This window comes from Bombina bombina, chromosome 1 (assembly GCF_027579735.1).
Source record: "Bombina bombina isolate aBomBom1 chromosome 1, aBomBom1.pri, whole genome shotgun sequence".
In the NCBI taxonomy this organism is placed as follows: Eukaryota; Metazoa; Chordata; class Amphibia; order Anura; family Bombinatoridae; genus Bombina; species Bombina bombina.
The window spans coordinates 1,543,536,814-1,543,825,171 of record NC_069499.1 but is presented as its reverse complement, the minus strand read 5'-3'; the positions used below and the strand labels follow the sequence as shown (position 1 = coordinate 1,543,825,171).

Sequence of the window (288,358 nt, the reverse complement as noted above, 5' to 3'; positions counted from 1 at the left end):
AACTAGGAGATAGAGTAGCACACCTATTCCAATTTCTGCTACGTGTCACAGATTTACCCAACATGCCCATAGAAAGGGCTCACAGGGCCCTGAGGCCGAAGCCACCTGAGGGTAAGCCCCCCAGAGACATAGTGCTGAAGCTACACATTTTTGCAGATAAAGAAAAAATAATGGAAGCCTCTAGGAAAATGCACCAAATAACATATGAAGGCGATAGCATCCAGATTTATGCCGACTTGAGCACTATCACCTTAAACAGACAAAATGAGGCCAGATACTTAACCTTGCATCTCCAAGAGTTAAAAATCCCATACAGATGGGGTTTTCCTTCCTGCATCAAAGTCCTGCAAGGATCACTAATCGCCATCTTTAAAACTCCAGATGATCTAGAAAACTTCTGCAAGAAACTCAACATACCTCAACCCACATTACCACCTCTGGATAGATCAACACCTCCAAGAACAGCAAACCCTTCAGGAGACCCCAAGCCGCAGATAAATACTTGGAACAGGGTGAATTAGGAAAAGGTCACAACCATCCTACAGTCTTACAGACTCAGACACTAACCCCGCATGAGGACCTGTACACATCTTTGACCCAGTTATTTCCTCAGGATATGACTTTCTCTCTTTATTTCAGAAATTATTTCCGCTAATACTTGCCTACCCGGGACTCTAGCTATGAGCGGTTCAGTTGCTGCTACGCCCAGAAGCGTCCATGTAAGCCAATATGGTTTCAGATTTAAGATACACTGTTTTCAAAAGTTAAAAGGAAGTAGCTGATACTCTCATGTTCATATCTTGTTATGGACGGGGAAGTATCCCCTTTATTTTCAAGTATTGTATATGGATATATGGATATATGCATTGTTATGTTTGTATTTACTATTTTATTGTTTATTAATGTTTTTGTTATTAATATTGAAAATGTAGCTAAAAAAACACAAAGTCGAACAATGTTCTACAGATAGTATATGAGAGCATGCAAAGTTCCTTATATAAATCACTACAACAGGTATTGCACAAATATAAGCTGACAAGACGACAGTTTAAACCCCATTACATACCCTGATGAGTGCGAGAAACCTTAGAATATTGACTCAGAACACTAAAGGGCTGAATTCTCAGGCAAAAAGATCGATTGCACTCAATTGGTTCGCTAAACATAAAAGTGAGATTATTTTTATCCAAGAAACTAATTTCAAACATAAAGCGGAACCCAAACTTACATCTAAGCACTACCCAATAGGTCACTTTAGCTCTCATACACATAAAAAGAGAAATGGAGTGGGATCCTACTCCACAAATCCATCCACATCCACAACCCCACCACATACACTGGTCCGGAGGGTAGATATTTAATATTAGTGGGAAACCTTTTTAATACTATTTGTGCTTATTATGGAGGCCTTGACATCTCACATTCGTGCCAACTCGAACATATTGGGAGTAAATATAGGCCCAAATCATTATAAGGTATCAATGTTCACAGATGACGTCTTACTTACGTTAACATCCCTCAATTGCTCCCTCCAAGCTCTTATGGAGGAATTTGACACATTTGGCCGTCTCTCCAATTTCTCAATCAATAAACAAAAATCGGAAATTCTAAATATTTTTATGCCCCTGAAAGAACTCCAATTCATCAAGGCTATATGCCCTTATACAGTTACAAATTTGCACTTAAAATATTTGGGAGTCCTGCTAACCCCTGAAATATCACAATTATTTGATACCAATTACAAAACCCTACAAACTTCTATACAACACACCCTACAAACCTAGCAAGATAAGCTGCTATCGTGGTGGGGTAGAGTCCAAGCTATAAAAATGTTGATACTCCAGAAAATACTTTACATACTCCAAACGATGCCAATTACACTACCAAAACTTTATCTCCAACAACTCCAAAAAAAGCATTAATTAATTTATCTGGGGCAGGTCAAAACCGTGCATTAACGCAGTCACAATGTACCGCACACTAAGAGAAGGAGGGTTGGGAGTGCCGAAATTAGAAACTTACTACCTACCACTCAGTGGCTCTGCAGCACATTCTAGATTGGCACAGTAAGAGGGAAACTAAAGCTTGGGTGTCCATGGATTCCCAGATCCTAAGAGCACCTAAACCCGGCTCAATATGTTGGATCCCCAAAATGTTAAGACCCCCCCATGTCATACATCACCCCTCTATAGGCACATTTTTTAAATATAGGATTACCTAGTTCAGAAATACTCGAAACTTTCCTCACCCTATTCTTCACTTACTCCAATATCCCCGAATATGGAGCTTACAGGTGGATACGAACCTTTCCGAAACACTAAGGTGACTTGGTAATTACCAGACTCGATACCCATTATCACATTACTAGATAAGCGTACACTTAAACCAAGGCAAAACATGTCCACTATATTGAAAGGAGCCTTCACATCCTGGCTAAAGCATTCTCAGCTAAATCACTTCATTCACAGTAACCACTTTAGAAAGGACTTGGTGAGGCCTCCCACTCCTTTTGAACAATTATGCCTGTCAGCAATACCCTTTAATGGTACTCTCTCACTTGCTAAAAGTGCACTTGAAAATGCAAAACAGCCCTCTCTCCCGACTTACACTACACAATGGCAACAAGACCTAGGCCTTCAACTAGAAGAGAAAGAATGGAGGAAAATATTTAACAAAACACGTAAATCCTCTACCTCCAGGAGAATCATTGAGATGAACTTCAAGATTCTTATGCGTTGGTACCTGACCCCACATAGATTGCATAGGATCTACCCCTCCTCTTCCGCAACATGTTGGAGAGGATGTGGTGGAACAGGAACCATGGCACATATATGGTGGCAATGTCCCAAAATCACCCCTTTTTGGAAGTCGGTAGAGCGGACACTAAAAATTATAATGGATACAAGCTTCACACTTTCTCCCTCAATAGCTCTGCTAAGCCAAAACCCAGAATGCCACTGCAAAATTCGCACCATATTGATAAAGATATGCCTAAATGGTGCTAAGTCATTGATTGCACAACATTGAAAGTCAACATTAGTCCCTACAACCCAACAGTGGTTATTAAAAGTAGCAGACACCATTCCCTTAGAACAATATGGATATTACAAACGAAACCAGCTAGATATATTCCTAGATGCCAAGTTCTACTGGGAGACACTATTAAAATCACTGGAGCCTCCTCCATGACACACATGGCAAGAGATTTCTCCATAGCCAAGACAGAAAGTCTTTCCTAGATATGTGCATGATCGAAAAATTCGGTTCGGATCGATTCGGAGGTTTTTTAATTTCGTTTTGGATCGATTCGAATTCGGAAAACTTCGAATGAATTTGTTTCGGATTCGTTTCGGATTCATTACTTGAAAACAAGTATCGCATCGGTACTTGTACTCAGTCATAAAAAATGGTATTGGTGCAACCCTAGTGTGCACGTTTAGTTCTATCAACGCTGCTTTTTGGTACTATCAGCTGGGGTCAAGTCCTGCTCTGGAGCTGTATACAGTTTTTGGTCCTGAGGGGAACTGCAGCACTTATGGCTCAAAGCAGGACTTTAACTGTGTATAACCCTTTTCGAGGGTTACATTTTTGCACTATAATGTTGCTTTAATGAATATTCATTGCAATATTATTTTGTTTCCCATGGAAATCAGTTTTCCCTAGGGATGTATTTTGGTACAGGTCAACTAGGGCTGTATCTAGGGCTGCAAGATTAGTAGAGGAGGACACATTTTGAGGGTAGATCTATGATGTATTTATTAATTTATCACAAGCCAGTGATCCCTGCTGTCTAGTGGGGGCACATGACCCATGCATGCCTCCCTGACCCCCGGCTGGGAGGAATATGAGGTCAATATCAGCTACAATTGTTAGAGGTAGATGGGACAGCACATTCCTTAGTGCCTAGTGCAGCACAAAAACTAAACATACCACTAGATTGCCAATTGACATTTTTTAGCAAGATTAAAGGGATAGGAAAGTCAAAATGAAACTTGTATGATTCAGATAGAGCAGGTCATTTTAAGACACTTTTAAATTCACTTCTATTTTCAAATGTGCTTCGTTCTCTTGGTATCCCTTGTTGAAAAATAATATGCACATATCTTACACTAGTGGGTGCTAGGTGCTGATTGGTGCCTGCACACATTTGTCTCTTGTGATTGGCTAACTAGATGTGCTCATGTAGCCGTCAATAGTGCACTGCTGTTCCTTCAGCAAAGGATAACAAGAGAAGGAAGCAAATTTGATAACAGAAGTAAATTGGAAAGTGGTTTAAAATTGTGTGTTCTATCTGAATCATGAAAGAAAGTTTTGGTGTTTTCTATCCCTTTAAACCTTTTGTTACTCCTGTTTTTCTCAAGTGAAGAACACTCCATACCCCCTGATTGCTGAGCAGTGCACCTGTCTATTACAGTATCCCAAGAACCTCTATTGTGCTCTGTGGTTAATGTAAAAGTCAATAAAAAATGAGAGATTAAAAAAGCACAAATGCGTTTCCCTGTGAAAGTGCTAAAGGCTCAGCTGCCTGAACAAAATAAGTCTTTTATACCATTGGATTAGAGTTGCTAAGGAATTAACCCCTTGTGCTCCAGTCACACCACAGTACACAGAAACCTCCCATTTTGTTCCAGTAAAACCACAGAATAGATTAACCCTTTGTTCTCTAGTAATGCCACACAATAACTTAAAGGGACACTGAACCCAAATTTTTTCTTTTGTGATTCAGATAGAGCAGGCAATTGTAAGCAACTTTCTAAATTGCTACTATTATCAATTTTTCTTCGTTCACTTGCTATCTTTATTTGGGAAAGAAGAAATCTAAGCTTCTTTTTTGGTTTCAGAACTCTGGACAGCACTTTTTTTATTGGTAGATGAATTTATCACCAATCAGCAAGAATAACCCAGGTTATTCACTAAAAATGGGCCGGCATCTAAACGTACATTCTTGCATTTTAAATAAAGATACCAAGAGAAGGAAGAACATTTGATAATAGGAGTAAATTAGAAAGTTGCTTAAAATTGCATGCTCTATCTGAATCACAAAAGTAAAAATTTGGGTTCAATGTCCCTTTAACACTTCACTTTCTACTAACTCAACACAAAACCAGGATTAAAGGGACAGTAAAGTCAAATTAAACTTTCATGAGTCAGATAGAACATGCTATTTTAACAACTTTCCAATTTACTTCTGTTATCTAATTTGTTTCATTCTCTTGGTATCTTTTATTGAAGACTAAAACTAGGGAGGCTCATAAGAACGCAGGAGTGTGCACGTGTCTTTAGTACTCTATGGCAGCGGTGTTTTGCAACATTGTATAACAAAGCTACAAATAATGTTGCAAAACACTGCTGCCATAGAGTACTAATGACACATGCACACTTCCGAGCTATTATGAGCCTCCCTAGTTTGACTCTTCAATAGAAGATACCAAGAGAATGAAGCAAATCGGATACACAGAAGTAAATTGGAAAGTTGTTAAAATAGCATGTTCTATCTGACTCATGAAAGTTTAATTTGACTTTACTGTCCCTTTAAAAGGACATACAACCCAATATTTGTCTTTAATGATTCAGATAGAACATACAATTTGAAACAACTTTCTAATGTACCTCTATTATAATTTTTTCTTTGTTTTCTTGTTAGCCTTTGTTGAAAATCAGGAAGGTAAGTTCAGGAGCGTGCACGTGTCTGCAGCACTATATGGCAGCAGTTTTGCAACATTAGCAAGAGCACAAGATGGCAGCAATATTTCCTGTAGTCCTCCCGAAATGTGCACTCTACCTATCTATATATCTCTTCAACAAAGAATAACATGAGAACAAAGCAAAATAGATAATAGAAGTACATTAGAAACTGTTTTAAATTGTATTCTCTGTCTGAATCATGAAAGAAAAATGTTGGGTTTCATGTCGGCAGTGAATGGAGAGTTGGGAGCTTCATTTCATTTTTGGACTCACACAGCACAATGTTGTGAGACAGCCCTGACAACACAGAACAGGGATTAAGTCCTAGGTTGATTGTTGGATGCCCAAATATGCCTCTTGTCGTTGGTTCACCCAATGTGTTAGCTAGCTCCCAGTAGTGCATTGCTGCTCCTGAGCCTACCTAGATTTACTCTGCAACAAAAAATACCAAGACAATTAAGAAAATGTGAAAAATAAGTAGTTAGAATTTGTTTAAAACTGTGTGTTCTGTCTGAGTCATGAAAGTAAAATTTAGACTTTACTGTCCCTTAAAGGGATAGTATACACCAAATTTCATATAACTGCATGTAATAGGCACTACTATAAATAATAATATGCACAGATAATGATATAAAACTTCAGTATAAAACCGTTTAAAAACTTACTTACTTAGCTCTCAGTTTAGCTCTGTTAAAAAGATTAGCTGGAACCCCCACTGCAAATGCTTCACTAGCAAAAAAAGCAGACCCCCCCTCTCCCTTCCTCTGCACATGAAAAGACTCTTTACACAAACAGGAGCAAGCTGGAGTAGGTATACGTCGGTATTCTCCTAAAACTTTGGGGCTTAGTTAGGAGTCTGAAAATCAGAGCAATGTTATTTAAAAATAAGCAAAACTATAAAAAAAACTGTATGAGCTATATAAATGGATTATCTGCAAAACAGTCATGTATGCAAAGAAAAATCTAGTGTATAATGTCCATTTAAAGGAACACTCAAGTCAAAATTTAACTTTTATGATTCAGAAAGAGCACACAATTGTAAATAACTTTCCAATTCACTTCCATGATCAAAATGTGCACTATCTTTATATGCACACTTTCTGAGGCACCAACTCCTACTGAGCATGGGCAAGAAATCCCAGTATATACGTATATGCATTTTGTGGTTGGCTGATGGCTGTCACATGATACAGAGGGAAGGAAAATCAAACTAACTTGAAATTGAGTGCATTTGTTGATTATGTATATCTACTTTATTTAATGGTCCTTTAAGCCTCTTAGTTACCCAATATAATACCCAGAACAGTGATTAATCCCTATTTGCTGCCAGACACAGAAGACTGATTCATTCCCATTTGCTAATAGTAAAACCATATAGAAAAGGTATTTAAACTGCGCTGGCTACCATTAATATAGGTATATCCTTGTCTGCCAGTAACAAGGCACACAACCAGACCTCTTCCTTCCATTCACAAGTTACATAACCACAAATAATCTCCTGGCTGCCAGTAATAACTCACATAACCAGCATTGGCTTTCAGTAACAACATTCAGAAGGCTGATTAATCCCAAACGACTATGAGTAATACCACGTAGAACAGTGCTTAACCTACATTGGTTACCAGTAATAATGTATTTAGCAAGGATAACCCTTTTAGCTTCCAGTTACAACATATGTAACCAAATTAAAGGAACATTCTATGTGCAAATATTAGCTCCGCTAATTAATCAGAGCTTGCAATGTTTGCACTGACACTACAACTCTTTAGGGATTAAATGCCATATACTCCTCTGTGGGAAACATAAATAATAACTTAACTATTTACATAGTAACGTTTAATGTATACATTAACCTTATTTTTAACGTAGAAATAATGACACAACTTCTTGGTTACAAAACCCGCAGGTCACGTTTATTGTGGCAACACGAGGAACCAAACGACCAGCACAAATAAACATGGACCAGGGGGGCGGCAATCAAGTACTAGCTAAACCCATGCTAACAAGATGGGCAGTGGTAGGGATGCAGGAGAGGCAGAGCATAGCCAGATACTGGAATGGCTTAGGGAGTTCTTGGCTTCGAATCACACAGGCAGGGAACACCCCAAACGCACATCTGAGGACTTCACCCCTGACCGGAAGTTGACTTCACTCTACCTCGATCACATCCTGTCCCCCAACACTGTCCACCAGCCCAGAGTGCAACCCACCACTCCAGACCATTAGGACCAGGGTCACTAGGTGCAAACCCACAGTGAAACACCTGGGGAGCTAAAACATAACGTCCTTGGACTTGTAGAAACAGGCTGGCTAGCCCTCATCATGCCTCGGACACCCCTAATACTATAAAGGACCACCATAGTGATGATTCCTTCTCATGATTGCCGCCTAAAATAATAAAAAGGGAGGGATAGGGTGGGGAAAACTTCAAAGAAACAAGCAGAAAGAGGATTTGGACTTCCTGTACAGGTCTTAAAAATGTTAGCCAAACTCCACCTCTCTAACTGCAACATTTTTTTCACACACACAAGAACACTACCACTCCTCCATCCTGGCCTAAACCCTTATGTGCATTCCAGGCAATTTGCCTTACATTTCCTATAGACCAGCTCTATGAGTCTTCACTCAGGTGAGATGAGGATTCTGTATGTGAAGGAGAGACTCCTGCATTACAATATACAGTCTAAAGAAAATCACAAAGATTTTGTGTGATTTCTTTCCATACCTGTGAGTTTTTGATCATCGGGAGTGTTCAGTTCCCACAGAGGGGTTAAACACATAGTTATAGTCCTCTTTGGGAGCTATAAAAAACATCTGGTTCTGATCAGGAAGCAGCCTTTAAGCCAATAAACAGTAGCAGTCCAAAACCCCACTAATCAACAGCTGCAGTGTTTGCGGGTCTCAGAACAGCTTTAATTATGTGTTTAACCCCTTTGTGGTACATATATGTCAGTATATACCAGGGTTATAAATATAATTTATTTATATTATTCTTTGAAATAATCTCCAATAAAATGTATATACGAAACAATTGAAATTAATATTTATTCCTAAATTCTTGAGATTAGTTAAATTTATAAACACATTGAAATATATTTTCTCGTGAATCAATTATGCACGCTTATTCCATTACAATATTCTATACAACAGATCATAAAAAAATATATCTTTAAAATTAACCTTACTCACAATGAATCACATGAAAATACCACAATAAAATACCAGAATAAGGACCGGTAACTTCTCAGTGTTTAGATAAACAATATATCAAGATACTTCACCCAAATCTTACTGGATTTGAATAGATTTAAGATAAATTCAGACAAGTATAATTAAGATATTTAGCCCACAAATGATTCTTTTTTTTTTCCTTTTTATTATTTTTATTAAAGAAAATCAAAAACAGATCATCATCAGCGACATACTGTCTTGTGTCTCACAGGACACATTGTAACATAAAAAAGGTTTTTTTGTTTCACATATATGTATTCCAACATCATACATAAATAAGTAATACATGGATTAATCACAGATGTATATACACCCATATGTCAACAATTAATGTCATTTATAGTATTACCATGAAACTGTTTTTTTATAATGATCCCTGATCAATTTTAATAAAGCAATATATATTATAGATTTCCTTATTATTTCAAAGAAGAAAAAAAAAAAAAGAGGGTGTGTTACGACACCAAGAATTAGACCCTAAAGGAAGGAAAGAAAAAAGAAGATGAAAAAGAGAAAGAGAAAAAGAAACGAAAAAAAAAAAAAAAAAAAAGGGGAAAATGAACCCTCACCCCCCTCACTTCAATTAATCATACTTGCTCCAATCCCGCCAGAGCCGGGTCCACTAAAATTTCTAACCATCTCTATAACTCCTAATCCACATATGAGGGAATATTCCCAATATAACCAGTTCTGCAAAGCTAATAGAGGAGAGGAAAGGAGACAAAATTTGCTTTTGAACTGGAATTGGGTATGTTGTAATCACGGAGGCCCACCTGGTCAGAAATTTTTTGATTCTAGACTCCTTTACATACTGTAAATGAAAAGATTCATAAATGATTTGTTCTCTAATACCTTTCAATATAGAGGCCAAACTAGGAGCTTTGAGAGCCGTCCAGTTCTTAAAAATAATGTGTCTAGTTGTAAGTATAATTGTATTAACTACACATCTATCGATATTTAGTCTGACATCTGTAACCAGTAGGAAAATGTCTTCCAGAGAAAAGGAGTGAGATATATTCAAAACCTTATTTGTCCAAAATTGAATTTTATACCACAACTGTCGAATCTTTGGGCAAAACCATAGCATATGAAACAAATCCGCAGAGGGACAAGAGCATCTACGACAGGCTGCAACGTGTTCTGGATAGAATCTGGATAATTTAGCCGGTGTTAGATAGAAATTGTTGATTAATTTCAAATGAGATTCTTTCCAGCCAACTGATACAGAATAACTAGAGACCTGAGACAAACTAACTGCAAGCATATCTGTATTAATCATTTCAATAGTCGACCACCATAGAACACATAGATTCTCCAAAGCTAGGGTACCTTGTTTGGAGAGCATTACATCGTAGATAAGAGATATAGATGCCTCTCCTGATCTAAATTTCTGAATACACATCTTCATGTCTGACCAGTCAGACATGACAGACGCATACCATTTCTGAGATGAAATATAATGTCGTATCTGAAAGTATGCATATTGATTTCTACATGGAAGAGCGTACTTTTGACATAATGTAGCCCAGGGATAAATTCGGAGATCAGTAGTCAATAGTTGATGTATATCTTTAAGCCCCTTATCACGCAAGTTCCTAAACACCTTTTGATCTATACCCGGAACAAAGAGTGGGTTTCCTATAATTGGTAAGAATTCTGAAAATGCTGGATCAATTTTAAGCACCTGACCGGCTTTCTGCCAAGCAGATATTATGTTCTTAAATGAACACAATTTCTTAATTTGTCTCGGTAGGTTTGAGGATGAACAATGCAGGAGAGCACTCAGAGTCCAGGGAGAAACCATATATTCTTCAAGAACATATGACGAAACTATATTAGCTTGGGCAATCCAATCAAATGCAAATTTCAATAGAGTTGCCAGATTATAAAGTTTGATATTTGGAAGAGCCAACCCGGCAGCGGGAAACTTATTGGTCAGTCTATTAATCGATAACCGTGGCTTTTTACCTTTCCAGATGAAAAGAGAAAACCACGACTGCAACCTCTTTAGGTCTTTATTTAGTATATATAGTGGCATATTTTGCAATAAGTATAAAATACGAGGAAAGATTATTGTCTTGATAAGACTTATAGAAGCTGAGATAGATAATGGGAAAGTACTCCAAAGTTGTAAATCATCTTTAATCTTCTGAAAGAGGGATAGAAAATTTTCCTGATACCAGAATTTAGGGTTTTTATTTATATCCAGACCCAAATATTTAATACTTTTTACTGTTCTAAACTCCGTTATGGTTAACTTCCCCTCTTCTCTACCCAACCACATTATTTCACTCTTGTCAATATTAATCTTGTATCCTGAAAAGGAACTAAATTCCTCCAGTACCTTTGTTATTTCTGGGATCTCAATCGCAGTGTCCTGAATAAATATTAACATATCATCTGCGTATAGTAAAAGCTTTAGGCTTTGAGTTCCAAATTGGATTCCTTTTAATACTTCTCTTAGCCTAACTGCCAGAGGTTCTAGGGCAATATTGAAGAGAAGAGGGGACAGAGGACATCCCTGCCTCGTTCCCCTCTGTAGAACAATGGGTGCCGACACTGTTTGATTAATCAAGAGGAACGACCTAGGATTCTGATAGATTTTCCGAATAATTTTGGCAAAGTTGTCTGAAAAAACAAATTTAGCTAATACAGTGAAGAGGTGCGACCACGATATGCTATCAAACGCTTTAGCGGCGTCTAGACTTAACACCGCTCGATTTTCCAAGCCGCTATCAATTCTAACATGCTCACTATTCCACATATAATCCACAAGCGTAATTAATTTTCGAATATTTTTGGTCGGATTACGGGCAATCATAAAACCTGTCTGATCAGGATGAATAAGATTGTCAGTACAATGTGAAAGTCTGGTAGATAAAACTGATGCTAAGATTTTATAATCAGCGTTGAGCACTGAAATTGGTCTATAGGATGCAGGATCCATTGGATCCTTGCCTTTTTTTAGGATTAAAGAGATGTTAGCAGCTGTGAAAAGATTAGAGATCGGATTATCAGAAGCGAAATAAAAATTGAAAAGTTTTACTAAAATAGGCACAATCTCTTCAACTAATATTTTATAATATTCTGTAGGAAGGCCATCAGGGCCTGATGCTTTACTCATTTTAGAAGCTTTAATTGCGGTAACTATCTCTTCATTATTAAACGGAGCATTCAACTTATCCAGGTTTTCTACTTGAATTCTAGGCACCTTAATCTTAGACCAAAAGTTCTCTTGATTCTTTATATGAGCCGGCACCTCCATATAGAGCTGTTGATAATATTGAGCAAAAGCCCTAGAAATGTCCTTTGTCTCATTATAACAAATATCCTCTATCTGAATAGCGGGAATAAAATTCCTCTTTTTCCTAATATTAACCAATCTGGCAAGATTTTTTGCCGAGCAACCGTGAAAACTTCTAAAACGTAAATTAATTTTGTTTTCTTCTACCTGATATTTTTGTAGCAGGAATACCTCTCTCTCCTTTTTCATTTCAAGATATTTAGACCAATTATGCGTTGAGCGACTCAAAAAATAGGTTTTAAAGGCGTTCCTAACTTGATTAGTTAGTTGAACTTCCCGCGCCCTTCTTTTCCTGTTAAGAGTGACCATGTAACTTTTAATGGCCCCTCGTATGACCGCCTTAGAAGCCTCCCAAAAAATTTCAATTTTCTGTAAATGCGCTACATTAAATTGACAATAGTCCTTAAAACTCTGCTTTAGCCAAAGTGTGAACCTAGGATTATTCGCTAGATAACGGGGGGGAAAAAAATGCAGAACCTTTCATATTAGTTGTAATCTGTCTATCCAAGACTAATGATAGGATAGCGTGATCTGTAACTACGATTTCTCCAATTCCTGCCTCTGTTCGCCAAATTGATAGACCTTCTGAAATAAGAAATAGATCTATTCGCGAAAAAGTTTTATGAGCTTTAGATTCGCAAGAAAACTGTCGATCATCCGGATTAAGCTTCCGCCAGATATCTACCAGTTGTAGTTTCCGATAAAAATTACTAAATTGTTTAGAAGATCTCCTATTCTCTGGGACATTCCTTTGTGAGAAGCGATCCAGCTCAGGGCACATGGTCACATTAAAATCACCCCCCAACAATAAGATTCTGCTTGATAAAAGGAAATAATTTGATTTTAATTTTATCCCAGAATTCAATTTTGAATTTATTCGGGGCATATATATTACAAAGAATGAACTCCACGTTATTAATAAGAATATGTACAACAATAAATCGGGAGTCCAGATCTATTTCTCTAGAAGTGATTTTATAGTCTAGGGATTTATTAATTAACATGGCGACGCCACATTTCCGAACGGTGGCCTCCATGGCCACAACCTCCCCAACCCATTTAATCTTCAATGTATCAGCTTCCTGTCTACTTAGATGAGTCTCCTGTAAAAATGCAATGTCAGGTTTCTCTTTTGCTAATGTTTTAATAATTAATTTACGTTTAAGAGGAGAAGAGATTCCTCCCACATTCCACAAGACTATTTTAAGCTGCATAGAAAGTTAAAATATTGTTATACCCAGAACCTTCTTTTGCGGGGGGTAAGTGGGAGGGGTGGGGAAAAAGAAAAAAAAAGAGAGAAGAAGAGGGAAAGAAGAAGAAAAAAAAAAAAAAAAAAAGAGAGGGGGGGGGGACGAGGAAACCTCAAAAATTATAGCAGAAACTTTGATTCCATTTATAGCCTTCAATAAGTCATACATTAATTCCAACATAAAAATAAAAGAGAAAAGACTATAATACTTGATCCATCACCTAACTGTCAGTTAATAACTTTTTAACCTCTGCGACTTCACGATAGATTCTTCTAGTACCGCACTGATCAACAACAACTATATTAGCGGGATAAGCCATCCATGCATTAAGTCCTTTATTAATAAGTTGCGAGCAGTACGGTGCCATTAGCTTCCTTTTCGTAGAAGTTTCTACCGAGTAGTCCTGAAATAGCAGGATTCTGTTATTTCCAAACAGGAGAGGCTCAGTTCTTTTTTTAAATAGTCTTAACATCTCCATCTTATCCTGAAAATTTAAAACTTTGAAAATACACATTCTGTTTTGGGGCATACCTTCAGCCTGAGCTTTCTTAGAGCCAGTTCTATGCGCTCTCTCTATGGCAATTGGGAGCTGCTGTTGGGGAAAACCTAATGCCTGGGGGAGTATAATTGATGTAAACTGAAGGAGGTCCCCAAATTCCGAGATTTCAGGGAGGCCAATTATTCGAATATTATTGCGTCTGGAACGATCTTCCAGGTCGTCCAGACGCAATTGTAATTTAGTAATTTTAGCCCCCTGTTTAGTTATAACCGAATCCTGTGCATTAACTTGGTCCTCCACTTCAGAAACTCTATTCTCCACCTCTTGCATTCTTTTTGAAAATTGTTTAATTTCAATAGACAGATTAGCTATTACAGCTGAAATTGCCCCTAATTCAGTTTTAATAATCTCAAATTGTGGGGTAAACAAATCTGTTAAATGGGTGATTAACAACTGGGTATCACTATTATTAGAAAGTGTCTCATTAGAACTATTTAGGCTAGGGTCAGCCTGCTTCATTTTTTTTTCTTTACTTTTAACAGGCATTTTAGGTGAAGAAGCCTTAGCTTGTGAAATAAATCTTTCCATAAAGGGGATAGGTAGTGTATAGTGTAAAAAAAAAAAAAAACGTGTCTTAAGGTGTATTTAAATGTGTATATAAAAACTAAAGTGAAGTGTGCAAATAAAACTAAGTGAACCACTAAATCGTAAATTAATCTAAATGTGTGTAAGGACACTAAGGTCCCTTCAATAAGCTCTCCTTCTCAGAGAGAGTGCATGCCATTATTAAATGTGGCTGTGCTGCAAAAAAAAATACCTGTTAGATAGAATGATTTGTGTTCTATTATCTCTTCACAGAGAATAAACCCAATATAAAGGCAGGGTAATCTCCTGTTACCCTGCTTACACAAACCCTACAAATAGCTGAGACTCATCAGAAAAAGGATATAATACTGCAGGTGTATCGATTAGACAGCAATTCCTTCTTAAGCTCTATTACTCTAAAGCTGATGCACACAATTTAACTAGAAAAGCTACCATTAATTAATCAAAAATCAATCACGCCTGAAGGAGAGAACAGGCACAGGGTCCCCCTATATTCGTCTTAGGTTATATATGGGAGCCATTAATAAACATTTTTAACCTATACAGCTAAGAGACTGTTATTTATAGAGTGACAAATGAACATTATTTTCTAAACAGCTGCTCTTAAGCAAACAATGAATAATGGCTGAAAACACTGTCCAGTATGATTCAATCAGTCAGTTTATCTTAGTATCTTATTTCTCCATATACCTCCACCAGAGTAGTCAATGGATTTAGGGGCCTCAATCATCCAAAGCAAGAATAAAGAAAAACTGAATATAAGTCAAGCGCCCCTTTTCGATCAGAAAACAGCTCAGTACAATATTCACTCAAATTGCACCAACAGCCTGAAGCAAAGATAACAACACAGGTGGTACCTGGGAGCTGTTTCCTTACACCGATTCCAACTACTTCTGCCTCCGGGCACACCACTCCCACTGATTTTGCCCAGGGATCCAGATAGAACTGCGGTCACCAGTCGAGTGCTTCAGCGCCGGCCTCTTCACCTTAGCTGCCGCACGCCTCTCAGCAGAGACCCTCTCAACCCGTATGCCGTCTCCTCAGTGGAATCCGCCACACCCCCAGCCAACCAGGCGGCCGGATGGGGTCCCGGTCTCACCGGTAAGTCCCCAACAGGGTAGCTCTTTAATATATGGGCTCAGTATACCAGGTATTCTGCACGGATCCTTAATGCAGCAAGCAGACGGATGATCTGGGGCTCCGGTTTCTTCTTATAGCGGTGTCCGCACTTATACAACAGCCTTAGTTCAGTCTATCCCATAGACTCTTTACTTGGCAAATAGATTACCCCCTTCAGGCTCACACTGCTTCCTCCGGCTCACACAGCTTTCTCCAGATTCAACTGTGGGTTACGGTGCCAAAGAAGAGATTTCCTCGCAGCAGCTTGCGGGATCAAAACCCCGGGGATGATTAAAATAACTCAGCAAACGATTTGCCAGCCATACCGGCTACAATAGACTTCAGAACCCGTGCGGAAAATTGCTTCGCACAACGCTACACACAATCCTGGTAAGCTCTCCAGGGCAAGTAGCTGTGAGTGGGGAGTGATGGAACAGCGTTCTCTCACCACGCAGGTGTGCTGTGTGCAGGTAAGTTACACAGCACCTCCCCCAACGGAAGTCAGCGTCAATTCCTATTCGCCCACAAATGATTCTATGTAACTTCAATTAAAAACACCAATTGTATATATTATTAATGCAAACAGCCAATTTATATGCCAATATGTCTGACCTGAAATGACCTCTTATTTAGCTACAATAAGGCAAATTCTAATATATATATATATATATATATATATATATATATATATATATATATATATATACCAATAACCGCAATTAATTTATGTTATTAAAATACAAAATTCTTTCTAAACATTAATATTTAATACCAGTACACTTCCTACCATTGGTCTAATTAATATTAAATATAAGAATAAACTCTCCTTTTAAATCACAATTACAATATAACTATAGTTTTAGAATACCTTGGATTTAAATAGTATATATATATTTAGCTTATACTTTACCAAATAACTAAATGAATGTTCAGTTTCTTTTTGTGGGTCATCTAAGAAGGATTTATCCACTATGCGCAAAGGTACAGGCCTCAAAATGTTATCTCCCTTTATTTAAGAAAGTGTCCAATAATGGCAGAGAATATACTTGGCACAAAGCCTGTGTATTTTCCTCTCAAAAACTTATGCTTCTTTGAGTCTGTCTGTCCTTTGTCTACTGTGTTTGTGGGTCTTTATCCAAAATAAAGAATCCCTCCTCGTTTTCTTTAATCATTCCCACAGAATTGGATAGGCCCTTACCAATGCTTGTCCCTGATTCGCCCTTAACGGAGGTGAGCATTGATTGGTTATTTGGGAGACGCCTCCCTGATTGGCTTATTTGGATTTGCATATGTTCTAATAGTCAATTCGTTTGGCTGTCATACCATTTCTGAACTATAGGTGGCAGCAGAGAACCAGAAATGCAGTTTACCATCAAATATTGCTGCAGTTTAAATATCTAAAAAAAAATGTTTATCAAATACACTATTTCTTGATATTAATAAACCTGTCAGGTCATATATCTGTCCCATCTAATATAATCTAGCCTGCATTCATAGATACCAAACATGAGTATACCACTTATCATATTTTAGAAGATGCCTTTAAAGTTGCATTTTTATGAGGGACCAGTAGTATCAATCAATAAAATACATATGTCTATCTGACTTATTCTGTACATCAGCTCATTTGATATATTGGTACATATTTCATTTTCTAGTCACATCTTATATCATAGATATACATGAGTATTATAGTTATGTATTAATACATGTCTCAACAGTGTTTAAGACATGGGCTCAACATCTATGCATTTATATATTAGCTTATAGTATCTTATCTTATTTAGAAACCTCATCTTCACATCAGATTTTTCCCTGTAGTGTTCACTAGATTTCTTGAAAACAAAGAAAAATGTATTTATTTTGAAATAACTTAAGCATGTATATATACACCAATGCAGTTTTTCATTTGATTTATTACAAACCTGAAATGCATTTCTCAGATCCATGGATATATACATTTTTATACAATACTGAAGCATATCTTACTGAAATTTAAGCATAAGTTGTACTTTAAAAATGAATTTCAAAGTTACAATGCAACATGTGTTTCTGCTTTCTCCTGCTATTCTTCCATTGAGACTTACATCTGAACTTCGTGTATTTGAACCTCAGTCACTTAACACTTAGATGGTAAGGGTTATCTCCTTTGAGTATGTTTGTATATTCCATTATCAGTTCAGACTGAGCAACTGTTCCTCCAGATTGGGAAAAACTCTGTATACAGGTTTCCTTTTAAATGGATAATTTGAAATATTCTGGCCTGTAATGTATACCTAGTCACAGCAAGGGGGGTCTGTGTCATCCTGAGATTTCACAGATGTGAGTCCCTTTGTTCTCTGATGTTCTGTAATCAGGAAAAAGGGGGGTTGGTCTATTTTGGTTATAGCCCACACAACTCATGTCAAGGCAGATCTTAGCTGACATCAAATATCAAGATTTATTTGATACATATGTAGTTTATTTAATGCTATTCACAGGTACCCTGACATAATTCCCCCTTCCAGTTTTAAATATATGTAGGACACGTATTTGAATTTTCTTAAAGTGGTACTTGGTGAGTGTATGGACAGTATGCATCATAGATAGTCTTCTATGAAGAGAGTCTGTTATTTTTGAGTCCTCATGCTCGCTAGCTAGGCATCTTTAAACTACAATATTTCTTTAGTGCATTTGGGGATATAACACTTCATTCTCCCTCTATGACTTCTAGTTGGGATTTAGGATGGCACACTCACAACTGATTAATATGGACCCATTTATCCATAAAGGTATCATTTTTAGGAATCCTTATTTTATAGGCAACTGGAGATATTTTGTCAGTAATGACAAAAGGACCCTTCCATGATGGAAGACATTTCTTCTCCTTAATCTGATCTCTTCCAAAGTTATAAAGATAAACTTTATCATTTATTTCATATTCCTTTTTGGACGTTTTGAGATCATAATAGGTTTTAGCGGCAGTTGTGGTCTTTTCTATGATTCTTTGAGCAAATGCAAAGGCATATTGACGGTGCTTCCTTAAGTTCTCCACATATTGATGTGTATTGGCAGCATTTATCAAGTTCTGGTCTGATGTACGGTACAATAGATTTTGAGGTAGAACCATTCTTCTACCAGTCATCAATTCAAAAGTTGACATCCTAGTAGCACTACTTGGAGTTGCTCTTAATGCCATTAGGACTAGAGGTAATTTTACATCCCAGTCTTTACCTGTTTCATTCACAAACCTTTTGAGGATTTTCCCAATGGACTGGCACTTGAGGCAGCTCTATATGTATTTTCCACATCTTGGTCATCACTTCGCTAGTGAAGTGGGTCCTCTGATCGGATTCGATTTGCTGGGGTAAACCAAATCTGGAAAACACGTGGTTGATGAGCAATGCTGCGCATGTTTTAGCACTATTGTTAGGTGCACTGATGCACTCTACCCATTTAGTGAACAGGCACTGGACCAATAAAATCAATTCGTATATCAGACCATGGCATTACCATCCACCTTTTCTGCAATGGCACTCTATGCGTTGGCGCAGTGAGTTGGAATTGTGGACAAATTAAACAACCTTGACAGAAGGTTTGAACATCCTTCAACATGTGCGGCCTAAAGGTGTAATCACGTAATATTTTTTATGTTAATTTGGCACCATGATGGCCAGATGTGGGAGCATCATGGGCATGCTGAAGCATGAGACCTCTGAACTTTATAGGTAACACCCATTGCTGGATGCCAGTTTTGGAGGTTCTAATTAACAAACCATCCTGTAACCTGAATTGTGATTTGGATTTCATTAAGATTCTAAGATCTTCCTTACCAATACAATCATCTTTTGAGATGGGGTTGTTTGCAGGATTTTCTATGTGTTTATAGAGGATACCTACAGTGGGGCAAAAAAGTATTTAGTCAGCCACCAATTGTGCAAGTTCTCCCACTTAAGAAGATGAGAGAGGCCTGTAATTTTCATCATAGGTATACCTCAACTATGAGAGACAAAATGTTTAAACAAATCCAGACAATCACATTGTCTGATTTGGAAAGAATTTATTTGCATTTTATGGTGGAAAATAAGTATTTGGTCACCTACAAACAAGCAATATTTCTGGCTCTCACAGACCTGTATCTTCTTCTTTAAGAAGCTCCTCTGTCCTCCACTCATTACCTTTATTAATGGCACCTGTTTGAACTTGTTATCAGTATAAAAGACACCTGTCCACAACCTCAAACAGTCACACTCCAAACTCCACTATGGTGAAGACCAAAGAGCTGTCGAAGGACACCAGAAACAAAATTGTAGACCTGCACCAGGCTGGGAAGAATGAATCTGCAATAGGCAAGCAGCTTGGTGTGAAGAAATCAACTGTGGGAGCAATAATTAGAAAATGGAAGACATACAAGACCACTGATAATCTCCCTCGATCTGGGGCTCCACGCAAGATCTCACCCTGTGGGGTCAAAATGATCACAAGAACGGTGAGCAAACATCCCAGAACCACACAGGGGGACCTAGTTAATGACCTGCAGAGAGCTGAGACCAACGTAACAAAGGCTACCATCAGTAACACACTATGCCGCCAGGGACTCAGATACTGCAGTGCCAGACGTGTCCCCCTGCTTAAGCCAGTACATGTCCGGGCCCGTCTGAAGTATGCTAGAGAGCATTTGGATGATCCAGAAGCAGATTGGGAGAAACCAAAGTAGAACTGTTTGGTAGAAACACAACTCGTCATGTTTTGAGGAGAGAGAATGCTGAGTTACAACCAAAGAACACCATACCTACTGTGAAGCATGGGGGTGGCAACATCATGCTTTGGGGCTGTTTCTCTGCAATGGGAACAGGACGACTGATCCGTGTACATGAAAGAATGAATGGGGCCATGTATCGTCAGATTTTGAGTGCAAACCTCCTTCCAACAGCAAGGGCATTGAAGATAAAACGTGGCTGGGTCTTTCAGCATGACAATGATCCCAAACACACCGCCCGGGCAAGGAGTGGCTTCGTAAGAAGCATTTCAAGGTCCTGGAGTGGCCTAGCCAGTCTCCAGATCTCAACCCCATAGAAAACCTTTGGAGGGAGTTGAAAGTCTGTGTTGCCCAGCTAAAGCCCCAAAACATCACTGCTCTAGAGGAGATCTGCATGCAGGAATGGGCCAACATACCAGCAACAGTGTGTGACAACCTTGTGAAGACTTACAGAAAACGTTTGACCTCTGTCATTGCCAACAAAGGATATATAACAAAGTATTGAGATGAACTTTTGATATTGACCAAATACTTATTTTCCACCATAATTTGCAAATAAATTATTTCCAAATCAGACAATGTGATTGTCTGGATTTGTTTCCACATTTTGTCTCTCATAGTTGAGGTATACCTATGATCAAAATTACAGGCCTCTCTCATCTTCTTAAGTGGGAGAACTTGCACAATTGGTGGCTGACTAAATACTTTTTTTGCCCCACTGCATAATGGGGTCTTCTCTTTGACTAGTGATTAGGTTATCAATAGGAGAATCTTGACTCCATTGTGTCAGGTTAGGCCCATTTTGTTGTTTGGCCTGGTTTCTGGTAATTGCTTCTACCTGAATTGCACCTATTAAGTGGTCGATATTAAGGAGTTCTTCAGTTATGGCTCCTTGTTTGGCTAATGAATCTGCAAGATCATCTCCTTCCTTATCAGGACCTAGAACCCTGGATCAACCCTTGGTCTTTTTCCAGTGTATGGTTAAACTATTGGACGCCACTAGATTATCAATCTCGCCATGTTTGACTGGTTTGTTGTTAGTTTTCTGCATGCCATTTCTTTTCCAAGTTGGCAGGTATTCAACAAAACTGTCACACACATAATTTGAGTCGGTAATAATCACAAATTCATGAATATGCGCTCATTCTCAATAGTGGCATGGTAAGAACAACCATTAACATATACCCAAGTTAATGTTTGACACTGATCCTCATTGTATATTTTATATGGGGAAAGCAATTGTTCCTCCAGGAAATCATCTTCTAATAACTCTTCCCCATGATCCTTAGCATTACAGACGTGGAGCTCAGCAAGCCCCTGTGTGACTGGATTGTTTTTATTTTGCTTATAGCAAATTTTTAAAGGCCAGCCTTGTAAGGAAAGAGTCCAAGCTGTTATGCGGCTATTCGACAAATTTCATTCTCTTATTCTCTTACTTTGCAGATATAGCAAAGGTTGGTGGGCCGTTTCTACAATAATTTTCTTGCTGCAGAAATTTTGTAGAGTCCATACAGTAGATAAGAGGGCTTTTTCACAATCACTAAATTTTATTTCTACTGGTGATAAAGTTTTACTCAAGTAAGCAATGACTTAAATTACCATGCTTTTGGTATAAAACAGCACTCATGCTTATATCTGTGTAACCTGTTTCTAAGTAGAAAGGTTTACCCACATTCAGGGTACGCTAAACAAGGTGCTTGAGTGAGTTTCCTCTTCAGCTCCTTGATGGCTGTCTCTTGAGTCTCACTCCAGTGCCATTTCACATCCTTCTTTAGAAGAAGTAGCAGTGGTTTAGCTAATTCTGCATAATTATCAATAAATTTGTCATACCTAGGAATAATCTCAATTCCTTTAAGTTAGTTGGGGTTCTTAGAATTTATTATAGCTTCCACCTTTTTCTTCTGAGGATTTAACCCTTCAGAAGTAACTTCATGTCCTAAGACGTTTACAAGAGGGCGGCACAATTAAGCTTTCTGTAGGGATAATTTGACACCTGCCCTTTTAAGTTGGCTGAGGACATGTTTAAGTTCAGTGATGTGTTTCTCAAAGTCTGTGCTTTTGATTAAAAAATCATCAACATAAGATAAGGTCCCCCTTTCCAGTGCATCAGGCATAGCCTTATGCATGAATATAGCAAATTCATGTCCTGAATTTATGTATTCAAACTTGAGTCTTTGGAATGCATACTGGACCTTTTGGAACGAGAATGCAAGCTTATACTGGTCCTCCTCATGTACCTTTATGGTCCAGTATCCCTGTGCACAATCAATGGCAGTGAATATTTTAGATCCCTGCATCTGCGCTACGCACTGGTCAATGTATGGCACAGGCCAGCCAGACATGTACACTCGTTTGTTTAGCTGTCTTAAGTCAGCACACAAGCATCACTGTCCAATTCAGTGATGTGCAGTGATAGGAGGAAGGGGAGGCACTGCCTACCCTGTCAAATCAGAGAAAATAAGTTTTTATTGTCAGATTAATAATAATAATAATAAAAAATATATATTTTCCTTTTTTTGGCCACGCCCCCCAGCGATACCCCCCCACACACCCCTGCCGGTGCCACCCGATGCTGTGATTCCAGAAAACTGACAACATCCATGTTGCGCAATAAGGAGGCTGTGAGCTGTACCGCTGCCCTCCATGATTGTGCAACCTGGATGCTTAAACATGTTATTATCTCACTTTGAGCTAAGCGCCACCCAGTGGGGGCTCACCTGGGCCCCATACACGCTCCAACAGAGGCGGTTCTAAAAACCTCCTCTATAATGGAGCAACATTTCATCCAATCAGCAGCATCAACGCTGCAAGGGAGGCATGCCTGCCTGCTGTTCTTGGGCTGACTGGGCGGGCTGAGTGACGTCACACGCTCGGGAAGAGCAGACTGTAAGGAGGGAGATGCTGCTGCATGCGCCGTAGAGAGAGACGAGCTAGGAGCCAGCAACGTGGAGTCACAACTTACTCACTCTGTCACACTGTCCCTAGCTGTTACTGTCACACTGTCACTGTGACTTCTGTGTGTGATCCAGAGCGAGACGCAAGAAGCCGGAGGAGGAGCTCAGTATCCTATCCAGAGTAGAGAGTAAGTAAGGGACTCCCTCCTAATTTGGACACAGTGCTCTCTCTGAGTAGCTCAGTGCAGGGATGTGTAAATTGTATCACCCAGGACATACATTTATGGGCGCAGGACAGACAGTATTTTTTTTTTTTTTTAATTGTCAGATGGGCAAGTTCATCCCCTGTTTCTGCACTCGGTTCCCACATATTGACACAGCTCCATGTCTTTCACACTGTAAAAAGCAGATGATATCTTGCAGCTTTGTTGTGAGAGCTGCAGAATTTATTAGAACAGCCTCAAAGAGTTACGACTGCATTGCAGCTGGTTATCTCAGCGAGTCTAAACTTCAGCGTGTGTTAGCACTAGTAGTCAAGCTCAAGCTCAGTGCTATTTACTGTATATGCACTCAGGCTTAGATCAATAACATAACATGCGGAGCATCATTTTACCCTGTGGCACTGGCTACCAGAGAGAACTGGTATATTATCTCATGCAATGTAGTGCAGCCCTTTTTAGCAGCCATGGGGTTAAACTGTGCTCCACAATCTGTTGCTCTTCTGTGAAGCTGAAAAGGTGAGGAGGCCATTTGGGAGGGTCGGTTCCTTGCTTATTCTTCTGCCAGTGTCTTGTTGAACTGTCTTGATTTACAGCTCTTTGCACCAACATTATAGCAAGGTTATCTGTAGAACTGAGTCTGTCACTGTCTGTGAAAGATTTGTCCTAAAATGTGGGTCTGTTTAATAATTCTTTTGCTCTGAGGTTTTTTCACACTGAAATAATTGTGCAGGGACATCAGACATTCCAACCTGCAAAAACTCATTTCAGGGAGGTGGCTTCACCCGCTTCTGCGCTTCTTGAAACCCTAAATAAGACAGAGACTTATCATTAAATTAGCTTCCCACTAAAGGCACATTAAAAAAAGTAGCTTTATTGCACAACCACATACAAAAAAAAATATTTTCCAGTGATCGTACGCTTGTTGAATGCATAAATATTTTAGAATACAAAGTTTATTACGTGCAACAAATAAGGTAGTATTTGTGTTTTATTTTATTAAAATCAGTGGGGGCTTTTTGGTTACTGATGCTTTGAGGGTTCTATAACGTCCCAGCAACTAAAGGCATTCCTTAAAAAAAAACACTTTTCCGGATTTAGGCCACATTGGATCATGGTACGTGGAGTTTCAGGGAGACTGCATTCCATTTGCTGGCATCAGGGAGCCGCTATTAGAATCAGGGAGACTCCCTGAACTTCAGGGAGAGTTAGGATGTCTGGGACATGGAATACCTTTTTTTTAAAAAAAATATTGTGCAGGCACATGGCATCATTGCACCCCTTTCTGCATGTACAATTTTACAAGAATGAGTATGACAGAAAAAACAAAAAACATTATTTTTAATTTCTGCATTGAATATATAATTGTTAAAAATCTTATATATATAGTAAATACACACCCTGAAACTTGGCTCCTAGACTCTAAACAGATTTCTCAAGTAATGTGTGTATATACCTATACATTTTATATATATATATATATATATATATATATATATATATATATATATATATATATATATATATATATATATATATATATATATATATATATTTATATATACTGTATATATATATATACTGTATATATATATATATATATATATATATATATATACATACAGTATATATATATATATTTATTTATTTATTTTCAGGGATGTGTAAATTGTATCACCTGGCTCTTGGGACATTGTTATGGGCACCAGGCAAGCAGTATTTTTTTTACATAGCCTGACAGTTAAGCAAGCAGGGCTGCAGCAATCTCATCCCCTAGGTCATGCCTCCACGCTCCATACATCGTTTCCCATAAGGAAGGCACTATGTATAGACTGCCTTCTGCATAGTGACAGAGTCCCAGGTTTCCAGTGAGCACCAGTCTGTAAGTTGTGTGCCAGCAGTGCTGCAGTGCCCAGCAGGGAGCACGAGGATATCCTTTGTGGGCCCTGGCAATTGTGTGCCAGCAGTGTTGGTGTGGTAAGTTGCCACGGACACCAATGACTAACATGGCTCAAAATGAACAATGCTAAGACCTGTGTACTAATTTCTAATAATATGGCAGAGAGGCAGGGATAGATTATTTATAGTAACAGGATAGAGAGGTTGTGTACTAATATACAGTAATACATGCTGTTACTATTTATTTATATTAATTGAAATAGAGGTGTGTGCACTAATATACATTTGCAGCCATCTCTTGTAAAATATTTATATGATGATATAGTACCCGTATATATAAATTGAAAGCATAAATTAATAGGGCAGGAGAGTTATAGTCACAGTAGATACAGAAAGGAATATGAGTTTTACAGAGTTACTTTTTATGCAATGAACAGTGTTAATCTGGACCACTGTTTTATGAGACAGTGGCTCAGATTAACACTGTCCATTGCATAAAAAAATAACTTAGTAAAACTCATATTCCTTTCTGTATCTACTGTGGCTATAACTCATCTGCCTCACCAGCCTCTGACCTCATCGCACATCAGTGCTATTCACAGGTACTCTGACATCAAGCTGCTCGAACAATTTAAATACAAACAATAACACCATTCTCATATTTGAAAAATATCAGGTCAGATATCAAGAAAAATCACTCGTATGATGCATAAAGAGCATTAACTATGGTAATCACAATCCAGCCTGTTATCTACTAAATATTGAAACATTGAATTCAACACCCACAGGCTGACCGACAAACATATATTGGATAAGGAATAATAATATCGGCCGCAAATTCCTTTATTCTCAGACCCAAAAACAAGATCACTGCCCATGCTAACAACAACGTCAGCCCTTTTTGATGCTGATTAAGCGCCAGATTACAAGTGGAGCACAAAATATTGCTTTTGCAAAAGCGATATTTGCACTACACTTAGTAATACCAGCACACACAAATGTTCACTGTTATTACAGGTTAGGTGCAGAAGCTTAGCACTCATGAGAACACTTTTCCATAGGCTCCAAAGGGAACTTCGTTCTCATGCCGTGCAGCGATGGGCAGCAATTTTAAATATATATGTATATGAATGTATACATATATATATGTATGTGTTTATATGTGTATATACATATTAAGATATAAATAATATTAAATATATATGTATATAAGCATATACATATATATTTACAACGAACAAACAGTTTCCCATAGACCGCAATGTAAAGGCACTTTTTAGTGCCTTTTTTTTTTCTAGCACCCCACTCCCACTAACTTTAGCCCCTTATAACTGCTTCATGCAGTTACTTTATTAAAAAAAAAAATATTCTACTATTTTTATTTTTCAATAAAGAACACTACACAGTATTTTGGGGGCAATTGGGGGACATTTAGAAAAGTAAGCAAAGATCCAATTGTTAATTGCTACCGAGACCTCATGGTAGCAATAACCAGCCACTTGTAATGGCTGGTTATTTATTGTGCACCTGTAAATGGGCCAATTTGCCCATTTACGGGCACGCAATAAATTAACGATCCACTTGTAATCTAGCCTTAATTCATTCCAAATAAAAAACTATGCTGAACACGTCATCACAATATAATTAAATGTAAAAACATGCAGAAAACATATCTGAAATATATAAACAGTTGTGACATTTAGAGTGTCCATCAGAATGAGGATGTGTGACCTGGTTAGTTGATGGCTGGGCAGCCTCGAGCGTAATTTAAATTTTTTGAATATTGATTCACGTTTTGGTGGTCAACAGCTATTATACACTCACCGGCCACTTTATTAGGTACACCTGTTCATTTGCTTGGTAACAAATTGCTAATCAGCCAATCACATGGCAGCAACTCAATGCATTTAGGCATCTAGACATGGTGAAGATGACTTCCTGAAGTTCAAACCGAGCATCAGAATGGGAAGAAAGGGGTTTTAAGTGACTTTGAACGTGGTATGGTTGTTGGTGCCAGATGGGCTGGGCTGAGTATTTAAAATACTGCTGATCTCCTGGGACTTTCATGAACAACCATCTCTAGGGTTTACATAGAATGGTCCGAAAAAGATAAATTATCCAATGAGCTGCAGTTGTGTGGACAAAAATGCCTTGTTGATGTCAGAGGAGAATGGACAGACTGGTTCGAGATGATAGAAAGGCAACAGTAACTCAAATAACTACTTGTTACAACCAAGGTATGTAGAATACCATCTCTGAATGCACAACACATCAAACCTTGAAGCAGATGGGCTACAGTAGCAGAAGACCACACCGGGTGCCACTCCTGTCAGCTAAGAACAGGAAACTGAGGCTACAATTCGCACAGGCTCACCAAAATTGGACAATAGAAGATTGGAAAAATAATGCCTGGTCTCGATTTCAGCTGCGACATTCAGATGGTAGGGCCAGAATTTGGCGTAAACAACATGAAAGCATGGATCCATCCTGCCTTGTATCAACATATTTTCTTGGCACTCTTTGGTCCCGTTAGTACAAATTGAGCATAGTTTAAACACCACGGCCTACCTGAGTATTGTTGCTGACTATGTCCATCCCTTTATGACTACAGTGTACCTATCTTCTACTTCCAGCAGGATAATGCACCATGTCACATAGGTCAAATCATCTCAAACTGGTTTCTTGAACATAACAATGGCATCTATTTATCAAGCCGTCAACTGCAAATACGCTGGAACTCCGCAGTGTATTTGTGGCGAGCCTGATTCGCCATAGTTATCAAACCCTACAAACCGGCAAAAGTAGAATTTGGTGACGTAACATACGATCCACCGGAATCCAGTCCGACACTTGATGCTTACGTCACTACAGATGTTCCGAACGCAAGCCTTAGGCACTCTTCCTACGGCTGTATCAACCACTAAGTGTAACTATGCAAGTCACATTTCACTAGTCAATGTGTTTATTATAACATATCTATAGAATCATATTACCTTTCATTGATCGTATTTTTGGTTTAATTTGTGTTTGTGAACACTTCACTCTTGCCTATACAAATGGGTCTGTGTAATATGCTGAATGTATGGACTATGTGAATCTTGCTACCTACACTTCCCCTCTTAGTCACTATACTAATTTTGTCATAGGGAATATTTTGGACAGACCTACACCGGTCCATTATTGCACTAGATAGCATAATTTTGTTTGAGGTCAATCCTCTTTTTTAGATAGATTTTGGTGCAATCCGTGAACCATTTTTTGGTGTATATCTGCCTAAAAATCCCTCCTACTCTATTCTGAGTTTCTATGGTATACATTCTGGGGTCATTGTGGATATACAGCCGTTTACTATTTGTTTGTGTTTTAATCTAAGTATTAATCACTACTTATATAGTAGTTTTTTATCATTTTTTTTTAATAATAAATGTTAAGTTTTAATATTATATACCCACTGAATAGCCACTTATACTAGTCTCCCTTTGCGAGTGCTCTACTTTCTGTTCGCTTGTCTCCTATTTTTTCTTCTTTCACATCAAAGAAGAACGATTAAAGTTGTTTCGTTTAAAGGGACAGTATGCCTGTTACAACAATTTACTGCAGTCATGATAATAAATTAACATATTAGAATGTTCTACCCACTACTTGATTTATTTGCAATAGCCAATCAGATCAGCTAGCCTAGGTCAGTTTGTCTGCAGTTCTTATCTTATCATTTCTGCTGAAGCCTATTAGGGACATTCTTAGAACAGGAAAATCCTCAATTTTCAGACTTAAATTACAGGGAAAAGGGGCAAAATAAAGTTGTTTTACTATGTCTAATTTAAAAATACAATCTTAAGGTGTTAACTGTCACTTTAATCTCTCTGCTGCTACTAGCAGAACAGGAATACACCTTTTGGCAGCCTGTGAAATCATTTACAAAATATAAATAAATAAACCCTTTGTTTTAGACTAATTCTACACTAAACAGGAATTAATCCCTTTTTTCTTAGTAATTTCATAAGAGATACAGACTCTCCTTGGCTACTGATTAACCCCCTTGTGTTTAGTAACACAGCAAAAAGGTATTAACCATTTGGTGACATTTATACCACAATAAGAAGTGTGCATTCTCTTAGTTACCAGCAACCACATTCAAAGAATAATTATATCCCTAGTAAAGTGCCTATGGTTTAGTGGTTATAGCTTTTAATGCACATTAATCAGCACCTTGGGTTTATATATATATATATATACACACACACATACACATATACACACACACAAATACAAAGTTTAGTTTAGCACACCTTAACAAAAGTTTATATACACATGTTTGGGAGTGCTGCCAATGTGATCAAATAGTTGCACAAAACAGGGGGTATTGGCACATATCCATTTACAAATAAACAACACATTTTTTAATGCTGCAAAAATGGCCTGCAAAAACATCTAAGCTTTTAAATAAAATTGGGATCTTAGTTACACAATATGGCCATATTCTGCTTAGCCAGTAACCAACTTACAAGTATTTAATTTTTTCTTATTTTTTTTTATATATATTATCTGTGTTCTTTTATTCAGTACCGAATAAATCATTTTATTAAAAATGTTTTGAGTGGTAGAACTATTTTGTCTATATTAATAGGATTTTTATTGGACCATTTTTAAATACTGTAGGAAGTCAACAATTAAAATTCATTCTGTATCTCAAAACACAGATTCCATAACCTAGTCATCACTTGAATGGGAAATTTCCACGCCATACCCGGCGTGGATTATGTTTTTGTCTCAGGATAAACATGGTGTGTGAACAACTCATCCATAGTGACAAACTGTTTATAGAAATCGCTTTGGTCCCTTTGAATTCTCGTCAGAAAATCTTGCTAATTCACCATTCATTGTCACTTCTGCAGTCAAAATCCAGGTACCTATTATGTTTACAATTTTCTCATTTCCAAAAGATCCAGTAAAATTGACTGTACTGTGTCATATGTCACCCCTATTGTCACTCCTCATCGGTCACATATGAGCATGTCATGATTTTTATTCATGTTTTCTTTTGTGGCAGCTGTTGTTGAATGGCAGGAAGGAGAGAGATCCCAACACCCCTTTATACTGCAGAGTGAAATGGTGCAGAATATCTAATGTATTGACCATATCCTGTTGAAACTTGTTGCCTAGGAAACAAAATAATCATTACCACTAATATAATGTAGTGCTTCTCACAGAGCAAACACAGAAGCACAATCATGCACGTTCACTAAATGGTATATGAACATCATAACTACATTGATGCTGTCACTAATTGTTTAACCCCATTCTCCAACTGGACATAGATCTACGCCATCTGGTACAAAGCTCAGAGTACTGCATAACGTAGATCAACCAACACGCTGAAGCAGTCAAGTGACAAACAAGACTTACAGTTTGTGGGCTTCCAGCATCTGCCACCATACAAATTGCCAGGTTGTTACAGACGGTTTGGGAGAGATCAGGTAGGGATTAGGGATGTGGAAGGTGTCAGGTGGGAGGGCAGCTGAAGTTAGCGGTCTTCTAATACCATGTCTGCTATTTCTGAACAAAAAGGATCCCAGAGAAGCTTTTACAACCATTTGTGTGATGACTGCACAAGCGGTATGTAAATAATTAAACAATAAAAAGTTAACGATTTTTTTTTATATGATCACATTTGGTGAAAAAATGGTGGAAGGAAATATACCAAAATGGGCCTAGATCACTACCTTGGGTTGTCTACTTAAAGAATATATAGTTTTGATATGTAAATCAAATTAACCAAGGCTCTATTTCTGTTTAAATGGAGTGATAGCAAAAATGCTAACATTTCTCTGGTACTTTGGACAAGTTTTTCGCTGAAATTCCCGGCAGCGAAGGGGTTAATGGCTCCTATAAAAATAACTATAAAGCGGCCAGATTACGAGTTTTGCATTATGGCTGGCTCAGTAATAACTTGCAAGTTATTTCCACCACTCAGCTTTAATAGCGCTGCTATTACAGGTTTTCAAAAAACCTGCATTAGCGGGCAATATGGTTGCGTTGAGCTCCATACCGCACACAAATACCAGCGCTGCTTTGAGCTGGTTTTACGTGCTCGTGCACGATTTCCCCATAGACATCAATGGGGAGAGCCGGCTAAAAAAAAGCCTAACACATGCAATAAATGAGCGTAAAGCTTCGTAACGCAGCCCCATTGATTCCTATGGGGAAAGAAAAGTTATGTTTACACCTAACACCCTAACATAAACCCCGAGTCTAAACAACCCTAATCTGCCGCCCCCGACATCGCCGACACCTACATTACACTTATTAACCCCTAATCTGCTGCCCGACATCGCCACCACCTACCTACACTTATTAACCCCTAATCTGCCGCCCCCAATGTCGCCAAAACCTACATAAATGTATTAACCCCTAATCTGCAGCCCCCAACGTCGCCGCTGCCACTATACTAAAGTTATTAACCCCTAAACCTCTGGCCTCCCACATCACTAACACTATATAAATATATTAACCCTTAAACCTAACCCTAAGTCTAGCCCTAACCCTAACTTTAATATAATTAATATAAATATAAATAAAAATTACTATCATTACCTAACTAATTCCTATTTAAAACTAAATACTTACCTATAAAATAAACCCTAAGCTAGCTACAATATAACTAATAGTTACATTGTAGCTATCTTAGGATTTATTTTTATTTCACAGCTAAGTTTGTATTTATTTTAACTAGGTAGACTAGTTAGTAAATAGTTATTAACTATTTACTAACTACCTAGTTAAAATAAATACAAATTTACCTGTAAAATAAAACGTAACCTGTCTTATACCTAGCATTACACTACAATTAAATAAATTACATTAATAAAATACAATTAACTAAATTACAAAAAAATAAACACTAAATTACACAAAATAATAAAAAAAAAAGATCAAATATTTAAACTAATTACACCTAATCTAATAGCCCTATCACAATAAAAAAGCCCCCCCCAAAAAAAAATAAAAAAACCCTAGCCTAAACTAAACTGCCAATAGCCCTTAAAAGGGCCTTTTATGGGACAATGCCCCAAAGAAATCAGCTCTTTTACCTGTAAAAAAAATACAAACAACCCCCCAAACAGTAAAACCCACCACCCACACAACCAAACCCCCCAAATAAAATCCTATCTAAAAAACCTAAGCTCCCCATTGCCCTGAAAAGGGCATTTGGATGGGCATTGCCCTTAAAAGGGCATTTAGCTCTTTTTCTTTGCCCAAACCCCTAATCTAAAAATAAAACCCACCCAATAAAACCTTAAAAAAACCTAACACTAACCCCCGAAGATCAACTTATAGTTTTTGAAGACCGGACATCCATCCTCATCAAGCCGGGAGAAGTCTTCATCCAACGGGCAAAAGTCGTCCTCCAGGCAGGCAGAAGTCTTCATCCAGACGGCATCTTCTATTTTCATCCTTCCGACGCGGAGCGGCTCCATCTTCATGACATCCGGCGCGGAGCATCCTCTTCATCCGGTCCCAGCCATACACTGAAGGTTCCTTTAAATGACGTCATCCAAGATGGCGTCCCTTTAATTCCGATTGGCTGATAGAATTCTATCAGCCAATCGGAATTCAAGGGTCGCAAGGATGAAGATAGAAGATGCCGTCTGGATGAAGACTTCTGCCCGCCTGGAGAATGACTTCTTGCCTACTTGGATGAAGACTTCTCCCGGCTTGATGAGGAGAGTAGGGGTTTGGACAAAGAAAAAGAGCTAAATGCCCTTTTAAGGGCAATGCTCATCCAAATGCCCTTTTCAGGGCAATGGGGAGCTTAGGTTTTTTAGATACGATTGTATTTGGGGGGTTTGGTTGTGTGGGTGGTGGGTTTTACTGTTGGGGGGTTGTTTATATTTTTTTTTTACAGGTAAAAGAGCTGATTTCTTTGGGGCAATGCCCCGCAAAAGGTCCTTTTAAGGGCTATTGGCAGTTTAGTTTAGGCTAGGGTTTTTTTTTTATTTTGGGGGGCTTTTTTTATTTTGATAGGGCTATTAGATTAGGTGTAATTAGTTTAAATATTTAATAATTTCTTTTTTATTTTGTGTAATTTAGTGTTTATTTTTTGTAATTTAGTTAATTGTATTTAATTAATGCAATTTATTTAATTGTAGTGTAATGTTAGGTGTTAGTGTAAGACAGGTTAGGTTTTATTTTACAGGTAAATTTGTATATATTTTAACTAGGTAGTTAGTAAATAGTTAATAACTATTTACTAACTAATCTACCTAGTTAAAATAAATACAAACTTAGCTGTGAAATAAAAATAAAACCTTAGATAGCTACAATGTAACTATTAGTTATATTGTAGCTAGCTTAGGGTTTATTTTACAGGTAAGTATTTAGTTTTAAATAGGAATTATTTAATTAATGATAGTAATTTTTATTTAGATTTATTTTAATTATATTAAAGTTAGGGGTGTTAGGGTTAGACTTAGGGTTAGCATTAGGTTTAGGGGTTAATAACTTTAGTATAGTGGTGGCGGTGACGTTGGGGACGGCAGATTAGGGGTTAATAATTTTTAACTAGTGTTTGCGATGCAGGAGTGCGCCGGTTTAGGGGTTAATATGTTTATTATAGTGGTGGTGATGTCCGGAGTGGCAGATTAGGGGTTAATCATTTTATTATAGTGTTTGCGATGCGGGAGGGCCTCGGTTTAGGGGTTAATAAGTAGTTTATGGGTGTTAGTGTACTTTGTAACACTTTAGTTATGAGTTTTATGCTACAGCTTTGTAGTGCAAAACCCATAACTACTGACTTTAGATGGCGGTACGAATCTTGTTGGTATAAGCTGTACCGCTCACTTTTTGGCCTCCCAGGCAAAACTCATAATACCGGTGCTATGGAAGTCCCATTGAAGAAGGACTTTTTGAAAGGTGCAGTAGTTACTTTGCTTTACGGCCAAAAAAGTGTGCGGTACAGCTATACCTGCAAGACTCGTAATAGCAGCGGTAGTGAAAAAGCAGCGTTATGAGCCATAACGCAAAACTCGTAATCTAGCCGACTATTACCTGTGAGTTGATATGCTAGACATAATGGTGTATTCAAAGCAAAAATTAGCCTGAGAATAGTATGCCAATGTATTCTATAAGTGATATATCTTGTTACAATATTGTTAAATTTTAGTCTCCATAAAGTAATGGGTGCCGCCATGTTGTAACTTAAGTTTTTGCTTATCTCCTCTGTTGTGTGATGTCTAGAGCACTTTTATTTTTTGTGTTAATCAGTCCACAATTACAGAAAAGGGGGACAAAATAAATAAATATGTTGCACAATGTTTTACTACCCATAATGAAACATTTTAGCAATCTCAAAGTGTGTACTGTCCCTTTAACTGCAAACAAGAATTTGACAGCAAGAAGCCCCAGCTGATATTGAGAAGGTTGTCACTCTGCACTAACCTGTTGTGACAAGCATAAGATTTAGGGCTAGATCACAAGTGGAGCGCTAAATTATCGCGCTCCCACAGACGGGAAGGTTTGCCTGTTTGCGGTAGCAACCCCCCAGGGTACGTCACTGACAATAAAGCTCATGTTCACATTGCGCTTAACTTGTAATACCAGCAAACATTATCATACGCTGCTATTAGAAAGTGGAGCGCTAACATCGCCCTTAGCCCTTTGTTTGTCAATAATTAAACAGGAACCTCATGTTAGTGGAAATATCATGGTTTGAGGTGGCTATTTATTTTTGGGGCCCAGACAGTTTGCATTGACGATTGTACCAGCACAAATTTTTCCAGAGCTTCTCTCTGATTTAAATGGGGGTCATAGATTCTGACCACAAGCAAATCTTGATAGCTATATTAGTACAGTGTTGCACTGAAAAACTCATGTCTGATATTGCTTGATTGTCAGTGACGTACCCTGGGGGGGTTGCTTTTTCAATAGCGTGGACTCTGCACCAGCGGCGCTATTTTGGCAAGCCTGCAGGAGGAAAGGAGGATCCAATAGAATGGTCTTGCCGCCTTCGGCAAGACCCACACTATAAGCAGGCAATCCCTTAACGACCATTGACGTACAGGGTATGTAGTGGTCGTTAAGGGGTTAAATAGACTTCTTGGCTTTCTTTTAAAATATGATTTTGTACTGAAATTTTATTACAACACTTCACACATACATACATACCTACAGACATACCTACAGACATACCCCCCCCCCACACACACATATATATATATATATATATATATATATATATATATATATATATATATATATATATATATATATATATATATATATATATATATATATATATATGTGGCATGATTTGCTATAGCAAATCATATCTGCTTGAAAATTGATAAATCGAGCCCAATATCTTACTTAGGGCAGCATTACATTGCACTATACTAAAAACAAAATAAAAGGCAAAGTTATAACATCTCACAACAACATAAAGGCATAAATCACCCTCCTTACTATTGAAAAATTACACATCTAAGTCATCTGTTAATGAGCTACATGCACAGAAAGAAAACAAAAAGCTATGTGCTATGAGGTAATCATTACTCACTAATACAGTTAGTGTAGTTAGTTTCATACTCAGTGTCTCAAACAGGGACAAGGAGTTAAGTTTTAGGTCCCAAGGACTGTACCCCGGAGTCCATGTGTAATACAAGGCATGATATGACCATAAATCTCAGGAGTTTTCACCTTCACTAAGGGTTATAATAATCAAAGGTAGAGCCACAGGTCAAATTAGATTTAGAATATGTCCTAGTGTGAGAGTAAATTTAATAATTGAGTTACAGGGAGGACAGGACCGGTCTCACATTGATATTGAACCAGTGACATCCCTTCCAAATTCAATCATTTTAACCAATCCCGGGTTCTTTGCACACTACAAAGTCACCACCCAGATACCTAATACCAGCATACCTCCCAACATTTCAAAATTCAAAAGAGGGACAGATGTGTTTGATTTGTGGTGGGCAGGGATGGGGCTTTAAAAAATCATAAGAACAAAGTAATATAAATAACATTCTAATTAAAGTCATATATTTTAATACTCTTGTGCAGCAAATCAGACACAAGCTCAAACTACTGGTATAGCTATATGAGCTCTGTATTTAATTAGCCTTTGCAGAGACAGTGCTAAATATTTTTATCTTAATTAGACATTTAATAATAGATTCTTTAAAACTGCTCTCTGCATTCCCCATTAATATTCTAGATTCTGGCCATTAAAGTCAGCAAAAATGCACAGTAACACAAACTACACATATACATGTACACACACTCAAATACACAGAAACACGCACTACATATCATATACTTACACATGCAGATACACATACAGATACACACACAAACACTTCATAACATACACTTATACATGCAGATACACACACACATTACATAGCTTACACTTATACATGCAGATACACACACACATTACATAGCTTACACTCATACATGCAGATACACTTACACACATTACATAGCTTACACTTAGACATGCAGACACACACACACACACACACATTACATAGCTTACACTCATACATGCAGATACACTTACACACATTACATAGCTTACACTTAGACATGCAGACACACACACACACACACACACACACACTACACAGCATACACTTATACATGCAGATACACATTCACACACTACATAGCTTACACTTATACATGCAGATACACACACACTACATAGCTAACACTTATACATGCAGATACACACACACACACTACATAGCTTACACTTATACATGCAGGTACACACACACTACACAGCATACACTTATACATGCAGATATGCACACACACTAAATAGCTTACACTTATGCATGCAGATACACACACTACATAGCTTACACTTATACATGCAGATACACTACATAGCTTACACTTATACATGCAGATACGCACACTTATACATACAGATACACACACACACTACATAGCTTACACTTATACATGCAGACACACACACACTACATAGCATAGACATACATGCAGACACACTAAATAGCATACGTTTATACATGCAGATACACACACACACACTACATAGCATACACTTATACATGCAGTTACACACACACACTACATAGCTTACACTTATACATGCAGATACACACACACTACATAGCTTACACTTATACATGCAGACACACACACTTATACATACAGATACACACACACACTTAACATAGCTTACATGTATACAGTCATGCAGATACACACATACACACTACATAGCATACACTTATACATGCAGATACACACACACATACATGCAGATATACACACACTACATAGCATACACATACATGCAGATACACTAAATAGCATACACTTATACATGCAGATACAGACACACACTACATAGCATACACTTATACATGCAGATACACACACAGTTATACATACAAATACACACAAACACACATTACATAGCTTACACTTATACATGCAAATACACACACATTACATAGCTTACACTTATACATGAAGATACACACACACACACACTACATATCTCACACTTATACACACAGATACACACACACACTACATAGCTTACACTTATACATGCAGATACACACACACAGTACATAGCTTACACGTATACATGCAGATACACACACACACTACACAGCATACACTTATACATGCAGATACACACACTCACACTACATAGCTTACACTTATACATGCAGATACACACACACTACATAGCTTACACTTATACATGCAGATACACTACATAGCTTACACTTATTCATGCAGATACACTACATAGATTACACTTATACATACAGATACACACATACACTACATAGCTTACATGTATACAGTCATGCAGCTACACACTTACACACTACATAGCGTACACTTATACATGCAGATACACACACACACTTATACATGCAGATACACACACTACATAGCTTACACTTATACATGCAGATACACACACACACTTATACATGCAGATACACACACTACATAGCGTACACTTATACATGCAGATACACACACACACTTATACATGCAGATACACACACTACATAGCGTACACTTATACATGCAGATACACACACTACATAGCGTACACTTATACATGCAGATACACACACTACATAGCGTACACTTATACATGCAGATACACACACTACATAGCGTACACTTATACATGCAGATACACACACTACATAGCGTACACTTATACATGCAGATACACACACTACATAGCGTACACTTATACATGCAGATACACACACTACATAGCGTACACTTATACATGCAGATACACACACACACTTATACATGCAGATACACACACTACATAGCTTACACTTATACATGCAGATACACACACGCACACTACATAGCATACACTTATGCATTCAGATACACTAAATAGCATACAGTTATACATGCAGATACACACACATACATACAGATACACACACTACATAGCTTACACTTATACATGCAGATACACACACACACACTGCATAGCATACACTTATACATGCAGATACACTACATAGCATACAATTATACATGCAGATACACACACACTTATACATACAGATACACTGCATAACATACACTTATACATGCAGATACACTTTATAGCATACAATTATACATGCAGATACACACACATACATACAGATATACACACACACACACTACATAGCATACACTTATACATGCAGATACACACACACTACATAGCATACACTTATGCATTCAGATACACTAAATAGCATACAGTTATACATGCAGATACACACACATACATACAGATACACACACTACATAGCTTACACTTATACATGCAGATACACACACACACACTACATAGCATACACTTATACATGCAGATACACTACATAGCATACAATTATACATGCAGATACACACACACTTATACATACAGATACACTGCATAACATACACTTATACATGCAGATACACTTCATAGCATACAATTATACATGCAGATACACACACATACATACAGATATATACACACACACACACACACTACATAGCATACACTTATACATGCAGATACACACACATATAAATACAGATACACACACACTACATAGCTTACACTTATACATGCAGATACACACACTACATAGCATACACTTATACATGCAGATACACACACACTTATACATACAGACACACACACTTCATCATATATGGGTATCTTTAATTAATTGTATGGGGTCCTGGGGTTGGCAAGTACATTAGCTGGCAGTCTAAGGCTGCCACTGTTCGTTACCCTGGTGTTAGTACTGCTCATCGTATAAAACTGAAGGCATGCTAGTATTATCACCAGGGGTTAGACACCATCACTACCAGAAGTTAGAGGTCACCATTACCTGAGGTCAGAGTGTATACAGCCTTCTAACCCCTGCTTAACCCACACACCGTTCCTTTTCCACTGGGAATCTAACAGGTATCTAACCCTGGGAGAGAAAAGCCAGCTGCTTCTTGGATGAGGGTAAGGTTCAGCCAAACTGCTCTTGTGAAGTAGTAAATACTGTAGTTACCTCCTGATTGAGAGTGTGTAAAATGGTCTTCATATAGAAGGCTGTGTCATCAGTAGGTTCCAAGACTGGGAGAACAGTGCCGGGATAATCTAACCAAGGGATATGAAACCCAAAATTTTCTTTCATGATTCATATAGAACATGTGATTTTAAACAACTTTATCATTTTTGTTAAAAAGCAGGGACATATGCTTAGGAGCCCACCCATTTCTGGAGCACTATATGGAAGCAGTTTTGCAAGACTGTTATTCATTTGCAAGAGCACTAGATCGCAGCTCGATTTCCTGCCATGTAGTGCTCCAAATGCATAACTAGGTATCTCTTCAACACAGAATATCATGGGAATGAAGCACATTTGATAATAGAAGTAAATTGGAAACTTTTTTTAAAATAGTATGTCCTGTCTGATTCACAAAATGCAATTTTTGGGTTTCCTATCCCTTTAACCACCACAGGCACTTTTACAACACTAACTGCTTCGCTCATCTATAAAGTGTGTCTCAATGCATTACAAGAGCCTATTGGAGTTAATCATTTGCTGAACTCTCATAGCCTTCGTCAGTATAGGAAGGTAATGACAGTCAGTAGCCAGCCTTTCATCTCAGCCTTTGGAGATTGTGCAGTCAGAGCTGGCATTAAAGGGCAAATCAGATGCTCTAACTAGCGAAGGTGGTTGACGTTCTTTTTCCTCCCACTTGTCTATAAGACAGGTTTTGTATGTCCCAATCAGCACCATTTAGTTTCATAAAGAAGGTGCAAGTAAAAAAACTTTCAGTCAAAAAATTAGCTTTTCCACTTGGTGCTACATTTATAAAGGAAGAGCAATGCTGGCTCCTTGCTTTCCCCGATTTAAAGTTTTTCCACTTGCGCCTGGATCAAGATGCAGAGGAGGTTTCCCTTATCAGTATCTTTCTTTGCAGCACAATGTGTAGAAACATTTTCTGAACACACATGTGTGGTATTCAAATATTTATTAGAAAGTTCTTCCCAACACTGTTGCAGAATTTTGCACAAACGTGTTGCACATTTAGGCTACTTTGCTTTTACCCTTCTGTCCAGTGATTTCAAACCAGCTTGAAGGGGTTTAAGGTCTGGAGACTATGTTGGCCATTCCATAAAGAATATCTGTCTTCTGCTACTGTAGTTCTCCCTCACAAAGCATGCCTTCCCTTTTCTTGGACCACAAGCACCCTATGAATCAGTTTGTCCCTCCAAGTTGGCATCAGTTTGGAGAGCCATTTTCCCCTTAATTCTGGGATCACACAAAATAGCCAGCATGTGTTAAGGGCATTTCTCCAGATGGTCCCTTATGCAACCTTCCAGCTTCTCTTTCAGCCTCCAGACAAGTGCTGCTACCTCAATGCTTAGTACTCCAACAGGAACCACTTAGTTTTCAATAGGTCACTGAACAATGGTATGACTGGACCCAGACTGGCAGTTTGTTGGTTTAAGTTATTGATGATATTCCTAAACGTCTTTATAACTGCTACTAACTGACCAATCAAATGGTCCACTAATTTTTGCTTAATCGACTTCCAATGCCAATGTATTGATTGGAAGCCATAGCATGGATGGCCCTCCAAGATATGGTCAACCATATTTAAAGTTGAGTACCACCTAGTAGTTATGTCTTGCTTTAGACAGTGCTGGGGAAGCCCTGCCTTCTCCTGTTCTTATCTAAGTAGCTGACCGGCTTTAACACTGTGGTGGAAGTGCCCTGTAATCCTCCTGCACTGTTCAAGTAAAATTGCTAACTTGGGGTTGTTTTTAGGGATAGCAGCCTTTTCCACCAGGTGGTGGATTTAAGTCGAGCAACGCACACCGATAAAGTCACGGGGAGCCTTCACCATATTGGGTGCTATGTCAGTGACTACAAAGCCCATTTCCTCCTTGGTGCCTGCCCACTCTCCTACCCACTGTGCTGCCATCCTCCTAAGAGCCAGCAATATTTTGTCAGTGGTATGCTGCTTATCCAACATCTCAGCATGGAGGAATGATGAATACCCCTGCTGATCTACTGACCTGCTCCTGCCCTGACTGAAGCTGCATGCTGCTGGACCACCACTAGCAGTAGCACTACCACTACACTCATCCTCACCACACACCCTGGGCTGCCACCTATCAACCATCAGGAAGAGGAAGTCATGATGACCACTAGGAGCACTCCATAAGCCTTCGCCAACTCCTCCTTCGGCGCTGCAATGCAGGAGTGGGATAACTAGGCTCCTGCTTAAAGTGCTGCATGAATGGAGGTGGTAGTGGGGAGCAACTGCCTCTATCAGCTGCTTGAAAGGCTCTCCTTGAATGATGAACAATGGTGAATGATGCACCACCAACAGCTACCAGCTGACCTATCAGACAGGTTAATTTTCCAACTGCTGTCTGGACATCCCCCTAGAGTGAAAATGCCCAAAATCATCTAGGGTGGGCTAAACATCATTGTGATGTTGAAGGTGGTGTATGACTCTGCTGATCACCATCAAAACCATGTCCCCTGTTCTGACTTCCTCGGAAAGTATGAATTCTAGTAGTTGGCATTGCCAGTTGTGATAAGGAGATTGTTGCGCTGTTGCTGCTAGTCCTGCCTTCTTCCCTCAATAACACAGCCTTGTGGTACGTACAGAGTTGTTGGTTCATCCAGGAGCTGGTGAGATGACCCAATACTCTCCCATGGCTAGCTTCTTTGCCACCTCCGATGCTAACAAAGTAGTCCAAAACATTTGAGGGATGTGAAGCAGTTGCTACCTATCCCTGCCATTCTACCACTATTGAGGTCTATGTGATGGTGATTTTAGATTTGGCACCGCTAATTCTCTCTGCCCTCTGTGGAAAACTTTTTCCTTTCTTACTGTGGACAGTGATTCTAGTACTGACAAAGATTGCATTACTAGTGGAACTGGCAATAGGGGTAGTTGGTGAGACTGTTGTAGGATGATGGTGGTAATGGAGAGGGAGAAAATACAGGTGTAGACTGCTGGCTTAAAAGTTAGGAGGAAGTTGTGCTGCTGGCTATTACTCATGTATTCCGTGGTGGAATATCTTCCGTCTAAAAAAAATCTATGAAGTATATTGACTAGTAATTATCACCAGCACAAACCACACCAAATACCTAAACCCATAAAGTGCATGAAATATACCCAAAAAACAAAACAAAGAGCTCTAATAAAGCTTAAGTGCTGGGGTAACGAATATATACTTTAATTTATAAAATCAGAAACCAAATTAGTCATAAAAACAAAATAGCCCCATAGAAGTAATCATGAAAAGCATTGAATTTATGTACTATACCATATGCACTTTATGTTCTATTTCAGACTGTAAATCTTTTTCATTGGGTATTCGGAGTCTGCATGAGGATTTTATCTAATAGTCAGGAACTTTGTGAAAGTGCACTGAGAAGATTTGAGAAAGACATGGGGATCTTTTTGGACCTGTTTGTTTTTTAATCTGAATGTATGTTATAATTTTATATATCATTTGTTTATCTGATTATTTTGCTTATGTGACAAATTTTGTTTATTTTTTAGTTGTGCACAAGTCAATTTTGATTTATGATTTTATAAATGAAAGAATATATTCTTTACCCCAGCATTTAAGCTTTGCTAGCGCTCTCTGATTTTTTTTATTTAAATATCTTCCTTCACCATCTCCTCAGGCTCGTAATCAAGTTCTTCCTGGTCCAGAGTAAAGGCTATAGCAGACATGCTGGGAGTCATAGTAATATTCTCACTGCCCAAAACAGAGACTGGGAAACCTGCTCAATACATCCCTCTTGTCCCTGACTGCTTGGCACATTGAAATCCTTGACTACTCTTGCAGCATATGCACTGCTGCTGCGGTTGCTCAGGTAGTTTTGGGAGTAGACAGTCAAAAGGCTAATGTGTACACTGAGGCCAATTGGTAATCTTGGACCCCCTCCTACTCCTCAGCTTGGAAAAAACAATGTCTATTCAGCACCTTCACCATCATTTCCCCTCACTGTCTGCTTTTGTTTTATGGGTGGGCTTTGATGACCCTTACTGCTACTGATGCTGCTACTAGTCGGGGTAGTAGTCGTCACACTATATCTCCTATTCCTGGTCTACATGGGATTGCATGCTACAGCAGATGCTGCCTGCAACTGCCGCTGCTCCTCTAGATGCTTGAGGCAAAGCAGCAGACAAATTGTGCAGTCAGGGGAGGCAGAGTCTCACCTGTCATGAAAAGAAAATGATGTGAAAATAAAATACAAAGAATAAAAAACTCCCAGATTTCTGAACTTCATTGCAAATACAGGGGAGGCAGCAACAAGCTTAGCATCCCTTCATTGCACAACTGCTTGGATGGTGCTAGGTGGATCATGAACCCATAAAGCATTTTTTTACAGAAAGGGTGGTGGATTCATGGAATAAACTTCCATTTGAGGTAGTAAGCACAAAGAATGTAAAGGAATTAAAAATGCCTGGGACATGCATAAGGCTATCCTAAAGAAAAAGTAACATGCAATATGGGTAGACTTGATGGGCCTTTTTGTTTCTTATCTGCCGTCAAATTCTATGGTTCTATGGTATGACAGGTCAGGTGTCATATAGGCCAATCATGAAAAAGCCTTAGGTGAGGCAGCTATCATATCTGCCTCATGGGGGGTCTTGAGCCAGTGTTAGTGTAAGAGAAGCAATCTCTCTGAAAATCTGTGGATGGGAACTACTTAGAAGAGGGAACTCTGGATGGCAGACTCACAAGGGAGCATTGCAGGAGCTACTAGCTGATCGTGCCTGCCACTCCCAGCATTAGCACTGCCTAGCCTGACTACTTCTGGTCTCACAGGCCCTGTGGGAAAGCTTCAGCCTTCCCCCAGTCTACTCTGCACTGCAGGTAAGGGGCACTGGATCTTGGTTCTCTCTGCCCCACTCTACAGACCATCTCCCCATCCGTCACTCCCTCTCTCTCCCTCGGGATTAGAAAAAAATGCAAGTGCCTAGCATTAATATAAACATTGCAACATGGGTAAATTGACATTTTTATGTACATGCATAAGCATTTAATTTTTCCATGGCTGACTCTAGATAACTATACACTTCCTGCTTTTGATGAATACTGAAATAGGACGTTACAGGAACAAGCAGGTTGTCTGCATGGGTGGGGCTATTTGGGGCAAGGGTGGACAACAATTAGAGTTTGTGGGATTCTTGGGCAGGTTTTGAGAATGTTTTTATAAGGAAACTAGGTTTGAAATATGCAAGAAAAGAGGAAGGGTAGAAATTAGACAAGAGCTCCTATTTTAGGATTTTTCTACAAATTGATTTAAAGGGACAGTCAAGTATAAATTAAACTTTCATTATTCAGATAGGACTTTTAATTTTAATTGACTTTCCAATTTACTTTTATCATCAAATTTGCTTTTTTCTCTTGGTATTCTTAGTTTAAACTAAACATAGGTAGGCTCATATGCTAATTTCTAAGCCTTCGAGGGCTGCCTCTTATCACATTCTTTTTAAATCTCTTTTCAACACAAAGAGACAGAAAGTACATGTGGGCTATATAGATAACACTGTGTTCAGGCACAGAAAGTTATTTAAGATCTAGCACAATACAATGCTAAATTTAAGACAATAGATAATAAACAGTCACAGTCATGTGATCAGGGGGCTGGAAGAAGGTTCCTAGATACAAGGTAATCCCAAAGGTAAAAAGTACATTAATATAACTGTGTTGGTTATGCAAAACTGGGGAATGAGTAATAAAGGAATTATCTATCTTTTAAAACAATAACAATTATATGGTTGACTGTCCCTTTAATATTAGGATAATCTCTGCCTCCCACTGGCTACCTGTAAGTATGTGCTGCTGCTGTTAGCCAATAGGCAGGAAGCACAGTTAGACCAATCAGGGATGAGGGGATGCAGTTGCAGCTTGCAGGAGGAAGAACATTTTACCATTTAGCACTGAGACTGTATGATATACTAAGGGGGAGCTGAATTGAAGCTACCTCTATCGGGTTCCTATGTGTGTTTATCTGGCTCTGATAGTAGCCAGTACCTCACCAGCCACTGACCTCACTGCACGTCACTGCAGACAATGACATTAAAAATATTTGACTCTGTTAAGCAGAGGCAACAGTGCTTGTCCCACTTCTGCTCAAAGACAATAGAAGTTGACATGGACTCTGCACTGGTAATGATGGTGCTGATGGCAGTGGTAATACTGGTAGTGGTGGCGGCAGCCAGAAACATAGTACATTCTGACCAACTAGCAATTTTAAGACAGAATAATTGTTATGCTGGGTTAGAGCGCCTGGATCAGTTAGCGTGGTCAGCTTTGACAGGGCAAGTAATTTATTCGCCAAGTTACAGGGACGCTTTGGTTGCTAAGCTTGACCGTTCTATCGTTGTGTGCAAGTTCTGGCGTAACTGTGCTCTGCATGCTCGACCCGTGCTCATTAGTATAAATAGTGCAGCTGAACTGCTCTATGTGCCCTTGTATAGCTTGCTGCTATTTTCTTGTGCACTATTGCTTGTGAATTCTTTTGAATTTTTGACTTCTGTTTATTTTCTGGATACTCCATTTCAATAACAAATATTGTTTCAATTAGATGAGGGGTACACCATACTACGATATATGTAATACAGATAGTATACTAGAAACAGTATAGGCAACAGGCATACCCTGTGTACAATATAGCCAGCCAATGACAAACGATTATTATTGTTGTTATATACCTTACACACAAATGAAAAGGTATGCTGCATAACTACCATATAGCAGACTGACAGAACCCACGGTGTCCCCACTGCAATTACGAAAATGTTTGTATAATTTATTTAAAGGGTACTAGTAATATTTATTTAATATCTCTAATAAAAAAGTCTTAGGCCACCATTAGATTTGTTGTTTTAACCATCCATATTTCTTTTTCATTCTCTTTATTAAGATACAAACAGAAAACACAGGGAATATGTACATAAAATATAAAAAAAACCACAATTTTCAGAACAAAATGTCTTCTTCAGGCAAAAGACAGAATTTAATGTGACCTTCCTTGGCACTAAGCACATCTTGAACTCTTTTGGGGAGACTAGCCTGAAGTAATCTTCTAGTACAGGGATGGGGATCCTTGGCCCTCCAGATGTTTCAGGACTACATTTCCCATGGTGCTCAAATGGACTTCAGAGTGCCTAAGCATCATGGGTACTGTAGTTTTGAAACATCAGGAGTGCTAAGGTTCCCTATCCCTGTTCTAGTATATTATACCAGGCTTCTTTCAGCACTTCCCAGAGTGTCTTTTAGGTTGTCTTTTATGTCTTTCTCTGTCCTGGTGATCCCATACTGCTGCTATAATATTCAGGTTTGGACTCTGTAGAGGCCAGTCCATGACTGTCAGTGTTATATCAGCTGTTTCTCTCTCCAAATATGATTTCACTGCATTATCAGCGTGCTTGGGATCGTTATTATTCTGTAAAATAAAACCATGTCCAATTAGGTGCTTTCCAGAAGGAATGGCATGATGAATTAAAACCTGTCTGTACTTTTCAGTATTCATGACCCCATTAATTCGGACAATATCGCCAACACCACTGGCAGAAACGCAGCCCCAAAACAGGACAGACCCTCCACCATGTTTCACTGAAGGCTACAACCAATTATTCTTCCATCTCTCTCCAACTCTTCTTCTCACATATTTTCGATGATTTGACCCAAAAATTTCAAACTTGGATTCGTCACTCCATAATACTCTTTTCCACTGATCTACATTCCAATCTTTGTGAGCTTTAGCATATCTTAGCCTTTTCATCCTGTTCCCCTTCCCAAAAAGTGGTTTCTTGGCTGCCTCCCTTCCACAAAGGCCATTCCTGATCAAGCTTCTTCGAAGTGTAGAAGGGTCAAATTAGCATCCCGATAAAGCTGCCAGATGCTGAGCCAGTTCCTTGCTGGACTTCTTCCGGTCTCTCAAAGAAGAAACTCTAAGCAACTTCTCATCAGATTTTGAAAGTTTTCTTGGCCTTCCAGTTCTTTTTTGTCCTTGACCTCTCCTGATTCTTCACATTTCTTTATAACAGCTTGAATATCACATCTTGAGTATCCAGTTTGTTTGCTGATTTCTCTTTGAGAGTGGCCTTGCTGATACAAAAGTATGATTTTATGTCTGTCAAATTCTGCGATGTTTGGCATTTTGAATGGAATGATGTGATTAAAAGTTGGTCTTATTAGCAAGCTTCCAATGAGTTTAACTCATACCACGTGTATGTAATGCTCAAACATGTCTTGCACAAACCTGGTGTAATAGACCTTTTTCACAGCAGTCACTTTCACATGAAATAGTATGACAAATACAGGTATTAGCAATGACATTAATAAGTGTTCCATTTTATTTAGGCTTACGAGAGCCAGAATCCTGCTATTGCTTAAGTGTAAGGGGAGGTCACTAAATACTTGCAACTTTAGCCTATAGAAGCTGTTTTTTCTTATTTTTTTTATTTTTTTTAATGCTGCATACAAATACCCTGTATCTTCTGGTTGTATTCTAATAAAGAGACTGATAAATAATTATATATGGTCATTATACCATTGCTAAATAAACAAATCTAATGGTGGCCTAAGACTTTTGCACAGTACTGTATATATTGATATATTTTAACTAAAGAAAAAATAAAAATAAAACTAAAAAAAAAATATGCAGAATGTGCACTCACTGCAAGAGAAAGGCTGATTCTGCAGATAAAGGGGTTAAATTAAAAATTATTTTTCCCCCCAACTCTTTAACACTAAACTAGTAAATACAAATTATAAATCCCTGGTCCCTAGAGTGGAAACAAATAATGTAGTATGTGCTGATTCTGCACACAACAAAAAAATAACACAATGAGAAATAGCTGACAGAGGCACACACTACTGCACTGTCCAAAATCTAATGCGAAAGTGATTAAAAATTGCTGTTCACTTAGACTCCCACCTCCCTATGCAAGGTTAAAATTGGATTGTACAAGCCTGTTTGGAATTTAATAATGCCTGACTTACTGTCACTCACATCAATAATTTAGTAATGCTCTGTCAGTATTGGACAGGGGAAGTTGTACACATGAATGGTCAGATCCCCTGTACATCTCTGCAAATGAAAGCTGCTTTGTCCTTCCCTCTTTCCTGTGCTCTCTGTCCTCTGAAGACAGCTTAATGTCAATTGGCATACACCATAGCAAGACTGAAACAGCAACAAAACCAAGGTAGTTATACTGCATGAGCAAAGGCAGACAGAGTTTTCCAGAGGTGTTGTCCAAACTCTTCTGAAAAAGCACAAAGAAATGAGCAACGTTAAGGACCATAAATGCATTGTTCAGCCAAGGAAACTTACTGCAGCATATGAAAGACCCATCCTGCTTACTCCCCTTCATGATCAGATGTCCAGCAGTGCCATCAGCTCAGAATTGGCAGAAGGCAGTAGGACCCTGGTACACCCATCTACTGTTTGGAGAAGTCCGGTCAGAAGTGGTCTTCATGGAATACTAGTGGCCAAAAAGCCATACGTCCAACATGGAAACAAGGTCCAGCAACTCAACAATGCATGAAAACACAGAAATTGGGGTGCATAAAATGGCAGTAGGTGCTCTGGACTAAATCTTTGGCTGTAGAAGAAGGCAGTTTGTTCACCTAAAGGGTAGGAGAGTGGTACAAGAATGAGTTTCTGCAGGCAACAGTGAAGCATGGTGAAGATTCCTTGCACGTTTGTGGTTGCATTTTTGCAAATGGAGATTTGGTCAGAATTAATGTTCTCCTCAATGCTGAGAAGTACAGATAGACACTTATCTATCATTCAATACCATCAGGGAGTCATCTGAGTGCATGACAATGACCCAAAACATATACCCAACGTCTTTAAGAACTATCTGCAGCATAAAGAAGAACAAGGAGTTTTTGAAGTTATGGTATGACCCTACAGAGACTTGATCTCAACATCATCAAGTCTATCTGGTATTACATGAATAGACAAAAGCAAAAGAGCCTGCCTAAATCCACGGAAGAACTGTGGTTAATTCTCCAAGATGCTTGCAACAACTTACTCGCCGAGTTCCTTAAAAACTGTACAAGTGTACATAGAATAATTAAAGCAAAGAGTGATTAAAAATGTTCTTCTGTTAACTCCTAACTCCTGGGCATTTCCATATATAGACGGTTATATCCAGGCCATAGCTTCTGCAGAATGCACTTGTGCATGTGCACGGTAGGGGGCACCTGACTAAAGCAGTGCACAGTATAATACTGAAGCTTCACAAAGCATGTGAAATTACCCCCATAGAAATGAGCAAACCTCTTGGCAACAAACAATAGCAGTACCTGCTTTCCCTCCTCAACACCCCTTGCTTGCATAAGTAATTATCCTCACATGCACTCTTTGTTATATGACATATGGAGTAGGACACTGATAAGGGGGATGGAGCAGGCTATACTTGGCAACAATAAGGTGAAAGTAATTTTGCAGATTTTTGGAAATTTTCTTAAAATACGTATAAGCTTTTTTTCACCCACTGTTTTACCTCACTTGACCCTTTTATAATATGCACATAACTCAAAATGTTTTATGGCACTTTAAAGCAACATACTAGTGTTATTTATGTGTTTTCATTTGGTTTTGAATATCGAATAGCCCATATTTCACTCGAATTTCCCCTTACGCTTCATCTTCCATAGGTTTGATAATGTCCAGAAGACTTGTTTGCCAACACTAACCAGCTTTATATCTTGACTTCACACATTTTTGGGCAATATAGTGACTAACAATGGCCATCTCTCTGCCTTGCCCCACCTGATAATACCACTCTAACACTATTCTGCCATATTTTAATATAGTAGTGAGTATAATGTTGTAATGAGCGATGTGAGTACAATGTAATGAGCAATGTCACTTTATGTCTGCAAAGGATTAAGGAATGGGCTCCTTTAAAAAAGGTAGTCACAGCTTAATGGACATAAAAACTAGACATTTATTTACCTTTTTTTTTTTTTTATTTGAAAAAACAATATACATACATCTCAAATGCGGTTTAGGGTTTACAGAGCTCACCCGTACAATAAGTAAGAAGAGCAAAAACATTACAGAATATGTGTAATATGGGAGACTGCGGGGCTCCGAGGCTGTCATTCCAGGCACATCCAGCTGTACGCAACACCAAAAACAATTGAACACCAACATAGATGTACAACAACAACCTCAAAACAATTAAGCTCTACGTTTTCAAATGTTCTTACTTTTCCTTGTGATATTCCTTATACAATGGATGTCATAACTGTAAGTTAGGAATAAACAGTAACTCAATAAAGAGTGTATGAACATATACAGGGAGTGCAGAATTATTAGGCAAGTTGTATTTTTGAGGATTAATTTTATTATTGAACAACAACCATGTTCTCAATGAACCCAAAAAACTCATTAATATCAAAGCTGAATATTTTTGGAAGTAGTTTTTAGTTTGTTTTTAGTTTTAGCTATTTTAGGGGGATATCTGTGTGTGCAGGTGACTATTACTGTGCATAATTATTAGGCAACTTAACAAAAAACAAATATATACCCATTTCAATTATTTATTTTTACCAGTGAAACCAATATAACATCTCAACATTCACAAATATACATTTCTGACATTCAAAAACAAAACAAAAACAAATCAGTGACCAATATAGCCACCTTTCTTTGCAAGGACACTCAAAAGCCTGCCATCCATGGATTCTGTCAGTGTTTTGATCTGTTCACCATCAACATTGCGTGCAGCAGCAACCACAGCCTCCCAGACATTGTTCAGAGAGGTGTACTGTTTTCCCTCCTTGTAAATCTCACATTTGATGATGGACCACAGGTTCTCAATGGGGTTCAGATCAGGTGAACAAGGAGGCCATGTCATTAGATTTTCTTCTTTTATACCCTTTCTTGCCAGCCACGCTGTGGAGTACTTGGAGGCGTGTGATGGAGCATTGTCCTGCATGAAAATCATGTTTTTCTTGAAGGATGCAGACTTCTTCCTGTACCACTGCTTGAAGAAGGTGTCTTCCAGAAACTGGCAGTAGGACTGGGAGTTGAGCTTGACTCCATCCACAACCCGAAAAGGCCCCACAAGCTCATCTTTGATGATACCAGCCCAAACCAGAACTCCACCACCACCTTGCTGGCGTCTGAGTCGGACTGGAGCTCTCTGCCCTTTACCAATCCAGCCACGGGCCCATCCATCTGGCCCATCAAGACTCACTCTCATTTCATCAGTCCATAAAACCTTAGAAAAATCAGTCTTGAGATATTTCTTGGCCCAGTCTTGACGTTTCAGCTTGTGTGTCTTGTTCAGTGGTGGTCGTCTTTCAGCCTTTCTTACCTTGGCCATGTCTCTGAGTATTGCACACCTTGTGCTTTTGGGCACTCCAGTGATGTTGCAGCTCTGAAATATGGCCAAACTGGTGGCAAGTGGCATCTTGGCAGCTGCACGCTTGACTTTTCTCAGTTCATGGGCAGTTATTTTGCGCCTTGGTTTTTCCACACGCTTCTTGCGACCCTGTTGACTATTTTGAATGAAACGCTTGATTGTTCGATGATCACGCTTCAGAAGCTTTGCAATTTTAAGAGTGCTGCATCCCTCTGCAAGATATCTCACTATTTTTTACTTTTCTGAGCCTGTCAAGTCCTTCTTTTGACCCATTTTGCCAAAGGAAAGGAAGTTGCCTAATAATTATGCACACCTGATATAGGGTGTTGATGTCATTAGACCACACCCATTCTCATTACAGAGATGCACATCACCTAATATGCTTAATTGGTAGTAGGCTTTCGAGCCTATACAGCTTGAAGTAAGACAACATGCATAAAGAGGATGATGTGGTCAAAATACTCATTTGCCTAATAATTCTGCACTCCCTGTATAACAATAAATAATATTAACATTCTTGAACATTAACTTGTTGTATATAGAATAAAGCGTAGCTTTATTCCCTTTGGTAATAACACAGTCAATGATTGCGAGAATTATCCTAGTTTAGGGCACAGTCAAAGAGGGGAGAGAAAAAAAACACGGGAGGAGAGAGGGGGTTGGGGCCAGGGGGAAAGGAAACCGAGCAATATAGATGGTATCAGGAGAGGGGCAAATCGCGCACCAGGCCTTATTTCACAGTGGCCTGCCGCAACTGCACACCCTCTGCACCAAAGCGTAACCTTCAAATCTCAGAGTTGCCTCCATTCCATAAATGGAGCAGCATTTCATATATGTCTGCTTTAGATGTACGGGTGTAGTGGTATTTTTCCAACTGCAAAAGATTCTGGACTTTTTGTTTCCAGTCACTAATCGTAGGGATTTGTGTTGTTTTCCAACGAATAGGAATCAGGGTTTTTGCTTCAGTCAGCATCAGCAGTGTTTTTTTTTTAATAGGATTATGAAATTTGGACGGGAAATGAAAGAGTAATGCCTCAGGAGTTTTTGGTATATCCATCTCCAGGATTCTTTGCATCTCTGCCCACACTGCAGTCCAGAAGTTCTCCAGAAAGGGACAGTCCCACCAGATATGTAAAATAGAGCCCAGCTCTCCACATCCCCTCCACCATCTATCTGATGTATTTGGATATATTGTTTTAAGTCAGGATGGTGTAAGGTACCAACGACTCAGTAGTTTATAATAGGATTCCTGTGTGTGTGCAGAGACTGAGACACTCTTGGTAGCCCGGAACATCCGCTGCCACTCCTCAGTAGTAAATTCAGTACCTAACTCTCTATGCCATAGTCTGGTGTAGATTGGAAGTGCGTTATGTTTGGGTAGAAGGAGTTTATATATTGTAGAGATCAAATGCCGAAGGACAGTTGTGTGTGTGCATAGCTTCTTATATGGTATGGGATCTCTAAGGAGTTGTTTGTTCTTATGAGTAGAGATGTAATGGTCTATTTGTAAATAAATAAACCATGGAAGTGGGAAGTCAGGGTATGCCTCTAAGATTTCCTTGCTTGTCTTTATTCTTCCGCATGTGGTGAAACAGCCTATGTGGTTATTGTGTAGTGAGGTCTGTGTAGGGGTTGTTTTAAATTGTAACAGAAGATCTGGGTTTCCGTATACTGGAGTGAGTGGTCAAGATATGTGAGTCAGTGCGAACAATTTTATCCCATTCAAAGAGTAATTCCTCTAGAAGAGGAAAAAACGTTATATTAGGTGGTCTGTTTTTTTTTTATTTGTCCATAGGAGGAAGGCGAGGTTGTCTGTTTGAAGAATGGAAAAATCCAGGAGTATCCAATCTTTCTGGACACTCTTCTGGCACCATTCAACCACTCTTTGGAGCAGAATAGCTCTTCTATATAGTAGGAAATTAGGGAGCCCCAATCCACCCTCCTCTCTAGGGAGGTACATGATTTTTCTGCTTACCTTAGGTCTTATACCCTTCCAGATGTACTCAATTAAGTTTTGCAGTGAGGGGAGGAACGAGCTGAGAAGGGGAATTGGGATAGTTTGAAACAGGTATAATATCCTTGGGAGGACATTCATTTTGATAACATTGATTCTTCCCAACCAGGAGATTGTTTTGTGTCTCCAGGTTGAGAGGTCACTAGCAATTTCCCTCTTAAGGGATGCATAATTAGCTTCATATATATCTGTTGTGGAGGCAGAAATATTGATGCCTAGATAGCTCAAAAAGTTAGTGTTTAGTACGCCCCGTATGCCCCGGAAGCCAAGTCATTGTGGAGGGTGGTAGGGCAATACCTTGAAGCTCTGATTTAGAGTTATTGAGAAGAAAGTGTGAGACCTCTCCATATTTGTTAAATTCATCTAAAAGGGCAAGAATAGATGTCTCAACATCCGTAAGTGTAAATAACAGATCGTCCGCATACATAGTTATTTTGTATTCTTTGGTCCCCTAATTGATTGATTAGCTCGACTGTTGCTTGCTAAGGCTTCTACTGTAATTGCAAATAGCAGGGGTGACAAATGGCACCCCTGTCTAGTCCCATTGGAGATACTGAAAGTATCCGAGAGAATATTATTTACTTTAATTTGTGCATTGGGTGTTGAGTATAGGGGGAAAACTGTTTTTATGAACCTATCTCCAAATTTTATTTTTTCCATGGTACTCTTAAGGAATTGCCTATTCACTCTGTCGAAAAGCCTTTTCGGCATCTGTTGATAACAGAGCAAGTGGCACTTGGTTTGTTTTAGAATATGCAATTAACTGTAGGATTTTAAGGGTATTATCCCTCGCCTCCCTCCCCGGGACAAACCCGAACTGATCTAAGGAGATCAACGCGGGAAGGAATTTATTAACCCTGTTAGCTAGGACCTTTGCTAAGATTTTCCCATCAGTATTGAGTAACGATATTTGTCTATAGCTTTGCGTTTTGTCTGTCGGTTTACCTGGCTTCGGTGATACAGTAATATAGGCAGTCAGAATAGATGGTGGTAGGGTTTCCGTGTCAGGTAGCACATTAAATAAGTTTTGTAAGTGAGGCAGTAGAATGGGCAGAAATGTTTTGTAGTATTTAGCCCCTAGCCAGTCCGGGCCGGGGCTTTTCCCATTGGGCAGGTCTTCAAGGATTCTAGGCTAGTATCTAGGGGACTTTTTTATGCTATTCCTCTAGAGTCATAATGTTGTGGAGGATAGAATTCTATTTTTCCCTATTTTGTTTCATAATTTTGGCTTTATGTTTGATAAAATGACCCCTGATGACACTTTTGTGCGCCTCCCATATGATAGGTAGGGTCAAGTCTTTTGTCATGCTCAAATTAAAATATTCAGTTAACATAAAGGCTATGTCCTCCCTAACTATTATGTCATCTAAAAGCATATAATCTAAACGCCACATGAAGGACATAGAAGTTGTGTCAGGCCACATCATCTCAAATGTGACCGGTGCATGGTCAGACCATGTAATAGGCAAGATGTCACTACGTGTAATGTGAGCAATACCCTGGGAATCTGTGAAGAAGTAGTCTATACGAGAATACTTCTTGTGTGGAATAGAATAGTATGTAAAGTCAGAGTCTGTTGGGTGCACAGTATGCCAGATGTCATGTAGTAAGTGATTTTTTAGTGTAGCATTTATTTGTTTTAAAATGTGACGTGAAACACTAGAAATACCGTTGGAAGTATCCATTCTTGGAATAAATGGTGCATTAAAATCACCTCCTAGGACCAATACACCTTTAGTTAGTTCAAGATGTATGCCTGATAGAGTTCTAAAAAAGGTATGTTGAGCTGTGTTACGGGCGTAAACATTGGCGAACGTTACAGGTCTTCCGTAAAGTAGACCTACCACTATAATGAATCTACCATCTTTGTCTCTTTCAATCTTTCAATTTATTTATATCCCCTTTGATATTTATAAGAGATATTCCAGTTGATTAATTGATCTTCTCCTTATTTGAAAAGATTATAAGTGGTGAGAGTTGCAATTTGTATTTAGGGTTAAGAGATGGACGTTATGCATTAAATTTCAATATATGTATAATTATACATTTATTGTTTATCACTGATAGTAACCTTGCAAATTTGGAATACAAACTAGAAAACTCTTCAACAAAGGAATAAGGATACTAATTCTATTTGAGAAGAAAAGGTATTAAGAAAGAAATCGTTTTGATGATCCAAGTAATTTGACTATTAAGGGGTTAATTTTACAGCCTTTATTAAGAGAGAAGCTATGGGAACAGTTATCTTGACAAAGGCCCCACGAGAGCCGATACGCGTGGATGAACTGATTTCCCAGCACCTGTGAGCTTTGTGCAAAGCAAGGAGAGGCTGATTGAGAGCCCCGTATGAACTACTATTGTGCTCCCAGAACCGTATACCAAAAAGCCAGGATCAGTACAAAGCAAAAAGGAAGGCTGATTGGTTGAACGGTAGGAGCGGTTATTTCAAAATGCGCGCACTGACCTTCTACAAACTGACTAATATACTATATGGAGTTTCTCTTTAATTAAAACGAAAAAGCTGCTGACTTTCTTTTACCGTACATTGAGGAGGAAGGTCCAACTGTTAAAGAGATAGCCCGGCGGTTATTTAACAGTGGAACCTGACTGTGTCACACCGAGGGGTTACCTGGTGAGTAGAAGTAAGAACTGCAAGCATAAGAGCCTACCAATATCGCTGAGATTCTTATCCAGCTTGTTAGAAAAGTCTTACACGCAATAGTATTGAAAAGATCAGTCCGGGCTGAGTTGATACAACAATTTGGACTATTATTATATGTTGCAACTTCATTACTTTTATCCGGAACAGGAGCAAACCAGAATTTCATAAATACTATCGCTGCAAGGTTACTTAAAGGGACATTGAGAGATTATATTTTTCCTGTTTCTCTAATAACTTTTGATTTTATAATACTGTTCACCTCTCACTGTATTTTCAGGGTTTACTAATAGTCCAATTTTCACGTTTGTGATTTTAGCATTGTATTTATGGTTTATTGAATTGTCTTTTAGGAATTTATGTTGAATTGAATATTTTAATATTTTAAGTTTAGCGGCACCGGTGTGTGAATAGTGGGCAGGCATTACTGTTTCACTGAGCTCCCTGACACATCCATTTCTACTGATCTTTGTCTCTTTCAATCTTCCGCAGTTGGAAAGGGATTTTGTGGTGTATGAGTATACCTACTCCATGTTGTTTACGTGGGCCAAATGAAAAAAAAGCTGTGGGGTATCTATAATTGTGCCATTTAGGTACTTTGCTTTGCAAAGTGAGACTCTTGTATAAAGATTATGTCACCTTGCAGTTTATGCATTTCTCGGGAGACTATGGAACGCTTTCCTGGATTATTCTGTCCTTAATCGTCCTTTTAATGGTGATAATTTTAAGAGTGTGAATTTTTGGTTTATTTTGGGTGGGTATCATGGTGCCGTAGAGTTTGGGAAGGAGAGAGGGTATGGAAAAGGAAAAAAAAATCCTCAGTGACTATGTCCAATTAGTTTGCAGATGTCGTTCAGAGATGGGGAAATCTGAAATTTTTATAAGCGATTTTTCCTTACTCTGCACATGTATGTGTACAAACAATATATCTAAGATATCAATACATTCTTGTAATTGTCTTTTTCTCAAAGCAATAGGTCTAGCTACTAAAGTTACTCTAGAAGGTATGTGCCTGTAATTGGCCCAATCGAAATTTTAAATTTAAGGCTAAACAGTAAACATATATCTATGTCAAATGCATAAATTGAAATTATAAGTGGTTACAATACAATAATAATGAATGAACCGAGGGGACGGGGTTACACTGGGGGACAGGTAAAATAGAACATTTTCTTTATGCAGTTTAGGTTGCTAACAACATAATAAAAAGATTATAACACCAAACAGTAAGGGTGTTGACATTAGCTACCGACCTGGGTGGTGTTGGGAGTCCATAATTCCCAGGATATAGGCAATGGCGGAACACCACAGTATGATAATGTCCCGAAACAGATGAGGCTGTTAAGCCAAGGAGGAATCTCAGGTTTAATGATGATTGTCCCCCAGGGTTGATTCCGAAGTAGGTAGGTTGACTGGGGTCGGAGGTGTGACACCCAGTGTTGAACAAAAAGCTTCAAGGTCATCTTGAGATCTATAAAGTGTAGTTTTACACTTTACAATATGGGATTTTATTATCTTGTAAAGTAGTGGTGAGAAATTTTAAGTCCCTACGTTTTGAAGGGTTGCTGGGCTAAGGTCAGAGAAAACCTGAAGTGTGATGCCAGCGTGTTGGATAGGATGTTTATTTCTGCTATGTCGTAGGATTTCTTCTTTATCCTTGTAATTCAATAATCTAAGGATGACGTCTCTTGGGGGTGCCTTTGTTGATGGTTTCGGGCGCAGAGCCCTATGTGCTCTTTCAATGGTAACCTCAGGTGACATAGGGGTTCCCTTAATCAATCTAAAGAGGTCTTGGAGATATCCCTGTAAAGCTGTGGGGTTGATCGATTCGGGGATGCCCCGCATGCGGAGATTATTCCACGACTGCGGTTATCCAGGACTTCTATGCGATCTAAAAGACTGTGTACCATATTTGTGTTATGTTGTACTTGTGAAGAGGATTCCTTTAGCTTTTCTTGCATTGTGTCCTGAGAGTGTTCTATATGTGTAACTCTTTGTGACAGGTCCGTGACATCCTTGCGTAGTTCACTAAACAAGGTTTTAATTTCAGTACAATTTCTTTAATGTCTTCCTTTCAGGAAAGGGTTTTAAGTCCTCTTTAGTGACATATTGTGGAGGTACAGCAGTAACCATAGATGCTTGTGCTGAATCATCAAGTTTAGGGTCATGAGAGATAGAATTTTCTTCTGTTACGTGTGGCTCTATGCCTTTGAGATAGTGGCTCATATTTCTTGTTTTAGTTCTCTTTTCAGGCATACTAGGCTTTTTCTGTGCCATATTTTATATGCTTCAGGCTATAAAGGGTAAGGAGAAGAGGCCTATATGGGGACTTTCCGTCAAAAGTTTAATGTTACAACTATGTACGCTGCAGGATGGGGGAAGGTTGTCATATAGATCGCTGTCAGGCACTGTCTTCCAGTGATGGTAACAGGATTTGTAAGAGTAGTATGATGGTATTTCGCTTTCCTTAAAGAGAAAATGTTCTTTATTGGAGAGACTATACTGTCTCAGGACGCCTTTATTGATGCAATGTAGGCTGTTTTTAATTAGGTAGGAGTTATATAATGAGTCCCCTTAAATAGTGTGTGCGACATTCAAGATACCTGTGCTGCGTATAAGCTGTGATGCGGCTTAGGCCTGTTTTACTTAGCGGATCAGGCCTGTCAATTTTGAGCCCAGTGGGGTCTGTAAGGGTTTCCCTGCACATGAATGTGCCCTGTCCTGAGGTTACGGGCACTTACCAGACACGGATAAGTGGATGCGTGAGTCCCACAGTCAAAACAGACACTTTAAGATAACGGGCCGAGATCCGTCTTGCAGTGAGGCCGTCTCATGAGGTGTTTCCTCCAGTTCCGCAGCTGTATTGTGATTCGGTCTTAGGTATTACTCTCCCCCAGTGCAGAAAAGCTGCTCCGGCGTTGCGGGCCCTACTGCGACACAGGTTGCGGCCCATTCGGATGATTGGATACTGTGGTGGTGGATTGCAGCGCCGGATCAGTGGGTTAGTCAGTACTGGGTGGCTTAAAGATCCCCTCGGTTCATAGGTTCAATTGAGGTATAATTTTAGCCTTTATTCTGGCATTGAATATATTAGGGCCAACTGTCAGCTCGGGAGCTCTAGGTAGATGCGGCCATTCTCCTGCACGGCCAGGCTCCGCTCCCCTTTTTTTTACCAGTTTTAATGTAGAGATTTTAGGGGAGAGTCAACAGAATTATTGGAGGGCCCAATTGAATACTAGAGACATGGCAAACCCTAGCAACAGGATAATACATTGATTATGTAATTTTTTTTATTAGTAAATAGCTTGTGTGCTCATTTGCATATCCTTGCCAAGATTTTATTGAATGTTCTGAAATGGAATGTACTGAATGGATTTCACAACTAGGGTTCCTGCCATGTTTTCTTGAGCAGTTATGAGTTACACATGATACAGGGTGTGCAGGGAGGAAAATTAATAGTCCAGAGGCACAATGCATGTTTAGTTTCTATAAAGTACATTCATTTCTACAAAGTAATAAATGCCACCATGTTGAAACCTAGGTTTCCCCTTATCTATCTCTTCTGCGTTCTGCTGTGTACAGTTATAGGGACACTCAAGTCAAAATAAACTTTTATGATTCAGACAGAGCAGCAGTTTTAAGACACTTTCCAATTAACTTCCATTATCAAACTTTGCACAGTCTTTATATTCACACTTTCTGGGGAACAAGATCCTACTGAGCATGTGCACAAGCTCACAGGGTATACGTATACTAGTTTGTGATTTGCTGATGTCTGTCACATGAAACAGGGGGCCAGACAAAGGGACAAAAAATGTATTTGTCAGAAGAAAAATCTACTTCTTATTTTGAAATTCAGAGTAAGTGTTATTGCCTTGTCTTTTTATTATGTACTTCTACTGCATTAAAGTGACATAATACTCATATGCTAAATCACTTGAAACTGATGCAGTATAACTGTAAAAAGCTGACAGGAAAATATCACCTGAGCATCTCTATGTAAAAAAGGAAGATATTTTACCTCACAATTTCCTCAGCTCATCAGAGTAAGTTCTGTGTAAAAAGTTATACTCAGCTGCTCCCAGCTGCAGGTAAAAATAAAAAAAAATATGAAGAAATGAACAGCAGCCAATCAGCATCAGCAGTGCTGAGGTCATTAACTCTTACTGTGATCTCATGAGATTTGACTTAACTCTCATGAGATTTCATAGTAAGCTTCCTTTACCTGATTGGTGAAATAATATGAGAGTTCACGAGGCTCATCCTTTCAGCTGTCCCAGGACAGACACACTAAAATGCTGCTTAGAAATCCTTTACAATGGGAGGTGGCTACTGAGGAACTTTTGAGGTAAAATATCTTTCTTTTTTACATAGAGCTTAGAAATCCTTTACAATGGGAGGTGGCTACTGAGGAACTTTTGAGGTAAAATATCTTTCTTTTTTACATCGAGATGTTAAGGAGATATTTTCTAGTCAGCTTTTTACAGCTATACTGCATCACTTTCAAGTGTTTAAACATTTGGGTATTATGGCCCTTTAAGTGGTCCTTTAAACCCTTAATGACCGGACCATTTTTCAATTTTCTTACCCTTAATGACAATGGCTATTTTTACATTTCTGCAGTGTTTGTGTTTAGCTGTAATTTTCCTCTTACTCATTTACTGTACCCACACATATTATATACCGTTTTTCTCGCCATTAAATGGACTTTCTAAAGATACCATTATTTTCATCATATCTTATAATTTACTATAAAAAAAAATACAAAATATGAGGAAAAAATGGAAAAAAAACCACACTTTTTCTAACTTTGACCCCCAAAATCTGTTACACATCTACAACCACCAAAAAACACCCATTGTAAATAGTTTCTAAATTTTGTCCTGAGTTTAGAAATACCCAATGTTTACATGTTCTTTTTTTTTTTTGCAAGTTATAGGGCAAAAAATACAAGTAGCACTTTGCTATTTCCAAACCACTTTTTTTTAAAAATTAGCGCTAGTTACATTGGAACATTGATATCTTTCAGGAATCTCTGAATATCCCTTGACAAGTATATATTTTTATTTAGAAGACATTCCAAAGTATTGATCTAGGCCCATTTTGGTATATTTCATGCCACCATTTCACCGCCAAATGCGATCAAATAAAAAAAATTGTTGACTTTTTCAGAATTTTTTTCACAAACTTTAGGATTCTCGCTGAATTTATTTACAAACATCTTGTGCAATTATGGCATAAATGGTTGTAAATGCTTCTTTGGGATCCCCTTTGTTCAGAAATAGCAGACATATATGGCTTTGGCGTTGCTTTTTGGTAATTAGAAGGCCGCTAAATGCCGCTGCACACCACACGTGTATTATGCCCAGCAGTGAAGGGGTTAACTAGGGAGCTTGTAGGGAGCTTTTAGGTTTAATTTTAGCTTTAGTGTAGTGTAATAGACAACCCAAATTAATGATCTAGGCCCATTTTGGTATATTTCATGCCACCATTTCACCGCCAAATACGATCAAATAAAAAAAAACTGTTAAATTTTTCACAATTTTAGGTTTCTCACTGAAATTATTTACAAACAGCTTGTGCAATTATGGCATAAATGGTTGTAAATGCTTCTCTGGGATCCCCTTTGTTCAGAAATAGCAGACATATATGGCTTTGGCGTTGCTTTTTGGTAATAATAAGGCCGTTAAATGCTGCTGCGCACCACACTTGTAATATGCCCAGCAGTTAAGGGGTTAATTAGGTAGCTTGTAGGGTTAATTTTTATCTTTAGTGTAGAGATCAGCCTCCCACCTGACACATCCCACCCCCTGATCCCCCCCTGACCTCCCTCAAACAGCACTCTTCCCTCCCCCACCTCACAATTGTCACGCCATCTTAAGTACTGGCAGAAAGTCTGCCAGTACTGAAATAAAAATCATTTATTATTTTTTGTTATTTTTTTTTTCATACTGTCTGCAGTCTGCATCCCCCCTTACCCCACAACCTCCCTGATCCCCCCATACATCTCTCTAACCCTCCCCCTCTACCTATTTGCTGCCATCTTGGGTACTGGCAGCTGTCTGCCAGTACCCAATTTGCCCCCAAAAATAGTTTTTGTTTAACTTTTTTAGATTAAAAATTCGTTTTCTGTAGTGTAGCTGGCCCCCCTTAATTATCTACATCCCTCCCCCTCCCAGATCCCTTACTAAACAAAGAAGATCCCCATGCATCTTTATTGATCAGCTTTGTTTTTTCTCTCGGGCATATTTTGCGTGCGCACGCACGCGCGCGCACCCGCCCCCCCCGGCCGCAACCGGCGATATTGGCAAACCGGTCCTGTGAGTTACAGAGATATGGAGCATATGCTTAACGCTCCTCAAACAAGCTGCTCCCACCCACCAACAAATGTCTGATCGCCATAGTCCGATGCAGAGAGGGACACAGAGTGGCCCTTTCTGCATCGGTGGGCAAAATAAGGGATTGCAGTGATGCTTCAATATTGAGGCATCACTACAATCCCTTGTAAGCAGCTGGAAGCGATCATGATCGCTTCCAGCACTGCTAACAACAGAGGACGTACCAGGTACGTCAATTGTCATTAAGGGAATGTTTTTCTATGACGTACCTGGTAAGTCCTCTGTCATTAAGGGGTTAAGGACAGATATAATAGGCATTAAAGGAGAGTGTGAAAACGTGATTGTGTATTATATAGAATTAACATAACTATCTAACAGAGTTTTCACCCAACCGTGTTAGCACAGTCTTTTATTGCTGTTTTATATCTGTTCTTAATTGTCCCCAGAAAAAGAGATAAGTGGAAAACCTAGGTTCCAACATGGCACCGCCCATTTCCTTATAGAAACTCAATGAAATGAAGAAAACCAACTATTTTTAAAGTTAAATTAAGCGAAATGGGACGCAAGAAATAAGAGTATATTGTAATTTTAACAGACTTAATAATTACTATTGTAAACTTTTAATGACCCTTTAATTATATGTATTCAAAAAAATCAAACTTTGTAATGTACATTTGACTATTTATTATGACAACTTTTCTCTATAATTTCACTCTCAAACTTTGTGGCCAGACCGGAGTGTCTTTTGTTTTTGTTTTCTGCAAGTACGTTCTGTGCCTTTAAGATGAGTTCTATAATCGGAGAAAATTCTGGCAAAATGTTTGAGAGAACACTTGCAATGTTAGGAACTTTCCAGGATGTAACGATTCGGAAGTGCTGATTTCCACCCCGATACCAAGTGGATAAGAGTGTGTTTCTCCCTGGGGAGCAGCTGATCATATTGAAGTCTGACCAAATGCAGTTTGTGTTAGAAGCTTCTACACAACATCAAAGTTAAAACATCTGATATATTAAAAAAAAGCCAGGTATATGTTTCTTCTGTGAAAACTTAACAAAATTGTAGTGATTATATCTATGACAGTGGTGTTTAATTGCTTCTGTGCCTTTAAAGAGATATTAAAGGGACAGTCTACACCAGAATTTTAATTGTTTAAAAAGATAGATTAAAAAATCCCTTTATTACCCATTCCCCAGTTTTGCATAACTAACACAGTTATATTAATATATTTTTACCTCTGTAATTACCTTGTATCTAAGCCTCTGCAGACTGCCCCTTTTTAAAGTTATATTGACAAACTTGTATTTAGCCAATCAGTGCTGACTTCTAGGTAACTTCACAGGCATGAGCACAATGTTATCAATATGGCACACATGAACTAATACACTCTAGTTGTGAATACAATTTCAAAATGCATTCAGAAGAATCTAGCATATGAGCCTAACTAAGTTTAGCTTTCAACAAAGAATACCAAAAGAACAAAGCAAAATTGATGATAAAAGTAAATTGGAAAGTTGTATAAAATTACATGCCCTATCTGAATCATGAAAATATAAATTATGCTTACCTGATCATTTCATTTCCATCATGGGGAGGAGAGTCCACGGCTTCCTTCATTACTTGTGGGAAATAGGAACCTGGCCACCAGGAGGAGGCAAAGACACCCCAGCCAAAGGCTTAAATACCTTCCCCACTTCCCTCATCCCCCAGTTATTCTGCCAAGGGAACAAGGAACAGTAGGAGAAATATCAGAGAAATATCAGAGTATAAATGGTGCCAGAAGAACAAAAAACTAAATTTAGGTCCGCCCACCAGAGCAACGGGTGGGAGACGTGGACTCTCCTCCCCACGATGGAAATAAAATTATCAGGTAAGCATAATTTATGTTTTCCATCTAAAGGGGAGAAGAGTTCACGGCTTCATTCATTACTTGTGGGAACAAATACCCAAGCTCTAGAGGACACTGAATGAAAACAGGAGGGCAAGAGGCGGACCCTAATCTGAGGGCACCACAGCCTGTAAAACCTTTCTCCCAAAAACTACTTCTGCCAAAGCAAAAACGTCAAACTTGTAAAATTTTGTAAAGGTATGTAAGGAGGACCAGGTAGCCGCCTAACAAATCTGCTCCATAGAGGCCTCATTCTTGAAGGCCCACGAAGAAGCCACAGCTCTAGTCGAATGAGCCATGATCCTCTGAGGAGGCTTATGTCCCGCTGTCTCATAGGCTAAGCGAATCACGCTCCTCAACCAAAAGGACAAAGAAGTTGCAGAGGCTTTCTGCCCCCTGCGCTTCCCTGAATACACCACAAAAAGAGATGTAGTCTGTCTGAAATCCTTCGTAGCCTGAAGATAGAACTTCAAAGCTCGAACCACATCCAAATTATGAAGTAACCTCTCCTTAGGAGAAGAGGGGTTAGGACACAAAGAAGGAACAACAATTTCCTGATTTATGTTACGGTTAGACACAACCTTGGGAAGGAATCCCAAACCAATGCGAAGAACAGCCTTATCAGCGTGAAACACCAGATAAGGAGGCTCATATTGCAAGGCCCCCAACTCAGATACTCTGCGGGCCGATGCAATAGCTAACAGAAATAGAATAAACGGAACCCTCTGCAACACCTTCAGAACCAAGTTCAAGCTCCAAGGTGGAGCGGATTGTCTAAAAACAGGCCTGATTCTAGACAAAGCCTGAACAAAATACTGTATGTCAGGAAGCTCAGCGAGCCTCTTGTGTAACAGAACAAACAATGCCAAAATCTGTCCCTTCAAGGAACTGGCGGCAAGCCCCTTCTCCAGTCCATCCTGGAGAAAGGACAAAATCCTGGATACCTTAACCTTGTGCCAAGGATATCCATGCTTCTTACAGCAGGATAAGTAAGTCCTCCACACCTTATTATAGATGCGACGAGTGACCGGCTTCCTGGCCTGAACGAAAGTATCAATCACTCTCTCAGAGAACCCTCTCTTGGCCAAGACTAAGCGTTCAATCACCACACAGTCAGCCTCAGAGAATCTAGATTTTGATATTGAAAAGGACCCTGTACCAGCAGATCCCTGCGACAGGGTAACCTCCATGGAGGAGACGATGACATCTCCACCAGATCAGCAAACCACGTCCTCCGCGGCCATGACAGAGCAAACAGAATAGCCAAAGCTTGCTCCTGCTTGATGCGGCCACTACACGAGGTAGAAGTGGCAACAGTGGAAAAATGTAAACTAGGCTGAACCCCCAAAGTACCGCCAAGGCATCTATCAGCTCTGCCTGGGGATCCCTGGACCGCGACCCGTATCTGGGTAGCTTGCAATTGAGTCTGGACGCCATGAGATCTATCTCCGGAGTCCCCATTCATGACAAATCCCTGCAAACTCCTCGGGGTGGAGAGACCATTCCCCCGGATGGAAGGATTGCCTGCTGAGAAAATCCTTCTTTTCTGGTCTGGAAGACAGATTTGACTGGAGGAATCTGCCCCCGGTGGATGAGTTCTGAACCCTTTCCTGTATCCTTGGGTGACAACCTCCAGAACCCAAGGGTCCTGAACGTCCTGCAACCAGGCCTCTGAAAAGAGAGATAATCTGCCCCCTACTTGGTCCGGAGACCGGTCAGGAGCCGCCCCTTCATGCCGACTTTGTTTCGGCTGGCTTCTTGTTCTGCTTGGACTTGTTTCAAGAGAGGCTGCTGGCGTTGGGCCTTATCCGCACGAAAGGGACGAAAAGTAGATCCCTTAGGTTTAACCTTCTTATCCTGCGGTAGGAAAGCACCCTTGCCTCCCGTCACCGTGGATATGATCGAGTCCAATCCTGGACCAAACAGGATCTTTCCCTGAAAGGGAAGGGATAACAGTCTGGACTTAGAGGTCATGTCCGCAGACCACGACTTTAACCACAGAGCCCTGCGGGCTAGTACAGAAAACCCTGAAGCCTTAGCATTCAGGCGAATAATTTGCATATTGGCATCACAAATAAAAGAATTAGCTACCCTCAAGGCCTTAATTCTCTCCTGTATTTCATCGAGGGGAGTCTCCCTCTCGACTATATCAGACAGAGATTTGCACCAATATGTCCCAGCTCCGGAAACCACCGCTACCGCCGCTGCAGGCTGAAAAACAAACCCTGTGTGTTGAAACATGTTCCTCAACATGTTTTCTAACTTTTTATCCATGGGCTCTTTGAACGACGAACTATCCTCAAGAGGAATCGTCGTTCACTTGGCGAGCGTAGAGATAGCATCATCCACCTTAGGGACGGTCCCCCACAGCTCGAGCTGAGAGTCCGGGACGGGGAACAGTTTCTTAAAGGAAGAAGGGGAAAAGGAAGAACCTAATCTCTCCTATTCATTCTTAATAATATTAGCATTCTTAACAGGAACTGGGAAGGTCTGAGGTACCATCCTGTCCTCATACACTTTATCAAGCTTAGGAATCGAGGGTTCCTCCGGTAGTTTCGGTTCTGGAACCTCCAGAGTAGCAAGCACCTGCTTCAGCAAAAAGCGCAAATTTTCCATTCTAAACCTAAAGCCAGGCTCCTCTGCAGATGGAGCTTTAGATTACATGGATTACGACCAAGAAGGATCCTCGTCAGCGGATAACCCTTCTTAGATATCCATAGGAGTATATGACTCCTGGGCCGGATCACCATATTTTACCCTACGCTTGCGCTTAGCAGAACGTGGTAAGGCACTAATCACCTTTGAGACCGACATTTGCAGTTGATCCGCAAAATCTGTGGGCCAACGGATTTCCCCCGAAGGAGAGCTAGGCATGCCCTGGGGCGCTGCATGTGTACTCTGAGATGAATGTGGGGGACGCACCTCACGGGACGAGGAGCCCTCAGAGGTGGACGGCTCAGTAGTACTAGACATTCTCTTCTTCCGAGAAGCAGAGACCTTATCAAGAAAAGGGGAACATAGTTGAGCAGGCGGATCTACCAGAACCTCCTCATAATAAACACAGGTACTAGACATAGTTAAAGAGGGAGTACCCTCTAACACGTCAGAGTCCTCCATAGCTTGTGGCTTTGTTACGTACTAGTATAAAATATAAACAATGGCACATTTATAACCTCCAATGGCCAGGGCACTCACAACCTCCTAGGACCCGGACCACAGAAACCATTACATCTCCTGCACCGTCAGTCCAGCAAGGAAGTAGATTAGGCCACACCCGGTCAGCAGGAATACCTCGCAGGACTGCCCCTGCACTAGGGAGAAAACGCTCCAAAAACAGCCGTGCAATACTCTCAGAAGGAAACTAAAGTTCACCCATTGCCAGAGTCTCATCTCACACATATTGCAGCAATGACACAATAAACAATATTATGTATAACCCCCTTACTAGGGATGTTAATCCTTGATTCTTTAAAGATAAAAGGCATCACACTGTGACCCTGTCTTCTGCGTTGTCATTATGTGTATAAAAATGAAACGATCTTACCAGAATCTACGCCGTGGGACAGGAACATGGCCTCTCAAGTGTGACAGTGTAGTAGCATCGCTCCTGGCATGGACTTGAGTGTAGGAAGCAGGCAGCAAAACTCGTCAACGCTGATTGCTTATAGAGCTGTTAATATGAGTTGGGATGGTTTCGCAGAAAGACTTTCCCTGCATCTCCGGACTCTAACTTCCACCCAAGCTCTCACTGAGAGGCTGACAGGACTACTTAAAACTCCAGTCCCATTTCGAAGAGTACTACCCTCCATAAGAGACTACTCCGAATCTTCCGACACTTCTCTGCCATCCTCCTGTGGCAAAAGGCAAAGAATGACTGGGGGATGAGGGAAGTGGGGGAGGTATTTAAGCCTGGCTGGGGTGTCTTTGCCTCCTCCTGGTGGCCAGGTTCCTATTTCCCACAAGTAATGAATGAAGCCGTGGACTCTCCTCCCCTTTAGATGGAAAGTTTATTTTTGACTAGACTGTCCATTTAAACAGTGTGTACATGTTAGCTATAATTGTAAATGTATTCAAAGCAAAGATTAGCCTAAGAATAGAATGCAGATGTATTTTTTTTAAATTTATATTTGTTGCTTAAAGGGAGATGAAACCTACTTTTTCCTTCATGGTGTAAACAGAGCATAACATTTTAAACAACTTTAGAATGTACTTTTTTACTATTATCTAATTTACTTTGTTCTTTTGGTGTCCTTTGTTAAAAAGCATATGAAAGTAGGATCAGGAGGTGGGAGCTAGATGCTGATTTGTGGATGCACATATATGCCTCTTGGCATTAACTTACCAATGTGTTCAGCTACCTCTCAGTTGTGTATTGCTGCTCCTTCCACAAAGGATACCAAGAGAATAAAGCAAAATTGACAGTAGGAGTTAATCGGAAGGTTGTTTAAGATGGCATGCTCTCTGAATCATGAAAGAAAAAATATGGGTTTCATGTCCCTTTAAATGTTGACGACAGAAGTGTGTTTAATTGCCATGATGTTAGAATCTAGGTTTTCCCCTTTATTTTTTTTGCTGAAGATAAAGAAAGACAAATATATAACAGGCAATAAAAGAGAGTGTGCAAACAACGGCTGTGTGGTATATAGGATTGTTAGAGTAACTATTAAACATGGTCTTATTTGTACACTCTCTTTTATTACCTGTTTTACATATGTCCCTAATGTCCTCAGCAGAAGAGATAAGGGGAAATTTCAACATGGTGGTGCTCAATAATTTGATAAAAATTAAGTGGGAACTGACAAAACCAACAGAGATAAATTACAGGAAAAGGAGACAACATAAATAGTATATTGCAAAGTTGTTTTACTACACATTTTATACTACCGTTTCAAACTGTTTAATGTCTTTTTAATATCAACTTCATTAAAGTGACATTCTGCATAAATGACATGCATTAGGTGATACAATTATTGAATTATTGACCCTAGATAACTATGTGTTAACACCCATACCAGGGTTAAATACACAGGTAAAGTGCAATTAAGTAGCTGCAATCCTCCGTAGGGTAATTGGTCTGTTTGGCTGACTAGTCATGTTTTGCAGCTCCTGAATGGGACTTTGCCTTTGCAAGTGAGTTTTCTAGGGTCAGTAACACAATAATTACATGCTGAAATGAATTAGATTGTGTAATATAAGCATTGGGATATCCATTCTACCAGAAAGGACTAAAAGACATTACATAGAAATGCAGCTCATACCCAGACTGGCAGCCAAGAAGTAAAAATGGAAAACATTATTCAGTATAGTGTGGGCCCTCTTTAATGACTAGAGATCAAATAGATCTCATGCTCACAATATTCCAGTACACAGATTCTCTGTTAACCAGCAGGACAGGGCAGGGTGGGGGGTTCACTATGAGAGCAGCAGTGTTTATATTAATGAGTAATTAGTGGATTCAGCACTGGGACTTTGCTCTGGAGATTAATGAGCAGCCTGAAGTATCCTAGGAATGTCAGGGGAGGGAGGATACTAGGTCGGCCCTGCATAGCAAAGAAGGAAGCAGGACTGGGTGTTATATACATCAAGCTGGGGTGCAGACTTCTGGTCAAAAACTCACAGGCGTAGAGGGAAATCATGCAAAATCTTTTTTTTTTTTTTTTTAAATAATGTAACTTTCTCTCCTTCGCACCCAGAAATCTGCACAGTGAGGTAAACTGCTCTCAATAGTTTGCCTTTCTAAACTTATTTCAGTTTACTGTCAAGACTTCTTACTTAGATATTATTATTATCATTATCAGGTATTTGTAGAGCGCCAACAGATTCCGCAGCGCTATAAACATAGGCGATATACAAGATAACATTTACAGGGATCAAATGGGTAGAGGGCCCTGCCGAGAGTTGCACTGTTGTAGTCGGCTCTCATGAAGACGATCTACAAACACCTGGGCCCAGAGTTTACATTCCATGGGGTTCAAGGGGAAAGCAATGGCGTTAGGAAAGGTTAGTGTAGGTTGTAAGCATCCCTGAATAGTAGAGTCTTTAGGGATCGCTTGAAGCTGTTTAAACTACGGGAGAGTCTTGTGAAGCGAGGCAGAGAGTTTCACAAGATAGGAGCCACAAGATAATCTCGCCAAAAGGGAAAGATTTAGATAATAGGGCCCTGAGTGTTTTATAGAGGGAGCCAGGTGCAGATCTGAGTGTTATATAGAGGGAGCCAGGTGCAGATCTGAGTGTTATATAGAGGGAGATGGGGTGCATATCTGAGTATTATACAAAGGGATATGGAGTACATATATATGCATTATACAGAGGGAGCCAGGGTGCATAGCCATATATGTGTGTTATACAGAGGAAGCCAGGGTGCATATCTGTGTGTTATACCGAGGAAGCCAGGGTGCATATCTGTGTGTTATACAGAGGGAGAGACAAGGTACATATCTGTGTTTTATACAGGGAGGGAGGGAGATAGGATGCATATCTGTGTGTTATACAGAGAGAGATGGGGTGCATATCTGTGTGTTATACAGAGAGAGATGGGGACATATCTGTGTGTTATACAGAGAGAGATGGGGTGCATATCTGTGTGTTATACAGAGAGAGATGGGTGCATATCTGTGTGTTATACAGAGAGAGATAGGGTGCATATCTGTGTATTATACAGAGAGAGATGGGGTGCATATCTGTGTGTTATACAGAGAGAGATGGGGTGCATATCTGTGTGTTATACAGTGAGAGATGGGGTGCATATCTGTGTGTTATACAGAGAGAGATGGGGTGCATATCTGTGTGTTATACAGAGAGAGATGGGATGCATATCTGTGTGTTATACAGAGAGAGATGGGATGCATATCTGTGTGTTCTACAGAGAGAGATGGGGTGCATATCTGTGTGTTATATAGAGAGAGATGGGGTGCATATCTGTGTGTTATACAGTGAGAGATGGGGTGCATATCTGTGTGTTATACAGTGAGAGATGAGGTGCATATCTGTGTGTTATACAGAGAGAGATGGGGTGCATATCTGTGTGTTATACAGAGAGAGATGGGGTGCATATCTGTGTGTTATACAGAGAGAGATGGGGTGCATAGCTGTGTGTTATACAGAGAGAGATGGGGTGCATAGCTGTGTGTTATACAGAGAGAGATGGGGTGCATAGCTGTGTGTTGTACAGAGAGAGATGTGATGCATATCTGTGTGTTCTACAGAGAGAGATGGGGTGCATATCTGTGTGTTATACAGAGAGAGATGGGGTGCATATCTGTGTGTTATACAGAGAGAGATGGGGTGCATATCTGTGTGTTATATAGAGAGAGATGGGGTGCATATCTGTGTGTTATACAGAGAGAGATGGGGTGCATATCTGTGTGTTATACAGTGAGAGATGGGGTGCATATCTGTGTGTTATACAGAGGGAGATGGGGTGCATATCTGTGTGTTATACAGTGAGAGATGAGGTGCATATCTGTGTGTTATACAGAGAGAGATGGGGTGCATATCTGTGTGTTATATAGAGAGAGATGGGGTGCATAGCTGTGTGTTATACAGAGGGAGATGGGGTGCATATCTGTGTGTTATACAGAGAGAGATGGGTGCATATCTGTGTGTTATACAGAGAGAGATGGGGTGCATATCTGTGTGTTATACAGTGAGAGATGGGGTGCATATCTGTGTGTTATACAGTGAGAGATGGGGTGCATATCTGTGTGTTATACAGAGAGAGATGGGGTGCATATCTGTGTGTTATACAGAGGGAGATGGGGTGCATATCTGTGTGTTATACAGTGAGAGATGAGGTGCATATCTGTGTGTTATACAGAGAGAGATGGGGTGCATATCTGTGTGTTATATAGAGAGAGATGGGGTGCATAGCTGTGTGTTATACAGAGGGAGATGGGGTGCATATCTGTGTGTTATACAGAGAGAGATGGGTGCATATCTGTGTGTTATACAGAGAGAGATGGGGTGCATATCTGTGTGTTATACAGTGAGAGATGGGGTGCATATCTGTGTGTTATACAGTGAGAGATGGGGTGCATATCTGTGTGTTATACAGAGAGAGATGGGGTGCATATCTGTGTGTTATACAGAGAGAGATGGGGTGCATATCTGTGTGTTATACAGAGAGAGATGGGGTGCATATCTGTGTGTTATACAGAGAGAGATGGGGTGCATATCTGTGTGTTATACAGAGAGAGATGGGATGCATATCTGTGTGTTATACAGAGAGAGATGGGGTGCATATCTGTGTGTTATACAGAGAGAGATGGGATGCATATCTGTGTGTTATACAGAGAGAGATGAGGTGCATATCTGTGTGTTATACAGAGAGAGATGGGGTGCATATCTGTGTATTATACAGAGAGAGATGGGGTGCATATCTGTGTGTTCTACAGAGAGAGATGGGGTGCATATCTGTGTGTTATACAGAGAGAGATGGGGTGCATATCTGTGTGTTATACAGAGAGAGATGGGGTGCATATCTGTGTGTTATACAGTGAGAGATGGGGTGCATATCTGTGTGTTATACAGAGAGAGATGGGGTGCATATCTGTGTTATACAGAGAGAGATGGGGACATATCTGTGTGTTATACAGAGAGAGATGGGATGCATATCTGTGTGTTCTACAGAGAGAGATGGGGTGCATATCTGTGTGTTATACAGAGAGAGATGGGGTGCATATCTGTGTGTTATACAGAGAGAGATGGGGTGCATATCTGTGTGTTATATAGAGAGAGATGGGATGCATATCTGTGTGTTATACAGAGAGATGGGGTGCATATCTGTGTGTTATACAGAGGGAGATGGGGTGCATATCTGTGTGTTATACAGAGAGCGATGGGGTGCATATCTGTGTGTTATACAGAGAGAGATGGGGTGCATATCTGTGTGTTATACAGAGAGAGATGGGGTGCATATATGTGTGTTATACAGAGAGAGATGGGGTGCATATCTGTGTGTTATACAGAGAGAGATGGGGGTGCATATCTGTGTGTTATACAGAGAGAGATGGGGGTGCATATCTGTGTGTTATACAGAGAGAGATGGGGTGCATATCTGTGTGTTATACAGTGAGAGATGGGGTGCATATCTGTGTGTTATACAGAGAGAGATGGGGACATATCTGTGTGTTATACAGAGAGAGATGGGGTGCATATCTGTGTGTTATACAGAGAGAGATGGGGTGCATATCTGTGTGTTGTACAGAGAGAGATGTGATGCATATCTGTGTGTTATACAGAGAGAGATGGGGTGCATATCTGTGTGTTATACAGAGAGAGATGGGATGCATATCTGTGTATTATACAGAGAGAGATGGGGTGCATATCTGTGTATTATACAGAGAGAGATGGGGTGCATATCTGTGTGTTCTACAGAGAGAGATGGGGTGCATATATGTGTGTGATACAGAGAGAGATGGGGTGCATATCTGTGTGTTATACAGAGAGAGATGGGGTGCATATCTGTGTGTTATACAGTGAGAGATGGGGTGCATATCTGTGTGTTATACAGAGAGAGATGGGGTGCATATCTGTGTTATACAGAGAGAGATGGGGACATATCTGTGTGTTATACAGAGAGAGATGGGATGCATATCTGTGTGTTCTACAGAGAGAGATGGGGTGCATATCTGTGTGTTATACAGAGAGAGATGGGGTGCATATCTGTGTGTTATACAGAGAGAGATGGGGTGCATATCTGTGTGTTATATAGAGAGAGATGGGATGCATATCTGTGTGTTATACAGAGAGATGGGGTGCATATCTGTGTGTTATACAGAGGGAGATGGGGTGCATATCTGTGTGTTATACAGAGAGAGATGGGGTGCATATCTGTGTGTTATACAGTGAGAGATGGGGTGCATATCTGTGTGTTATACAGAGAGAGATGGGGACATATCTGTGTGTTATACAGAGAGAGATGGGGTGCATATCTGTGTGTTATACAGAGAGAGATGGGGTGCATATCTGTGTGTTGTACAGAGAGAGATGTGATGCATATCTGTGTGTTATACAGAGAGAGATGGGGTGCATATCTGTGTGTTATACAGAGAGAGATGGGATGCATATCTGTGTGTTATACAGAGAGAGATGGGGTGCATATCTGTGTGTTATACAGAGAGAGTTGGGGTGCATATCTGTGTGTTGTACAGAGAGAGATGTGATGCATATCTGTGTGTTCTACAGAGAGAGATGGGGTGCATATCTGTGTGTTATACAGTGAGAGATGAGGTGCATATCTGTGTGTTATACAGAGAGAGATGGGGTGCATATCTGTGTGTTATACAGAGAGAGATGGGGTGCATATCTGCATGTTATACAGAGAGAGATGGGGTGCATATCTGCGTGTTATACAGAGAGAGATGGGGTGCATATCTGTGTGTTATATAGAGAGAGATGGGGTGCATATCTGTGTGTTATATAGAGAGAGATGGGGTGCATATCTGTGTGTTATACAGAGAGAGATGGGGTGCATATCTGTGTGTTATACAGTGAGAGATGGGGTGCATATCTGTGTGTTATACAGTGAGAGATGGGGTGCATATCTGTGTGTTATACAGAGAGAGATGGGGTGCATATCTGTGTTATACAGAGAGAGATGGGGACATATCTGTGTGTTATACAGAGAGAGATGGGATGCATATCTGTGTGTTCTACAGAGAGAGATGGGATGCATATCTGTGTGTTCTACAGAGAGAGATGGGGTGCATATCTGTGTGTTATACAGAGAGAGATGGGGTGCATATCTGTGTGTTATACAGAGAGAGATGGGGTGCATATCTGTGTGTTATATAGAGAGAGATGGGATGCATATCTGTGTGTTATACAGAGAGATGGGGTGCATATCTGTGTGTTATACAGAGGGAGATGGGGTGCATATCTGTGTGTTATACAGAGAGAGATGGGGTGCATATCTGTGTGTTATACAGAGAGAGATGGGGTGCATATCTGTGTGTTATACAGAGAGAGATGGGGTGCATATCTGTGTGTTCTACAGAGAGAGATGGGGTGCATATCTGTGTGTTCTACAGAGAGAGATGGGGTGCATATCTGTGTGTTCTACAGAGAGAGATGGGGTGCATATCTGTGTGTTATACAGAGAGAGATGGGGTGCATATCTGTGTGTTATACAGAGAGAGATGGGGTGCATATCTGTGTGTTATACAGAGAGAGATGGGGTGCATATCTGTGTGTTATACAGAGAGAGATGGGGTGCATATCTGTGTGTTATACAGAAAGAGATGGGGTGCATATCTGTGTGTTATACAGAGAGAGATGGGGTGCATATCTGTGTGTTATACAGAGAGAGATGGGGTGCATATCTGTGTGTTATACAGAGAGAGATGGGGACATATCTGTGTGTTATACAGAGAGAGATGGGGTGCATATCTGTGTGTTATACAGAGAGATGGGGTTGATATCTGTGTGTTATATAGAGAGAGATGGGGACATATCTGTGTGTTATATAGAGAGAGATGGGGTGCATATCTGTGTGTTATACAGAGAGATGGGGTTCATATCTGTGTGTTATACAGAGAGAGATGGGGTGCATATCTGTGTGTTATATAGAGAGAGATGGGGTGCATATCTGTGTGTTATACAGAGAGAGATGGGGTGCATATCTGTGTGTTATACAGAGAGATGGGGTTCATATCTGTGTGTTATACAGAGAGAGATGGGGTGCATATCTGTGTGTTATACAGAGAGAGATGGGGTGCATATCTGTGTGTTATACAGAGAGAGATGGGGTGCATATCTGTGTGTTATACAGAGAGAGATGGGGTGCATATCTGTGTTATATCGAGAGAGATGGGGACATATCTGTGTGTTATATAGAGAGAGATGGGGTTCATATCTGTGTGTTATACAGAGAGAGATGGGGTTCATATCTGTGTGTTATACAGAGAGAGATGGGGTTCATATCTGTGTGTTATACAGAGAGAGATGGGGTTCATATCTGTGTGTTATACAGAGAGAGATGGGGTTCATATCTGTGTGTTATACAGAGAGAGATGGGTGCATATCTGTGTGTTATACAGAGAGAGATGGGGTGCATATCTGTGTGTTATACAGAGGGAGATGGGGTGCATATCTGTGTGTTATACAGAGAGAGATGGAGTGCATATCTGTGTGTTATACAGAGAGAGATGGGGTTCATATCTGTGTGTTATACAGAGAGAGATGGGTGCATATCTGTGTGTTATACAGAGAGAGATGGGGTGCATATCTGTGTGTTATACAGAGAGAGATGGGGTGCATATCTGTGTGTTATACAGAGAGAGATGGAGTGCATATCTATTGCCGAATGTGCAAATAGGACGCTGATTTCGGTATTTGGCTCTTTGCGGAGCTGAATATCCTCTTGTGCAAGTAAAACTCACTAAGTTCTGGATTTGCGAGAAGGAACCAGACTGTGTATTTGTATATTATACAGAGTAAGATGGGGGTGTAGATGAGATCTATGTTATACAGAGAGAGATGGGGTGCATATCTGTGTGTTCTACAGAGAGAGATGGGGTTCATATCTGTGTGTTATACAGAGGGAGATGGGGTGCATATCTGTGTGTTATACAGAGGGAGATGGGGTGCATACCTTTGTGTTATATGTAGGAAGTATAGATCTGCCTGTTACATGGAGGTTTATATGAGAGAGCAGGGTAAGCAGCCATGTGTTATATAGAGTAACATGTACTATAAATACATAAAGTGGGCATGGGCATCCGAATGTGGAAGAAGACGACAACTTGTGGCATTCAGATTTCCACAGATCCTAGTGTGTTGCACTTTCACAAGAATAAATCCGACTTCGAAAAGAGCCAAATGCAGCGAGTTAACTAAGCATCTGAATGCCCACGCCTACCATAAAGCATGAAGGCAGATATTAGATAATACCCTGTGGAGCACATCAGCATATCCTAGTACACCTTGCAACCCTAGTGCTAGGTCGCCATAAGTGACTCAATAATAGCGTTTCCTTAAAGCTGGTCGCTATAATGAGCCACAGTGAGTTTCTGATCCCAGTGCTTTAACACTGGAACCTATATTTCATGTTATAGACCTTTAACACATATGTAACCCCCCCCCCACATTGCTAATATGTTAAAACTGCCCTAAAACCACAATAAACTCTAATGGTTTCCCTATCCTAGCATAACAGCAACGCTTTCCCCACTAAACACCCACAGTAACGCACAATACAACTGACCCCTCCTACCTCCAACACCCTCCTTGCACAATACAACTTCACACCACATATATAATATAAAAAATATTAAATAACCCTTACATTTTCATTACTTTAATCTTCATTGTTCCGCTTTTTTTGGGCCAGCAACAAGTGATGAGTAGTGATGAGTCATTGCGATAGGGGCAAGATCATGAAGAGGTGGGTGGGAACAGCAGAGGGGATTGTCTATGGGCTCAGCTTCCAGTGTATGTTTGTTAAGCCACGTTATTTTGATATAATTTAACAAAATTTGATTTTTATTATACCCCCCTACCTTTGGATTATTATGGGCTGTCAACTATATTGTAAACAAAACATATCTATATCACACCTTGTGAAGTGACATAAATAAAAAGAAAATAATAATAATTAAAAAAAAAAGTGAACTAAACACAAGTGCACCAAACAATATATTAAAAATGATACAATCACCAAAGCAGTCCTTATGTTATAGATGAATAATGGTTTCTTCCTGTATTATCATCAATGTAACAGGTAAATAATATCACAATACAGGGTATATGACCAGCAGCACACATAAAATAAACAGTACCAAAGCATTATACACAACCTGTCAGAACCATTAAAGCAAGTCCAGGGTTTGAAAAAGCCACTCACATCGGTGAAACGTACGTCGGACAGAATTACGTTGGAATGTCACGAAAAGGGGCAGAAACTGACTTATTAAGAGACAGACTAAGAACTCTGATACCTGGGACTTGTTTTAATGTTTCTGACAGGCTGTGTATAGTGCTTTGGTATGGAGATTTTTGTATGTATTCTGCTGGTCACATACCCTGTATTGTGAGATTATTTACCTCCTGATTTTAATTGATTGTTCAAAATAAATGGTTAAAGGACCACTCAATGCAGTAGAATTGCATAATTAACAAGTGAATAATTAAAAGACAATGATTTAAAGTGATGGTAAATTTTTAATGATTGTTTCATCAAGTATTATTCTACTATTAATTGTAAGCTAAATCGCCAAGTTTTTTTTGTAAATCTCTTGTTCCTATATAAAATAATAATGTATTTTACCTACAGAGCGTTACCGCTCTGCCCCGCATTACTTCTGTATGTTTTATTCTTCCCTGTGAATGAGCTGAGCCACCCCTTTTTACATAATAGCATAGGTATGTAAATCTTGTTGGCTCTGCGCATGCGTCTAATTTTGTATGCAATACATTGTATTCAAGAGAAAGCTTACAGATAACAAACACTTGCCTTATACAATATTGCAAGAGACGATCTTGTCAATACAATGTTTTGGATAGCAGTGAATAAAGTTTGGGCATGCACACAAATAGATGATTTTGCCATCTAAACAAGCAATAGAAGATGTAGGGCATGCGCATAAGTATTGAGGGGCTTATTTTCTTGGAGAAGTGTCGCCGACTGGCCTGGTCTGACATTGGATAAAAAAAAACGTGACCAGGCAAAATCAATGGCGGCCGATGTACGGGAGGAAGATAGGATTGAAAATGTTAACATTATAATCGCAAGTATTATAGAATATAGAGCGAATTAGATAAATCAGTGAATTAAAGTGACATTATTTCTTTTTTTTTTTTTTTTTAAATACTTTATTTTTCCAGTACCACATACAGTGACAAACGTTGTGAATTACATAACATATCATTCTGATTACAATATTTGTCAAACAAAATCACTGCAATGGCACCATTATTTTTCCTTTTCACCTATCCACCCTCCTTCATAACATAACTCCTTCTCCTAACCTCCAGTTCATCTTCATTACTGAAAGAGATAGTAGTAGACACAAATCTATTGAATCCTGCAACGTAAACATAACAGTATAATACAACATGCGTGTGTCAAAGGAATCAATTATATTTTCCTCTCCCAGAGCTTACCTATTCTCTGTCCCAACCCCGGGCGCCACCCCAGGGTTCCCTGTGCCCTGAGCCCTGTAACATCTCAAGCAATTGTTATCATGTCTGAGCTACTATGTAAATAAGTTCCATTTCCCGTGTAGTTGGGCATTCAGTATAAACTCAGCGTCTTTGAATGGGTAAATGATTTGTTTCTGATGTGCTAGGTCTAGAGTGTGAATAAAGGCTTCCCATTTGGTCACGAATTTTTTCGTTCTGCGTGAAATGTCCCCCTGAGTATCAAGTTGTTCATATATCATTTGCTTTCTTACTATTTCCCTGAGTTGTGTAAAGGTTGGGGGTGCCTGCATCATCCATTGCTTCAGGATGAGTTTTCTTGCGTGTAGTAGTACATTGTGTATGAACTCTGTGTGCTGGCTAGCCTTTGTCTGAGCGTGTAGGAATATCACCATTTCGTCTGATAACTGGATTTTGTCCCCTGTACACTTTTCCATCCACCTCTGTGCCATGGACCAAAATTTTGTTAACTGTGGGCAGTTCCATATCATGTGAAGTATGTCTGGGTTTGGGTTTGAGCATTTCGGGCATATTCCCGTTGCATCTGTCTTCCACTTGTGGAACATTTTGGGTGTTATGTATGCGTTGTGAATTAGTTTAGTATGGGATTCCCTAATTTCGTTTGAGAGAGAAGCCCTCCTCACCTTTACAAAGCTTTGTTCTACATATTCTTCCGCGATATTATGGCCTATCCTGGTTTCCCAGGCGGTTCTCAGCTGTTCAATATTTGCTTTATTAGGTTTAAACTGGAGAGTGTTGTAGGTGTGTGAGATAGAAGTCATCCCTCCCTTCGTCAATTTCAAGAGTTTGTAAATATCACAGTCAGTGTCTAACATATTCCCAGTTCTCAAGAGGTTTTGCACGCAATGTTTGACTTGTAGGTAAGCAAAATGGTGTGAGTTAGGTATACCATAGTCTCTCTGTAATTCAATAAAAGGTCGGACTGTGGACCTATCGTCCGATAGTATTTGTTTCAGGGTCTTAACCCCCCATTCCTCCCATTGCTTAAATGGTTTTGTGGTGAATCCTGCGGGAAAGTCTGGATTACCCCTAAGGGGCAGAAAGGTTGTATGATTGTGCGAGACTCCTAGTGCCCTGCACAACTTCCACCATGCTCTTATGGGGTGGCGGAAAAGACCCGCCCCTCCCAATATGGGGTCTGCCTGTGCTCTATTCATGTGTGGGAGCATTTTTAATGACCATGGTTTGATTATTCTGATTCTAGTGCATAGTCGGTAAAATGCCCCCCATCCACTAGCCAGTCCATCACATACTTTGTTAAAGCTGCCCAGTTATAATATTCGATGTTCGGAAGTCCAAAGCCTCCCTGCTCTGGCTGACAAGTCATTTTCTGATAACTGATTCTGTGTTTTTTCCCCCTCCAGATAAAGTATAGAATGTCCCTGTTTAGTGTCCCAAGGTCTTTTTTATGCAGTAGCTCAGGGAGCATCTGCAGGGTATAGAGGAGCTTAGGGAACAGGATCATTTTAATAAGCCCCACTCTCCCCGATAGGGTCAGGGGTAGTGAAGCCCAGGTCAACAGCTTTTGTTTTAGGTTTTGCAGCAGTGGTTTAAAATTGGCTGCGTACCAGTGGGTGGGGTTTCTAGTCAGGTTGATACCTAGATATTTGAATGTGTGTGAGATCACTTTAAAGTTATCTTCTAATGGTGCACTAGGGTCATTGTTCTGTAGCCATAGTAGTTCAGATTTATCTTTATTTATCCTGTATCCCGAAATATCACTAAACTCAGCGATCACCCTCAGTACTTTAGGGATGTTTTCCCTGGGGTCTCTTGTGTAAAGTACCATGTCATCTGCAAAGAGTGACAGGTGTATGGTCTCCCTGCCTATACTCAGTCCTGCTGTTTCTTTCCTGATCTTAATCGCTAGGGGCTCTAATGCTAGGTCAAACAGGAGGGGTGAAAGAGGACACCCCTGCCTCGTGCCCCTCTTGAGAGAAAATGTCCGTGATGGCTTTCCGTTTATCAGGATCGCCGCTTGGGGAGTGTGGTATATGGTCTCGATAGCTCTCAAATAGGGTCCCCATATGCCAAATTGTCTCAGGGTGGTAAATAAGTGGTCCCATAGTATTTTATCGAATGCTTTTTCAGCGTCCACTAGAATTAGGCAGGCCTCTTTCGCTTTCTGATCTCGATCCTCGCCCTGTCTCTCCCAAAAGTGTGTTAATACTAATTGCAATTTTCTCATATTTTTAACCGCGGACCTTCCCTTAACAAACCCAGTTTGATCTTCCTGAACTAGGAGGGGGAGTACCCCCACCAGCCTATTGGCTAATATTTTGGTGAATAATTTATAGTCTGAATTTAACAGGGAGATTGGCCTGTAAGATGCTGTGAGCAGTGGGTCCCTGTCAGGTTTGGGGAGGACTGTAATATTTGCTTCTGCGAATCTGTTGGTCAATTTTGCTTTTCCTTCTAAAATTGCATTATATAGTAGGGCGAGAGTGTCCACCGTCTCCCCACCGAGCATTTTATAGAATTCCCCGGGCAGTCCATCAGGTCCCGGGGTTTTTTCTAGTGGGAGCGAATCGATGGCCTTTGTAATTTCTAGGGATTGAATTGGGGCGTTGAGTTTCATTACCTGATCCTCATTTAACTGTGGTAATGTTAACTCCCTCCAAAATGCGTCCTTCTTTTCTACGTCAATGTCTTGAGAGTCATACAAGTTAGCGTAATATGAGGTGAATGCCTGCTGTATTTCTGAGTCTTGAGTAAGTATATTGTCTTTGTCCTTGATAGCCACTATAGTGTTTGGTTTTCTATCTAACCTTGTGAGTCGAGCCAGTAGTTTCCCTGTGCGGTTGCCGAATCTGTAATATTTAGCCTGAGAGCGGTTTTGGGCAGCAACCGTTGTTTGTATCAGATACGTGTCTCTCAAGTCTTTAACCTCCCTGAATTTATTCCTATTCTGTTCTGTAGGGTGTCTCAGGTATTTATTTCTGGCATTTAGTATCTGGCGTAGGAGTAATTCCTCTCTCGATCTCCTTGTTTTTCTGACTTTGGCAGCGTATGCCATAACCACCCCTCTCAACACCGCCTTTGCTGTTTCCCAGAATAGTGAAATGTCACCTAGATGTTGTGTGTTCAGTTCTTTGTATGTCAACCATTCCCCTATCAGGTATTTACGTAAGTTGAGGTCATGATATAAGTGTGACGGAAATCGCCACCTGTGTGCTTGTCTGTGTGGTGCATCTGTGTCTATGTGTAGTGAAACCGGGGCATGATCTGAAATAGTTATGGGGTCAATTTTGGTGTCTACTATGCGGGGACAAAAGGAACTGGTGACTAGGAAGTAGTCTATACGGGATAGGGTTGTTTTCGCCGGATGTAGGCAGGTGTAGTCTCGGGCCTCTGGGTTTCTATCTCTCCAGACATCCGAGAGGGATAAGGTGTGTCTGAAGTTTAGTAAGATACGGGTTTCCCTCTTGGAATCTTTCCATATTGTTGTCTTTTGCGGGGCATAGTCTGGGTTACGGAACCTGTCTGCTGGCGTGTGTGGGGCAATATTGAAGTCGCCCCCCCATTACAATTGGTAACTCTGCAAACTGGATGAGCTGAGTCTGCAGTTGAGTCAGAAATGCTTTCTTTTCTGTATGGGGGCCATACACACCACATAGTACTATATGTAAAGCTCCTATTTGTAGTCTGACTATCAGGTATCTTCCCTCTGGGTCTGCAACAGTTTGTGTGACCTTATAACTTAGATCTTTACGGAAAAGGATAGCTACTCCTCTGGCTCTTTTCCCTTCATAGGTGGTATGTAAAACCTCCCCCACCCAGCTCTGCCTAAGTTTTTGATGCTCTTTCTGCGAAAGGTGTGTTTCCTCTAATATTGCTATATCTGTCCTCATAGTGTTTAGCTGTCTAAGTATCGCTTTTCTCTTAATTGGGGACGTAATCCCCCCTACATTCCATGTAGTTAGTTTCATTTTGAACTCCTGTGAATGCCTGTGGGATGCACAGACCTAAGGATTTGGTACTAGGATATATGTTGTTGCACAAGCCTTTTATAAAGTGTTTAAGGAATACAGTACTTACTATTATGTGGATTGCACCCGTACCTTCTCCTTTCCCCCCGGAGTGGCGCCCCTGGGTAGGACAGATCAGCTCTTCCCTTAATTCAAATGGTTAGTGCATACAATAAACAATGCATATAACAAGAAACAATTAGGTTAATTGCCCCCTCCCCCAACAGTCCCAAATATGCAACAAGTGCTTGAGTTCTCGTTCAACAAAAAAAAGAACAATAAAAAAGATCAAAAAACAAAAACAGAAACAAAAAACAAAAAAAGGGGGGTCACCCCCCCCCCACTTTTCAAGGATACATGTCTTCAGCGCTATAGCTTTGCCTGTTCTTTATTATATATGGTCCATTGACCTGGCACCACCCGCTGGCTTAAGCAGCGGCGTCATCTTCATCTGCAATTTGTCGCTCCTCTCCCTCTCTTTGCAGGTGAAGTTTCAGCAAACCTGGCGAGTCAAAGAATAGTGGTCCTCTTGCAGTATGAAGTCTCAGTCTGGCTGGGAACAGCAGGGCTGCCGTTCGGCCTTGTTCCAAAAGTTGTTTGCAGTACGGTGAGAATTCACGTCTTCTGGCAGCTACTGCCGCAGAATAGTCCTGGAACAGATAGATTCTTTTTCCGTTGTATTCTAGCGTTGGGGCTTTCCTGTATGCTTGTAGGATAGATATTTTATCTTTAAAGTTGAGGTATTTCACCATGACTTGCCTTGGTGGTTGATTTTTTTCGCTTTGCTTCCTCTGGTCACCCACCCTGTGTGCTCTTTCTGCTGTGTAGGGTAAATACTCTTTTGAGATGTTAAGCAGTCCCGGCAGAGTTCTTTCTGCAAACTCAATTAGTTGGGAGCCCGGGAGTGACTCCGATACCCCCACTATCCTCAAGTTGTTACGGCGTGACCTGTTTTCCAGGTCATCTATCTTAGCCCATAGCCGTTCGTTCTGCTGTTGTAAGGTGTGAACCTGAGTTGTAGTTTCCCTATGACGAGCTTCCCCATCTGCTACCTTCTGCTCCACCTGTGTCAATCTACCATTAAAAGATTTAACCTCTGCTGTGAGTGAGTCCATGCCTGTCTGAAGTTGTTCAATCTTTGGTAGAAATAATGCTGAGATTTGGGTAACAATTGGGTGGGTGTCCATGAGGCCGATGGGTGACACATCTTCAACCTGCCCTGCAGTCTGTTGGTGCTCTGATTGATGTCTTTTCTTATCTGCATGCTTCAATCTGTTTGTCATGGTATCTGTTTTTTTGGAGTAAGAGTCGTAATATTTTTGCATACAGTTCTGGGGGGTTCACAGTTGCTATTCCAACTGTGCGCTGCAAAGATGGCACCGTTACTGAAATGTCTCCTTTACTGAAGTGACACCATTACTGAAGGTTGAAAGTTAAGTAGGTAATAGTAGCCAGGTCTGAAGGTACCAGGTCTCCTAGGGTGCCTAGCAAGATTTAATAAGCGGTGGGTGAGCGGGGGGGATATGCCCATTTGATTTAGCCTTGCATTGCGGCTGGGAGCGGTGTCTCCTCTTCAGTCACTGAATAGTTATATAAGGGTATCAGAAAGAGCTGTGAGGGTATCCCCCCAGCCGGTATTGGGTAGATTCTTGTGTTCAAAGATGGATTGAGCCCTGTACACCGGGGCCTCTATGTTTTATCTATGTGTTTATGTCTATAGAGCTTCTAGAAGATGTCAGGGGAGCAGGTGGTCAGAGTTGTTCCTATCAGTTCAATCATTCAGGAATAGGGGGTATGGGATTAGTAGCCAAACTTTCACTTGTAATGCTTCTTTATCTGTCACTTAATCCCTCTCTCCCAACAATCATGCCCCACTTGCTAGTGGTAGTTTACTGTATCGGTCCTGCCGCAGCTGGGCCGAGAAATGTCCGTTATCTAGTGCTGGCCCTGGTCTGCTGGATTCTTCTGCTTATGTGTTACTTATAATTAAAGAGAAGTGTCATGCCTGTGAGTTCAATAAGGAGTCTAAGCCTGGGCTTGCTATTTTTATGCTGGGTATTATAAGTTGCTTTACTCCTTGCCCAGTCTGCCCAGCCTATTGATGCAATTTTGTCCCCTGGGGTTTAACTTTGTTTTGCTGGAGAGTTCACTGTGCTGTATGTGCGTCACTCTCTTTCTCTCTCCCCTCCGGTAAGACAAAATGGCGTTTTGCCGCCAAAGCTCAGACTCGCCCTCTCGACCGGACCAGTCTGTCTTTGTCACTTGAGGTCACTGGTAGGTGATTTGTGACTCTGTCGCTGCCCTCCGATTTGAATCCTGGGTTGCTACAGGACGGCGGTCTGCCGCCCCTCTCCTTCGTCTTCTTCTTTCAAGCGTTGCTCCGCGGTGGGGGAGTGAGGTGATAGACTCCTTGCCGATGTCGATGTCGCTCCGGACAGGAGCGGATGACCCCTGCCAAGGAATGTGGCTAGTTCTGGGCTAATACTGTAGGGTTTTAGTAGGTTACAGTGGTTTAAGGTCCGGAGCTCCTCTCCCCTGCTTCCATTCACAGCGCCCGCCCACCGGAAGTTCGACATTATTTCTTTTTAGTTGCCACATTATATCTACATTGTTACAAAGTTACGCTGTCTCCACGTTTTCTCTTTTGTGGAACTGTTACATTGAAGATAAGACAGTAATAAATCATTATTCATCTATAACCTAAGGACTGTTTTGGTGATTGTATCATTTTTAATATATTGTTTGGTGCACTTGTGTTTAGCTAAAAAAAAAAATGTTACTGTCTACTATATTGTGTTGCTGTGATGCAATTGTCAGTTATGGTTAAAGGTATATAAATGTGAAAAAATGAAATGCCCTAATGTAATAGAACATTCTATTTTTGCACTATTACTTACATATTACTATGTGTTCAACTCATGCAAAGGGGTTAAGCACACAGTTTAAGTTAGCTCCAGAGCAATGCACTACTGGGAGTTAGCTGAACACGTCTGATAAGCCAGTTACAAAAGGCAAACATCTGTAGTCACCAGGGCCGGACAGGGACCAAAAAAGGCCTGGGGCATAGAGGCCCACTCCTCCCCCCTCCGCTCACCATTTCTTATTTAACTGTATACCAAACATGACAAGTATTATTTTTGGTATCTATATTTAACAGAGCAGGAATGTAAGCTTAGAAGTTGGCCCATTTTTGGTTTAGCACCTGGGTAGCACTTGTTGATTGGTAGTGCTACCCAGGTGCTGAACCAAAAATGGGCCTGTTTCTAAGCTTACATTTCTGCTTTTCAAATAAAGATACAAAGAGAATGAAGAGAAATTAATAATAAGAGTATATATAGAAAGTGGTTTAAAATTGCATGCAATATCTGATTGATGAAAGAAAAAAAAATTAGGTTTCACATCCCTTTAACAATTCCTTCAAGGAAGGAAGCCCTTCTGCTATGTCCTTACTGTCAGTTCTCACTTCTAGATACACATTGATTTAACAGAAGAAGACAAGAAGTGAGAACTGCTGAAACCAGTGAAACATGGCAGACTAGGAATCTATAAAACTGGTTGTAGCTAGCTAGCCTAATTCAACTAAAATGATCATCCGAGGCAGCAATAAGCAATTGAATCATTATACATACTGATTACTGATGGCAGATGTTGTTGAATTGGGCTAGCTTCAACCAGATTTATAGATTCTGAGTCTGCCATCAGATCAGTAATCACTCAGTAATAGTATATATATATATATATACATACTGACAGTGACTTGATTGATTATTGCTGCCTTGGATGATCATTGTTGATCTCTTCAAGAGATTAATAATAATGATCATCGAAGTCAGCAATAAACAATTGAACTATTTTTTTAACCAAACACGACCTCACTTGCTGCTCTCTGTGTAGACTGAGTCTCTGTACTACTGTAGATGTCACTAGACGACTCACTGGCAGTGCACACTGTGCTGTGACTAGACGACTCACTGGCAGTGCACACTGTGCTGTGACTAGACGACTCACTGGCAGTGCACACTGTGCTGTGACTAGACGACTCACTGGCAGTGCACACTGTGCTGCTTGTCTCTCTCTGCTGCTGAGGAGATTGTGCGGCACCAGGCCGGCGCGTGACAGATGACATGTGTCGCCCTTATATACGGCCGTGGGGAATAACGCTGAGCCAGCCTGCTACCAAAAAAAGGTCATCTGACCTAGGTATGATTTTAAAAGACAAAGGATACCAAAAGAATAATAAAGTAAACCTGATAACAGCAGTAAAATAAAAAGGTATCTTTAAACTGCATGTTCTGTCTGAACCATGATAGTATAATTTTAAATTCCCTTTAAATGAACATTAAACACTAAATAAATGTTAGATAGTGTGATGCATTCACAGGAAAGATTACTCTGAGAATAACATGAAGATGTATTTTTTAAAGTTTAATTACCTTTTTAAATATTGACAAAATAAGTGTAAAGTTTTAATGCCTATAAAACAATGGTAGCTGCCATATTGTAACTTAGATTACCTTCTCTGCTGTGGCCAATTAGGGACAGTTATAACTAGGTCACTAGAGTGTGCAGCCAATGGCTGTGTGGAATATAACAGTGTTCTAAACTTCAATTTTTAACAGGAACTGAAAAGCTCACAATTTCAGAATGGAATTACAGGAAAAGGGAACAAATTAAATAATGAAAGTATATTGCAGAGTTGTGTGTGTGTGTGTATATATATATATATATATATATATATATATATATATATATATATATATATATATATATATGTATGTATAATTTATTATTTTATATTAACTTCTCCAAATGTTTAATATCCCTTTAAGTGCACTGAGACAGGTTTGAGTTTAGGGGTAGTTGCAGTTTCTGAGTCAGATCAGCTGTGGTCAGCGTAAATTTCATAGGGAGGAGGTTGTAGTTTTACAATGTACATTTTGTTGTCTTGCTGAAGAATAACAAAACATTTCTAAAACAAATTAGCACCCTTCTCTGTCTACCCAGACTTCCTATTACCACTTATCCCTCAGCTCAAGATTTTACCAGCCACTTCAACAACAAAGTTGATTCTATCAGAAACTAAATCATCTCTCAACATAGTACCAGTCCACAACCCCCTCAACCATTAATAAACATCCAAAACCCAAAAGCCTCAAATTCATCTTTTCTTCCCCTGTTACTGAAGACGTTCCTATCTTTATATCTTCCTCTCACCTCATTACCTGTCCCCTCTATTCCATCCCCTCACAACTACTCTCCTCCCTCTCTGCTACTCTTACTCCAATCCTCAAACAAATTAGCAATCTCTCCCTCGTCCCTTAAACATGCGCTAGTCACACCCATCCAACTACTGCCTATTTCCCTACTCCCCCTTGTCTAAAAACTTCTGGAAAGGCTCGTACATACACATCTATCACATTTTCTCCCTCCTTGATCCTTTGCAATCTGGATTTCACCCACAAAACTCCACAGAGATAGCTATTGTTAAAGGGATACTAAACCCACATTTTTTCTTTCTTGATTCAGATAGGCATGCAATTTTAAGCAACTTTCTAATTTACTCCTATTATCAAATTTTCTTCATTCTCTTGCTATCTTTATTTGAAAAAAAGGCATCTAAGCTAAGGAGCCAGACAATTTTTGGTTCAGACCCTGGACAGCACTTGTTTATTGGTGGGTGCATTTAGCCACCAATCAGTAAGCACAACCCAGGTTGTGAACCAAAATGGGCCGGCTTCTAAACTTACATTCTTGCTTTTCAAATAAAGATAAAAAGAGAATGAAGAATTGATAATAAGAGTAAATAAGAAAGTTGCTTAAAATTGCTGCTCTATCTGAATCATGAAAGAAAAAATTTGGGTTCAGTGTCCCTTTAACATTACTAATGACCTAATTACAACAAAATCAAGGCCACTTTCTTTGTTAATCCTTCTCGATCTGTCTGCAGCCTTTGATGTTGACCACCCACTTGTGACACAGCTCCTACCTATCTAACCGGACCTTTAGTGCAGCCTTCTCTGGTGCATCCCTTGACCCTTTACCACTTTCTTTTGGGGTACCACAAGGCTCTGGCCTTGGTCCCCTTCTCTTCTCAATCAATACATCTTTATTAGGTTCCTTAATAAAGTCAGATGGGTTTTAATATAATTTGTATACTGATGACACCCAAATCTACCTCTCCATTTATCCCTTTCCTTGCTAACTCGAGTCACTAACTGTCTTTCTAATGTTTCATCCTGGATGTCCTCTCACTACCTTAAGCTAACTTTCTCTAAAACTGATACCTTACCCACCCCCACCCTTATTCCAAAATCTATATTCCCCAACTGTCTCTGTTGATAACATCATTACCCCAACCCTGCATGACCAATGTCTTGGGGTCACACTTGACTCAGATCTTTCTTTCACTCCCCAAATTCAGTCTTTGGCCAATTCCTGCCGTTTCCATCTTAAAAATTACTAAAAATATTCACCACTTCCTCACACAAGACACAACTAAGATTATAATCCACTCTCTAATCATTTCCCGACTTGACTATTGCAACTCCATCCTCTCTGGCCTCCCTCTGCCAGGCTGATCTTCCTTACACGTCGCTCCTCATCTGCTGAACCTTTGCCAATCCCTTCACTGGCTTCCTCTAACCTCTAGAAGTAAACACAAAATCCAGACTCTGATTTTCAAGGCCCTCAATAACACTGCTCCCCCCCCCCCTATATCTCCAACCTTGTCTCCAGATACTCTCCCTCCCATTCTCTTCGCTTTGCTCATGATCTCCTTCTCTCCTCCTTTCTTGTAACCTCCTCACATTCCCATCTACAGGACATCTCCAGAATGGTCCCTATTTTGTGGAATTCTCTGCCTCGCTAGTTTTCAAGTGCTCTTTAAATACTCTACTGTTAAGGGATGCATACAATATAAGCTAATATTTTCTTATATTAGTTCCTCTCCTCCTTTTGTTATCCCCTTGAACCCCCTTAGCTTGTAAGCCTATGAGCCTAGCTGTTGTTAAAGAGAGGGAGCTATCGTGCACAACTGTGTGTTATATGTAGTGAGAAGAGGAGTTGTGTATTATATAGAGAGGGAGCTAGGGTGCAAAACTGTGTGTTATTTAGTGAGCAGAGGAGTTGTGTATTATATAGAGAGGGAGCTAGGGTGCAAAACTGTGTGTTATTTAGTGAGCAGAGGAGTTGTGTATTATATAGAGAGGGAGCTAGGGTGCAAAACTGTGTGTTATTTAGTGAGCAGAGGAGTTGTGTATTATATAGAGAGGGAGCTAGGGTGCAAAACTGTGTGTTATTTAGTGAGCAGAGGAGTTGTGTATTATATAGAGAGGGAGCTAGGGTGCAAAACTGTGTGTTATTTAGTGAGCAGAGGAGTTGTGTATTATATAGAGAGGGAGCTAGGGTGCAAAACTGTGTGTTATATGTAGTGAGCAGAGGAGTTGTGTATTATAGAGAGGAAACTAGAGGACACAGCTGTTTGTTATATGCAGATGAGTTGTGTATTATAGAGAGGGAGTTAGGGTGCACAGCTGTGTGTATTATATATAGAGGGAGCAGAGGAGCTGTGTATTATATAGAGGGAGCAGAGGAGTGGTGTATTATATAGAGGGAGCAGAGGAGTTGTGTATTATATAGAGGGAGCAGAGGAGTTGTGTATTATATAGAGGGAGCAGAGGAGTTGTGTATTATATATAGAGGGATCAGAGGAGCTGTGTATTATATAGAGGGAGCAGAGGAGTGGTGTATTATATAGAGGGAGCAGAGGAGCTGTGTGTTATATAGAGGGAGCAGAGGAGTTGTGTATTATATAGAGGGAGCAGAGGAGTTGTGTATTATATAGAGGGAGCAGAGGAGTTGTGTATTATATAGAGGGAGCAGAGGAGTTGTGTATTATATAGAGGAAACTAGAGGACACAGCTGTTTGTTATATGCAGAGGAGTTGTGTATTATAGAGAGGGAGCTAGGGTGCAAAGCTGTGTGTATTATATATAGAGGGATCAGAGGAGCTGTGTATTATATAGAGAGAGCAGATGAGCTGTGTATTATATAGAGGGAGCAGATGAGCTGTGTATTATATAGAGGGATTAGAGGAGCTGTGTATTATAGAGAGAAAGCTAGGGTGGACAGCTGTGTGTATTATATAGAGGGAGCAGAGGAGCTGTGTATTATATAGAGGGATCAGAAGAGCTGTGTATTATATAGAGGGAGCTAGGGTGCAAAGCTTTTTGTTATATGTAGTGAGCAGAGAAGCTGTGTATTATATAGAGGGAGCAGAGGAGCTGTGTATTATATAGAGGGAGCAGATGAGCTGTGTATTATATAGAGGGATTAGAGGAGCTGTGTATTATCAAGAGAAAGCTAGGGTGCACATATGTGTGTATTATATAGAGGGATCAGAGGAGCTGTGTATTATATAGAGGGATTAGAAGAGCTGTGTATTATATAGAGAGAGCAGAGGAGATGTGTATTATATAGAGGGATTAGAAGAGCTGTGTATTATATAGAGAGAGCAGAGGAACTGTGTATAATATAGAGGGAGCAGAGGAGCTGTGTATTATATAGAGAGAGCAGAGGAGATGTGTATTATATAGAGAGAGCAGAGGAGCTGTGTATTATATAGAGAGAGCAGAGGAGCTGTGTATTATATAGAGAGAGCAGAGGAGATGTGTATAATATAGAGAGAGCAGAGGAGCTGTGTATTATATAGAGAGAGCAGAGGAGCTGTGTATTATATAGAGGGAGCAGAGGAGTTGTGTATTATATAGAGGGATTAGAAGAGTTGTGTATTATATAGAGGGAGCAGAGGAGCTGTGTATTATATAGAGAGAGCAGAGGAGCTGTGTATTATATAGAGGGATTAGAAGAGCTGTGTATTATATAGAGGGAGCAGAGGAGCTGTGTATTATATAGAGAGAGCAGAGGAGATGTGTATAATATAGAGGGAGCAGAGGAGCTGTGTATTATATAGAGAGAGCAGAGGAGATGTGTATTATATAGAGAGAGCAGAGGAGCTGTGTATTATATAGAGGGAGCAGAGGAGTTGTGTATTATATAGAGGGATTAGAAGAGTTGTGTATTATATAGAGGGAGCAGAGGAGCTGTGTATTATATAGAGAGAGCAGAGGAGCTGTGTATTATATAGAGGGATTAGAAGAGCTGTGTATTATATAGAGGGAGCAGAGGAGCTGTGTATTATATAGAGAGAGCAGAGGAGCTGTGTATTATATAGAGGGATTAGAAGAGCTGTGTATTATATAGAGGGATCAGAGGAGCTGTGTATTATATAGAGGGATCAGAGGAGCTGTGTATTATATAGAGGGATTAGAAGAGCTGTGTATTATATAGAGGGATTAGAAGAGCTGTGTATTATATAGAGGGGTTAGAAGAGCTGTGTATTATATAGAGGGACCAGAGGAGATGTGTATTATATAGAGGGACCAGAGGAGCTGTGTATTATATAGAGGGATTAGAAGAGCTGTGTATTATACAGAGAGAGCAGAGGAGTTGTGTATTATATAGAGGGAGCAGAGGAGCTGTGTATTATAAAGAGGGAGCAGAGGAGCTGTGTATTATATAGAGGGATTAGAAGAGCTGTGTATTATATAGAGGGAGCAGAGGAACTGTGTATAATATAGAGGGAGCAGAGGAGCTGTGCATTATAAGGAGGAAGAGGAGAACTGTGTCTTATATAGAGGGGCAGTGGAGCTGTATAGGGAGAACGCTAGGTGCATAGGTGTGTATTATATAGAGGGAGCCAAAATGCATAACTGTGCAAAGTATAGTGGGGCAGTGTGTTATATAGACTCAGATTTGTATAATGGTAGGACTCTAGAGGCAGAAGTGTAAAACAATGTGATATAATTAGGGTCACAGGTACAGTATTTCATCAGGCTGTTTAATAAATCCTATAAATGTCACTAGCCAGTCCCCTGAGTGCCAGCTAAATGTCTCCTCTGTGAAAGTATAACCCATAAAGAAGTGACACTACATATCTACAGATCTATATTTTACTGGCAGCCAAGGAGGATACAAAAATCACTGTCATCTGGCAGTATGAAAACACTGAAGTAAAATCTCTTCCCTATTTATTTATTTTTACTATTGAATATGGTAAAAACATAGCTGTGTGTGTGTTACTGACAACCAAGGGTGTCAAATCACTGCCGTGTGTGTTTTACTGGCAGTCAGAAAGGTAAACTTGTCTGCTACTGGCGTTCAAAAGGGGGGAAATCACTATTCAGTTGTGAAAATGATATATGGCGGGTTCAAGGGTGGGAAGGTAAAGCTTTTGGGAATCCCCCCACCACCCATCCCTAGTCACCAACAGGTCATCTGGTATTATTGTAGAGGACACCTGGCCATCCCAGCTTTAATTTCTGAGGTCCCAGTGCACAGCAATATTTAAAGGGGCATTAAACACTAAACACCTGCTAGATAGAATGATGCATTCAATGAAAAGATTTGATCGTGGGAAACATGCAGCGGTCGTTATCTGCTCCTTAACTCATCTGCCACCTCTGAGGTGGCGGATTGACACCCTCTGCTATTGACACCCTCGGCCGTGAATGTGTAGGGGCGGCATTGCACAAGCATTTCACCAGAAATGCTTGTGCAATGATAAATGCCAACAGCGTATGCTACAGTGAATCATGTCCGCCCGACATTGATAAATCTACCCCTTAGTGTCTATAAAACAATGGGAGCTGCCATGTTGTAACTTAGGTTACCTTCTCTGCTGTGGCCAATTAGGGACAGTTATAAATAGGTCATTAGAGTGTGCAGCCAATGGCTGTGTGGAATATAACAGTGTTCTGCACTTCCATTTCTAACAGGAACTGAAAAGCTGACAATTTCATAATAAAATTACAGGAAAAGGGGACAAAATAAATAATTAGCGTACATTGTAGATTTTTATATATATATATATGATGTTTCATTTTGTATTACCATTTCAAAGTGTTTAATGTCCCTTTAAACAAATCCCAATAATGTGTGTTATATGCAGGCAGCAGAAATATCCTAGACACTACCCCCAAAGCCCAGGCATCCATCCATATTAGTTTATTTTTGCCTTATACATGATTCTCACAAACATACTCAAGAGTTAATTATTCACTCATTCCTGTCAGGCACACAGAAAAGCAACTGTGATTATCCCTTTCTGTGAGCCACCTTTGCACCAGTTATTAACCATTTCTATCACTATGGAGAGCATGAGAGATTAAATGAAGCCCTTGTTCAAAATGTGCTGCCCCCCTCCCCAAATCTTGCTGCCCTAAATAAGCCCCTAGTACTAAGGAAGCGCAGGTACACAGTTGTATTATACAGGGAGGTCAACTTGCTTACATGTGTTTTATAGAGAGAATATGACCAAAGGAGTTAGCAGATGTGTGTGCTGTATAGAGGTAGATGGGATGCAAAGCTATGAAGCACTAATGGGGATCTGTGTGGTATATAGAAGAATCTGGGGTGAAGAATGTTGTGTCATAGGGGTGTATAAGTGCAAAACTGTATGTTGCAGAGGTGTGTGTTATATGGATATAGACAAACTGCAGAATAGGTTCACTGCCTCATTTGTGATAGTCGCAAGTCTTGCCCACACCTGTGTGACTAATACGTTCACAGAGTATATGTATGTGCATATAAGCCCATCACACTCATGTATAATCCATAACTTCACTACTTTATTGTATCATTATCTGTATGTGATAGTCACAAGTCTTCCCCACACCTGTGTGACTAATACGTTCACAGAGTATATGTATGTGCATATAAGCCCATCACACTCATGTATAATCCATAACTTCACAACCTCATTGTATCATTATCTGTATGTGATAGTCGTAAGTCTTCCCCACACCTGTGTGACTAACACATTTATACTTACACTGTATAAGTATGTGCAAGACCTATATTTGTTGTAATGTTATCCAATGTCTTACTTCTGTTTTGTTAATTGCCATGCAATGTTCAATCCTTATCAATACTTGCTATTTTTCTAAAACGTATAGCTGTCTTATGCCATAGTTTTAACCTCCCCCAAATTTTATTGTCTGTTTACTTAACTCACCCTGACCAGACCAGAATCTAACTTTCAAATTGGCCCTTCATTTGTCTCTGATTTATCAATCAAGTAATTTAGTGGGCACAGCTGACTTTCCTGCCTAAATATTTAGCTTGGGATGTGCATTGCACTGGGTTGTGCAATGCTACAACAACATATGTTCACATTTTATAAGTGAGGCATTAACAATAGAATTATACAAGAATTAAGTGAACATTTTATAAGTGATGCATTAACAATATTAACAATAGAATTATACAAGAATTAAGTGAACATTTTATAAGTGATGCATTAACAATAGAATTATACAAGAATTAGGTGAACATTTTATAAGCGAGGCATTAACAATAGAATTATACAAGAATTAGGTGAACATTTTATAAGTGAGGCATTAACAATAGAATTATACAAGAATTAAGTGAACATTTTATAAGTGAGGCATTAACAATAGAATTATACAAGAATTAGGTGAACATTTTATAAGTGAGGCATTAACAATAGAATTATACAAGAATTGAACAAGGATTGGGCAAGGGGCAAGACACAAGGCAAGTAACTTTTGTAATATTATGTTTTATGTACCTCATTGTTTCCTTATGCAATTGCTGCTGTAATGCTGTGTCTTATGTCTTTAATTGGTTCCCACTTTTGTAAAAATGCTCAAAAAATGCTCTTGTCTCTGTAACAAACTACATTATTCAATTACTCCTTCTCCCTCTCCACCTGCACTGTTCATTAGCCCATCTCTCTTAAACTCACCTTACTTTTGTACTCACAAACTTTACCTATTCCTAAACACTCTCTCCCCCCCTGCAGCTCGTCTCAAAAGCAGTCTCATTACTGCAAATCTGTATCTCATCTCATGTCACTCTCCCTCTTGCTTTTACTAACCGCTGGTGACATCTCCCCTAATCCTGGTCCCCAACAACTGCCTAGAAAAAATTTGGGTTCAGTGTCCCTTTAACATTACTAATGACCTAATTACAACAAAATCAAGGCCACTTTCTTTGTTAATCCTTCTCGATCTGTCTGCAGCCTTTGATGTTGACCACCCACTTGTGACACAGCTCCTACCTATCTAACCGGACCTTTAGTGCAGCCTTCTCTGGTGCATCCCTTGACCCTTTACCACTTTCTTTTGGGGTACCACAAGGCTCTGGCCTTGGTCCCCTTCTCTTCTCAATCAATACATCTTTATTAGGTTCCTTAATAAAGTCAGATGGGTTTTAATATAATTTGTATACTGATGACACCCAAATCTACCTCTCCATTTATCCCTTTCCTTGCTAACTCGAGTCACTAACTGTCTTTCTAATGTTTCATCCTGGATGTCCTCTCACTACCTTAAGCTAACTTTCTCTAAAACTGATACCTTACCCACCCCCACCCTTATTTCAAAATCTATATTCCCCAACTGTCTCTGTTGATAACATCATTACCCCAACCCTGCATGACCAATGTCTTGGGGTCACACTTGACTCAGATCTTTCTTTCACTCCCCAAATTCAGTCTTTGGCCAATTCCTGCCATTTCCATCTTAAAAATTACTAAAAATATTCACCACTTCCTCACACAAGACACAACTAAGATTATAATCCACTCTCTAATCATTTCCCGACTTGACTATTGCAACTCCATCCTCTCTGGCCTCCCTCTGCCAGGCTGATCTTCCTTACACGTCGCTCCTCATCTGCTGAACCTTTGCCAATCCCTTCACTGGCTTCCTCTAACCTCTAGAAGTAAACACAAAATCCAGACTCTGATTTTCAAGGCCCTCAATAACACTGCTCCCCCCCCCTATATCTCCAACCTTGTCTCCAGATACTCTCCCTCCCATTCTCTTCGCTTTGCTCATGATCTCCTTCTCTCCTCCTTTCTTGTAACCTCCTCACATTCCCATCTACAGGACATCTCCAGAATGGTCCCTATTTTGTGGAATTCTCTGCCTCGCTAGTTTTCAAGTGCTCTTTAAATACTCTACTGTTAAGGGATGCATACAATATAAGCTAATATTTTCTTATATTAGTTCCTCTCCTCCTTTTGTTATCCCCTTGAACCCCCTTAGCTTGTAAGCCTATGAGCCTAGCTGTTGTTAAAGAGAGGGAGCTATCGTGCACAACTGTGTGTTATATGTAGTGAGAAGAGGAGTTGTGTATTATATAGAGAGGGAGCTAGGGTGCAAAACTGTGTGTTATTTAGTGAGCAGAGGAGTTGTGTATTATATAGAGAGGGAGCTAGGGTGCAAAACTGTGTGTTATTTAGTGAGCAGAGGAGTTGTGTATTATATAGAGAGGGAGCTAGGGTGCAAAACTGTGTGTTATTTAGTGAGCAGAGGAGTTGTGTATTATATAGAGAGGGAGCTAGGGTGCAAAACTGTGTGTTATATGTAGTGAGCAGAGGAGTTGTGTATTATAGAGAGGAAACTAGAGGACACAGCTGTTTGTTATATGCAGATGAGTTGTGTATTATAGAGAGGGAGTTAGGGTGCACAGCTGTGTGTATTATATATAGAGGGAGCAGAGGAGCTGTGTATTATATAGAGGGAGCAGAGGAGTGGTGTATTATATAGAGGGAGCAGAGGAGTTGTGTATTATATAGAGGGAGCAGAGGAGTTGTGTATTATATAGAGGGAGCAGAGGAGTTGTGTATTATATATAGAGGGATCAGAGGAGCTGTGTATTATATAGAGGGAGCAGAGGAGTGGTGTATTATATAGAGGGAGCAGAGGAGCTGTGTGTTATATAGAGGGAGCAGAGGAGTTGTGTATTATATAGAGGGAGCAGAGGAGTTGTGTATTATATAGAGGGAGCAGAGGAGTTGTGTATTATATAGAGGGAGCAGAGGAGTTGTGTATTATATAGAGGAAACTAGAGGACACAGCTGTTTGTTATATGCAGAGGAGTTGTGTATTATAGAGAGGGAGCTAGGGTGCAAAGCTGTGTGTATTATATATAGAGGGATCAGAGGAGCTGTGTATTATATAGAGAGAGCAGATGAGCTGTGTATTATATAGAGGGAGCAGATGAGCTGTGTATTATATAGAGGGATTAGAGGAGCTGTGTATTATAGAGAGAAAGCTAGGGTGGACAGCTGTGTGTATTATATAGAGGGAGCAGAGGAGCTGTGTATTATATAGAGGGAGCTAGGGTGCAAAGCTTTTTGTTATATGTAGTGAGCAGAGAAGCTGTGTATTATATAGAGGGAGCAGAGGAGCTGTGTATTATATAGAGGGAGCAGATGAGCTGTGTATTATATAGAGGGATTAGAGGAGCTGTGTATTATCAAGAGAAAGCTAGGGTGCACATATGTGTGTATTATATAGAGGGATCAGAGGAGCTGTGTATTATATAGAGGGATTAGAAGAGCTGTGTATTATATAGAGAGAGCAGAGGAGATGTGTATTATATAGAGGGATTAGAAGAGCTGTGTATTATATAGAGAGAGCAGAGGAACTGTGTATAATATAGAGGGAGCAGAGGAGCTGTGTATTATATAGAGAGAGCAGAGGAGATGTGTATTATATAGAGAGAGCAGAGGAGCTGTGTATTATATAGAGAGAGCAGAGGAGATGTGTATAATATAGAGGGAGCAGAGGAGCTGTGTATTATATAGAGAGAGCAGAGGAGCTGTGTATTATATAGAGAGAGCAGAGGAGATGTGTATTATATAGAGAGAGCAGAGGAGCTGTGTATTATATAGAGGGAGCAGAGGAGTTGTGTATTATATAGAGGGATTAGAAGAGTTGTGTATTATATAGAGGGAGCAGAGGAGCTGTGTATTATATAGAGAGAGCAGAGGAGCTGTGTATTATATAGAGGGATTAGAAGAGCTGTGTATTATATAGAGGGAGCAGAGGAGCTGTGTATTATATAGAGAGAGCAGAGGAGATGTGTATAATATAGAGGGAGCAGAGGAGCTGTGTATTATATAGAGAGAGCAGAGGAGATGTGTATTATATAGAGAGAGCAGAGGAGCTGTGTATTATATAGAGGGAGCAGAGGAGTTGTGTATTATATAGAGGGATTAGAAGAGTTGTGTATTATATAGAGGGAGCAGAGGAGCTGTGTATTATATAGAGAGAGCAGAGGAGCTGTGTATTATATAGAGGGATTAGAAGAGCTGTGTATTATATAGAGGGAGCAGAGGAGCTGTGTATTATATAGAGAGAGCAGAGGAGCTGTGTATTATATAGAGGGATTAGAAGAGCTGTGTATTATATAGAGGGATCAGAGGAGCTGTGTATTATATAGAGGGATCAGAGGAGCTGTGTATTATATAGAGGGATTAGAAGAGCTGTGTATTATATAGAGGGATTAGAAGAGCTGTGTATTATATAGAGGGGTTAGAAGAGCTGTGTATTATATAGAGGGACCAGAGGAGATGTGTATTATATAGAGGGACCAGAGGAGCTGTGTATTATATAGAGGGATTAGAAGAGCTGTGTATTATACAGAGAGAGCAGAGGAGTTGTGTATTATATAGAGGGAGCAGAGGAGCTGTGTATTATAAAGAGGGAGCAGAGGAGCTGTGTATTATATAGAGGGATTAGAAGAGCTGTGTATTATATAGAGGGAGCAGAGGAACTGTGTATAATATAGAGGGAGCAGAGGAGCTGTGCATTATAAGGAGGAAGAGGAGAACTGTGTCTTATATAGAGGGGCAGTGGAGCTGTATAGGGAGAACGCTAGGTGCATAGGTGTGTATTATATAGAGGGAGCCAAAATGCATAACTGTGCAAAGTATAGTGGGGCAGTGTGTTATATAGACTCAGATTTGTATAATGGTAGGACTCTAGAGGCAGAAGTGTAAAACAATGTGATATAATTAGGGTCACAGGTACAGTATTTCATCAGGCTGTTTAATAAATCCTATAAATGTCACTAGCCAGTCCCCTGAGTGCCAGCTAAATGTCTCCTCTGTGAAAGTATAACCCATAAAGAAGTGACACTACATATCTACAGATCTATATTTTACTGGCAGCCAAGGAGGATACAAAAATCACTGTCATCTGGCAGTATGAAAACACTGAAGTAAAATCTCTTCCCTATTTATTTATTTTTACTATTGAATATGGTAAAAACATAGCTGTGTGTGTGTTACTGACAACCAAGGGTGTCAAATCACTGCCGTGTGTGTTTTACTGGCAGTCAGAAAGGTAAACTTGTCTGCTACTGGCGTTCAAAAGGGGGGAAATCACTATTCAGTTGTGAAAATGATATATGGCGGGTTCAAGGGTGGGAAGGTAAAGCTTTTGGGAATCCCCCCACCACCCATCCCTAGTCACTAACAGGTCATCTGGTATTATTGTAGAGGACACCTGGCCATCCCAGCTTTAATTTGTGAGGTCCCAGTGCACAGCAATATTTAAAGGGGCATTAAACACTAAACACCTGCTAGATAGAATGATGCATTCAATGAAAAGATTTGATCGTGGGAAACATGCAGCGGTCGTTATCTGCTCCTTAACTCATCTGCCACCTCTGAGGTGGCGGATTGACACCCTCTGCTATTGACACCCTCGGCCGTGAATGTGTAGGGGCGGCATTGCACAAGCATTTCACCAGAAATGCTTGTGCAATGATAAATGCCAACAGCGTATGCTACAGTGAATCATGTCCGCCCGACATTGATAAATCTACCCCTTAGTGTCTATAAAACAATGGGAGCTGCCATGTTGTAACTTAGGTTACCTTCTCTGCTGTGGCCAATTAGGGACAGTTATAAATAGGTCATTAGAGTGTGCAGCCAATGGCTGTGTGGAATATAACAGTGTTCTGCACTTCCATTTCTAACAGGAACTGAAAAGCTGACAATTTCATAATAAAATTACAGGAAAAGGGGACAAAATAAATAATTAGCGTACATTGTAGATTTTTATATATATATATATATGATGTTTCATTTTGTATTACCATTTCAAAGTGTTTAATGTCCCTTTAAACAAATCCCAATAATGTGTGTTATATGCAGGCAGCAGAAATATCCTAGACACTACCCCCAAAGCCCAGGCATCCATCCATATTAGCTTATTTTTGCCTTATACATGATTCTCACAAACATACTCAAGAGTTAATTATTCACTCATTCCTGTCAGGCACACAGAAAAGCAACTGTGATTATCCCTTTCTGTGAGCCACCTTTGCACCAGTTATTAACCATTTCTATCACTATGGAGAGCATGAGAGATTAAATGAAGCCCTTGTTCAAAATGTGCTGCCCCCCTCCCCAAATCTTGCTGCCCTAAATAAGCCCCTAGTACTAAGGAAGCGCAGGTACACAGTTGTATTATACAGGGAGGTCAACTTGCTTACATGTGTTTTATAGAGAGAATATGACCAAAGGAGTTAGCAGATGTGTGTGCTGTATAGAGGTAGATGGGATGCAAAGCTATGAAGCACTAATGGGGATCTGTGTGGTATATAGAAGAATCTGGGGTGAAGAATGTTGTGTCATAGGCGTGTATAAGTGCAAAACTGTATGTTGCAGAGGTGTGTGTTATATGGATATAGACAAACTGCAGAATAGGTTCACTGCCTCATTTGTGATAGTCGCAAGTCTTGCCCACACCTGTGTGACTAATACGTTCACAGAGTATATGTATGTGCATATAAGCCCATCACACTCATGTATAATCCATAACTTCACTACTTTATTGTATCATTATCTGTATGTGATAGTCACAAGTCTTCCCCACACCTGTGTGACTAATACGTTCACAGAGTATATGTATGTGCATATAAGCCCATCACACTCATATATAATCCATAACTTCACAACCTCATTGTATCATTATCTGTATGTGATAGTCGTAAGTCTTCCCCACACCTGTGTGACTAACACATTTATACTTACACTGTATAAGTATGTGCAAGACCTATATTTGTTGTAATGTTATCCAATGTCTTACTTCTGTTTTGTTAATTGCCATGCAATGTTCAATCCTTATCAATACTTGCTATTTTTCTAAAACGTATAGCTGTCTTATGCCATAGTTTTAACCTCCCCCAAATTTTATTGTCTGTTTACTTAACTCACCCTGACCAGACCAGAATCTAACTTTCAAATTGGCCCTTCATTTGTCTCTGATTTATCAATCAAGTAATTTAGTGGGCACAGCTGACTTTCCTGCCTAAATATTTAGCTTGGGATGTGCATTGCACTGGGTTGTGCAATGCTACAACAACATATGTTCACATTTTATAAGTGAGGCATTAACAATAGAATTATACAAGAATTAAGTGAACATTTTATAAGTGATGCATTAACAATAGAATTATACAAGAATTAAGTGAACATTTTATAAGTGATGCATTAACAATAGAATTATACAAGAATTAGGTGAACATTTTATAAGCGAGGCATTAACAATAGAATTATACAAGAATTAGGTGAACATTTTATAAGTGAGGCATTAACAATAGAATTATACAAGAATTAAGTGAACATTTTATAAGTGAGGCATTAACAATAGAATTATACAAGAATTAGGTGAACATTTTATAAGTGAGGCATTAACAATAGAATTATACAAGAATTGAACAAGGATTGGGCAAGGGGCAAGACACAAGGCAAGTAACTTTTGTAATATTATGTTTTATGTACCTCATTGTTTCCTTATGCAATTGCTGCTGTAATGCTGTGTCTTATGTCTTTAATTGGTTCCCACTTTTGTAAAAATGCTCAAAAAATGCTCTTGTCTCTGTAACAAACTACATTATTCAATTACTCCTTCTCCCTCTCCACCTGCACTGTTCATTAGCCCATCTCTCTTAAACTCACCTTACTTTTGTACTCACAAACTTTACCTATTCCTAAACACTCTCTCCCCCCCTGCAGCTCGTCTCAAAAGCAGTCTCATTACTGCAAATCTGTATCTCATCTCATGTCACTCTCCCTCTTGCTTTTACTAACCGCTGGTGACATCTCCCCTAATCCTGGTCCCCAACAACTGCCTAGCCGTGCACATCCATGTGTACCATCCCATAGACTCAGAAAACAAAACTCAGCCAACCTTACTCACATTCCTCTTGCATCAAAAGCCACTACCCATTTCACTTGTGCACTCTTGCTCTGCTTGCAACAAGCTCACTTCTATACATGACCTCTTTATCTCTCGCTCCCTCAACCTTCTGGCCCCAACAGAAACCTGGCTCTCTCCCCTAGACACAGCATCCACTGCTGCTCTGTCACACGGGGGTCTCCACTTCAGCCACACTCCTAGGTCTGGTAATAGACAAGGAGGTGGTGTAGGTATTTTACTTCCCTCTCGTTGCACCTTTCAACAAATACATTCCATCTCTTCCCTCACATTTTCCTCATTCGAAACCCACATGATTCGCTTATTCTCTCCTCTCTCTATACGTGTTGCAGTCATATACCGACCCTTGGCTCCTCAACTCAATTTCTAGATCACTTAGCTGTCTGGCTACCTTATTTCCTTTCCTCAGAGACCCCTGCCCTCATTCTTGGCGACTTCAACATCCCTCTTGACAATCCCACCGCCTCATCTGCAAAACAACTTCTGCAACTCGCTTCCTTCAGTTTGTCACAATGGACTGATTCTTTCACTCACAAAGATGGTCACTCCTTTGACCTGATCTTTAGCTATCGATGCACTCTCTCAAACTTCACAAACTCCCCCTTTCCTCTTTCTGACCATCATCTCCTTACTTGCAACATATCATCCCTCCCTACAACTCTCCCTCCTCCTACTCCTCACACCAAACTTCACATCTAATGTAATTAGATCAGCAACAGCTTGCTAATTCCCTCGAACATCTCCTCTCAGCCTTCTCCTGCCATGACCAATCTATCTGCCACTATAATTCCACCCTTTCATCTGTCCTTGACAATCTGGCCCCTCTTACCATAGCTCGGAAATCACACACTCATCCTCAGCCCAGGCATACTCCTCTGACACGGTACCTACGCAGATGTTCCCATACTCCTACTATTCTGCCCTTAATCTCCATAAGCCACACTACTTCTCTAATCTTTCTTTAAACCCAAAACGTCTGTTCTCCACTTTCAATACTCTTCTCCACCCTCCCCCACCTCCTAATACAACTTCTCTGTCAGCTCAAGACTTTGCCAGCCACTTTATTAACAAAATCAACTCCATCAGAAACTAAATCAGCTCTCAACATAATTCCATTCTCTCACCCCCTCAAATGCTCTCAATCAACCACAACCAACATAACCTTAAACTTAGCTCATTCTCCCCTGTTACTGAGGAAGACGTTTCAGCACTTATACTACGCTCTAACTTCACTACCTGTCCCCTTGACCCTATCCCCTCACAGCTACTCCCCTCCCTCTCTACTACCCTTACCCCTATACTCAAACACATTTTCAACCTCTCCCTCAGCACCGGTATATTTCCCTCATCTCTGAAACATGCACTCGTCACACCTATCCTCAGAAAACCTTCCCTTGATCCTACCTCCCCATCCAACTACCGCCCTATTTCCCTCCTCCCTCTTGCCTCAAAGCTTCTCGAAAAACTAGTATATGCACACCTATCCCATTTCCTTACATTAAACTCTCTCCTTGACCCACTGCAATCTGGATTTCGTCCCCATCACTCCACAGAGACAGCAATTATTAAGGTTACCAATGACCTACTTACAGCAAAATCAAAAGGGCACTTCTCTCTGCTTATCCTCCTTGATCTGTCCACAGCCTTTGACACTGTTGACCACCCTCTTTTGCTCAAAACCCTCCAATCCTTCTGCATCTGTGACACAGCCCTTTCATGGCTCTCTTCCTACTTGTCAAACCATACCTTTAGTGTAGCCTTCTCTGGGGCCTCCTCTGCCCCATCACCACTTTCTGTCGGAGTACCGCAAGGCTCTGTCCTCGGTCCCCTTCTCTTCTCAATCTACATGTCATCACTAGGTTTCCTAATAAAGTCCTACGATTTCCAATATCATTTATATGCCAACGACACCCAAATCTACTTCTCTTCACCAGACCTATCTCCTTCCTTGCTAACCCGTGTCACTAACTGTCTTTCTCACATCTCTTCCTGGATGTCCTCTTACTACCTCAAGCTAAATCTCTCCAAAACTGAGCTCCTTATTTTCCCCCTTCTTCCAAAATCTCCACCCTAATCTTTCTATAACTGTCGACAACTCCATTATTACCCCTACCCCGCATGCCTGATGTCTCGGGGTCACATTTGACTCAGATCTTTCTTTCACTCCTCACATTCAGTGCTTGGCTAAAGCCTGCCGCTTCCACCTTAAAAACATCTCTAAAATTAGACACTTCCTTACACAAGACACAACTAAGATTTTAATCCACTCTCTCATCCTTTCCCGCCTCGATTACTGCAACTCTGTCCTCTCTGGTCTCCCCACCAGCCGCCTAGCTCCTTTACAATCCATAATGAATGCCTCTTCCAGGCTCATCTTCCTTGCACGTCGCTCTTCATCTGCTGCACCTCTCTGCCAATCCCTTCACTGGCTTCCTCTTGCCTCTAAGATCAAGCACAAAATTCTCACTCTGACATACAAAGCCCTCAGCTGCACTGCTCCCCCCTATATCTAAGACCTTGTCTCCAGATACTCTCCCTCCCGTCCCCTTGGATCTGCTCATAACCTCCTACTCTCCTTCTCTCTTGTTACCTCATCACACTCCCATTTACAGGACTTCTCCAGACTGGCTCCCATCTTGTGGAACTCTCTGCCTCGCTCCACAAGACTCTCCCCTAGTTTTGAAAGCTTCAAGTGCTTCCTAAAGACTCTACTGTTCAGGGATGCATACAACCTACACTAACCTTTTTTTATACCAGTTCCTCTCCTCCATTGCTATCCCCTGAACCCCCTTAGCATGTAAGCCTAAGAGTCCAGCTGTTTGTAGATCACCTTCTTAAGAGCTGACTACAACAGTGCAACTCTTGGCAGGGCCCTCTACCCATTTGATCCCTATAATTGTTTTGTTGTACTCCGCATTTGTTTATAGCGCTGCGGAATCTGTTGGCTCTCTTCAAATAACCGATAATAATAATATAAACCGTGAGAGCACATCCCACACATGTATAATCCATAACTTCACTACTTCATTGTATCATTATCTGTATATTAGCCGTGAGAGGACTTTGCGCACCCCCTCCAACTTTTATAATCAAACACTCATTGTATATCTGTGATAGTTACACCAATACATTTATATTTACCTAGTATACCGTTTGTATGCATATAAGCTGTGAGAAAGCCCCCCAAACCTTTATAAACCAAACCATCATTGTATTTCTGTGACAGTCACAAATCTTCCACACATCTGTGACCAATACATTTATACTTACACAATATATGTGCGTAAATATACACTGTGAGAGCATCCCACACCTTTAAATAAAAACACATGATATATCTGTATGTTATAGTCAAGTCATCTCCACACTTGTGTCACCGGTAAATTTATACCTACATATAAGCCCTGAGAGAACACCCTATAAATACCTGTATATGTCCCATAAATTCACTTACTCATTGGAAAAATATTTGTACAGTATGTGATCATCAGAAATCTTCCCCACAGCTGTGTCACTAACACATTTACACCTACACAGTATATGTGCCTATAAGCCATGAGAGAGCTCCTCACGCCTATAATTTTAACACTCAATGTAAATCTGCAATGTTTTCCCCAGGGCTTATTTTACCACCCGGCTAAAATTTAAGACAATATTAATAATTATAGTAACAATTATAAATTATATAGTTAAAATCTATGTTTTTTCCACAATTTATATTTTAATAAAATTTATGTGAAATTCTTTATACTTTGGATATCTTAAGTAATGTTTATAAATAACAGAGAAAGGTTACAATATTTCAAAGTATTACACTGTCTCAACCCATCCACTTCATAATGCCACCCGGCTGGCAACATATTTTGTAAACACTGATCGGTATGTGACAGTTAAAGGGACATAATACTCATATGCTAAATCACTTGAAACTGATACCGTATAACTGTAAAAAGCTGACAGGAAAATATCACCTGAGCATCTCTATGTAAAAAAGGAAGATTTTACCTCACAATTTCCTCAGATCAGCAGAGTAAGTTCTGTGTAAAAAGTTATACTCAGCTGCAGCCCAGCTGCAGGTAAAAAAAAAAAACTGCAGCCAATCAGCATCAACAGTACTAAGGTCATGAACTCTTTTACTGTGATCTCATGAGATTTCACTTAACTCTCATGAGATTTCATAGTAAACCTCCTTAAACGGAATAGGGAAACAACATGAGTGTGCATGAGGCTCACTCCCTTGCCGGTCCCGGGACAGACATACTGATTTGCTGCTTAAAGTCCTTTACAATGGGGTGTGAATACTTAGGACATTTTGAGGTAAAATATCTTTCTTTTTTACATAGAGATGTTCAGGTGATATATTCAAGTCAGCTTTTTACAGCTATGCTGCATCACTTTCAAGTGTTTCAACATTTGGGTATCATGGCCCTTTAAATTTCTACCCAACACCTGTGTCACCAATACATTTGCACCTACACAGTATATGTAAACACCTATATAAACCCTTAGTGTATATCTGTATGTAACAGCCATGTGTCTTCCCCACACCTGTGTCACCAATAGAATTGCACCTACACTGTATATGTATCTGCATGTAAATGTCACAGCCACACCCTCTGTTTATCTGCCTCTTGATGACACAAACACATCCATTTGTATCTACTTTAGGACAACACAGCAGAAACACTTTATCTGAGCAGAGTGATATAGCCATGCACGTTATGTCTACAAATGAGAATAAAAAAATAACCAGTGATTCTTCTGATGCACAAATATGCTCCATGCAAGCAAATCCTTCCACAACTAAACTGCACAAGAATAAACACAAACAAACCTAAGTGCATCACAATAACACATTGTATACCCTCTATGTTTGCAACACACTAGAATGACACAACCATAGTCTTGATATAAACGGGATATAACTGCTCCCATTGAAACTGACATTTTTTTACCTGTAATAGAGAGATTATAAAATATATGATTATCATCATTATTATTTTTATTTTTTTTAAAGTAAGCTTTATTTAGAATGAAAGTATGCAGTATAAATGTCAACAGTGCTTTTTAACTTATGATGTACAAGCAACATTTCAATAAAAAGTGTTAGTAGGGAGAGCTTGGAATGAATCAGTCCTTTGATGAGGTCTTCAAGCGTGAATGGCCATGAAAAGTCCACAAGTGACCATGCTAACCAGAAGCCGGCAGGGGCATAAGGAGAAGACCATCTTGAAGGGCCATACTCCCGTAAAACATGTAATAGGCTTACCAAATAGTTTTCCTTTTATAAAAGTCAACTTTAAACAATACAATTGATTAACAGAGTAGGAATTAAAAAAAAAACAAGAAGAAGAAAGACAGTACTATGACTTCTGTTTACCAAAGACAATGTAAAGAGACCGGGTGTTATTTACCTGGGAAGGAAAAGAGAAGATGTTGATTGGGGATGAAGAGAAGCAGGGGGGAGAGAAAACCAAAAATAACCCCACACATTTCGAGACTAAAATCAAGGGTTACGGACATGGATCTCCTACAAGTAACGGGGACAGTAGTTCAGCCATTGAGGAGTTCACAAAGGCATGCCCTCCCATCTTAACCGCATTAGTTTATGGGTTTCTGGTTTACGTGATTTGAGGTAGTGGTACCTCTCGAGCTGCAGGAGGCTGGAGACACGCGCCTTCCATTCCGAGAGACTCGGGATGTTTGGCTTTTTCCAGTATCTGGGCATCAGCTCCTTAGCACTGTTAATCATTATGATGAACAAGAAGCGTTTGGCAGTGTCATCAAATTTGGGCAAGTTATGATACAGTAAGAGTTCAGGGACGGGGTGAACCTCTAGGTCTAACACCTCACTCATTTCTTCAAAGATCTCCTCCCAGAACCCCACCAACCCGGGGCAGCTCCACCAGACATGCAACATGGTTCCTTCCCCCCACAATCTCTCCAGCAGTTACCACTAGTGCGCAGATATATATTTTTTCAGCCTCTGAGGCGTCAAGTACCACATACTCAGGATTTTTTATTATTACTCCTGAGGCGGGGCTGACACAGATGCTTTTTTTGTGTTCTCGAATATTTTAAGCCAGCCCTTGGTGTCAATCTCATGTTACAGCTCCCTATGCCACCCGTGTACAAAGTTGGGAAGTGGTTGCCTATGGTTTGTCATGACGTGACTGTAAAGCCGAGAGACGAAGTGCTGTGATGCATGTGAGGAGAAACACAATTGCTCAAAAGGGGTGAGCAGTCTAATAAAGGATTGTCTGTGTTTGTGCATGGAGAAGTGTGAAAGTTGTGCCAAGCTGAACCAAGTTGTGAATAAGGTGGCATCCAACTCAGAAAGCTCGGCCTGTGTTTTAAGTTTCCCCTGTGTTGTAGCAATAGAGATATCGGTAGAATTCAGGGGGTAACGTGGTTTTGTAGTTGTAGAGAGGGGACAAAGACAAATGTCTGGATTTTCTCTAAGGGTTGCGAGTGAGATGTGGAGCTATGGCTATTGGTGGAAATAATTCTATCCCACTCATGGAAGACCTCTCTCAACAAAGGATAAGAGGCCAGAACAGGGGGACGTCTAGCCAGAGTAATCCATACTTAAGAGCCAACATTTCCTCTATTGAGGATGTCTGCATTTAGCGGTGTCCATGCTTTGTATTCAGGACAGTGACACCATTCGACTATGTGTTGGAGTAAGATTGCTTGTTTATAGGCATGGAAATTAGGAACTCCTAGACCTCCTGCATCCCGGGGCCTGCAAAGTGTTTGTTTATTGATTCTAGGAGTTATGCCCTGCCAGATATAGGTTTCTATCGCTGCTTGTATGTGTTGGAGGAAAGGGCTAATAGGTGTAAGGGGAATGGGTCTGCAGAATAAACAAGACTCTGGGTAGGATATTCATTTTAATGGCGTTAATATGTCCAATCCAAGAGATTGATTATTTTTTTTCTTCCAACTGGATAAGTCTCCAATTATATTGTCTCTGAGTTTTTTATAATAAACTTCCACTAGATCCTCTATCAAGGGTTTAATGGTGATACCCAGGTATTGCAATTCTCCATGAGCTATTTTGATGGGGCAACCTCTTTGGATCTCTGAGATGACAGAGCTAGGTTCTGAAATGTTTTGCAGTTCTGATTTAGCCAGATTGAGGTGGAAGTTAGAAACTTCCCCATATTCTTTAAATTCTCGCAGGGCCGCTGGTAGCGAGTAAGCAGAGTTAGTTAATGTGAGCAGAACAGCGTCTGTGTACAGGGCAAGTTTGTGCTCCTTGCTGTGTATAGTGACTCCTTTGTGGGGGTTAGACCGGATTTTGCAAGCAAGGACCTCAATGGTCAGAGTCAACAGTAAGGGAGACAACGAGCATCCCTTGAAATTGTGAAGGAGTCTGAAAGGAGTCTATTTACACTAATTCTAGCGTTGGGGGAGGAGTAGAGAGAGAAGGCCATATTAATGAATTTACTGCCGAAGTTCATTTTGGTCAACGTAGACTGCATGAAGGACCAGTTGACCCGGTCAAAAGCCTTCTCGGCATCAGTGGAGAGCACTGTCAAAAGGTATGGATTTGTTATGGGCATGTGTGATTATTTTAAGCGTGTTATCCCTAGCTTCTCTGAGTGGGATTAATCCGACTTGGTCCTTTGAGATTAGTTTGGGCAGAAATCTTTTCAGCCTATTAGCGAGTATTTTAGCAAGGATTTTTACATCGGTGTTAAGTAGGGATATGGGACGAAAATTGGCGGATTGAGTTGTGGGCTTACCAGGCTTGGGAATTACAGTAATATGGGCTTCAAGCATTGTGTGAGGTAAGGTGGCAGAGTCAGCCAGCTGGTTAAACATTTGTAAAAGATGTGGTGCTAGGATGTGGGAGAAAGATTTGTAGTATTTAACTCCTAGTCCATCTGAGCCAGTACACTTCCCAGAAGGAGATTGCGGTAAGGATCTCAGTGAGTGTAAACGTCTTATCAAGAAACTCTGCATCCTCTGACGCAAGAGAAGGTAGTTCCACTCCTAACGGATATTTTTCTATGGAGGACGAACCAGGTACGGTTGACTGGCAATCTGGCGTGGAGGGATGTATGTTGTATAGTTTATTGTAGTATTGTCTAAAGATGTCTGCGATAGTTTTTGCATCGTTTTGTCTGTGTCCCTGAGTGTCCAGTGTGTCAGACATATGATGCAAGTCTTCTTTATTTATTTTTAAACAGATGTTCCAATGCTGGAAAATAAATATTTTCGTTCTTATGCTAGTTGTTTCACTGTTCACCAACAGACTTGTGAGGTTTTTTTTTATCAGTCAATTAATTTCTATCCTAATTAACAGCTGTTTAAAGACATGCACTTCCTATTAGTTCAAAAAAGAAAACAATTTTTGTGCAAAAAAAATATTTTTTTATTGATTAAATAATGCTCTGTCATATGCATAAGACACCAGATATATATCATTGTATAGCACAGCCACATGTTTTCTGCAAAAAACTACTGGAGCAGAGGATTCTGGGTAAGGGTATACAAATTAGCTTCATAATGCCACACCCCCATGCCAGCGCAGTGCTGTTTTATGCAGCTTTAAAGCATTTCAGAGAGATCGCATTAAGACAGCTGTTTCTATTGTGACAGTCCTCATTAGTGCGATAAGATTCTTACTCTAGCATTAAGATTGTAAGTTCTCTAGGGATCAGGGTCCTGTATTCATTCTGTCCCATTCTGCCTTCCTTGTCTTTATTTATTGTACACCAGTACAGCGCTACAGAATCTGCTGGCGCATTACACATACAATAATATTACTTGCTGCTTAGAGAACCTAGTATAAGCTGCCTCCCATAAATTACCTGGTAAGTGGTACTTATGGGCAGTGGCCATCTGTGTTTTGTGGGAGGAGCTATGATAGGAGGGGTGGGGCCATGAGTAAGCTGTGGGCATGGTCAGGTGTGTTATTGGTGGGTTTAGTACAGTAGGGTGTGTCATAGGCGGTGCTGGAATAGCCCCTGGTTTTTGGTCTGTAAACCAGGAAACTTACCTGACAGGGGGAGCTATGGGAGTCGTAGTAACCCGTAACAATCCCTAAATATCTGGGACAGTAGGGAAAAAAAACAAAACCTCTGCTCACTATTCACACTAGAACAGGGAATTATTGTGCTTCCATTGTCCATTATAAAGATGTAGTCCCTCATTTGTTGTGTTTAACGTTCTTTTCAAACTCACAAAATAACACAGCTACAACCCTTGTGTTTATGAAGCACAATCATATCTCATTGCACGGCAGCAGCATCTAGTGTGTACAAATCAGGCAATACTGAAATAACACAAACATGCTTAAGGGACAGTGAACAACTTGTAATTACACAATTTGTCTGCAGTATTGCAATTTTAAATCTAGTTTGCTGCTATTGTTTTTTTAATAGATAAACTTTACCCAACAGTAGGAGGAGCCAATACAGACTTGTTAATGTAGATGACAAGGCTAGCCATAGTCACAGTCATTATGTTAGCAACAAATGTATTGCTTTGCAGTTCCTTATCTGATACTCTGCTCTGCTGAAGCCAATTAGGTGCATATATGTGGCAGGGTTATGCATGTGAAGTGCTGTTCCAGTTATCAGAATTAGAAAGCTCTTCATTTTCAGAATTAAATTACATGGAAAGGGAGGGAATAAATAATACAGCTATAATGCAGTTTTTTTTTACTACACATAAATGATACATTTTATATTAAAAGGGATAGAAAATTGAAATGTGCATTGGGTGCATTTCATTTTTAAATATAAGCATTCTTGCAATAAACTTAAATGAGCAAAAATGGTTCCAGTAAAAGTCATTACTGTTTTTCCAGCAGCATACTCACATATGCTGTGCGGACCTGTGCACCAGTATTCAAACACCCCAAAAAGTCAGCAGTGATTTGCATGGCACAAATAAAGTCTTCACAAACGCAATACACACCACCGTTAACTCTCTCAGCTTGAATACTGGTGCAAGAGACCTCACGGCATATGTCTGTATGCCCCTGAAAAAAACGTAATAACTTTTCATGGAACCATTTTTACTAACAGAAGTATATTACAAAAATGCACATTTCAATGTTGACCTTATCCCTTTAAATTGCAAAATGTCCCTTTAAAGAGACAGTAAACACCTTGCATTTACAAGACATTTCTGTTGTGTTGCTATTGAATAGCAGATCAGCCAAGTCTTAATGTTTTTAAAACAAATTAACATCTTTTTTACTGCAATTATTTTTCAATAGCCAAACTTCATCCACCATTTGCCTTATTTGGAGATCAAGACAACAAGGCTAGTCACTGTCATAAATGTAGTATAAAATGCATTGTTTTCCTGCTGTTATCTGATAAATTCAGTTAGGAACAGATATGTAGCAGAGTTAGCTGTCAGAGAGCTAAATTACATAAAAGCGGTGCAAAATAAATACAAAATTTGCAAAGTTGTCGTCATACACAACTAAACATTTTATATACGAAACTCAAGGTGTTTACAGTCCCTTTAAGGAAAAACACACAGATCTCAGCACAGTGGAATAACAACTCCAATCAAATCTCTGTATACCGGACAAACACAGCTGCATCCCAGGTACATGCGTATGCGCCGCGCACTGCACAATAACACAGCAGGTGCATTTCTATGTGCCACACAAATAAATACAACCACACCCCATGGGAGGATAAGTGTACATAAAGCAGCTGTACTCTGAGTTGCATAAGAATGTACATGTTATTTATTGCAGTACAAAGCATTTTGCTACAAGTTCCCAGGACATGGTTCTGCTTTTGCCCTGAGAAATCAGCACAAGGTGGCAGGAAACAACATGGCGGCTTCTTGACTACAAATGTAAACAAACTTTTAGAGTGCAAATTACAAAAGGAATATTAGGAAGGAAGGGGTTAAGTAAAGGGGCAGTGGACAGCTGAATTTGTATATACAGATTTCCTATGTGTTAAAGGGACATGAAACCCCCCAAAAAATCTGTCATGGTTCAGATAGAATATATCTTTTTAAAAAAACTTTCTAATTTACTTCTATTATCAATTTTGCTTTATTCTCTTGGTATCCTTTATTGGATGAGCAGCAATGCACTACTGAGATCTAGCCGAACACATCTGTAAGCCAATCACAAGATGCATATATGTGCAGCCACCAATCAGCAGCTAGTTCCCAGCTCCTGGGCCAACCTAGGTATTCTTTTCAACAAAGGATACCTAGATTGATAATACAATAGAAAGTTGCTTAACATTGTATGTTCTACCTAAATCATGAAAGAAAAATGTTGCGTTTCATGTCCCTTGAAAGTTATCCGGCTGAATTTTCAACTATACTGGGAGCCTGTAGCACATGACACTCTGTGCAAGGATGTCACGATCAATGCTCTCTATAGGTGACTTTATAGATGGTGACTATCCAAAGAGTTTACCCCTTAGATGCCATAATGGTAGCAATGAATTGCAAAGCAATTGGTTGCAACCCAATCTGATGTCCTTGGTGTTAACAAAGTTTGTCGTCATCCCCCAAAGGCAATATTGGTGACATTGTGTCCATGGTGATATCGCATCTGCAATAATTTGGTAGTATCGATATTGCCATAGGGATGCAATTCTCAACCTGGGTGGCACACATAGTAGCCACTTTGGCACACACTGATTGTCTTACGCAGGAAATCACTTTTCAGCGTTGCATTTTGGCTGCTTTAAAAAGAAAAGGTTATGCTACACTGTTGTGGAAGCTTTTTTTTTCTCCAAATGGCTTTTACAATTTCCTATTGAGTCCTGAGTATGGCGTTTGTCTATTGTTCATGAAGACCTTGAAGAATATTTCTAGAGCTCTTTCTGAAGTTCAATTTGGAATCCAAATAGTGGCTATTTTTAAAGTTTATTCAATTTTCCCAAATTATATAGATACTTATATTAATTTACTAAAATTAAATATAAATATTTTTTTTATAAACTTAATTCTCAGATTCCACTGGCCATCAAGACAATTAGAATTTCAAATTAATCTGAGTTTGTTGGAACTATCAGGGAACTGTAACTGGGTGTTCTCTCTATATTCTGAAATTGTGTTTTACCCCAAGTAAAGCCTGATTTAAATAATTTCAGAATTTTGGGGTTATTTCCCGATTGTGATGAACTTTAAATTTCCATCCATATCCTACATTAGGCATTTCTTTTTCAAGTTTGGGGATTCCACCTACTGCCTCAATAGTGGGGTGTCCTTTCCGGATCCAATATAAGTGGACACTCCCATTGGATTCTGAATTTGAGGTTTTTCGAAAGATCCTGAACTTGACATGTTCACCTAGACGGTGAGATTGCAGGTTCCCTAGACATTTAGAACACTTGAGATGTAGTCACTGGGTTCTTTCTTCTCACAAGGACCTCAGTGTTTTGGGTAGGATATGGGTTTGCATTAAAGCCATTCACAGGACTCCGCAGCAGCCACTTTTCTTCTTCTCAGATTCAATGTATCTGTGGATCTGGAATTTGGGTTCCCCCTGCATGCAAGACCTTTGTTTCAGCTCCCTAGGGAGAAAAAAAAAACATTATAACTCCAGCACTTGCCATAGTTACCCCCCCCAGTGCTCATATAGTTTGTCCTGGATTACACTATGGGGCAGAACGTGATCCTGTTTAGCCCCCTAATCCTATTCATTCCTAAAAGGGTCTCCTAAACTATGGATTCTGGGATCTTTAATCCTTTAAGAACACTAAGATCTGACCCTCCTAGTTACAGGTCAGGGAAGAGATGACTGCGAACAGCACAAGCTCAATGTATTGATGGCTACAAATTGAAACACTGAATGCAAAGCAAAGATTTTGATTGGTTAACCAGACGTCATCCATATTAAAGTGCAGCTTAACATGCTGAATTATTTCCATGAAAAGTTTTTGAAATGTAACTAATACAGCTGTATCAGTTATGCACTTCCCACTAACTTTCATTGGCTAACTACGTCAATTAGAGCTCACGGTAGCAATAACCAACCAACTTATAATTTAGCCCATAGTCGGGGTAGGAGGCAATATACTATTGGAAATATATAAATCTAATAGTTATATTAATAGTGGTATGGGGAACTCAGTATGTATCATTATGCTTAAAGTGAAGTCAGTGGTAGCGCTATTTATAATTTAACCCCTTAAGGACAAGGCCTTTTTTCAATTTCTTTCCCTTAAGGACCAGGGCTATTTTTACATTTCTGCGGTGTTTGTGTTTAGCTGTAATTTTCTTCTTACTCATTTACTGTACCCACACATATTATATACCGTTTTTCTCGCCACTAAATGGACTTTCTAAAGATACCATTATTTTCATCATATCTTATAATTTACTATTAAAAATATTATAAAATATGAGAAAAAAATGGAAAAAAACACACTTTTTCTAACTTTGACCCCCAAAATCTGTTACACATCTATAACCACCAAAAAACAACCATGCTAAATAGTTTCTAAATTTTGTACTGAGTTTAGAAATACCCAATGTTAACATGTTCTTTGCTTTTTTTTTGCAAGTTATAGGGCAATAAATACAAGTAGCACTTTGCTATTTCAAAACCACTTTTTTTCAAAATGAGCGCTAGTTACATTGGAACCCTGATATCTGTCAGGAATACCTGAATATCCCTTGACATGTATATTTTTTTTTTTTTTAGAAGACAATCCAAAGTATTGATCTAGGCCCATTTTGGTATATTTCATGCCACCATTTCACCGCCAAATGCGATCAAATAAAAAAAAATGTTCACTTTTTTCACAAACTTTAGGTTTCTCACTGAAATTATTTACAAACAACTTGTGCAATTATGGCATAAATGGTTGTAAATGCTTCTCTGGGATCCCCTTTGTTCAGAAATAGCAGACTTATATGGCTTTGGAATTGCTTTTTGGTAATTTGAAGGTTGCTAAATGCCACTGCGCAGCAGTGAAGGGGTTAATTAGGGAGCATGTAGGGAGCTTGTAGAGTTAATTTTAGCTTTAGTGTAGTAGACAACCCAAAGTATTGATCTAGGCCAATTTTGGTATATTTAATGCCACCATTTCACCGCCAAATGCGATCAAATTAAAAAAAAAAAAAAAAATTGTTCGCAATTTTAGGTTTCTCACTGAAATAATTTACAAACAGCTTGTGCAATTATGGCACAAATGGTTGTAAATGCTTCTCTGGGATCCCCTTTGTTCAGAAATAGCAGACATATATGGCTTTGGCTATGCTTTTTGGTAATTAGAAGGCTGCTAAATGCTGCTGCACATCACACATGTATTATGTCTAGCAGTGAAGGGGTTAATTAGAGATCTTGTAGGGAGCTTGCAGGGTTAATTTTAGCTTTAGTGTAGAGATCAACCTCCCACCTGACACATCAGACCTGATCCCTCCCAAACAGCTCTCTTCCCTCCCCAACCCCACAATTGTCCCCCCCCATCTTAAGTACTGGCAGAAAGTCTGCCAGTAATAAAATTAAAGGTATCTTATTTTTTTTTATTATTTTTTTAAGCATATTTACATATGCTGCTGTGTAGGATCCCCCTTAGCCCCAAACCTCCCTGATCCCCCCAAAACAGCTCTCTAACCCGCCCCCTCTACATTATTGGGAGCCATCTTGGGTACTGGCAGCTGTCTGCCAGTACCCAGTTTACAAAAAAAATATTATAATTTATTATTTTTTCCCCCACTTTTCTGTAGTGTAGCTTCCCCCCCCAAAGACTAAACCCCCACCCCCTCCCAGATCACTTAGATTATTTATAATAACAATTTTATTCCCCCTCTATCTCTCTAAATTTAAACAAACTGTTCCATAGTGTAATGGTTCCCGTACGCGCCCCCCAGCTACCCTGCCCACCTCTGCACTCAGCAAGCCATCGATGGCCTCCCACGTCGGCTCCCACCCACCAACGATTGCGGCCATCGATGTCCGGTGCAGAGAGGGCCACAGAGTGGCTCTCTCTGCATCGGATGGGGAAAAATGTTATTGCAGTGATGCCTCGATATTGATAACCGGAAAGAGGCTGGAAGTGATCAGGATCGCTTCCAGACGCTTTCAACCCCAACGTCGTACAGGGTACGTCGCTGGTCTTTAAAGACCAGTTTGTGCAAGACGTACCCTGTACGACGTATGTCGTTAAGGGGTTAAAAATATATTCAAATGAAAGTGGTTTAATTCATCATTTTCTAACGCTCGTTTTCTAAATACCTTTTTTCCTTATCGATTTTGTACAATTCTCTGTGTTCCTCCACATGCGTTAAAAATAATAATCATGTTTCAGTGACAAATGGATCGGTATCTAACCAATTGGTTCCCCCATTGGCGTCTCGAGCACCAAGAAAAACGCCCATGGCTTCTAATGCGCATGCGGCTAACTCCAAACTCATTCTCTCTTAATGCAGGTTCATGCTAGCTGCATACGCATTAACAAAGGGAATCCCCTACTTTCGTCAAATCAGGTACACGGAGCTTGAGACCTATTTCTTCCAATCCCGTTATTTCCAAAAGTAAGTATACTTAAACAACGGCACAAATATGCATTAATTTGAACATTATGAGGCCGAATTATCAAAGGTCTTGCTGACCTGATCAGACAGTGCGGATCAGGTCCGCAAGACCTCGCTGAATACGGCGAGCAATATGCTCTCCGTATTCAGCATTGCACCAGCAGCTCACAAGAGCTGCTGGTGCAACACTGCCCCCTGCAGACTCGTGGCCAATCGGCCGCATGCAGGGAGGTGTCAATCAATTGTGGCGATTCCTGTCCGTCTGCTCTGAGCAGGCGGATAGGGTTATGGAGCAGCGGTCTTTAGAAACACGGGCCCACAAGCTCCATTCGGAGATTGATAAATAGGCCTCATTGTCCACAATTTAAAAACTTTGTTTTATTCATCATTTTGAAATATACTACACACTATACACACTTTATTGTTCTGTTATTCTAGGTAGCCTTTCATTAATTTTAATTATTTATATGCAGACATGATCTGTTCATTTTAAATTAAATCAAAATGACTTTAAAGATTTCAATCATAAAAATCATACTATATACATAGTATTCTAATTTGGGCAGTATTACTATAAACCAATTGTCACTATATTAATTGATTCACACACATATATATATATAAATAATTTGATCTAAAAAATGTAATACCCAAACTATGTCAATAATAGTTTAATTTACTATTTAACGCTAATATTGATTTATAATTATTTTTAGTATCCCACAAAAGCCAATATGATGTATTTCATAATTTAAATTTATTTATATTTTTATGCCTGATGAAACGACCGTGTTGTGTGGTCGAGAAACGCGTTGCAGCAACCTTAAACTTGTGTATTAACATTTATATACGGAGGAGTCTTTCTGCCTGATTATTTAGATTGAATTTGCTCTATCTGCACAGAGAACTTTACAAACCATTACATCACAATTGGTTTGCCTGCACCATATCTTCAGCCTGCTGTTTGATACTTGGATTCAAACTTCCTTGTGATCTTACCTGTGACCTGAGAACTGGTCTCTACCTTGATACAGGATCAGTATCCAGTTAGCCGACTACTGCAAGTGTTAGCCTGCCTGTTTGCACTATCTAGTGCCTTCAAAAATTGTGAGTTTTACTATTTACCTTCTTTTTTATCATATATCACATATGGATTTCACTTTGAGGCGCCCATTTTCTTTCTAACCTAGATCATTGAGGTGAACGGAGATCATTCCCCCAAGTGGAGCTGCCTAATACACTCCTTTTTTACTTGGATTGAAAAAAAAATCAGCAATTGAACTTTTGGTTCTTTAACATGAACATGAACACTATTTCTGTCATTTATTAAGGTTAACCAATATCACATTTGTCACCAGAATTTATTACTTTATCATGTTAAATAATATCTTACCATCTAATATCTTACCATCCACTTATCATTCATACACCTTTTAAAATCCTAAACATTTTTTGTAACAATTTTTCACATTACAAACATTTCTATCAATTCCCCTTTTTTTCACTAGTTATTTTTAGTGCGCCACCTTCTGGGTGTTTCATCACCTTCACTCTTTTAGGTTTTTTATTGTGTTAGGTTCTTTTATGTTGGGGGGGGTTTACTGTTAGGAGGGACTTAGACTTTTTTTCTTCTGCAAAAGAGCTGTTTATCTTGGGGCAATGCCCTGCAAAAAGCCATTTTTAAGGGCTACTGGTAGTTTATTCTTAGATTGGGGGTGTTTTATTTGGGGGGGGGGGGCTTTTTTATTTTCATAGGGATTAGGTTTACACCAGAATTTTATTTTTTACTAGACTGTCCCTTTAATGTATACTTATTTGCGTTGTGGGCTTTGGCGGCTTAGGGGTTAATACTTTAATAGGTAGTTTGCGTTGTGGGTTAATGGCGGATTAGGGGTTAATAGTTTTATTAGGTAGTTTGCGATGTTGGGGTTGGCGGATTTAGGGGTTAATACTTTATTTTTAGTTGCGGTGTGGGTTTGATGTCGGATATAGTGGTTAATACACTTTATTAGTTATTGCGGTGGCGGTTGACAGGTAGATAGTTTATTTTTGCAGGCAGTTTCAGGAGTTACTGTGCTCACATACTCAGTGCAAGGCTTGCTGCGGCTGCCTTTGTGTGGCGAGGTGAAAATGGAGTAAGATTTCTCCATTTTCGCCACGTAAGTCCTTGCGCTGAATGTTGGATACCGATTTGCGACGTGGTCACATGTTAGCTTATGGGAGTAAAAATTGCTGGTGACAGGTGAAATATACATGCCGCATTTATATGCGGCGCTGTATATTGGATACCAAAACCGCATAAAAACCGGCGTCGCCCTATAATAATGGGGCCCTATAGCGTTAAGCACATCGACTAGGTAATTACAGCAGTACTAGGGATAACTGAATGAGTTTGCCCCAATGGAATATTAACCATTAATGTTATTTTGTGAGGTCTCTTCAAAAATCCCAATTATTTAGATTACTGTATTAAGTCAAAATTTGCCGATTATAAAAAGAAAGAGAGCAGAAATGCCACTGACACGTTTTGCCTTTGTGGCTTTTTCAAAAGTGCTTATACCATCTCCTGGTTATTGATTAGCTGCTGGAGCTGTCAATCAAAAATCACACAATGCGATTGGTCAATTATTGTCCAAAATAATTATAAATGTGAAATCTTAGCATTTAAAGCTCTGTTTCCAATTGTATTAGATTTCCAATTCTATGTGTTTGAGAACATCTTGGAGCGCTACAGTTTATTGGCCAAACAGCCTGTCAATCACTATGAGTCTTCATTCCATTTGCCAACATGGCTGTCCTTCTTATGGGAAGGAGCGCAATTAGACACGTTTCATCTTACATCTTTTAGATCTAACGTCAGTTATAATTTTGGTAATTAATCTACAACTAAGATATTGCAGATATATCCATATTTATTTGTGTCAAAAAATGTGCCATAACGTTGTTTTCGATTAACCAACCCATTTTAAATATTATGTGACGTAATTGGAAAATGTACTTGTCAATCAATGGTGATGTCAGTAATTATTTTGCTACATGAAATACTATTGTAGCAATATCATGAAACTTTAAAGTAGTTAATATAAAAAGTTGTCTATACAAGGATCATTAAATTTAAATAGATATGGCTTAAAGTGAGATCTAATTTCAAAAAATATATTGTGATTCAATTTAACTATGTTAATCAAAAATAATTGTGATAAAGTAACGTTAATGTGATTTAATTATGGGATATAAGTGAGAAAAGTTTTTGGAGAAGATTTGATATATTTTAATAATGTCAAACTACAAAGGAAAACAAATAAAAAATTAAGATAAACAAAAACTGATAAACTAAAACCTAAAAATAATAAAAATTATTAAAATGAAGGGAAGTGAGATTATGTGAATGAATAGACTCATCCACCTAAGTCGCCGATCTACATCAGCTGCTCCGCCCTGCCAGTCTCTACACTGGCTCCCCATACACTCCAGAATACAATTGTATTAACCCTAACCTATAAAGCACTCAACAGCCTCACTCCCAACTATATTTCCTCTCTCATCGTGAAATATTCCCCATCCCGTCCTCTTCAATCAACCTCTGATCCATGTCTCTCCACTCCTGTTATCTCTACGTCCCACTCCCGCCTCCAAAACTTTGCACGTGCTGCTCCTGTCCCCTGGAACTCTCTACCCCGCTCCATAAGACTGTCTCCAACCTTGTATAGCTTCAGATGCTCCTTGACAACCCACCTATTCAGAGAGGCTTACCATCTCTCCTCCAGCTCTCATCCGAACCAAACTAATACATAAACTGCCTGACTCACTGCTGTAACTACAACTGATGTGACAAGCTGCCCCAACCTTTTGTCTCTGCACCCTAAACCTGTAGTCTGTGAGCTCTCCGGAGCAGGGCCCTCTTCCTCCTGTACTAGATTTGTTTAGTTTTGTTATGTTTTGTATTTTATCAAAAATCCTTGTCATTGTATACTCCTATCATTGTGCCCAGCGCTACGGAATTTGGCGGCGCTATACAAATAAATTATAATAATAATAATAATAATATAATGATTGTACATTTTGAAAGTTAAAATTAGAGGTGAGTATGTTAGGTTAGGTAGGTAGGTCGGATTGAAAATCCAGGTCTTACTAATATTTAGATCCAAAAATAGTTATTATAGTTATTTAGACAGGAAAACATGAGTTATTATTTTCATTCATGCCATTAGGATTCACTGTGTCTAACAAATAAATCCATCTACATTTCCAGATCTTCTCCTCTTATACCCAGAGAGATTTTTTCCTTCCATGAGGCAGGGAGAGTCCACGACTTCATTCCTTAGTGTTGGGAAATACAACACCTGGCCACCAGGAGGAGGCAAAGACACCCCAGCCAAAGGCTTAAATATCCCTCCCACTTCCCCTGTACCCCAGTCATTCTTTGCCTTTAGTCACTATAGGAGGTGGCAGAGAAGTGTCAGAAGATTTGGATAGTCCTGTAATGGGTATGTTCCCTTTGAGAAAGGACTGGAGTTTTAAGTAATCATGTCAACCTCTCAATGAGAGACAGTCTGGATGGGTTTGCAGAAAAACTTTCCCTGGATCTCCAGACTCTAACTTTCATCAATACTCTAACAGCTCCTGAGCAATCAGTGTTGACGAGTTTCACTGCTTGTTGCTACACACTCAAGTCCATGTCAGAAGCGCTGCTGCAAGACTGTCACACTTGAGAGGCTGTGCCTGTTCCACAGCATGGATCCTGGAGGGTAAGACCATTTTTATATATACAATTTAAAACGCTATAAAGGGTCACAGTGTGGCTCCTTTATACCTCGATAAGATCAAGGATTAATATCTCCTTCAGGGAGATTATTTAAACAGTTTGGGGATTTATATCTGCTTAATGTGAGTTTTTAGGCTCATCATAGACTGTGTGCTTTTTGGCTTGGAACAAACAGGTTTCACTTAGGTTTTTGAAGTGTTGCGCAGCTCATAATAGCTTGGCACCCTTTTTCATAGCAGGGGAAGTCCTGTCTTACGCACCATGTGACCAGGTGCGGTCTCTTTCATTTCCTAAGATCCTGCTGTAGACATCACTTCTGAGGAGAGCGTTTTCACTGGTAGCTGTCTAGGGTCTAGGAGGTGGTGAGTGCCCCAGCCATTGAGAGTATTAAGGTGCCCTTTTTAAAATAAAACCATTTGTCTTTTATTATCCTTCTGTGGGTATATACAGTGGATATAAAAAGTCTACACACCCCTGTTAAAATGGCAGGTTTCTGTGTGAGACAAAGATAAATCATTTCAGAACTTTTTCCACCTTTAATGTAACCTATAAACTATGCAACTCAATTGAAAAACAAACTGAAATATTTTAGGTGAAGGGAAGTAAAATTAAAAAACTAAAATATGGTTGCATAAGTGTGCACACCCTTAAACTAATACTTTGTTGGAGCACCTTTTGATTTTATTACAGTCTTTTTGGGTATGAGTCTGTCAGCATGGCACATCTTGACTTGGCAAGATTTGCCCACTCTTCTTTGCAAAAACACTCCAAATCTGTCAGAATGCGAGGGCATCTCCTGTGCACAGCCCTCTTCAGATCACCCCACAGATTTTGGATTGGATTCAGGTCTGGGCTCTGGCTGGGCCATTCCAAAACTTTAATCTTCTTTTGGTGAAGCCATTCCTTTGTTGATTTGGATGTATGCTTTGGGTCGTTGTCATGCTGAAAGATGAAGTTCCTCTTCATGTTCAGTTTTCTAGCAGAAGCCTGAAGGTTTTGTGCCATTATTGACTGGTATTTGGAACTGTTCATAATTCCCTCTACCTTGAATAAGGCCCCAGTTCCAGCTGAAGAAAAACAGACCCAAAGCATGATGCTACCACCACCATGCTTCACTGTGGGTATGCTGTTCTTTTGGTGATATGCAGTGTTGTTTTTGCGCCAAACATATCTTTTGGAATTATTGCCAAAAAGTTCAACCTTGGTTTCACCAGACCATAACACCTTCTCTCACATGCTTTTGTTAGACTTCAGGTGTGTTTTTGCTAAATTTAGCTGGGCTTGGATGTTTTTCTTCGTAAAAAAAGGCTTCCGTCTTGCCGTCTACCCCAAAGCCCAAACATATGAAGAATACGGGAGATTGTTGTCACATGTACTACACAGCCAGTACTTGCCAGATATTTCTGTAGCTCCTTTAATGTTGATGTAGGCCTCTTGGTAGCCTCCCAGACCAGTTTTCTTCTTGTCTTTTCATCAATTTTGAAGGGACATCCAGTTCTTGGTAATGTCACTGTTGCGCCATATGTTCTCCACTTGATGATGACTGTCTTCACTGTGTTCCATGGTATATCTAATGCCTTGGAAAAAATTGTGTACCCTTCTCCTGACTGATACCTTTTAATGAGATCCCTCTGATGCTTTGGAAGCTCTCTGCGGACCATGGCTTTTGTGTAGGACGCGACTAAGAAAATGTCAGGAAAGACCTACTAGAACAGCTGAACTTTATTCAGGGTTAATCAGAGGCACTTTAAATTATGGCAGGTGTGTGATGACTCTTATTTAACATGATTTTGAATGTGATTGCTTAATTCTGAACACAGCTACATCCCCAGTTATAAGAGGGTGTTCACACTTATGCAACCACAGTATTTTAGTTTTTTTTGTTTACTTCCCTCCACCTTAAAGATTTCAGTTTGTTTTTCAATTGAGTTGTGTAGTTTATAGGTCACATTAAAGGGGGGAAAAGTTCTGAAATGATTTATCTTTTTTTTTACATCACAGAAACCTGACATTTTAACAGGGGTGTGTAGACTTTTTATATCCACCATACAAAGCTATGGAGGACTCTGATACTACATTAGAAGGTTCCGCTCCCTCTGTACTGATTAATAATTCCTGTTTATGTTGTGAAGAAGCTGTGGTTTGCCCGCCTGCTCAATTTTGTTCTATTTGCCTAAACACTTTTCTTTTTTTTTTTTTTTTTTTATTCTCTTTTTATTGAGTTTCCGCATAATTACAAACAAATACTTTGTCCAAATACGGTGACAAAAGAAAAAAGCAAAAAACAAAAACATACATACAATAATCAAGTTAATATCGTACACCATAGGCTATACATTTTGTGAACCAAAGAAAAACATATTCATCATAAGTCCTTAGCGGGGGAAAAATGAATAAAGTGCTGTGTAAAAAAACCCCACTATATAGAAACATATATGTCCGTGTATTAAAATATGAGAAAACATTTACACTAAACAAATTACCTTCTTTCTTAACCTAAAAGTAGTAAAAAACAGTGATTATACACAAATCCATACATCATTAGATATCAACAACAACTAAAAACCTAACCAAAGAGCCAATAGTGTCCGTGGCTAATTAAAAAACAGTTCTTATTACCCTCTATTAAAGTGAACATTAAGAGTTGGCTGAAATTGTGTAGTATAACCAACTAGCCCTGGGTAAACTAGTTATGCTTTCTTCGACTCAGTGATTATCTCGTCTTCTATCCCCACATTATATGCACGGTGACCAAATATACAATATAGCCAGAAAGTCAAGTCCCCCAACCCAACACACAAAACAACAAAAAACAAAAACAAAAACAAAAACAAAAAAAAAAAAAAAAAAAAAGGGGGGAAACGGGAGATGCTCCTCTCTACCCCCCACCCCCATCCCCACCCCACCCCCAAGCACTCACTCAGTGTCCATTGCCCATTCGCCAGGGAAGTGACCTGCCAAGATGTTCACCTGTAAATATTCCGAATTACTAAAAGGTTTAATTAATTTTTTTTGATGCAATAAGGGTAGTGATCTTAAAAATATCTCCCATTTCTTGAAGAATACTACTAGATGTTTTTCTTGTGGGTAGGGTAAGTTAATTTGTTCTATTATGAACTGATCAGTCAAAGCCCTTTTAAATTGTGCCATTGTAGGTAAAGCAGCTGCTTTCCATGTCTTAAAAATAAGACTCCGTGCAGTTAGTATGATAGTATTTATCAAGTTATGATTCTTAATTGTATGCCGATATTTTACCAGAAAAAAGATCTCGATTGGGGATATTTTATAATCCACCTTCAAAACAACTGTCATCCAAAATATGATTTTCCCCCAATATTGCAATACCTTAGGGCAACTCCATAAACAATGGAAGAGATCAGCACCAGTATTTGAACATCTAGGGCAAAGAGCTTTTATTTTATACCATTTAGCTAACACCGCGGGCGTAAGATATCTCTGTAACCCGATTTTTATCTGGGACTCTCTCCAAGATGTCGGGACCCAGGGCTGTTGCGTTATTTTAAAGCTCTCTATAATACTCTGCTCATCTAAATCCGAGAATAGGTTAGCCCATCTACCAACCATCTCGTCTACTTGCGCTTTTGATGATTTCTGCTTTAATAGTAAATATAAAGGGGAAATTGCATATATTCCTGCGGCGTACATTGAAATCCTAGACTGCAGCTCACCCAGGGACCAATCATTCCCATATTTCGTGATTATCTCTTGGAGAAAGTGTCTAACTTGGAGGTAGGCATAGAACTCCCGTGGCCCTATATCAAACCGAGATACAATTTCTTGGAATAATAATGTATGCCCTCCCGTGTCCCGCATCTGACATAAGGTTTGGAGGCCTTTAGATTCCCAGTCTATGAATATCCGGTTCAAGAGGCCAGGACTAAATTCTGGGTTCCCCGCTATAGGTAGATATTGTGAAACATAGGGTGAGTTGCCCATTTCTGCGCATAGTCTTTGCCAGGCAATAATGACGTTTTTCAGGGTGTCTAAGTAAAATATATTAGAAGGAAGTGAGGTGAGTGGACAGTGTAACAGAGCTTTCAATTTAAATGGGGCCACGAGCTGTGATTCCCACATAAATGACGTGATTTGCTCCTTCCCAGTCAACCAATCAAATGCGAATCTAGCTATTATGACCAGGTTATATGTCTGAATATCGGGGAGTGCCAAACCTGCTGATGTCTTAGAGTTCATAAGCCTACCTACAGCAATCCGCGGTCTTTTGCCATTCCATAAAAATTTGGAACAGGCCTTATTATATATAGTAATGTCTCTCTTATGTAGGAACCATGGAATGTTTTGCATAATATAGAGGAGCTTTGGAAAGATGATTATTTTAATCAGCGTCACCCGGGCTGTTAGTGAAATAGGAAGCCTAGTCCATTCATCTAGTTTACTCTTACAGGAGTCCAATACTGACCTATAATTTAGTCCATACCATTCCTCCGGGTTCCTAGATAGTCGTAAACCCAAATATGTAATCTGCGGGACTTCCCTAAAAGGGTGATTCAGCTGCAGTGCGGGATTTTTATCTATCCACATAAGCTCAGATTTAGATGTATTAATCTTAAACCCTGAGATTTCCCCGAACTCTTGGGTGATACTCTGTAGGATAGGTAATGACACTGCAAGATTAGATAGAAATAGGAGGAGATCATCTGCGTAGAGAAGAAGAATCAACTTCTCGCGCGCTAATGAAATACCCTCTAGTTCTTGCCGTATTAGAATAGCCAGTGGTTCTATACTGAGATTAAACAAGAAGGGGGAAAGTGGGCAGCCCTGTCTAGTCCCTCTGAATAAATTGAATCGCTGAGTAGAGGTATTATTAATAATTACCGCAGAGGAGGGGGTACTGTAGATTAAACGTATATAATTGTTAAAAGGACCCAAAAACCCAAATTCGTCCAATGTAGAAAACAAATGATCCCAACTGACCCTGTCGAAAGCCTTTTCTGCGTCAACTGTCAAAATAGCCTTGTCAATGCTTCCATAAGATTCCTTAGTTTTATATATATTCCAAAAAGATTCAATCAGGATTAATAATTTCCTTATATTCCTTGTCGACTTACGACCATGCATAAAGCCAGACTGATTCTCATGAATTAAATCGCCCATATAAGGTTTCAATCGTAGGGCTATGATAGACGCAAGCAACTTGTAGTCGGTATTTAAAACCGAAATAGGTCTATAGGAACTTGGTAATTCAGGGTCTTTCCCCTTTTTAAGGATCAGTGAGATATTTGCAGCTGTGAAGGATGTGGAACATCTCGTATTCTCGGAAAAATAAGAATTAAATAACTTAACTAATATAGGAAGCACCTGGGGTTGGAGGATTCTATAGTATTCTATAGGTAGGGCATCTGGACCAGCTGCTTTATTAGGTTTCGCGTTTTTAATTGCCCACACTATTTCTTCTTCCGTTATAGGAGCATTGATGGCATCTCTAGCTTCTATAGATATACGTGGGGTTTTAATCTTCCCCCAAAATGTCTCTTTTTTCTGTAGATTAATAGGCTCTTGAGTATATAGATCCTGGAAAAAGTCAAAGAATACTTTTTCTATATCAGTATGACTTGTGTATCTCAAGGTTCCTTGTTTAATAGCGGTAATTGCGTATCTCGGAGAAGATTTAGTTAACCTTGCTAGAAACTTTGCTGATCTACCCGTGAACCCTCCATACCTTGCTTTCATTCTGAGTTCTTCCTGGGCACTAACCTGTTTCAGGAATAAATCCCGGAGTGTCTTCGCTGTGACATAGGCATCCCAACACTCTTTCGTGTGCCTAGTAATATACGCTCTATATGTATTCTTCACGCGGTTAGCTAATTGTCTAGCCCCTATACTACTACTTTTTGACAGGTAAAGTGTATAGGACTTAATCTCTCCGCGTAGAACGGCTTTAGAAGCCTCCCAGAATATCTCAGTCTTATCTATATAATTATGATTATTATTGAGATATTCAGCCCATTTCAATCGAAGAAAATTCTGAAATTTAATATTATTACTCAGATATCTAGGGAAAGAAATGTAGTTCTGACCAGGCCGTCCTCCTGCGGCCCTAAGCCCCAATACAATAACCGCATGGTCCGAAATAGCTATGTCTTCAATTCTGGTGGTCCAGCTCTGCGTTAGCATGGTTTCTGAAATCAAAAAATAGTCTAGTCTGGAAAAAGATCGCTGCGCATGCGAAATGCACGTATAAGAACGCACATCCGGATTCTGAACTCGCCATAAATCAACCATCCCCAGATGAGAACATAATCTCTGAAATATTCTCATTTTTTTACCTCTGCTGTTTATCATCTTGTTATTAGAGTTATCCAGAAAGGGATCTGCTAGTAAGTTAAGATCACCTGCGATAATTAAATTCGCTCCTATGAAGCTGTGTAATTTTACCAATAGGACGGACCAAAAAGTTTGGTCAACTTGATTAGGGCCATATATATTACAAAGTGTATATTTAATGCCTTTAATTTCCAACTCCAATATTAAAAATCTCCCTTCAGAGTCACGTTCAACATTACCTATCCTGTATTCTAGCTTACGACTCAATAATATTGCCACCCCCCTCTTTCTGGAAGTAAATGGCGCTGCCACCACTTCTCCTACCCACTTAGATTTAAGTTTAGGTATTTCCCTAGCTTCAAGATGCAATTCTTGTAGAAAGACTATATCCGGATTGAATTTACCCAAGTGTTTTATTACAGTTTTTCTTTTAATAGGTGAATTGATGCCCCCTATATTCCAAGACAAGAAGCTAAGATTAAACATCATCAGTACTATTCATCATCATCGGTACTATTCATCTTACTGATCTAATATCAATCATGGTGGGAAAAAAGGATTCACAGCATTTTTCTTCCTAATGCAATGGAGACCCATCCCCACAATGGACCATGACCAAAACCCAGGGAGGGGGAGGGAGATAAGCGAGGGAGTAGGGGGGAGAGAGAGAGGAAGCAGAGAGGGAGAGAGAAAAAAAAAAAAAAAAAAAAAAAAAAAAAAAACCAACACACAACAATTGGACACGACCCGCACCCACACAGACCCCGAGACCAACATAAAAAATACCATTTCTACAACTATCCTATTCTTAAACTCCAGAACCATACTACTCATTCCATTAACTCTTAAATAATAAAAATATTCAGATTCTATGAACAAAAACCTTCTTCCCATTGTGTTCAAGACCTACTCATGGGACCCCTGCCTCCATGACATTGTTAAGAGTGTGTGTACTGCCGTCTTTCTGCACTATTAGCTTTGCTGGGTAAATTAACCTAATATTGTAGTTCTCTTTCTGTAGCCTCCCATAGAAAAAGGACATATCTCTTCTTTTGGTTAACGTTTCTGAAGAGAAATCCTGAAACAATAATAGTTTGTGTGAGCCCAGAGAGAGAGAACCACATTTCCTGTAATGCCTGAGAAATATTAATTTGTCCTGAAAATTGACAAATTTAAAGATTACTGGCCTAGGTCTCGAGACCTCAGTCTGTTCGCGCCTTTGGCCTATCCTATGAACCCTTTCAATCAGAAAGGGAGCAGCAGGAGCCGGGATCTGCAGGGCCTGTGGTAGTGTGACAGTGACAAAATTCATCAAATCTTGAAACTCAGAGGACTCGGGCAAGCCAATTACTTTGAGGTTATTACGCCTCGAACGATCCTCAAGATCTTCCACTTTGGCTTGCAACGCGAGAATATCTTTGCTATGCGTGTCCATTATCGGATCACTGACATTAAGTCTATCTTCTAAATCTGAGATCCGATTTTCTATTTCATCTAGTCTAGATGAAAACTGTCTAACCTCCAAAGTGAGGCTTGATATCTCATTTCTGATCTCCTGTTTGATCAAATCAAATTGCGGCGTCAATATCTTAGCTACTTCAGCTGCAAATTCCATCAAATTATTGGGGGAGGGATTGGAGACACTCTTATCCAGAGGGGATACCGCGCTAGAGTCCAAGTTCCTGCTGCTCCCCTTCTTTTCTCTAGATTTGGGGGGCATATTGGAAGGAGAACTCCTTTGCTGCATGTACTTATCCATGAATAGAGCACAACCAATGTTTATCTAACTGGAAGATTTGGCACAATGGTGCAAAAAAAAAAAAAAAAAAAAAAAAAACACACACAAACTAACAATACCTTAGTAGCTTGTCTTTAAGTGAAACTCTTTGTGTAGCCCTGCTTTGAGTACTAGCTCTTAGTATATATTATTACAATTTATTCTCCAGAAAGTGATACAATATTTTAAATCAAGAGTCGCTGTTAATCTTCAAATCTCAATGTTTTAATTTAATCCGGGGTGTGGGAAAATTATCCTTTACTTCTAAACCCTTTTAATTAAGTGAAACAGAAGCCAAAAAAAAAAAAAAGTATGTGTCAATGTGAGTACCCAGTTTCCAATCTATAACCCCACAATAGATGATACCCAATACAGATTGTGTATGTCTGAACACTCTAATATATAATTCTAAACTTAATTTGCTAAGATGTGGACCAATGCCTAATATTTAAGGTTATTAATTCTTCAAGGATACACCTGTAGAAGCCTTGGTGATATTAGGAGAGAGTTACATATAGCCACTGTATTCTAATAACTATTGCCCTTCTGTAATCACCTTTTTATGTTTATATTATCTCCCTTCAGCCTGCAGTCAAACAAAAGCAGTAATTTGAGACAAGAGATGGTTTGTACTTGCTACGGGGTATATATAGATAATATATAAATAATACCAAAAAACATCTAGATAGAGAGAACTGTGTTAAGGCAGACTATGCATGCATAAACGGTCCTCAACTTTCTCCTAGTGCAATTCAGTTCAGATTATGATATTTTTACAGCAGAGTCTTTACTGCCTTCACAGTCAATCTTTTCAGACGGTCTTAAGCTGTCCAAACACTCTGTGGCTCCAACCACAAGGCCCAATAGGTCGAATGAGAAAGGCTTTAGGACACTTAAGCAGGCTGTATATGTACGTTCAGTGTACCCATAGAAATTAGTCCGGGCCAGCATATATTCAGAAATGTCAAAGTACAGTACCTTGCCGCTGTTACTCTGCCCAGGTGCCTTGCCGGTCTGTTCAGACTTCGATGCCCTGCGCTCACAGCAAACCCCCACTGCTTTCCAATCTGACAAACCTCTGCAAGGGGGAACTTGCAGCCTGACAAGCGAACAACCCTGGTACTCCTCCACAGCAGAGGTGCCGGTCCTCGGCGAGGGGGGGACCGAGCACACCACAACCAGGGCCGATGTACTGCGTCGCCCCTCGATGACTCGGGTTGAAGGGGGCGGGATCACCTCCGCTGTCTGCCCAACCAGGGGCCGAGATTCCTTGCGTCGGTCTCCAAGCCGCCACCGCTCCGCTCTCAGCCCTAGAGGGAGACTCCCTCCTCGCTTGCACCGGGAACTCCAAATGCCCCAGACAACACCACCAACTAGCGGAGAGACCGCCGCCAGGTACACCGCGCACTCAACCAGGTGAGTGCCAGGATCCTCGATCTGTGACCTGTATGACGGCGTGAAGGTATGCTCAATCCAGAAGACAGCTCTTGTGCAGGTGAGCTTAGAGTCTCTCCACAGACGGCCTTTAGGTGTGGGGTATAGTAGGTAAAGAAGTTGACAATCACTGGTGTAAGGCCTTAGATATAAGAGAGGGTTTATCTTGAAATAGTGATATTTTATCAACTGGGAGTTTTTTGTGGAAATGGCGTGCACCAGCCACCGTGCACTTTTAGGCTGCAACTCGGACTTCCCATGCTGGATCGTAATCCATGTTCCCAAGCCTGGATATGGCCAAGGGAAACCAGTGCATCTGTTGGAAATTGATTTGGGCCTCTCCCAGAGGCACGGAGCGTCCTCAGCACCTGCAGCTACCTGCAACCACCTGCATGCCCCGCCTCCAACAGGAAGTCCCTACTGCTGTGCATGTTCTTTCTAAATCATGCGCCTAAACACTTTTCTAAAGTCTAAGAAGGGAGACAAGCCTGCTAATACTCATAGCGCTATTAGCCCTTCTGAGCCGTCTACTTCTCAGGAATCTGGGTCCTGAGAAATTACTACCCTTTCTACATTACCCCCACCACATGCAGTTCAACGCGACTCAACTAATCCTCCATCTGGAGGGGGCTTTTTTCCAGCGGACTTTACTGTGCAATTACAATCAGCGGTGTCTGCGGGCCTGAGTGCCTTACCGCGCTCTAACAAACGCAAGAGAAAGGGTAAACATAGTTCTCCTGACCTAGAGTCATCTAAATATTTGTCATATTTAGCTACTATATCCCAGCTATCCGAGGATGAGTTAACCTCTGTAGCTTTGGAGACTTCAGTTACTAAACCTCCTTCAGCGGAGGAACCCTCCTTTAGATTTAAAATTGAGCATCTGCGTTTTTTATTAAAGGAGATTCTGTCTACTCTAGAGGTTCCAGAGGCTCCACTCCCTGAGGAGCCTAAGATCCCTAAATTAGACAGGGTTTACGAAAATAGGAAGGTCCCTCTAACTTTTCCTGTGCCAGTTAAGATGGCGAACATTATTAGTAACGAATGGGTAAGAGTAGGAACTTCTTTTTCCCCCTCGTCTACTTTAAAAAAATTATTCCCAGTCCCTGACTCTCAATTAGATTTGTGGGGCTCCATTCCGAAGGTGGATGGCGCCATGTCCACGCTGGCTAAGCATACTACTATCCCTCTTGACGATAGTTCTTCTTGTAGAGAGCCTATGGATAAAAAAATTTAAACTTTTTTGAGGAAGATGTTTCAACATACAGGGTTTTTATTTCAACCGGAGGCAGCTGTAGCCGCGGTTGCTGGAGCAGCTACCTACTGGTGCAATACTGTCTCGAAGCTCATTGAGGTGGAGACTCCCCTCAAGGATATACAGGAGAGAATTAAGGCACTGAGAATTGCTAACTCCATCTGTGACGCGAATATGCAGATTCGCATGAATGCAAAGGCTTCTGGCTTTGCGGTTCTAGCCCGCCGGGCTCTCTGGTTGAAGTCTTGGTCTGCGGATATGAGTTCTAAATCCAGACTCCTTTCTCTTCCCTTCAAGGGGAAGATTTTATTCGATCCAGGGCTGGACTCCATTATCTCTACGGTTACCGGAGGGAAAGGTGCCTTCCTACGGCAGGATAAGAAGAATAGGCCTAAGGTACGGCAACTGTCTAATTTTCGTTCCTTTCGTGCTGACAAGTCGCAATGACAGCAGTCCTCTTCCAAGTCCGAGCAGCCCAAGAATACTTGGAAGCCAGCTCATTCCTGGAATAAGTCCAATCAGACTAAGAAGCCCGCCGAGAAAAAATAGTCATGAAGGGGCTGCTCCCGATCCGGGATCGGATCGAGTAGGGGGCAGACTGTCTCTTTTTTCAGACGCTTGGTCCCAGGATGTACAGGATCCTTGGGTCCTGGAGGTTGTATCTCAAGGATACAGGATAGGATTCAAGTGTCATCCGCCCAGGGGCAGATTCCTACTCTTCTGTTATATATCCTAGGTATTTAATTCTAACTCAGCAGTAAACTCTAACGTGTTATATATTTACGTAACAATATTTTTGATTAATGGAATTATGAATATTAATAATCAATCCTAAAATTAGCGCCAGCAATATCAATTCTGATATGGTAGAATTTGTCAATACACTCCAGTGACATGTTATATAATCTCTGTAGTGTATTCCAAAATGCTTATGAGATATATAGAAGTTAAAATTATTATGAACATTAATATTTAATCTCAAATTAAAGGATTACAAACTTTTCACATTTTTGGTCTAAATAAAACACATATTCTAAATCACTTTTCTAAAATTAAAATAACCAACCTCAATCTCTTGCAAATCGAAGCGTCAGCCGAAAAATAAAAAATGGTTTTAAAAGTAAATAACGTCATGCAATCCTGCCCACTATTTAAGCAACTACGTGTATGTAAAAATAAACCAAATAGTTTTCGCGGCTTTTGTATCTCATTATATTACAAATTGGTATACAATTGCATGCGCACAAAAACGGCCCAAATAGCGCTTGCGCATATTGTACGACTGAATCCGTAATTACCAGCACCTCATAGGCAATAACGCATGCGCATTTGCAATCGATGTAATCGTGTAACCAAGCTTTCTACGCTGAAAGCAAAAAATATAATCCCTCCCGTCCTTATCTATAGCGTCAAAATGTATTGCATTTAGATACTTTTAATGATGCTCGTTATAGCTAGGAAGATTCTGCAAGACTTACCTATCAATGCGCTGACGGATCTTATTATGTAAGATCGATAGAGCAGGTCTTCTTTGTCGGAGCAGGTCTGGAAGGGAGTGACGGTGTCGATGGCGTTGCACAATCTCGCGCATGCGCTGTTCAAAATTCGGCCGCCATCTTCCAACTGTGGTTTGCACACCGGATTGGATAGCAGCGGCAGATACCCACGGAGTGGGTTAAGAAATATTTATTTATTACAAATAAGATTGCAGGGATCAGGTAGGGAAGTCATAATGACATCCTATGTAAAAAATGTTTAGAAAGAATAAAATAAAAAATAAAACTAAATTACATTGAACTTACAGTGGTCCTTAAAATTAATTCCTGAGTTCTGACCAGTTAATCTCTATAAACACGTTGATTATATTTATGCAGAAAAAAATTAAAATTATGCTTACCTGATAATTTTCTTTTCTTCTGACGGGAAGAGTCCACAGCTGCATTCATTAACTTTTGGGAATTAAGAACCTGGCCACCAGGAGGAGGCAAAGACATCCCAGCCAAACGCTTAAATACCTCCCCCACTGCCCTCATCCCCCAGTCATTCTACCAAGGGAACAAGGAACAGTAGGAGAAATATCAGGGTGAAAAAGGTGCCAGAAGAAGAAACTAAAACTACGGCCACCTCATCGATAAAACACGGGCGGGGAGCTGTGGACTCTTCCCGTAAGAAGAAATTTTTTTTATCAGGTAATCATAATTTAAGTTTTTCTTCTTAAATGGGAAGAGTCCACAGCTGCATTCATTACTTTTGGGAAAACAATACCCAAGTTATAGAGGACACTGAATGCAAACAAAGGGCAGGTACAGAAGGCGTTCCCTTCGAAAGGCACCACAGCCTGGTATTACCAGTATAAAAAAAGAAAACAAGGTAACTGCCCATCAGTTAAACCACCAGCAAAGCCGTGTTGGAGACCACTCAAAATCCGGCGGAGGAAGGAACACCCGAAAAACCCCCACCAGGGAGGATAACAGGGCCAACAGAAGTACACGGTCAGACCCCACTCCGAGAAACAGACCCAGCCCAAAAAGGGCTGGCAACGTGTGTCTCAAGAAAGAACAGAGGGCCTACGAGGAACAAACTCCTGACCAATTACTAGCATCAGGCATGCTACCACGACTGCCAAACAAATGGAATACAACATGACCACACCCAGTCACGAGGTGCATTGTGTAAGCCAAAAAAAGCGCCAGTCCCTAGGACCACGCAATCTGATGATATAAGGCCGTTATGTCCGAATAGCCATGAGCCCAAGTATCACTACACAGATAAAATCACATCACAAACATGATTAAAGTCCCCCCTGTTCAATAACCCCCCTCAGGAGATATTAACCCTTGATTCAATTTAAGATAAAGGAGTCCCACTCTGGGGCCCTGTCTTCTTTCGTTAACATTACATTCACATATCAAAATAAAATGAAATGAAATCGGAATCTACGCCTTGGACCAGGAACACAGCCCTTCAAGTGTGACAGATAGTAGCATCGCTTCTGACATGGACTTGAGTGAATAAATACAGGCAGCAAAACTCGTCAACACAGAAGCACAGGAGCTGTTAACATGAGTCGGGATGGTTTTGCAGAAGAACTCCCCCTGCATCTCCGGACTCTAACTTTCATCCAATCCCTCACTGAGAGGTTGACAGGATTACTTAAAACTCCAGTCCCATTTAGAAGAGTACTACCCTCCATGAGAGACTATCTTCAATCTTCTGACACTTCTCTGCCAACCTCCTGAGACGAAAGGCAAAGAATGACTGGGGGATGAGGGAAGTGGGGGAGGTATTTAAGCCTTTGGCTGGGGTGTCCTTGCCTCCTTCTGGTGGCCAGGTTCTGAATTCCCAAAAGTAATTAATGCAGCTGTGGACTCTTCCCGTTTAAGAAGAAAAAGTATTAATTATGACCAAATATATATGTCTAGTAGCAATACTCAATATGAAATATAAAGCAGGCTATAGAGATATTTAGATGAATTACTATTCACTAGATATTGTCTATTATCCTATGACTGGATTAAATATTTCTATAAATTAACCTTAACTCAAAATGTTTTAGTCAGACCTTTTCGTGGTTCCAAAGAAGGAGGGAACTTTTCATCCAATTCTGGACCTAAAGTGCCTAAACAAGTTTCCGAGTGTTACCTCTTTCAAGATGGAAACAATACGGTCAATCCTGCCTCTGGTTCAGGAAGGACAGTTTATGACCACAATATACCTGAAGGATGCATACCTTCACAGGGAACATTTTCAGTTCCTGAGGTTTGCTTTTCTGGATCAGCACTTCCAGTTCATAGCTGTTCCATTTGGCCTAGCTACTGCTCCAAGGATATTTACAAAGGTTCTGGGGGCTCTTCTAGCCATTGCCACAACACAAGGTATTGCAGTAGCGCCTTACCTGGATGATATATTGGTACAGGCACCATCTTTTCGTCTAGCAGAGGAACATTCGGAGTCCCTTCTCAGTCTTCTTCGATCACATGGATGGAAGATAAACTTGGAAAAGAGTTCTCTTACTCCAAGTACATGGGTGAATTTCCTGGGAACTATAATAGACTCCATATGGATATATATTCCATATCCTCATAGATCAGAGACGTTGCAAGCTAACTTCTGCATGTCTTGCCCTCCAGGCCTCCTCGAGACCCTCAGTGGCTCAGTGTACGGAGGTAATGGGACTCATGGTGTCCTGCATGGACATCATTCCATATAAGACCCTTACAACTATGCATGCTGAGACAATGGAACGGCGACCATTCAGATCTGTCTCAGATTGTGGACAGCCTGTCGAGAGATTCGCTCTCCTGGTGGCTCTGTCCAGATCATTTGTCCCAAGGCACGTGTTTTTTGAGACCGTCCTGGGAGCTTGTGAATGACGCAAGCCTTTCCGTCTGGGGAGCCGTTTGTGGTGCCAAGAAGGCGCAAGCCCTGTGGACCCAGGAGTCCTCCCTTAGATCAATATTTAGGAACTCTGGGTAATCTTCAATGCCTTGAAGGCTTGGCCCCTTCTGGGTTTGTCCCAGTTTATCAGATTCCAATCAGACAATATAACCTTGGTTGCCTATATCAACCATCAAGGGGGAACGAGAAGTTCCTTGGCGATGAGAGAAGAATCTCAGATATTAGAGTGGGCGGAGACTAACAAAATGCACGCTGTCAGAGATCCACATTCCGGCTGTGGACAACTGGGAAGCGGACTTCCTCAGCAGGCAATCCTTTCACCCAGGGGAATGGTCTCTTCACCCCGAGGTGTTTGCAGAGATATGCAGCGAGTGGGGGACGCCGGAAATAGATCTCATGGCATCCCGTCTCAATACCAAGCTACCAAGGTACGGGTCGACGTCAAGGGATACTCAAGTGGAATTGATAGATGCCCTATCAGTACCATGGAGGTTCATTTTCATTTATCTTTTTTCTCCATTACCAATTCTCCCTCGTGTGGTGGCTTGCATCAAGCAGGAGCGAGCATCTGTGATTCTGATTGCTCCATTGTGGCCGCGAAGGACGTGGTTTGCCGATCTGGTGGGGAAGTCCTTATCTTCTCAGTGGAGGTTACCTTGTCGCAGAGATCTGCTGATACAGGGTCCCTTCGTTTATCAAAATCTAGATTCTCTGAGGCTGACTGTGTGGAGATTGAACGCTTAGTCTTAGCCAAAAAAGGGTTCTCTGAGAGTGTTATCGATACTCTGGTTCAAGCTTGTAAGCCAGTTACTCGTCGTATCTACCATAAAGTGTGGAGGACTTACTTGTACTGGTGTGAAGAGCGTGGCTTTTCCTGGCATAAGATTAAGATTGCCAGAATTTTAGCTTTCCTCCAGGATGGACTGGAGAAGGGACTATCTGCTAGTTCCCTGAAGGGACAGATATTGGCCCTGTTGGTGTTACTGCACAAAAGATTGGCTGAGCTTCCGGATGTGCAGTCATTTGTTAAAGCTCTGGCTAGGATCAGACCCATACTTAGATCTGGGACTCCACCTTGGAGCCTCAATCTTGTTCTTAAGTGTTTTACAGCAGGCTCTGTTTGAGCCTATGCATACTGTTGATATTAAATTGTTATCTTGGAAGGTTCTTTTTTGTTGGCTACTGCCTTTGCGCGCAGAGTTTGAGATGTCTGCTTTGCAATGTGATCCCCCTTATCTGGTTTTTCATGCTGATGAGGCGGTTTTACGTACTAAACTAGGGTTCCTTCCTAAGGTGGTGTTGAATCGTAACATTAATCAAGAAATTGTTGTTCCTTCCTTGTGTCCTAATCCTCCTTCAGTGAAGGAATGTTTGCTTCATAATATAGTTGTGGTTCGTGCCTTGAAGTTCTATCTGCAGGCTACTAAGGAATTCAGGCAATCTTTCTCTTTGTTTGTCATCTATACGGGGAAGCGTTAGGGGCAGAAGGCTACATGACTTCTCTATCTTTCTGGTGGAGGAGTGTTATCCGTTAAGCTTATGAGTCAGCGGGACAACAGCCTCCTGAGAGGATAACGGCTCATTCCACTAGAGCAGTGGCTTCCTCTTGGGCTTTTAGAATAGGGTCCACCTCTTTTTTCTGTTGCCTCCCGTTATTCATTCAGTGTCCTCTGGAGCTTGGGTATAGTTTTCCCAACAGTAAGTAATGAAGTCGTGGACTCTCCCTGCCTTATGGAAGGAAAATATAAATTTATGCTTACCAGATAAATTCCTTAACTTCCTGGCAGGGAGAGTCCACGAACCCGCCCGTAATTTTTTTTTTTTTTGACAGGTGGCTCCCTTTTTATATTATTTCTTCTGGCACCTTTTATACCCTGATGTTTCTCCTACTTTTCCATGTTCCCTCCCATGTTCCCTCTGCAGAATGACGGGGGGGATATTTAAGCCTTTGACTGGGGTGCCTTTGCCTCCTCCTGGTGGCCAGGTGTTGTATTTCCCAACAGTAAGGAATGAAGTTGTGGACTATCCCTGCCAGGAAGGTAAGGAATTTATCTGGTAAGCATAAATTATGTTTTCTAATCCAAAGCAAAATAGATCATTGAGGTTGGAATCGTTTTTTAGCAAGAAAAAAATTTGTAGCTACATTGGTAATGTTTTTGCCTTGCTGTAAATCTCTTCTTGTGTTTTTTTTTTTATGTTACTGATTTGCTCCCCGAATCTTTTCTTCATGGGGCGTGTTGTCATACCGACATAGTCACATCAGCATCTTAAAGCACATATCACTCCACTCGTATTGCATGTAATAGGTTCTTTGATATGATGTAATAAGCGCACTATTATGAAGTGCACTAATTGATGCTGGTAAATTAGTTTAACTTTAAAGGGATATGAAACCCAATTTTTTTCTTTCATGATTAAGATAGAGCATTCAACTTTCTAATTTACTTTGATTATCTTTGTATCCTTTGTTGAAAAGTATGGAGATAAGCTTAGGAGCTATCCCATTTTTAGAGCATTATATGGCAGCAGTTTTGCAAGAATGTTTTCCATTTTCAAGAGCACTAGACGGCAGCACTATTTCCTGACATGTAGTGCTCCAGATGCCTACCTAGGTATCTGTTCAACATAGAATATCATGGGAATGAAGCAAATTTGAAAACATAAATATATTGGAAACTATTTTGTAACATTGTATGCTCTGTCTGAATCACAAAATCATTTTTTTGGTTTCACATCCCTTTAAATATAAAAAAAGTTTTTACTACATATTTTTTCATGCAAAAAATGCCACTGTGTATAAATGCTGCAGTTTGATATGGGTGAAAAAAAATTTTTTTGAGCACAGTGTCACCATAAAGCTAAAACCTAGTGATGACCTCGCACATACTCACTTGGCAACTGCCAAGAACGCCAACTCCACATTCTTGCCAGTTTTAGCGCTGGTCTCCATGAAGGGCACACCATATTCCTAGAGGAGGGATAATAAGGGTTAAGGGTTGGCACCTTTGCAATTACTCCAAACATACAGTATATACATTCTGCTAAATTCTCTGACCTTTGCCAGCGACTCTCCATCCTCCGTCCTGATGACTCGTCCGCTTGTCACGTCGCTCTGTAACCAGATGGACCGCAAACCTCTATGATTTCATTTTGATAGCCCTACAATCAGAGAACTCCGACTATACAGTGATCATGACATATGTCAGCAAACATCTATGGCCATACAGCAATACACTGATATATAGCAAGACAACAACACACACACACACACACACACATCAATACCCTGACACATACACTAATTTCTAGCACCAGGCAGGAATACCCTGACACATACTGTATAGACCTAGCAGTTACTGCATGGATCAGGGTATTGCTATATAGTCCCAGATGTGTGTGTGTCAGGGTATTACTATATAGTCCCAGATGTGTGTGTGTCAGGGTATTACTATATAGTCCCAGATGTGTGTGTGTGTGCGCACCAGGGTATTGCTATATAGTCCCAGATGTGTGTGTGTGTGTCAGGGTTTAGTCCCAGATGTGTGTGTCAGAGTACTGCTGTCAGTGTATTACTATATAGTCCCAGATGTGTGTGTCAGGGTACTGCTGTCAGGGTATTGCTATATAGTCCCAAATGTGTGTGTGTGTGTAAGTGTCAGGGTATTACTGTATAGCTCTAAATGTGTGTGCGCGCGCGTGTGTGTGTCAGGGTATTACTGTATAGATACAAAGAAGAAGAAAAAAAGAAGACGGAGGTGGCGCCTACGGCAGTCTGTAGTCTAAGCGATAATAAATTAAATACTTCATTTACTTCAATTTTATCAATAAGTATTTATTACTGACATAAAAAAATGACATAAAATTCCTCAAATTTAAATTAAAACAAAACTATAAATATAAAATTAAAAGTTCTTATATAGTGCAAGAATAACATGAAAGATATTTTCCAGCTTATCAGAATGATTCAAATTTCATATATGGTCACAAAAATGAATTATGACAATTACAATTCATATATGGTAACTTTAAAATGCGGCAAATCCATATAACTCCAACTCCATATATGGTAATTAAATATATTACGGCAAATTGATAGCGTACACCACTATATAGAATAATATGACTCAATATAGTTCCAAAATAGAGGATACATATATCCCAACTATGCGATTGTTAGGAATTGTAGTTGTAGCTTTAGTCCGTTCTATTTGAACAACAGTCGGTTAGATGGTCTGTTTGTCTGGCACATTTAGCTGAACATATAATGTATCCTAGAGATCCAGAACGGACTACTACATAAACTCCCAGAACCACAATATCAGTTGAAGAAACACTCCACGAATAAGAGGAGGTAGACTGACCAAACGGTAGGAGTTTGGGGGAAAAAATTTGAACGTCCAACATTCATATTCAAATAGTGCGCGCACTTCAACCATGTGATGATTGGTAAAGAGAACCCTCATGATCACCTACACCAGATGAACAGAGAACGCTACTAGCAATCAGACACACTAGGAAGAAGAGATGAGCTAAAATTCCAACAGAGTGTGACAAAGACGGATAAAACATTCAGCGGAACTCTGCTGGTAGTAAATAACATTCTCCAGCATACCGCTCCCTTAGGATACATTTTATGTTCAGCTAAATGTGCCAGACAAACAGACCATCTAACCGACTGTTGTTCAAATAGAACAGACTAAAGCTACAACTACAATTCCTAACAATCGCATAGTTGGGATCTATGTATCCTCTATTATTATTATATATATAGTGGTGTACGCTATCAATCTGCCGTAATATATTTAATTACATATATGAAGTTGGAGATATATGGATTTGCCGCATTTTAAAGTTACTATATATGAATTGTAATTGCCATAATTCATTTTTCTGACCATATATGAAATTAGAGTCATTGTGATAAGCTGGAAAAGATATTTCATGTTATTATTGCACTATATAAGTACTTTTAATTTTTAAAGTTTGAGACACCGGTGTCTCAATATTTATAATTTGTTTTAATTTAAATTTGAGGAATTTTATGTCATTTTTTTATGTCAGTAATAAATACTTATTGATCAAATCTGAAGTATTTCATCTAAATTATTATCACTTAGACTACAGACTGCCGTAGGCACCTCCTCAGTCTTCTTTTTTCTGTATTTTTATTACTGTATAGTCCCAGATGTGTGTGTCAGGGTATTGCTGTATAGTCCCAGATGTGTGTGTCAGGGTATTGCTGTATAGTCCCAGATGTGTGTGTCAGGGTATTGCTGTATAGTCCCAGATGTGTGTGTCGGGGTATTGCTGTATAGTCCCAGATGTGTGTGTCGGGGTATTGCTGTATAGTCCCAGATGTGTGTGTCGGGGTATTGCTGTATAGTCCCAGATGTGTGTGTCGGGGTATTGCTGTATAGTCCCAGATGTGTGTGTCGGGGTATTGCTGTATAGTCCCAGATGTGTGTGTCGGGGTATTGCTGTATAGTCCCAGATGTGTGTGTCAGGGTATTGCTGTATAGTCCCAGATGTGTGTGTCAGGGTATTGCTGTATAGTCCCAGATGTGTGTGTCAGGGTATTGCTGTATAGTCCCAGATGTGTGTGTCAGGGTATTGCTGTATAGTCCCAGATGTGTGTGTCAGGGTATTGCTGTATAGTCCCAGATGTGTGTGTCAGGGTATTGCTGTATAGTCCCAGATGTCTTGAGAGAGAAAAGAAAAAAGCGATGGCACTACACGTATTGTATCCTATATCATTGGTATTCTATAATATATACTCATCTATGAAATATTGTAGAGGAGGGGTGCTGTACATAAAAAGGGAAATTGCTCAAAGGGTACCAATGCTAACATTGGGAAAGTATGTACATGGATAGCACTCTACAACACTGGATGAAAATTATTGGTAAATAAATAAGTGGAAGAAAAGTCATTCTCCGGAAGAAGGGATTAAAACTTAACTTTTAATACTAAATAAATGATAAAAATAAAATATAAGATAAAAACCACAGAGTGGTAATATCAGAGCAACAGGAATAAAAAGTACTGTATCCCCTTGGTGCTAGAATTCCCCAGTTAGACGTCTATCAACATCTAGAGAGTGTTACAATGTTACTGAGAATGACAAAAATGCAACAGCACCTAATTATAGTGGATAACGGTGTAAAGTATAGTCAAATTAACAAATCACCAGATATGAGAGGTGAAAAAAATAAATATTCTACCCCGTTAAGTAGTCCACAAATACGGATGCGGAGGTAAATTTCAAAGCTAACTGCAGCTATAACACAGTAGCATAATGCTGATAATTTACAAAACAGGGTTAAAGCGTAAAGTAACGACTCCACATATAGTAAAGGACAGCGAATATGTCCTACAGGTAAATAAGGGACTGAGGTTTCTATTGGACATTTTCCAACCTCCACAATGAGACTGTAGTTATATTGGTAATATCATGACTTAAATATCTAGGCATAACAGCATCCCAGGAGGGTCAATTCTAAAACCAGGTTATATTAACTAAAGTTAAGGCAACACAATTCGTCAGCCAATAGTAATTAAGTGAGAAGGATAAGTAAAATATTGATGATTACATGCACATAATATACCACAACTGCTAATTAAAAATGAGAGAGACTACTACGTCCCCGCTCCCCCTGACGTTTCACCCTGCGGCTTTATCAAAAGGTCTAGTTGTTGATAGACGTCTAACTGGGGAATTCTATCACCAAGGGGATACAGTACTTTTTATTCCTGTTGCTCTGATATACTCTGTGTTTTTATCTTATATTTTACGTTTTAATCCCTTCTTCCAGAGAATTACTTTTTTCTTCCACTTATTTATTTACCAATACTTTTCATCCAGTGTTGTAGAGTGCTATCCATGTATATACTTTCCCAATGTTAGCATTGGTACCCTTTGAACATAGTCCCATATGTGTGTGTCAGGGTATTACTGTATAGTCCCAGATGTGTGTGTGTCAGGATAAATGTTTGTGTGTGTGTGTCAGGGTATTACTGTATAGCTCTAAATGTTTGTGTGTGTGTCAGGGTATTGCTCTATAGTCCCAGATGTGTGCTTCAGGGTATTGCTGTATAGTCCCAGATGTGTGCGAGTGTCAGGACATTACTTTGTAGTCCCAGATGTGAGTGTCAGGGTATTACTATATACTGTAGTCCCAGATATTTGTGTGTGTGTGTGTGTGTGTGTGTGTGTGTGTGTGTGTAAGGGTATTACTATATAGTCCCAGATGTTTGTGTGCGCGTGTGTGTCTGTGTTAGAATATTACACAAACTGCTAAAGCTATACAGTAATACTCTTACACACACACACAAACACACATCTGGGACTAATGACACACACAAATGTCTGGGACTATATAGTAATACCCTGACACATACTGTGCAGTCCTAGCAGTTTCTGGATGGGTCAGTTTATTACTATATAGTCAGTGGATTACTATATTAGTTAGGGTATTACTGTATAATCCTAGCAGTTTGTTTAGTACTCTGACACACACACACTGATAGGACTATACAGTAATACCCTGACACACACACATACAAACATCTAGGACTATACAGCAATAACCTGACACACACAAAAACAACTAGGACTATACAGCAATACCCCGACACACACGAACAACTAGAACTATACAGTAATACCCCGACACACACGAACAACTAGGACGATATAGTAATACCCCAACACACACAAAAACATCTAGAACTATACAGTAATACCGACACACACACACAAACATCTAGAAGTATACAGTAATACCCTGACACACACACAAACATCTGGAACTATACAGTAATACCCTGACACACACACATCTAGAACTATACAGTAATACCCTGACACACACACATCTAGAACTATACAGTAATACCCTGACACACACAAACATCTAGAACTATACAGTAATACCTTGACACACACACATAAACATCTAGAACTATACAGTAATACCCTGACACACACACAAACATCTAGAACTATACAGTAATACCCTGACACACACACACCTAGAACTATACAGTAATACCTTGACACACACACATAAACATCTAGAACTATACAGTAATACCCTGACACACACACAAACATCTAGAACTATACAGTAATACCCTGACACACACACACCTAGAACTATACAGTAATACCCTGACACACACACAAACAAACATGTAGAACTATACAGTAATACCCTGACACACACACAAACAAACATGTAGAACTATACAGTAATACCCTGACACACACACAAACATCTAGAACTATACAGTAATACCCTGACACACACACACATCTAGAACTATACAGTAATACCCTGACACACACATCTAGAACTATACAGTAATACCCTGACACACACAAACATCTAGAACTATACAGTAATACCCTGACACACACAAACATCTAGAGCTATACAGTAATACCCTGACACACACACAAACATCTAGAACTATACAGTAATACCCTGACACACACATCTAGAACTATACAGTAATACCCTGACACACACAAACATCTAGAACTATACAGTAATACCCTGACACACACAAACATCTAGAGCTATACAGTAATACCCTGACACACACACAAACATCTAGAACTATACAGTAATACCCTGACACACACATCTAGAACTATACAGTAATACCCTGACACACACATCTAGAACTATACAGTAATACCCTGACACACACAAACATCTAGAACTATACAGTAATACCCTGACACACACACACAAACATCTAGAGCTATACAGTAATACCCTGACACACACAAACATAACTTGGACTATACAGTAATACCCTGACACACTGTTATAACAGGAAGTTGTCTTAGAGAGTAATTTCTATCCCTGCTGCAGTAAGGCGTGTTGTACCTTTAAGGAGGGCTAGAAGATAAATTGGGCATTCATTGTAGTAGTCTTTATAAGCTTTCTGTTTGCAGCATGATGTTGCTTATGTATTGAATATTCTGACGTCTTACTCTGGGAGTTTGTTGTTTGGCTACTCGTTTGATTTCTGCTTCCCCTGACTTCGCTCCTGTATTAACCCCTTGTTTTGGACTGATTCGGTATTAGACTTTAGCTTGTTTTTTGACTGTGCATTTATGAATTGATTTTGTGCTGCTTTTCCCTGTGAGGCTTTAACCCAGACTGTCTTGCTGCCTTTTACCTTGGATGCCTCTGCTCTCAAGAGATTTGTATTTAAGTCAACTATGCAAGTTTGTCTTTGTCTGCACAGAGAGACTAAACTTTTACGGAGGTATGTTTTCCTTTGGTATTTAGGATTATGAATTTACAGTTACAGTCTAGTACTTATTTATTCTTTTACTTTGTAGGTGCTGATTAAAGCACTAGAGCGAGTTTAGCTATTAAGTTTAGTCTCATTGCTCTCTTACCACTAGCCTCTGCTTGGCTACTGTATTTACCTTGCAGTGTCCCAGAAAGGGTTGTGGTGAATTGGGCCTCTCAGCCATTGATTTAAGCTTGTTTAATTCTGGAACAGCAGTACTCCACCTGATGCTGATAAAGATGCGGGCCCGGCCCGGAAAACAGTTTACGGTTTGTTTCACACACACAAACATCTGGGACTATACAGTAATAGCCTGACACATGCACTAATGTCTACTCAAGTCATATGTATAAGCCTCAAAGTATCCAGTAACACAGTTAAACAAACATACTAAAATTTAGTGCTATAAAGACATACAGGAACCTAAGTGCTTATTAAACACTACCATAAAACATAATTATTCCTTTAAGATTCTCTGTTATATTTCAGAAATCACAATATAACTTCTCTTGTGTGACCTCTGTCACTCTCACTACTGTACCAGATCATGGCTACCCACTCTGTGTACGTATGGTGTAAAAGCCGGGGACATTGATACACACCTTGTTACCAAGCAGCATGATGACAATATCCTTGTGGGCAAATTCATGAATCTCTGTGAGCCATGCCTGTGGAATGGAGAATCATACAGCAATGTGAGAAACTGATACTGGCTATATCAAGGGGGAGATAGAGGCAAATGTCGGTGGGGGGGGGGGGGGGGGGGGAGAGATAGAGAGGGGTTACAAGGGGACACGTTACAGAGAGACATGTTACCGAGAGACAGAGGGAGATACAAAGGGGCATGTTCCAGAGAGACAGAGGGGAGATACAAGGGGACATGTTACCAAGAGACAGAGGGGAAATACAAAGGGGCATGTTACCGAGAGACAGAGGGAGATACAAAGGGGCATGTTCCAGAGAGACAGAGGGGAGATACAAGGGGACATGTTACCAATAGACAGAGGGGAGATGCAAGGGGACACATTATAGAGAGAAAGAGGGTGAATACAAAGGGGCATGTTACCGAGAGACAGAGGGGAAATACAAGGGGGCATGTTACCGAGAGACAGAGGGGAAATACAAGGGGGCATGTTACCGAGAGACAGAGGGGAGATGCAAGGGGACACATTACAGAGAGACAGAGGGGAGATGCAAGGGGACACATTACAGAGAGACAGAGGGGGAATACAAAGGGGCATGTTCCCGAGAGACAGAGGGGAAATACAAGGGGGCATGTTACCGAGAGACAGAGGGGAAATACAAGGGGGCATGTTACCGAGAGACAGAGGGGAGATACAATGGGGCATGTTACCAAGAGACAGAGGGGAGATACAATGGGGCATGTTACTGAGAGACAGAGGGAGATACAAAGGGGCATGTTCCAGAGAGACAGAGGGGAGATACAAGGGGACATGTTACCAAGAGACAGAGGGGAAATACAAAGGGGCATGTTACCGAGAGACAGAGGGAGATACAAAGGGGCATGTTCCAGAGAGACAGAGGGGAGATACAAGGGGACATGTTACCAATAGACAGAGGGGAGATGCAAGGGGACACATTATAGAGAGAAAGAGGGTGAATACAAAGGGGCATGTTACCGAGAGACAGAGGGGAAATACAAGGGGGCATGTTACCGAGAGACAGAGGGGAAATACAAGGGGGCATGTTACCGAGAGACAGAGGGGAGATGCAAGGGGACACATTACAGAGAGACAGAGGGGAGATGCAAGGGGACACATTACAGAGAGACAGAGGGGGAATACAAAGGGGCATGTTCCCGAGAGACAGAGGGGAAATACAAGGGGGCATGTTACCGAGAGACAGAGGGGAAATACAAGGGGGCATGTTACCGAGAGACAGAGGGGAGATACAATGGGGCATGTTACCAAGAGACAGAGGGGAGATACAATGGGGCATGTTACTGAGAGACAGAGGGGAGATACAATGGGGCATGTTACAGAGAGACAGAGGGGAGATACAAGTTGGCATGTTACCGAGAGACAGAGGGGAGATACAATGGGGCATGTTACAGAGAGACAGAGGGGAGATACAAGTTGGCATGTTACAGAGAGACAGAGGGGAGATACAATGGGGCATGTTACCGAGGGACAGAGGGGAGATACAATGGGGCATGTTACAGAGAGACAGAGGGGAGATACAATGGGGCATGTTACAGAGAGACAGAGGGGAGATACAAGGGGCATGTTACCGAGAGACAGAGGGGAGATACAAGGGGGCATGTTACAGAGAGACAGAGGGGAGATGCAAGGGGGCATGTTACCGAGAGACAGAGGGGAGATACAATGGGGCATGTTACAGAGAGACAGAGGGGAAATACAATGGGGCATGTTACAGAGAGACAGAGGGGAGATACAAGGGGCATGTTACCGAGAGACAGAGGGGAGATACAAGGGGGCATGTTACAGAGAGACAGAGGGGAGATGCAAGGGGGCATGTTACCGAGAGACAGAGGGGAGATACAATGGGGCATGTTACCGAGAGACAGAGGGGAGATACAAGGGGGCATGTTACCGAGAGACAGAGGGGAAATACAAGGGGGCATGTTACAGAGAGACAGAGGGGAGATACAAGGGGGCATGTTACCGAGAGACAGAGGGGAGATACAAGGGGGCATGTTACCAAGGGACAGAGGGGAGATACAATGGGGCATGTTACCGAGGGACAGAGAGGAGATACAATGGGGCATGTTACAGAGGGGAGATACAAGGGGGCATGTTACTGAGAGACAGAGGGGAAATACAAGGGGGCATGTTACAGAGAGACAGAGGGGAAATACAAGGGGGCATGTTACTGAAAGACAGAGGGGAAATACAAGGGGGCATGTTACAGAGAGACAGAGGGGAAATACAAGGGGGCATGTTACCGAGAGACAGAGGGGAAATACAAGGTGACATTTTACCAAGAGATGCAAGTAAAAATGTTACTGAATGACGGATGAGAGATTCAGAATACAATTTTAGGTGCAGGCAGAAATGTAAGATTCAAGTGAAAATGTTGGGGGAATCTAAGTAAAGAAACAGCAAATGCTGGAGGGAGAGACAGAGGGGAGAATTACACAGAAATACTGACAGCAGATAAATGTGTGGGTCACTATCAGGGAGGTAATGGATTTTACAATAAGCAGAGAGGGACTCTCTGCCAGGACTGACACAAAGGGGAGTGTCCTTTAGAAATATAGGATCCACTTAAGAGTTACAAAAGAGAAGGACTGGGATCAGGGCCTGCCTGCCTTAGGTGTTCAGGCACCCTGTGCAGGCTACTGACGTGGCGCCCCCTCCACGTTCACCTAAACATCAACAAAAAGTATACTGCATAGTTGTTTTACTATGTATAATATGGAACTGCATAGTACAATCTCTTTAACCTTTTAAGGCCGTTATGGCATTCTATTCCGTCCTAACCGTGCCGGGCGTTAGCGCCGTTAGGTCGGAATAGAACATCCTAGCCATTTGGCTGTCCTGAAGCCAACGGCGCTTCCTGGATGCGATCGCGGTCTGGAGGGCATGCCTAGCGACAAAGGGATGCCCCCCTGACCCGATCCCATCATTGAAATCTCGCAATCGTGCGATGTTCCAATGTAGACAAATTAACCCGGTCATCAAAGGGTTAAGGAGACTAGAAAATAATTCAATAACATCTTTATATTGATAAATGTGGGTTATCGCAAAGTGTATAATAAAACAAATGTCAAAAAATAGGTTACCTGAGGAACAAAGTGTTATTCATTTATAAACATGAAAGTGAACATTGTGGGTGCTTATCCAAAATCATTTTATTTTAATTGGAATAAAGAGTATTAACAATCAGTATTCATTCCCTAAGCTGATGTCAGACCCCGCCCCCTTACCTAGGGTCTCCGGATAATGTCAGACACACACAAATAGCCAGCCTGAAGCCCCGCCGCCGAAAGGTTACATTTCAGACTCACCGGGCAGTGTGGGCAGCGATGTCACCAATTTCTCCTCTGACCTATGTTGTCCCTACAGATGTTCTATTACAGTAAAGCCCTCTGGGTCATTCGGTCTCCAGGCTACCCTTTTTTTAAATTCCCTCTTAGAACCTATAGCGCCAATAACCAATAAGAAAGCGGGGACTCGCCAATAACGTCCAATAAACAAACGTTACAAATGTATGGGCTTGTTCATTCGCCTGATGCATAGTGCAGATTTAATGCTAATGCTGACCCTGTGCACTTTGTCACTTACTAAAACTGGTTAACTCTCTAGGTGTCAGCTGCTATCGTGGGTACTGAATTTAAAAAAAAAACGCCTCAGCGCCCTCTGGCGTGTTGTGCCCTGTGCGACCGCACGGGTCGCACACACCAAGGGCCAGCCCTGACTGGGATGTTCCAGCCCATGTACAGTACATACAAAAAGGTTAGAGGGCAGGCAGAGAAGCTTCATAACCATACAGACAGTGATTGCTGCAGGAGACAGATGTGTGCTGCACAAATAGGGGAATACCATAAATGGCACAGGCTGGAGGAAGCAGCTCACAGTGGTTTGATGGTTTTGTAGGTGTTACTTTGGTATAAAGCACATTACATACCCGGATGTTGTCAAATGAGCTCTTGCTGGTGATGTCATACAGCAGGAGTAAAGCTATGGGAGGAGAGTGATGTCATCAGTGTTCTGCCACAGAAAACACAACAACAAATCACAGCCCCACACTCACCCTGTGCATCCCTGTAGTAAGCATGTGTCACACTGCGAAACCTCTCCTGCCCAGCTGTGTCCCATATCTGAAGGGTACAAAACAGGTCATATTCATCAGCAGTTAAAGAAGAGCATATGTCAGTATAACTAACAGATATATATATACTGTCTGCACAAAGCCAGAGTTACACAATGCTAACTAAATGTATAACATATGACATATCATCATGCATTGTTGTATGCTTATATACATAGCTTATATACATAGCATCTATGACCACCAGGGGGCCTTGAAGGTTTGTCAAAGTGATACATTAAAGGGACACTGTGCTATAAAATGTGTTTCCACTTAAAGGGATATGAAACCCAATTTTTTTCTTTTACGATTCAGATAGCGCATGCAATTTTAAGCAATTAATTTCTAATTTACTCCTATTGTCAACTTTTCTTCGTTGTCTTGGTATCTTTAATTGAAAAAGCAGGAATGTAAGCTTAGGAACCAGCCCATTTTTTTTTGTTCAACACCTGGGTAGCACTTGCGGATTGGTGGCTACAAAAATGGTCTGGTTCCTAAGCTTTACATTCCTGCATTTTAAATTTAAAAAAGCAAGAGAACGAAGACAAATTGATAATAGGAGTAAATTAGAAAGTTGCTTAAAATGGCTGCTCTATCTAAATCATGAAAGAAACAAATTGTGTTTCATATCCCTTGATATGGCTTTGGAAATTGCTCCTCAATTGTTATTTTTGTATTTGAAATAGCCAGTTTTGCTAATTAAAACCATCACCTGTTATTCACAAGGACATGCCCATAAAAATGGTCTGAGCCTGCAGGTAAAGCAGACCTGCTAATAAATATATATATATACACATACACAGCCTAATACCTAGGTATTGCTAATTATGGCTGGGGGTTCAATGAGCGCAACCAGCTATTTCAGATACATAAATCTCTCTCCTAACCCCACTGGGAGGTTAAAGGGACATTGTACACTAGATTTTGTTTTGCAGATTATCTAATTATAAAGCCCATCTGGGAGTGTTTTTATAAAAATGTGTAGTTTTGTTTATTTTTAAATAATGTGCTGATTTTCAGACTCCTAACCAAGCCCCAAAGTTTTAGATGTATACTGATGTCTACAGATTCCTGCTGGCTCCTCGTTGTCTAATGGGTCTTTTCATATGCAGGGGAGAGGCGAGTGTCTGCGCTTCTTGTTTTCCTAGTCCCTTTCAGTGGGTATAAAAATTATTACCTTCCGTTGTTGCACTTATGGGTTTGGTAAAAAATTATAAAGCACAATCTTACGTATTAGTGGTCACGTGTTTTTGATGTGGTTCTTTGATTGGTAAAATAGTCGGCTTGTTTTCTCCAATCAAGTCGTGAAGTTTCTCAGAATCCGAGAGAATCAATACTTCACTAATTTCCAATAGATTTGTCCCCAACGATCTATAGGGCTATTTCAAGAGGCAGGTAAGTCCACAGGTGCTCCTGCCTGTGTATCAGACAGAACCTGAATCAGCTCCACAGCGATTTGTTCCCAAAAGGTGCTTTACATCAGGTCGCTCTGCTGATATTAAATGTTATGGTCCTCGGATCTAGTCAACTCCTCAGCGATAAGGTCCCTTCCTTGGTAACTTCCTAGAGAGGTCGCTCTGCTGATCTAGGGGTGCACTGTGAGATAATCTACGCGTTTCTGCCTAGGTGGCCTTTATCAGCAGAGCACCTTTTGGGAACAAATCGCTGTGGCGCTGATTCAGGTTCTGTCTGCTACACAGGCAGGAGCACCTGCGGACTACCTGCCTCTCGAAATAGCCATATAGATCGCCAGCGACATATCTATTGGAAATTGAAGTGAAGTATTGATTCTCTCGAATTCTGAGAAACTTCACTCTTCACGACTTGATCGGAGAAAACAAGCCGACTATTGGCCTATCAAATAACTACATCAAAAACACGTGACCACCAATAAGAAAGATTACGCTTTATCATTTTTTACCAAACCCTTAAGTGCACCAACGGAAGGTAATCATTTTTAGACTTTAGCACTTTTTGATCCAAACATCATATACATACAAGACCCTTTACAATCTTATTTGCAATAAGATTTATTATTTAAGGTTGCAACTGAATTACAATTAATGTATGAAATTACTGTTTTTATCGTAATTTCAACAGATCTTTTTTAGATTCTATATTTTATTGTATGACTACGTCGCTTTTGAGTAAAATTACTTTTAACTATAACAGTTTCTCAATATTATTTTAAAGTTAAGCAACACTGCATTCTATAGTTGCCATTAGAGGACAATTCTATACACACAATTAGATGTGTATCTCATTCAGCATTATATTTAGCAGTATAGCTATATATAGAGCGCTCTCCTATATTGTTTTGTTCTGCGTTGTTTTACCTACAGACTAGAGCAGGATCTGTATGTTTTAGGGAGTAGCTTAGTTTGAGAATCATAGGATTGATTTATCTAATTTTGTCTTCCTTTCAGATGGTGTCCCAGCCTAGCTTCATCAACAGTGCTAAACTGTGAGCTTTTAAGTAAGTTTTTAAAAGGTTTTATACTGGATTTTTAGATCAGTATCTGTGCAACTGCATATTCTTCTTAGGAGTGTCTATTACATGCAGTTATACGAAAATTGCTGTATAATGTACCTTTAATTAGTGATATCTTATATTTACAAAGCATTTCTATATAGAGTACATTTGTTATTTATATTTCTGTGTAGATGGTGGTTTCTACAGGCAAAAATAGCTTTTTCAAATGACAAAATAAAGCTAAAAAAGCTGCTTGCAAACATTAAAAACACTCCATCAGGTAAAATGCATCATTGGGAACACATTAAAGGGGAGACAATGTTGGAGCACAATCCCTTTAAGAAGTGCTAAATGAACAATGGAAGCTAGAAAGCGAGAGAGGGGACCCTGATGAGAACAAGAGAAGTAGGGGTGACATAATGATGAAGAGTATGAGGGGGAAGAAGATGATGAGAGAGAGAGGAGACTTAATAATGAGAGAAATGAAAGACAAAATGGAGCGAAGCGCAGGAGAGATAGATATGAGGAGATAAAGGGCCGACTGAGCACAAAGAGGTGACAGAGTAAACAGAGAGTGGAGAGACAAAGAAATAAAATAATAAGCGACATGGAGAAGAAGAAAAAGATGGGAGAGTGACAGAAAAACATGAGGAAAGCCTCAATAGACGAGAGAGAACCAAATAGACATTGCAAACCAAACAGAAATGCACATCAGTTCATTTCAATATTGAGTTAAAGTGCAGGTCAACTTAAAAGTACGGCCTCACGTCATTGCATAAACTTATAAAAATGAGCAGGAGTTTAAGTCATGATTTTTTAAAATCTATTCATTTTCTTATATTTTTACCTTTAAACTGCTCCACCAATAAGCGCAGCACTCCAGCCCACCATTTTGTCTAATTGATTGACAATCCTTGTTTCCACCCCCCCACCCCCGGGGTGTTCAGCCCCGTTGCATAAACATCACGGCCCGGGGGGAAACAAGGATTAGTTGGTTTAAGATCGTCATCTGTCAATCAATTAGACAAGATGGCGGGCGGGAGTGCTGCACTTATCGAGCAGTTTAAAGGTAAAAAATATAAGAAAATAGATTTTTTAAAATTCATGACTTAAACTCCTGTTCATTTTTTTTTTATAAGTCTATGCAATGCCGTGAGGCTGTACTTTTAAGTTTACCTTCACTTTAAAGGGACATTAAACACTAAATAAATGCTAGATAGAATGATGCATTCAAAGAACAGATTAGTCTGAGAATAGCATGCAGATGTAATTTTAAAGTTTCATTAGCTTTTTAAATATTGACAAAATAAGTGTAAAGTTTTAGTGTCTATAAAACAATGGGAGCTGCCATGTTGTAACTTAGGTTACTTTCTCTGCTGTGGCCAATTAGGAACAGTTATAAATAGGTCACTAGAGTGTGCAGCCAATGGCTGTGTGGAATATAACAGTGTTCTGCACTTCCATTTCTAACAGGAACTGAAATGCTCGAAGTTTCACAATGAAATTACAGGAAAAAGGTAAAAAGTAAAAAATGAAAGTATATTGCAGAGTTTTTTTTATATATACGATTTACCATTTTATTTTACCAAGTGTTTAATGCCCCTTTAAGCGTTTATGCAATGCACACATATTAGCAAATAGAAGTGTGCTTCTCTCATGTGCATTTCAGTTTTGGCTGTAATGCCCCTTTAAGCCAGATAAGAATAAGAGAGAAAAGAAAAAAAGAATCTGTGAGAGAGGAATTGTCTTCTACAAGATTTACAAAAAACTCACTTGCAATTTCACTTTTACTCCATCTACTGTAACCACTTTATTCTGCAAGAAAGAGAGATGCTGTTGTCAGAATGAGAGGTGTACAACACAGACACAAGTTAGTGCTATTGTTCTGCAGACCAGGAAACCCGGAATGTTGCTCCCTAAATTCTTTATACAGAATTAGATAGCAAAGCAATGCTGAGAACAAACTGAATAGAAAAGAAACCAGAAAGGTCCCAGATTCAGACATATCTAAAGATCAGAAAGATGTTAGGAAACCAACCACAAGAGAACTCAACATTGATCTCAAAAGTTAAAGGGCCATAATACCCAAATGTTTAAACACTTTAAAGTGCTGCAGCATAGCTGTAAAAAGCTGACTAGAAAATATCACCTGAACATCTCTATGTAAAAAAGAAAGATATTTTACCTCAAAAGTTCCTCAGTAGCCACCTCCCATTGTAAAGGATTTCTAAGCAGCATATTAGTGTGTCTGTCCTGGGACAGCTGAAAGGATGAGCCTCGTGAACTCTCATATTATTTCACCAATCAGGTAAAGGAAGCTTACAATGAAATCTCATGAGAGTTAAGTCAAATCTCATGAGATCACAGTAAGAGTTCATGACCTCAGCACTGCTGATGCTGATTGGCTGCTGTTCATTTCTTCACTTTTTTTTTTTATTTTTACCTGCAGCTGGGAGCAGCCGAGTATAACTTTTTACACAGAACTTACTCTGCTGAGCTGAGGAGATTGTGAGGTAAAATATCTTCCTTTTTTACATAGAGATGCTCAGGTGATATTTTCCTGTCAGCTTTTTACAGTTATACTGCATCAGTTTCAAGTGATTTAGCATATGAGTATTATGTCACTTTAAATTAAAACAGAAAAATCTGAGGAAATAGAATGCACCCCCATGCCCAGAGATGGCATGTCCCAAGCAAAAGGTCAATCCCAAGGTTTCCCTAATGCCACAATATAAGCAAAGAAGTCTGAAAGGAAGGTGTTAAAGGGACACTGAACCAATTTTTTTTATTTCATGATTCAGATAGAGCATGCAATTTTAAGCAACTTTCTAATTTACTCCTATTATCAATTTCTTTCATGTAATTAACAAGAGTCCATGAGCTAGTGACGTATGGGATATACATTCCTACCAGGAGGGGCAAAGTTTCCCAAACCTTAAAATGCCTATAAATACACCCCTCACCACACCCACAAATCAGTTTTACAAACTTTGCCTCCAAGGGAGGTGGTGAAGTAAGTTTGTGCTAGATTCTACGTTGATATGCGCTCCGCAGCAAGTTGGAGCCCGGTTTTCCTCTCAGCGTGCAGTGAATGTCAGAGGGATGTGAGGAGAGTATTGCCTATTGAATGCAGTGATCTCCTTCTACGGGGTCTATTTCATAAGGTTCTCTGTTATCGGTCGTAGAGATTCATCTCTTACCTCCCTTTTTCAGATCGACGATATACTCTTATATTTACCATTTCCTCTACTGATTCTCGTTTCAGTACTGGTTTGGCTTTCTACAAACATGTAGATGAGTGTCCTGGGGTAAGTAAGTCTTATTTTCTGTGACACTCTAAGCTATGGTTGGGCACTTTATTTATAAAGTTCTAAATATATGTATTCAAACATTTATTTGCCTTGACTCAGAATGTTCAACTTTCCTTATTTCCAGACAGTCAGTTTCATATTTGGGATTATGCTTTAATTATCATATTTTTTCTTACCTCAAAAATTTGACTTTTTTCCCTGTGGGCTGTTAGGCTCGCGGGGGCTGAAAATGCTTCATTTTATTGCGTCATTCTTGGCGCGGACTTTTTTGGCGCAAAAATTCATTTCCGTTTCCGGCGTCATACGTGTCGCCGGAAGTTGCGTCATTTTTTGACGTTATTTTGCGCCAAAAATGTCGGCGTTCCGGATGTGGCGTCATTTTTGGCGCCAAAAGCATTTAGGCGCCAAATAATGTGGGCGTCTTATTTGGCGCCAAAAAATATGGGCGTCGCTTTTGTCTCCACATTATTTCAGTCTCATTTTTCATTTGCTTCTGGTTGCTAGAAGCTTGATGTTTGGCATTTTTTTCCCATTCCTGAAACTGTCTTATAAGGAATTTGATCTATTTTGCTTTATATGTTGTTTTTTCTCTTACATATTGCAAGATGTCTCACGTTGCATCTGAGCCAGAAGATACTACAGGAAAACCTCTGCCTGCTGGATCTACCAAAGCTAAGTGTATCTGCTGTAAACTTTTGGTAGCTATTCCTCCAGCTGTTGTTTGTATTAAATGTCATGACAAACTTGTTAATGCAGATAATATTTCCTTTAGTGATGTACCATTGCCTGTTGCAGTTCCCTCAACATCTAAGGTGCAGAATGTTCCTGATAACATAAGAGATTTTGTTTCTGAATCCATAAAGAAGGCTTTGTCTGTTATTTCTCCTTCTAGTAAACGTAAAAAGTCTTTTAAATCTTCTCTCTCTACAGATGAATTTTTAAATGAACACCATCATTCTGATTCTTTGGACTCTTCTGGTTCAGAGGATTCTGTCTCAGAGATTGATGCTGATAAATCTTCATATTTATTTAAGATGGAATTTATTCGCTCTTTACTTAAAGAAGTACTAATTGCTTTAGAAATAGAGGATTCTAGTCCTCTTGATACTAATTCTATACGTTTGGATAAGGTTTTTAAAGCTCCTGCGGTTATTCCAGAAGTCTTTCCTGTTCCTAATGCTATTTCTGCAGTAATTGCTAAGGAATGGGATAGATTGGGTAATTCATTTACTCCTTCTAAACGTTTTAAGCAATTATATCCTGTTCCGCCTGACAGATTAGAATTTTGGGACAAAATCCCTAAAGTTGATGGGGCTATTTCTACCCTTGCTAAACGTACTACCATTCCTACATCAGATGGTACCTCGTTTAAGGATCCTTTAGATAGAAAAATTGAATCTTTTCTAAGAAAAGCTTATCTATGTTCAGGTAATCTTCTTAGACCTGCTATATCATTGGCTGATGTTGCTGCAGCTTCAACTTTTTGGTTGGAAACTCTAGCGCAACAAGTAACAAATCGTGATTCTCATGATATTATTATTCTTCTCCAGCATGCTAATAATTTCATCTGTGATGCCATTTTTGATATTATTAGAGTTGATGTTAGATTTATGTCTCTGGCTATCTTAGCCAGAAGAGCTTTATGGCTTAAGACTTGGAATGCTGATATGGCTTCTAAATCAACTCTACTTTCCATTTCTTTCCAGGGAAACAAATTATTTGGTTCTCAGTTGGATTCTATTATTTCAACTGTTACTGGTGGGAAAGGAACTTTTTTACCACAGGATAAAAAGTCTAAAGGTAAAAACAGGGCTAACAATCGTTTTCGTTCCTTTCGTTTCAACAAAGAACAAAAGCCTGATCCTTCGTCCTCAGGAGCAGTTTCAGTTTGGAAACCATCTCCAGTCTGGAATAAATCCAAGCCTGCTAGAAAGGCAAAGCCTGCTTCTAAGTTCACATGAAGGTACGGCCCTCATTCCAGTTCAGCTGGTAGGGGGCAGGTTACGTTTTTTCAAAGAAATTTGGATCAATTCTGTTCACAATCTTTGGATTCAGAACATTGTTTCAGAAGGGTACAGAATTGGTTTCAAGATGAGACCTCCTGCAAAGAGATTTTTTCTTTCCCATGTCCCAGTAAATCCAGTGAAAGCTCAAGCATTTCTGAATTGTGTTTCAGATCTAGAGTTGGCTGGAGTAATTATGCCAGTTCCAGTTCCGGAACAGGGGATGGGGTTTTATTCAAATCTCTTCATTGTACCAAAGAAGGAGAATTCCTTCAGACCAGTTCTGGATCTAAAATTATTGAATCGTTATGTAAGGATACCAACGTTCAAGATGGTAACTGTAAGGACTATATTGCCTTTTGTTCAGCAAGGGAATTATATGTCCACAATAGATTTACAGGATGCATATCTGCATATTCCGATTCATCCAGATCATTATCAGTTCCTGAGATTCTCTTTTCTAGACAAGCATTACCAATTTGTGGCTCTACCGTTTGGCCTTGCTACAGCTCCATGAATTTTCACAAAGATTCTCGGTGCCCTTCTGTCTGTAATCAGAGAACAGGGTATTGTGGTATTTCCTTATTTGGACGATATCTTGGTACTTGCTCCGTCTTTACATTTAGCAGAGTCTCATACGAATCGACTTGTGTTGTTTCTTCAAGATCATGGTTGGAGGATCAATTTACCAAAAAGTTCTTTGATTCCTCAAACAAGGGTAACCTTTCTGGGTTTCCAGATAGATTCAGTGTCCATGACTTTGTCTTTAACAGACAAGAGACGTCTAAAATTGATTACAGCCTGTCGAAACCTTCAGTCTCAATCATTTCCTTCGGTAGCCTTATGCATGGAAATTCTAGGTCTTATGACTGCTGCATCGGACGCGATCCCCTTTGCTCGTTTTCACATGCGACCTCTTCAGCTCTGTATGCTGAACCAATGGTGCAGGGATTACACGAAGATATATCAATTAATATCTTTAAAACCGATTGTTCGGCACTCTCTAACGTGGTGGACAGATCACCATCGTTTAATTCAGGGGGCTTCTTTTGTTCTTCCGACCTGGACTGTATTTTCAACAGATGCAAGTCTCACAGGTTGGGGAGCTGTGTGGGGATCTCTGACGGCACAAGGAGTTTGGGAATCTCAGGAGGTGAGATTACCGATCAATATCTTGGAACTCCGTGCAGTTTTCAGAGCTCTTCAGTTTTGGCCTCTTCTGAAGAGAGAATCGTTCATTTGTTTTCAGACAGACAATGTCACAACTGTGGCATACATCAATCATCAAGGAGGGACTCACAGTCCTCTGGCTATGAAAGAAGTATCTCGAATTTTGGTTTGGGCGGAATCCAGCTCCTGTCTAATCTCTGCGGTTCATATCCCAGGTGTAGACAATTGGGAAGCGGATTATCTCAGTCGCCAAACGTTGCATCCGGGCGAATGGTCTCTTCACCCAGAGGTATTTCTTCAGATTGTTCAAATGTGGGGGCTCCCAGAGATAGATCTGATGGCCTCTCATCTAAACAAGAAACTTCCCAGGTATCTGTCCAGATCCCGGGATCCTCAGGCGGAGGCAGTGGATGCATTATCACTTCCTTGGAAGTATCATCCTGCCTATATCTTTCCGCCTCTAGTTCTTCTTCCAAGAGTAATCTCCAAGATTCTGAGGGAATGCTCGTTTGTTCTGCTAATAGCTCCGGCATGGCCTCACAGGTTTTGGTATGCGGATCTTGTCCGGATGGCATCTTGCCAACCATGGACTCTTCCGTTAAGACCAGACCTTCTGTCTCAAGGTCCTTTTTTCCATCCGGATCTGAAATCCTTAAATTTAAAGGTATGGAGATTGAACGCTTGATTCTTGGTCATAGAGGTTTCTCTGACTCCGTGATTAATACTATGTTACAGGCTCGTAAATCTGTATCTCGAGAGATATATTATAGAGTCTGGAAGACTTATATTTCTTGGTGTCTTTCTCATCATTTTTCTTGGCATTCTTTTAGAATACCGAGAATTTTACAGTTTCTTCAGGATGGTTTAGATAAGGGTTTGTCCGCGAGTTCTTTGAAAGGACAAATCTCCGCTCTTTCTGTTCTTTTTCACAGAAAGATTGCTATTCTTCCTGATATTCATTGTTTTGTACAAGCTTTGGTTCGTATAAAACCTGTCATTAAGTCAATTTCTCCTCCATGGAGTTTGAATTTGGTTTTGGGAGCTCTTCAAGCTCCTCCGTTTGAACCTATGCATTCATTGGACATTAAATTACTTTCTTGGAAAGTTTTGTTCCTTTTGGCCATCTCTTCTGCTAGAAGAGTTTCTGAATTATCTGCTCTTTCGTGTGAGTCTCCTTTTCTGATTTTTCATCAGGATAAGGCGGTGTTGCGAACTTCTTTTGAATTTTTACCTAAAGTTGTGAATTCCAACAACATTAGTAGAGAAATTGTGGTTCCTTCATTATGTCCTAATCCTAAGAATTCTAAGGAGAAATCATTGCATTCTTTGGATGTTGTTAGAGCTTTGAAATATTATGTTGAAGCTACGAAATCTTTCCGTAAGACTTCTAGTCTATTTGTTATCTTTTCCGGTTCTAGGAAAGGCCAGAAAGCTTCTGCCATTTCTTTGGCATCTTGGTTGAAATCTTTAATTCATCTTGCCTATGTTGAGTCGGGTAAAATTCCGCCTCAAAGAATTACAGCTCATTCTACTAGGTCAGTTTCTACTTCCTGGGCGTTTAGGAATGAAGCTTCGGTTGACCAGATCTGCAAAGCAGCAACTTGGTCCTCTTTGCATACTTTTACTAAATTCTACCATTTTGATGTATTTTCTTCTTCTGAAGCAGTTTTTGGTAGAAAAGTTCTTCAGGCAGCGGTTTCAGTTTGAATCTTCTGCTTATGTTTTTTGTTAAACTTTATTTTGGGTGTGGATTATTTTCAGCAGGAATTGGCTGTCTTTATTTTATCCCTCCCTCTCTAGTGACTCTTGTGTGGAAAGATCCACATCTTGGGTAGTCATTATCCCATACGTCACTAGCTCATGGACTCTTGTTAATTACATGAAAGAAAACATAATTTATGTAAGAACTTACCTGATAAATTCATTTCTTTCATATTAACAAGAGTCCATGAGGCCCACCCTTTTGTGGTGGTTATGATTTTTTTGTATAAAGCACAATTATTCCAATTCCTTATTTTATATGCTTCGCACTTTTTTTCTTATCACCCCACTTCTTGGCTATTCGTTAAACTGATTTGTGGGTGTGGTGAGGGGTGTATTTATAGGCATTTTAAGGTTTGGGAAACTTTGCCCCTCCTGGTAGGAATGTATATCCCATACGTCACTAGCTCATGGACTCTTGTTAATATGAAAGAAATGAATTTATCAGGTAAGTTCTTACATAAATTATGTTTTTTCTTCGTTCTCTTAGTATCTTTATTTATAAACAGGAATGTAAAGCTTAGAAGCCGGCCCATTTTAGGTTCAGAACCTTGGACAGCGCTTGCTTATGGGTTACTACATTTAGCAACCAATAAGCAAGCATGACCCCGGTTCTGAACCAAAAATGGGCTGGCTCTTAAGCTTTATATTCCTGCTTTTTAATTAAAGATAGCAAGAGAACAAAAAAAAATTGATAATAGGAGTAAATTAGAAAGTTGCTTAAAATCACCTGCTCTATTTGAATCATTAAAGAAAAAAATTGGTTTAGTGTCCCTTTAAGTCTAAAAGAGAAAGATTAAATGCATTAGTCTTCCTTGGTGAGCCTCCTCTTTTGTACAAGATCCTTCACTCTCACCCGAAAATCAATGCCCACAGTGGCAAGGAAGGTGCCTGACAGAAATGCTCCATCCTTAAATTGGATAAGGAAACAGGTCTTCCCCACGCCCGAATCTCCCAGCAGCATCACCTATGAGATGGGCACACACTAGTTACTTCTATTTACAAATTGGATACTAAAATGCTAAGAGTAGCTTTAAAAATGGACGGTCTACACCAGAATTTTTATTGTTTAAAAAGATAATCACCTTATTACCCATTCCCCAGTTTTGCACAACCAACACAGTTATATTAATATAATTTTTACCTCTGTGATTACTTTGTATCTAAGCATCTTCTGACAGCCCCCTTATTTCAGTTCTTTTGACAGACAAGCATTGTAGCCAATCAGTGCTGATTCTTAGGTAACTCCACGTGCGGGAGCACAGTGTTATCTATACGACACACATGAACTAACGCCCTCTAGTTGTGAAAAACTGTCAAAATACATTCAGATAAGAGGCGTCCTTCAAGAGATAAGAAATTAGCATATGAGCCTCCTAGGTTTAACTTTCAACAAAGAATACCAAAAGAACAAAGAAAAATTGATGACCGTTAGCCATGACAGATTCACATTCCATTTAGGTTTACGAGACCGAGGTTCCTGCTATTGCTCAAGTGTAAGGGGAAGTCACACTAAATACTTGCCACTTTAGCCTATAGGAGCATTTTTTCTGATTTTTTTTTACTGTTTTTTAAGACTGCATACAAATATCCTGTATATTCTGGTTGTATTCTAATAAAGGGACTGAGAAATTATTATATATGGTCATTATATCATTGCTAAAACAACAAATCTAATGGTGGCCTAAGACTTTTACACAGAATATATATATATATATATATATATATATATATATATATATATATATATATATATATATATATATATATATATATATATATATATATATACACACATACATATATACAGCACTCACCGGTGTTTAGAAAAATGAAAATGAGCTTTTAATGTATCATTTAAAATACAAAGGATGATTGCATGACGTTTCGGTGCTGTACTGGCACCTTTATCAAATGTTCCCAAAGTAGAGGCAGTCCCAAGGTCAGTCCATCCTCAGAGTATTGTCCCACAACGAAAAGTAAAAACCTGTCTGACTGCAGCTCTTATATACCCTGTGTGATGATGAAAAGCCAAACACCTGTAGGGCTTGCCGACGTGCACGTCTCGCTGTATAGCACGTCACGTAAGAGCAACCCTCTAATTAACATGAATAACCGACTTTGTTCACGTAATGGGCCGCATGGCTAATTTACATATCAGCTGATGCGGTATAGTAGTGACGTCTGTGGGGGCGTGTAAGATGAAATGTCACTTCGTATGCTTGAAGATAAAAGACGGATATCGGCACATGAAGAAATGATTGTAACACTGTTGCGTGTTAGGCAGATTTACACAGTATCATGCTCCACTCTCTGCGGATGATTCCGTAGCATAAGCATATTAAGTCATATTCATTTAACGCACGATGTAGACACATCTCTATCCACAAGTAGCAGTACCAAGCACTTTTACCAGGTAACATCCGAGGGAATTAATGTGACAATATAAATCACACAAAATACTGAATAGGGAGTCTAACGCATGGTCATAAGCACTCTGTTTGTGCCTCTAGGAGAACTCGCTCCATCTTCATGCCCCACTTATAGCGGGTGACACCCAATATCAGAAATCATACTCCAGGATATGATACTCCTCGTCATGTTGAAAAAACCCATGTCATGCTTGGAAACAGGTATATAGGGCGACTAGTGAAGCGCAGGTATTGATGAAAAGTTTTTCATAGTTTGAACATAGGGTCGCGACCAGATGGTATCAGGGATAGCATAAAGAGTACGGAAAGAGACTGTAGTCAGATCAGGTTGCTCTTACGTGACGTGCTATACAGCGAGACGTGCACGTCGGCAAGCTTTACAGGTGTTTGGCTTTCCATCATCACACAGGGTATATAAGAGCTGCAGTCAGACAGGTTTTTACTTTTCGTTGTGGGACAATACTCTGAGGATGGACTGACCTTGGGACTGTCTCTACTTTGGGAACATTTGATAAAGGTGCCAGTACAGCACCGAAACGTCATGCAATCATCCTTTGTATTTTAAATGATACATTAAAAGCTCATTTTCATTTTTCTAAACACCGGTGAGTGCTGACTTTTTTGAACTTTGTCAATTTTTGACATTTGCACCCCGGTAGTTGTTAATTTTGATGTTAGGAGTGCAACACCTTTGGGGACTATATATCATCATCATCTATTTATTTATATAGCGCCGCCAAATTCCGTAGAGCTGGGTACAATGATAGGAGTATACAATGACAAGGATTTGTGATATATACAAAACTAAACAAATCTAGTACAGGAGGAAGAGGGCCCTGCTCCGGAGAGCTCACAGTCTACAGGATATATATTACCCGATTGTTAGTGCTGCTAATCTGTTGGTGCTCTACAAATAACTAATAATAATAATAATAATAAGTGTTGCTGTTGTGTTCTCGTGTTCCACAATAAATGCGACCTTCGGGTCTTACACCCATTCTGGATTTATGTCTTGTTATTATTTGGGTTTTAGGAAATGTAAGTTAATGTAATATATGTACAGTTATAGTAGTAGTTATTTCCACCTCACGAGGATAGGACATTTAATCCCTTAAGAGCATGCAATTTTAAACATCTTTCCAATTTGCTTCATTCTCTTGATATCCTTGGTTGAAAGGCATATCTAAATAGGCTCAGTAGCTGCTGATTGGTGCCTAAACATAGATGCCTCGTGTGATTGGCTAACCCATGTGCATTGCTTTTTTCCCAACAAAGATTATATGAAGAATGAAGCAAATTAAATAAAAGAAGTAATTTAGAATATTGTTTAAAATTGTATTCCCTATCTGAATCATGAAAGAAACAAATTGGGTTTTATGTCCCTTTAAGGTGGGGTGGCACCGAGGACAGTGGATGCAGAAGGTTAAGGAGTCACAAGAAGTCAAAGACAGACTAACATAAAGGTTAGGGAATACTCTGTGTTCAAAAAAGGGTGGCAAGATAGTAGGTACAGGGGAGACAGGACACTAAATTCAGGAAAAGGAAGGAAGATGTAGAGCAAAATTGTTTAGAGAAGATAATCATATAAAAAAATACTCTCTTATAAAAGCTCAAGTCTGCAATGCCCCATGACAAACTGATCATTTACCATCACTTCATTAAACATATCTCCCCCTCTTCCCTCCCAGCTGCACCCCTACAAGACAAACAGTTTGCTCCCTGTCTCACCCAGTTAGGCAAACACTCTGCAGTCACTTCTGGGATTAAGCCACCCAACCCTAATGCAAAACAGAGGCTTGAAACATAACACCTTACAGCTGCCACATATCGTCACAGCCCCTTACCTACACCTAGACAAAGGTGAGTGCCAGGTGACAGTACAGGCATGTCACAAATACAAGGTGACAGCAGCACAGATAACATGGTGGTGCACAAACACACAGGAAAGGCACAATACATGTTATAGATGCGCAGCAAGCAGACATATGTGTTTTCCACAAACATACCTAAATGCAAATGACTACTAGCATGTCAGTAAGGTGGCTTATAGCAACAGGGACCTGACGCACAGTCTGGGCGATCACACAGGCAAGTGAGGTCATGTAGCAGATTAACTAGGCCCTCGACAAATCTGTTTAAAAATTGAGAGCCAATAAAAATATTTAGGAGCTAAACATATTTTTAGGAGGCAGACATTGGTAGTTGTATATAGATATATGGAGAATAACACAAAAAGTTAGGAGCCAGGGGTAAAATTCTTGGAGCCAGTGGCTCCTGGGTTTGTAGAGCCTTGAACTAGGGGATATGAAAATGACATGTCTTATAGATGCACAGAGGAACACATTTTACACACACAGGATGTCAGCACTACACACATGAAACACAGGTACAGTACAGAGGCTGACAGGACCAGCTATACAGACAATCACATATATACAAATTCCCCTCACCACTGGCCTCATTTAGAGATACTGGAGTAGACCAGACTTGCACTGTCATTTTTTAGCATTGAAGTATTTTTTCAACTTTGCGACCAATCAGGGACAGCTATGCAGTAGGGTTAGGCTCATAAAGTCTGCAGTGTGTATTTACAATTCTCTGACTTGGAAAACCCACAATTTTTAGAATTTTAAATTACTAGGAAAATACGGGGCAAAATAAATAATGAAATATCATACAGGTACAAATCCGGAATTCCAAAATCCAAACGTTTTGTGCAATTCAAAAACCTTTTAATTCGCTCTTTTTTTTTTTTTTAAATAAAATTATCAAAAATTACTGTTTCCCTGCCTGAAAGTTACAATCGTCTCTGCGTGTGACTTTGGTTTGGTTTTTGTTTTCTAAAAATACAAATGCTAGTCGATGTTTATTTAAAACAAGTATTACCTTTCTGAGTTACAGTACTATCTTTCTGAGGGTACTATGTTTACAAAACTATTCAAAATGATATAAAAACACTACCTTTAGTTACATGTATAAGCTGTATAATGACATATAAATAGTCAAAATGACATAAGATATTGTTATCCATCCCCTCTCCAAACATTCCCATGTTACAGATGCAAATATATCTAAATCTAAACTATTCCGAAATCCAAACCTTTTCTGGTCCCAAGCAGTTTGGATAAATGGTTTTCTACCTGTATTGAACTTTTTTTAGCTACACATAAATGTACATATCACAATCTCACAGTATTGCATAAGAAAGAAATATATAGGGAGTGAAAGAGTTAAATTATAAAGTATAGCTGTGGTTATTTATAACCAGTGATACACTGTGGACAAAGAATAATTACTTAGATTAACATGAAGCAACCAAGTCACCTTGGTTACACAGTATTGCATATGTCACCGAGTAAGGTGGATGGGAAAACTTGCGGATAGGGGTTAGTAACAGAATTTGGTAGAATAAAGAGGGTAGTTTGGAGGATTCCTGAATATGGTATGTTAGTTATGTGAGAGATTATATAGCGCTTTGCAGTTTATGATCAGTATTTGGAATGTAAATCTGAATCTTTACATTGACATTAAACACTGAGGTTGTAATATAAAATATTTAATTGCATGTAGCAAAAAAAAACAACTTTTGTACACTTTTATTATTTGTTTTGTCCCATTTGCCTCTTTTCAATTCCCTTGAATTTCTGTAAAGTAATGGAAACCGCCTTGTTAGAAACCTAAGTTTCCATGATCTAATCGTTCCTGCGGACAATTAGGGGCAGATAAAGCACACTTCTTTATAGAAACTAAAGCTTTACAGAAACTTTAGCTCTACACTTATTTCTTTAACTAATTTAATTTAAAAAAATACATCCTATTATTCTCAAGCTAACCTTCTTTTAATACATTTTATCTAGCACTTGCTTGCTATTTAATGTCCCTTTAAGGGTGTTGGGTAAGAGACTGGCATAGCTTTGCTGCTGCCGCTAATTGCCTGAGCCAGGAGAAGCCATTTGTAATAAGTTTAAGAGGAAATAACGGGGCAAAGAACGCCACTAAAAATAACTTAAAGGGACAGTAAACACCAAAAATATTATTGTTTAAAAAGCTAGATAATCCCATTATTTACCATTCCCCAGTTTTGTATAACCAACACTGTTATAGAAATATACTTTTTACCTCTGTAATTACCTTGTATCTAAGCTTCTGCTGACTGCCTCCTTAGCTCTGATCTTTTGAAAGAATTGCATTTCAGGCAATTTGTGCTGACTCTTAAACAACTTCACGTGCGTGAGCACAATGTTATCTATATGAAGCACATGAACTAACGCCCTCTAGCTGTGAAAAAAATGTCAAATGCATTCAGATAAGAGTCGGCCTTTAAGAGCTTAGAAATTAGCATATGTGCCTACCTAGGTTTAGCTTTTTCAACTAAGAATAACAAGAGAACAAAGCAAAATTGATGATAAAAGTAAAATTAGAAAGTTGTTTACAATTACATTCTCTATCTTAAAGTGAATGTAAAGTTTCACGAATGAAAGCCCTGTATTTGAAAAATACTATTAAAAACAGGGGCACTTTCATTCATGAAAGTTTACATTTTAGCCGGGTTTTTTTTTTAAATACTTACCTTTTCATCCTTGCAAGCGTGGAACACCGGAGCAGCGATTTCCCGGCTCCCAGGTCGTCTCATCTTATTTCAGAAATGACAAATCCTGCTCCCTCCAATCACGGAGTGGCCTCAGGCAATGTTTGCTCTGGGGGGGGGGGTCGTGATTGGAGGAAGCCAGATTCGTCATTTCTAAAGTAAGAAGAGACGACTTGGGGGCGGGGGAATCGCTGCTCCGTTGTTCCACTCTTGCTAGGAATAAAAGGTAAGTATTTAAAAAAAACGGCTGCTATGTAAACTTGAATGAAATTGCCCCTGTTTTTAATAGTATTTTTAAAAACAGGTCTTTCTTTCGTGAAACTTTACAATCACTTTAATCATGAACGTTTAATTTGGACTTTACTATCCGTTTAACTTTTTCCATAGACAGAGCTGCTCACCGAAAACACCCATTCTGCTCTGAATGAGAATACAGCCAATGATTGCAGCATACACATGTATGCTTGCCAACTCTACCCTCATCTGTAGCGGCACAGGAGCACAAGTTTCACTATGTATTTAACCCCTAATAAGGACTTTATAAACACATAAAATGTTCTAACAAAATATACTATGTTATTTTAATGCTGCAGAATCTATTGGCGCTCTACAAATAACCGATGATAATATTTTTACACCAGATTGTCCCTTTAAACATGTGATGCCTGTTCCTGTGCACGATACAAATATTAGAGAGTTTAATATTTTGATTGCTATCTGAGATACGTGCATCAGACACATGTCACATACATGGTCATAGCACAAAGATAAAGGAAGCCACACACACACAGCAAGAATGCAAAGAGAGACGTCACATGTCCTGGTAACAGCTCAGATAAAAAAAACTGTTAAACCACAATATCCGACCACGGAAGCCATGTGACTTGCACAGCTCTTGGTTATATCAGTAAACCCCACTACATATACAACTGTAATTCTAGGCTTTGTCATATGATAAAACTGAAATGATACGGCAAACGCAGCACAATACAATACTCATTCCAATTGCTCCCTTAAAGGGACGCTAAACCCACATTTTTTCTTCCATAATTCAGATAGAGCATGCAATTTTAAGCAACTTTCTAATTTACTATTATCGATGTTTCTTCGTTCTCTTGCTATCTTTATTTAAAAAGCAGGAATGTGATGCATAGGAGCCGGCCCATTTTTGGTTGAGAACCTGGGTTATGATTGGTTATTGGTGGGTAAATGACAGCCTCCAATAAGCACTATCCATGGTGCTGAACCTAAAATAGGCTGGCTGCTAAGATTTACATTCCTGCTTTCAAAATAAAGATAGCAAGAGAACGAAGAAAAATTGATAACAGGAGCAAATTAGAAAGTTGTTTAAAATTGCATGCTCTATCTGAATCATGAAAGAAAAAATTTGGGTTCAGTGTCCCTTTAAAGGGACAGTTTACACCAGAATTGTTATTGTTTAAAACTATAGATAATGCTTTTACTAGCCATTGCCCAGCTTTGCACAACCAATATTGTTATATTAATATACTTTATAACCTTTAAACCTCTACTTTCTGCCTGTTTCTAAGCCACTACAGACAGCCTCTTATCACATGCTTTTTTATTTGCTTTTTCACAACATTGTGCTAACATCCATGGGTTGTGCACAACACAGCACAGCATTAATTGGATAAAATGCAAGTCATTAGTTAATAAATAAAAAGTCATGTGATCAGGGGGATGTCAGAAAAGACTTAGATACAAAGTAATCACAGAGGTAAAAAGTGTGCAAAACTGGGGAATGGGTAAAGGCATTATCTATTTTTTATTTTATTTTTTAAACAATAAAAAATTTGGCGTAGACTGTCCCTTTAAGAACATTTTTTAATTCAATTTAGGACAGGGCTTGCTAACCTGGGTGCCAGGGTGCAAATGACACTTAGAAAATGTTCCCTGCCTTGCTGCTTGGAAGAAGAGAGTCTTGGGGCTGACAGCTGCACCTATCCCCTTTGCACAGGTGCCTCTCCCAAGCTGTCTGTTTCCTCGGCCTCAGCGTTCTTCCCCTTCTCTTCTATTCTAACTCAGCAGATCTGGGCCCCAAGGTTGGGGTAAGTTAACAGTTATGTTTGTCCAAGGAAATCAGAGGGTTAAACCATTGCTGTGTGTTATGCAACACTGAGTTAACACTTTATTAATCCATGCGTGTTCTGGGCAAGCAAGGGTTACATTTTTGCAATATAACATTTCTACAGCAGTATTTGTGGCCGCCCAAAAAGTTCTGTCTCCTAGATGTTAAACAAGTTTGTCAAGCCATCTGGAATATTAAGGAGCCAAACACAATACTTAGGAGCAAAGAAAAGATTCCCATATCCCACAATTTGTTGGGCCTCTTTTTTATGCTATGTGTCTTGGAGTGTGAACAATGAGCTGGACAATGGTATCCCTTGAATGTGTTTCAAATGCTCTAACAGTTCTCACAAAATATATTTCATCGTTATTTGTTTGAGTTGGAATACGGGCGACAGGGGCTAGCTGGCCAGGGTTCTGACATTAGCTGTGATGTGCGCTTAAAGGAATAGTGTAGTCAAAATTAAACTTTCATGATTCAGAATGCAATTGTAAGCAACTTTCTTATTTACTCCTGTTATCAATTTTTCTTCGTTCTCTTACTATCTTTATTTAAAAAGCAGGAATGTAAAGCTTCGAAGCCAGACCATTTTAGGATCAGAACCCTGGACAGTGCTTGCTTATTGGTAGCTACATTAAGCAAACCAATAAGCAAGCATAACCCAGGTCTGAACCAAAAATGGGCCGGCTCCTAAGCTTTATATTCCTGCGTTTTAAATAAAGATAGCAAGAGAACGAAGAAAAAATTAATAGGAGTAAATTAGAAAGTTGCTTAGAATTGCCTGCTCTATCTGAATCATGAAAGAAAAAATTGTGTTTCGTATCCCTTTAATGCCGGTTGGTAAATCAGTCATTTCATGTTGCCGACCCTATATATCCCATTCCCAAACACTCTTGAGTTCCCTTTAAATCTTTGTCCTTATTATATATAGTGGAAGTCTATTGAATTAATGAACTAACCTTTATTTAAAGACGTGCCTACATACATTATTCCTGAACCAGCTACACTCCGATTTGAGATCATAACCAATGTTATGTTGCTATTTTTGTAAAAAAAAAAAAAATGCTTTCAGCTTGAGCTTTACAACCCCAGCATACTTGCATAGTATTCCTTGCCACGTGCATGCAAGCTGATTGGCAGGAATTCTCTGTGCACAGCACCAATTAGGGCTCAGATCACCACATGATGAGTGCAGGTGTTGCTGATCTTGGCCTTTTCTTTTAATTGTAGCTACTTCACAGTAATATGCTGGGCTGTACACCACACTAACATCACATTGCCTTCATTTAAGGAGACAGTAAAGTCAAAATTAAACTTTCATGATTCAGATGGAGCATGCAATTTTAAACAACGTTCCATTTCACTTTTATTATCTAATTTGTTTTGAACTCTTGGCAATCTTTGCTGAAGAATAAACCTAGGTAGGCTGATATGAGCTTAGGAGGGTCTTTAGCAGTCTATGGCAACAGTATTTGAAACAATGTATACAAAAACACTGCTGCCAGATGGCTATAGACATGTGAACGCTTCTGAGCTCATCTACAATTACTCCATAACAAAGGATACCAAGATAACTATGCACAATCCATTACAGAAGTAAATTGGGAAGTTGTTTAAAATGTCATGCTCTGTCCAGTCAATAAAGTTTAATTTTGACTTTACTGTCCCTTTAAACTTTTAATCCCGTTCTATTCCGTCATAATTACACTGGGCTTTAAAGCCGTTATGACGGAATAGAACGTCATAGCTAACCGCTGTCCTGAAGCCGTCTGTGCTTCCACGATTTGATCGCGGTCTGGAGGGCGTTCCTAGGGTTGTAGGGACGCCCCCCAGATGCAATCCAATAATTGAAATTGTGCGGTTTCAATTTGTCTACATCGGAACAGTTGTTCCGATGTAGTCACTTTAACCCTGTCGCGAAAGGATTAAAGAACTTTTAGCTGTGCCGCCACCTGCATAATACTGCTTTTCATTGGTCAAAACAGTGCTTTCCTGGTTGGTCAAGCGATACCAATTTGCAATCAAATTCTATCATATTAGACTTTATGATCCACACAATTGTTGTGTGTATATCCATAGAAATCCTCAGCACACAGTATTCCCACTGCAGCATGGGATTCTGGGTACATATATGCAAATGAGGACCTTTATGCATGTAAATGTATTTTAAATACAGTGCATCAGGCAGGGAAATGAGTGGTTTCCTATTAAGTTACATAGCATGAGGTGAGCAGTAAAGCACTGGCATTGTACACAGAGCACACATATTAGTACCATGATGTTGTCATGGGAGAATACAGCTATTTCAAACCAGCAGTGCACTTTTTATTTTAATTTTATTTTTTTAAGGAAAGCAAAGTTCTGAGTATAGTATAATGGTTTAAATGTAGTAGTACAAAAGGAGGCTAAGTAAAATGTTTACTTACATTATCAGACTCACAGTGTATAAGTATAAGCCATATGCACAGTGCACATACAACAGCATATTTGCCTCATGCGCGTTCAAATTCTATACTCATGAGGCAAATATGCGCGCACCCTACATATGTATAAGCCCCAAGCTCGCACCCAGTTTGTACACATTAGCACCCACCATACAGTGTATACACAAAATGCATAGTTACTTTCTATAACCACCTTGCATGTAAGGTCGTAGCCAAGTCCGGTGGTCCGGTTGTGTGTCCTGAGAGGTGACGGGCAGACTCCATTCGGGGCTCCGGACATGTCATCTGATGGGTCAGTGTGAGACCCGAACCAGGAACTAGGCGGAGATAAGATGAGACAGAAAGGAACAGGTGCAGCCACGCCCATCGCACGGATAACCACACCCACAAATAAAACACAACACGCCCACCTCGATGTGTTGTCTGGTTATACCACGCTGTCCCCTGTAAAGCCCCGCCCATTTCACTGTAGACCACGCCCTATGGTACTGCTGATCACGCCCATTTGTTGGAGCGGTCCCACCTACACTCTCTCTCAGCTGTTCTGAAGTGACAGTGACAGCATTGGTGGCGGTGACTATAAGGAGGATCAAGTGCCAAACTGGGCGGAGCGCCTGTGACGCCCATTTGTGTATTGAGAAGCAGCTTTAGCCTAACCTTTTGTGTTTTACTCCTGCAGCAACCTCATGTGCGGTCCTTTTATGCCATTTCCTGTCAAGTGTCTCTGTAATATTGAAAACGTAGTCATCACATTTTGTCATCACATTTTTCTTGCGTGACAACTTTTTTTTTTGGGGCTCTAAAAATATTTACTTTTTGAATATCTCTGTAGATGAAAATGTCATTATCTTGAATGCAAACCTTTGTTTTAATGACAGCATTCCAAAGTGCCTTGCAAGTGTGTGGGAGAGAGGTTATTTTTAAACCACCTCTCTTTTTTAATGATAGGTTAAAAATATAATGGAAAACGTTTTTGTTTGTTTTGCAGCTTATAAGCTCATAAACAGTGTGTGTGAGACTGGGCACAAAGCCACTAGGTTAATACACCCTGGTAGCTTTGGAAAATATCTCCTAGTGTGATTTGCATAGTCAGTGACAGGAGAAAATGTCATCACAGAAAGAAATTTACTGTAATATGCAAATGCTAGACATGTTATTTATATAAGAGCTTAAGCTGACGTTTACTTTTAGTTAACAAAAGGGTCAGTCTACTCCAGATTTGTTATTGTTTAAAAAAATAGATAATCCCTTTATTAAAGGGACAGTCAAGTCCAAAAAAAACTTTCATGATTTAAATAGGGCATGTAATTTTAAACAACTTCCCAATTTACTTTTATCACACATTTTGCTTTGTTCTTTTGGTATTCTTAGTTGAAAGCTAAACCTAGGAGGTTCATATGCTAATTTCTTAGACCTTGAAGACTGCCTCTAATCTGAATACATTTTGACCACTAGAGGGCATTAGTTCACATGTTTCATATAGATAACATTGAGCTCATGCACGTAAAGTGACCTAGGAGTGAGCACTGATTGGCTAAACTGCATATTCTTTGTCGAAAGCTAAAACTAGGAAGGCTCATATGCTAATTTCTAAGCCCTTGAAGGCAGCCTCTTATCTATATGGCACACTTGAACAAGCACTGTCTAGCTGTAAAAAACTGTCAAAATAAGATAACATTGTGCTCACTCCCCTAGAATTATTTATGAGTCACCACTGAATGGCTAAAATGCAAGTCTGTCAAAAGAACTGAAATAAGGGGGCAGTCAGCAGAGGCTTAGATACAAGATAATTACAGAGGTAAAACGTGTATTACTATAACTGTGTTGGATATGCAAAACTGGGGAATGGGTAATAAAGGGATTATCTTTGTTTTTAAACAACAAAAAATCTGGTGTTGACTGTCCCTTTAACCATTCCCCAGTTTTGCATACCCAACACAGTTATATTAATATACCCTTTTACCTCTGTGATTAGCTTGTATCTAAGCCTCTGCAGACGCTCGCCTTATTTCAGTCATTTTTACAGACTTGCATTTTAGCCATTCTAGGGGAGTGAGCGCAATGTTATCTTATGTTGACAGTTTTTTCAGCTAGACAGTGCTAGTTGAAGCGTGCCATATAGATAAGAGGCTGCCTTCAAGGGCTTAGAAATTAGCATATGAGCCTACCTAGTTTTAGCTTTCGACAAAGAATACCAAGAAAACAAAGCAAATAAAGTAAATTGGAAAGGTGTTTAAAATTGCATGCCCTATCTGAATCATGAAAGTTTATTTTTACTATACTGTCCCTTTAACATATTAATGAATTACATTTACAATAGATTATTTATAGAACATATCAAATAGAACATATCAAATAGATTAAATAAGAGACCCCAATAGTGTGTCACATTATCCATAGGGAGACTTCACAGATCTCTTGTTAGTTGAACATATTTCTCAGTTTGGGTGTGTATTTTTTTTCTTTTTCATTTGTCCACATCCTCCATAATGTGTTTTCTCCTAATCCGTAGGCCCCCCCCCCCCCCCCATAACTTCTGTCTGTTTTTATTTGTTCTCACATGCTTTTCTGTCCTCACAGTATTCACAGAATCACTCCTGTTACTCCTGTATATATACAGGGGAGAACTGTCAATTTTGCCCGGGTGCAAGTACAACCTAGTGGCTCAGGTATAGCAACCCCATTTCAAATATTACATTTGTTATTATATGGAAAACAAACTACTGAAGTGAAATATATAGAGAGGACAGAGAGGGCAATATTTTTTTATGGGTCTTTTTTGTGTGTTGCTCTACCCGCTGCACAATATTTAGCGCAGGTAGTCTACCCTAAATACCCTTTTACTTGCATCTACACAGCAGCCTTGTTTCTTGTTTAATTATGGGCTCCACTCCTGGCTTCATTTGGACATTCCCTATCGTGTGTAGAAGCCATTACTCATAACTTTCCTATTCTCCAAAATTTTTTACAAGTAGTCCAACAAAAATTAAAGAGGATTGCTGACCCACATTGTCACTAACCTTCTGTTTCCAAAGCACTAGATAATCCTGTCACTTCTTGATGCCCGCCAGATCCACCCTGTTTTCTATGTCTTCCTCTTAAAACCCTGTGTATCAAGTTATTTTTACTCTTTCTCTTCCTCTTTTCCTTGTACATACAAATTGGATTTAAGCACTTGAAGTGGAAACTCTCCTTTACTCTCATATATGTGTGTGGGATGTTTAGAGTATTTAAGAAAGTGGAAAGGAGTCATTTCAAAGGAAACCTCTAGGAAGCCAGCTACCACGCTCCCAATTGGACCCAGGTTCTCCATAATGGTCACCCTCACTCTCCCTGGCCAATCTATTTTTCAGAGAGGTGCACTGTCAAGGTTCTCACTTACTTGAAGATCTGGTGGTTCAAGTTTCTATGTTAAAGGGACAATAAACACTAAATAAATTTCATGCACCTCTCTCTAATCATGAGTGCTGACATTATGGAACATAGGTTACACTGCAGGTTTCTGAAGGAGAGTTGCTGCACATGTGCAAACACGTCAGCACTGGAATGTAGTGAAAGCTAGATTTCAACATGGTAGCATAAATGACTAGAGGGAGGCAGGGAATAACCTTAATACTATGCTTTTAGAACATTTTTAGTGAGTAATGTCTCTTTAAATAATTGTGCCATGTCTTAAGCAGAACATGTCACTTTGTGCATGTGGACCTATGCCATTTCACCTGTTAGAGATTGCATCATAACTGATGCAGCTTTCAGTTGCTTACCTGCATCATGGAATGTGTTCATTTTGCTGACCTTTGCCTTTCACTTGCCACTGAACCTGTTTTGCCTAATGTGACCCATTACCTGTCCTCCATCCTTGAGGTTTAATAAGAGGCTGATAAGAGTGTGTGTGTAATAGAGCCTGTTTGTGTGTGTGTGAGAGAGAGAGAGAGTAACTGTGTGTGAGTGTGTTTTTGTGTGTGTGAGAGAGAGAGAGTATCTGTGTGTGTGTGTGTGAGAGAGAGAGACTGTGTTTCTGTGTGTGTGAGAGATTATTTCTGTGTGTGTGTGAGAGAGAGACTGCTTCTGTGGCCCCAATTTATCAAAGGTCTTGCGGACCGGATCAGGTCCGCAAGACCTCACTAAATGCGGAGAGCAATACGCTCTCCGCATTTAACATTGCACCAGCAGCTCACAGGAGCTGCTGGTGCAACGCCGCGGCCAGCAGGGAGGTGTCAATCAACCCGATCATATTCGATCGGGTTGATTTCCGGCGATTCCTGTCCGCCTGCTCAGAGCAGGCGGACAGGGTTATGGAGCAGCGGTCTTTAGACCGCTGCTTCATAAGTTGTGTTTCTGGCGAGTCTGAAGACTCGCCAGAAACACAGGCCCTTCAAGCTCCTTACGGAGATTGGTAAATGGGCCTGTGTGTGTGAGAGAGTAACTGTGTGTGTGTGAGAGAGTATCTGTGTGTGAGAGAGAGAGAGAGAGAGAGAGACTGTGTTTCTGTGTGTGTGTTAGAGAGCCTGTTTCTGTGTGTGTGAGAGAGTAACTGTGTGTGTGTGTGAGAGAGTATCTGTGTGTGTGTGTGTGTGAGAGAGAGTGAGTATCTGTGTGTGTGTGAGAGAGAGTGAGTATCTGTGTGTGTGAGAGAGACTGTGTTTCTGTGTGTGTGAGAGAGATTGTTTGTGTGTGTGCATGCGTAAGAGAGCCAGTTTCTGTGTGTGAGAGGAAGCGTGAGTATGTGTGTGTTTGTTGTGTGTGAGAGAGAATATCTGGGTGTATGCGCATGAGACTGAGTATTTATATGTGTGAGAGAGACTGTGTTTCTGTGTGTGTGAGAGATTGTTTCTGTGTGTGTGTGTGTGTGCATAAAAGAGCCTGTTTCCATGTAGGAGAGAAAGCGTATCTCTCTGTGTGTGTGTGTGTGTATTTGTGTGTGTGAGAGAGTATCTAGGTGTGTGTGTGTGAGAGAGAGACTGTGTTTCTGTGTGTGTAAGAGAGCCCGTTTCTGTGTGTGTGTGTGAGAGAGAGAGAGAGTAACTGTGTGTGTGTGTGTGAGAAAGAGTATCTGGGTGTGTGAGAGAGACTGTGTCTCTGTTTGTTTGCAAGAGATTGTTTCTGTGTGTGTACGTAACTGAGCCTGTTTCCTGCGCAAGAGAAAGCGTGAATTCCTTTGTGCGTGAATGTTTCTGTATGTGTGTGTGTGTGTATGTGATTTCTTATGTGTGAGAGAGTCTGTTGTTCTGTGTGTGTGAGAGATTGTTTCTGTGTGTGTGTGTGCATAAAAGAGCCTGTTTCCATGTAGGAGAGAAAGCGTATCTCTCTGTGTGTGTGTGTGTGTGTGTATTTGTGTGTGTGAGAGAGTATCTAGGTGTGTGTGTGTGAGAGAGAGACTGTGTTTCTGTGTGTGTAAGAGAGCCTGTTTCTGTGTGTGTGTGTGAGAGAGAGAGAGAGTAACTGTGTGTGTGTGTGTGAGAAAGAGTATCTGGGTGTGTGAGAGAGACTGTGTCTCTGTTTGTTTGCAAGAGATTGTTTCTGTGTGTGTACGTAACTGAGCCTGTTTCCTGCGCGAGAGAAAGCGTGAATACCTTTGTGCGTGAATGTTTCTGTATGTGTGTGTGTGTGTATGTGATTTCTTATGTGTGAGAGAGTCTGTTGTTCTGTGTGTGAGAGATTGATTCTGTGTGTGCATGCGTAGAGAGCCAGTTTCTGTGTGTTAGAGAAAGAGTTAGTATCTGCGCGTTTGTTGTGTGTGAGAGAGTATCTGGATGTGTGTACGTGAGAGAGAGTTTCTGGGTGTATGCGCTTGAGAGTGGGTATCTGTATGTGTGAGAGAGACTGTGTTTCTGTGTGTGTGAGAGATTGTTTCTGTGTGTGTGTCCATAAAACAGCCTGTTTCCATGTGTGAGAGAAAGCGTATCTGTGTGTGTATTTTTGTGTGTTTGAAAGAGTATCTGTGTGTGTGTTGGAGTACATTTCTGTGTGTGTGTGTGAGAGAGACTGTGTTTCTGTGTGTGTGTGTGTGTGTGTGTGTGTGTGTGTGTAAGATAGCCTGTTTCTGTGCGTGAGAGAGAGTAACTGTATGTGAGTTTGTTTTTATGTGTGTGTGTGAGAGAGTATCTGGGTGTGTGGGTGTGCGTAACTGAGCCTGTTTCCGTGTGTGAGAGAAAGCGTGAATATCTTGCGTGAGTGTTTGTGTATGTGATTTATTAACTTTGCAAGATTCTCCAGTTTGACTACACCGAAGTACACTGAGTGCACCAACATTTTAGTTACTTGGTTAAAGGGAACATTGCTGGGCAGGCACAGCTTTGTCAAAGAGTAGGGCAGTGTAGGTGCAAACAGCATGATGTGCATACAGCTACACACAAAAAGTACACACCCATAAATTTATATATATGTATACAGAAATGTTTACATGCACATGCTTATACACACACACATACACCATATAACATGTGCACAGTTTCTGTGGTCACAGGTAAACAAACCTAAAATGTGCACTTTGGGGCTTCTGTGTAGGGTTGCTAATTGTGTTCCATAAAAATACCGGACAACATAAAGGTGATAGGGCACAAGTCATTTGATTCCCTTGGTTGGTAGTAACATAAACTTCAATAATTTTACATTTTTGGTTACCAGTAACACACATGCACAGTACAGATGTGACCCCTTGACTGCCAGAAGTACACACACACCTCAATGATTTAACACCCACATTGCTGCCTGTAACATATTTAATAGAAATAATATAGTTTCACTTTTTTGAGCCATAATTGAATTGTCAACATTCCTCTTGACAATCCCACTGCCTCCTCTGCAAAACAATTTCTGTAACTCATTTCCTCTTTCGGTCTGTCACAATGGACTGACTCTCCCTCTAACAAAGATGGTCACTCCCTTGATCTGATCTTTAGCTATCGATGCACTATTTCAGACATCACAAACTCCCCTTTTTCTCTTTCTGACCATCATCTCCTCACTTGCAACATCTCATTCCTCCCTACAACTCTCCCTCCTTCTACCCCGCACACCAAACTGATCATTAGCAACAGCTCACTAGTTCTCTCAAACCTCCCCTCTCATCCATCTCCTCCTTTTCCTGCTCTGCCCAATCTATCTGCCATTATATTTCCACCCTTACATTGGTCCTTGACAATCTGTCCCCTCCTACCATAGCTCGGAAATCACACACTCACTCTCAGCCCTGGCATACTCCTCTGACACGGTACCTACGCAGATGTTCCCGTACTGCTGAGCGGCACTGGAGAAAATCTCGGAGTTCAGCTGACTTTCTTCACTTCAAGTTCATCTTGAACTCCTACTACTCTGCCCTTAATCTTTATAAGCAACATTACTTCTCTACTCTTATCTCTACTCTACTCTTTCTTCAAACCCGAAATGTCTGTTCTCCACTTTCAATACTCTTCTCCGACCACCCCACCTCCTAATACAACTTCTCTGTCAGCTCAAGATTTTGCCAGCCACTTCAATAACAAAATTGATTCCATCAGAAACAAAATCAGCTCCCAACATACTTCCATTCTCTCACCCCCTCAAAAGCTTGCAATCAACCAAAACCCACATAGCCATAAATGTATCTCTTTCGCCCCTGTTACTGAGGAAGAAGTTTCTGCAATTATACTGTGCTCTCACCTCACTACCTGTCCCCTCTACCCCATCCCCTCACAGCTACTCCCCTCCCTCTCTTCTACACTTACCTCTATACTCACACACATTTTCAACCTCTCCCTCAGCACTGCTATATTTCCCTCATCTCTTAAACATGCACTGGTCACACCTATCCTCAAAAAACCTTCTCTCGATCCAACCTCCCCAGCCAACTACCACCCTTTTTCCCTACTCCCTCTTGCCTCAAAGCTTCTTGAAAAGCTGGTATATGCACGCCTATCCCAGTTCCTTACATTAAACTCCCTCCTTGACCTGGATTTCGCCCCCATCACTCCACAGAGACAGCAATCGTTAGGGTTACCAATGACCTACTTACAGCAAAATCCAAAGGCCACTTCTGTCTGCTTATCCTCCTTCATCTTTCTGCAGCCTTTTATACTGTTGAGCACCCTCTTTTGCTCCAAACCCTCCAATCCTTCTGCATTTGTGACACAGCCCTTTCGTGGTTCTCTTTCTACCTGTCTAACCGTACCTTTAGTGTAGCCTTCTCTGGGGCTTCCTCTGCCCCATCACCACTTTCTGTACCGCAAGGCTCTGTCCTTGGTCCCCTTCTCTTCTCAATCTACACATCATCATTAGGTTCCTTAAAAGTCCCATGGATTTATATATCATTTGTATGCCGACGACACCAAAATCTACCTTTCTGCACCAGACCTATCTCCTTCCTTGCTAACCCGTGTAACTAACTTTCTTTCTCACATCTCTTCTTGGATGTCCTCTCACTACCTTAAGCTAAATCTCTCCAAAACTGAGCTCCTTATTTTCCCTCCTTCATCTAAAATCTACATCCCTCCATCTCTCTATAACTGTTGACAACTCCATCATTACCCCTACCCCGCATACCCGATGTCTTGGGGTCACATTTGACTCAGATTTTTCTTTCACTCCTCACATTCAGTCCTTGGCTAAATTTTGCCGCTTCCCCTTAAAAACATCTTTAAAATTAGACATTTCCTTACACAAGACACAACTAAGATTTTAATTAACTCTCTAATCCTTTCCCGCCTTGACTACTGAAAATCCGTCCTCTCTGGTCTCCCTAGCTGCCGCCTAGCTCCTTTACAATCCATAATGAATGCCTCTGTCAGGCTCATCTTTCTTACACATAACGTCTGCCAATCCCTTCACTGGCTTCCTCTTGCCTCGAGGATAAAACACAAAATTCTGACTCTGACATACAATGCCCTCAACTGCACTGCTCCCCCTATATCTCAGACCTTGTCTCCAGATACTCTCCCTCCCGCCCCCTTCGCTCTGCTCATGACCTCCTACTCTACTCCTCTTTTGTTACCTCCTCACATTTCCGTTTACAGGACTTCTCCAGACTCCCATCTTGTGTAACTCTCTGCCTCGCTCCATAAGACTCTCCCCTAGTTTTGAAATCTTCAAGCACTCCCTAAAGACTCAACTGTTCAGGGATGCATACAACCTACACTAAACTTTCCTAATACCAGTTCCTCTCCTCCATTTCTATCCGCCATGAACCCACTTAGCATGTAAGCCTAAGAGCCCAACTGTTTGCATATCACCTTCATAAGAGCTGACTGCAACAGTGCGACTCTCGGCAGGGCCCTCTACCCATTTGATCCCTATAAATGTTACCTTGTATACCACCTATGTTTATAACGCTGCGTAATCTGTTGGCGCTCTACAAATAACCGATAATGATAATAATAGGAGTCTTTTTACACTTAGGGGACTTAAAAAACGCATTTAAGTGTCCAGTAATTTTGTATAGATTTTACTGGAAAGCCTGCTAAAATACTGGACAGTCCAGTTGGATATTGGACACCTGGCAACCCTATTTCTGTGGGTGGAAAAATAAAGTATCCAGAACTCAAAAGAGCCCTCTGAGGGGGAGAACAGCAGAACGAGGGAACACTGCAACCTAAATCTAGTCCTGTGCCACTTGATACACATTATTTGTGTGTTTAATAGCTATTAATTTAAGGTTTCTAAAATATTCATCTGTGGCCCTGTTTGTTAGGAAGTTAGTCATCACTGCCTTAAACATTTTTACTTGACCACTGTGGACACTGATAAAAGGTGACGTAAAAAGCTTATTGTATTGTGCATACTGTAGATGACCCTAGATGGCTATTTACTGTGCACACCAAGCACATCTCTCGTGCACCAGCCCTGATTCCATCTTGCAAAAAAGAGCACAAAATCGTTATCTGTGTCATTAATCTGTCTTTTTTGTAATCCATTAAAAAAATGTGCAGGATTATCAACAAACAAAACTGAGGTTTACCGAGTACATCATAAGTTGAAGGGCCAGTATTTTGATTCTTTTAAAGGGATATTAAACAATATGAGATTGTAATATAGACTGTTTAATTATGTGTTATTAAAAAAACCTTTGCAATAAACCTTTATTATTTATTTTGTATATGTTACTGTAATTTAACTTTTTTTTTAAAGTTTTTCTAAATTCCAGTGTTTCTATAAAGTAAAAGGCATCACCATGTTTGAACTTAAAGGGACAGTAAACGTAAAAATAATGTTACATAATTCTGCATTGTGCTGAATTATGTAACATTATCTTAGCAATAGCTTGAAAAAAAAAAAGATTTTAGAGTTATTAGTCCTCCAAAGTGATACCTTTTTTTTCTCTCCAGACTCTTCTGGTCAGGTATTCTTTTCAAAAGTGATTGGCAGGCGCCCGATCGCACTATTGAATTAAATGTAGCGCGCTCCCACTACCAGAGCAGGAGTGTGCTACATTTAGTTCAATACGTGATCGGGTGCCTGGGAATCGCTTTTAAAATGAAGACCTGATCAGAAGAGCCTGGAGAGAAAACAAGGTATCATAACTCTAAAATCTTTTAAATTACAGAAACGTATACAAAATAAATAATAAAGGTATAACCATGGGGGGATAAAAACTCTGAATCTTGTTTTTTCACGCTGTCGCTAAGATTATGTTACATAATTCTACACTATGAGGCCTATGTATCAAAGGTCTTACGGATCTGATCCAACAGTGCGGATCAGGTCCGCAAGACCTCGCTGAATGTGGAGAGCAATACGCTCTCCGTATTTAGCATTGCACCAGCAGCTCACAAGAGTTGCTGGTGCAACTCCGCCCCCTGCAGACTCGCGGCCAATCGGCCGCCAGCAGGGAGGTGTCAATCAACCTTAGATCGGGTTGAATTGTGGCGCTTCCTGTCCGCATGCTCAGAGCAGGCGGACAGCATTATGGAGCACCGGTCTTTAGACCGCTGCTTCATAACTGCTGCTTCTGGTGAGTCTGAAGACTCGCCAGAAACACGGGCCAACAAGCTCCATACGGAGCTTGATAAATGGGCCTCCATTTGCAGAATTATTTAACATAATTTTTTACGTTTATTGTCCCTTTACGTTTTCTGTCTATCTTTCCTGCTGAGAACATTTAGGGACAAATATAAAACAGGCAATAAAAGACACTGTGCAAAAATGGCTGTGTAGGGCATAGAATTGTTAATGTTTTTATCTAAAATGGTTTCCACGTTACCTTGTTTATTTTGTATCCCTATATGTCCTCAGCAAAAGAGAGTACTTAAAAAGTATAAACATGGTGGCACCATTTATTTTTTAAAACCTTATCACCAAGGTTACAAGTTTTGCGCTATACTGGGTGCGTAAATAACTAAAAAAAAAGGGGCTTTATCGCACTTTCCATAGCGCTGCCATTACAAGTTACTGAAAAACCTTCTCTTGTTGTGCGGTATGGTGCGAAAAGCTCCATACCGCACAAAAGTCAAGGCCTGACTTGACGTGCTCGTGCACCCTTTCCCCCATAGACAGCAATGGAGAGAAAGTGTTAGAAAAAAACTAACACCTGCAATCGCGGAATGGAGATCGCCATAACGCAACCCCATTGATGTCTATGGGAAAAAGAAAGTTATGTTAAAACCTAACACCCTAACATAAACCCCTAGTCTAAATACCCCTAATGCGCCGCCCCCCCAACATCGCCGACACTAAATAAAATGATTAACCCCTAATCCGCCACCCCCAACATCGCCAACACTAAATAAATCTATTAACCCTTAAACCGCTGGCCCCCCACATCACTACTAATAAAATAAACCGATTAACCCATAAACCACCGGCACCCCACATGGCAACTACTAAACTAAACCTATTAACCCCTAAACCGCTGGTCCCCCACATCGCAACACACTAAATTAAACTACCATGGTTCAGTAAGAGCATGCTATTTTAAGCAACTTTCCCATTTACTTCTATTATCAATTTTAATTCGTTCTCTTGCTATCTTTATTTGAAAAAGCTGAAATGTAAGGTTAGGAGCCGGGCCATTTTTGGTTCAGCACCTGGGTAGGGCTTGCACCAATCAGCAAGTGCTACCCAGGTGCTTAAACAAAAATGGACCGGCTCCTAACCTTACATTTCTGCTTTTTCAATAAAAAGATACCAAAAGAACAAAGAAAAAATAATAATAGGAGTAAATTAGAAAGTTGCTTAAAACTGCATGCCCTATCTGAATTATGAAAGAAAAAATGGGTTTAGTAACCCTTTTACAGTAAGCCCCTTATAATCATACTTTTTAATAAGTAGATTCACTTAGCTTACCCTAATTATTTTAAATTCTAATGTGATCCCCGACGTAAATAAAGTTACCACCAAAATCACTTACCGTGAATCCAATACCCACTGTGGAAGAGAACGATCCAGGGAGGAATTTTCCCTGGTCAAACTGCACAAGTAGTGATGTCTTCCCGACACAGCTGTCCCCAACTAGGATAGTCTGAACAAGAGAAAGAGACAAGACAGAGGGATCGATATAACGCTAGATGTTAGAGAAATTAGGGGATGCATTTGAACAACAGCTGAAGGAAGTTTTAGAAGCAGAAAAGTGGGATCTCTAGAGAGGTAATAGGCACAGTTAGGGAATGACATATAAATGATTAGGATAAGTGTTAAGTCGGCTCTAAGGTATTTGCAGGTCCGTACCTTAGCCCGCACTAAGAAGAATACAGGCAGTAGCGCTACTGAAATCGTAGGGTGCGCTATGGACAGTTCTATGCCTGGACTAGTTGTGGAAGCTTAAATTCTTACACATTTAGAAGAAATTTCACCATGATGGGACCACCAGCTAGGTGGGGACTGTATTTGGAAGGAGTTCTAGGAATATTTTTGGTCCAGTTATAGGAGTAGCCTAGGAGAAAACTATATAGTCAACATGCACCTACCCATGTATTACCAACGAGCAGACCATTTACTACTTCTAAGGCTCCACTCTCATCCATACTCCCTCACCACCCCAGGTCCACCCCTTAGCCACTGTCATGTGAGCCTAAGGGCTTATCTTGCTCCTAAATGCAACACCTGCTCCAGACCAAGCCCTCCTACTGGCTGTAAATCTGACACTTTCCAAAAGTATGTCAATAACCACAATCTTATAGGCAGGTTCTCATAAAGAGACACTAAAGTTATTTTGGGCTAGATTTAGATTATGAGTGCTATTTATTGCTCCCGCTCACACATGAAGTTCGCTAGAAGTAAGATTTTTGTCCTGTGTTGGGTAGCGTGAGTATTACAAGTTGAAAGTAAAACGTTTTTACACAAGGAATGCATATAAAAAGCTGAATTTTGAATATTGCGACCGAGTTAATGTATTCCCCCATAGACTTCAATGGAGAGCGAAACATGTTTTCTCAAATGCGCTAAACCAACATGAAATATTAATATTTCATGTTCCAATGTTCTTCACATAGCAATATTTCAATATATAACTGTCCCTAATTGGCCACAGCAGAGAAGGTAACCTAAGTTATAACATGGCAGCTCCCATTATTTTATAGACACTAAGAGGCCTATTTATCAAAGGTTTGTCGGACCTGGAGGCCTATTTATCAAGTCGTCAACTATGCTGCATTCGCCGGCACCAATACTCTCGCCTAACGTCGCAGACCTGAATATGATCTCCATATTTATCAAAAAAGCTGTCAAAAAGCCATGCACCAAGTACAGGGTTATGAGCAGTGGACTGTTGTTAACTAACAGTCATCGATCTCGCTGCTATTCGGCTTTTTCCCAACTTTATTTATAGCCTGTCACTAAACACTGCCACTATACTAAAATGTATAACCCCTATCCCGCCTCTCCCGGACCCCGCTGCAACTAAATTAAGTTATTAACCCCTATCCCGCCGCTCCCGGAGCCCACCGCAACTCTAATAAAGTTATTAACCCCTATACCACCGCTCCCAGAGCCCACCGCAACTCTAATAAAGTTATTAACCCCTATTCCGCCGCACCCCGACACCGCTGCAACTAACTAAATGTATTAACCTCTATCCCGCCGCTCCCGGAGCTCACCGCAACTAAATAAATGTATTAACCCCTGGCCTCCCACATCACTACCACTTAATAAACCTATTAACCCCTAAACCACAAGCCCCCCATAAACTAAATTAAGCTATTAACCCATAAACCTAACAACCCGCTAACTTTACATTATAATTACCTCATCCCTATCTTATAATAAATTTAAACTTACCTTTAGAATTAAATTAAACTATATAAAACTACTAATTAACCTACCCTAGCTATTATACTAAAATTACATTAAACTATATTAAACTATTAATGAACCTACCCTATTATACTAAAATTACATTAAACTATATTAAACTACTAATTAACCTAACCTAACTGTTATACTAAAATTACATTAAACTATATTAAACTATTAATTAACCTACCTTAACTATTATACTACAATTACATTAAACTAACAATTAAATTAACTATATTACATATTTAAAAACCTAAGCCAGGGGTGTCCAAACTTTGCTCTCCAGAGGTTTTGGAACTACATTTCCCATGATGCTCAGCTAGATAAAATGCTGGCTGAGCATCATCGGAAATGTAGTTCCAAAACCTCTGGAGAGCAAAGTTTGGACACCCCTGACCTAAGCCTACTCAAGTTATTTAAATCTGCAATAAAGAATGACTAAGTTACAAAACATAACAACTAAGTTACAAAAAATAAAAAAACACTAAGTTACAGAAAATAAAAAATAAATTATCAAATATTCAAACTAATTACACCTAATCTAATAGCCCTATCAAAATAAAAAATCCCCCCAAAATAAAAAAAAACTCTAGCCTACAATAAACTACCAATGGCCCTTAAAAGGGCCTTTTGCGGGGCATTGCCCCAAAAAAATCAGCTCTTTTACCTGTAAATAAAAATACAAACACCCCTCTCATTAGTAAAACCCACCACCCACACAACCAACCCCCCCCAAATAAAAACCCATCTAAAAAACCTAAGCTCCCCATTGCCCTGAAAAGGGCATTTGTATGGGCATTGCCCTTAAAAGGGCATTTAGCTCTTTTTCCGCCCAAAGTCCCTAACCTAAAAATAAAACCCACCCAATAAACTCTTAAAAAACCTAACACTAATCTCCGAAGATCCACTTACAATTTTTGAAGACCCGACATCCATCCTCAACGAAGCGGCAGAAGTCATCAGCGAAGCCGGCAGAAGTTTTCCTCCAAGCGGGCCGAAGTCTTCATCCAAGCGGGCAGAAGTCTTCATCCAGACGGCATCTTCTATCTTCATCCATCCAGCGCGGAGCGGCTCCATCTTCAAGACATCCGGCAAGAAGTATCCTCTTCTTACGATCGCCGCTGAAGAATTAAGTTTCCTTTAAATGACGTCATCCAAGATGGCGTCTCTTAGATTCCAATTGGCTGATATAATTCTATCAGCCAATCGGAATCAAGGTGGAAAAAATCCTATTGGCTGTTGCAATCAGCCAATAGGATTGAGCTTTCATCCTATTGGCTGATTGGAATAGCCAATAGAATGCAAGCTCAATCCTATTGGCTGATTGGATCAGCCAATAGGATGAAAGCCCAATCCTATTGGCTGATTGCAACAGCCAATAGGATTTTTCCACCTTAATTCCTATTGGCTGATAGAATTCTATCAGCCAATCGGAATCTAAGAAACGCCATCTTGGATGACGTCATTTAAAGGAAACTTCATTCTTCAGCGGCGATCGTAAGAAGAGGATTCTCCGCATTCGGATGTCTTGAAGATGGAGCCGCTCAGCGCCGGATGGATGAAGATAAAAGATGCTGTCTGTATGAAGACTTCTGCCAGCTTGGATGAAGACTTCGGCCCGCTTGGAGGAAGACTTTTGCCGGCTTCACTGAAGACTTCTGCCGCTTCGTTGAGGATGGATGTAGGGTCTTCAAAAACTGTAAGTGGATCTTCGGGGGTTAGTGTTAGTTTTTTTTTAAAGGGACCCTAAACACCTTCTGTTTTCATTTAATTATTATTTTTTTAAAAACATTTTGTTTTAGTTTTAAACATTATTTGTTTCTCCATATTTTTATCTTGCTTCTGGTCAATTATCTTTTATTTTGAATTTTACCACTAAACCACCGCCTACTGAATGCGATGGTAGCCGCCATGTTGTAACGCACGTTGTATGGGATAATATGCCGACTCAATGTGCATATTGTGTTATCTTTATCACTAAGCTGTGTCACCATTCTACCCCTCTCTCTAAGCTCCCAGAGTCCCGCTCAAGCCATACATTTTTTTCTTTACTTTCAGAGTTTGTTTAGATTGGACCCTTTGAAAATCTTATCCTTAGTTTTTGATTTACGGCTTTGACCAGCAGCTCACGCTCTCTGTTCTCATCTGAGCTGCTGGTCAAAGCCGTAAATCAAAAACTAAGGATAAGATTTTCAAAGGGTCCAATCTAAACAAACTCTGAAAGTAAAGAAAAAAATGTATGGCTTGTGCGGGACTCCGGGAGCTTAGAGAGAGGGGTAGAATGGTGACACAGCTTAGTGATAAAGATAACATAATATATTTATGAGACAGCAGTTGCCTCGCTGAGCTGTAACAGTGTGTTGGGGGATCCCTACCCATCCCTCACTACATTGATGATTTTTACAGTCTAGAGTAAATATTATATTTTTTTAATAATTGATAATGAATGTTTAGCTTACAGCTATATAACAAACAATAGCTGAGGCCAGTTCAAAAGATATGCTTTAGCAATAAAGATTATAGCTGCAAACTTTATAGCAGCAGTAGTTTTTTAGTTATTCTGTGAGCACGATGTCTATATGCATGCACGCTCACAGCAATAAGCAGACTTACAGTTTTGTCAGCATCACTTTCACCCATGTCTGCACGGAGCGGTCAGAAAGTAAAAAAAATAATAATGGAACACCTATAATAAAAAAATAAAAGGTATTTGCATTTTAAAAACTGAAAAAACATTATGAATAAAAAACAAAACCCTAATGACAAGTGTTTAAGGTCCCTTTAAGGGTTTATTGGGTGGGTTTTATTTTTAGGTTGGGGACTTTGGGCGGAAAAAGAGCTAAATGCCCTTTTAAGGGCAATGCCCATACAAATGCCCTTTTCAGGGCAATGGGGAGTTTAGGTTTTTTAGATAGGTTTTTATTTGGGGGGTTGGTTGTGTGGGTGGTCAGTTTTACTGTTGGGGGGTTTTTGTATTTTTATTTACAGGTAAAAGAGCTGATTTCTTTGGGTCAATGCCCCACAAAAGCCCCTTTTAAGGGCCATTGGTAGTTTATCGTAGGCTAGGGTTTTTTTTATTTTGGGGAGGCTTTTTTATTTTGATAGGGCTATTAAATTAGGTGTAATTAGTTTAAATATTTGATCATTTATTTATTATTTTCTGTGTTTTAGTGTTTATTATTTTCTGTAAATTAGTGTTTTTTATTTTTTGTAACTTAGTAATTCTTTATTGTAGATTTAAATAACTTGAGTAGGGTTAGGGTTTTTAAATATGTAATATAGTTAATGTAGTATAATAATTAGGGTAGGCTAATTAATAGTTTAATATAGTTTAATGTAATTTTAGTATAATAGGGTAGGTTAATTAATAGTTTAATATAGTTTAATGTAATTTTAGTATAATAGTTAGGGTAGGTTAATTAGTAGTTTAATATAGTTTAATGTAATTCTAAAGGTAAGTTTAAATTTATTATAAGATAGGGATGAGTTAATATTTAATGTAAAGTTAGTGGGTTGTTAGGTTTAGGGGTTAATAGCTTAATTTAGTTTATGGCAATGTGGGGGCTGGCGGTTTAGGGGATAATAGGTTTAGTAAGTGGTAGTGATGTGGGAGGCCAGGGGTTTAGGGGTTAATACATTTATTTAGTTGCGGCGGGGTCCGGGAGCGGCGGGATAGGGGTTAATAACATTATGTAGGTTGCAGCGGGGTCCGGGGGTGGCAGAATAGGGCTTATTTCATTTATTTAGTTGCAGCGGTGTCGGGGAGCGGCGGGATAGGGGTTAATATATTTATTTAGTTGCGGTGGACTCCGGGTGCGGCGGGATAGGGGTTAATATATTTATTTAGTTGCGGTGGGCTCCGGGAGCGGCGGGATAGGGGTTAATATATTTATTTAGTTGCGGCGGGGTCAGGGAGCGGTGGGATAGGGGTTAATAACATTATGTAGGTGTCAGTGATGTCGGGGCGGCAGATTAGGGGTGTTTAGACTAAGGGCTTATGTTAGGTTGTTAGGTGTAAACGTAACTTTTATTATAGCATAGAAATCAATGGGATATCTGGCAGCATCGAACATAAGCTTTCACTGCTTTCAGACTCCCATTAATTCCTATGGCATCCCCGTCCTCCAGGGTGGCGGATTGAAAACCAGGTACGCTGGGCCGGAATAGTGGCGAGCGTATCTGTTAGAAGTTTGATAAATGGCAAAAGTTGTCAGATAGTGCCGAATTTGTATTCGGAACATCTGTAATGACGTAAGCATCGATCTGTGTTGGATTGAGACCGGCGGATCGTATGTTACTTCACAAATTTCAACTATTGCCGGTCTGTAGGCTTTGATAAATGAGGCGAATCAGGCTTGCCACAATTACGCTACGGAATTCCAGTGTATTTGCGGTTGACGGCTTGATAAATATCCCTCCTGGTCCAACAGTGTGGATCAGGTCCGACAGACCTCGCTGAATGCGGAGAACAATACACTCTCCGGATTCAGCATTGCACCAGCAGCTCATGTGAGCTTTTGGTGCAACGCCGCCCCCTGCAGACTCGTGGCCAATCGGCCGCCAGCAGGGGGGTGTCAGTCAACCCATTCGGAGTTTGATAAATGGGCCTCTAAAACTTTACACTTAATTTGTTAACATTTAATCAGCTAATGAAACTTAAAATACATCTACATGTTATTCTCAGAGTCAGACTAATCTTTTCTTTGAATTCGTCATTCTATTTAGCATTTATTTAGTGTTTAATATCACTTTTATATACTTGCTTTTATGCTCCTGGGGTTTTATTACCGTATCTATTACATCTTTTTCACAGAGCAGTATTGCACAAGCATGTATTTTCTGTCTCAAAATAAACAGAACTTTATTTGCAGTAATATACATAGTGTGTTTAACTATTGCACAATAGATTTTTTTTTTTTAACATTATAACTTCCTTTTAGTAAAAGATAACAATGTACATCCTCATCTGCATTTTTACTCAGTTTTTTTCCCTCTATGGTGATTATTTACGTCTGCATGAATGTGACTGCTTTAATGACAAGAGCACAACAAAGGAAAGCTGGGAAGCTTTATAGAAATGTACAGTTTTTGAATATGGGGAAGACCATAGAGGAAGGGTGGGGGGCACACGTGGATGGGACGATAAAGATCCAAAAGAGGAAACACACAGGAAATCTACATAATTAGAGAAGTTACAGTATTTGCTGCATGGTTCCCATATCCAACAGCATGGGCTCATCTTGAAGACAAAGACAGTGAAAGGACATGATGTTAAATATTAACCTCCTCTTGTCAAGTCAAGTTAGAGAACTTAAGCCATATAAATCATTCATAGGAAGTCTGAGAGCTGTCTTAATAAAGCCTCCAAACATGAAAGTCAAAATGAACCAGTAAATACAGTAGATTTGTATCATCAGCAAATGCATGATAAAAAGACAATGCAATAGCACTTAGTTTGAACTTCAACTGAGTAGTAGATTTTTTTCTGACAAATAATGTCTATTTCCGCTCCTCCTTTATCATGTGACAGCCATCAGCCAATCACAAATGCCTATACGTATATTCTGGGAATTCTTGCACATGCTCAGTAGGAACCAGTGACCCAAAAAGTGTAAATATAAAAAGACTGTGCACATTTTGTTAATGGAAGTAAATTGGAAAGTTGTTTAAAATTGCATGCTCTATCTGAATCATGAAAGTTTAATTTTGACTTGAGTGTCCCTTTAAACTTATTATTCAAACAAAGCATGCAATGTTTAGAGATTTTTCAATTTTCTTCTGTTATCAAACTTACTGTGTTCTCTATGTGGCCCTGATATTCAAAACCTCTCTGCTCAGGTGAGATATTGTAAAATGATCCTCCAGCACTGCGAGATCCCTAGTAAAATTTTTGAAAAGGCAGATTTTGCTTTACTTCTCCAGGGGGCGTTCCCTGCATTTCTGTACTTGAAGGAGAGACAAGCCCAGTGCAGTATAACACTGCATGACATGAGAGTTCTGCTGCAGTTACACTTTGTACTTTAAAAGTTTCTAAATAACTTTAACAAACTTTTGGCTAGATTACGAGTTTTGCGGTAAGAGGGGTGCGGTGTTAACTTGCGCGTTATTGTCACCACTCACTTACCTACAGCGCTGGTATTACAGGTTTTTATAAACCCGGCGTTAAAAGACAAGAAGTGAGCGTAGAGCAAAATTGAGCTCCATACCGCACTCCAATACCAGCGCTGCTTAAGTCAGCGGTGAGCTGGTTTTACGTGCTCATGCACGATTTCCCCATAGACATCAATGGGGAGAGCCAGCTGAAAAAAAGCCTAACACCTGCAATAAAGCAGCATAAAGCTCAGTAACGCAGCCCCATTGATTCCTATGGGGAAATAAAATGTATGTTTACACCTAACACCCTAACATGAACCCCCGAGTCTAAACACCCCTAATCTTACACCTATTAACCCCTAATCTTCCGCCGCTGACATCGCCAACACCTACATTATACTTATTAACCCCTAATCTGCCGCTCCGGACATCGCCGCCACTATAATAAACATATTAACCCCTAAACCACGCACTCCCGCCTCACAAACACTAGTTAAATATTATTAACCCCTAATCTGCTGTCCCTAACATCGCCGCCACCTACCTACATTTATTAACCCCTAATCTGCCACCCCCAACGTCGCCGCCACTATACTATATGTATTAACCTCTAAACCTAAGTCTAACCCTAACACCCCCTAACTTAAATATAATTAAAATAAATCTAAATAAAATCTACTATTAATAACTAAATAATTCCTATTTAAAACTAAATACTTACCTGTAAAATCAACCCTAAGCTAGCTACAATATAACTAATAGTTACATTGTAGCTAGCTTAGGTTTTATTTTTATTTCACATGCAAGTTTGTATTTATTTTAACTAGGTAGAATAGTTACTAAATAGTTATTAACTATTTACGAACTACCTAGCTAAAATAAATACAGGTATACCCCGCTTATACAGCGGGTTAGGGACCGGAGCCCTGCTGTAAAGTGAAAACCGCCTTAAAGTGAAACAAGGCAGTTTTTAGCTTTCTTTTCAGTGTTTAAGATCTTAAAAAACATGTTTGAACTAACATATACTAGGGGTGCAATAGTGCTACGTTTAGTTTAACACTAGCACAGCAAGAATTCAATTAGTATTCAATAAATACTGTACCTGTAAAATAGTGACAATTACAGTAATAAAATTTGCCAGACTATAGCACTGAGACACAGATTGCACTGCAATGCAGTTAACAGAGTGAACTAAGCATAACAAAATGGTGCCAGTCACTTTTCTCGCAATCTCACAATGATTTACAGCACTGTTTCAAAATCCTTGGAGGTTGAACTTCAGCTCCACAAAGCGCTGTATTAGCGAATCGCTGTAAAGTGAAGCGCTGTAAAGTGAGGTATACCTGTACAAATTTACCTGTAAAATAAAACCTAACCTGTCTTACACTAACACCTAACAGTACACTACAATTAAATAAATTACCTAAATTAAATACAATTACCTAAATTACAAAAAAAACCACTAAATTACACAAAATAAAAAACAAATTACAAGATATTTAAACTAATTACACCTAATCTAATAGCCCTATCAAAATAAAAAAGCCCCCCCAAAATAAAAAAAAACCCTAGCCTAAACTAAGCTACCAATAGCCCTTAAAAGGGCCTTTTGCGGAGCATTGCCCCAAAGAAATCAGCTCTTTTACCTGTAAAAAAAATACAAACAACCCCCTAACAGTAAAACCCCCCACCCACACAACCAACCCCCCAAATAAAATCCTAACTAAAAAAACCTAAGCTCCCCATTGCCCTGAAAAGGGCATCTGGATTGGCATTGCCCTTAAAAGGGCATTTAGCTCTATTGCAGCCCAAAGCCCTAACCTAAAAATAAAACCCACCAAATAAACCCTTAAAAAAAACCTAACACTAACCCCTGAAGATCCACTTACAGTTTTGAAGAGCTGACATCCATCCTCAACGAAGCCAGAAAAAGTCCTCAGCGAAGCCGGGAGAAGTCCTCAACGAAGCCAGGAGAAGTCTTCATTCAAGCCGGGAGAAGTGGTCCTCCAGACGGGCAGAAGTCTTTATCCAGATGGCATCTTCTATCATCATCCATCCGGCGCGGAGCGGGTCCATCTTCAAGACATCCAACGCGGAGCATTCTCTTCTTCCGACGACTAACTGACGAATGAAGGTTCCTTTAAGTGACATCATCCAAGATGGCGTCCCTTAGATTCCGATTGGCTGATAGAATTATATCAGCAAATCGGAATTAAGGTTGAAAAAATCCTATTGGCTGATGCAATCAGCCAATAGGATTGAACTTCAATCATATTGGCTGATCCAATCAGCCAATAGGATTGAGCTTGCATTCTATTGGCTGCAATAGAGCTAAATGCCCTTTTAAGGGCAATGCCCATCCAACTGCCCTTTTCAGGGCAATGGGGAGCTTAGGTTTTTTAGTTAGGATTTTATTTGGGGGGTTGGTTGTGTGGGTAGTGGGTTTTACTGTTGGGGGTTGTTTGTATTTTTTTTAGTAAAAGAGCTGATTTCTTTGGGGCAATGCCCCACAAAAGGCCCTTTTAAGGGCTATTGGTAGTTTAGTTTAGGTTAGGGTTTTTTTTTATTTTGGGGGGGCTTTTTTATTTTGATAGGGCTATTAGATTAGGTGTAATTAGTTTAAATATCTTGTAATTTGTTTTTTATTTTGTGTAATTTAGTGTTTGTTTGTTTTTTTAATTTAGGTATTTGTATTTAATTTAGGTAATTGTATTTAATTTAGGTAATTTATTTAATTGTAGTGTAAGGTTAGGTGTTAGTGTAAGACAGGTTAGGTTTTATTTTACAGGTAAATTTGTATTTATTTTAGCTAGGTAGTTAGTAAATAGTTAATAACTATTTAGTAACTATTCTACCTAGTTAAAATAAATACAAACTTGCCTGTAAAATAAAAATAAACCCTAAGCTAGATACAATGTAACTATTAGTTATATTGTAGCTAGCTTATGGTTTATTTTACAGGTAAGTATTTAGTTTTAAATAGGAATTATTTAGTTAATGATAGTAGGTTTTCTTTAGATTTATTTTAATTATATTTAAGTTAGAGGGTGTTAGGGTTAGACTTAGATTTAGGGGTTAATAAATTTAGTATAGTGGCGGCGACGTTGGGGGTGGCAGATTAGAGGTTAATAAATGTAGGTAGGTGGTGGCGATGTTAGGGACAGCAGATTAGGCGTTAATAATATTTAACCAGTGTTTACAATGTGGGAGTTCGGCGGTTTAGGGGTTAATATGTTTATTCTAGTGGCGGCAATGTCCGGAGCGGCAGATTAAGGGGCCTAGTTATCAAGCCGTCAACCTCAAATACGCTGGAATTCCGCAGCGTATTTGTGGCGAGGCTGATTCGCCTTAGTTATCAAAGGCTCGAGACCGGCAAAAGTAGAATTTTGTGACGTAAGCATCGATCCGCCGGACTCAGTCCGACACAGATCGATTCTTACGTCACTCCAGATGTTCCGCACACAAGTGCGGCACAATCTCACTACTTTTGCTAGCTATCAAAAAACTAGCAGGTACGCTCGGCACTTTTACGGCCCAGCGTACCTGGTTTTCAAACCGCCAGCCTGGAGGCGGCGGATCCCATAGGAATCAATGGGAGTCTGACCATAGCGAAAGTACAAGTTCGCTGCTGACAGACATCCCATTGATTTCTATGGGAGCTGTCTACACCTAACACCCTAACATGTACCCCGAGTCTAAACACCACTAATCTGCCCCCCCTACACCGCCGCAACTAAATAAAGTTATTACCCCCTAAACCGCCGCTCCCGGAGCCCACCGCAAGCTACTCTATACATATTAACCCCTAAACTGCCGCTCCCGGAGCCCACCGCAACTATAATAAATGTATTAACCCCTAAACCGCCGCTCCCTGAACCCGCCGCAACCTATATTAAATGTATTAACCCCTATCCTGCCCCCCCTACACCGTCGCCACCTATAATAAATTTATTAACCCCTATCCTGCCTCCCCTACACCGTCGCCCCCTATAATAAATTTATTAACCCCTATCCTGCCCCCCACTACGCCGCCGCCACTGTAATAAAATTATTAACCCCTAAACCTAAGTCTAACCCTAACCCTAACGCCCCCCTAACTTAAATATTAATTAAATAAATCTAAATAAATTAACTCTTATTAACTAAATGAATCCTATTTAAAACTAAATACTTACCTTTAAAATAAACCCTAATATAGCTACAATATAAATAATAATTATATTATAGCTATCTTAGGATTTATATTTATTTTACAGGTACCTTTCAATTTATTTTAACCATGTACAATAGCTATTAAATAGTTATTAACTATTTAATAGCTTACCTAGCTAAAATAAAGAGAAATGTACCTGTGAAATAAATCCTAACCTAAGTTACAATTACACATAACACTACACTATACTTTAATAAATTATTCCTATTTAAAAATAAATACTTACCTGTAAAATAAACCCTAAGATAGCTACAATATAATTAATAATTATATTATAGCTATCTTAGGATTTATATTTATTTTACAGGTAACTTTGTATTTATTTTAGCTAGTTAGAATAGTTATTAAATAGTTATTAACTATTTAATAACTACCTAGCTAAAAGAAATACAAAATTACCTGTAAAATAAATCCTAACCTAAGTTACAATTAAACCTAATACTACACTATCATTAAATTAACTAAATAAACTACCTACAAATAACTACAATTAAATACAATTACATAAACTAACTAAAGTACAAAAAATAAAAAAAGCTAAGTTACAAAAAATAAAAAATTAAGTTACAAACATGTTAAAAATATTACAACAATTTTAAGCTACTTACACCTAATCTAAGCCCCCTAATAAAATAACAAACCCCCCCAAAATAAAAAAAATCCCTACCCTATTCTAAATTAAATAAATTTCAAAGCTCTTTTACCTTACCAGCCCTTAAAAGGGCCATTTGTGGGGACATGCCCCAAAAAGTTCAGCTCTTTTGCCTGTAAAAGAAAAATACAACCCCCCCCAACATTAAAACCCACCACCCACATACCCCTAATCTAACCCAAACCCCCCTTACAAAAACCTAACACTAATCCCCTGAAGATCATCCTACCTTGAGTCGTCTTCACTCAGCCGAGCCACCGATGGAACTGAAGAGGACATCCGGAGCGGAAGAAGTTAATCCTCCAAGCGGCGCTGAAGAAATCTTCCATCCGATGAAGTCATCATCCAGGCGGCGCTGAAGAAGTCTTCGATCCAGCCGATGTCATCTTCAAAGAGGCGCTGAAGAGGTCTTCTATCCGGGCGAAGTCATCTTCCAAGCCGGGTCTTGAATCTTCCTTCCGCCGACGCGGAACCACCTTCTTCACCGACGGACTACAACGAATGACGGCTCCTTTAAGGGACGTCATCCAAGATGGCGTCCCCTCAATTCCGATTGGCTGATAGGATTCTATCAGCCAATCGGAATTAAGGTAGGAAAAATCTGATTGGCTGATGGAATCAGCCAATCAGATTGAGCTCGCATTCTATTGGCTGTTCCAATCAGCCAATAGAATGCGAGCTCAATCTGATTGGCTGATTGGATCAGCCAATCGGATTGAACTTGAATCTGATTGGCTGATTCCAATTTTATAATAGAGGGCGACGGTATAGGGGGGCAGGATAGGGGTTACTAGGTATAATGTAGGTGGCAGCGGTGTCCGGGAGCGGCGGTTTAGGGGTTAATACATTTATAAGACTTGCGGCAGGGTCTAGGAGCGGCGGTTTAGGGGTTAATACATTTATAAGACTTGCGGCAGGGTCTAGGAGCGGCGGTTTAGGGGTTAATACATTTATAAGACTTGCGGCAGGGTCTAGGAGCGGCGGTTTAGGGGTTAATACATTTATAAGACTTGCGGCAGGGTCTAGGAGCGGCGGTTTAGGGGTTAGTAACTTTATTTAGTTGCGGGGGGCTCCGGGGGCGCCGGTATAGGGGGTAGAACAGTGTAGTTTAGTGACAGGCTAGCAATAAAGCTGGGAAAAAGCCGAAGGGCAGCGAGATCGGATGAGTGATAACTCTCACAGTCCGCTGCTCATCGCCCCGCGGCTTTTTGACAGCTTTATTTGATAACTTAGGCGTATTTTTTAAGGTCCGCGGCGGCGAAGGTAGGCGAGCTTAGGCGGACATATTTGGCCGGCGAAGCCAGAAAAGTAGACGGCTTGATAACTACCCCCCTAGGTGTTAATATTTTTATTTTAGTGTTTGCGATGCGGGAGGGCCTCGGTTTAGGGGTTAATAGGTAGTTTATGGGTGTTAGTGTACTTTTTAGCTTTTTAGTTATGAGTTTTATACTACAGCTTTGTAGCGTAAAACTCCTAACTACTGACTTTAGATTGCGTTACGAATCTTGCGGGATAGGCTGTACCGCTCACTTTTTGGCCTAAAAAAAAAAAGCTTGTAATACCGGCGCAATGGAAGTCCCATTGAAAAAAGACTTTAAGAAAATTGCGTAAGTTAATTTGCGGTACGGCCAAAAAAGTGTGCGGGACAGCTGTACCTACAAGACTCGTAATAGCAGCAGTAGTAAAATAGCAGCGTTATGAGCCTTAATGCTGCTTTTTTACTCATAACGCAAAACTCGTAATCTAGCCGTTTGTATTTTTATGTGTATCATTTACAAATTAGATTGCACTTTGCATGTCTTTTAATTAAATTAAAACTGAAAAACTGCCAACTTCAGTTACCCAGAGAGCGTCATTACTTTCTATGGGACAGATAATCAAAATATTGTCTAGTTTGGAGAGTGCTGAATTTACAGGGGCAGTACTCACTGAATTTTCTAAGAAAAGGGGAGGAACCTGGAAATCCCAGACAGATAAGAGATGTCTTCCATAGAGAGCAATGAAGCAAACTTCATCTGCACACAGCTGGCATGACAAATCAGTGAGACCAGCTTGTTTAAAATACTTACATTTCACAAGACTTGTGAGAGAGCTTAATGGGACACTAAACCCAATTTTTTTTCTTTCATGATTCAGATAGAGGATACCATTTTAAACAACATTCCCATTTACTTCTATTATCTAATTTGCTTCATTCTTTAGATATCCTGTGTTGAAGAAATAGCAATGCACATGGATAAGCCAATCACATGAGGCCTCTATGTGCAGCCGCCAATCAACAGCTACTGAGCCTATCTAGATATGCTTTTCAGCAAAGGATATCAAGAGTATGAAGCACATTAGATAATAGAAGTAAACTAGAAAGTTGTTAAAAATTGCATGTTCTGTCTAAATCCTGAAAGAAAACATTTGGGTTTCATGTCCATTTAAGACATAATGTGGGAACTCCCCTGTTCAGCCCAGGGAACTGTCCTATCCCTTCCATTTTCTAAAGCTGTCAGTTTTAGTTTGCAATGCAGCACATACAAGGTGCAATTTATTTGTAAAAGCTACATAGAAATATACAAAGTTATTAAACTAATACAGAAACTTTCAAAACATAATTAGAATTTGTAAAATCCCTCTCTCTCTCGTTAACTCTTACACATGACACAACAAATGCACAAAACACTTCAAACATGCATTTAAAGGAACAGTCTACACTAAAAAAAAATATTGTTTAAAAAGATAGATAATCCCTTTACTACCCAATCCCCATCTTTGCACAACTAGCATTGTTATATTAATATACTTTATAACATTTAAACCTCTAAATGTCTGCCTGTTTCTAAGCCACTACAGACAGCCTCTTATCACATGCTTTTGTATTTGCTTTTCACAACAGGATACTACTAGTTCATGTGGGCCATATAGATAACATTGTGCTCACACCAGGGGAGTTATTTAAGATTTAGCACAACAAAGTACTAAATGCAAGTCAATAGATACAGAAAAAAAAGTCATGTGATCAGGGGGTTGTCAGAAGATACTTAGATACAAGGTAATCACAGAGGTAAAAAGTATATTAATATAACAGTGTTGGTTATGCAAAACTGGGGAATGGGTAATAAAGGGATTATCTATCTTTTAAAACAATAAAAATTATATTGTAGACTGTCCCTTTAACAATACAGTTACACTCATATTAACACTGTCTCATAATTTTTTTTATTTTTTTTTAAATTGCTTTAAAAAGTTATAAGGGCTCAAAGATATGAGGTCTCAGGTGTGGAAAGGGCTTTAACATAGACATACATATATATATACATGTCTAAATATGTATATTTATGAATGTCTATATGTTTATATGTGTCTTCCTATGCATTTTATGGATTTATATGTGTATTTACAGACATATAAACACATAAATACATAAGTACACATATATAGACATATATATTAGTGCATTGAAGCCCTTTGCAGTAAAGTACCTGAAAACATGAAAACTCATATTTTTGCTATATATATATATAAAACAAAAAAAAATCATATATATAAAAATATTTATTTAAGAATAAATAGAACATATTTTTCTATGTGAACAAACTTGGAATGTAAAATATTTATAATTCATTTCAGGTTTAGAGCACTTGAATAAACGCCGTTGGGTTAGTGCGCGAGTATGGGCGTACTCCATTTATGTCTATGGAAGAATACAATGCGATATTTAAGTTCCACTTTTTGTGCATGTCAGGTTTTGCTCTTACGCAAAATTTTTACTTTCAACTCATAATACAAGTTCAACCCAACGTGCAAAACTCTGTCAGTGATGTTAACCTAAATTGGCTAGTTAGCTTGAGACCTTAGTACTGCTTGGGGAATAAACCTGTGGGTAATTGTAGCCATATTGGCTGAGAGACAGTTTTAACCCAACCAGTGGTATCTATGTGTATTTTTGCCACAACCTTAAGCTAAAATTTTAAGTGTTGAGGCAACAATATCACTATCTCTATAATGGTGCATTAAAATTGTCACTGAAAAGTCACTGTGTATATAATGTTACTTTGTGACTGTCGCTGGTATGTTTGTGCTAAGGGTTGTACCTAGATCTCTAAGAAATTTAACAGATGATGGTTTAAAAACTGTCAACTGTGCATCTGCAGGGATCTAGTTGGTTTCTTTCCTTGTTGAATTTTGCACTCTCAACCCTCTGAACCAATGAGCGTACAGCACATCAAGACCATAAGTGTTATTAAGGTTGATATAACAGTATAAAATGTCTCATATGATGGTTCTGCTGCATTGCTGTTAGAAGTGGTACTAGTCTTCCTAACATGGCAGTTATATTCCTAGATATATAATTTCTTTAGTCAAAATAGATATGAGCAGGTAAATTAAGACATAAAACTTTTGTTTTGTCCATGTTGTTCTAAACACAAACATTGAGGAGGCTTAATATCCATAAAGATATTGGGAGGTACTATATGAATAAAATGATTTCTGTATGGAAGCAAAAAACTGACCTTTGCAATCAGACTCATTCAACTGTATCACTTTACATATACTTCTTTTGGAAACATTAACCTGAGTCTAATTTTCTTTCATAACATGGTGAGAGTCCATAAGACATCACGCCCAATTACACTCCAGTCCACTAGGAGGATATAAAAACACCCCTACATTGCAGAGTTTTATTTAATCTATCAAACTTTATCATAATCCCTCAATCAAATTTTTGCCTTCAAGACGAATGAGGTCAATTTTGAAGTACTCATCACTGAAAGGGAGTTTATAACCGATCTGAGACCCCACAGAGTGCTATGAAGGACAGAGGGGGTAGACAAGGAGTTTTCAACCAGGCAGTCAATATATTACAGGCAAAAGATTAATTTTCTAGCCCTTTGGTCTACAGTGAGATGTTCTTTGTGTGATCACAGCTGTGCACAGGTGAAATGTGGCCAAAATCTGCCAAAATCTCCTGGATTGTAGATCCTGTTCATTGTGAAAGCCTTGGCACTGTGATTGCACTGCCTCGGGTGGGCCCATCTACTGGAAGCAATCATCTGCAGCTGAGGTATGCACCGTAGACGAAGGAGCTGACAGTACTATGCAACTTCATAGCCCACTGTCTATCAGTATTAAAATGTACATATGATTCACATAGCCTGGGGTATAGACACAAACACAACACATCTTCTATAACAGTTTCAGACACTTAAAATGGGTTACTGACACTTTATAAGGATAGTTTTACTTTAACGGCTCTGCGGTACACAAGCAGAGGAGGGGGAAAGGTCAGTTAGACACTCAGGCTTAACAGAGATGGTGAAAATGCCAATATTTTAACCCCTTATTTGCTGGTCTTAATTAAATTCAGCATAAAATAGCTATTTTTTTTATCAAATTCCTTAGTACCAAAAGTGACAGTACGCTGGGATATCAGCTGTATATTAGTCATTACTATACTATATTCGTTTTACCCATCTGTAATTTTTAAATTTTGTATGTTCTGGTTCGGATGGGCGTCCCTCTACTTTTTAAAATCCACCTAGGATTAACTATTTGTGTGCCTTTATACTTTTTTTAATGCTCCTATCCGTCACATAATTTGGAGCAAATGGGTGCAGCTCATGTTTCTGGACCCTCTAAAAGGGCGATCCATTAATTATTGAACCCCTTCACAGTAATGTTTACTATGTAAGGATGTTCTGGTGTGTCCCTTGACGCAGTTGTGTGCCTTATGTGCTGAGTCTATGGAGCCTTTAGGCTTGCCGGATAAAACAGAAGTTATGAAGCAGCAATCTAAAGGCAGAATTTTCTGATGAGGCCATTCAGTGGTTAAAGCTCAAGTGGCGCTATATAAGCAAGTGCTGTGGCATATACAAGGAAATTATTCCTGCGACCAAGTCTTCAAGACCAAGTATGCAACCATCGATAAAGCTTCGGTGAAACGCGTCTGCTTACGCGAATTGGGGGTAGGAGGTAATTGTATCGAGTACACTGTACTATTTTCATATTTGTCTTCCAGGTCTGTGAATTTACTTTTTTTTTTTTTTTTTTATTGAGGACAACAAGTTGTATATTTTTACAAAGTATTAAACAAACATAATAGATAAATACTTTGTTTTTGATATCTTATGTGAAGGAAAGTCCAGTCCTCTTTTTTTGTTTTAGAGAAATGAAAAATGACATCTCCATGGTTCAAATAAAACACAGATAGAAATTAAATTGTAGGAAGGTGGAAATGTAACATTCCAGAAAAGCTGACAACATCAAAATTTCCAGCAATACCTGTTTTATAACAAAACAATTAAACGTGTTTTATGCTTAACATTTTTAGCAACTGTTTCTAGATCATAGAATAATACTATATGGTTGAGTAAAGGTTGAAATACATACATCTCTGACATTATGCAATTTGTACCCCACAAGTGAGAAGAGTATACTATATAGCTCAGTGAAGCTTTGACCAAGAAATCTAACTGTACATTTTAATCAATGGGATATAAATGACATTCTCTTCTGCGAGAAGATCTAGTGAAGAGTGAGCAGTTTTCTTAGTTTTTGATAAAATATGGCATGTCAGATTCATTATGGGCTGTATGTTTCCTCACCCTCGCCGCTGCGGCCGTCAGCCACGAGGGGGGCTATAAAATACTGTAGTCTGATCGCCATTGAAATTATAAACAATACATTTTATAGATATTAGTCTAAAATTTTAATATTGCATGTTAAATTAATACTGTTGTGCATATCTATTCTTCCCGGCTAATTAATTTTGTTAACTTATAACATAAGTGATTAAGATGCTATTACCTTAGCTCAAAACAAAACTAAACATCATTTAACTTTAAGTAACCTGAACGTCTAAGGGAAAGATCTATAGGTGCAAGAGCTTTACTAAAATGCTAACCACCATTAAAGATAGCCTGTTGAGTAATCACTTCAGCATTGTCCTTTTGAGCAGAGGTTGGGATGTTTTGTGTATCTTCCATTGCTAAGCTGAGCAAACCAGCCCTTTTTAGAGCATGAGGTGCATTAGCAATCTACAAAGTCCCTTTAAGATCTTGCATCAAAGCAGAGACCTTAAAAGGGACAGTCTACCATAGAATTGTTATTGTTTTAAAAGATAGATAATCCCTTTATTACCCATTCCCCAGTTTTGCATAACCAACACAATTATATTAATATACGCCTAGATTTAGAGTTTGGCGTTAGCCGCCAAAACCAGCGTTAGGGGCTCCTAACGCTGGTTTTTACCGCCCGCTGGTATTTAGAGTCAGTCAGGAAAGGGTCTAATGCTCACTTTGCAGCCGCAACTTTTCCATACCGCAGATCCCCTTACGTCAATTGCGTATCCTATCTTTTCAATGGGATCTTTCTAACGCCGGTAATGGGATCTTTCTAACGACAAAACTCCAGCCGCAGAAAAAAGCCAGGAGTTAAGAGCTTTCTGGGCTAACGCCAGTTCATAAAGCTCTTAACTACTGTGCTCTAAAGTACACTAACACCCATAAACTACCTATGTACCCCTAAACCGAGGCCCCCCCACACCGCCGCCACTCTATTAATTTTTTTTAACCCCTAATCTGCCGACCGCACACCGCCGCAACCTACATTATCCCTATGTACCCCTAATCTGCTGCCCCTAACACCGCGGACCCCTATATTATATTTATTAACCCCTAATCTGCCACCCCAAACGTCGCCGCCACCTACCTACACTTATTAACCCCTAATCTGCCGACCGGACCTCACCGCTACTATAATAAAGTTATTAACCCCTAATCCGCCTCACTCCCGCCTCAATAACCCTATAATAAATATAATTAACCCCTAATCTGCCCTCCCTAACATCACCGACACCTAACTTCAAGTATTAACCCCTAATCTGCCGACCGGACCTCACCGCTACTCTATTAAATTTATTAACCCCTAAAGCTAAGTCTAACCCTAACCCTAACACCCCCCTAAGTTAAATATAATTTAAATCTAACGAAATAAATTAACTCTTATTAAATAAATTATTCCTATTTAAAGCTAACTACTTACCTGTAAAATAAACCCTAATATAGCTACAATATAACTAATAATTATATTGTAGCTATTTTAGGAATAATATTTATTTTACAGGCAACTTTGTATTTATTTTAACCAGGTACAATAGCTATTAAATAGTTAATAACTATTTAATAGTTACCTAGTTAAAATAATTACAAAATTACCTGTAAAATAAATCCTAACCTAAGTTACAATTAAACCTAACACTACACTATCAATAAATTAATTAAATACAATACCTACAAATAAATACAATTAAATAAACTAACTAAAGTACAAAAAATAAAAAAAGAACTGTTACAAAAAATAAAAAAATATTTACAAACATTAGAAAAATATTACAACAATTTTAAGCTAATTACACCTACTCTAAGCCCCCTAATAAAATAACAAAGCCCCCCAAAATAAAAAAAATGCCCTACCCTATTCTAAAATAAAAATAGAAAAGCTCTTCTACCTTACCAGGGCCTTTTGCGGGGCATGCCCCAAAGAATTCAGCTTTTTTGCCTGGAAAAAAAAACATACAATACCCCCCCCCAACATTACAACCCACCACCCACATACCCCTAATCTAACCCAAACCCCCCTTAAATAAACCTAACACTAAGCCCCTGAAGATCTTCCTACCTTATCTTCACCACACCGGGTATCACCGATCGGTCCAGGCTCCGATGTCTTGATCCAAGCCCAAGCGGGGGCTGAAGACGTCCATCCTCCGGCTGAAGTCTTGATCCAAGCGGCGGCTGAAGAGATCCATCATCGGGGCAGAAGTCTTCATCCTATTCGGGCAGAAGAGGAGATCCGGACCGGTAGACATCTTCATCCACGCCGCATCTTCTATCTTCTTCCATCCGACGACGAGCGGCTCCATCTTCAAGACCTCCGGCGCGGATCCATCCTCTTCTTCCGACGTCCGAACACAGAATGAAGGTTCCTTTAAGGGACGTCATCCAAGATGGCGTCCCTCGAATTCCGATTGGCTGATAGGATTCTATCAGCCAATCGGAATTAAGGTAGGAAAAATCTGATTGGCTGATGGAATCAGCCAATCAGATTCAAGTTCAATCCGATTGGCTGATCCAATCAGCCAATCAGATTGAGCTCGCATTCTATTGGCTGATCGGAACATGCTCTACGCTCCCTTTTTGGAGCCTAACGCAGCCCTTCTGTGAACTCTAAATACCAGCAGTATTTAAAAGGTGCGGGGGAAAAAAAGCCAGCGTTAGCTACGCGGGTCGTTACCGACAAAACTCTAAATCTAGCCGATACTTTTTACCTCTGTGATTACCTTGTATCTAGGATCCTTCTTTCAGACCCCTGATCACATGACTGTGACTGTTTATTATCTATTGTCTTAAATTTAACATTGTATTGTGCTAAATCTTAAAGGGACATAATACTCATATGCTAAATCACTTGAAACTGATGCAGTATAACTGTAAAAAGCTGACAGGAAAATATCACCTGAGCATCTCTATGTAAAAAAGGAAGATATTTTACCTCACAATTTCCTCAGCTCACCAGAGTAAGTTCTGTGTAAAAAGTTATACTCAGCTGCTCCCAGCTGCAGGTAAAAAAATTAAAAAAATGAAGAAATGAACAGCAGCCAATCAGCATCAGCAGTGCTGAGGTCATGAACTCTTACTGTGATCTCATGAGATTTGACTTAACTCTCATGAGATTTCATAGTAAGCTTCCTTTACCTGATTGGTGAAATAATATGAGAGTGCACGAAGCTCATCCTTTCAGTTGTCCCGGGACAGACATAATAATATGCTGCTTAGAAATCCTTTATAATGGGATGTGGCTACTGAGGAACTTTTGAGGTAAAAGAGATGTTCAGGTGATATTTTCTAATCAGCTTTTTACAGCTATGCTGCATCACTTTCAAGTGTTTAAACATTTGGGTATTATGGCCCTTTAAATAACTTTCTGTGCATGAACACAGTGTTATCTACATGGCCCATGTGTACTTTCTGTCTCTTTGTGTTGAAAATAGATTTAAAAAGCCTGAGATAAGAGACGGCCCTCAAAGGCTTAGAAATTAGCATATGAGCCTACCTAGGTTTAGTTTAAACTAAGAATACCAAGAGAAAAAGGCAAATTTGATTATAAAAGTAAATTGGAAATTTGATTAAAATTAAAAGTCCTATCTGAATAATGAAAGTTTAATTTATACTAGACTGTCCCTTTAATATCTTCTTTATTACAGTTTGTCTGTTAGTACCACCATTTTATGTTTGTTTTTGTTTGTTTGTTTTTTGTTGGATACACAATTTCTAGCATTCTGTTAATATGGGGGTTTGTTTTTATTTGTGGCTCTAGGATTCTCATCTCTTTTAAGCTGCCGTTGACGCTGGGTAAAGCGCTAGTCTTTAACACCTCTGTCACAAAATATTCTGGTTAAATATATGTAGAAACAAAATAGAGAGACGGCATGTGTGCAAGGAGTTAATATCTGTAGGGCGTGTGTGCAAGGAGTCCATATCTGTAGGGCGTGTGTGCAAGGAGTCCATATCTGTAGGGCGTGTGTGCAAGGAGTCCATATCTGGTTTCCCCCTTTACTCTTAGGCCTAAGAGCACTTTACATAAAAACAAAATAGAGAGACGCACTCACTGAGACAGAACAAAAGCTAGAAAAACTTCCGTTCTTGTTCACAAGGTCAGTGCCACTCAGGGTGCAGTCTCTTTTTGCACACTATGCCTTTTCACAGAGAAAAAAATATCCTGTAGCATATCAGTCTGATCCTGCCCAATGACAGCCAGGCACTGAAATACCAGGCAATTCTTCTCTGAACAAGACAAAGAACAAACCCCAGACGTACGTTTCGGCCTCTCTTGGGCCTCGTCAGTGAGGTGCAGTTGCATATCTCTAGGGCATAGTGTGCAAAAAGAGACTGCACCCTGAGTGGCACTGGTCTTGTGGACAAGCATGGAAGTTTTTCTAGCTAATTGTTCTGTCTCAGTGAGTGCGTCTCTCTATTTTCTTGATTTTATGTAAATTGCTCTTAGGTCTCCCTAAGAGTAAAAGGGGGAAACCAGACATGGACTCCTTGCACACATGCCCTAGAGATATGCAACTGCACCTCACTGACGAGGCCCAAGAGAGGCCGAAACGTATGTCTGGGGTTTGTTGTTTGTCTTGTTCAGAGAAGAATTGCCTGGTATTTCAGTGCCTGGCTGTCATTGGGCAGGATCAGACTGATATGCTACAGGATATTCTTTCTCTGTGAAAAGGCATAGTGTGCAAAAAGAGACTGCACCCTGAGTGGCACTGACCTTGTGGACAAGCACAGAAGTTTTTCTAGCTTTTGTTCTGTCTCAGTGAGTGCGTCTCTCTATTTTCTTGATTTTATGTAAATTGCTCTTAGGTCTCCCTAAGAGTAAAAGGGGGAAACCAGATATGGACTCCTTGCACACACGCCCTACAGATATGGACTCCTTGCACACATGCCCTATAGATATGGACTCCTTGCACACACGCCCTACAGATATGGACTCCTTGCACACACGCCCTACAGATATGGACTCCTTGCACACACGCCCTACAGATATGGACTCCTTGCACACATGCCCTAGAGATATGCAACTGCACCTCACTGACGAGGCCCAAGAGAGGCCAAAACGTACGTCTGGTGTTTGTTGTTTGTCTTGTTCAGAGCAGAATTGCCTGGTATTTCGGTGTTGGACTGTCATTGGGCAGGATCAGACTGATATGCTACAGGATATTCTTTCTCTGTGTAAAGGCATAGTGTGCAAAAAGAGACTGCACCCTGAGTGGCACTGACCTTGTGGACAAGCACGGAAGTTTTTCTAGCTATTGTTCTGTCTCAGTGAGTGCGTCTCTCTATTTTCTTGATTTCAAATATATGTAGAGTAAGTCCAGTTGTAAATGTAAAAATGTATCTTGACTCTCATGAATGAATAAAGGTAAATGTTATCGTTAACAGCTGGACTTGCTCTATATATATGTATACAAGGGACTGGCCTTCCCTGTCTGTGCCTGTAAGTGTGGAGGTGCTGTCTGTTATTCTTTTTTTTATTCTGGTTAAACAATCTGTCAGAAATTTGTTCCTGAAATGGATTTTCTGCTAGAAATGGTCATGGAATTTCTTGGGTGATAATAATGCAAAATGGATTTTCTTGTTCAAAGTCCCCAGCAGGAAACGCCTTCTCAACAGAAAAGCTCCTGAAAAGCTACCTGTTTTCATAATAGAAACTGAGAAAAAAAAACAATACAAAAGCCCATTCAAGGTTACAGTAAAGGTCTATTCAGTTAGCCGCTTTGTTCATTGTGGAAGGGAAATACAAATTTACATGTGGGAGATTAACCTATTGCATTCTGATTCTATCCTCACCACTGATTAACCATCTGAATGTATCTTGGCATGATGGGCATACTTGAATAGTCACATCAGGAGCCCAACATCTACAAATGGTGTGTAGGAATCTCTAAAAGGGAAAGTTTGATTTGAAGTCACACTTTTACTGGTGTTGTGTGTGTAACAGGCATTTTAAAACCAGACTTTCAAACGGGTTTGCACAATCATGAGTTCCATAGGAATCTATTGCAATACGTTTCCATCCCCACCACTGCTAAATTATTTAAATGCCAGCTGTATGTTGGCATGATATACATACTGTGCACAAATTTTTCATCAATATATTGCCACTTTAAATCTTTGGCAATGTTTTTTACAATATTTATTTTTGATGTTTGTCAAAGAACATTTTCTTTTTTAGTGTGATCTGAAAACAAGATGGAGACTAAAGGTTTCTATCGAAAAGATTGGGAATCTCTTCTTATACTGGATTTTAACAGTACTGAAACTGTAGAGAGTGAACCTGCTGCCTTGCAACATAGTATCTGTCTAGAGGGCGTTCAAAAAAGATTGCACCTTTGTAACCGGATTTTTATAGGCGTCGAGCCTTCATGCATGCTAAGTCCAAACACAGTCACAACAGTGCTTTTTTATAGTATTTGCACCTTCATTAATAAACTCACATTCACAAAGGAGTGTTCCAGTTTACAAAATGCACAACTGTGGTCGCGTTGAATATGAAAGTGGCCTTTTCGGACAAAAAAATAGCAGATAAAATAACTGTGTGATCAACTCCTGACTCTTCTATACCATCACCACTAATTGTAATTCTTGGGATGAGTGAAGACAGACATTAAACTCAAAATTTAAAGGGAGGTAAAACCTAAAATTTATCTTTCATGATTAAGATATAACAATAATGTTCAACTTTCTAATTTACTTCAATTATCAAATTTTCTTTATTTTCTTTTTATCCTTTGTTGAAAAGAAAGAAGGTAAGTTCCTGATCCCTCCCAAAAAGCTCTCTAACCTTCCCCCTTCTAACAAGTGTCCACCATCTTAGTTACTGGCAGCTGTCTGGCCCGTGTCTCTGTGAGGTTACTTGATGCACAACCAATCGGATAATGCATAGGGTTTGTCGCTAGCACCTAGTTTCTTCCCTCCCTCAACCCCCACTGGTCACCACCATCTTACGTACTGGCAGACAGTCTGCCAATGTGAAGTTTTAGTCCTTTTTTTTATTATTAATGTTTTTTCATTATTATTATTTTCTACAGTGTAGGATTACCCCCTTACCTTCCCACCTTCCTGATCCCTCCCAAAAAGCTATCTAACCTTCCCCTTCTAACAAGTGTCCACCATATTAGTTAGGGGCAGCTGTCTGCCAGAACCCAGTTTACTGTTAATTTTTTTTTTTTTGTAAATAAAAAGAAAAACACATTTTTCCGTAGTGTAGTTGCCCCCTTCATTTACCCTCCCTCCAAGTTTTTCCCTCTACCCTCTAATTCCCCCTCTCTACTCCTCCCCCCTTCTCCCTCCTCCCCCTCTCTCTCAGTATGTATTTTTTTCTTAAGTGTAGCGTTCCCACGCTTTGCCGCCCCTGCCTCCCTCCCCCTCCACCCGTCTCCCTCCTGACCCTCCCACATTACCATTGATCAACACCATCGCTACCCAATGAAGAGAGGGACACAGAGTGTCTCTCTCTGCATTGGTCTCTCTGAACATTTATTTCTGCACTGCCCCACTGGTGGCAGAAAGGGGCCCAGGACAGCCCTTAAGGGTATGGCGCTGGTAGTTAAGGAGTTAATATTTTCATGTTGGGCTAGCACACTTGAGAAAATATGATCAGGTTTGCGCGCGAATAGGGTGTAAGGTTTTTTTCCACTATTCTTGTTAAATTGACTTATATGGGGGAATACGCTAACGCGATAACATTATTCAAAGTTCGGCTTTTTGCATGCGCACAAAAAGCTTACTTCTAGCGGAGTTAATGCACGATAAATAGTGCTCCACTCTTAATCTAGCCCTTTTTTTGCAGATATAAAATGGTCTTTAAAAATATCAATAACACAGATCCCAACATTAAACAGCAGGTGGCAGCAGAAAACAGGACACTATTTATGACAGTAATCATAGTATAATGCACTAGCTCATTGATGCTTCAAACAATATGCTTGTGAATACCAACACACCAGACCAAAAATGTGCACTAATTTGGCAACTATGAATGCAAAGTCACAACAGAGTTGCATGACTATGATGTGACTTAAGATGCCATGTAAAAACTAAACAGGCAGAATGGCATATGCCAGCATGGTCCCTCATTAGTAGAGCTGTACAAAATAGGGTTCTTCAAGAATGAAAAGGACGCAAAAGAGAAAATTAAACTTGAATGGTTTGGATAGAGATCGTAATTTAATTCTGCTTTCAAATTGACTCTGATCTTTTGGTATCCTTTGTTGAAAAACATACCTAGGTAGGCTCAAGAGTAGCAATGCACTACTGGGAGATAGCCACTGATTAGTGCGCCATTGGCTGGGTTTAGCTAGTAGTGCATTGCTTCTCTGGAGCTGTATTTAACTATGTATTTAACCTCTCTGTAGTTATATGTAATGTGAGCAATAGTGCAATTAAAGGGCTCTCACAGATTAGGCAGACTCCCAACAGGCCTGGATCCTGTGTGACTGTCCCATGTTACTAGGTCTGTCTATTCTGCTTTCTGCAGCTCCTCTAGACAAGATAAATGTCCGATATTATAGCGACTTCCCAACTCCGCCCAGGGCAAATTCTGCTCAAACCCGACTGCCACAAATTAGCATCTCTGTCCTTCCAGTTGTGGCCCCACCCTAGGGTTGCCACCCGTCCCTTAAAATACAGAACACTTATAAATTACACATGCTGCAGGGTGTGCAGGGAGGAATATGAATAGTGCTGTCCAGAAACACAATACATGTTCCTCCCTGCACACCCTGCAGCATGTGTAACTCATAAGTGTCCAGGAAAACATGGCTGAGGTGGCAACCCTACCCCACCCACACACTGCTGGGCCACCGACCACTCTCTGTTTTTGCTGAAGATTGAATGTGACAGGTCATGTAGGGGTCTCTATAGTTGCCAACATATACAAATAATTTCCAGGGACACTTTGCAGCAGAGCAAGCAAGCAGGTTAACAGAGTATTGACGACCTAGCCTCATCACATATGCGGCGTCACCCGCAAAAGCCGGCAACAACGTTTTTTACGTGATTTTGTATTACATATATGGCTTATTCCTGAAGTCCGGCAGAAAAGGTCCTGTCCCATGCGGTGACGTCTTCTTCCAAGCGGCGACCTCTTCTTTCTTCTTCGAGGAAGATACCAGCGTGGAGCGGAGGGCAGAGCTCAAGACTGATGACCACGGAGCTGAAGACCAGCGACCCTGGAACTGAAGACCGGCGACCCTGGAACTGAAGACCGGCGATCCTGGAACTGAAGACCGGCGACCCTGGAACTGAAGACCGGCGGCCACGGAGCCATGCAGTGTGGAGGATCCTCTTTGTACAATCGCCGCCGTAGACTGGATAGTGAATTCAAGGGACGCGATTAAAAATGGCGTACCTTGAATTCCTATTGGCTGATTTGATTCTTCAAATTCAAATCAGCTGATTTGAACAACCAATAGAATTTCAGTAGCTCTCATCCTATTGGCTGATTTAAACAGACAATAGGATTTCAGTAGCTCTCATCTTATTGGTTGATTCTCCGCCGGACTTCAGGAATGGTGAGTATCAACCTGGGGGTTAGATTTAGTTGTTTTTTTTGTGTTTTTTTTTATTTTTTTTATTTAGATTAGGATGGGCATCTTGTAAAAGAGCTAAATGCCCTTTTAAGGGCAATGCCCAACAAATGCCCTTTTCATGGCAATGGGTAGTTTAGGTTTTTTAGTGTTAGGTTTTTTATTTTGGGGGGTTTGGTGGGTGGGGGGTTTTACAGTTAGGGGGGACTTTGTGTATTTTTTATGTAAAAGAGCTGTTTATCTTGGGGCAATGCCCTGCAAAAAGACCTTTTAAGGGCTACTGGTAGTTTATTCTTAGAGAAGGGGGTGTTTTTATTTTGGGGGGCTTTTTATTTTCATAGGGATTAGGCATATTTTTTTAAAATTTGATAATTTAATTTTTTATTTTCTACACCAGAATTTTAATTTTGAATAGATTGTCCCTTTCATTAATACTTAGTTTTTTTGTTTTGTTTTTAAAGTAGTGTTAGGTTTTTTCTTTTTTAATAGTAACTTTAGTATTTTGTAATTTAGGAACAATCCGGAGCGGAGGGTGGAGCTGAAGACCGATGACCGCGGAGCTGCAGACCGGCGACCCTGGAACTGAAGACTGGCAATCCTGGAACTGAAGACCGGCGATCGCTGAGCCATGGAGCATGGAGGATCCTCTTCGTACGATCGCCGCCGCTGTACACTGGATAGTGAATTCAAGGGACGCGATTAAAAATGGCGTCCCTTGAATTCCTATTGGCTGATTTGATTCTTCAAATTCAAATCAGCCAATAAGACGAGAACTACTCAAATCCTATTGGCTGTTCAAATCAGCCAATAGAATTTCAGTAGCTCTCATCCTATTGGCTAATTTGAACAGCCAATAGGATTGATAGCTCTCATCCTATTGGCTGATTCTCCGCTTGACTTCAGGAATGGTGAGTATCAAACTGGGGGTTAGACTTAGGTTTTTTTAAAAAAAAACATATTTATTATCTAAGGTTAAACCTGTAATGGTTTTGCACTCCCAAGTTTAGAAGCCTAGGAGCGTTCATTAGTCTGGTGTGCTGACTGGCTCCGCCCCCTCCTCCTTCCCCCATCCCCCATTTAGAGCGGCTCTTGCCCGCTGCATTTCCCTTCCCCAAATATTATAAAGCTCACCCCCCCTTTGCCCAAATTCTTTTTTTTTTACTGTGTCAAACAGATAAACTAATATATATTTTCTTCTGCATTGTGGGGCTCAATGTTACTCCTTATTTAATACAAAATAGAGGTTATTTTGAGTTTGATGTTTTTCTCTTACACAGGAATCCTACAGGCATTCTAGTTTACTTTATTCAAGATCATTCTTACCACTGGCTAGTCCTATGTTATCAGGGGCTTTCATAATGGAAACTCAGAGTTTATATCAATTTATGTCTTCAGTATGTTTAAAAATTCAGAATGTCTATCTTATCGCTATGCTATTTATGTCTATTGGTGATTCTTGTTTGTAACTTGTTTTGCTCTTTATGACCTCAATAAAAAAATTTTTTTAAAAAAAACAAACAAAAAAAAACATATACAGTATTATATATTTTTTTTAATTTAGATTAGGGTGGGCATTTTGTAAAAGAGCTAATTGCCCTTTTAAGTGCAATGCCCAACAAATGCCCTTTTCAGGGCAATGGGTAGTTTAGGTCTTTTAGTGTTAGGTTTTTTATTTTGGGGGGTTTGGTGGGTGGGGGTTTTTACTGTTAGGGGGGATTTTGTGTATTTTTAATGTAAAAGAGCTGTTTATCTTGGGGCAATGCCCTGCAAAAAGCCCTTTTAAGGGCTACTGGTAGTTTATTCTTAGAGTAGGGGGTGTTTTTATTTTGGGAGGGCTTTTTTATTTTCATAGGGATTAGGTATCATTTTTTAAAATTTGATAATTTTGTTTTTTATTTTCTGTAATTGTAGCTTAAAGGGACAGTCTACACCAGAATTTTAATTTTGAATAGACTGTCCCTTTAATTAATACTTATTTTTTTTTGCTTTTTTTTTTAAAGTAGTGTTATTTTTTTTTATTTTAATAGTAACTTTAGTATTTTGTAATTTAGGTTCATTTAGGGGGTGTTAGATTAGGAGGTTTAGTAATTGAATTATTTATTTGCGTTGTGGGCTTTGGCGGTTTAGTGGTTAATACTTTAATAGGTAGTTTATGTTGTGGGTTAATGGCAGATTAGGGGTTAATAGTTTTATTAGGTAATTTGAGATGTTGGGGTTGGCAGATTTAGGGGTTAATAGGTTTATTGCGGTGTGGGTTTGATGGCGGATTTAGGGGTTAATACTTTAGTTAGTACTTGCGGTGTGGGTTTGATGGCGGATATAGGGGTTAATAGTTTAAATAGGCATATTGTGTTGTGGGGGGGTTGTCAGTTTAGGGGTTAATACTTTTAGTCGTTCCGATATGGGTTTGATGGCGGATATAGGGGTTTTACGTGCCAGGCTTATTTTTGGGAGGCGTGTTAGACTTTTACGGGAGATTTGATTTTTTTTTTTACTTTTCTTAGGCTCCGGCAGTTTCTAAAGTGCCGTAATTCACTAGCGACTCCAGAAATTTGTATTTACGCTCATTTCTGGACATCGCTAGTTTATCTGACTTACGGCACTTTATAAACTGGCTGCAGGGTTTATTGGATACCCCGATGTGCAAGGTGAAATTACGGGCATTCTGGGCATATGGTTATTGTTACAACACAGCATCAAAATTAGACACACAAATAATATGTGAACCCATTCAATAATATTAACAACAATAGTTCAGTAGAAGTTAATTATATTGAAATAACACACTATTATATATATATATATAATTTTTATATATATATATATATATATATACAGTATATCTCAGCCAAAGGGACCTCTTTGAACCCTGGAACTAGTGCTAGAAAGTGATACTAGCAAGTAGCCCATCCTAAAAACCAGACAAGACCAGTATTAAGGTGAAACAAGAACTGATTTATTCACACAAATCAACAGTATTTATATACAATTGCCATCAAAAAGAGCCTTAGGAGAACAATACCCCCCTCCAGACAGCCTGGCGCCTCCATAGAGGACATAGGAACAGAGATATCCCCATAATGGATAGGTCGTAGTTTCAGGGTGATCCCGAGGGAGCGGCGGCCATTCCAGGATATCATTGGATAGACCCGGGCCCCCAGATGTCACAGTCTAGTATCTCTGGCGACCCCAGCATATAGTTCCATAAGATTCTGGCTGGGACCCAGCAAGGTGGAAAGGGGGTAAAGCGGGGTAGCGATCAGCTCTTTCAGGGCAAAATTCAATCACTGCAACAACCAAGGGAACTGGGAGAAAGGAATAATAATCCAACTGGGAAAAGGATCGCCCTTGCAGCCTGGTATCCATAGCAGTCACAACCCCCCATGGCAGGGCAAAGGGGGAAAAAAGGAGAGCCGGCGGCATAGCCTGCCGAGAGTTAGACCAACAGATCAACCCTCTAGGCTGGTGTATGCCACTGGTCCTTGACATATATATATATATATATATATATATATATATACATATATATAGGGCTTCTTTTGAGGGGGTAACAGTAAGCAGAAAACTGCATCTGCATTTTTTACCAGTTTTTACACTATTGCAGGGCTCAGCTGAGTGCTTAAAGACACACAGAACTGAAGTGACACAAAACTACCTTACATCCACTGCCCTGAAAGTCAGCAGCAATACTTCCTAATTTATCCTGGACTCCTAATGACACGCTGAGGGCAGAGGAGCAGGGAGGAGCTTGGCTGCAGTGTGTCAAATTACTATAAACAGGAGAAGTAATTATTCACAGAACTGGACTGGGTGAGCTGTTTGGGGAAAAATTGATTTTTGTAGTATTTAGTGTGACAGCAATTTCCATATATCTGCACTGTGTGTAGGAAGTGGTGTATGTTTAAAACTTATACTGAAATCTGTCCCTTACTATGCTCCAGCAGTCAGTGAGGCCCTTGCAATGCTTTAGCAGAAAGTGAGGCCTTTGCTATGCTCCAGCAGTCAGTGAGGCCCTTGCTATACTCCAGCAGACAGTATGGTATTTACTATGCTCCAGCAGTAAGTGAGGCCCTTGCTATGCTCCGTGTTGTATCTTATACGCTGATGTAGAATATCATTATAAACTTATGTAACATGTCCTTATACATTTACAGTATGTGCTGTTCTCATACATTGATAGTGTACCCTCATACACTAAAGGGATATGAAACCCAACATTTTTCTTTCATGATTCAGATGGAGCATGCAATTTTAAACAACTTTCTAATTTACTTCTATTATAATTTTTTCTTCATTCTCTTGGTATCTTTTGTTGAATATTATCCATGTTATCCATTTGCAAGAACACTACCTGGCAGCACTATTTCCTGCCATGCATTTCTCTAGACACCTACCTAGGTATGTCTTCAACAAAGAATATTATGGGAACAAAGCAAATTTGATAATAGAAGTAAATTGGAAAGTTGTTTTAAATAGTATGCTCTGTCTAAATAACAAAATATTTTTTGGGGTTTTAAAGGGACAGTCTAGTCAAAATTAAACTTTCACGATTCAGATAGGGAATTTAATTTTAAACAACTTTCCAATTTACTTTTATCATCAGTTTTGCTTTGTTCTCTTGGTATTCTTAGTTGAAAGCTAAACCTAGGTAGGCTCATATGCTAATTTCTTAGCCCTTGAAGGCCACCTCTCATCTGAATGCATTTTGACAATTTTAACAGCTAAAGGGCATTAGTTCATGTGTGCCATATATATAACATTGTGCAAACACCCGTTGAGTTACCTATGAGTCAGCACTGAATGACTAAAAATGCAAGTCTGTCAAAAGAACTAAAATAAGGGGGCAGTCTGCAGAGGCTTAGATACTAGCTAATCACAGAGGTAAAAAGTATATTAATATAACAGTGTTGTTTACGCAAAACTGGGGATGGGTAATAAAGGGATTATCTATCTTTTAAAACAATAAAAAGTCTGGTGTAGGGGTGAGTCCAAGCGCCGGCCATGCTAGGTCGCATCTTCAGAAGCTCCCAAGAAACAAATAAGATAATCTACTGATTATCCTCTACCAGCTATAGCATCCTTAATTGGGACCACATGAAAAAGATTATATGACATTTGCTGATGCGTACCATACCAAAAGCAAGGCATTTTCCCGATCTGAAACCAAAGCTGGATTACGGAGCCATTAGGCCGTGGCCTGTTCATGAGACCTTGGCACTCCCCCTCCCTCTTAACAGCTCTTGGCCTGTTGCAGCCTCAAATATCTATCACCGGATGGTGTATGTATGAGTAGCTACATAACCTCAACCGTACCTAGTTAACAGAGAGTGAAAGTAACCGCGCAAACAACAGAAATGCAGGGCATATGCCAAGGTCTCATGAACAGGCCACGGCCTAATGGCTCCGTAATCCGGCTTTGGTTTCAGATCGGGAAAATGCCTTGATTTTGGTATGGTACGCATCAGCAAATGTCATATAGTCTTTTTCATGTGGTCCCAATTAAGGATGCTATAGCTGGTAGAGGATAATCAGTAGATTATCTTATTTGTTTCTTGGGAGCTTCTGAAGATGCGACCTAGCATGGCCGGCGCTTGGACTCACCCCTACACCAGACTTTTTATTATTTTAAAAGATAGATAATCCCTTTATTACCCATCCCCAGTTTTGCCTAAACAACACTGTTATATTAATATACTTTTTACCATTCGTCTCTCCTAGTTAGCTGCGCTGATGGCAACTCACCACCTCCAAGCGATCAGGAGAAATTCTCCAGCATTACATCAGCCCGGGTTCCAAGGGAAGCACCGAGTCAACGCGCAAAAGACACAATGGGTTCCCTGTACCTGTTGGTTGCTCTGGATCTCACTACCCATCTGAGTTGGCCAGAAATGCTGATAAGGCAGCATACAGCACTATGGCGTTAGACTGTCTCTACTATGCCTGCCCTCATTTTGGGAACCGCTAATGTTTTAATGGTTTAATAAAAGGTATGTTTTACTTTTATTACTTAACCTGAGTGCCTGCATCCATTATTTTCTCCAGCATACAGCACTACCCTGCAGAGTGAGAGCCTCAACCCTCCTAATAAACACACCGCCATATCTAGAAGAGTATATCATCAGGAAGAGAATCTCCCTGTCCCTTCAATATGCTCACATGCGAGTTGCTAACATTCCACAACATCGTAGCCTCGGCAAGAGTGGTGTGGGTTAGCGGTTTGCCCCTTGATTTTACCAGTGAGGTTAGTTAATCACTACTCGCCCACACTATTATGGGACAATGCAACCTCACAGACATTGAATTACTGCAACCCACCCCACATTAATATCAACCTTTTAATCTCACTTCCAGTTGGTATTGGTCTGGATCGGGACTTTCATTCTAGTAATTAGTTAACTACATGGACCGCCAAGTTACCGTACGACACTGATCTCCCTGGTTAAACTTTAAAACCTATTAAGATCTATTATATATTTCAGAGACTAAAGTACACAGACTCATTATATGGTTAGTATGTTTTATATTTAGATGTTTAACGCACTGACTAGGGAGATTACTTTTCTATGCAACTTCCTATACATAGTATACCTGCAAAGTAATGTGCTTTTATGTATTCAATACTAGTGCAAATTGTTAAGCATGTTAATATCTCAGTTTTACGCAATGGTACATTTTACCTTATTTACACTTTACAAGGGGGTAAGATCTTGTAGCAATACTAGGTGGTATTATACAGGGAGTGCAGAATTATTAGGCAAATGAGTATTTTGACCACATCATCCTCTTTATGCATGTTGTCTTACTCCAAGCTGTATAGGCTCGAAAGCCTACTACCAATTAAGCATATTAGGTGATGTGCATCTCTGTAATGAGAAGGGGTGTGGTCTAATGACATCAACACCCTATATCAGGTGTGCATAATTATTAGGCAACTTCCTTTCCTTTGGCAAAATGGGTCAAAAGAAGGACTTGACAGGCTCAGAAAAGTCAAAAATAGTGAGATATCTTGCAGAGGGATGCAGCACTCTTAAAATTGCAAAGCTTCTGAAGCGTGATCATCGAACAATCAAGCGTTTCATTCAAAATAGTCAACAGGGTCGCAAGAAGCGTGTGGAAAAACCAAGGCGCAAAATAACTGCCCATGAACTGAGAAAAGTCAAGCGTGCAGCTGCCAAGATGCCACTTGCCACCAGTTTGGCCATATTTCAGAGCTGCAACATCACTGGAGTGCCCAAAAGCACAAGGTGTGCAATACTCAGAGACATGGCCAAGGTAAGAAAGGCTGAAAGACGACCACCACTGAACAAGACACACAAGCTGAAACGTCAAGACTGGGATAAGAAATATCTCAAGACTGATTTTTCTAAGGTTTTATGGACTGATGAAATGAGAGTGAGTCTTGATGGGCCAGATGGATGGGCCCGTGGCTGGATTGGTAAAGGGCAGAGAGCTCCAGTCCGACTCAGATGCCAGCAAGGTGGAGGTGGAGTACTGGTTTGGGCTGGTATCATCAAAGATGAGCTTGTGGGGCCTTTTCGGGTTGAGGATGGAGTCAAGCTCAACTCCCAGTCCTACTGCCAGTTTCTGGAAGACACCTTCTTCAAGCAGTGGTACAGGAAGAAGTCTGCATCCTTCAAGAAAAACATGATTTTCATGCAGGACAATGCTCCATCACACGCGTCCAAGTACTCCACAGCGTGACTGGCAAGAAAGGGTATAAAAGAAGAAAATCTAATGACATGGCCTCCTTGTTCACCTGATCTGAACCCCATTGAGAACCTGTGGTCCATCATCAAATGTGAGATTTACAAGGCGGGAAAACAGTACACATCTCTGAACAGTGTCTGGGAGGCTGTGGTTGCTGCTGCACGCAATGTTGATGGTGAACAGATCAAAACACTGACAGAATCCATGGATGGCAGGCTTTTGAGTGTCCTTGCAAAGAAAGGTGGCTATATTGGTCACTGATTTGTTTTTGTTTTGTTTTTGAATGTCAGAAATGTATATTTGTGAATGTTGAGATGTTATATTGGTTTCACTGGTAAAAATAAATAATTGAAATGGGTATATATTTGTTTTTTGTTAAGTTGCCTAATAATTATGCACAGTAATAGTCACCTGCACACACAGATATCCCCCTAAAATAGCTATAACTAAAAACAAACTAAAAACTACTTCCAAAACTATTCAGCTTTGATATTAATGAGTTTTTTGGGTTCATTGAGAACATGGTTGTTGTTCAATAATAAAATTAATCCTCAAAAATACAACTTGCCTAATAATTCTGCACTCCCTGTACTTCTATATCTATTCTATAACTATACAGGTAGAAGTAAAGCTAAAAACGCTAAAGGTGTAACTTAGTACCACTCTATATATAACTAGATATGTCCTGGACACTTGAGTGAGACACTTGAGTGATAGATATAATAAACTTCTGTCCTAATACTCCTTTTATTAAATCTCCAGGTGTTTGCCAGTTTACCATTCTTTCTTATATTATTAATAAAATGGGCACAAGCAGATTATTATTATTATTATTTTTAACCACACTAGTTCATTACAGTATCAGAGTAATATTGCAAAGAATGTACACCAGCATAGTGGTCTATTCATTTTGTGTTTTATTTTTGTTACGCATTTAGACTGAAATCTTTTTAGTACTGTATTCTTCCACGGCAGTTCATAACTACATCCTGGGGAAAAATATTTAACTCCATTATGGTTCTCTCGTCAGATAATGGTGCCATAATAGCTACATATGCCAGACTTATCATCTTTCTCACTGCTTTTATTCAATCATACCCATATACGTAGTGTACTGGTTTCATACCATTCCATGTGAATTCCATGTGAACCCTTAGATCACAGCAGTTTATATCACATACTACATGACATAATTACTCTAGAAAATACTACTCCTTAGCCCATAGGCTGCCATATACAAGTAAGCTTATGCACAACATGAAAATGACTCACCAGTTGTTGGCTTTTGTTATATATTACATTGTCTGCTATGGGGCCTATCTATCAAGCTCCGAATGGAGCTTGATGTCCCGTGTTTTTGGCGAGCCTGCAGGCTCGCCAGAAACAGCAGTTATGAAGCAGCAGTCACAAAGACCGCTGCTCCATAACCTGTCCGCCTGCTCTGAGCAGGCGGACAGACATCGCCGCAATTCAACCCGAACGAGTACGATCGGGTTGATTGACACCCCCCTGCTGGCCCGCGAGTCTGCAGGGGGCAGCGTTGCACCAGCAGCTCTTGTGAGCTGCTGGTGCAATGCTGAATATGGAGAGCGTATTGCTCTCCGTATTCAGCAAGGTCTGGCGGACCTGATCCGCACTGTCGGATCAGGTCCGCCAGACTTTGATAAATTGGGGCCTATATCTGTACTCAGTACATTCTAGGCTGCTCAAATGGTCGTTTAACTTTAATTAACAGATGAATCCCTTATCTGCTAGTCCTCTCCTCCTTAGACTCATATACTAGACTAGGTCCAAAAGCGACCATCTCTACCATCTACTAACCCAAGAGTTTTCCCTATGCAATATTGCATCAAGTGGTGCTCACCCACTGATAAGTTATCATCAAGTTTACATTTTATTCTCATTATTACTATTGAACCTTGTTATATTAACTACCCAGTTACTCTGATCCCTACTATGTGCACATAGACCTGACAGGGTCTCAGAAATTACTACCATACTCCTTCAGCTCTACCTACATCACTGGGGCCCCTGTGCGGCCTGCTAATTAGTCATCCATTAAGAATCCTAAATTTGCAAAATGGAGGTTTCATAAGTCCATATTGTATCAATTATCTTATACCAAACTTGTTTCTGTGTATTGTATTCATTTGTAATTTGGTTATGCATGCTATAGGACATTCAATGTATGTTCCCTCTTTTGTAAAACCTCAATAAAAGATATTTAAAGAAAAAGTCTGGTGTAGACTGTCCCTTTAATATCCATTTAATTAGTAATGTGTGTCATCTAACACTAATCCAGTAAATATGTTTCTATTTTTTAATGTGCAATTAATTCCCTTTTCTCTTTTTATTGTTCAGACTTTGACAGTCAGAACAACGCTAATTTTTCAATTAGCTGCAAAGTGATCATTAACTGGCAGCTAGAACCGTAAGGGGAGAAGGCAAAGGAAAAAAATAGAAAGATGCGGAGGATGGGAATCTAAAGCTTTATATTAGATGTGTGTGCTGGCTGGTTAGATGACCAGATGGAGGTCTGGGTACTGGTGTGTGTGTGTCAGCAAGCAGCTGGGGGCAGGGCCTTGCCATTGTGTGTGTCAGCAAGCTGCTGGGGGCAGGGCCTTGTCATTGTGTGTGTCAGCTAGCTGCTGGGAGCAGGGCCTTGCCACTGTGTGTGTCAGCTAGCTGCTGGGAGCAGGGCCTTGCCACTGTGTGTGTCAGCTAGCTGCTGGGAGCAGGGCCTTGTCATTGTGTGTGTCAGCAAGCTGCTGGGGGCAAGGCCTTGTCATTGTGTGTGTCAGCTAGCTGATGGGAGCAGGGCCTTGTCACTGTGTGTGTCAGCTAGCTGCTGGGAGCAGGGCCTTGCCACTGTGTGTGTCAGTTAGCTGCTGGGAGCAGGGTCTTGTCATTGTGTGTGTCAGTTAGCTGCTGGGAGCAAGGCATTGACACTTTGTGCGTCAGCTAGCTGCTGGGAGCAGGGCCTTGTCATTGTGTGTGTCAGCTAGCTGTTGGGAGTAGGACCTTGTCATTGTGTGTCAGCAAGCTGCTGGGAGCAGGGCTTGTCATTGTGTGTGCCAGCTAGCTGCTGGGAGCAAGGCCTTGACAATGTGTGTGTCAGCTAGCTGCTGGGAGCAGGGCTTGTCATTGTGTGTGTCAGCTAGCTGCTGGGAGCAGGACCTTGTCATTGGTTGTGTCAGCTAGCTGCTGGGAGCAGGGCTTGACACTGTGTGTGTCAGCTAGCTGCTGCGAGCAGGGCCTTGTCATTGTGTGTGTCAGCAAGCTGCTGGGAGCAGGGCCTTGTCATTGTGTGTGTCAGCTAGCTGATAGGAGCAGGGCCTTGTCAATGTGTGTGTCAGCAAGCTGCTAGGAGCAGGGTCTTGTCATTGTGTGTGTCAGCTAGCTGCTGGGAGCAGGGCATTGTCATTGTGTGTGTCAGCAAGCTTCTGGGAGCAGGGCCTTGTCATTGTGTGTGTCAGCAAGCTGCTGGGAGCAGGGTCTTGTCATTGTGTGTTTTCAGTATATACCAGGGTTATAATACAATTTATTTGTTATTATTCTTTAAAACAAACCCCCAATTCTTTAGATTAGTTAAGATTTATATACACATTGCAATATATTTATAGAAACCAGACTATGAATCAAATTATACCCTCTTATGCTGTTATAATATTCTATACAACAGATCATAAAAATATAAAACTAACCTTACTCACAATGAATCGCATTAAAATACCACAATAAAATACCAGAATCTTCTGTTATTAACCAATAGCTCTAGTTCAATGCCCAATATGGATTACCAACTTACTATGCTTAATTAATAACTACCAGGGATTTAATCACAATAACCACTTTATTTACAGTTCTGAAAGAGTTCACTATAATGACTGACTTATAAATCTGGAGTGCAAATCCCTGTCTAGCAAATAAATTATTTAGCACTGAATATTACTGGTTCTAATTTACACAGGGCTATGGATATAACTTAAAATACAAAATATGCTCTTTAAATTACTAGCTGCAATTTAACTATAGCCTTAGAATACCTTTGTTTAAAATATAAAAAATATAGAACAGTCATACGTCCCCACATAAACCAATTGAGTGTCTCCGCTTTCTCCGATAAGTCCAATTTCACCTCATAAAATAAGAGAGGTATTTTGCAATATGGATAAGAAAAGGTAGCCCAATTTGCTTACAGTGACTGTGTCCCAAAATGGCAGCAAAGTTATCAGTCAAAAGTTTAGCAAACAAAAGAACCCTTCTTTCTCCTATGCATGAGCTTTTCAAACGATAGGCCCCTTCTCTATTTTGTAATCATTGGTGAATGTTTGGCTATGCACCATGGTGCTGTATCTGATAGGCCCCAATGGAGCTGAGCATTGATTGGTTATTTTGATTTGCATGTGTTCTAATAGTCAATTAATTTGGCTGTCATACCATTTCTGAAGATCCTTCTTCTATGTAATAAAAATGATCAGGTAATGACCTCATGTGGGGACATGCAGACGTAATGTCTGGGACTGAATCTTTGAGGCTTGAGTATATGCAGAGAAAAAAAAACAGATCATAAAAATTTTTACTATATACTTATTATGTTTTAATTTAGCTTCACAAGTTCATTATCACATGCTGTTCCATTTGAACTAGATTTGCTAGTTATAAACCTTGAGTGCTAATGTGTGTATTCTTATTAAGAGTAAGTTCCTTCATACTCTTTCTAATAGTATTAATTGTCCTAATACACTAGTACCCATACCCTATACCGACTGGCTGCTGTTGAGTAACGGCATATTCTTTTTATTTTTAATTTCCCCTGTTTTTTGAGTATACTTTGTCCTATTTCTCTTTTAAAGAATAAACTTACCACTTTTTTTCAAAGAAATTCGCCGGATTTGCTTTTGTTCATTGGAGTAGTTTGTTGATTCCGGCTCGAGTTTCTGATTGGTGGCAGAGCGACCTGGTCCAGGGTTGCGCACGGAACAGACGTCATAGCAAGAGGACACGAGTGCAGCGTGCTAGACGGCACACGTACAGCATTCAGAGCCGCATGGAGTGGCGTCCCCGGTGGAGACGGGGTTGTAGCTGATCGCTAAAAAGGAAACACGCCTGAAGGATTTGACACAGACACAGACGGATCACGGATCACAGCGGACTGGCCTGGTTCCAGACTTACCAACGGTTGGTGAGATATATCGCTGTTACATGTTATTTGGGAAACCGCATACTTGTGTTCATATCCATCTTTCTGGGCAGTGTACCTGTTACGATTATACATATATTCTACACTCATTCCTTATGACTGAATCTATGACACAACGATAACTTTGAGTCCAATAACAGAGAGACATTTTCGTTAAATTGACTAATTTGTGTGTAGTACCTGTGGGATAAAATAGTTGCCTGAGATCCAGTATCAATTAATCCCATGATAGGGTTATCAACTGAATCCTGGATTTCAGCACATACATAATATTCTGAACTATTGGTGGCAGCAGATAACCAGAAATGCAGTCTCACCATCAATTATTGCTGCAGTTTAAATATCTCACCTTAAAATGTTTATTTAATATACTATAATTTATTGTATTAATAAACTTATTTGGTCAGCATATATGCCCCATCCCATATAACTTAGCATGTATTTATAGAGACCAAACATGAGTATACTTCCAGTATCATACTAGTAAGCAATTATACTGTAAATTATGTGGCTCTTCATAGAATCATTGCATTCAACATCCTGGCATTATATTGTATCTTAATGTGAATACAGTATATTTCATGATTCTAAGATTTTTTGAGTGCATGGATTTATATTTATGACCAATATTCATAGGACATCTTGTTATTACATTTCTGAAAAATAAAAAGAAACAGATGTTATTATTCTAAGACTCTATAACACATTTCAAATTCACCAATGCAGCCCTCCAATACAGCAGACATCTATCCAATACAGTAAGTTTCAGATCAATACATATACACACACATACATATATACACACACACATATATATATATATATATATATACATACATACATGTTGTTAATATAATCTTATATGAAGATTAAGTCACAGCATTCCCATATGTCTGTAGGTAACTTGAGTTCAGATTCTTTGTGTATTGAAAACACAGCAGGTATAAATTTGTATTGAATTGAGAATGGTCACTTCCCCTGTAAGATTGTTTTTTTTCTCTGCATATACTCAAGCCTCAAAGATTCAGTCCCAGACATTACGTCTGCATGTCCCCACATGAGGTCATTACCTGATCATTTTTATTACATAGAAGAAGGATCTTCTGTTGAGTTTTACAAGTTTCTATTTCTATTTTTCTACACATCTGTGTTTCAGAACAAGAGGGGGTTGGGGCTATAGTGAGACCAATTCATCTATATTAGATATTAGCCAAAAATGAAATATTAGATTATGTGATGCATCTGTAGTCTATTTAATGTTATGTACCCTGACATAATTCCCCCTTCCAATTTTAAATATATGTAGGACACATGTATTTGAATTGGCTTAAAGTCAGTGGTACTTGGTGAGTCTATTGACAATATCCACCATAGACAGTCTTCTATGAAGAGAGTCCGTTGTTTTTCGATCCTTATCTTTTATGCTCGCTAGCTAGGCATCTTTAAACTACAATATTTCTTTAGTGCATTTGGGGATATGACACTTCATTCTCCCTCTATGACTTGTAGTTGGGATCTAGGATGGCACGCTCGCAACTGATTAATATGGACCCATCTGTCCAAAAAAGTATCATTTTTAGGTATCCTAATTTTATAGGCAACTGGAGATATTTTGTCAGTAATGACAAAAGGACCCTTCCATGATGGAAGAAATTTCTTCTCCTTAACCTGATCTCTTCCAAAGTTATAAAGATAAACTTTATCATTTATTTCATATTCCTTTTTGGACGTTTTGAGAACATAATAGGTTTTAGCGGCAGTTGCAGACTTTTCTATGTTCCTCTAAACAAATGCAAAGGCATATTGCAGGTGCTTCCTTAAGTTCTCCACATATCAGTGTGTATTGGCAGCATTTATCAAGTTCTGGTCTGATGTACGGTACAGTAGATGTTGAGGTAGAACTATTCTTCTACCAGTCATCAATTCAAAAGGTGACATCTTAGTAGCACTACTTGGAGTTGCTCTTAATGCCATTAGGACTAGAGGTAATTTTACATCCCAGTTTTGCTCACAAACCTTTTGAGGATTTTCACAATGGACTGGTTGTAATGCTCTACACCACCACTAGAGGCAGCTCTATATGCAATATGGAGCTTTCTTTTGACCCCTAGTATTTTCCACATCTTGGTCATCACTTCGCTAGTGAAATGGGTCCCCCGATCGGATTCGATTCGCTGGGGTAAACCAAATCTGGAAAACACGTGGTTGATGAGCAATGCTGCACATGTTTCAGCACTATTGTTAGGTGCACTGATGCACTCTACCCATTTAGTGAACAGATATGTCACTGTTAGCATGTATTTGTTACCTCTAGATGACCTAGTTACTGGACCAATAAAATCAATTTGGATATCTGACCATGGCATTATCATCCCCTTTTCTGCAATGGCGCGCTATGCGTTGGCGCAGTGGGTTGGAACTGTGGACAGATTAAACAACCTTGATAGTAGGTTTGAACATCCTTCAACATATGTAGCCAAAAGGCATAGTCACGCAATATTTCATACGTTAATTTGGCGCCATGATGACCAGATGTGGGAGCATCTTGGGCATGTTGAAGCATGAGACCTCTGAACTTTGTAGGTACCACCCATTGTTGGATGCCAGTTTTGGAGGTTCTAATTAACAAACCATCCTGTAACTTGAATTGTGATTTGGATTTCATTATGATCCTAAGATATTCCTTGCCAATACCATCCTCTTTTGAGATGGGGTTGCTTTCAGGATCTTCTATGTGTTTATAGAAGATGCCTACAATGGGGTCTTCCTTTTGACTAGTGATCAGATCCTCACTAGGAGAATCCTGACTCCATTGTACCAGGTTAGGCTCACTCTGTTGTTTAGCCTGGTTTCTGGTAATGGCTTCTACCTGAATTGCACCCATTAAGTGGTCAATATTAAGGAGTTCTCCAGTTATGGCTCCTTGTTTGGCTAATGAATCCGCAACATCATTGCCTTCCTTATCAGGACCTAGAACCCTGGAATTACCTTTTTTCCAGTGTATGGTTAAATAATTGGACACCACTAGATTATCAATCTCGCAGAACAACTTGCCATGTTTGACTGGTTTGTTGTTAATTTTCTGCATGCCATTTCTTTTCCAAGTTGGCAGGTACTCAACAAAACTGTCACGCACATAATTTGAGTCAGTAATGATCACAAATTCATAAATATCATGTTCAATAGCCATCTCAATGGTTTTTAGAACAGCAGTTAGTTCTGCAACTTGACTGGATCTTGGTCCAATGTTGAAGCCTACAGAATTGTTTGGGAATCCATTTGCCCAAGTTATACCAATGCCAGCAACTAATCTGCGCTCATTATCAATAGTGGCATGGTAAGAACAACCATCAACATATACCCAAGGTAATGTTTGATACTGGTCCTCATTGTATATTTTATATGAGGAAAGCAATTGTTCCTCCAGTCATCTTCTAATAACTCTTCCCCATGATCCTTAGCAGTACAGTTGTGGAGCTCAGCAATCCCCTTTGCGACTGGATTATTTTTGTTTTGCTTGTAGCAAATTTCTAAAGGCCAGCCTTGTAAGGAAAGAGTCCAAGCTGTTATGCGGCTATTAGACAAATTCCCCACTCTTATTCTCTCACTTTGCAGATATAGCAAAGGCTGGTGGACCATTTCTACAATAATTTTCTCGCCCTGTATATAGCTGCGGAAATTTTGTAGAGCCCATACAGTAGATAAGAGGGCTTTTTCGCAATCACTAAATTTTATATCTACTGGGGATAGAGTTTTACTCGCATAAGCAATGACTTTTGCTTAAATTATCATACTCTGGTATAAAACAGCACTCATGCTTATACCTGTGTAGCCTGTCTCTAAGTAGAAAGGTTTACCACCTTCAGGGTACGCTAAGCAAGGTGCTTGAGTGAGTTTTCTCTTCAACCTGATGGTTGTCTCTTGAGCCTCACTCCAGTGCCATTTCACATCCTTCTTTAGAAGAAGTAGCAGTGGTTTAGCTAATTCTGCATAATTATCAATAAACTTGCGAGAATAATTTGTCATACCCATGAATGATCTTAATTCCTTTAAGTTAGTTGGGCTTTTAGAATTTATTAGAGCTTCCACCTTTTTCTTCTGAGGATTTAACCCTTCAGAAGTAACTTAATGTCCTAAGAAGTTTACACGAGAGCGGCACCAGTGAGCTTTTTGTAGGGATAATTTGACACCTCCCCTTTTAAGTTGGCTGAGGACATGTTTAAGCTCTGTGATGTGTTTTTCAAAATCTGTGCTTTTGATTAAAACATCAACATAAGATAAGGTCCCCCTTTCCAGTGCATCAGGCATAGCCTTATGCATACTATTAGAAAGAGTATGAAGGAACTTACTCTTAATTAGAATACACAAATTAGCACTCACAGTTTGAAATACTGTGCTAAGTGACATATACCGCTGCTGCTCCATCCGATATTAAAAGGCTACTTATTAATTGATAAATAATAAGTACTGACAGAACAGTACTTTACAAACCTATAAACAGCCCATATTCTGACGATGTAACGTTGAACCACCACTGAATAAAACTTTGTGAGGCCTGTATAATACACAGATCCTTGATTTCAGCTACACCACTAAATATCTTTACATAGTTCCAACCTACGTTTCATACCTGACACAATATACTACGCCCTATATAAAGATTGTGGGGGGTAGTTATCAAGCCGTCAACCTCAAATACGCTGCGTATTCCGCAGCGTATTTGTGGCGAGGCTGATACGCCTTAGTTATCAAAGGCTCGAGACCGGCAAAAGTAGAATTTTGTGACGTCAGCTTCGATCCGCCGGACTCAGTCCGACACAGATCGATTCTTACGTCACTCCAGATGTTCCGCACACAAGTGCGGCACATTCTCACTACTTTTGCTAGCTATCAAAAAACTAGCATGTACGCTCGGCACTTTTACGGCCCAGCGTACCTGGTTTTCAAAGCGCCAGCCTGGAGGCCGCGGATCCCATAGGAATCAATGGGAGTCTGACCATAGCGAAAGTACAAGTTCGCTGCTGACAGACATCCCATTGATTTCTATGGGAGCTGTCTACACCTAACACCCTAACATGTACCCCGAGTCTAAACACCACTAATCTGACCCCCCCTACACCGCCGCAACTAAATAAAGTTATTACCCCCTAAACCGCCGCTCCCGGAGCCCACCGCAAGCTACTCTATACATATTAACCCCTAAACCGCCCCTCCCGGAGCCCACCGCAACTATAATAAATGTATTAACCCCTAACCCGCCGCTCCCTGAACCCGCCGCAACCTATATTAAATGTATTAACCCCTATCCTGCCCCCCCTACACCGTCGCCACCTATAATACATTTATTAACCCCTAATCTGCCCCCCCTACACCGTCGCCACCTATAATAAATTTATTAACCCCTATCCTGCCCCCCACTACGCCGCCGCCACTGTAATAAAATGATTAACCCCTAAACCTAACCCTAACCCTAACGCCCCCTAACTTAAATATTAATTAAATAAATCTAAATAAATTAACTCTTATTAACTAAATGAATCCTATTTAAAACTAAATACTTACCTTTAAAATAAACCCTAATATAGCTACAATATAAATAATAATTATATTCTAGCTATCTTAGGATTTATTTTTATTTTACAGGTACCTTTCAATTTATTTTAACCATGTACAATAGCTATTAAATAGTTATTAACTATTTAATAGCTTACCTAGCTAAAATAAAGAGAAATGTACCTGTGAAATAAATCCTAACCTAAGTTACAATTACACCTAACACTACACTATACTTTAATAAATTATTCCTATTTAAAAATAAATACTTACCTGTAAAATAAACCCTAAGATAGCTACAATGTAATTAATAATTATATTCTAGCTATCTTAGGATTTATATTTATTTTACAGGTAACTTTGTATTTATTTTAGCTAGTTAGAATAGTTATTAAATAGTTATTAACTATTTAATAACTACCTAGCTAAAAGAAATACAAAATTACCTGTAAAATAAATCCTAACTTAAGTTACAATTAAACCTAATACTACACTATCATTAAATTAACTAAATAAACTACCTACAAAGAACTACAATGAAATACAATTACATAAACTAACTAAAGTGCAAAAAATAAAAAAAGCTAAGTTACAAAAAATAAAAAATTAAGTTACAAACATGTTAAAAATATTACAACAATTTTAAGCTACTTACACCTAATCTAAGCCCCCTAATAAAATAACAAACCCCCCCAAAATAAAAAAAATCCCTACCCTATTCTAAATTACATAAATTTCAAAGCTCTTTTACCTTACCAGCCCTTAAAAGGGCCATTTGTGGGGGCATGCCCCAAAAAGTTCAGCTCTTTTGCCTGTAAAAGAAAAATACAACCCCCCCCCAACATTAAAACCCACCACCCACATACCCCTAATCTAACCCAAACCCCCCTTACAAAAACCTAACACTAATCCCCTGAAGATCATCCTACCTTGAGTCGTCTTCACTCAGCCGAGCCACCGATGGAACTGAAGAGGACATCCGGAGCGGAAGAAGTTAATCCTCCAAGCGGCGCTGAAGAAATCTTCCATCCGATGAAGTCATCATCCAGGCGGCGCTGAAGAAGTCTTCGATCCGGCCGATGTCATCTTCAAAGAGGCGCTGAAGAGGTCTTCTATCCGGGAAAAGTCATCTTCCAAGCCGGGTCTTCAATCTTCCTTCCGCCGACGCGGAACCACCTTCTTCACCGACGGACTACGACGAATGACGGCTCCTTTAAGGGACGTCATCCAAGATGGCGTCCCCTCAATTCCGATTGGCTGATAGGATTCTATCAGCCAATCGGAATTAAGGTAGGAAAATCTGATTGGCTGATGGAATCAGCCAATCAGATTCAAGTTCAATCCGATTGGCTGATCCAATCAGCCAATCAGATTGAGCTCGCATTCTATTGGCTGATCGGAACAGCCAATAGAATGCAAGCTCAATCTGATTGGCTGATTCCATCAGCCAATCAGATTTTCCTACCTTAATTCCGATTGGCTGATAGAATCCTATCAGCCAATCGGAATTGAGGGGACGCCATCTTGGATGACGTCCCTTAAAGGAGCCGTCATTCGTCGTAGTCCGTCGGTGAAGAAGGTGGTTCCGCGTCGGCGGAAGGAAGATTGAAGACCCGGCTTGGAAGATGACTTCGCCCGGATAGAAGACCTCTTCAGCGCCTCTTTGAAGATGACATCGGCCGGATCGAAGACTTCTTCAGCGCCGCCTGGATGATGACTTCATCGGATGGAAGATTTCTTCAGCGCCGCTTGGAGGATTAACTTCTTCCGCTCCGGATGTCCTCTTCAGTTCCATCGGTGGCTCGGCTGAGTGAAGACGACTCAAGGTAGGATGATCTTCAGGGGATTAGTGTTAGGTTTTTGTAAGGGGGGTTTGGGTTAGATTAGGGGTATGTGGGTGGTGGGTTTTAATGTTGGGGGGGGGGTTGTATTTTTATTTTACAGGCAAAAGAGCTGAACTTTTTGGGGCATGCCCCCACAAATGGCCCTTTTAAGGGCTGGTAAGGTAAAAGAGCTTTGAAATTTATGTAATTTAGAATAGGGTAGGGATTTTTTTTATTTTGGGGGGGGTTTGTTATTTTATTAGGGGGCTTAGATTAGGTGTAAGTAGCTTAAAATTGTTGTAATATTTTTAACATGTTTGTAACTTAATTTTTTATTTTTTGTAACTTAGCTTTTTTTATTTTTTGTACTTTAGTTAGTTTATGTAATTGTATTTCATTGTAGTTCTTTGTAGGTAGTTTATTTAGTTAATTTAATGATAGTGTAGTATTAGGTTTAATTGTAACTTAAGTTAGGATTTATTTTACAGGTAATTTTGTATTTCTTTTAGCTAGGTAGTTATTAAATAGTTAATAACTATTTAATAACTATTCTAACTAGCTAAAATAAATACAAAGTTACCTGTAAAATAAATATAAATCCTAAGATAGCTAGAATATAATTATTAATTACATTGTAGCTATCTTAGGGTTTATTTTACAGGTAAGTATTTATTTTTAAATAGGAATAATTTATTAAAGTATAGTGTAGTGTTAGGTGTAATTGTAACTTAGGTTAGGATTTATTTCACAGGTACATTTCTCTTTATTTTAGCTAGGTAAGCTATTAAATAGTTAATAACTATTTAATAGCTATTGTACATGGTTAAAATAAATTGAAAGGTACCTGTAAAATAAAAATAAATCCTAAGATAGCTAGAATATAATTATTATTTATATTGTAGCTATATTAGGGTTTATTTTAAAGGTAAGTATTTAGTTTTAAATAGGATTCATTTAGTTAATAAGAGTTAATTTATTTAGATTTATTTAATTAATATTTAAGTTAGGGGGGCGTTATGGTTAGGGTTAGACTTAGGTTTAGGGGTTAATCATTTTATTACAGTGGCGGCGGCGTAGTGGGGGGCAGGATAGGGGTTAATAAATTTATTATAGGTTGCGGCGGGTTCATGGAGCGGCGGTTTAGGGGTTAAACTATTTATTTAGTTGCGGAGAGGTGCGGGATCAGCAGGATAGGGGTTAATAATTTTATAATAGAGGGCGACGGTATAGGGGGGCAGGATAGGGGTTACTAGGTATAATGTAGGTGGCAGCGGTGTCCGGGAGCGGCGGTTTAGGGGTTAATACATTTATAAGACTTGTGGCGGGGTCTAGGAGCGGCGGTTTAGGGGTTAATACATTTATAAGACTTGCGGCGGGGTCTAGGAGCGGCGGTTTAGGGGTTAGTAACTTTATTTAGTTGCGGGGGCCTCCGGGGGCGCCGGTATAGGGGGTAGAACAGTGTAGTTTAGTGTGAGTGCTTAGTGACAGGCTAGCAATAAAGCTGGGAAAAAGCCGAAGGGCAGCGAGATCGGATGAGTGATAACTGTCACAGTCCGCTGCTCATTGCCCCGCGGCTTTTTGACAGCTTTATTTGATAACTTAGGCGAACGTATTCAAGGTCCGCGGCGGCGAAGGTAGGCGAGCTTAGGCGGACGTATTGGGCCGGCGAAGCCAGAAAAGTAGACGGCTTGATAAGTAGCCCCCTGTGACTACTGGAGGCTACTTAAGAGTATTTTTAATTTATCGCCTATTTTTACTATATACTTATTATGTTTTAATTTAGCTTCACAAGTTCATTATCACATGCTGTTCCATTTGAACTAGATTTGCTAGTTATAAACCTTGAGTGCTAATGTGTGTATTCTTATTAAGAGTAAGTTCCTTCATACTCTTTCTAATAGTATTAATTGTCCTAATACACTAGTACCCATACCCTATACCGACTGGCTGCTGTTGAGTAACGGCATATTCTTTTTATTTTTAATTTCCCCTGTTTTTTGAGTATACTTTGTCCTATTTCTCTTTTAAAGAATAAACTTACCACTTTTTTTCAAAGAAATTCGCCGGATTTGCTTTTGTTCATTGGAGTAGTTTGTTGATTCCGGCTCGAGTTTCTGATTGGTGGCAGAGCGACCTGGTCCAGGGTTGCGCACGGAACAGACGTCATAGCAAGAGGACACGAGTGCAGCGTGCTAGACGGCACACGTACAGCATTCAGAGCCGCATGGAGTGGCGTCCCCGGTGGAGACGGGGTTGTAGCTGATCGCTAAAAAGGAAACACGCCTGAAGGATTTGACACAGACACAGACGGATCACGGATCACAGCGGACTGGCCTGGTTCCAGACTTACCAACGGTTGGTGAGATATATCGCTGTTACATGTTATTTGGGAAACCGCATACTTGTGTTCATATCCATCTTTCTGGGCAGTGTACCTGTTACGATTATACATATATTCTACACTCATTCCTTATGACTGAATCTATGACACAACGATAACTTTGAGTCCAATAACAGAGAGACATTTTCGTTAAATTGACTAATTTGTGTGTAGTACCTGTGGGATAAAATAGTTGCCTGAGATCCAGTATCAATTAATCCCATGATAGGGTTATCAACTGAATCCTGGATTTCAGCACATACATAATATCTTCCTGCAGTTTCTACCATTTCACACATAAAATTAGAATGATTACACATCTGTGGGCTTCACCCACAGATGTGTAATCATGCTAATTTTATGTGTGAAATCCGCACTGTCAGATCAGGTCCGACAGACATTTGATAAATAGGCCTCCATGAATCAAATTATACACGCTTATGCTGTTATAATATTATATACAACAGATCATAAAAATATAAAATAAACCTTACTCACATTGAATTGCATTAAAATACCACAATAAAATACCAGAATCTTCTGTTATTAACTAATAGCTCTAGTTCAATGCCCAATATGGATTACCAACAAATTTTTGCTAAACTAATAACTGCCAGGGATTTAATCACAATAATCAGTTTATGTACAGTTCTGAAAGTGTTCACTATAATAACTGACTTATAAATCTGGAGTGCAAAACCCTGTCTAGCAAATAAATTATTAAAGGGACACTGAACTCAAATTTTTTCTTTCGTGATTCAGATAGAGCATGCAATTTTAAGCAACTTTCTAATTTACTCCTATTTTCAAATTTTCTTCATTCTCTTGGTATGTTTATTTGAAAAGCAAGAATGTAAGTTTAGATGCCAGCCCATTTTTGGTGAACAAATTGGGTTGTCCTTGCTGATTGGAGAGCACCAATAAACAAGTGCTGTCCATGGTCCTGAACCAAAAATGTGCTGGCTCCTTAGTTTAGATTCCTTCTTTTTCAAATAAAGATAGCAAAAGAACGAAGAACATTTGATAATAGGAGTAAATTAGAAAGTTGCTTAAAATTGCACGCTCTATCTGAATCATGAAAGAAAAAAATTGGGTTCAGTGTCCCTTTAAGCACTGTATAATTTACACAGGGCTATGGATATAACTTAAAATACAAAATATGTTTTTTAAATTACTAGCTGCAATTTAACTATAGCCTTAGAATACCTTTTTTTAAAATACTAAAAATATAGAACAGTCATATGTCACCACATAAACCAATTAAGTGTTTCAGCTTTCTCTGATTAGTCCCATTTCATCTCATAAAATAAGAGAGGTATTTTGCAATATGGATAAGAAAAGGAAGCCCAATTTCGCTTATAGTGCCTGTGTCCCAAAATGGCAGCAAAGTTAACAGTCAAAATTTTAGCAAACAAAACAACCTTTTTTTCTCCTATGCATGAGTTTTTCATTTTGTAATCATAGGTGAATGTTTGGATACGCACCACGGTGCTGTCTCTGATAGGCCCTAACAGAGCTGAGCATTGTCATACCATTTCTGAACTATCGGTGGCAGCAGATACCCAGAAATGCAGTCTCACCATCAATTATTGCTACAGTTTAAATATCTCACCTTAAAATGTTTATTTAATATACTATAATTTCTTGTATTAATAAACTTATCTGGTCAGCATATATGCCCCACCCCATATAACATAGCATGTATTTATAGAGACCAAACATGAGTATACTTCCAGTATCATACTAGTAAGCAATTATACTGTAAATTATTTGGCTCTTCACAGAATCATTGCATCAACATCCTGGCATTATATTGTATCTTAATGTGAATACAGTATATTTCATGTTTCTAAGAATTTTTGAGTGCATGGATTTATATTTATGACCAATATTCATAGGACATCTTGTTATTACATGTCTGAAAAATAAAAATAAACAGATGTCATTATTCTGAGACTCTATAACACATTTCAAATTCACCAATGCAGCCCTTCAATACAGCAGACATCTATCCAATACAGTAAGTTTTAGATCAATACATATACACACACATACATATATACACACATATATACATATATACATATATAAATATATATATATACATACATACATGTTGTTAATATAATCTTATATGAAGATTACGTCACAGCATTCCCATATGTTTGTAGGTAACTTGAGTTCAGATTAACTGTGAACTGTGAATGGACACTTCCCCTGTAAGATTTTTTTTTTCCTCTGCATATACTTATAGCCTCAAAGAGTTCAGTCCCAGACATTACGTCTGTATGTCTCCACATGAGGTCATTACCTGATAATTTTTATTACATAGAAGAAGGATCTTCTGTTAAAGTGACATCTTGAGTTTTACAAGTGTCTATTTCTTTTGTTCTACACATCTGTGTTTCAGAACAAGACGGGGTTGGGGCTATAGTGAGACCAATTCATCTCAAGTTAGATATTAGCCAAAAATGAAATATTAGATTATGGGATGCATCTGTAGTCTATTTAATGTTATTTCACACTGACAGTGTGTCAGAACTCAGAAAGCTGCTGGGAGCAGGGCCTTGTCATTGTGTGTGTCAGCTAGCTGCTGGAAACAGGGCTTTGTTATTGTGTGTGTCAGCTAGATGCTGGAAACAGGGCCTTGTTATTGTGTGTGTCAGCTAGCTGCTGGAAACAGGGCCTTGTTATTGTGTGTGTCAGCTAGCTGCTGGAAACAGGGCCTTGTTATTGTGTGTGTCAGCTAGCTGCTGGAAACAGGGCCTTGTCATTGTGTGTGTCAGCTAGCTGCTGGAAACAGGGCCTTGTTATTGTGTGTGTCAGCTAGCTGCTGGAAACAGGGCCTTGTTATTGTGTGTGTCAGCTAGCTGCTGGAAACAGGGCCTTGTCATTGTGTGTGTCAGCTAGCTGCTGGAAACAGGGCCTTGTCATTGTGTGTGTCAGCAAGCTGCTGGGAGCAGGGCCTTGTCACTGTGTGTGTCAGCTAGCTGCTGGGAGCAGGGCCTTTAATTGTGTGTGTCATCTAGCTGCTGGGAGCAGGGCCTTGTCATTGTGTGTGTCAGCTAGCTGCTGGGAGTAGGGCCTTGTCTATGGCCCCTATTTATCAAAGGTCTTGCGGACCTGATCCGACAGTGCGGATCAGGTCCGCAAGACCTCGCTAAATGCGGAGAGCTGCTGGTGCAACGCCGCCCCCTGCAGACTCGCAGCCAATTGGCCGCCAGCAGGGAGGTGTCAATCAACCCGATCGTACTCGATCGGGTTGATTTCCGGCGATTCCTGTCCACCTGCTTAGAGCTGGCGGACAGGGTTATGGAGCAGCGGTCTTTAGACCGCTGCTTCATAACTTGTGTTTCTGGCGAGTCTGAAGACTCGCCAGAAACACGGGCCCACAAGCTCCGTAAGGAGCTTGTTAAATGGGCCCCATTGTGTGTGTCAGCTAGCTGCTGGGAGCAGGGCCTTGTCATTGTGTGTGCCAGCTAGCTGCTGGAAACAGGGCCTTGTCATTGTGTGTGTCAGCAAGCTGCTGGGAGCAGGGCCTTGTCACTGTGTGTGTCAGCTAGCTGCTGGGAGCAGGGCCTTTAATTGTGTGTGTCATCTAGCTGCTGGGAGCAGGGCCTTGTCATTGTGTGTGTCAGCTAGCTGCTGGGAGTAGGGCCTTGTCATTCTGTGTGTCAGCTAGCTGCTGGGAGTAGGGCCTTGTCATTCTGTGTGTCAGCTAGCTTCTGGGAGCAGGGCCTTGTCATTGTGTGTGTCAGCTAGCTGCTGGAAGCAGGGCCTTGTCATTGTGTGTGTCAGCTAGCTGTTGGAAGTAGGGCCTTGTCATTGTGTGTGTCAGCTAGCTGCTGGGAGCAGGGCCTTGTCATTGTGTGTGTCAGCTATCTGCTGGGAGCAGGGCCTTGTCATTGTGTGTGTCAGCTAACTGCTGGGAGTAGGGCCTTGTCATTGTGTGTGTCAGCTAGCTGCTGGGAGCAGGGCCTTGTCATTGTGTGTGTCAGTTAGCTGCTGGGAGCAGGGCCTTGTCATTGTGTGTGTCAGTTAGCTGCTGGGAGCAGGAAAGTACCCTTGTTATAAGTGAGAGAGTGAAGAGAAGGGACAGGTCTGAAGGAGGAAACAGAGGAGCTCTATGTTTTCATTAGCTGACTAAAGGGAGAACAAAGTAGCTTTAGACCAAGAATGAGAGTATTAGTGTTAGAAGGGGAAATTGTATCACAATTAAATATTATAGATTAAATGTCAAAGATCAAACTGTTGCAATTGAAATTTAACAAGTTAAATGTGTGTACACGTTGAAATGTTACAGTATGGGATGGTGTAATGTGATAAGTCACAAATTTAGAGTTACAAATAGGGACAAGTGTTGCAATGGGTTAACAAGAGCTGAGGTAAATGCTACCATGTACACACTCACACAGATACAGGTAAATACTGCCCTGTACACACTCACACAGATACAGGTAAATACTGCCCTGTACACACACACAGATACAGGTTAATACTGCCCTGTACACATGCTCATGATATGGAAGTAAAAACTTTAAATATATACATTTAGATGGAACAAATGCAAAAATGTATTAATTTTGTTGTATTCTTTGCATTGGTTTCTTTTATAACTGAAAGAGGCTTGGGAATAATTTTGTATTCTGCATTTGTTTTACAATATGGCCGCAGGTAGCAGCATTCAGTTATTTGTGGTGCCTTATTTATTAGTGTGATCTGGATTTGCCCCCATTGTGCCTGTTGCGAAGGAAAACGGGAAAGTACGCATCTGCGTAGACTTGAAAAGGCTGAATGAGGCGGTGAAGAGAGAGAGATATGTGCTGCCGACACTTGAAGACATAGCTCCAAAATTAGCTGGGGCGAAGTTCTTCTCTTCATTGGATGCTTCTAGCGGCTTCTGGCAGATACCTCTAGATTCAAAGTGCCGCAAACTGACTACCTTCATTACACCGGTAGGTCGGTTTTGCTTCTGTAGACTCCCTTTCGGGATATCCTCTGCTCCTGAAATCTTTCAAAGAGAAATGAGTTCTCTCCTAAGAGACCACGTGGGTACGGCAGTCGTCATGGACGACATCCTGGTGTATGGGTCTACACTGGAGGAACATGATCAGCGATTGAGCTGTGTGCTGCAGAGCATTAAAAAGTCCGGGCTGAAGTTAAATAAAGAGAAATGCCATTTTAGGAAAGCTGAATTATGTTACTTTGGGCATATCATCAATGGGGATGGCATCAAGCAAGACCCCGAGAAAATTTGTGCTATTGAACAGATGAAAAGTCCTTCTGATGTACATGAGCTGAGATTAATATTGGGCCTTGTAAATTATGTGGGCAGGTTCCTTCCAGATTTATCCACAATACTACACCCTATCACAGAGTTGCTAAAGAATAAAAAGACTGTGGTTAGTGCTGATGCGAGCAGTTATGGGTTAGGAGCCGCCCTCTTGCAGTTGAATGAGAACAAACTACAGCCCATCGCCTACTGTTCCTGTACACTGACGGCTGCTGAGTCGAAATACGCCCAAATTGAGAAAGAGTGTCTGGCTGCAGTTTGGGCCTGTGAGCGCTTTCAGGGTTACCTAGTGGGTTTAGAGAAATTTAGTCTGGAGACTGACCATAATCCGCTAGTCCCTCTACTCAACTCCTATGATATTGACAAACCACCCCTAAGATGTCAGAGACTTCTAATGAGGCTGCTCAGGTTCAACGTTCAGGCAGTCCATGTGTCGGGGAAACAACTGGTTGTAGCAGATACACTTTCCAGGCTCCTGCTGGCTGCTGCTGAAGAATCTTCAACGGAATCAGATGTGAAGGTGTATGTAGATTCAGTTCTGGCCTCCAAATCCATTTCTTCAGGTAAGCTAGAACAAATCAGAAAAGAGACATATTTAGATACAGACCTTCAAGAAGTTATAAAGTACATAAAAGAAGGTTGGCCCGAGAGCCGGGCAGCCTGGATGTCTTTAAGTTCTTACCAGTCAGAAAGGTCGCAGCTAACGAAGCTGGATGGGTTGGTGCTGTTCCAGGACCGCATTGTTATTCCTGTCAGCATGCGGCAGGAGATGTTAAACAGAATTCATGATGGCCACTTAGGCATTACAAAGTGCAGAGAAAGAGCAGCTACGGCGGTATGGTGGCCTAGGATTAGTTCCGACATTGCAAGCCATGTGTCTAAATGTGCCTTTTGCCGGGAACGCCGGCCTACTCAGAGAAGGGAGACCTTGATTTCTATCCCGCTGCCTGCAGGACCGTGGCAGAAAATATCTGCTGACTTGTGCGAAACTGCACGGGAAAAAGTACCTAGTCATGATTGACTACTATTCCAGGTATTTGGAGATTGCACCCTTGAATGAAATCACAAGTCAAGCCATTATCACTCGTCTCAAGAGCTTGTTCGCCCGGTGGGGCATACCAATGGAGTTGGTGAGCGATAATGGAATGCAGTTTGCTTCCACAGAGTTCAGTTCTTTCAGCAGAGAGTATGATTTTGTACATTCCACGTCAAGTCCACATTACCCGCAGGCCAATGGAATGGCTGAAAGGGCGTTTCAAACAACAAAGTTCATTTTGAAGCAATCTGAGCTGTACCTTGTCCTATAGGGCGACTCCCATTCAAGCCACAGGGTTTAGCCCGGCACAGCTGATGCTAGGACGCCAGATTCGCACCACCTTACCCTCTGTGGGTGTCTTCCAGTTAACTAGCTCTATTCCTCAGGACGAAGTCCTTAAGAGGGATGAAGAGGCAAAAAGGGGTTATCCATTCTTCTACGACAGGAGACACTCTGTGAGGCCCTTGCAGGAGCTGAATGCAGGGCAAAGTGTCTGAATTAAACTGGATGATGAGAAGAAATGGAAGACGCCTGCTACGGTAATTGGACACTATCCAGAACCAAGGTCTTATGTAGTCCTTACTGATGGAGGGACAGTTACACGTCGAAATCGAAAACATCTTCAGCCTGTACCTGAGAGTTTGGAACTAGATGCCTCAGTACCACCACCGGTGGGATCCCCTGTTTTAAGAGGGGTGCCTTCCCCTCAGCAAGATCACCTCCAGCAGACTCTCAATCACCTTCTTCTGTATCAGAGGACAGTTCATGTAGAGTTACATCAAGCGGAAGAGTGGTGAAACTTCCGGCCCGATATCGGGATTAGCACTAGTTAGAGCAGTGACCGGAAGTATGGGCAGAATAATCCCATGGTCACTGTGGACTAGGGTAGTCTACCCCGATGTTCAAGTCAGGATGTAATTCATGTTGTTTATACAAATATTTTCTTTAACTTGTTATTTGTTATATACTATACAAAACTGCTGTTGTATACCTTTTTACTTGTTGTATTCAAAAGAAAAAAATGTATGCTTTGTCCTTTGAAAAGGGGGAAGATGTGATGAGAGTGGCCGGTGACGTCACCGGATGGGGGCATGGTCTGGGGTCCGTTATTGTCTATGTCGCAGTTACTAAGTGAGATCAATGGTACCAGATGTATATTCCCATGTTGTACAATAAAATAGTGTTGTACCCTCTTTGCTGTGTCCTGCATCTCATGACAGGCCCCTTTGTTAGAGCACATAATATTACAACTATAGAGCCAGAGCTACTGTGTTTCACCCGTGCCCACTGCAGTAGCATAGGGTCAATAGTCATTAAAGTATAGCTCTAACGAATTAGAGCATGTCATTTTTTTACTATTATGGCCTTTAAGTTTGGGCTGCACCTTTGCTGCCCATAAGAAATGGAACGTTGACGAATTTCTGTTAGCAAACAAAAAATGTTGTCAAAATGAACTAACATCAGACAAAACCCAAATACATTATTTTTCCCCGGAGGAACAATTTACTTGAAACATGTTTTTTTTGGGCTGTGCTGTTGTCATGTCTAATAAAACCAAACACAGACTAAATGAATGTTGAGGTGTTTTTCTCTCTTTTTATCAGTTAAAAACTCCTCTTCCTTTTTTGCTAGAACATAAATGAGATATGAACTATCACAGGCTGTGCTTTTTTTCCCCTTACTATTGTGACCTGATATTATCTGGCCTTCTGCTTCCCATCTCACCCCCTCCTCATAATTCGTCTTACATAATACTGATCTTGAGCGTTCTCGTGTACCTCTGGCTGCCATTTCTGTCATGAATAGCCTGTTATTTCCAATGACATTCATTCATCCTGTATCTCCCTTGTATGTGTTATGTCTCACTGTATGACTGGTCCTCTGCGTCCAGAGCACTTTCATAACTGAATCCTCTCGTACTCTACCACTTATTAAAGGGACAGTATAGCCTATAATTTGTTCCCAATTATCAAATTTACCTGCTGGAGTATTGTTTATAAATATCTCCTTAAACTTTATTTCGGCATTGAAAGAGCTGATGTTGCCTGTGGTATCTCTAACTATACTTAAAGTTTTTATAGGACCGTCAAATACAATAGAATTGTATAATAAAAAGACAATGCAATAACACTTACTTTTTCTGACAAATGTATTTTTTCACCCATTGGCCGGCCCCCTGAATCATGTGACAGCCATTAGCCAATCACAGACTAGTATATGTATACACTGTGAACTTTTGCACATGCTTAGTAGGAGATGGTGCTTCAGAAAGTGTGTATATAACATTTGATAACAGAAATAAATTGGAGTCTCTTAAAACTGCATGATCTTTCTGAATCACAATAGAAAAAAACCCAGCTATTTAAAATACTGATACAAAATACAAAAATAAAGCTAAATGAGCATTTTTTCCTACATTTAATACTCTGCAGCTGGTATAGCAAGTCATTGGAAACACATTAAAGGGACAGTCTAGTATAAATTAAACTTTCATTATTCAGATAGGACTTTTCATTTTAATCAACTTTCCAATTTACTTTTATCATCAAATTAGCTTTTTTCTCTTGGTATTCTTAGTTTAAACTAAACCTAGGCAGACTCATATGCTAATTTTGGGGGCTGCCTCTTATCACAAGATTTAGCACAAAACAATGCAAAATTTAAGACAATAGATAATAAACAGTCACAGTCATGTGATCAGGGGCTGGAAGAAGGTTCCTAGATACAAGGTAATCACAGAGGTAAAAAGTATATTAATATAACTGTGTTGGCTGTGCAAAACTGGGGAATGGGTAATAAAGGGATTATCTATCTTTTAAAACAATAACAATTCGATGGTAGACTGTCCCTTTAAAGGGACACTGTACACTAGATTTCTTCAGATTTTTCATGCTCTCTGCACTAAAGGATGTCGCTACTCCACTATGTCACGTGTGTGAGATGACGGCCGGCCCACCCCCGCATCATTCCCTGGTCTCATCCATTGACAGACTGAGCTGTGAGTGACAGACACACACACACACAAACTCAGTCTGATTGCTTTGCGGTAGGTTGTGTTGGGGCCGGAGTGGGTTATTGGTTACTGTTAGACACAGTAGCACTGCCACGCCCACACTAGTCTAATCAATGATGAGATTGCATTTGCATAAAAAAAAAACTTTATTTATTGCTGCTCTCTACTGCAGCAGCTGAGCCAGCCTGAGCAGTCCAGCTGAGCTGCCGGCCATCAGCCCATCAGGATTGTTCCCGGTATCCCGGCTGCCCAATCCGGCCCTGACAATCAATAGCCCTCATATAACTCCAAAGTTATTTTTATCACTCAAGCAATAGTTTAGGATGTGCTAAGATCTGCATGTCAGATACCTCACTAAAAGACTGCTATGAGGCAAGCAGTTCATCTCAGATATGGCTCGGATGCTAAGCTAATGGTTTGCAAGAAGAGCAGTTATTTGCTATACTATTTCAATGAAAGTTAAGAAGAAAACACTTCATTCATACACACACTGTAACAGCAATGCCCAGGATTAAATCTGGGGCTCCTGGTTCGCACAATGTTTCCCTGTCTCTGCACCACCAGAGGTCTCTGGCTTGTGCTGTTTTTCCTGGAGATCTACTGCCTGCTCTGGCTAACTCTCTGGCTCCACCTGCTTGCCAGCTGCAGGTAGTTTCACAATCTGCAGGGATATAAAAGGTTGCCTCACAGGCCACTCCCTGCCCTGACATTGTGGTTCATGCCCACTGTTAGTGCCTCTGACCTTGTTTGGTAATTCTTCTGGTTCTTGAATTGACTTCTCTTTTGGATCTCCCTTGGATTTGATGAAGGATTAGATAATTTATCTGGTATACTAGACTTGGCTTGTTTTCAGACTACTCTCCCAGATTCTCCCTGTGTTTGGTAACTGATTGGACTGATTCCTGGTATCTGACCCTTGGCCTGTCTTCTGACTTCTCTCTGGTTACCAACCTGCCTCTGCTACCAGTGTATCCAGTATCACTTCTTTTCTCAGCAGTATCCTTCTCCTGTACCCTAGCCCTGTAAAGACCATCTGCCAAGCACTGGTACCCTGTTCCAGTATTCACACCCATTAGAGGGCATCTTGCAAGCTCCCCTATCCTGCTCCTGTACGCAAGCCCTGCAGAGGGCATCTGTCAAGCACTGGTATCCTGTTCCAGTATCCACGCCCTGCAGAGGGCATCTGCCAAGCTCCATTATCCTGCTCCTGTGCCCAAGCCATGCAGAGGGTGTCTGCCAACCACTGGTTCCCTGGTTAGTCTGTAAAGTACCTGTATCCTGCTTTTGTCTTTGGCCTTCAAGTGGGCCCTCCAGTATCGCCCTTAGAGTGGGCACTTCTGTCTTTGGCCCAAATAGGCACTCCAGTCTCAGCCTTAGCGTGGGAACTCCTGTCTTTGGCCAACAAGTGGGCATTCCAGTCATTGGCTCTCTAGTGAACACTCCAGTTCCTGGCCCTAGAGTGGGCACTCCTGTCTTCAGGCCTTAGATTGGCACTCCTGTCTTCAGCCCAGGTGGGCACTCTAGTTTTGGCCTTAGAGTGGGCACTCCTGTACTTGGCCCTCAAGTGTGCATTTCAGTCCTCGGCTCTCTAGTGGGCACTCCTGTTCCCGGCCCTAGAGTGAGCACTACTTCTGACTCGAGCTCTGGTGTGGGCGTTATGGCTGTCTAATCCTATTTCCAGTTTCCTGTACAATACAACCTGCATTGTCTGTCTGTTTTCTCAACCATGCCTAAAAGGGGTAGCGTCATAAAGAAGCCCATACCATGGCCCTTTTTAGTGCTCATGATGTTACCTCAAAACAAAAGCTCCAAACTCCTGAATCAGCTCCTATGAGCGCGGCACACATACACATATATATACATACACGTTTGACCCCTTCCCACCCTTTTCATATACCATATCCCTTTAATTCTACCATTTTATTGTTAAAAAAAATCAAAAAAACGTTCCCCTAAGTATGTAAACATCATGTAATCAAGACATTTCTGTGGTTCTGCTATAGAATAACATATTAGCCAAGTCTAAACTTTTTAAAAACCAGTTAAAATCCTTCTTACGGCAATATTTTTGTAATAATCAAACCCCACCCACTATTTGCTTTCTTTGGAGGAGCCAATCAGGTTTTAATCTGCAGACCACAATGCTAGAGCTAGCCACAGTGATACTGTTAGTATAGAATGCATTGTTTTGCATCTTTTATCAGTTAAAGACAGTTAGGACAGGTATTTAGCAGAGTTAATATTGAGAACTCAGCAGCACAAATTTCAAGTTCTGAGAGTTAGAAAACCCCACATTTTCAGAGCTAAATTACATGGAAAAGTGACAAAATAAGTAATGAAAATATATTGCAGAGTTGTCTAATTACGCATATCTAAACACTTTATATAAAAATCCCAAGTATTTACTGTCAATTTAAGTCTAAAAATAACCTTTATTTTCAAGTGTTTTGTCATATGCTGTTATTAATGAACTTCCTCTTCTTGTGTCAGATTTAACAAACAGCAAATGGTTCCTGCGGTGCAGGCTTTCTCATGTCTTGACCACTGCTTCCTAAGGTCTGAGGCATCAAATTAAAATCACCCGATTGGGGTGATTGATAAGCCATGGTCTCTCGCAACTGGTTGCACAAGAGCAGTGCGGCTACACTGCACAAGAAATTGCTCGTGCAATTATATGTACGGGCAGCAAATGCTGCTTGCTCCTTGTAATCCAGGGTGGACAGGTTCCCTGCATGTGAACCTTGTCCGTCTGAAGAAAGACTCTTTAGAACTAGTGTTTACAATGGTGAATATTTTTTTTAAATCATGTAAATGAATAAAATGATATTAAAGGGACAGTCAACACCAGCATTTTTGTTGTTTAAAAAGAAAGATAATCCCTTTATTACCCATTCCCCAGTTTTGCATAATCAACACAGTTCTAATAATACACATTTTACCTCTGTAATTACCTTGTATCTAAGCTTCTGATGACTGCCCCCTTATTTCAGTTCTTTTGACAGACTTGCATTTTAGCCAATCAGTGCTCACTCCTAGGTCACTTCACGTGCAGGAGCTCAATGTTATCTATATGAAAGACATGAACTAATGCCCTCTAGTGGTCAAAATGCATTCAGATTAGAGGCAGTCTTCAAGGTCTAAGAAATTAGCATATGAACCTCCTAGGTTTATCTTTCATCTAAGAATACCAAAAGAACAAAGCAAAATTGGTGATAAAAGTAAATTTGGAAGTTGTTTAAAATGAGATGCCCTATTTAAATCATGGAAAAAATTTTTTAGACTTGACTGTCCCTTTAATATTTCCAAATTATGTTGACTCTACTCTTTTAAGATTATGAGTGAAGCATTGCATGGAAGCTTTGCGCTCACAAGAGCGCGCTTCTATAGGCTCCAATAGGAGCCTCGTTCTCATGCCATGAAACAAGGCAGAGAACCTAGCGCAACAAAGGGGGTAAGTCACGCAGCAATGGGCAGCAAAGGTTAAATATACATATATGCTACTTTTTCTTTTTTAAATGAAAAACTACATTATACTTTATTTTGGAGGCAATGGGGGGATATTTTGAAAATCAACCAGAGATCTGATCGCTGGTTAATTTTCGGAGTGATAATTGCTGCCGCAAGCTTTCGGTAGCAAGAACCAGCTACTTGTAATGGCTGGTTATTTATTGTGCCCCCGTAAACTATGAAATTATGAAATATTAGGTATTCATTTTATAAATAGGATTTCAAAGATGTAGAAAAATATATCAGCTAAGCGTAAATAAAAGTTTTTTTTTTTAAATTTGGTAAATATATTTGCATGTCTATTATAGCTAAGTTGATCTCAGGTTAAGATAGCACAAGTGCAAACCAGTTAGTTATTTTATAACACTGGGTTAGTGTTGCTAAGCAACATATTCTGAGATTCTAATTTTAATGCTAAAGTTGCTAAACATTCAATGAAAATAGCATAAGTGTTACACTTAACATTAGATGAGTTTCAGGTTCCATAAAATGTAATGAGAAAGTACGTAAACCTAATGAAAAATAGAAGCTAATAATATCACTTTACATTACCCAAATAATTTAATACTTTGTGGATCAAAATTAAACACCAACTACTAAATCTTAAAGGGACATGAGAGTCAAAATTAAAATGTCATGGTTCAGATAGAGCAGGGGTTTTCAAACTTGTCCTCAGGCCTCCCCAACAGGCCAGATTTTCAGTATGACCTTGGGTGAGAGCAGTTAAAATAACCATGTTTACTAATCAGCTGATTATTTCACCTGTGCTCCAGTTCAGATATCATGAAAATGTGTCCTGTCAGTGTTCCCAGGGGACATAGTTGAAAACCACTGAGAAGAGACTTTTCAATTCACTTCAGATATCAAATTTACTTTGTTGTCTTGGTATCCTTTTTTGAGTAGCAATGCATTACTGGGAGCTAGCTGCTGATTGGTGCCTACACAGTCACACATATTCCTCTTGTCATTGGCTCACTAGGTGTGTTCAGCTAGGTCCCAGTAGTGCAGCAGATTGTAATGCAGGAGATAAACACATAGCTATAGGCAAGCAATAATAAAGTTGTCTAACACATTATAGGCATTTTATGTTTGCACTTTTATAGCCATTTAATTTTTAAATGGACCCAAAAGTTTTCTTTTATGATTCAGATGGAACAAACAATTTTAACAACTTTCCAATATACTTCTATTATAACATTTTCTTTGTTTTCTTTGTTTAAAAAAAAAGCAGGGAGTGTGCACGTGACTACAGTACTATTTGGCAATAGTTTTGCAACAATGTTATACATTAGCAAAAGCACTAGATGGCAGCACTATTTCCTGTCATGTAGTACTAATGTTATACATTAGCAAGAGCACTAGATGGCAGCACTATTTCCTGTCATGTAGTACTAATGTTATACATTAGCAAGAGCACTAGATGGCAGCACTATTTCCTGTCATGTAGTACTAATGTTATACATTAGCAAGAGCACTAGATGGCAGCACTGTTTCCTGTCATGTAGTACTAATGTTATACATTAGCAAGAGCACTAGATGGCAGCACTATTTCCTGTCATGTAGTACTAATGTTATACATTAGCAAGAGCACTAGATGGCAGCACTGTTTCCTGTCATGTAGTACTAATGTTATACATTAGCAAGAGCACTAGGTGGCAGCACTGTTTCCTGTCATGTAGTACTAATGTTATACATCAGCAAGAGAACTAGATGGCAGCACTGTCTCCTGTCATATAGTACTAATGTTATACATTAACAAGAGCACTAGGTGGCAGCACTGTTTCCTGTCATGTAGTACTGTTATACATTAGCAAGAACACTAGATGGCAGCACTGTTTCCTGTCATGTAGTACTAATGTTATACATTAGCAAGAGCACTAGATGGCAACACTATTTCCTGTCATATAGTATTAATGTTATACATAAGCAAGAACACTAGATGGCAGCACTGTTTCCTGTCATGTAGTACTAATGTTATACATTAGCAAAAGCACTAGATGGCAGCACTGTTTCCTGTCATGTAGTACTAATGTTATACATTAGCAAGAGCACTAGGTGGCAGCACTGTTTCCTGTCATGTAGTACTGTTATACATTAGCAAGAACCCTAGATGGCAGCACTGTTTCCTGTCATGTAGTACTAATGTTATACATTAGCAAGAGCACTAGATGGCAACACTATTTCCTGTCATATAGTACTAATGTTATACATAAGCAAGAACACTAGATGGCAGCACTGTTTCCTGTCATGTAGTACTAATGTTATACATTAGCAAGAGCACTAGATGGCAACACTATTTCCTGTCATATAGTACTAATGTTATACATAAGCAAGAACACTAGATGGCAGCACTGTTTCCTGTCATGTAGTACTAATGTTATACATTAGCAAAAGCACTAGATGGCAGCACTATTTCCTGTCATATAGTACTAATGTTATACATTAGCAAGAGCACTAGATGGCAGCACTGTTTCCCGTCATGTAGTACTAATGTTATACATTAGCAAAAGCACTAGATGGCAGCACTATTTCCTGTCATGTAGTACTAATGTTATACATTAGCAAGAGCACTAGATGGCAGCACTATTTCCTGTCATGTAGTACTAATGTTATACATTAGCAAGAGCACTAGATGGCAGCACTATTTCCTGTCATGTAGTACTAATGTTATACATTAGCAAGAGCGCTAGATAACAGCACTATTTCCTGTCATGTAGTACTAATGTTATACATTAGCAAGAGCACTAGATGGCAGCACTGTCTCCTGTCATGTAGTACTAATGTTATACATTAGCAAGAGCACTAGATGGCAGCACTATTTCCTGTCATGTAGTACTAATGTTATACATTAGCAAGAGCACTAGATGGCAGCACTGTTTCCTGTCATGTAGTACTAATGTTATACATTAGCAAGAGCACTAGATGGCAGCACTGTTTCCTGTCATGTAGTACTAATGTTATACATTAGCAAGAGCACTAGATGGCAGCACTGTCTCCTGTCATGTAGTACTAATGTTATAAATTAACAAGAGCACTAGATGGAAGCACTGTTTCCTGTCATGTAGTACTAATGTTATACATTAGCAAAAGCACTAGATGGCAGCATTGTCTCCTGTCATGTAGTACTAATGTTATACATTAGCAAGAGCACTAGATGGCAGCATTGTTTCCTGTCATGTAGTACTAATGTTATACATTAGCAAGAGCACTAGATGGCAGCACTATTTCCTGTCATGTAGTACTAATGTTATACATTAGCAAGAGCACTAGATGGCAGCACTGTCTCCTGTCATGTAGTACTAATGTTATACATTAGCAAGAGCACTAGATGGCAGCACTGTCTCCTGTCATGTAGTACTAATGTTATACATTAGCAAAAGCACTAGATGGCAGCATTGTCTCCTGTCATGTAGTACTAATGTTATAAATTAACAAGAGCACTAGATGGAAGCACTGTTTCCTGTCATGTAGTACATTAGCAAGAGCACTAGATGGCAGCACTGATTCCTGTCATGTAGTACTAATGTTATACATTAGCAAGAGCACTAGATGGCAGCACTGTTTCCTGTCATGTAGAACTAATGTTATAAATTAACAAGAGCACTAGATGGAAGCACTGTTTCCTGTCATGTAGTACTAATGTTATACATTAGCAAGAGCACTAGATGGCAGCACTGTTTCCTGTCATGTAGTACTAATGTTATAAATTAACAAGAGCACTAGATGGAAGCACTGTTTCCTGTCATGTAGTACTAATGTTATACATTAGCAAGAGCACTAGATGGCAGCACTGTCTCCTGTCATGTAGTACTAATGTTATACATTAGCAAGAGCACTAGATGGCAGCACTGTCTCCTGTCATGTAGTACTAATGTTATACATTAGCAAAAGCACTAGATGGCAGCATTGTCTCCTGTCATGTAGTACTAATGTTATACATTAGCAAAAGCACTAGATGGTAGCATTGTCTCCTGTCATGTAGTACTAATGTTATAAATTAACAAAAGCACTAGATGGAAGCACTGTTTCCTGTCATGTAGTACTAATGTTATACATTAGCAAGAGCACTAGATGGCAGCACTGTTTCCTGTCATGTAGTACTAATGTTATACATTAGCAAAAGCACTAGATGGCAGCATTGTCTCCTGTCATGTAGTACTAATGTTATAAATTAACAAGACACTAGATGGAAGCTCTGTTTCCTGTCATGTAGTACTAATGTTATACATTAGCAAGAGCACTAGATGGCAGCAATGTTTCCTGTCATGTAGTACTAATGTTATACATTAGCAAGAGCACTAGATGGCAGCACTATTTCCTGTCATGTAGTACTAATGTTATACATTAGCAAAAGCACTAGATGGCAGCACTGTCTCCTGTCATGTAGTACTAATGTTACACATTACCAAAGGCACTAGATGGCAGCACTGTCTCCTATCATGTAGTGCTCCAGACGTGCACACTGACTATCTAGATATCTCTTCAAAAAAGATTAACATGAGAATAATGCAAATTTGATAATAAAAGTAAATTTGAAACTTTTTAAAAATTGTATTCTCTGTCTGAATCATGAAAGAACAATTTTGGGCTTCATATCCCTTTAATGCACCTACTAACACATTCACTTGCTTTAATCCTCCTTTTGCCATCATGAGCTGTATCCCTATATATATAACCTGCAAACAGACTGTATACACGCTCGGCGCATATATGTTTGTACGTGTATTGTATGCGTATTTACATAAGACTTGTCAGACATAAGAAAACAACATTTAATAACAAAGAACAGACACTGTTGCCATGGAGTTTATAACTTCCTTCAAATTCATTGGTTTACATAATTACTCATCCGATGCAGAGATTTCATGCTCCATATATTCTGTAAAGTATTATATGGTTCATCATTTACATTTATATTCACGTGCACTATGGTATAAACACAAGAGGATTTTTCAAATTTGAAGCCATTCCTATCGATTTGAAAACTATTTAGGGGGCGATTTATCAAAGTAAACCGCCCACAATTGTGCCCAAAACTACGCATACAACCATATCTCCATATTTATGCAAGCAATCTGCGCCTATAATTTGTGCAAATCTGAAAGAAACTTCTTCGCACTCTGCTTGCATTTGCCTAGGCGCACGGGTGCGCTCCAGAGTGCACCAATATACATAAGTTATAGGCATAATTTCACAGCCTGACCTACAAATACGTCCAGTTTCTTATTTATCATTGCTTTGCGCCGATAGGGAACTGAAATTTCTCCTTAAATTCGTGTTCTATATTTCGCCATACATAGGGGAAAAGCATTATCATACATTCTTTTACAGCTTGTGACTTTCTTCTTTTAACTGCTTTATCCAAGGCTCAGTGCCAAGAAGAGATTGATATTGCCAGAAATTTGCGCTTCCACAGGCGAATAGGGGTAACAAGAGTTGTATTGCCTGTTGTGGACTTTGACTGACAATATATACATCTATCTATCTATATATATATATATATATATATATATATATATATATATATATATATATATATATCGATATATTGATTTGTGTGATCTAAAATTACCAACAAGGAAGAACATATGGAAAAAACATTATTAAATATGTCAAAAATAGAAAATATAACATTAACACATTATTAAATTAGGTACTGTACCTAACTGCACAAAATTTAAAAGATATGACATATAAATATGCTCAAAATAGATACCTAAAAAACGCATCTTTAATAATCAAGACATGGCGGCATAAATATTTATAGGGATGTACTATAATATATAGGGAGTAAATGCTTTTTCCGACAGGCGAAATTCATTATTATTATGCTCCAGCTCGCCTTTTACTAAACGCGCAGAGGTTACGTCTATTTTTTTGTTACATTCAGGCGCACATGTGCGCTTCTCTGGAGGCGAGCTGGGGCCCAGTTACAGGCGAAGCACATAGACAGTTCGCCTAGCCTTCGATAAATCGCCCCCTAAAACATGTGGTTTCCTAATGACTTTGTGCTAAATAAACTCCACTAATTATTTTAATTGGGAGAATCTCTCATAGCCATATTCCAATTCAATTGTCAACTTTCTATATTAACAGCCTGGACCTTTAGGAGACAATTTGGCATCTTATGAGTTGCATATTTTGATTGCTGGTACAACATAGTTACAGGTATTGTTTTTTTTACGCATGATTAAATGATCATTAAAGGGACACTAAACCCAATTGTTTTTCTTTCATGATTCAGATAGAGCATGAGATTTTAAGCACCTTTCTAATTTACTCCTATTATCAATTTTTCTTTGTTCTCATGCTATCTTGATTTGAAAAAGTAGTACTGTAAGCTTTAGAGCCAGACCATTTTTTGTTCAGCAAATGGGTAGCACTTGCTGATTTGTGGCTAAATGTAGCAAACCAATCAGCAGCTCTACCAAGGTGCTGAACTAAAAAATGGGCCGGCTCCTGACCTTTTATTACTGCTTTTTCAAATCAAGATAACATGAGAACAAAGAAAAATTGATAATAGGAGTAAATTAGAAAGTTGCTTAAAATTGCATGCTCTATCTGAATCATGAAAGAAAAAATGTGGGGTTAGTATCCCTTTAAATAGCTCTCCCATGCAAACCTAGAGAAACCAAAAAGCAAATTCTGTAACCCAGGCTTTCTTCAAAATGCTATCTATCTATCTATCCTGTATCTATCTATTGATATATCTATCTAAACATAAATATAGATAGATATAGATAGTTTAAATAAATAGGTGATAGATAGATAGATAGATAGATAGACAGATAGATAGATAGAAGACATATATAGAAGACATATATATTAATAAGATCTGCTTACACTGGTCCACACCTATTGCATTGCACAAGATCTCACTCTAGACATTAATACATGAACACACACCTTGTTCAACTGCTCTTGATTATACTCGCAGGGAGGTGTTGGAGTCCCCTCTTCCCCTTCCATATGTCCCAGCTATTTCAGCCTTTTACCCCAGTACAGTATCCTGGCTTACTCCTCCTTCCTTCAGCAATAATTCCAGACCAATATCTCTCTGTATATTGTTCTGTTACAAGCACAAGATCATCCGTGTAGTCAGGGAGAGTCACAGAGTCTGTAGGAAGGATGCTGTAATAGGAAGGATCTGTACCACCCCACTGATTGTTATAGCAACTGAGCTCTGCCAGGGAGGCAGCTGGCAGGAGACACACAGTATACATCAGTAAATCAGTGTGAGTGTACACATTGTACTGCTGATAACCCTGATTTATCCCTGCAGCCATTTTTGTACAGTTAAAGGGACATACAACTCCAACATTTTCTTTCATGATTCAGATAGAGAATACAATGTTAAACAACTTTCCAATTTACTTCTATTGTTTAATGTGCTTCTTTCTCTTATTATCCTTTGCTGAAATGTTTTTCTAGGCAAGCTCAGGAGCAGCAAATAACCTAGGTTCTAGATGCTAATTGGTGGCTGAATATATATAGAGATTGTCATTGGCTCACCCATGTGTTTAGTTAGAAACCAGTAGTGCATTGTTGTTACTTCAGCAAATAATACCAAGAGTATGAAACAAATTCAATAATAGAAGTAAATTAGAAAGTTGTTTAAAATGTTATTCTCTATCTGAATCATGAAACAAAAAATTTGGGTTTCATGTCCCTTTAAAGGGACAGTCTAGTCCAAAATAAACTTTCATGATTCAGATAGAGAATGTAATTTTAAACAATTTTCCAATTTACTTTTATAGCCAATTTTGCTTTGTTCTCTTGGTAATCTTAGTTGAAAGCTAAACCTAGGAGGTTCATATGCTAATTTCTAAGCCCTTGAAGGCCGCCTCTTCTCTCAGGGCATTTTGACAGTTTTTCACCACTAGAGGGTGTTAGTTCATGTGTGTCATATAGATAACACTGTGCTCACGCACGTGGAGTTCAGGTGAGCTAGCTCTGATTGGCTAAAATGGATGTCTGTCAAAAGAACTAAAATAAGGGGGCAGTTTACAGAGGTAAAAAGTGTATTAATATAACTGTGTTAGTTATGCAAAACTAGGGAATGGGTAATAAAGGGATTATCTATCTTTTGAAACAATAACAATTCTGGTGTAGACTGTCCCTTTAAGTTACATTCAAAGTACATTGTATTCAAACATGTTTTTATTATTTAGATGAAAAAGCAACAATTATTAAGCATTGTTATGTCTGAAAAAAAAGTTTATAATAAAATTAATTAATTAATTAATTAATTAAATCTGTTAAAGGGATATGAACCCCAATTTTCTTTCATGATTCAGATAGTATATGGTAAGCTAGGAAAGAGGTTAAAGGGCCATCACGTTAGATCATATTATTTTAATACTAGCGACCCTGTACCTCTTTGTGTTTAACCCCTGCTGTACAACAAGTGCTGCTATTTTGGCCATCTGCAGTTTTCAATTGGGACCAGCAGTACTCTGCAGGTCCTGAGTGGTACTTCTACTTTGTCTTTAACCCCCTTACGGGGTTAGACACATGGAGGTGCAAGGTCACTAGTCTTAATACTACATGGTATAATAAATTAAAACATGGCATTTTTTTACTGTATTGGCCCTTTTAGAATAATTGTGTTGGGGAGGGATTTGTTAAGGCTTTATAGGTAATTACTGTGGGGAGGGATCAGGTAAGCCTTTATAGGTAATTACTGTGGGGAGGGATCAGGTAAGTCTTTATAGGTAATTACTGTGGGGAGGGACCAGGTAAGCCTTTATAGGTAATTACTGTGGGGAGGGATCTGTTAAGGCTTTATAGGTAATTACTGTGGGGAGGGATCAGGTAAGCCTTTATAGGTAATTACTATGGGGAGGGACCAGGTAAGTCTTTATAGGTAATTACTTTGGGGAGGGATCTGGTAAGGTTTTATAGGTAATTACTGTGGGGAGGGATCAGGTAAGTCTTTATAGGTAATTACTGTGGGGAGGGATCAGGTATGCCTTTATAGATAATTACTGTGGGGAGGGATCAGGTAAGTCTTTATAGGTAATTACTGTGGGGAGGGATCAGGTAAGCCTTTATAGATAATTACTGTGGGGAGGGATCTGGTAAGGCTTTATAGGTAATTACTGTGGGGAGGGATCAGGTAAGTCTTTATAGATAATTACTGTGGGGAGGGATCAGGTAAGCCTTTATAGATAATTACTGTGGGGAGGGATCAGGTAAGTCTTTATAGGTAATTACTGTGGGAAGAGATCAGGTAAGTCTTTATAGGTAATTACTGTGGGCAGGGATCAGGTAAGTCTTTATAGATAATTACTGTGGGGAAGGATCAGGTAAGGCTTTATAAGAAATTACTGTGGGGAGGGATCAGGTAAGCCTTTATAGATAATTACTGTGGGGAGGGATCAGGTAAGCCTTTATAGATAATTACTGTGGGGAGGGATCAGGTAAGCCTTTATAGATAATTACTGTGGGGAGGGATCAGGTAAGGCTTTATAGGTAATTACTTTGGGAAGGTATCAGGTAAGCCTTTATAGATAATTACTGTGGGGAGGGTTCAGGTAAGTCTTTATAGATAATTACTGTGGGGAGGGATCAGGTAAGCCTTTATAGATAATTACTGTGGGGAGGGATCAGGTAAGGCTTTATAGGTAATTACTGTGGGGAGGTATCAGGTAAGCCTTTATAGGTAATTACTGTGAGGAGGGTTCAGGTAAGTCTTTATAGGTAATTACTGTAGGGAGGGATCAGGTAAGTCTTTATAGGTAATTACTGTGGGAAGAGATCAGGTAAATCTTTATAGTTAATTACTGTGGGGAGGGATCAGGTAAGTCTTTATAGGTAATTACTGTGGGGAGGGATCAGGTAAGGCTTTATAGGTAATTATTGTGGGGAGGGATCAGGTAAGGCTTTATAGATCATTAATGTGGGGGGATCAAGTAAGTCTTTATAGATAATTAATGTGGGGGGATCAAGTAAGCCTTTATAGATAATTACTGTGGGGAGGGATCAGGTAAGCCTTTATAGATAATTACTGTGGGGAGGGATCAGGTAAGCCCTTATAGATAATTGCTGTGGGGAGGGATCAGGTAAGCCTTTATAGATAATTACTGTGGGGAGGGATCAGGTAAGCCTTTATAGATAACTAGCTGTTGCCTGCGGCTTCGCTCGCGTGGACTATGTTATTTGTAAAAAAAATAGCAAAAAACCTGACCACTCGCAACAACATGTGCTCTCACGTATGTGCCTGTTCGGGTTGCACACTCGCAGATATGAACTTCTTGAGTTTTCATTAATTCTCTGTGTTTTTCGTAATCTAAATACCAATTGTCATGTCTGTAACATCTTTTGTTTTTGAGATATAGTTATCCTCATAAATTACCCCCCCTTTTGACCCCCCCTTAAGTGGATTACGGGAAATGGTAAAACAAGTGTTTCTTTATTTTTAAAGGAGACTCTAAATATCAATTTTCACGTCTGTAACATTGACGGTTTTCGAGATATAGGTATCCTCATAAATCAGCTTTCCCTTTTGACCCCCCTTAAGTTAATTTTTGGAAAATGGTAATACACTTGTTTCTTTATTTTTAAGGAGAATCTAAATACCAATTTTCACATCTGTAACATCTTTCGTTTTTGTGATATAGGTATTCTCATAAATCAGCCCCCCCCCCCCCCCTTTAAGTGGAATTGGTGGAAATGGTAAAACATTTGTTTCTTTATTTTTCAAGGAGAATCTAAATACTAATTTTCAAGTCTGTAACATCGTCGTTTTTTGAGATATAGGTATCCCCATAAATCAGCCCCCCCTTTTGACCCCCCTTAAGTGGATTTTGGGTAAATGGTAAAACACATGTTTTTTTATTTTTCAAGAAAAAATCTAAATACACATTTTCACGTCTGTAACATCTTCGGTTTTTGAGACATAGGTAGCTTCATAAATTCAGACCCCCCCCTCTTTTGACCCCCCCCCTTAAGTGGATTTTGGGGAAATGGTAAAACACTTGTTTCTTTATTTTTCAAGGAGAATCTAAATACTAATTTTCGCGTCTGTAACATAGTCGGTTTTTGAGATATAGGTATCCTCATAAATCATCCCCCCTCTTTTGACACCCTTAAGTGGATTTTGGGGAAATGGTAAAACACTTGTTTCTTTATTTTTCAAGGAGAATCTAAATACCAATTTTCACGTCTGTAACATCGTCGGTTTTTGAGATATAGGTATCCTCATAAATCTGCTACCCTCTTTTGACCCCCCTTAAGTGGATTTTGGGGAAATGGTAAAACACTTGTTTCTTTATTTTTCAAGGAGAATCTAAATACCAATTTTCACGTCTGTAACATTGCCGGTTTTTTAGATATAGATAGCCTCATAAATTCAGCCCCCCCTCTTTTGACCCCCCCTTAAGTAGATTTTGGGGAAATGGTAAAACATTTGTTTCTTTATTTTTCAAGGAGAATCTAAATACTAATTTTCGCGTCTGTAACATAGTCGGTTTTTGAGATATAGGTATCCTCATAAATCTGCCACCCTCTTTTGACCCCCCTTAAGTGGATTTTGGGGAAATGGTAAAACACTTGTTTCTTTATTTTTCAAGGAGAATCTAAATACCAATTTTCACGTCTGTAACATTGCCGGATTTTTAGATATAGGTAGCCTCATAAATTCAGCCCCCCCTCTTTTGACCCCCCTTAAGTGGATTTTGGAGAAATGGTAAAACATGTGTTTCTTTATTTTTCAAGGAGAATCTAAATACCAATTTTCATGTCTATAACATTGTCAGTTTTTGAGATATAGGTATCCTCATAAATCGATATAGGTATCCTCATAAATCAGCCCCCTGTTTTGACCCCCTAAAGTTGATTTTGGGGAAATGGTAAAACAAGTGTTTCTTTATTTTTCAAGAAGAATCTAAATACCAATTTTCATGTCTGTAACATTGTCGGTTTGTGAGGTACAGGTAGCCTCATAAAAAGTTCCACCCCCCTTTTCACCCCCTTAGGGATGTAATTTCCAAAAATCCTTCCTTAGTGGGTACCTACATCATAAAAACAACCTACCTTCCAAATTTCACGTTCCTAGGTTAAACGGTTTTTGCTGGGCGTTGATGAGTCAGGACTTCTTCTTTTATGTATATAGATTACTGTGGGGAGGTATCAGGTAAGCCTTTATAGATAATTACTGTGGAAAGGGATCAGGTAAGTCTTTTATAGGAAATGACTGTGAGGAGGGCTCAGGTAAGCCATTATAGGTAATTACTGTGGGGAGGGATCAGATAAGCCTTTATAGGTAATTACTGTGGGGAGGGATCAAGTAAGTCTTTATAGATAATTACTGTGGGGAGGGATTAGGTAAGACATTAGAGGTAATTACTATGGGAAGAGATCAGGTAAGCCTTTATAGGTAATTACTGTGGGGAGGAATCAGGTAAGCCTTTATAGATAATTACTGTGGGGAGGGATCAGGTAAGACTTTCTAGGTAATTACTGTGGGGAGGGATGAGGTAAGCCTTTGTAGGTAATTACTGTGGGGAGGGATGAGGTAAGCCTTTATAGGTAATTACTGTGGGGAGGGATCAGGTAAGTCTTTATAGGTAATTACTGTGGGGAGGGATCAGGTAAGTCTTTATAGGTAATTACTGTGGGGGGGGGGGATCAGGTAAGCCTTTATAGGTAATAACGGTGGGGAGAGATCAGCCTTTGTAGTAGGTAATTACTGTGGGGAGGGATCAAGCAAGCCTTTATAAGTAATTACTGTGGGGAGGGTTCAGGTAAGCCATTATAAGTAATTACTGTGGGGAGAGATCAGGTAAGTCTTTGTAGGTAATTACTGTGGGGAGGGATCAGTTAAGGCATTATAGATAATTACTGCAGGGAGGGATCAGGTAAGCCTTTATAGGTAATTACTGTGAGGAGGGATCAGGTAAGCCTTTATAGGTAATTATTGTGGGGAGGGATCAGGTAAGCCTTTATAGGTAATTATTGTGGGGAGGGATCAAGTAAGCCTTTATAGGTAATTACTGTGGGGAGGGATCAGGTAAGTCTTTATAGGTAATTACTGTGGGGAGGGATCAGGTAAGCCTTTATAGGTAATTATTGCGGGGAGGGATCAGGTAAGCCTTTATAGGTAATTATTGTGAGGAGGGATCAGGTAAGCCTTTATAGATAATTACTGTGGGGAGGGATGAAGTAAGTCTTTATAGATGTGGGGAGGGATCAGGTAAGATATTATATTTATTTACTGTAAGGGGGGATCAAGTAAGACATTATATTTAATTAATGTGGGGAGGGACCAGGTAAGCCTTTATAGGTAATTACTGTGGGGGGGGGACCAGGTAAGTCTGTACATTGTCGGTATATACGAGGTTACAAAATTATTATTTATTATTATCTTAGCAATAACCTCCAAGAAAATGTTGGTGTACTTATTTCAGCAGTTGCCAACCAACAAAAAATGTATATACGTAACAATTAAAAATTAATATTTATTCCTTAGTTCTAGATTAGTTAATAGACACCTTGAATTATATTTATGTAGAAACTAGATTATGAATCAATTATACACGCTTATTATGTTACAATATTCTATACAACAGATCATAAAAATATATTTTTAAAATTAACCTTACTCACAATGAATCACAATAAAATACCACAATAAAATATGGACTGCTAACTTAACAGTGCTTAATTTATAACTACCAGAGATGTAACCACAATAACCAATTTATGTGCAGTTCTGAAAGAATTCACAATAATGACTGACTTATAAATCTGGAGTGCAAAATCCTGTCTAGCAAATAAATTACTTAGCAATAAATATGACTGATTCTAATTCACACAGGACTATGGATATAAACTTAAAACACCAAATATGCACTTTAAATTACCAGCTGCAATCTAATTATAGCTTTAGAATAACTTTGATTTAAAACATTAAAAATATAGAGCAATCATATATGTCACCAATTAAACCAATTTGAAGTTCACCTTTTTAAGATACAATTCACCTCATATGAGAAGTATTGTAATTATGGATAAAGAAAGTTAGGCCCAGGCTTGCTTTATAGAGACTGTGTTTTAAAATGCCTCTATTTTATAATCATTGGTGAACGTTTTGGATTATTATTTAGATGTCCCCAGCTAGTGCCAAAAATGTAGAAGTAGCGGTTCTGTAATATTTGCCGACTCCGGCAGTGAGCGCATGCGTGCTCTTTAGTGTAGTTTTCAAGTTTATTGTAGGCGTGTTCTATAATATTTGCCGACTGTGGCAGTGAGCGCATGCGTGCACAACTGTCTTTGCATGTACATTGTATGCATGGCCGTAGGTAGGAAATGTAACGTGGTAGGGAAACATAACAGAACACCGGCACAACAGCAAGGCAAACAGCAGAGACCATGCTCTGGAAACGGATCTGCTGCGCTGAAATGTTTGATCACTGGCAAATTGTATGTATTTCATACAATACATTGTTGTTTTACTGCTAATGATTTTTCACAACAACAAAAAGAAAAAAATAGAAATTTGTAATCAAAAGGGATTTGTTATTAATTTATTTTTCTTAAGTCAAGGTGCTGTATGTTTTGGCTTTGCTTAGTGATAGGCAGTGATAGGCAAATAGTGGCACAGGAGCCATGTACAGCCCTCAGATATTTCCCTATTATCTCTTTTGAAAAGAATAAGGCCTAGATTTAGAGTTTGGCGGTAGCCGTGAAAACCAGCGTTAGAGGCTCCTAACGCTGGTTTTAGGCTACCGCCGGTATTTGGAGTCAGTCAGGAAAGGGTCTAACGCTCACTTTTCAGCCGCGACTTTTCCATACCGCAGATCCCCTTACGTCATTTGCGTATCCTATCTTTTCAATGGGATCTTTCTAACTCCAGTATTTAGAGTCGTGTCTGAAGTGAGCGTTAGAAGTCTAACGACAAAACTCCAGCCGCAGAAAAAAAGTCAGTAGTTAAGAGCTTTCTGGGCTAACGCCGGTTCATAAAGCTCTTAACTACTGTGCTCTAAAGTACACTAACACCCATAAACTACCTATGTACCCCTAAACCGAGGTCCCCCCACATCGCCGCCACTCGATTAAATTTTTTTAACCCCTAATCTGCCGACCGCCACCTACGTTATACTTATGTACCCCTAATCTGCTGCCCCTAACACCGCCAACCCCTATATTATATTTATTAACCCCTAACCTGCCCCCCACAACGTCGCCTCCACCTGCCTACACTTATTAACCCCTAATCCACCGACCGCAAAGCGCCGCTACTTACGTTATCCTTATGTACCCCTAATCTGCTGCCCCTAACATCGCCGACCCCTATATTATATTTATTATCCCCTAACCTGTCCCCCTCAACGTCGCCTCCACCTGCCTACACTTATTAACCCCTAATCTGCTGAGCGGATCTCACCGCTACTATAATAAAGTTATTAACCCCTAATCCGCCTCACTCCCGCCTCAATAACCCTATAATAAATAGTATTAACCCCTAATCTGCCCTCCCTAACATCGCTGACACCTAACTTCAAGTATTAACCCCTAATCTGCCGATCCGAGCTCACCGCTACTCTAATAAATTTTTTAACCCCTAAAGCTAATTTTAACCCTAACCCTAACACCCCCCTAAATTAAATATAATTATATTCTAACGAAATAAATTAACTCTTATTAAATAATTATTCCTATTTATAGCTAAATACTTACCTGTAAAATAAACCCTAATATAGCTACAACATAAATTATAATTATATTATAGCTATTTTAGGATTTATATTTATTTTACAGGTAACTTTGTATTTATTTTAACCAGGTACAATAGCTATTAAATAGTTAAGAACTATTTAATAGCTGAAATAGTTAAAATAATTACAAAATTACCTGTAAAATAAATCCTAACCTAAGTTACAATTAAACCTAACACTACACTATCAATAAATTAATTAAATAAAATACCAACAATTATCTACAATTAAACCTAACACTACACTATCAATAAATTATTTAAATACAATATCTACAAATAAATACAATGAAATAAACTAACTAAAGTACAAAAAATTAAAAAGAACTAAGTTACAAAAAAAAAATATATTTACAAACATTAGAAAAATATTACAACAATTTTAAACTAATTACACCAACTCTAAGCCCCCTAATAAAATAAAAAAGCCCCCCAAAATAAAAAATGCCCTACCCTATTCTAAATTAAAAAAGTTCAAAGCTCTTTTACCTTACCAGCCCTGAACAGGGCCCTTTGCGGGGCATGCCCCAAAGCATTCAGCTCTTTTGTCTGTAAAAAAAAACATACAATACCCCCCCCAACATTACAACCCACCACCCACATACCCCTAATCTAACCCAAACCCCCCTTAAATAAACCTAACACTAAGCCCCTGAAGATCTTCCTACCTTGTCTTCACCCTGCCAGGTTCACCGATCCGTCCTCGGAAGTCTTGATCCAAGCCTCGGAAGTGTTGATCCAAGCCCAAGCGGGGGGCTGAAGAGTGACGTCCATCCTCGGGCTGAAGTCTGGATCCAAGCGGCGACTGAAGAAATCCATCCTCGGGCTGAAGTCGGAAGTCCATCATCGGGATGAAGTCTTCTATCAAGCCGCATCTTCAATCTTCTTTCTTCTGGAGCGGAGCGGAACCATCTTCTTCCAAGCCGACGCGGAACATCCTCTTCAACCGACGACTAGACGACGAATGACGGTTCCTTTAAATGACGTCATCCAAGATGGCGTCCCTCGAATTCCGATTGGCTGATAGGATTCTATCAGCCAATCGGAATTAAGGTAGGAATATTCTGATTGGCTGATGGAATCAGCCAATCAGAATCAAGTTCAATCCGATTGGCTGATCCAATCAGCCAATCAGATTGAGCTCGCATTCTATTGGCTGATCGGAACAGCCAATAGAATGCGAGCTCAATCTGATTGGCTGATTGGATCAGCCAATCGGATTGAACTTGATTCTGATTGGCTGATTCCATCAGCCAATCAGAATATTCCTACCTTAATTCCGATTGGCTGATAGAATCCTATCAGCCAATCGGAATTCGAGGGACGCCATCTTGGATGACGTCATTTAAAGGAACCGTGATTAGTCGTCGGTCTACGCTCCTTTTTTGGAGCCTAACGCAGCCATTCTGTGGACTCTCAATACTAGAGTTATTTAAAAGGTGCGGCCAGAAAAAAGCCAGCGTTAGCTATGCGGGTCGTTACCGACAAAACTCTAAATCTAGCCGTAAGAAAATATTCTGTTTACTTTCTTAGGGCCAAGTTACGAGTGGAGCGCATAATTGTACTTTCGCGGGTGCAATATTTGCGCTCTGCTCGTAATACCAGTGCACGCAATTGTGCGCTGGTATCTGAAGTGGCCCGCAATGCAGACGCATTGCATGGAAGCTTTACGCTCAATACAATGCGCCTCCATAGGCGCCAATGGGATAGTGAGACACGACATGGGAACCTAGCGCAGCAAAGGCAGCAATTTTAAATATATATTTATACCAGCTATTTACTTCCTAAATATGTATATTTAAAAATAAAAATACAGTGAAGAACATAGTAATTTCAAGTATTTCTATTTAAAAGACATTAGCGCGGTTAGCGAGGTCCAGCGATATTGCTTATTATGATCCGCGCTATTATAAGTGTGCCACTTGTAATCTGGCCCAGTGTGTGGAACATGTAGTTTGACCCATATCAGAAATTCAGTACAGAACTACCCTTAACTGCTGGCGTCCTTGAGTGGATGCTCCAGATTTCACTGAATGTAGGTTGTAGAAAAGAATGTCCCATTTTCAATTTCAGACAACATATCCTATATTTTCTTTACAAAACACCTGCACTCCTTTAATCTCCTTTTCCCAAATAAAACACTCACACACATATATACATACATGTACTCGCACGCAAAACACTCACATACATATATACATACATGTACTCGCATACAAAACACTCACACACATATATACATACATGTACTCGCACACAAAACACTCACACACATATATACATACATGTACTCGCACACAAAACACTCACACACATATATACATACATGTACTCGCATACAAAACACTCACACACATATATACATACATGTACTCGCACACAAAACACTCACACACATATATACACATACATGTACTCGCATACAAAACACTCACACATATATATACATACATGTACTCACACACAAAACACTCACACACATATATACATGTATGTACTCGCACACAAAACACTCACACACATATATACATTCATGTACTCGCACACAAAACACTCACACACATATATACATTCATGTACTCGCACACAAAATACTCACATACATATATACATACATGTACTCACACACATATATACATGTATGTATTCGCACACAAAACACTCACACACATATATACATGTATGTACTCGCAGACAAAACACTCACATACATACATATATACATACATGTACTCAAACACAAAGCACTCACACACATATATACATACATGTACTCGCACACAAAACACTCACACACATATATTCATACATGTACTCGCATACAATACACTCACACACATATATACATACATGTACTCGCACACAAAACACTCACACACATATATACATACATGTACTAGCATACAAAACACTCACACATATATATACATACATGTACTCACACACAAAACACTCACACACATATATACATGTATGTACTTGCACACAAAACACTCACACACATATATACATTCATGTACTCACACACAAAACACTGACATACATATATACATACATGTACTCACACAATATATACATGTATGTACTCGCACACAAAACACTCACATACATATATACATACATGTACTCGCAGACAAAACGCTCACACATGTATACATGCATGTACTCGCACACAAAACACACACACATATATACATGCATGTACTCGCAGACAAAACACTCACACACATATATACATGTATGTACTCGCAGACAAAACACTCACACACATATATACATACATGTACTCACACACAAAACACTCACACACATATATACATATATGTACTCGCACACAAAACACTCACACACATATATACATGTATGTACTCGCACACAAAACACTTACACACATATATACATGCATGTACTCACACGCAAAACACTCACACACATATATAAATGCATGTACTCGCACACAAAACACTCACACACATATATACATACATGTACTCACACACAAAACACTCACACACATATATACATGCATGTACTCGCACACAAAACACTCACACACATATATACATGCATGTACTCGCACACAAAACACTCACACACATATATACATGCATGTACTCACACGCAAAACACTCACATACATATATACATACATGTACTCGCAGACAAAACACTCACACATATATACATGCATGTACTTGCACACAAAACACTCACACACATATATACATACATGTACTCGCACACAAAACACTCACACATATATACATGCATGTACTCGCACACAAAACACTCACACACATATATACATGCATGTACTCGCAGACAAAACGCTCACACACATATATACATACATGTACTCGCACACAAAACACTCACACACATATATACATGTATGTACTCGCATACAAAACACTCACACACATATATACATACATGTACTCGCACACAAAACACTCACATACATATATACATACATGTACTCACACACAAATATACATGTATGTATTCGCACACAAAACACTCACACACATATATACATGTATGTACTCGCAGACAAAACACTCACATACATACATATATACATACATGTACTCAAACACAAAGCACTCACACACATATATACATACATGTACTCGCACACAAAACACTCACACACATATATTCATACATGTACTCGCATACAATACACTCACACACATATATACATACATGTACTCGCACACAAAACACTCACACACATATATACATACATGTACTAGCATACAAAACACTCACACATATATATACATACATGTACTCACACACAAAACACTCACACACATATATACATGTATGTACTTGCACACAAAACACTCACACACATATATACATTCATGTACTCACACACAAAACACTGACATACATATATACATACATGTACTCACACAATATATACATGTATGTACTCGCACACAAAACACTCACATACATATATACATACATGTACTCGCAGACAAAACGCTCACACATGTATACATGCATGTACTCACACACAAAACACTCACACACATATATACATACATGTACTCACACACAAAACACTCACACACATATATACATATATGTACTCGCACACAAAACACTCACACACATATATACATGTATGTACTCGCACACAAAACACTTACACACATATATACATGCATGTACTCACACGCAAAACACTCACACACATATATACATGCATGTACTCGCACACAAAACACTCACACACATATACATACATGTACTCGCACACAAAACACTCACACACATATATACATGCATGTACTCGCACACAAAACACTCACACACATATATACATGTATGTACTCGCACACAAAACACTCACACACATATATACATGCATGTACTCACACGCAAAACACTCACATACATATATACATACATGTACTCGCAGACAAAACGCTCACACATATATACATGCATGTACTCGCACACAAAACACTCACACACATATATACATACATGTACTCGCACACAAAACACTCACACATATATACATGCATGTACTCGCACACAAAACACTCACACACATATATACATGCATGTACTCGCAGACAAAACGCTCACACACATATATACATACATGTACTCGCACACAAAACACTCACACACATATATACATACATGTACTCACACACATATACACATGTATGTACTCGCATACAAAACACTCACACACATATATACATACATGTACTCGCACACAAAACACTCACATACATATATACATACATGTACTCACACACAAAACACTCACACACATATATACATGTATGTACTCGCACACAAAACACTCACACACATATATACATGTATGTATACACTCACATACATATATACATACATGTACTCAAACACAAAACACTCACACACATATATACATACATGTACTCACACACAAAACACTCACACACATATATACATACATGTACTCACACACAAACCACTCACACACATATATACATTCATGTACTCACACACAAAACACTCACACACATATATACATGTATGTACTCGCACACAAAACACTCACACACATATATACATTCATGTACTCGCACACAAAACACATTCATGTACTCGCACACAAAATACTCACATACATATATACATACATGTACTCACACACATATATACATGTATGTACTCGCACACAAAACACTCACACACATATATACATGTATGTACTCGCAGACAAAACACTCACATACATACATATATACATACATGTACTCACACACATATATTCATACATGTACTCGCATACAAAACACTCACACACATATATACATGTATGTACTTGCACACAAAACACTCACACACATATATACATTCATGTACTCACACACAAAACACTAACATACATATATACATACATGTACTCACACACATATATACATGTATGTACTCGCACACAAAACACTCACATACATATATTCATACATGTACTCGCATACAAAACACTCACACACATATATACATACATGTATTCGCAGACAAAACGCTCACACATATATACATGCATGTACTCGCACACAAAACACACACACACATATATACATGCATGTACTCGCAGACAAAACACTCACACACATATATACATGTATGTACTCGCAGACAAAACACTCACACACATATATACATAAATGTACTCGCACACAAAACACACACACACATATATACATGCATGTACTCACACGCAAAACACTCACATACATATATACATACATGTACTCGCAGACAAAACACTCACACATATATACATGCATGTACTCGCACACAAAACACTCACACACATATATACATGCATGTACTCGCACACAAAACACACACACACATATATACATGCATGTACTCGCAGACAAAACACTCACACACATATATACATGTATGTACTCGCAGACAAAACACTCACACACATATATACATAAATGTACTCGCACACAAAACACTCACACACATATATACATGCATGTACTCGCACGCACAACACTCACACACATATATACATGCATGTACTCACACACAAAACACTCACACACATATATACATACATGTACTCGTACACAAAACACTCACACACATATATACATGCATGTACTCGCACACAAAACACTCACACACATATATACATGTATGTACTCGCACACAAAACACTCACACACATATATACATGCATGTACTCGCACGCAAAACACTCACATACATATATACATACATGTACTCGCAGACAAAACGCTCACACATATATACATTCATGTACTCGCACACAAAACACTCACACACATATATACATACATGTACTCGCACACAAAACACTCACACATATATACATGCATGTACTCGCAGACAAAACACTCACACACATATATACATGCATGTACTCGCAGACAAAACGCTCACACACATATATACATGCATGTACTCGCACACAAAATACTCACATACATATATACATACATGTACTCACACACATATATACATGTATGTACTCGCACACAAAACACTCACACACATATATACATGTATGTACTCGCAGACAAAACACTCACATACATACATATATACATACATGTACTCACACACATATATTCATACATGTACTCGCATACAAAACACTCACACACATATATACATGTATGTACTTGCACACAAAACACTCACACACATATATACATTCATGTACTCACACACAAAACACTAACATACATATATACATACATGTACTCACACACATATATACATGTATGTACTCGCACACAAAACACTCACATACATATATTCATACATGTACTCGCATACAAAACACTCACACACATATATACATACATGTATTCGCAGACAAAACGCTCACACATATATACATGCATGTACTCGCACACAAAACACACACACACATATATACATGCATGTACTCGCAGACAAAACACTCACACACATATATACATGTATGTACTCGCAGACAAAACACTCACACACATATATACATAAATGTACTCGCACACAAAACACACACACACATATATACATGCATGTACTCACACGCAAAACACTCACATACATATATACATACATGTACTCGCAGACAAAACACTCACACATATATACATGCATGTACTCGCACACAAAACACTCACACACATATATACATGCATGTACTCGCACACAAAACACACACACACATATATACATGCATGTACTCGCAGACAAAACACTCACACACATATATACATGTATGTACTCGCAGACAAAACACTCACACACATATATACATAAATGTACTCGCACACAAAACACTCACACACATATATACATGCATGTACTCGCACGCACAACACTCACACACATATATACATGCATGTACTCACACACAAAACACTCACACACATATATACATACATGTACTCGTACACAAAACACTCACACACATATATACATGCATGTACTCGCACACAAAACACTCACACACATATATACATGTATGTACTCGCACACAAAACACTCACACACATATATACATGCATGTACTCGCACGCAAAACACTCACATACATATATACATACATGTACTCGCAGACAAAACGTTGAGTCCTTTTTTAACACTTACAATATCCTAGTGGCAGCGGATAAGAACTCTATTTGGAGGATATTATGTTGGAGACCCTTTCCCTCTCTTAGGAGATAGGCTTCGAACTATCCAGCCTCAGATCATACCTGTTCTCATGGTGGAATCAGCTGGTGGAGCTTGCAGCATTGCATGGAGATGCCCACTGGAGGCACAAAAAGACATTTGCAACATATTGATGAATGTATCTACTCCAACACGTATTTGTACAATATTAATGCTATTCACATGGAATCAAGGGTGGCTTCTTATACTGAGACTATTCCAACAAAAGGTCTACAAAACCAGAGTGGGTTAATATAGACTATCCATTTATGTATTGCTTAAGAAGTCTTGAACCCTTGTAGACATATGGACTTCTGTCTACCATGGAATATAAGGTGGACACTCCAATGACAGACTTCTTTGCATTAAAGTTCTCTCAAACTGTGGCTAAATCTATTTGGCTGTGCTCATACATTTTATAGTAGTGTTATCTATTTGTACTGTATGTACTGTATAGTCATATTCAGGGCCGCCATCAGGGGGTGACAGGGGTGACTCCTGTCTGGCCCAAAGGGCCAGAGGGCCCCATGAGGCAAGAACAACTATTATTTTAAAAAAAATTAATTTTGGCAGCCACCAGAGGGTACTACAGCAGAGTGCTATTGAGTGTGGGAAATGTTATTACAAGGAGTAAAGCATTAGCAATTGAGAGGATTTCTGAGTGTGCACTAAAACACTATGCACAGTGTGAGACAGACTTGGCACTTAAGTTTGCACAGTGTGTGCCTGAGTCAGACGGCAGATCACTTTCATTTGCAGGGGTTGGTGGCACTTACTTAGTTAATTTTTTTTATTTCTTTGTGCAATTTCGGATTGTAACTTCAGTGTGGTAGTAGTTGTATGGTGGGGCCAGGGGTCCATAAAAACACATTTTTTTAGTAATATGCAGCAGTGTATTTATGATTATTTGACAATGCTGTGGAAATTCTATATTTAAAGCCATGCAGAAATCTTTCCTCCTCAATACACAAATGGTAGGTGCCCTTTTGGCAGAGTTTTTTTTAATTAATATATATATATTTTAATTACATTCCAGTTTATTGCCCCTTTATGCAAGGACTTTCCAGATGCAAGAAGGCATTTTATCTAAGATTTTTACATCTGCATAAAATGTTGTACTCTCAGACTAAGATTGCTCAGTGTTTGAAATGAGACAGGTTAACTTAATACATTTTTTAGTTTACACTACCGCTGACTTAATTTTGAAATACATACAAACAAGCCTAAATCCTGCATTTAACCAGATCTAATGGTATGAGACTGAGTACCACAGCTTATGGTTCCACCAAGACCATATAGAGTACAGCATTTTCAAAATCCATAAGTACAGCTGATAGATGGGAACATTTGTACAACATATTTGAAGTGGTTCTCTTCGTTGGGGAAAATGGGGGGAAAAAACAAACATATGTCAACCTTTCAAAAGTACTTTTCTTCATCTAGCCACCTACCCAGATCATTAATGTACAATTTTGAATTCACAGAATTATTATTGTTTGCACATTTACAAATATGATTCTTTAAAAAGTGATCTCTTCATTTCTGCAATTTTTTTTATCATGCATGTCACACACTGTTAATTTAGGGGATGCAAAGTGTTGACATTTTACCTCCTGTGAGTGTTTCTGTGGGTGTCTGTGTTAATGTCTTTGTGCTTTTGTTTGTGTCTCTATGAGTGTGTATGTATTTTTTTCTGTGGGTCTCTGTAAGGGGGTGAGTGTATGACTTTGTGCATTTTCTGTGGATGTCTGTGAGGGTATGTGTGTATGTCTTTGTGCTTTTTCTATGAGTGTCTCTGTGAGGGTGTGTGTATGTATGTCTTTGTGTATTTTCTCTGGATGCCTCTGTGAGGGTGAGTGTGTATGTCTTTGTGTGTTTTCTGTGGGTGTCTCTGTTAGGGTGTGTGTATGTCTGCATTTTCTGTGGGTGTCTCTGTGAGAGTGTGTGTATGTCTGTGTTTTCTGTGGATGTCTCAGTGAGGGTGTGTGTGTGTATGTATGACTTTGTGTGTTTTATGTGGTTGTCTGTATGTGTGTATGTCTTTGTGTGTTTTCTGTGGGTGTCTCTGTGTGTGTGCGTGTATGTCTTTGTGTGTTTTCTGAGGCTGTCTCTGTTGGTGTTTCTTTGTGTGTATGTGCAAGTTTGCATTTGGTGTGTGTGTGTGTCCATTGTCTGTTCCTTTTTAGGACATTTTGACCTTACTACTGATTATTCACATCTTCCTACAGACTTTGAGACTAATGAGACCTTTCCGGAAGTCACCAATCCACCATTTAACCTTTAAATTATTGTTTAGGCCGTTCAGGGCCCTTCCTTTCAGCCACTGCATGCTGTTGTCATCATTTAGTTGGCATCTTCCTTGACAAAAAGATAATCCGAACTCCATATTTTGTTTTGTCAGGTCAATGTAAACAAGTGCCTGGGTGTCTGTGTCTGAGTGTTTTTGTGTGTTTCTTTGCGTGTCTGCTAGTGTGTGTTTCAGTGTATGAGCGTGTGACTACCTTTACAACATTTAAGAATAAAGTGCATACACGTTTTAGTCACTTGGTCAAATATAGCACATGTCAAAGGGGGGGGCCTGATCAATGGTTAAGTCAGGGGCCCCAAAATTTCTAGTGGCGGCCCTGGTCATATTGTATAGTTATTAAGAAGATACCACCTTAGAGCTGCCAGTTAATAAGTCATAGGGTTGTGTTCGGAACATATAAATATTAGTTCAATTCCTCTATGTTTTATTTCCTCAGTTTTTAAGCATATATTGTGTCCAACATCAGCCTGTAAACAAAAAGGGGATAATCACTGTAAGTCTGTAGTTGAAGACAGAATATCTCTTAGGTTTCTCCACTGAGGATTTCAATTATTTCTCACTCATAGGGACCGTGGTGGCTCTTATTTATGCTCTATATAAGGTATTTGTGGTGTGTCTGCACTCTTCTTCATTCTGCGCTTTTCAGTATCTCAACCTTTAGTTTGGTCTAGGGAGTCCCAGATATAATGGAAAGTTATATTATTTAAGCAGTTTATTTCTGACTCGTTAACCCTGCCAGTTGAAAATAGAGCCACGCTATGAGTAACAACAGATATCCTCAATTTTTTATATGGCTATAAGGTATTATTGCAGAGACATAGGTACGTTAACCTTTATCAGGGCGGATACATTTTATCAATTTTAAGCAAGATTACAAGTCGCACGGCAAATCCAATTGTGAAAACACTGCGCGCGTTAAGGTTTTGGCACATTTTTGGTTGCGCAGGTATTACAAGTGGCAAAATAAGTTATTTTTCATGCGAGTTACCCGCGTAATGCAAACAGCCAAATTGCGTGCGCGTTCACCTATTCCCCATAGAAGTCAATGAAGAAGACAAAAAGAAAAAAAACCACACGAAAACCCTAATCTGTTGTGCAAAACCCATGATGTATTCTCCTCAAAAAGTGTACATGAATATATGAATATTTCATATTGTGAAAAAGTTTTCGGCACGGAATATGACCTATTTATTTTTAAATAAATATTTCTATATATATATGAGATGATGGCCTCTAGTTATCAAGGTCTGTCGGACCTGATCCAACAGTGCGGATCAGGTCCGACAGACCTCGCTGAATACGGCGAGTAATACGCTCGCCGTATTCAGCATTGCACCAGCAGCTCACAAGAGCTGCTGGTGCAACGCCGCCCCCTGCAGACTCGCGGCCAATCGGCCGCCAGCAGGGGGGTGTCAATCAACCCGATCGTACTCGATCGGGTTGATTTCCGGCGATGACTGTCCGCCTGCTCAGAGCAGGCGGAAAGGTTATGGAGCAGCGGTCTTTGTGACCGCTGCTTCATAACTGCTGTTTCTGGTGAGCCTGCAGGCTCGCCAGAAACACGGGGCATCAAGCTCCATTCAGAGCTTGATACATATGCCCCGATATGTGGACTGATATATCTATTTATATTGATATCTGTATATGAATCTATATATATATATATATATGTCTAGATATCTCGAGATCTTTATGCGAATATCTCTTTCAAAATATATCTAAGATAATGTTTAAAGGGACACTGAAGTCACAAAAAACTTATCCTACATTAATAAAAAGTACTATAATAAATACATTTATAATGCCCTTCATGTTTCAAATACTTACCGTTTAGAAGTAATTTGTCGCCATACTTTTAACCCTTTCCAAACCCACTCCTTTGATAGCTTTTATTGTTGTCCAATCCGGGGCTGACAACCCAGGATGGAAGATGGGGACTGTTATCCGAGATGCGCATGCGCAAAATAGCACAAAGTCATTGAATACATCACTCTCTTCATATCGGTTGTGGAAGTAGTAGACCCGTTCTAACTATTGTGTTTTCGAAGATTTTGCTGCACTGTAAAGGTAAGTTGATTGCGTGCCTGCGCTTAGAGAATCTCGCTAGAATTAACGAGCAACTAAAATAAAAGTTTAGAATACTTTGTGTGACAAAAAACGATATTAAAATTAAGAAGAAGATGATAATCAATTATTATGTTAGGCGTTCTATATTATACAAGCGAATCTCCCTAGAATTAACGAGCAATAAAATAAAAATGTTGGAATGAGAATTTATAACACATACCTATATATGCAGGCCCATTTATCAAGCTCCGTACGGAGCTTGAAGGGCCGTGTTTCTCGCCAGACTCGCCAGAAACACAACTTATGAAGCAGCGGTCTAAAGACCGCTGCTCCATAACCCTGTCCGCCTGCTCTGAACAGGCGGACAGGAATCGCCGGACATCAACCCGATCGAATACGATCGGGTTGATTGACAGCTCTCTGCTGGCGGCCGATTGGCCGTGAGTCAGCAGGGGGCGGCGTTGCACCAGCAGCTCTTGTGAGCTGCTGGTGCAATGTTAAATGCGGAGAGCGTATTGCTCTCCGCATTTAGCGAGGTCTTGCGGACCTGATCCGCAGTGTCGGATCAGGTCCGCAAGCCCTTTGATAAATGGGCCTGCAAGTGTGGAGTGGGGTTTCAGAATTCAGTGCACATAGAAGGGAGAAAACAAAAAGAACAAATTATGGTGCAGTATGTCAGCACTAGGCAACAAGGCAAAAAAAGAGAAATGAAACTTGCTCACCTTTTGAGACCTCAAACGTGTGAGGTATGTTGGAAGCGTGGAGGGGATATAATCCCTATCTGTGGTAAAGCTGTTTTTGACCTGTGAGTGGTCCCTCTTGGTAAGAAAGTTTTCTCTTTTTGGTATCCGTGGAGCAGTGTTGTGCTTCTTTGTGAACAGACTTCTCCTCTCTGGAGTATGGTAGTAAACTTTGTTTTTTGTTTTTTTCTTTCTTGAAAGGCTTCTCCTTTCTGGAGTATGGTATAAGCTTTATGTGTGGAAACCAGTTTACACACAGTTAAAGCGATTGTGGATGTTCTCTGCAGCACTTTTGCAATGCTTTAAAATGATGCTTCAGGGACACAAAGTGTAACTAATAAAAACAGCTTTATTTCTATATCCTTAAAAATGAATATTAATATTAACTAAAAATCCTCCTTGTGTATGTCTAGATGGGAGACAGATAAAGATGCAATGAAACTGTTGTTGAATCCGTGGAACCCGGAAAACAAATAGTTACCAGAGCTGATGGAAGTACAGCTGACTGAAACAGTTGATGAATCCATGGAAAACGTAACAAATAGTTACAAGAGCTGATGTAAGTTCAGCTGACAAATGAGTCCAGGTGGTTTTTTGAGCTCTGGATAGCTCACAAATTCCGAATGGCTGTGGATTCTAAAGCCTGTCAGTGACAGGGTCCGTAGTTGAAGGTAGGAACACGGTCTTGCCGGACCGGAAATGACGTCAAAAGTGGGCGTGCCCTTACGTGTTTCGTGAACTACGTTCACTTCATCAGAGGGTATGCCCACATAGCAGTGAGGAGCGCTTATATAGCGTTCCAGAGCTGTTAATTCTGATCTTGATTGATTTAAATTAAAGTGTACAAGATTATTGCTTTCTGTTTTCATTTTTAATTCCAACTTGATGATTTCGTTTTTTGTTTGAAACCTATACCCTAACTCAAGATGAAATATTTTGGAACTTTGTTCATCAAGAAAATATATACTAGGGTTGTGGCGGACACTGCAAGGGCTAGTCACGGACACCAGTGTCCATGTACGTACACCTTGCCTATCCCTGTCCTAGAATTCACAAGCAATTATTTATTTTTATTGAAATAATAATTAGTAATACTGTATTACTAAATCATTTGAACTATAATTTTATACAGATAGTAATATACTTATTACAGAACACATTTAATTAATCATTTCTAGATATAAAGAGAAGGCATTGAAAGATACTACAGTTTCGATTGACCATAAAATGGTTTGATAACCGATTTCATGGATTCACCATAACAATGCGGAAGCGTGATTGTGATTAACATATGGGCAGTTTCGACTTCAGACACAACAAACACGCATGCGCTATTGGTTGCATTAAAGTGCGCATGCGCAAACTGCCGTAATCGGCTGCTAATTTTATGCATAAAACCGGGCTAGGATAGGTTAGTGCTTTTGGATATAGGGCTGATTAGGTGACATCAGGATGAAAAAATAAAAGTTAATTTTATGCCGTTATTCAGCTTAGTTTGAATATGAAAATACGTTAGTTATTCATTTATTATATTTATGTATTGAAATGTGTGTTCCATTTTGAATAGAAAATCCAAAAGTTAGTAGTAATCTTTTCTTTTTTTCTTTTTTCTTTTCTTTTTTTATTGAGGTACTCAGGTTAGGCATACAAACAGTCCGCTAGATTTAGAGTTCTGCGGCCAAAGGGGTGCGTTAGCTACGCGTGCTTTTTTTCCCCCGCACCTTTTAAATACCGCTGGTATTTAGAGTTCACAGAAGGGCTGCGTTAGGCTCCAAAAAGGGAGCGTAGAGCATATTTACTGCAACTCTAAAAACCAGCGGTGCTTACGGACGCGGCCAGCTTCAAAAACGTGCTTGTGCACGATTCCCCCATAGGAAACAATGGGGCAGTTTGAGCTGAAAAAAAACCTAACACCTGCAAAAAAGCAGCGTTCAGCTCCTAACACAGCCCCATTGTTTTCTATGGGGAAACACTTCCTAAGTCTGCACCTAACACCCTAACATGTACCCCGAGTCTAAACACCCCTAACCTTACACTTATTAACCCCTATCAGCCAATCGGAATTAAGGTAGGAAAATGTTCCGATCAGCCAATAGAATGCAAGCTCAATCTGATTGGCTGATAGGGGTTAGCCAATAGGAATTCGAGGGACGCCATCTTGGATGGCGTCATTTAAAGGAACCGTCATTCGTCGGGAAGTCGTCGGCCAGGATGGATGTTCCGCGTCGGCGGGATGAAGATGGATCCGGAAGAAAGAAGATTGAAGATGCCGCTTGATAGAAGACTTCAGCCGGATGATGGACCTCTTCAGCCGGATGATGGATCTCTTCAGCCCGATGATGGACCTCTTCAGCCGGATGATGGATCTCTTCAGCCCGATGATGGACCTCTTCAGCCGGATGATGGACCTCTTCAGCCGGATGATGGACCTCTTCAGCCGGATGATGGATCTCTTCAGCCCGATGATGGACGTCTTCAGCCCCCGCTTGGGCTTGGATGAAGACTTCGGACCCTCTTCTGGACGGATCGGTGATACCCGGGGTGGTGAAGATAAGGTAAGATGATCTTCAGGGGCTTAGTGTTAGGTTTATTTAAGGGGGGTTTGGATTAGATTAGGGGTATGTGGGTGGTGGGTTGTAATGTTGGGGGGGTATTGTATGTTTTTTTTTACAGGCAAAAGAGCAGAATTCTTTGGGGCATGCCCCGCAAAAGGCCCTTTTAAGGGCTGGTAAGGTAAAAGAGCTTTTCTATTTGTATTTTAGAATAGGGTAGGGCATTTTTTATTTTGGGGGGCTTTGTTATTTTATTAGGGGGGTTAGAGTAGGTGTAATTAGCTTAAAATTGTTGTAATATTTTTATAATGTTTGTAAATTATTTTTTTATTTTTTGTAACTTAGTTCGTTTTTTATTTTTTGTACTTTAGTTAGTGTATTTATTTGTAGGTATTTGTATGTAATTAATTTATTGATAGTGTAGTGTTAGGTTTAATTGTAGATAATTGTAGGTATTTTATTTAATTAATTTATTGATAGTGTAGTGTTAGGTTTAATTGTAACTTAGGTTAGGATTTATTTTACAGGTAATTTTGTAATTATTTTAACTAGGTAGCTATTAAATGGTTATTAACTATTTAATAGCTATTGTACCTGGTTAAAATAAATACAAAGTTGCCTGTAAAATAAATATAAATCCTAAAATAGCTACAATATAATTATAATTTATATTGTAGCTATATTAGGGTTTATTTTACAGGTAAGTATTTAGCTTTAAATAGGAATAATTTATTTAATAAGAGTTAATTTATTTCGTTAGATAAAAATTATATTTAACTTAGGGGGGTGTTAGTGTTAGGGTTAGACTTAGCTTTAGGGGTTAATAAATTTAATAGAGTAGCAGTGAGGTCCGATCGGCAGATTAGGGGTTAATACTTGAAGTTAGGTGTCGGTGATGTTAGGGAGGGCAGATTAGGGGTTAATACTATTTATTATAGGGTTATTGAGGCGGAAGTGAGGCGGTTTAGGGGTTAATAACTTTATTATAGTAGCGGTGAGGTCCGGTCGTCAGATTAGGGGTTAATAATTGTAGTTAGGTAGCGGCGACGTTGGGGGCGGCAGATTAGGGGTTAATAAATATAATATAGGGGTCGGCGGTGTTAGGGGCAGCAGATTAGAGGTACATAGGGATAACGTAGGTTGCGGCTGTGTGCGGTCGGCAGATTAGGGGTTAAAAAAATTTAATAGAGTGGCGGTGATGTGGGGGGGGCCTCGTCTTAGGGGTACATAGGTAGTTTATGGGTGTTAGTGTACTTTAGAGCACAGTAGATAAGAGCTTTATGAACCGGCGTTAGCCCAGAAAGCTCTTAACTCCTGGCTTTTTGCTGCGGCTGGAGTCTTGTCGTTAGATTTCTAACGCTCACTTCAGCCAAGACTCTAAATACCAGCGTTAGAAAGATCCCATTGAAAAGATAGGATACGCAATTGGCGTAAGGGGATCTGCGGTATGGAAAAGTTGTGGCTGCAAAGTGAGCGTTAGACCCTTTCCTGACTGACTCTAAATACCAGCGGACGGCCAAAACCAGCGTTAGGAGCCCCTAATGCTGGTTTTGACGGCTAACGCAGAACTCTAAATCTAGCGGAGTATAAATATACAAAGGAAAATGTTGTACAGTGAATTGTCATAAAATACCAAAGAAAAGATATGCAGTCCAGCTTAGTTCAACAATGGTGTGTTAAACCTTCCACACAACTCACCAACAAAATAATGCACAGTTAAAGACGGCAAAGTTGATAGATGTTGCCTAAACAAAGGGAACCTTCCCTAGCCAACTCAAGAGGTCACTCTTGCACCTGAAATAAGGAAACATGTCTGAAAGTGAGGGAAGGTAAAATGAAATGAAGAGACCACTCTTGGATCTCACTTTTATGACCTCAAATTTTATATTTTATTTTTCTGTGGTGCTAATCCTTGAAACTACAACTACAACCAAGTAATATATTTTAATAAACAAACTCTTATCTGGGAACTCTGTGGACCTGAACTACCAAGGGGCACAAAAACAAATATTGGGCACTCTGGAGTGCTTAAATATCTACAGTAAATTTTATAGTGGGCAGACAACCTCAAAAATGAGAATATCAATGAGACATAATGTGTTCATGTGTTTGTAGACCCAAAAATCTATGTTATGAGGAGGTTGGTACATTTAAAATAGGTGAGACTAACTTTGAAGTAAATAAGTTACTTGCTGCCTGAACTGTGCGCCAGGACTAGGTTGATGACATTGTTTTAAAGGATCAGACTGAGAAACATATTGTTTCCTTGTTAAATAGGGACCATTTATATAGTAGTTTGTTAGGGAGTGATGCTTTACAGAAAAAGGCTTTGCAAAGGTCAAACCAGTAGCCATAAACCTAGTAAGATGCATTGTCTGCAATGTAAAGATATCGGAGTAATCCCCCAGAATTAAAGAAGAGACCCGTAGAACTATACGATGGTGATCTAACCACCAAGTCAGAGATAGATGAGTATTGGGATTCAAGGATATTAAATGTGAAATCCCAGAATAATCCCTGCACCATTAATTCAGCATTAAAATCTGGAGAGGTCTCATATGAAAATGAGCAAAGGGAATCGAGTCCGATGCTGCAGTCATGAGACCTAAAATTTCCATGCATATAGTTATTGAAGGAAATAATAGAGACTGAAGGTTCCGACAAGCTGAATCCAATATAAATTATCTCTTGTCTGTTAGAGACAAAGACATTGACACAATCTATCTGGAAACCTAAAAAAGGTGACCCTTGTTTAAGGAATCAAGGAACTTTATTGGTAAAATGATCCTCCAACCATGTCTTGAAGAAACAACATAAGTTGAATCGTATGAGAGTCTGCAGAATGAAAAGACTGAGCAAGTACCAAGATAACGTCCAAATAAGAAAACACAGAGAACCTTTGAAAAGATTCCTAGAGCTGTCGCTAGGCCAGAAAGGAATTACAACAAATTGGTAATGCTTGTCTAAAAAAGAGAATCTCAGAAAATAAAATTAATCTGAATGAAACAGAATATGAAGATATGCATCATGTAAGTCTATTGTGGGCAAATAATGCCCTTGCTGAACAAAAGGCAGAATAGACCTTATAATCACCATTCTGAAAGATGGTACTCTTACATGACAAATCAAAAAGATTTTCTCTCTTTGGGACAATGAATAGTTCTGAATAAAAACCCCAGACCCCGTTCCTGAAACGGAACTGGTATGAATGCCCCAGATAACTCTAGGTCTGAAAACACACTTCAGGAAAGTCTGAGCCTTTACTGGGATTGCTGGAATATGTGAGAGAGAAAAAAACTTCTCACAGGTGGTCTTACTCTAAATCCTATTCTGTACCCCAATCTAAGGAGTTTGGACCGAATTGAACCAAACAACTTCAGAAAAAATCTTAACCTGCCCCCTACCAGCTAAGCTGGAATAAGGGCCGCACCTTCATGCGAATTTGGGGGCTGGCTTTGAACTCTTAAATGGCTTGAATTCATTCCATTTTGAAGAAAGCTTCCATTTAGAAACATATTACTTGGGGAAGAATTAGGCTTCTGTTCCTTATTAAGAACAAAAACGGAAATAAGCTTAAGATTAATCTTGAGGCAAAAAAACTCCCTTCCCCACAGTAACAGT

At 39.7% G+C, this 288,358-nt stretch overlaps 1 protein-coding gene across 6 annotated transcripts; it reads right to left on the bottom strand.

Moving 5' to 3' along the window:
- Positions 1 to 112,886: 112,886 nt before the first annotated feature.
- On the bottom strand, positions 112,887 to 260,137 carry RAB37 (RAB37, member RAS oncogene family). Of its 6 annotated transcripts, none has more exons than XM_053708866.1 (9): positions 260,045 to 260,137; positions 165,629 to 165,739; positions 158,301 to 158,342; positions 153,998 to 154,064; positions 153,872 to 153,924; positions 149,863 to 149,928; positions 143,004 to 143,060; positions 142,840 to 142,916; positions 112,887 to 117,048 (listed from the first exon to the last, which is right to left on the bottom strand). In XM_053708866.1, exons 1-9 carry the CDS (start codon positions 260,105 to 260,107, stop codon positions 116,946 to 116,948), a joined length of 639 nt encoding a protein of 212 aa, XP_053564841.1. In that variant the 5' UTR covers positions 260,108 to 260,137; the 3' UTR covers positions 112,887 to 116,945. The 6 variants fall into 6 exon arrangements, with proteins under 6 accessions (XP_053564841.1, XP_053564838.1, XP_053564842.1 ...); XM_053708863.1 differs by lacking the exon at positions 260,045 to 260,137 and adding an exon at positions 176,519 to 176,689; XM_053708867.1 differs by lacking the exon at positions 260,045 to 260,137 and adding an exon at positions 176,506 to 176,610.
- Between the last annotated feature and the right edge of the window lie 28,221 nt (positions 260,138 to 288,358).

What these genes read in the sequence shown, in the direction of transcription:
- RAB37 (XM_053708863.1), bottom strand. Translation starts at nt 176,605, where the DNA reads ATGTCCGGAGCCCCGAATGGAGTCTGCCCGTCACCTCTCAGGACACAC. An exon ending in TCATGCTGCTTGGTAACAAG is followed by an intron (nt 143,061 to 149,862) that starts GTGTGTATCAAT and finishes ATCTGGTTACAG; the next exon opens with AGCGACGTGACAAGCGGACG. An exon ending in ATGGAGAGTCGCTGGCAAAG is followed by an intron (nt 142,917 to 143,003) that starts GTCAGAGAATTT and finishes TCCCTCCTCTAG; the next exon opens with GAATATGGTGTGCCCTTCAT.